This window comes from Ursus americanus, chromosome 32, assembly GCF_024610735.1.
Source record: "Ursus americanus isolate L20-20 chromosome 32, mUrsAme1.1.p, whole genome shotgun sequence".
In the NCBI taxonomy this organism is placed as follows: Eukaryota; Metazoa; Chordata; class Mammalia; order Carnivora; family Ursidae; genus Ursus; species Ursus americanus.
Genome location: NC_142158.1, coordinates 22,320,919 through 22,609,276, shown reverse-complemented (window position 1 = coordinate 22,609,276; position 288,358 = coordinate 22,320,919). Strand labels below are relative to the sequence as shown.

Below are 288,358 nucleotides of genomic sequence, written 5' to 3'. Positions count from 1 at the left end.
GATACTCAACGTCCACTGACGTCTGCACCATTACTGAAAGGGGCTTGTAATAGGTAAAATGGTTATAAAGATGTCAAAGGAAACAAGCTCTTGCTTTAGCTCATCATTCCTTTAGAAGAGAAATTCAAGACAAGAATGTATGCGTGTATGTGCGTATTATTTAAAATTCATCCTAATAGGGGCGCCTGGGTGGCTCAGTCAGTTAAGCATCCGACTCGATTTCAGCTGAGGTCATGATCTCCAGGATCAGGAGATCTAGCCCCGCCTCCGACTCCACGCTCAGCAGGGAGTCTGCTTGAGATTCTCCCTCTTCCTCTGCCTCTCTGCTCCTCTCCCTGCTTGCGCGTTTGCTCTCTCTCTAAAATAAAATCTACAAAAACTTTCTTCCTAATAATTACTGATTTGTATCCGTCTGCTGCATCCTTTCTTTGAGCAGGCAATACCACTCATGAGGTCACTGCTAAGATCTGTTCATAGCACAGCACAAACTGGTGCTAGCCTTCCACGGATGAAGGGTTTCAGCTACATTTCCCTTTCTTTTACGGTGAATGCAGAATAATCCCCCCAGTACAGAAAAAGCACAATGAGATGTAATTTAACCACTTAAAGGAAAGATGCTAACTAAACAGTAATTTGCTTCGCGTCTTGGATCTGAATGCTGGACGTCCGTTGGTCACACAGTAGATCTGCTTTGCTGAGGAGCTTTCCCCTTTTGTTGGTATCTAGGTCATGGTTCCTAAGAATGGAGACAATGTTCAAGAAACAGTTGCAATTTTTTCCCTGAGGAGGAATTTTTGAGACATTTTTTGCAGATCCCATACCGTTGTCATTGTTGTTGGATGGCTCACGATGTCCGTGAATTGTGTTCCTACAAGGCAAGATGGCTCTGGAAAGGAGACGAACAGCATGAAAACCCACTTGTATGTGAAATAATTAAACTCGTACCTTTTTCTACTAGCGAAACATGTGCAACAAAACACTAAAGGAATTCAAGATACAGAATTAAAGGGGAAGGGAACTGAGTTAACTCTGAACTTTATCGACATTGGTGATTGTATGTGAAAATTGTCCAGTTCAAACAAAACCATCCCTTTGGGAGGGATTATAGTTAGAACTACTTTCCCTTGAATAGAATTAAATGATATTTATAAGCTTTAAAGACTAAAAGCTGGAATGAAACATATTTTCTTAAAAGTCTGTTTGACAGAATAATCTAAAAATTTGATAAAACATTAGATAATACTACTTGGTCTGAGGGAACCCTATTTACCATGTTAAAAACATCTTGTTCATTAGGTCAACATCCATGTATGATACTTTTTGTTCACATTATGTTCTAAAAAATGGGCAAGACACGTATTATCAGGAAAATTAAGACAATTCCTGTGACATTGTAAACATGCTACATATATTGTCTTTGAGGCTTTGGAAAATAATTTGGTTGGAGTTTTAGGCTATCCAAGTAACTTGTTAAAAATGCCTTTACATTGGTCATCAACCCACTGTGCTGTCTTTATCAGGAATCTACATCTTGTACTACATAAAATGAGTTTGCCCTTTAGCAGATTATTAAGTGGGCAAGTTTGGCACCTTCCCACATTGTCCATCAACAGTCTTCCCAGAGCCGCCGACTCTTGATCTCTGCTGAACACAGTTGGAAGACTCATATGCTTTCTTTTTGTCCAACTTCTAGGAAAAGCGTCCTAACACCCCAAAGAGATATATGCTTAAAATTTCTATATTATGAATAATATAAAAGCGACTCTTAAGCCTTATTTTTAAGGTTCTCTGTCAACTGATCCTTCTCCAAAACGGTTTCAATTTAAGTCAACTCGAGTCAAGCCTACAAAACATGTATTGTCCATTTGTTACATGACAAGACCGTGTTCAAGAAAAGTTAAGTCTCTTGCCCACATGGAGCTTGCTGTTGAGATGATGGCTTACAGAGATTAAAAATTCATTAAGGAAATACAACACATTCTGTGCCATAGTACAGGCATGGATGGCCACCATGGAGGCAAAAACCAAAGCCTGGGTCAAAGGAAGCTTGAAGAAGAAGAGTGACTCGAGCTCAGTCCTGAAAGATGACTTCTTCAGTGGTGAAGGCTTTCCAGGTATTGGCAGTGGTAGGAGCAGAAGCTTAGAGGAGTGAAAAGCAAGGGTCTCCCATGTCATTTTTCCTGCCTCAGTCCAAACTACTCGACCTTCGTTGCTTTACATTTGACTAGTACTTTTCTTCCTCATCTCATCGTACTCTTCCCTTCAAAACCATTTTTCACTTTCTTTTCTCCCAGTCTGTGGCCACCAGTTCCTTCAAAAACCATGGCTTCTGCATGTACGAAGCTATCGATCATGAATTCCCTTGCTATAATTATTTACAAGTCACTTTATTAACTTTTCATTTTATAATGAAGGCTATAAAAATTGCAAGGTAATTAAGAAGCCACAGAAAAACGTGAAGATGAAAATAACCCACACCTAGAAATAACCACTATTAATATTTTGTTGTGCATATTTCCCCATGAACATAGATATTATTTCTTGAGCAAAGGCTTTTGATGTGCAGTGTGTACTTCTTGGAAATCAAATTTTCTCTTTATATGGCATGGATACATTTTCCTATCAATAGTTACTTGTCTTTGTCGATATTTTTATGGTTGCATGGTAGTCTCTTATGTGGACATGCCATAACTTATTTAACAAACTATTATAAATATTTTTATTGTTTCCAACTTTTGGCTGTGTATTCTCCTCACGTCTGACGCACTTCTTTTAACGCAGTATTACCCGGCGGTTTGCATTTGTTGGCATGTTACAGGGCAGTTCTCTTCACGCTGTGCTGGGATGGATCTTCGACTACCCAGAGCACCTTACGGCAAGGCCAGTGCTTCCTCTTGCTCCTTTTTATGGATTGGTAGGGAAATTTGTTCACACGGAAAGTGCCCACGTGTCTACTCGGGTGGCTTGGCACCATCTCCCAGGATGACATCCTAATGAAGAGCTGTTCAGAGGTGACCTACAGATTTCCCATGAATTCAGAGAGTGGCTGGCTTGTTGAAATCAGAAGAGGAAGCATTGGAGCCAAGTCATGGTGGATCCCCTGGGTCAGCTGACATCCCAAGAAGGTTCTGATCTACCTAACAAAAAAAGCTCTAGGAAAGCTGCTGAGACTATAAATTATAAATTTGCTGGAGATTTCTCAAGGGAGGGAAATAGTGGGAAGGAGACGTCATAGGATAGAAAGCAGAGCATGTGGGCTGCATGAGTGAGCCCTGGAACTGTTACGTGTACCATGAATCGGCTCACGTCAGTACTTCTGCTGCTGTTGGTTCTCTCTCTGCTCAGGGTTCATTTCTAGGCTAAGCCTCTCATTCCTTTCTTTTAACTCTTCATTTTCTTGCTCCATCATCTTCTACAACCTGATCTTAAATGCAGTTGCAAATAATTTTGACAGTGAAGTTTATGTCCCTTCTACACACCAGCTAATCATCATATTCACCCACATTGACCCAAGCCCTTTTATTCCTGGACGTCAAACCAGTTTTCTTTTGAAGTCTGTAGTCACCACCATACTGTAATCTGGTAGCAAATGATAAACTGCCTGTCCTATTGGTTAAAATGTAAACAAGGAATAAGTAAGTAGAGAAGACCATTTTTATCAAGTTTCTTTTTGGAGATTCTGGTATTCATTCATTTTATTAGCAATCAAGCACAGAACGATGTTAGTCAAGTAGGTATAAAGGTCTCCTTCAACAAAAGGAGTTTAGAAATGCCTATTATCACAATGTCACCAATATAATTATTTATTTTGGCCAAATTTGTTTTGGAATAGAAATATCTTTAGTATAAGGATGATTCCTTATTGTCTCAATTGTAATATGATTAATGTTTAACGTGTTGATGAGACAGCAGTTTTATAATCTGGGTGGTCAGAAATCTGTTACTTAATTTCTGAAAGGACAAGAAATAGCCAAAACCGAGCAGTCTTTTTCATCCTGCCGTAGGGTATTTGCTGAGCTACCGGGTTCCCGATGCATCTTTAGATCTGTCCTGCTTCACTGAGGAAGAGTGGTTATCATTTTACTGAAATGGTGGTGCTAAGTCTTTACAGCAGGTGTAACAAGGGATCTCTTCCTTCCTTCTGCCTTGGGTAACCTAAAAAAAATGGAGTGTTATTGGTTTTAGGTCCGAATCAAACTTAGACTTGTTTCGAAAAATGGGAAGTGTTGGCCACAGCTTTATCTCTTCAGTTCTTGTCACTGAATTTTCAGACAATTGCAGATTTTAGAGGTGAGTAGGCAGGTGGAACAGGTGTGAGAGGCAGCGTCAAAGACCATCTCTAAATAGATCATCAGCTTGCTAGTGGGATCGTATATGGCAGACGAGGGAAACTGGCCGAAGGTCTCCCCGTTAGTTCCCATTCCCTTGTCATGAATAAAAATCCCACATCTAAATCAATATGGCTTTTCCTCTTGCACTTTTAATTTTTATATTTCTACCAATGACTGTAACATGCTAACCAAAAGCTACTTTATAGTCAGCAGAAGAATTTGGATTAGTGATTGGAAAGTATCTGGATGCTAACAGAGCAAATAAATACCTCAGATCAAACTTTTCAGAGATCACATGGGAAAGAAAATATGAGGGGTGGGGCAAGAATCCAGGTCTGACATTTAGGAAAATGAATACATGGAGGCAAAACATATTAGAGATGGTATTTTGAATGAGGGAGCTATTTTCATGAGAGTTGTTAGAATGTGATACCAATATTTACTCGATAAACACATAGAATTTTTCCTGTTTTCAGATCCTTAAAGCAGAATATAATGATCTGGGTGGAAGGTTGGAGTGGAAATGATCTAGGTCCCTTCCAAATGTAAATTTCTGTGATTCCATGACATTCTTCTATCACTGTGCATGCTGTTCCTTCTTAATTTGCAATCTCCAGTTAGATTTGCGATTGTAGTTTTAGTAAAACGCTTCACTGGTCTTCACTTTCAAATGCCTAATCCCACTTTAGTAGAGGCAGCAAAGAGATAAACAGGTACCTTGGTGATGAAGGTACGTTGCCTATGTCAATAATAGAAATATTTTATCTTGGAAGAGATGTAGCACTTACTTTAAAGCACCCTGTTTGCTCTGTGCATGCCTTGTACGTTTCCATCAGCACAAGAGTCTCATCTATAACTTGGAAGACATTTATATTCATGTAGTGGCTGTATTTTTGAAATACAGAGTATGAGCCTTTAGTATCAGTTCTGATTTCCATAAGTCATCCAAGAAAACTAGTCTCATTACTCCATAGTCCTATTGCACAGATAAATGCTGGTTATCTTCCACATTTTTATTGCCTTTTTTTTTTCTTCAGGAAGTAGAGTGGCTATATAGTAGGAAAGGATTAGCAACGACTCACCTCATCTACAATAGCATATCGTTGGACTCGTCTTCTAATTAAAGCAGGGAAATAAATGGCCAGTTTCCCTATAAACTATGTCACTTGCAGTTCACAATTTAGGGCGGTGCACGCATTCACTCTCTCAGCTCTTCAAATACCAATGGTACTTAAACCTGAGGAGGCTTGAGTCCATGGTATTATCATTCATTCAATGCCTACCAATTTGTACTAGGTCCTTCTTTTTCCTCTGGAGATTTAAATCTTTACAATCATAATATGGGCCTTATTCCGATCAGTAAGTTCTAGAGAATTATACTCTACAAATATGAATTACTTTAAGAATGGGGTAAGATCAATCTCTCTTTCACTATCTTAAAAATCACTGGCAGAAGTGATGGCTTCGATGAAACAGTAGGGATTGAAAGAGTAACGCTAGTTCCCAAATGCGGGTGTGCAGAATGGTCATCTTTGCTTTAAATAGATATCCAAGAACCACCCCCTACCCCATCCTGCTTCAGGTGATTCAAATGTGGTGATTCAAGGACCACATTTTGAAAAATAACTGGTCTAGCCAACAGTGAGTATAATAATAAATTTTTCAAAAAAACGAACACTGTACATTTGAGATGTCCTCAAGCCTGTAGGTAAAGGTAGGTAATTCAAGACAGAATTTTTCGATAGTTAGATGTGCAGAAATGAATGGAAATGAACTGGGGAGGGGATAAAGTGGAGACAGATGTCAGTGATGTGACAGTGCATAGTAGCCACCATTCATTGAACTGTGATTCTGCCCTAGGCACTCTGAGATGCCTTCACATGCACATACATAGTTCTCACCGTGCTCAGAGGTATCCCAGAATGAAGGACTGAGTGAAATTCGTTAGCAGTTGCGATCAACAGAGTAAATGCAGACTAAGAACTTTAGAAGAGCAAAAGAAAAAAAAAGTGAATCAGGGGCAAAGAGGTTAATAATCTATATCTATAGCTATATCAATATCCTATCTACTCATTTTCAGAAGTCTGAACACCAGTCATGTCAATGCTCGTATTCATGGGCCTGCTGCATTTTCAGATTTAGAACTAAGCCAGGCATTAACCAGGGGGGAGAAATCGTCAAAAAATAAATACAAAAAAACCAAGATGAGCAGGGTAAACTGGTTCTCCAAATATAGACTCTTAGGAGTGAAAGGAGGAGTCGCATTTCCCCAGCCAAGTTTCACTTTGGAGGAGAACTCCCAGTGCAGAGTAACCACCATGGCAGCTTTGGCATTACTGTTGATCGTAGCCAGCAAAGGGGAGGGTGGAGCCCTGTTCCTGACAATGAAAATGCTTCACAGGGTTTGGTGAGAACAGCATGAACTCACTCCCTAAAAGATCTAAAAATTTAACAGAATTAGAAGTCATGAAAAACATATTATTAACTCTAGTATTTATTTTAAAAGCGAAGGTACCTACAACAACGTTCCTTTTCTAAAGTGGAACCATGTGACTTCTGTAATTAATAAGTTAATTGAAGGTAGAATCAAAGGGCACAAAGTTTCAGTTATGCAAGATGAATAAATTCTAGAGATTTACAGATAGTAGTAAAGCATAGTGCCTATAGTAAACACTGTATTATATAATTAAAAATTTACTTAGAGGGTAAATGTTACATTAAGTATTCTTATCACACACACACAGTAACAACAACAACAACAACAACAACAGCAATAATAATAATAATAAAAGAGGGCAGGAGGAATCTTTTGGAGGTGATACATATGTTTATGGCATAGATCGTGATGATGGTTTCATGGATATATACTTATCACCAAACTCATCAAGTTGTTATACATTAAATATGTACAGCAAAAAGGGAAACAATCCGCTAAGGGGGGGGGTGTGATTTACAATCTGCAAGATAGTCTGAAAAACCCATGCCTTTGCTTCCCAGCTCTGGAGATGTGGTAAGACCTACACCCTAACCCTCAGTCCTAGCTGTACCACTGACAGGGTCAGACTTATCTCATCCTACAGTTTCCCTGTCTGTCAGTGCAATGAGAGGCTAGAACTGCTGTATCCCTAAGGTTCTGGGCAACTCCAGTACTCTAAGCTTGTGATTAATTATTTATTTGTTCATTTGGGATGTTGTTTTCAAAAAAGAGTTAGGTTGTGAGCCATCGTGCTTGACCTTCCTGAAGAATAATAGCAAAGCCTTCAAGCTGGTTTTTAAACAATGGTCAGTGGAGAGCCTACGGCTGCTGTGTGGACCCCATTCTCTAGAACAAAAGGACAGAGGTGGGCAGGAGGCTACTTTAATAATCCAGGCTTTGACCCGGCTGATCCAGCAGAGGTGGTGAGAAGTAATTAGATATATTTTGAAACTATGGCCTATGGAATGAATGTGGGTTGTTAGAGGAAAGAGAAGTGAAAGACTTCCGTAGTTTTTGATCTTACCAAGTGGAAGGACAAAGTTGACATTTATTGGTGGAGAACCCCATGTGAGGAGCTGGGTTGGGGCAAGACGAGGTTAGTTCTGCCCCCATGAAATGGAAATGCCTGCTAAACGTCCAAATGGTGAAGCCGAGTAGGCAACTGAGTATCTAAGTCTGGAGTTCAAGAGAGGTGTTTGTGTTGGTGACATACCTTTGGGAGTGATCATCTCCGCGTGAAGGGTGTGTGAACCACAAGCCTGGATGCCATCTTCTAGGGAGAGAGTGTCGCTAGTGAAGAACTCTTGGTCCAAGGATCAAGTTTTTGTACCACTTCAGTGCTTAAAGGTTGGGGAGATAAGGAAGAAGCAGAAAATAAAGTGAGAAGAATGACCAGTGAAAATATGGAAGCCAAGGGAAGAAATAGCTTCAAAGGGCAGGGAACACCTTAGGCAGGTCAAACGCTGTTAATGTAGGACAAGCTGGAAGAAACCTCACAAGGGAAAAACCCATTAGGAATGGGAACTGCCCTATCTACCTCATTGTCCGGTTTATCCTTTGTATCCTGGGACAGCAAGCATAGGAAAAAAGGAAGACTCTTTAATTTGATGTATTCAGACAGAAATGTATCCGTTTGCATAAAATATATATATATATCTCCTGCTTCTAAATGTAGTATGCAAGGGTACCATGTAGCAACTTCTTCCAAGGAGAAATTTCGTTTTCTCGGTGTTTTCAGTGTTTTGATGGAGTTATCCAAAGAGCAGCTATCCAAAGAGCCTACTTTCCAACTGGAAGGAGTCATTGTAGGAGGATTTTTTTTAATCTCTAAGAAAAAAAAAAAATCCCTCTTGTTCTTATTCATCATTACAACGGTTTCCTTGTAAATAGGATACATGAAATGAGTGAATGAGCTCTCAGAGAGTGACTATCGATTAAAGGATACATGCTAGGTGTGCCCACAGCTCTCTGAGCACCCTCTGCAGCCCACCCACGTTGACACTGAGATCTGTCATTTAGAACACCTTTTATCTGTCACCCTTCTTTCAGCTCTGACTAGCCCCATCAGGTGTCTGCCAGGTGGTCCGTAAGGCCACGTGTATTTTTTACACGTCCCCCACTACGGGCAGCAAACAGCTCTGACTGCCACCCGGAAGCCCTGGGTTATGGGTCTGGTCTCCTCACTTGTCCATCTGCTTTGTAGGGATCAATTGCAATTCTTCCCATTTAAGTCATTCCCTCTTGTCCTTCCTCTATTTGATCCTTTTTGCCTGTGGATTTCAGAATCACATTTCTAAGCATGGTATTTTCTCATATTCTTGGAGAGACGGCTTCTTCTTGGTGGCTTTGGGGAGAAGAAGCCCCTTTACTGGCCTGTGATCTTTGGAAGAATGAATCATTCACTAACTTTATCATTAGACTTAGATTCTCTACAATCTAGATTAGGCAGCTAATCTTGCTAATTATCCCAGTGGTCAGGTCACTGGGTGTTTAAAATTTTTGGTCCTCAGTTATGCAGATTGTATTTGTATAAGCGCAAAGCCCGGGAGTAACTTGGTTAAAACGTGCTTCCCACTCTGTTAAGTTGTGTACTGTTTACCTGACATTACCTAGAAACATCTGCTTATCATAACATAATTTAACATTTCATTCTGTTTCCACAGTCACCTTAAATGCCATATAATGACAATGCACCAAATGTTTCCTTTCCCTCTTATTTATCAAATTAAGTATTCATTTATAACCACTAAAACAAAATAATTTTTTGTCTTTACTTCCTGAATTTTTCACAACATGAAACATGAATTACTGGTACAAAAAAAAGAAGGAAAAAAGGAAAAAAGAAAAAGAAATACACCACCAAAGAATTTCTACTGCAAATGTTTTTATTTTTTGCTATTCTTTATTTAATGTTATTATTAAAAGAGTATGGATTACTTCCCAGTGACATTTCTAGCTTAATGAGGGATCCTGGGAATATCAGTTCTAGGTGAAAACAGTAAGTATAAAAAATAAGATACATGTGAATTTTCCCTGGAATACAAATACAGTAGGTGATGGGAATGAAGGAGGGCACTTGCTGTGATGAGCACCGGGTGATGTAGGGAAGTGTTGAATCACTAAATTGTACACCTTAAACTAATATCACACTGTATATAAACGAACTGAAATTTAAATAAAAACTACAAACAAGCAAAACCCAAACAACAAAACCAACCAACCAACCAACCAACCAACCAAAACACAAATGCAAATCTAAAAGCCAGTCGGTCTGGAAGGCAAAGAGAGGCACAGAAGGATGTTTAGAAAGGAAACCATCAATACCCTGCATTTTTCAGGTGCCTAAGACTGATCAGGTTGTAGGATTATATCATGGGTCAATCTTCAAGTGAATTTGATTTCTCTGTATGCTCTGAACATAATTCTTGCCACACCAACTTTTTTTTTTTTTTTAAATAAATGAACTTCTTACTTGGAATAGTTCTAGGTGTATGGAAAAGTTGCAAAGATAGACCAGAGGGTCCTTGTGCACCCTTTACTCAGTTTCCCCAGGGGCTAAGATCTTACAAAACTATGGTACATTTGTGCTGATTAAGAACTTAACCTTGTTGTTTTACTATTAATACAGACTTCATTTGGAGTTCACCAGGTTTTTCAGTAATATGCTTTTCCTTTTCCAGGATCCAATCCAAGATACCAAATTGTATCTAAAACTCCAACTGTTGAGGAAAATTAGGACCAGAGTTAGAGCTATAAAGACCTTAGACCTAAGGGATAGTGATTGAGATCTGGAATGAAGAAGAGTATATAGAAATAAATAGCACAGATATATAAGCCTTGGAGAAACCTTGACTTCAAGGATGTAACCATCATTATGTTTTATTTCAAGCCATTTATGTTTGTTATGTCTCTGTCAGTCATCTGGTGTTTTCCTTTATTATCAGAATATAATAGGGGTTCTTTAAAGTCAAAATATTGAAATACTTATCTTCATATATAGATAGTACCTGGTGTATTTCATCTCCTTCCAATTTATCCATTCTCCCTTGACCTGTAGCTACAGGAAGCATCATGATGTTTCTTTGATTCATTCATTCACCCCCAACAGATATTGGGAACCTCTTTGTGCTAAGCACTGGGCTGAACTACATAGACCCCCAGGTCTTTTAAGTGAACCCATATAAGATAATCAGGCTTTACCTCACAGTGGGCAGGTGCTGATAGAGGTAGTCCTAGAGTACTGTGGAAGAAAGGATGGAAGCCATGATGAGACAGAGGAAACTCATGCAGATGACATGGAAGCATGAGGTAGCATGGTCTTTTGAGTGTTCATGGCCATCCTGGAAGACATGGCGGGAGTTAGGACTGGATATATGGGAGAGGGCTCAAAATGACAAAGGCCTTGGATGTCAGCTGAGGGGTGTAAATTGAACATGAAGAAGATGGGAAACCAATGCTCCGATTCTGCTTTGGAAAGGCCAGTCTAGAGAATAGATTGCTAGAGGAAAGAATTTGAGGCAGGGAAACCAGAGGGAGCTTTGGGGAGGATGGTTATACAAGAAACCATAAAGACCTCCTTCCTCTGCTCTATCTGACTAACACCTAAATCATCATTTTAAGGGCACGTTGAAATACTACTTCCTCTGAGAAACCTTTTTTTTTTCCCCCCTACTCTTTAAACATACCTAGTCACTCCCATAGCTCTTTGTTCGTAACTTCATTATAGTCACTCTGGAATGTTGCAAAGATTGTTTCCTGTGTCTGCCTTCCTACTGCAGTGAGCTTCTCTGGTTCAGGGTCTGTGTCTTATTCATCTTGGCACCTTCAGCATTTAGCACGGTGCCTGGCACGGGGGTGTCTGCTCAAATATATTTGATGGATAGGAGACAGAATGAATATTTGCTAGCCATGGATAGAATGTATGAGAAAGTTGGCCTTTTCCCCTAAACTGCACGTTCACTATCACCCAAATTAATTTTTGTAAAAATTCCATGCACAAACATTTAATTAGTTCAATTGAGGAAACAAGGAAATGAGACTCAATTAAAGAAGAAATTGTAAGTCTTTAAGCAATTGATATAGATTAGAATTGCTTGGTCATGATTGAGATAATCAAAATTTGTGAGTTAGCGAGTAAGAGGGATGTTTATGGATGCGAACGTTACAGAATACATTATAAAAATGATGTTGTGTGATTTACCTCAACCATAGTCTGTGGACAGAAATTTCTTTAGTTCTGAGGGCTGTAAATGGGGCTAAGCAAAATATCTGTTGCTGCTTGGTGCGAATTTTTTGGGAAAAGAACTTGATTTAGCTTTTTTGGATCCCTGTGGTGAATTTACAGTCACCGGAACTAGGGGTCACAGAAACAAGTGTCAGGCAAGTAGCAGAAATGAACAAAGGTAACTGGTATAATAAACTAGGATGTTGGAAAGCCTTGTGAAATTGAATCATGCTTGATCCGTCTCAAGGTGACAGCCCTTACTCCAATCAAGAGATTGCTAACATGCAGGAAATTGGGGTCAGTTTGCTATAACTTTTATTTTTTCAGGAGAAGCTAAATACCTCACTTTTTAAATGGAAACTGTATTTTTATATTGACAATAAATAATAATAAAACCACAATCGATACAGTTCGGGTAAAACCACTTCCAGGAATGACAGACTAGGTTGTTTCGGACCTACTTTCCCACCAAGAGGAGCTGGAGAAGCTGGACTGAGTGATACAAAAACAAAAAATCTAAAATCGTTGTAGAACCAGCAAGGTATGAAGAATTGTGAGGTCAAGATCTGATAGAGGATGAAAGTCCATAGAGGTGAACCTGATATTTGGGTCTACTTTTCCCTGAAGGTGATTGCTGATTCTGAAATCTGTGGCTGAGAGGATGTAATCTGAGAAAGCTTTAGACAGATTCGTGGAGGTGGGAGACCAAAAATTGGAGGTCATTGTTTGCTAAGAAGGAGGGATCTTCGTAAATACCTCAAGCAGTCGATTTGGACCCAGAAAGGCTATCCCTGGAAAGAACAGTGAGCTGAAAATAGATCAGTTCTCAGAGGAACTAAAGCCCAACATCAGATGACCTCCATTTGCCAAATGGACTAAGGTGTGTAGGGGTTCCTAGTGCCCCTAACCTAGTTGCCTGGTAAAAGCATATGCACATTCTCTCTGGAGGAATATAGCAGCATTCAGAGTCTCTTGACAAATTTCATATACAGTGCCTCGTAACCAGGCAAACAAGGTGACAAGATGTCACCAAAATCCAGAAGAAAAAAGGACTCGAGAAACAGACCCACAGGTGATCCCCATTACAGAGTTTTCATATACCAACTTTAAAACAACCACCACTCATATTTTAAGAAGTTAAAAGACAAGATGAAAAATATCTACTGAGGACTGGAAACAATAATAATGAACCAAAGGAAATTTACAGAATTAAAACTCTCTGAACCATAAAAACATATACAGGAAATCAGATTTTGACTAATGCTCTGAACATTCTGGGTATAGCCCTGGTATAATGGTACCAGTAAAATACACAAGAGATTGTCTTGGCTTATGGTATATAGCAGGAAGCATTTGGCGAAAGTAATGAAATCTTTTCTTTCTGGACCAGAAAGGGTAGCAAAGATTATAGATCAGAATAGATGAGGGAATTGATGCCGTTCAATTAGCTTCAGTAATGAGTTTAGACTTTGGGTAGTTCCTACAAATATGAATTCACTTACCAAAATCTCCAATCTAAAGTCATACCTGAAACATTTGACAGGGAAATGCTGAGGAATGATGTAGTAGTTTCCATAATCTATGAGATCACATCGATCTAGGCTTGACGCATGTGTCTGCTCTTAGTGGGCAGGGGAAGGGGGACCTTGGACAAGTTGCTAAACTCTCTGAATGTCACGGTCTTCATTTCTAAAATATGGGTAATCATTAATTTGTTGACATTGTTTAAAAAATTAGAAAATGTGGGGCGCCTGGGTGGCACAGCGGTTGAGCATCTGCCTTCAGCTCAGGGTGTGATCCCGGTGTTATGGGATCGAGCCCCACATCAGTCTCCTCCGCTATGAGCCTGCTTCTTCCTCTCCCACTCCCCCTGCTTGTGTTCCCTCTCTTGCTGGCTGTCTCTCTCTGTCGAATAAATAAATAAAAGCTTTAAAAAAAAATTAGAAAATGCATATAAAATTCCCATGCACAGTAGGCCCATAGAGTAGGCATGATAGCATTATTGGCCCTGGTGTAAGGACTCCACCCAGGCTTCTTTCCTCTCTGTCCTTTTTCCTCCCTAAATGACCTAGAGCTCTTTCCACTCTGTTGCCTCTAATCACATGCATTTCTTCATTCTCTCCTTTTACTAATTCCTCTTATTCATTTTAAGAGAGAAATGGAGAATTCATCTCATGTGATTAATTAGCACATCTATCTCAGGTAATTAATTAGCATCTTCTGGGATTAATATAGTTTAACATATTATCTGGAATATATTTTAATCTATACTGGGAAGCAAGTATATTTTAAAACATCATTGATTTACATTTATTCTGAAAATACCAAAAAATGACCCTTTTACTTTTCTCACAGTATATCAAAAATATCAGTATGGGTTGTCCGTTCAAACTAAAAATCTATTAAGTTTTTTTTTTTTTACTTCCTTGCCAAGGAGAGAGGGTTACAGCTTTATATTTGTGTGGTTGATAGCCTCCGTTGTGATAAGCAAGACAGCTTAGCAGAGTCCTGAGTCATCAGCAAGACCCCAACTCTTCAGTCAATGCACAGAACACTGGCAGAAGAAACACTTTTGAATTTGTTATCCGAAACCTTTATTTTTTGGCCGTCTTTCCTTTCTTCCACACCTTCTTCTTTTAAGTGTAAATGTCTACAATATTGACATATTGAAAGACAAATATCATGAGGTATGCAAAATTTAAAAATACAATGTCTGTATTCCAAATTATTTTGAAATATCCCTCATAGAAGAAATGCTATTTGTGATAAGTATCATTTGCCAAGAGATTTTCACAAAACTAAAAAACATACAAGAGAACAATTTCTGTATCAAAAATATATGAGCACTTTCTATTTTCACTCTATGTACTTCAAATATTAGTACTTAGGAGAATTTTAATATGTTTGCTTCCTTTTATATGAAAAAGAAATTGAACCTTCATTCTTTACTTAACACTATTTAGACATTTTATACTAGATCTCTATGTATTTTCTGCCTCAATTGTAACATCTCATTATTATAAGGATAAGTTTCCTCCAGGTGAACGTCAGAAGAATGGTAACAGTCTTAAAAAATGGAGTTTGATTTTTTTTTTTTCCTGCACTAAGATAATAGTTTGTCTTATAACATTCTTTCTAAATGTCAGGGCAAACTCTGTTGAACTGGGTAGCCCTACAAAATTTTTTTTTTTTTTTATCAACTTAAGCAAACAAAATATATTTTATAGTTTTGTGTATCAGCAGAAGAAAAACATTCTCTTTACTACTTTTTATGACTTCCTTATTGGAAAGTAATTTTAATTCAATAACTATGCATTGACCAAATACTAAAACCAGGCCCTGAGTTGGGGGTGGGGGGCACCCCTGGGTAGCTCAGTTGGTTAAGCATCTGACTCTTTTTTTTTTTTATTTAAAGATTTTATTTATTTATTTGACAGAGACAGCCAGCGAGAGAGGGAACACAAGCAGGGGGAGCGGGAGAGGAAGAAGCAGGCTCCTAGCGGAGGAGCCTGATGTGGGGCTCGATCCCAGAACGCCGGGATCACGCCCTGAGCCGAAGGCAGACGCTTAACGACTGCGCCACCCAGGCGCCCCAAGCATCTGACTCTTGATCTCAGCTCAGGTCATGATCTCAGGGTCCTGGGATAGAGCCCCATGCTGGCTCCCTGCTCAGAGGGGAGTCTGCTTGTCCTTCTGCCCCTTCCCTTGCTCATGTTCTGTCTCTCTCTCAAATAAATAAAAATCTTTAAAAAAATAAATAAAGCCAGGCACTGGGGATATCAGCATGGATTGGTCCTGCACACATGGAATTCGTGTGCCTTCAGTGCTTCCAGTGTCCTGAGAGTTTTGAAAGAGACATTTTCACAGGTTAGGTTTTTGGGGGTTTTAAAAATTTATCTTTTGTTTTTGTTTTTTCTTTTTCCTCTCCTTCCTCTCTTCCTCCCCCTTCTTTTTTTCCTCCTCCTTCTTCTCCTTGTTTCTCCTTAATAAACTTACGTTTTTAGAACACTTTTAGATTTATAGAGACATTGGATAAGGTGATACAGAGAGATTCCACACACCCCACGCACTCTTTCCCCTGTTGTTAACTTCTTATTTTTGTACGATATGTACAGAATTAGAATTAATGAACCAATCCTGATCGTTATTCTTAACAAAAGTCTACACTATTCACATTTCCTCAGTTTTCATCTAATCCCCTGTTTCTGTCCCAGGATCCCACCCAGATTACCACATTACCTTTAGTCACCATGTCTCTGCTCTGTGACAGTTTCTTGGACACTTCTTGTGTTCAATGATTTTCAATAGTTTTGAGGAGCAGTTTGTGCTTGGAAAAAAAAAAAAGACTTAATCCTAGGCTGAGGATCACACCCCGTGATTATTCCTCTGGTAGAGGCAAGACTCCCATTCAACTAGATGGTCCTCTTGTGGGGGCTGGGCTGAGTCAGTTCATTATGGCTCCTGCGCACGTAAGCCAAGCCCCTCATGGGGCTCTTCCCCCAGCCCACTCACTGGGCACCTCCTTGGGGTGGCTGTACATTCAGACCAGTCTCCTGACTCTGGACAATAATGTTTGGCCACTCAAAACCTTTTCCAGTCTACCTCAGTCTCTCCAGATTCCAAATATTTCTCTATGACTAAAACCCTAGTCATTTCTTTTAACTACCAATGACGTCCAGATTTTTATCAGCAGAAATCTTGTCCCTCCTTATTGAAGGACAGAAAGAGCAGAGTATTCAAAAACCACAGTTGCTGGAGTCTGCCTCCTGGACAGGAGAGGGGGTGTTCGTATTTCATCCTTCCAGAACTCCTAACAATTTCTAATGCTGCAAAGAAAAGACAAAACAGTTGAGATTGAATGTTCCTACTCTGCTAGACATAATCCCAATAGTAGGGTTAGCATTGGTGACAGAGGTGTGTGCAAGAGGCTGGAGGAGCCCAGAGGAGGGGGACACTAAATTTATTGCCGAGGAAGAAGAAGTAGGGGAAGACAGGGATCAGCAGAGACTTTAAGGCTTCTCACAGGTGATATCTGAACCAAGCCTTCAAAAATATGTGTTGGGCAGTGCCGGCATCCCAGATAGAAGGGATAAGCTGAACAAAGACATGGGGGCATGGAATAACATGGTATGTTCAAGGAACTGCCAATAACTATAAAGTGGTGCAGTGTAGAGGGAATATCAGGGAGCAGTGGGAGATGAGATTGGAAAGGTAAGCAGAAATCGGTCACATTGGAAAGGGTGTCTTATGCCACTCTAAGGTCCAAGAATGCTGTCGAATGCTGTGAGTTAGTTCACCTTGGTGGCAGAGCTATGAGGTTTAAGATCTAGAAAGGGTTAGGATAAGAAGGTCAGGAGTTAGTGCACTCAGGCAAGAGATCTATCCATTTGGTAAAATGGTAAAAAAGCAAACTTACATCTTGACTTTAAAAGTTCTCAGCTTGCTGAGATTGTGGGTTGACTAAAAGTTGGCAATGCCAGATTTAAAACTAGGTTTATGAGACATTGAAGCTTTGGCTGCCTGCAGAGATGCTCCTTGGTCAAAGAGAAGTCCAGGAGGCTATTTGCCCTCTAGTGGCAACCACAAAGCATTTTCTAGTTTGCTAGCAGTGAGACTAGAATATATGGTAAAGAACAGATCCACTTGGGAAGCTAGCACTCATTCTACTTCATGAAGCTATTTGAATTAGTTCCTAGACTTGAGTATCTAGCTTAATACATAAACCTAATAGGAGTTGGTCAAAAGAAAAAAAAAGATGATGCTTAATAAGAAAAATCAATCATACATATTGCTGGGTCATATCATTCTCATTGAAAGTAATTTTCAATATTATATTTAATAGTTAAGAATGTAGCATTGTATCACAAATTATATCTTTACCTGACATTTTTAAGTGTAATTTACTTATTTTTAATGTACAGCATAAGATACTTGGAGGTAGAAAGATAAATTTCCCTGTGTATCCAAGAATCTATTTCAGACTCTCAGATCTGTTTGCTTCGATTTTATACTTGCCAGCTAGAGAACTTTAGCCACCCAATTTAGCATTGTAGAATTTCCAGTTAATTTTGTTTCCTTTTATTTGTTCACATAAATTGTTTATATCTTACTGAGAAAACTTTGGTATCAGTTTTTAAATATCAGTTTATAATCTTTAAAATCTTCAGTCTGAGAAGTAATGTTTTCCCCTGCCTTTGCTAAAGGCACTTCACAGAAACATCTCATTATTTATTTATAAGGGTAAGTCTCCAGAATAAGGTAACATTATCACTGGCCTACTATTGCCTCCACACACATGAATACATTCATAATTGATGGAATGGTCTATACTAGTATCGCAGCTAGAACAAACCTCAGGTCAGATCTCTGGGAGAGCAACACACGTCATTATTATCGTTAAGAAATACATAAGGGGCATATGTTTAAAATGATCTGAAAGGAGAGGTGCATTTTGATTAGTAGGGGGAAGAGAACTGGTGTGGGAAAGCAAAAGGAGGCACACAAGTCTAGAAGAATATTTTGAACCATGCCTTGCAAGGAAAGTGATTTGTGTTTTCTTTCTCAGTTGTCTCTCTTGTTGGGGTGGGTTAATGATTGACCACTATGTTAGCCTTTTTTTCTTTCTTTTCTTTTTTCTGGCAGTTAGGTCCTCAAAGAAATTGAAAGTCTTTGAGAAACAATAGGTTGAAACTGCTGTGGGAGATTCTGGCCAGATGAACATCCAATAGACAGGTGAGGTTTTCCCTGGAATGCTTCTGCCCAGGCTCCCTTCTCTAGGAGCTGAAATTATCTCATTAGGAAGTTCTCCACCATACAATGGATTACTATAATGAGAAGGCAGAGTCACTGACATAGAAAGATATTCACCTGTGTGGCTACGTGGGTTGGGGGGAATAGGGAAAAAGAATATCCATGGTTTAATGCCATTTTTTGGTTAAAAAAGAAAAAGAAAAAGAAAAGAAAAAGCCAATATATATGTGCATGTATGTATATATGTATGCATAGAAAACCAACTGGATTTGATCTAAATGTTAATATGGATTGTCTCAGGTTGATGGGACAGTGGATAATCTTAGTCGCCCTTGCTACCTTTTCTAGTTATCTCTACTTAAAAAATTTTTTTTAAAAAAAGGATACAAAAATTTTTTTTTTTTTAAAGATTTTATTTATTTGTTCGACAGAGATAGAGACAGCCAGCGAGAGAGGGAACACAAGCAGGGGGAGTGGGAGAGGAAGAAGCAGGCTCATAGCTGAAGAGCCTGATGTGGGGCTCGATCCCAGATCGCCGGGATCACGCCCTGAGCCGAAGGCAGACGCCTAACCGCTGTGCCACCCAGGCGCCCCCAAAATTTTCTTAAAACAGAAAAGATAGTTACATTGTAGGCATAAAGCATTTGTAAGTACTCATATTTATATATCTACTCACATTTATGGTTGATTTAGGTTTTAAACATTACTTAAAATCCTTAGGAACTAGAAAAAGATAACGGTGAATACTATTCTGATTTTAGAGTGGCATAGCCTTTTTTATGTGTTAAAGCAAACAAACAAAACCCATAGAAAATCAATTGATTTTATCACATAATTTTTTTTTAAGATTTTATTTATTTATTTGACACAGAGACAGCCAATGAGAGAGACAGCCAGTGAGAGAGAGACAAGCAGGGGGAGTGGGAGAGGAAGAAGCAGGCTCCCAGCAGAGGAGCCTGATGTGGGGCTCGATCCCAGAACGCCGGGATCACGCCCTGAGCCAAAGGCAGATGCTTAACAACTGAGCCACCCAGGCGCCCCTTATCACATAATTTTTAAAGCCTCTATACGTTTTTAAGTGGAAATACTGTTTAAAGATTAAAGACACATATGAAACTCAGATAAAATATTTACAATATACAAAACCAATTAAAAATGCTTATTAGCACAGCACCTAAATAAGGGGGTAATAATTATAAGCTATTATTTATATTAAGAAATATAAGCTATTTATTGCAAATCAACAAGAAAAATAAAAATTCTTCAAAATTGGACAAAGGAAATGAACAAACAAGTCCCTGATCATACAATGGCTAGTAAACTTATGGAATCAAGGTCAAACTAATAGCTATAGAAATGCATATTAATATATACATAGTTAAATGGTATACCATATTATTTATACATATATTTATATGAATGCATACCATTCTTTACCTATCAAATGAACAAAGAGTTTTAAAAGAAGATGAAAGATAGTTTCTAGTGCAGGCAAGGTTTCAGAGTGAGAAAATAAAGTGGTACAAGGTGATGTGTCAGTAAGTATCAAAAACCTTAAATGTATTTACACCTTTCAACCTAGCAATCTCATGCCTATGACTTTATCTTAAGGAAACATTCAGGAATGTTTACATGTACTCTTTAAAGACCCAGTGATTTCACTTGTAGGAATTTACCCTACAAATAAACTCGTACAGGGGCGCCTGGGTGGCTCAGTCAGGTCAGCATTTGACTCTTAATTGCAGCTCAGGTCATGGTTCTGGGTCGTGAAATCAAACCCCCATTTGGGCTCTATGCTGGGCCTGGAGCCTCCTTTAGGTTCTCTCTCTCTCCCTCTCCCTCTGCCCCTCCCGCTTGCTCTCTCTTGCTAAAAAAACAAAAAACAAAATAAAACAGAAACAAACTCACACGTGTAAAATGACTCAGATACAGGGTTGTTTATGTAGCTTTGTAATAAAAGATTGGAAATAGCCTAGATCACCATCACTAGCAGTAAGATAAATTATGGTACTTCCAGACAACAGAATATTATGGAGGAAGAACAAAATGTAAAAGAATATGGTTGATATAAAAAGAACCCCTACCATTACTTTGAAATTAAAAAAGATACAGAACAGTGTGAAAAAGGAGAAAAATACGAATATATTTGCATCTGCTTGTATACTCATAAAAATACTCTAGAAGGATATCTCAAAAATTAATAATAGTGACTTTTGTGAGGTGTAATTGGGAAATTAGGCAAATGTAGGAAAAGAACGAGAGGGCGAATATTCTCTATAATCTGGTTTTTGAAAGAATTTTTTGAAGTACTCATAAAATAGAACTCTAAGATCCTACAGAAAAGCCAAGTACCTGTTAAGTGTCCAAACTGAACAAAGAGAATATCTGAAATTAACTCTGCTTATCTGTTCCTCTTTGAGAGCAGAGGAAGTGCTTTTCCGTCTTGGAATCCTCAGGTCTGAAAAAGTGTCCGACACATAGTAGGTACTCAATTAATTTTAGAAGAATAAATGAATCAGTGAAGGTTTAAAAGTTAAGTTAGTCATCAAGGAAAAGCCACAAGAATGTCTCCCTTTCACATTTTTTTTTTTTTTTTTTGCCAAAACCTTAAGCCATTTTTGAGAGAAGACTCAAAAGTTCCAAGAGTCCAAGTAGCGATTTTAAGTACCTACCTCTTTTATCAGCTCTAATCCTAAGGAGCCTATTAATGTAGATTATTAAAGCAAAGGTAAAATCAAATAAAATGACAACAAGGCAATGCACTGCCACACTATGGTACCATATAGGTTCATAAACCGGGTCCCTCATTTCCATCCAATAATATGCCATATCACTTTTCCTTTTCTTGCCAATGAGAAGTATCAGGATATGTTCACAACTAAGTTGTGGCAGTTAATGAGGGGTAGAAGACATGGACTTAAAGACTGTGCTACAAAACCTCAAAACCCACCACAAAACACACTAAGTATTAAAAATGATCTAGTGCCAGTATAATAGTTAACACTTGGGGGAATGTTCAGGGACAGAAACGAAGTCTATGAAATGAGCTGGTGACTATAGATCTGATTAGTGATTCTCAACACTGGCTGCTCATTATAGTCATCTGGGGAGCTTTTAAAAATACTGATGCCAGGGCTCCACTCCCAGAGAGTCTGATTAAATTCATGTGGCATGGACCCCAGGCATCCCTTTTTTAAAAAAAAAAAAAAGAAAAGAAAAAGAAAAGCTCCTAGGGGCGATGCTGATGTGGAGCCAGGGTTGAAAAACATTGTATTAGAATGGAGAGGGATGGAAGGAATTCTCTTACAGGACAAGATGACTTAATCAGCTGCTTCCAGCCATTTAATTTATGCAGAAACAACATTTTTCAGATTAAACTTTTCCCTTTATTTCTCCCTAGACCTCCCTAGACCAGACCTTACCCCAAAACCCATGCTTGGACTATTAAATTATTTCCTATATGTCTGTCTCTCTTGCTTTCATTTTTCCTTCATGTTTCCACCTTGTGCCACATACAAATGGTTTTCCTTTTATCAAGGTCTTGGCTGTCTACAGAATGTATGCAATCTACATTCCTCAGCTTGGTCTCCACCCCAAACTCTACCATCACTTAATGAAATCATTTTGTTGCTCAGTTTCCTCGTCTATACCAAATTATTGGGACTGATAACGTCTGAGGTTCTTTCCAGCTCTGAAATTGCAAGTTCCCTGGTTCATCGTTGTACTGCCCACCCCACCGGTAAATAACCGATCTATCTTTTGTAGTTCCCTAAAGTATTTCCTAACTGAAGTCAAACAAAATCCTCTCCACTGCCTTAATTCATGCTCTTTTCCTTACAATGATTTTTTTTTTTTTTTTTTTTAAATACTGTTTGCTCTCCTGGAAGTGTTTTCATTCCCTTCACCCTACCACATCCTCAGTCACCTGGCTCAAGTTCACCATTGGGAAATGTTAGCAGTTTATCTCCATCACATTCTTACTTCAGGATTTCCTCGGTACTCTGTAGTACAGGCCCTCTTTACTCAAAATATGGTCCATGGGCCAGCATCACTTGGATGCTTGTTACCTACGTCCAGACTCCCGGGCCTCACCAGAGCCTGCATTTCAGCTAGATGCTAGGTGATTCAGTGCACCTCTAACTTTGAGATGCACTGGTCTATAAGTTTATTAGCATCTTCTTTTGTTTTCTTCCTTCCTTCCTTCTTTCCTCCCTCCCTCCCTTCCTAAGATTTATTTATTTGACAGAGAGAGAGTGGGTGGGAGGGGCAGAGAGAGAGGGAGAGAAAAACTCAAGCAGACTTCCCACTGAGCTCGGAGAGTGATCTCAGGACCCTGAGGTCATGGCCTGAGCTGAAACCAAGAGTTGAGCCTTAACTGACTGAGCCACCCAGGAGCCCCCCTTTCGTTTTCTAGTTTGTTTCTTACTTGCATAAGAAATGTTTTCAGGTCTGGGATCCTACCTTCTAACTTTAAAAATATTTAACTAAAACTTCTAGTACTTCTATTCACATAGCAGTTCACCCTGAACTGTTTGTTGAATGAAAGAGTAATCATTGTATTTACCAAATGCCGTTAGAGGAAGAGTGAACTCAAAATTTAGTTTTGAAGGTTGCTAAATGCAATGATGGGCTTATAGAACTTTCGAGGTCTTAAGAGAACATCTCGCAGGGTCAACTTCTTTTACAGATGAAGAAAGGAGAGACCCAGAAAGAGAAATGACTACAGCGGGGAGGGCAGATTTAACACCTTCTGGAATACTCAGGCACCTTCTGGAATACTCAGGCACCTTCTCCAGTGTTCCAGTTTCAGTAACAATGCATCATCAATCTTGGACACCGCCAAAAACCAGTAAGTAAGCACCTAAAATAGATGGTTAGGAATTCGGGGATATTCATTTTACCCGAGCCTTTACTCAGAGATCTTCTGCTCTCGCACTGATCCACCACATTTAGAGCCCTTACGGTGCATCTGAGAGCGCTAAATATTGGGGATACAGAAATGACCATGACTCAGTGCTTGGCCTTCTGGAGGTCACTGTCTAACGGACAGCAAGACAGAAGGAAAAAAAAAAACACAGAAGCACTGAAATACTGGGGCCCTTTGGAGGCAGGCACTTGTCTTCTAGACCCTCAAAAGCACATACGGTACAGCACAATGGAATAATGGAAGAAAAGGCATTCGGCTCCAAGCCCAAATCGTGAAGTCGTTACATTTCTTTTTTCCCCGTGCAATTTTGGGCTTTTCCAAAACTCTGGTTCCTTTGTAGTGATACCAGCACAAGGCAGAGCATAGAGTTACGCTACAGTGAATTAACTCATCAACTCTTTCAAAGCCCACTTTATCGACAAGGACAAGTTTTATTTGGTTTTCCCTTTTTCTTGAGTGAGTGGCCCAGTCCCAACGAGTGGAAAGCCGATGCTCCCTAACGCAGCTAGGCCCAACTCGCGGGAGTCCCGGCAGGGCGCGCGCCCGTGGGCGGAGGGCAGGGCCAAAGCCGCGGAGCCGCAAACCAGGCGCGAGGCGCAGGGAGCGCGGGGATGGCGACCCGACCACTCGGGCAGCCCAGGGAGGGGCGGGGCGGGGCGCAGGCGCAGGCGCAGGCGCAGGCGCCGGTGCCTCCCGCCCGCCCAGGCCGCGCGGCTCGCGGCGCATTCCTGCACCTCCTCCCGCGCGCCGCGCCGCCTCCCCCCGACAGCTGATTCATTGGCTCCGCAGCCCAGACTGCCTGGCGCCGGCCGCGTGACGTCACCCATTCACCGAGCCCGCCTCCCCCCTCCTCTGGCGCCGGCCGGGCGGTCGTCCTGACAACGCAGACGCCAGCCGGCACAATGACTTCCAGCTGGAGCAGCCCAGCCAGCCCGCGCGCTTGCAGCTCGCGCTGGGCTTAAGAGCGCGGGGGTGGGTTTCTTTTTTTCTTTCCTTCTCTCTCTTTCTCTCTCAATCTTTTTTCAGGCTCTTGTGGGTTCCCCCTGCCGGGAAATGCACTCGCTCTAGTTTTCTAGGGCTCTGGTCCCAGTCTCCTCCGAGGAGCGCTTGCAGGCGCCCTTCCTCGGTCGCGCTCTCCCTGGGCCCTGTGTTTTGCTGGGCAACATCCCATGCTAGGCTAGGCAGACCTACTGGCGGTTGGGTTCAGCCCTTGCAGCGCTAACACCTGCAGAGTCGAGGCTCCTGCCAAAAGGCATAAAGCAAAGGAGAAAAAATTCATTGCCATAATAACGAAAATGATAAACCTCAGCTGTCTTAGAGAAGAATGTCTGAGTAAGTGTTGATTACCTCCCACAATCACAAAACAACTTTCTTTAAAAGAATTCACACTATCCCCTATGAAAACGCGGTGGATCTAATTATGCTTTTAAATCGGAGTTCACGACAGTTAGAAACTTAAAGTTGGGAATGAACTCTTCCAAATGGATAAATCTTTCCAGAACAGGAAAAAAAAAAATCTGGGAAATTGTAGTGCTGTAAATTAGAATAAAGAGTGTGTGAGGATCCTATTTGGAGGGAGCTAGGGAGAAAGAACAAGGAGGAGGAGGGAAAAAAAGAGGTGGAGGAGATTGGTGGTTTGGGAGTAAGGCAAATAGTTGGCCAAACAACCAGTCCCACATCCAAAAATCTTTAAACCCTGAAGGTAGGGGGGAAAGAAGACATAACTGTTGACCAGAGTTGGGTGGGAGATGATTCCCTATGCCTCATTTCACTCTTTTGGCCAAACCTCTTGTTTCAAAACAGCTGCCTTTTCGGAACTAATTCCACAAGTGAGAACTAAGGGCAGCCCTCCCTTGGATAGGATAAATCTGCATTGTTGAAGCTGCTTATCTGCAGGATGAATGAGCCCAGAAGATGCAAACGCCCTTCCCACCTCTTATAAAAATACCTCCAGTGAAAAGCACTTTGGCCCTTTTCTACTTTCTATTAGCCCAGATTTCAGCATATCCTTTTTTGCTTTATTATTTAAGTTTATATATTTCGTCTAGTCCTCAAACAGATTTTAAAGCCTTTAAAGGCAGAGGACTCTTTCCTAAAAACTTTAATTCTGGCCTGGCTGAATAGATGCACAGTGAGTATCTTTTGATGATGGCATAAGGGCACAAGGCGTTTAGTTGGTCAGGTTGTCATTTATTGGCTCATAATAATCCTTGGATTTTATGTCTTCAACACACTTCTCAAATAGTTCATTACAAAGAGCCACTAGGCAATGGTTGACGATCATTAATAAAAATAACTAATATATTAGAATTCATGGTCAAGATAGGAAATACTTATTACTTGTCATATGTTCCCCAGGGTTACAGTTGGTAATCCTCAGCAATTTGTTAAAAAAAAATTTTTTTTAAAAACCCTCGAACTCATTTTGTTATCCATCAAAAACGAGGACTCCGTGAAACATTAATTTTCTAAAATTGCTGCATATTTAAATGTGATTGTAATTGCTCCTTAGCGTTTTAAAATTATAACATTGGTACCAAATGCTTTAGAATCCAAAGAACAGTCTATCGGGCTTGGCATTTTTGTCTAAAGTGGTCTATAACATAATAGATAACTGATTATCCCATCCACATTATTTGGATTCAACTTAAATGCCAGGTTTCATGATCAGGGTGGAAAAAAAAAACCCTCAAGAGACTTAAAATAGATCGCATATTTAGTTGTCCCCTTCATTTCCCCCACTAGACCTACAGGTGGCTGCTCACCTGTAGTTTCAGTAATTGCACTAGCTGCTAGTGGTTCCCAGTCCTGGCCACACTTTGGGATTAACCCATGAACTTTGAAAAAATACTGGTGGCTAGGTTCCTTCCCTAGAAATTCTTTCTTACTTGATCTGGGGTGTGGCCTCAGCATCTACTTTTTTTTTTTCTTTAAAGATTGTATTTATTTATTTGACAGAGCAAGCACAAGCAGAGGTTGCTGCAGAGGAAGAGGGAGAAGCTGACTCCCCGCTGAGCAGAGAGCCCAATGTGGGATTCGATCCCAGGACTCTGGGATCATGATCTAAGCCGAAGGCAGACGCTTAACCAACTGAGCCACCCAGGCGTCCCAAATAGGGGGTTTTAGTTCTTTGTTTTATTTCCTTTTCTTGTTTCATTGTGCTGGCTAGAACTTCCAGTACTAAGTTGAGTAGCAATGGTGAAACCGAACATACTTGCTTTATTCCTGATCTTAGAGGGAAGGCATTCAGTTCTTCATCATTAAGTACAGTGTTTGTTATAGGTTTATTTTTTAATTTTTTGAAATCAATTTGAGGAAGTTCCCCTTATTCCTAGTTTTCTGAGAGTTTTTATCATGAATTGATATTGAATTTTGTCAAGAACTTTTTCTGCATCAGTTGATAGGATTATGTGACTTTTCTTCTTTAGCCTATAAACATGGTAGATTATACTGATTGATTTACAAATCTTGAACCATCCTTGTATGCCAGGAATAAATACCCCTACTAGGTCACGGTATATAATTCTGAGCTGACATAGTGCTAAAATCTTTTTGCTAATATTTTGTCAAGGATTGCTGCATTTATATTCATGAGAGATATTAGACTATAGTTTTATTTTTTTTTTCTTTATTTTATTTTATTTTTTTTTTTTGCAGGGGGACTGTATTTTCTGGTTTGGGTGTCAGGATAATAATGGCTTCCTAAAATTAATTGGAAGTGTCCTGCCTTTTCTATTGTAGGGAAGAAAGTGCATGGTAATTAGTGTTATTATTATTATTTTTTAATGTTTGGTAGAATTTTGTGATGAAACAATGTTGGCTGGGGATTTTTTCCCCCTAGAACTTGATAATTACACATCCAATTTACTTAATAGGTATGGGGCTATTCATAATATCTATTTTATATGGTGGGAGTTGGGATTGGTGGTGCTTTTTGAGGAAATGGTTCATTTTACCTGAGTTGTCAATTTTATGTGTGTAGTATTCTCTTACTATTCTTTGATGTATATTACTCTTTCATTCCTAATATTATTAATTTGTGTCCTATCTCTTTTATCTTTGTTAGCCTTGCCAGAGATTTGTCAATTTTATTGTTTTTTGTTTCAAAGAACTTTCTGTTTCACTAATTTTCTCTATTTTTCTGTCTTCAGTTTCACGGATTTCTACTCTTACCATTATTATTTCTTCCCTCTCCTTGCTTTGGGCTTATTTTTACTCTTTCTTGTCTAGGTTCTTTAGATATGATCTTGGATTTTTGAGAATCTTTCTGCCTTCTAATAAGTTAGCAGTACTATGAGTTTTCCTCTCAGCACTGTTTTTGCTGCATCCCATAAATTTTAATATGTTGTATCTTCACTTTCGCTCAGTTCAGTGTGTTTTCCAATTTTCATTGAGACTTCCTCTTTGACCCTTGGGTTATTTAGGAGGGTGTTTTTTGGTTTCCAAGTGTTGGTTTATTTTCCCATTATCTTTCTGCTAGTATTGTCTACTTTGGCTTCATTCTTATCAGAGGATACACTCTATATGATTTAATTCTTTTAAATTCCTTGAGGTTTGTTTCACAGCCCAGAATCTGATGTAACCTCGTGTATGTTCTGTGGTTACTTGAAAAGAATGTTGCTCTTGCTGGGCAGATTGTCAGATAGCTTCTGTTGGATGATGGTGTTGTTGAGTTCGTTGATACCCTTGCTGATTTTCTGTCTAGTTCAATCAGTGTTTGAGAGAGGAATTTTGAAGTCCCAACTGTAATTGTGAACTTGCCTATTTCTCCTTTCAGTTCTATCAGTTTTTGTTCACATATTTCGCACCTCTGTTATTTGGTGCATACCATTTAGAATCACTATGTCTTCTTGGTGAATCAACCCTTTTGTTATTATGCCATGTCCTGTCTCTCTCTGTCCCTTACAATTTTTCCTGCTTTGAATGGTAGTTTTTCTAATGTTAATATAACCAGCTTTTTTTACTCATTTTTGATTAATGCTTGCATGGTATATCTTTTTCCATCCTTACTTTCATCCTACCTGTATCAGTATATTGAAGTGAGCTTCTTGTAAACAGCATATCTTTGGGTCATTTCTTTTATTGTTTATCCTTTCTGTTGATCTTGTTTCCTTAGTTGGTGTATTTTACATTAAATTACATTAATTTACAATTACATTAAATGTAATTATTGATGTTTTATGACAAGTCTGCAATCTTATTTATATTTTACGTTTGTTCTCTCATTTATCTGCTCTCTTTTTCTTGCTTTCCTGCAGGATACTTGAGCTTTAAAAATGCTTATTTGATTTTATCTATAGCGTTTTTGAGTGTATTTCTTCGTATAGCATTTTTAGTGGTTGCTCTAGAATTGCATTATGTGTACATAACTTAAAACAGTCTACTGGTATTAACAGTTTACCAATTCAAGTGATAATGCTGAAATTTTCTTCTCTTTTATATCTTTTTAACTTCTTCCACTTGCAATATAATTTCTTAAGTATTTCCTGTATACATTCAGAACTGCGTAAGATAGTGTTATAATTTTTGCCTCAATAGTCAAATATTATTTAGAAAACTCAAGTGGGGAAAGAAAACCTAATGCACTTATCCATGTTTTTATTATTTCTGTTGCTTTTTCTTTCTTTCTGACATTCCAAGATTCCTTCTTTTATCATTCCCTTTCTGTTTAGAAAATTTTTCAGCCATTCTTTTAGGGTAGGTCTGCTGTGACAAATGATCTTAGTTTACCTTCCTCTGAGAATGCCTGGATTTACCCTTCATTCCTGAAGGAAATTTTTGGTGAATATAAAATTCTGGGTTTGACAGTTCTTTTCTTTCAAGACTTGAAAAATATTGTACCACTTTCTTCTGGCCTCCATGATTTTGGATGAGAAATCTGCTGTCATTTTGGTTATTCTTCCTCTGTAAATAAGGTGTTGCTTTTTCCTCAATGCTTTAAAAATTTATTTTTTTTCCTTACTTAGATTTCAGAAATTTGTCCATAATGGGCATTGGTGTGGATTTCTCTGGGTTTATCCCTCTTGTCATTCACTTACCTTTATGAATCTGTTTGTTATTGCCTTTTGCCAAATTGGGGGATTTTTCAGCCATTATCTTTTTAAAATACATTTTCAGCTACATCCTCTTTCTCTTCTCCTTCCTGGTCTCCAAGGATGTGAATGTTAGGTGCCCTGTTATTGTACTACCAGTCTCTGAGGCTCAACTCATTTTTAAAAAGTCTATTTTCTCTCTATTTTCCAGATTGGCTAATTTGTATATTATGTTCAAGATCATTGATTCTTTTGTCCCTTCATTCTGCTGTTGAGGTCATCCTTTGGGTTTTTTGTTTTGTTTTGTTTTGGTTTTTGTTACCGTATTTTCCATTTCTACAATATTCTTTGGGTTCTTTTTTATATCTGTGTTTTCTTTGCTGAGACACTGTAATTTATTTGTTTCAAGCATGTTCATAATTGCTCACTAAACATTTTTATGATGGCGCTTCAAAATCTGTGGTCAATAACTTCAACAGCTCTGTCATCACAGTGTTGGTGTTTATCAATTTTGTTTTCTCCTTCAAGTTGAGATTTTTCTGATTCTTGTTATGAAGAGTGATTTTCTGTTGAAACTTGAATGTTTGGGGTATTATGTGAGACTCTGGATCTTACTTAGCTTCTGTGTTAGAAACTCTCCTACAGAAATCTGGCAGAGGAAGTAGGGTGGGGGGAGAGGGAGAAAGGTGCTGCCTTGTTGCTGTCTGGTAGGGGTAGAAATCCATCCCTGTGTTGACCCCTGAAAGGAATGGGCCTTCCATTGGGAGTTCTGACTCCCCACTAGGCCTCTGCTGGGCATGAGGGCTTCATTACTGTTCCCCACATGGCTTCCACTGACATTGTGAACTTGGGGTGATCTTGTTACTGCTGAGTGGTGATGAAAGTCCTGACCCTCCAGTAAGCCGTCTCTGACAACACTCCAGTGAAGAAGGAAGGAACACTTTATTACTTCTGAGTGGAGTGTGAGTCCAGGCTCTTCACACAGTCTCAATGGACACCATTGGGGGGGGGGTCCCCCTGTTGTCTTGTGGGGATGAGAGTCTTGGCTTTCTACTTTCCTTCTCTGACACCACTCAGGTAAGAGTGTTGGGGTACCTGTCAAGGAGAGAAGTCTAGGCTTCCGCTCAGTTTTTGCTGGTGGGGGTGGGGATGGAACCACAGTTTTCTCTGTGGTATTTGGAGTAAAGCCATGACTGTCTAAGCATTTTCTGTCTGGCTACAATGCCCCCTTGTCTTCTGTTGAGAGAGAACAGGCTTTTGTTGAGGCTTTTTTTGGTCTGCGCTTTCTGGTATTTCTGGATTGCCAGCTTTCTAGCACCTCATCTGGGATATTTGAGGCAAAAAGAAAGCCCAGGGAATGCACTGCATACCGTTCCTTAGGTGCCAACCTCCCTAGCTGCTTTGCCTATTTCTCTTTGCCTCGTCTTCAGTCTTCTCATACTTACTTTTTTTAATGTAATGCCTAGAGTTCTTAGTTGTACTTAGTGGGAGGAATACAGAGAAGTGCTTCTAGTCCATCTTTCTGGAAACAGAAGACCTAATGTTTTCTAAAAGCTGCATAGGTGATTCTAAAAAAGTATATAGTCAAGAGTTGAGTACCGCTGAGCTATGCCTATCTGTTTAACATTGTAGGTTATGAAGGGGTCTCAGTTTCTATTTCTGTTAGGTTTGGGACTATTTTCAGATAATTCAAACATAAGTGCATTTTCTCTTGGCCAGCATCGAAAATACTTTGAAGGAGGGAACAACACCTTCTTATTCTTTGGAAGGCAGCTGAGCCTAGTGGCATGGCTAAGCCTTTTGGAAGCAGAATAGATATATTATAATGAGATTTTTGGCAAGCTTCTTAGCTTTTTGAGAGTCAAAAATTAATTCACCGTATTTTTGAGATTAAATATGCTTGTATGTAAAAAACATATCACAGAGCAAGACCAACCAATAATATATGTTTAAATATTAGGTCTTTCTTCTCACAGTCATGCTCAATATAGCACTTGTATATAGTGATTATAGAAGCTCAATACTCAGGCTGGGTTCTTGAATCAGAGGACTGACCCTGGAAGCCTTTTAACCTCAGACTCGGGAATAGCCAGAGAAATTGTTCTGGGGAAGATACCGTGGTGAAAATAGAAATGTGGATTTTTTTTATTTTTTATTGATCCAAGAGGTCAGTGGTGTAAGTCAATAAGGAAGACTGTTGACATTGCAGAAAAGAGGTAAAAGTGATTGTGGTCTAATTGAGTAGGGAAGGAAGTAAAGCCACAGCAGGAATTAAAGAACTAGGAGAATAGTCATAAGTGAAGGGCATAGAAGTTTCATTAAGTAAAATTCTTTCTACTTCACTTTACTTTCCCGTTCTCGTTGGAGAGTTCCTTTTCTTTACCTATTCCTTAAATGTTGGTGTAATTTGAGGTTTTGCCCTCTTCTTCCCTTGTGTGCTGACCCTGGATAATCTTGTCCAATTCAAAGTAGTCAGAAAAAGGTAGAAGATCCCAATTTATGTCTTCAGCTCAAATTTCTCCCTTAAACTCTAGACTCATGTAGTGGGTCTCTGCTTATCCCAGGATAAGGATCTCTTTGAATATGTCACTGGCTTTTCAATCTCAAAATGTCCAGATTCCCCCACTCATCTGTGTTCTCTGTCTCATTAAACAGCACCTCCATTAATTCAGATACTCAGGCCAGAAACTCAGGTATCATTGTTTTAGGTGTCAAGCAACTCCTATTGATTTTTCCTTCCAGAATCCCTCAAAACTTATAGAGCTCTAAGGGAAGGAATGTTGGAAGGAAGCCAAAATATGGCAGAGAGGAGGTAAAATAACCTCCCCAGTTTCAAAACTAATATCCCCTTACCATCTGTCTACGTTATGGAGTACCTGATAGGATTGTTAGTATTGTTCTTAGAATCTAGACCAGTTAGCTACTGCTAGTATTTGAATTTTTAGTTTCATATTCTTTGTAGAACTCCATATCCTCATATACCATCTCTGGTTTTTTTTTGTTTCTCATTTTGACTTTATGGTAATCACTTCTATAAGTGGAGCTCTTATTTCTTTTCCATCACTCACTCTATTAGTTAGGGTGTAGGTTATGTTAAAGTAAGATCTTAGTTGCTTAGAGAAACAAAGGTTTATTTCTTGCTTCTGCTACATGTCCATCATGTGTTGGCTAAAGACACTGCTCTGTGTCTTTTTCTTCCAAGTTTTTTTCTTGCAAATGTGAGTAAGACTGATGGAGCCTCTATCATCTGGAGGGTTGTCTGTGCTGTGCCACAAAAAGTGGGGAAGCAGGTATATCTTACATCGGCTCTGAAAGGTTTCTGCTTGGCAGTGATATACATCTATTGAGCTCATCTTCTAATGACCAAAGCATGTCACCATGCCCACCTTCAAGTAGGTTGGGAAGTGTAGTTTTGCTCTATGCCGTGAAAATGGAAAACTGGAAGAGCTGGTGAACATCTCTAATGACACACTCAAGGATCTTCTGCTGGCAACTCTCCCTCTCTTTCTTTCTCCTTCATTTCCCCTCTCCCTCCTTCCCTCCTACAGCCTCATACTCTCTCCCCCACTTCCTTTCTTTCTTCCTCCCTCCCTTCCTTCCATCCATGGACCTTTTGCAAATAACTAGAAAAACGTTCCTGGGAATTCTACAAAAGTGGGAAGCTAAGCATTCAGTACTACGGGATGTTTACAAGTATTGAAAAAAAATGGATTTGCTAATACGTTGCACTGTAACTGCCTAGCTAGTGGTTCTAAGTGCAGTCTGACTACGCGCAATGATCTAACGTAGCACAGATAATAGACGCAGGGCCTAAAGAGACTGCAGGCAAATTAGAGTTTTAGCAAAGACCCAAAGTGCATCTCTTCACCCTTGTCCTATAGCTCTAGGGCACTGATGTTGCTGTTATTGCATGAATCACCACGGCAATTGATGAATGTAAAAATTCAGTGTATATTTTTCCCTTGAGTGTTTTAAAATGTTTGGTTCTGAAGAATACCTTTTCTCTTCTGTGTCTCATTCTGTCTCTGTCTCGCTCTGTGTCTCTGTTTTTCTATTAAATCTAGGCACTAAGAAAGCATTTTCTCTTTTTTGTAATTTAAAAGCTTTTTAACAGGTTCAATATATATGAAAAGGTTTGAAAATTGAGTCTTGACAAAACAGAACTCCATAGTTACACTCATTATATAGGCATTTACGTCAAACCCATTCCTTTCATCTTTCTTTATTGGTATGCTCACGTTCACTGCTAGGACTATGTCTCCAACAGCGAGAGTGGATCACAGCTGATGGCCAGTTTGATACTGTAATGAGGAAGACCTGTTAGATATGAACTGGGGTACCGACCTCATCATAGACCACTTACTAACATTAAACCAATGCTAAGAGCTAAGCAGAATGATAGCAAGGAAATCCAGTCTATTATATGTGTCAATGATAAATATATGTATGTATGTACGTATATGTATGTGTGTGTGTGTGTATTTTTTTTTTCTCTCATCTTGCACCATGTCCCCACATCCACATACCTTCATGGAGTGCTACACTTATTTGCTGTCCGCACCAAGTCCCATTCCTGTCCCTTAGACTCTGGGCGGGGAGGGCTCCCAACCCACTGTGCTTGGACTCAGTAGAAAGTTAGCTTACAACCATGTATTAAAAAAAGAAATAACCTTACAATCATTTGAAACAAATGCCAATTATTACTTTTAAAAAGCTACCTGCTTTCAATTAAGCAGGAAATTATCTAAGAAGCCACTTAATTTGCTTTGGTCTATAGTCCCACTACTGCTTTATGCTGAGTGGAGCATGAAATTAAATATGTAACAACTCTCCTAATGGTTGTGTTTCAGAATGCCAGCATTTTAGAATCTTAGGTATTCTGAGTGGTAACAAATACAAAATCAAAGGATATGAGAATTGAATTTGAGAAAAAAATAGAAAATATTAATGTCCTCTATATATTTGCATATAGATGATATGTGTTTTAAAACTGTGAAGCTTTAAAGAATATATTTTCTATTAATTTTTGCATACAGGAAGGATAGCCATTCCTGTATGGAAAAAAAAAAAAATCTCTCTGACTTACAATAAAATGCCACTTTTCCCCTCCCCCCCATGGAAATTCTTACGCTATTTTCTTGGGTCCAAATATAAAGTAGATTATGTAGGGATAGATTAAAAGAGGAGGTCATAATGAATTTTTACCATTTGCTGAAGAAATGCTAATACTAATCCCCTGTTTGAGGTATTCGTCTTTGTTAAGAGCCAAAAATACATACTGTTTGCAATGGAGAAACTGTTTATATCGACATATAAGGGCACTGGTTTACGCAGGAAATTTTAGAAGCATTACTAAAATGACACTTCAGTCAGTACTAACAATGTTGTAAATGCTAGATGGTTCTCAGAGACTCTTATTTATTTAAAACATTTTTTACAACTTTAAAACTATTTTTATACTAGATAAATCTTTTCAAACACTAATCATATTACAAGTAAACATTTTAAAAATCTCTGTATAAATGTGGATAAAAGTGTACTTGTTCTTTTGCAGTTTGTATTCCAAACTAACTCTTTTCTTTCTTTCTTTCTTTCTTTCTTTCTTTCTTTCTTTCTTTCTTTCTTTCTTTCTTTCTTTCTTTTTCTTTTTTCTTTCTCCTTTTCTTCCTTCCTTCCTTCCTTTCTTCCTTCCTCCCTCCCTCCTTCCCTCCCTCCCTCCCTCTCTCTCTCTTTCTCTTTCTTTCTTTCTTTCTTTCTTTCTTTCTTTCTTTCTTTCTTTCTTTCTTTCTTTCTTTCTTTCTTTCTTTCTTTTTAAACTAGGTTAGACATCCTGCCATTTTACCAGGAAATTTTGACAAACATAGAAGAATCAGACTGGATATCTCTCCCCTCCCGGCTGAAGCAAGGCAAGTTTGAGCTGAGAGGGTACACGGTCCTCAAGTTGCTCTGATAATGAATATTCATTATTTCATTCTCAAGATGCTTAATATTCTCGTTTCTACCTCCCCAGTCTATCTATACTTGGTGATTGTTAATAAGAGTTTCCAGTTTTAGAAAACTATTATCTATAAAAATTCTCTGAGAAGCTGCGAAAAAAGAGATCATGGCGATTTATGGGGTTGGGGCTGTTTTTCTAGAACCAAAGTTCTCCTGCATTTGTCCTTGAGCCTTTTCTGATCAGAGGAAGAGCACAGACCTTAATCGTGGAATCCTGGTACCCAAATCTGTGTGGCCTGAGGAGAGCTGCTTCTCTGGCCGGAGGGCTATAAACTATCACGTTGTTTTATGTGTACAATGGGAAGATGGTGATTGTCTGTCAGAATCCCGAGGCTTGCCTGGGATACTGTAAGAAAAGCAGCACTTAGAGTGGCTGATGCGTAGTAGGGCCTCATTATCATGACTGGAGCGCCTTCGGTTAATTGGTGGAACATCTCAGCTTCCTTTTCTGGTTGCTGCCCAGCGAGGCCAGGTCATGGAAGGCACTTTGTGCCATGATTTCTTTTATCCTCCTAACAGCCTGGTGAGGTAGGTGCTGGTTATTCTCCCCTTTACAGTTGAGGATAGCAGGACACAGAGACTGATGGTACCTTACCATTTCAGACAGAAATCCATAGGTGAGGTTGGCATTTTGAGTTCAGAAGGCTTTTTTTTTTTTTTTTTTTTAATCCCCTGAAAGTCAACCAAAAGTTTTCCCTACGAGTAGGATCTACATGCATCATGATTGGCCTGCAAACATTTGCCCAGTTTAACCGTGTGTCTTTGGGCAGGAACATTAATGACCAAGGGCAGGATCATAGTTCTAAGACTGTAGGCATAGCTGGTTTGATTGCCTTTGCTGTATTGTGCTTTGCAGATGTTGCGTGTTTTTTTTGTTTTGTTTTGTTTTTTTTTACGTACAGGGCATATGGCAAGCCTGTGTCAGTCAAGTCTATCGACACCTTATTTCCAACAGGATTTGTTTGTTTTGTGTCTCTGGGTCATATTTTGGGAATTCTCACAGTATTTCAGACTTTGCGTTGTTATTCTATGTGTTAGGGTCCTCTGTGATCAACGAGCTTTGATTTCACTATTGTAGTTGTTTTGGGGACCCAAGGAACTGGGCCAGTATAAGATGGCAAACTTAACTAAGAAATGTTATGTGTGCTTTGACTGTTCCACCAACTGGCAGTGTCTCTACCTCCCTCCCTCTCCTCCGGCCTCCCTTTTCCCTGAGACACAATAATACTGAAATTAGCCCAGTTAATAACCCTGTAACGATCTCTAGTGTTTGAGTGAAAGGAATCATCATATATCTCTCAATTTAAATCAAAAGCTAGAAATGATTAGGCTTAGTTAGGAAAGCATGTCGAAAGCCAAGATAGGCTGAAAGCAAGGCCTCTTTTGCCGAACAGTTAGCCAAACTGTGAATGCAAAAGAAAAGTTCTTGAAGGAAATGAAAAGTGCCCCTTCAGTGAATGCATGCATAATAAGAAAGTGAAACAGCCTTATTGAGGATCTGGAGACAGTTTGAGTGGTCTGAACAGAAGATCAAACCAGCCACAGTATTCCCTTCCGCCAAAGCCTCATCCAGAACAAGGCCCTAACTCTTCAACTCCGTGGAGGCTGAGAGAGGTGAGGAGGCTGCAGAAGGAAAGTTTGAAGCTGGCAGGGGTTGGTTCGTGAGGTTTAAGGAAAGAAGCCATCTTTGTGACACAAAAGTGCAAGGTGAAGCAGCAAGTGCTGATGGAGAAGCTGCAGCAAGTTCTCCAGAAGATTGAACTAAGAGAATTAATGAAGGTAGCTGCACGAAACAACAGATTTTTAATGTAGATGAAACAGCCTTCTATTGAAAGAAGATGCCATGTAGAGCTTTCGTAGCTGGAGAGGAGAAGTCAATGCCTGCCTTCAAAGGACAGCCTGGCTCTCTTGTTACAGGGCTAATGCAGCTGCCGACTTGAAGTTGAAGCCAGTGCTCATTCACCATTCCAGAAATCCTAGGGCCCTTAAGAACGATGCTAGATCTACCCTGCCTGTGCTCTGTAAATGGAACAACAAAGCTGATGACAGCACATGTTTACAACATGGTTTCCTGAATATTTTAATCCCGCTGCTGAGACCTACTATTCAGGAAAAAAAAATATCCTTTTCAGAATATGACCGCTCTTTGACAAGGCACCTGGTCACCCAAGAGCTCTGATGGAGATGGACAAGAAGATGGATGTTGTTTCCATGCCTGCTGACCCAACATCTATTCTGCAGCCCATGGGTCAAGGAATAATTTTGACTTTCAAGCTTTATGATTGAAGAAATACATTTTGTAAGGCTAAAGCTTTCATAGACAGGGATTCCTCTGATGGATCTGGGCAAAGTAAATTGAAAACCTTCTGGAAAGGATTCACCGTTCTAGATTCCATTCAGAACATTCACAATTTATGGAAGAGGGCAAAATATCAACATGAACAGGACTTTGGAAAAGCTGACTCAGCCCTCCTATAGACTTTGAGGGGTTCACGACTCCAGTCGTGAAGGAAGTCCCCGCAGATGTGGTGGAAACAGCAAGAGAACTAGATGTGGAGCCTGAAGATGGGACAGAGCTGGTACCGTCTCATGAACAAACTTGAACGGATGAGGAGATACTTCTGAAGGATGAACAAAGAAAGAAAGTAGTTTCTTGAGATGGAATCTACTCCTGGTAAAGACGCTGGAAAGATTGTTGAAATGACAACAAAGGATTTAGAATATTACATAAACTTAGTTGACAAGGCAGCAGCAGGGTTGGAAAGAATTGATTCCAATTCTGGAAGAAGTTCTGTGGAGAAAAGGCTATCAAACGGCATGACATGCTACAGAGAAATTGTTCATGAAAGGAAAAGTCAAGCAATGCAGCAAACTTCATTGTTCTGTTGTTTTAAGAAATGGCCTCAGCCACCCCCACCTTCAGCAACCACCGTCCTGACCAGTTGGCAGCCGGCAACATCAAGACAAGACCCTCCCGCAGCAAAAAGATTAGGACTTGCTAAAAACTCAGATAATAGGTAGCATTTTTTAGTAATGAAATATTTTTTAATGAAGGTACATACATTGCTTTTTTAGACGTAATGATATTGCAAACGTAATTGACCACAGTATAGTGTAAACATGACTTCTGTGCATTCTGGGAAACAAACAAACAAAACAATTTGACTCACTCTATTGCAATATTTGCTTTATTGCAATGGTCTAGAACTGAACCCACAGTATCTCTGATGTAGGCCTGCACTGTGTTGGGCTTGAAATGGACAGGTTAGGACATGGAACTTGTTCCCAGCATAGCTAAATCTTTGCTGCAATAAAAGACATAGAACAGTCCAATTGCATTTATCAGACAAGCGCTAAAGTACAAATTTAAAGGCAAAAATGAGTGCCTTTCTATAGCTGGGGGTGTGATTTATTTATACACGAGGGTGTTTAATTTCCTAACTAATGAGTGGAACTTAATGCTCGTGATGTCCATTAGTGTTAATGAATAATGTGTGTGGCGTAGTAGATTGCTGTGTTAAACACAGTGTGCTCCCTGCCAGGAAGCAGATCTGTGTATTATAATTTGTACGTGTGATATCACACCTGTGAAATCAGGAAAATGAATTAATTACATTGACAAATGTTTGGTAGAGCAGTCATTTCAAGAGTTAACCAAATCTTTAAGAAATACTTAGGGGATAATGTCTTACAGGAAATAACTGGGCAATTATTTTCAACATCTCCACTTGGAAGGAAAAGATACCTAATTTAAAAGGAGTGAATCTGAAGACGGGCCCAGAAAAACATCCCCAGTTCTGAAATACTGACATTCACCAGTCAAAATTGGCCAAATTCAGATGAGAGCAGGGATGTCATTTGCTGTAAGGGGTGTGGGGCCAGACTCATCTATCCAAATATTCACTCCCGAGAGCCTGACTTGGCCCCGGGAAACAGAGTTTCTTGTTATTTCTTTCAGTGGGAAGTTGCATGGGAAATAGAACAAGAAAATGAAAATGAATTTGGCTTCAGGGAGCAGTAACCAACTCTCAGCTGGTAAAGTGTACCAGGTTTTCAAAATAAACTACCCACATCGTAGCGTTTACTCTACCCAGCATGCCTTCCAACGGGGCTGGCTGTTCGGAGTGCCCTGCGGCAGCCCGGCCCTGCAAAGGAAAGAGAACAGCTTTGAATGAAATAGCACAATGTCTAAAAGACAGTAGTGGTTTTTTTTTGTTTTGTTTTTTTTTTGTTTTTTTTTTTTTTAGCAAAGGGATGCACTCTGAAGTATCACTGTTAAAGTGATTGTACAAACCACAAAAAGAATATCTGATTCAAAAGGCCCTACGAGTAAATGTTCTAGAGCACTTTGCTAGTTCTCAAATCTTGGCTATTAGGGGCATGGCGCAGTCAGTGATCAATGAGTGTATCTTGAATGAGTGGAAAAACCAATGAATAAATGAATGCCTATTTCAATTTTCACACTGGGATTAAATAATTAAAGACCATGGAAAAGGGATAGCAAGTAATGTGATGCATACCCCTCGGCCATCCTCCCTTACTGATTGATTATAGCTTTCTGTCCTTCTGAGACTGAAGGTAGCCCCTGTATCCTTCTCAGTGCCAGACCCCAAAGTATCCCTATCAGCCAGCTGGAGTTCATTTGAAAGAAAGTGTATTGGCAGTTCTGAAATATTTAGAGAGATGAACAATCAAAAGGGCAGCGTTCATGACGGGCATGACACTGATGTGGGGTCTGCTAACCCTGGAGAATCTGGAATATTTATGTTCAACATACCAGCACATGCAGGATGCCAAAGATGCGAGGTTTCCCAGAAGAGATCTCGTTTTTGTTTTGTAACCCTACAATGTGTAATGTGTGATAAGAAAATAATCGATAAGAAGATTAAACATAATTTACACAGCAGCATTGATGTTTTCACTGCTGTTGGTGTGGGTAGAAAGGGTAGGGATGAAGAAGGAAGGAAAAGAAAGATCTTCTTACTTTGTTGGGAGGTACACGAATTCAAAGCTGGGCTGGGCTTAAAAGGAAGATCTATTGATTTCAAGTAATTCAGTTAGTTTTATTTATTTATCCATCAAAACTCTGAGTTTATATGTAACTTGTGAGTACTCTGTGCCATGTAAAGATGTGGAATTCATATTGGATGTGCAGAGATGGTTAAGATGTGGTCCGTGTTCTCAAGGGGCTCCCAGTCTACTGAGGGAAGTGGAAGATACAAAAATAGTCACAATTTAATGTGGACACGGATGGTAGTCCATGTATCCAGTAAATGTATCGAGTGCTAGATTATGATGCCTCTCTCTTTTCCACACACCAGTACAAATCACTGTCTCAAGTTCAAATACACATTTTAATTAAAAAATAATATATATCGATATTTGTTTAAAAACTGTACCAACGTATTGCTTTATTGAAATGCCTATGTGCTATGTTTAAGTAATTTTTAAAATAGAATTTATGCCTGAAATTAATTCACACTGTGCATTGTCAGCAATTCTTTTCATCATAGATGTTTCAATACTCTGATGACTGCTTAAAAAGAAAATACAACTGAGGTTTTCAGGCTTGTTTTAAAACTAAAAGTTTCAGTCATTCCTTCAATATGTAAATTACTTAGCAGTAGCTATGGCCCAAACACCGTTCTCTCTTTAATGGAAACATTTACAGTCTAATGAGGAAATAAAATCTGTCCCTGATAATGTTACTATGGGGAAAAAAGTAGGATGTGCCATAAAGGTGTTACAAGTTGTTACAGATGATTTGTTTTCCCCCAAAAGTCATATGTTGGAAACCTCATGCCCAACGTGATAGTACTAGGAGGTGGGGAACAGGAGGTGATGAGGTCGTGAGGGTGGGGGCCTCATGGAGGGGATTAGTGCCTTTATAAGAGAGGCCCAAGAGGGCCATGTGTGGAGGACACAGCCCGAAGTCAGCAGCCTGCAGCTTGGAAGAGGACCTAAACTAGAACCAGACCATGCTAGCGCCTTCCAGCTTCTAGAACTGTGAGAAAGAAAATATTTGTTCATTTGTTCACTCAGTCTGTGGTGTATTTGTTATACTGGCCCAAACAGACTCTGGCACAAATAAATACTACTAAAGTTAAGGGTAGAGGGGATACATTCTAGATAACTTCTAGCTTTGTGGAACTAGGGTGTGGATTCCAGACAGTACGTACTGATGGTACATGAAGTAAAAAAAAAAGAAAAGAAAGAAAAAAATCAATCCTTTTATTTGTCATCTGCCTATTCACATATACATGTATATAGTATTTATTAAATAGAAGCATAGTACACATGTAGAAAAGGATAGCGCACAGCTTGGAAAATTTCCACAACATACACACAACCCTGTAACCAGCATTCATCCCAAGAACTAGGCCATTATTAATGCTTAGATTTAGCTTTTACATCATTTTAGTTTTGTTGCTGTTGTTGCTGTTTTAATAAAATTTGAAGTAGGAGTAGAAGATCATTTTTTTTCCCTTCATATGGTGATTCAATGATTTAAGTACTGTTTATTAACAACATTTTCCTTTGCCCATTAAATTATCTTGACATATTTGCCAAAATCAGTTGACTCCCTATTGTGGGGGTCTATTTCTGCACTCTGTTCCTTTGATGAATAGAAATTATTTTAAACTTTATAGTTGGCACTTAGGTGCTCTTTATGAAATTTTTGCTTACTACAAGGTCATGAAGATATTCTCATATATTTTCTCCTAAAAGCCTTATTGTTTTACCTTTCACATTTAGATCTACAGTCCCCGTGGGACAGATTTTTGTGTGTGTATGTTATGAGGCAAGGATAAAGATTTACTTTTTCTATGGTTATCCAATTGACCCAGAACCATTTGTGGAAAATTCTATAATTTCCCCCAGTGCATTGCAGGGAGGGGCCCGTTGGTCGTAAATCAAATGAGCTCATATGTATGTTTCAGGTTCTGTATTTTATAGTGTTCTGTTGATCTACTTACTCTATTTTTCTGGCACTTTATACTGTCTTAATTAATATAGCTTTACAATAAGTTTGATATCAGGAGTGTAAATTATCCATCTTTTTCTTGTTGTTCAAGATTGTTTTGGTGATTTTTGTGTGTTTTTTTTTTTTTTTTGTATTTCCAGATAAATGTTATAAGTCATTTGTTAATTTCAACATCTATATAAAATTCTGCTAGGGATTTAATTACAATCATTACATTTAGGGAGCATTGTTAGCTTTATAATATTGAGGCTTTCAATTGATGAACATGGTATAACCTTCCAGTTCTTTACATTTTTTTAAAATTTTTTTATTTTGAGAGAGAGAATGAGAGAGAGCACAGGCATGTGAGCAGGGATGGGGGAGGGGCAGAGGGAAAGGAAGAGAAAGAATCTCATGACTCTTTCAGGGTCATGACCCTGAGATCACGACCTGAGCTGAGATCAAGAGTTTCATGCTCAAGTGACTGAGCCACCCAATCGCTCCCTTCTTTACATCTTTTAACATACCTCTCCTAGGAGTTCTCCATGGAGAGGCTTTGCAATTTTTTATGTTTTTGGTGGATACCTAGCTATTCAATTTCTAAAATATCTGTGATCATGTTTTCATGTGTCAACCTGAGTAGACTACAGTCCCTCCTACACTAGCTGAGTGATTCAAACACTAATCAAGGTCTTGCTGTGAAGGTATTTTGCATATGTAATTAGTCACTCTAATCACTTGACCTTAAGTAAGGGTGAGTATGTGGGTGGGCCTGACTGCATCAGTTGGAAGGCCTTAAAATCAGGGCCGAGGTTTCCCTTTCAGAGAGAAGAAATCCTGTCTTGGGTGACAGCTCTGGCCCATGGAGTTTCATTTCACTCATGATCCTTCCTGACTGCCCGGCCCATGACTTCTGACTTACTTTGCTCTCATCATTGCAAACCGTTTTTACATAGTAAATCTCTATGTATCTATCACCTACTCATCTATTTATCCTCTATCTTGGCCTGGTTCTTCTTTTCTGGTTAAATCCCAATACAGATTTTGGTCTTAGAAGTGGTTCTAGAAAAACAGAATCTTCAGGATGAGTTCTCTGAGTTGGTGCTGAGCAGTCCGTGGAAGGATATAGCAAAAGAATCACTCAAAATATTGTAATTTCATGTCCCTAATCAAGTTATCACAGCCTCAGAAATATTAAAAGACTTTGATTAAGGTCACCAGATACTGAAGAGCCCAGTCAGGAGTCAAACGCAGACTAAGCTCTTAACAGCTCTGTTCTTCTACCTGTTCATAAGGCACTGGGGGTTTAGTTAGATATAAATTAATACTTTACAATTTACACCCTATATAATGCTGTATGTCTACGCATCTCTTAAATGACCTCTTCATTGGGTTGTTATTGTAGAGAAGCATATGTGATTTGGGGGGTGTTGGACATGGAGAGAAATAGAGCAGAAGGGACCCCCATTGTCTGATAAGCTATGGAATATATTTGGTTCTTTTTTTTTTTTTTTAAGATTTTATTTATTTATTTGACAGAGATAGCCAGCGAGAGAGGGAACACAAGCAGGGGGAGTGGGAGAGGAAGAAGCAGGCTCATAGCGGAGGAGCCCGATGTGGGGCTCGATCCCATAACGCCAGGATCACGCCCTGAGCCGAAGGCAGACGCTTAACCGCTGTGCCACCCAGGCGCCCCAATATATTTGGTTCTATTCAAATTCTTCATCTACTCGCTTCTTGGTGGCTTGTTTTCACTCTTCTGATGTCAAAGACCATATTACTTTGCTCATATTCAAAAGCCGAAGAGATTTAAGAGCCAAAGAGAATGCGTTTAAAAACAATTTGCTTGCTATTTACAGCAGCTTGGTATTTATGAGTCTGTCTTTCTTGGAAGGAAGGATGAGCACCAGTAGCTCTAATGGACTTAATTTCCTTGGTCAGCATGGGCAGAATGTTTTTGCATAGAGATTTGCAGGAACCCTACCTGCTGCATTTTAATTTTTACAGAGATTGAAAGAATGTGTGTGCTGAATGCACCCCCCCATGAACCTTGCCACCCTAATCTCCAAGGGGACCAGGAACTTCAAGGTTGCCTCAGCCACATCCAGGGCAGACCAGAGAGTGAGCAGAGCTGAGGCCATCAGGGCACAGAGGTTGGTCCCCTGGAGGACTGTTTTGTCTTCCTAATTCCAAGGGAGGGGGTATTATGGGGTATGGAGAATCTGTTAGAAAAGGAACAGCCTAAAGAAAAAAAGGGGGCAAGAAATGTTTGGGTTCAACAGTCTAGCTAGATTGAAAGAAAAATGTATGGGAGTAGAGGAAGAAAGAGCGAAAAGTCAGCCAGGCAGGGTGAGGGAGAGCGCAAGTCCCTCGGCAGAGTTGATTGTTTTTCTGTATTGCACTAGAAAGATTGCTCGTTCTTTCAGTATTCTGCAGACGCAAACTTGAGCCGTTTTCTTAGGAGAAACATCTCATTAATTAATGCCCATTTTCTGCTGGCCTTGGAAATTGCAGAAGGCTGTGGCAGTATTTGTATTTTCATGTATATCACACTGATCTAGTGAGATGGAATTAGTATTCCATTTTCCAGACAAGCTAACTGAGGCCGGTGGCTTGTCCAAGATCCCCAAGGAGGCTGAGAGACACATCTCTTAAATATTTCTCAAGTGGTGTCTTGAGGAAAGAATGAGGGCTTATATTTGTAAAATATATTTTTGTGAGTCTCCTTGTTTCTCTGATTATCAAAGATTACTCTGAGGAAGGCAGGCAAGGCAAGTGTTGTGACAATAAATGTGCCTAGCTGAGAAAACCGAGGCCCACAGCGTTGAGTGGCATCACTGTTCAGCCTGGAAGCCAGAACCTGGGTCCCATGCATCCTATTCCTTGTACGCTATGACCTTCACCTGCTTGTCTTTATACAGCTCCTCTCCCTAGAATATCCACCCCTGACTCCAACTCATGAGCTAGGTAAGGCTTCACCAGAAGCCCAGAGGGGATCCCCTACCCTACACTCATGGGGGGAAGGCTCAAGGTCTCTGCAGCTGTTGCTGAACCTAGGCTGGTACCTGTGGGGCTCACCATCTACTTGGAGCTTCTGGAAGAGGACGCTGGAGGATGCCCACCAGCTCGGAAAAAATGGCTCTTTTCCTGCCAGGCAGGGAAAAACCTTTGTGCAAATGGTTAAGTCTTTGGTAGGTGTGCCCTGTAGATTCACCAGGTGGAAGGAATCCAGCCATCATTGCCTTGGTTCAGTCATTTCTCAGTCGGAGAGAGGCCCTCTGTTTCCTTTGGCAACATCTGCCCGACAGTCTGCCGTTCAACAAAACCTCCCCTCTGCTTTGCTCTACCAACGGGCTACTAAGAGGTAGTAGTAGCAGCTGTCATTGGTTGAGGGCTGACTAGGAGAGAAGGTGCTTTATTTATATCGCCTCATTAAGACCTCAGAAGTTATTTCAAAATTACAGAAGAGAAAATGAGGCTGGGTGAGGTGGATGGAGAAGCCTGAAGTTATCTACTTGGTAATGAGCCCGAGCAGGGCCTGGGCATGCCACGGAGAAGCGTGCATGTTTGACACTTCTTAATTCCACTTACTTTTCGCCGGGGCAGGAAGGAAGGTCACTGAACACTGCGCTTGGAAACTGGTTTTGCCCTACTCAGGATGCTTCTGTTGAACTTGGTCTGCGAACGAGCTGGGTCCTGCTTGCCTTCTGTTAATTACCTGTGCAGGCAGCCTTGCACGTTAATATCCCCTCACACCTGAGACTCTCCCAAGGTTATTAGACTGCGTCCTGAGGTGAGGAAAATTCTTTTTAAGCATTAGTGCTTAATGGACTTCAGCTCAAAGCAGCCGAACCACCTGCAGGGTACCTAGCACTGTTCTGGGCCCCAGAAAAATAAAGGTAAATTAAAACCAGCACTTATCTTCCGGGAGCTTTGAGCTTTGCAGGAAACACTGCGTTCAAATGAAGCCGATGGACACTTTCTAGACAGATACTAATATGTGACAGTGAATCAATAGGATCAGTCATACAGATCATAGAGAATTATAAATAATTTGACAAAATGTGCTGTACAAGGTAGAACAATGATCAGTCAGGAACGTGTCAGGTAGGATTTGAGTAGTACCAAGGACTATGTGAGAAGAGCATTTCCCCTGGTATGAATGGTAACTTTGTCTGAAAGAGTTAATTTGCTCCTTGAAAGAGCCACATTAAATACGTATCTACACTGGGGTTCCTGGCTGGCTCTGTTGAGAGAGCATGTGACTCTTTGTCTCGGGGTCCTGAGTTTGAGCCCCACATTGGGGGTAGAGTTTACTTTAAAAAATGTGTCTACACTTTTTTAAGTGTCTACCCTTAATTTGAATATTTTTGGTAGGGATTTAGGGAGAGGTTGTCGAGAAGGGCTAGTCATGCAACTTAATATTTCCAGGTAAAGTCAGATGAAAAAATATTATCTTTAAGTGTAACATGCCATGAACTAATACAAAACAGTAATTCTTAGACTAGGTATTGGTATATACCACGAATTCGACAAATATTGGATATTATTGTCATCTCTTCGATAGAGCAATTGCTTATGTCTCAGGTAGTGGTTCAGATGAATTTGCTATATAATGCATAACGTTTGGCGATTGAGTTTGATCCTGTATAATATATTTGCCATTGCAAAAAGTTTTTGCCTTTTTCATTTTTGTATTTTTTGTGAGTAAAAGGAGAATGTCTTTGGAGCAGTGCATTGCTTTGCAGCCCTGCTCAATAACTCTAGCCCCTCAGGTATTTATTGGTAGTTACTTCACACATCCATACATTTTTAAAAGAACAGATATCCTTTCAAGCCATTCAGAAATGTTTTCTAGGTACTCGTTTATATTCAAAGTCTGTTATCTCGCATGAACATTCCCCCAAACATGCACCAGACATTTTTCTCATATTTTGAGTTGTCAATATGAAATGTACTTAAAATTTCCCACAGCATCAGTTTTCTTTGTAAGTTTTGCAGCACATTTCATATGCTTTGATAACAGATAATGTCTTGTTCTGCAATTACTTTCAAGAAAATGACTTCTATGGTTTTTGTACCTTTAACTCACATTAAAAACACACTAATGAGCTCGTTGTCGTAGGAAACTCTCTCTCTGTCGGACTGGATGTAGCATTTGAAGAAACCGTTTGTGATGAGAGAGGTTCCATTCCTGAGCATGACTGATATTACGCTGTGAATTACTGCCCAGGTAGTATTCCCAGCCATTGTTGTCTTGCTCCAATGACCTGCATTTTGGGGAAGCTGAGCTATTTGAAGGTCAGCATTACTTGCAAGGTGAGGAAACATTTTTGTAAAGTTCTTCGATAGTAAAAAACATGAACAGGTAAACACAATACATAATACAGGACAAATTACCTATCATGACAAATTAGCTGGCAGTCTCTTTCCTGGAAAGACATCTGTATGTGCTATTTACATTCTTTTCCGTACACCTAAAGACACTATTATGAAAGTAATACATTCTCATAAAACTTGGTAATTACAGAATAGAATTAAAAAAAAATCAACAACCTGTTCATGGACAATCACCGTCAACATTTTTAGGTATGTCTTTTGATTTCTTGTGCATGTTAAAAGATCATTGAGATAGGTACATATCATTTTGTCACCTCTTTTTTTTTTTTTTTAAAGATTTTATTTATTTATTTGACAGAGATAGAGACAGCCAGCGAGAGAGGGAACACAAGCAGGGGGAGTGGGAGAGGAAGAAGCAGGCTCATAGCGGAGGAGCCTGATGTGGGCCTCGATCCCAGAACGCTGGGATCACGCCCTGAGCCGAAGGCAGACGCTTAACCGCTGTGCCACCCAGGCGCCCCCATTTTGTCACCTCTTAAAATACTTTTCATTATTGTACTTTCCATCTGTTATTCAGTTTTGTGTAGTCATAACTAACTACGGCACCTAAAGCAGTTTTCCTAGGATTGGGTATCAGTTGGGGCCAGTATCTCCACAGTCTCTCTTACAGAACAACCCATACTTATGTCCACAAACTACATACGTTATCTAGCCTTAATGTCTCACCTGTTTATCCAATCTGATACACAGAAGACTGATTGCAGCTTTCTTTTGGGGGGAAGCGGTCAGCTTTATTGTGCTATAATTTATATACAATAAAGTTCAATTTAAGTATGTAATGCCATGCGTTTTGACTGGTGTATACAGTCCTATAACCACACCAGCACCATGACATAGTATATTTCTATTAACCCTAAAAGTTTCCTTGTGCCCCTTTGTAGTCCATCTCCTCTCTCTTGTCCCTTGACCTCTGGCAACCCTAATTGCTTTAGTCTGGCTTTTCTAGAATTTCATATAAATGGAATCATATAATCATTTGTGTCTGGCTTCTGGCACTTTACAGCCTCTCAAGAGCAGCTATGCTGTTGATGTATCCATCTGCATTCCTGTTTATTGCTGAAGACTGTTTCATTGTATGAATACACCACCATTAGCTTATTCCTTCGATACTTGGTGAATATTTGACTTCTTTCCAGTTTTTGGACAATTATTAATATAAATAAAGCAGCCCTGAACTTAAGTACAAATCTTTGTATGGACACATAGTTTCATTTCTCTTGGATGAGCACTTAGAAGTGGAATTGCTGGGCCAAATAATATGTGTATATTTAACTTGATAAAGAACTGCCAATTTATTTTTCCTAAGTGGCAGTTTTATTTTCTTTCCTACAAGCAATGAATAAAAGGCTACTTGCTCCACATCTGTGCCAACACTTGGCATCTTCTGGTTTTATAATTTTTAAAAAAAATTTTAGCCATTTTTTGTGATAGGTAGTGGTTTTAAAAATGACCATTTTTTTCTAATGACTCACAACGTTGACAATTTGTCATGTGCTTGTCATCTTTATGTCCTCTTAAAAATTCTTATAACTCCTGGAGCGCCTGGGTGGCACAGTGGTTAAGCGTCTGCCTTAGGCTCAGGGCGTGATCCCAGCATTATGGGATCGAGCCCCACATCAGGCTCCTCAGCTATGAGCCTGCTTCTTCCTCTCTCACTCCCCCTGCTTGTGTTCCCTCTCTTGCTGGCTGTCTCTATCTCTGTCAAATAAATAAATAAAATCTTTAAAAAAAAAAATTCTTATAACTCCTTAAGAAAAGCAAACCATTCAATAAAAAAACCGCAAAGGATTTTAAACACAGTCTGCAAACAAGTTCAGGTATATGTTTATATATTTACCAGATATTTGCTTTGCATGTATTTTGTTCCCAATCTGTGGTCCACCTTCTCATTTTCTTTTTTCAAAGATTTTTTTAAAAATTTATTTATTTATTTGAGAGAGAGAGAGAGAGAGGATATGAGCAGGGGGAGGGGCAGAAGGACAAGCAGACTCCCTGCTGAGTGTGGAGCCCTGTGCTGGGCTCAATCCCAGGGCTCTGAGACCATGACCTGAGCCGAAGTCAGATAATTAACTGACTGAGCCACCCAGGCATCCCCAACCTTTTCATTTTCTGAACAGTACCTTTTCAATAGCAAAGTTGTAGCATTATTTATTTATTTATTTATTTATTTATTTATTTATTTATTTAAGGATTTTATTTATTTATTTGACAGAGAGAGACAGTGAGAGAGGGAACACAAGCAAAGGGAGTGAGAGAGGGAGAAGCAAGCTTCCCGCTGAGCAGGGAGCCCAATGCAGGGCTCGATCCCAGGACCCTGGGATCATGACCTGAGCCGAAGGCAGACGCTTGATGGCTGAGCCACCCAGGCGCTCCAAGTTGTAGCATTTAAAAAAAAAATTTGATGAAGGCTATTTAATCAATTTTTTTCTTCTTGGGTCCTATTTAAAAAATATTTGCCTAACCCAAAGTCAGTATGATTTTCTCCTATATTTTCTTCCAGAAGTTGGATAATTTTCGGCTTTATATTTGAATTTATGATCCATTTAAAATTGATTTCCGGGGTGTCTGGCTGGCTCAGTTGGAAGAGCATGCAACTCTTGATCTCGGGGTTGTGAGTTCGATACCCACATTGGGTGTAGAGATTGCTTAAAAAAATAAAATCTTAAAAAAGTTAATTTCTGGATGTGGTATGAGTCAGTATCAAGTTTCACTTTTTTGCGTATTTATTCAGTTTTTATCTTGCATCATTTATTAAAAACCTTTTTATTTCCTCCACTGAATTGCCCCAGATATTTGTAAACCAGCCAACCAACAAACAAAAAACCCCCAAACCAATTGGCCTTATGCATGTGGGTCTATTTCTGGATTCTCTAGTTCATCCACTGAGTTAAGTTTCTACCTGACACCATACCACACTGTCTTGATTACTGTGGTTTTTTAGTAAGTTTTGAAATCAGGCCATTTTATTTCTCTAACTTTGTTGTTTTGCAGAGTTGTCTGGCTATTCTAGGTTCTTTTTATTTCCATATGAATTTTAGAGTCAGTTTTCGAATTTCATCAACAAAGGACTTTTATCCAGAATGTATGAGGAACTCTCAATATGTATATATTTTTGTAGCATGGGGGTGGGGGTGGGATGGAGGTGGGACATGTCTCTTTCAAGCTTATCCTCTACTCCTTTAGCACATCTCTCGATGGTACGATTATAGTTGCCCGCAGCAGTCCTGGAATATTTCAGACAATTCTTAAAGCATTTGGAAATGTGAACACACTTTTGATGTGCTGTCCTAGATTCGGAAAGCCATAGGGACATGTCCCAGGCTATGAGGCAATCAGGATCTTGGTGCATCGTATTAAAAATAGGCTGAAACTTTTTAAACGGAATCAGGATCCAGGTTCTGATAATCATTGCAGCAACCGAAAGTCCAAAGGCTTGTTTCTTGCTCACGAGTAGAAAGAACTGTAGTTCTTGTGGTCACAAGTCTGACATACTCGTAGCACCCATTATCAGCCTTGAGTATGTAGGGCGGTGCTACAATGTCATGGCCTTAATGGCAACAGCTGTGGGCACTGTCCTCTTTAAACTGACCCCTTTGTTCCTCATTACAGCCACGGTGTGACAGAACTTAGATCTGTTTTCTTAATCCATCTTCCTTAGTGGGTTTTTCTCTCTTGTTGGATTTTTTTTCCCCAGCAGATAGAAGCTATCTGGTTTATTGAGATGTTTATCCTGTGCTCTGTTTAGAATGCATATTTTCTGGCATATATCATATTTGTGGATCAGACATTGACAATGTAAAAAGCACTTAAATTATTATATTCTGATTAACCAAATTCAAGCCCTTGAAATAGGATAACCGAGCTAATGCATTCCACATTCTGGCGTCTCATTTGGTACCGATGTATTAATCAGAATCAGTGATGATAGCATACTGTATCCTTGTCAGAATAAACATTAAAAATACATTTGTTCTAAATAAAATCTTGTATTGATTTGTCAATGTGTTTTATTAATAGAAAACTTTACACCTGCTGTCAAATCTTCTAATCAAAAAAATACCTGTTTCTGAGACAGATTTCAGTGATTAGTACAATCCCTCTGTGTGTGGGGGGGAGCGTGGGGGGGAGAGGATGCTAGCTCATCAGCATGCACCATTGGCATGCCTTATTTTCAGAAAAACAAAGAGGAAAGCAGCTATAGAAAGTAATTGATATTCTTGCACAGGTTGGAGTTGATACGCAAATGGATAAACACAATGTTTCCATTCCGAGTAAGCTATATGGAATCACACCAGCAGGGGTTTTCATACTGTATTTCCTTCTGTTTTAGCTCTGTTGTCATTCCAGAAGCTGTGAGACTAAGAATTTCTAAGAGATGCATTAACAGATTCAAAATCCCAGCAGAGAACCATGTAACAATTAGCAATCATACAAAAAGTAAACAAAGCCTGCAACAATACAAGGACAGTATTACAACACGGATTATCAAATTTTGGGTGATATTAGTGTCGTGTGACTTTGTAACTCACGATTATTTACGTACTACTTATGGATCTTTTTCGATAGTGTATAAAATGAACTGGTCTGGAGCTAATTAGGTGATTGTTTTTGTTTTTAATTAAGCTCTGTCTTACCAAATATCTCCCCAGGGGTCTGATACACATTGGAATCCACTTTTCGGTGGTGTTGGGGTGATTAAGTCTACTTCTAAGGGTCCCCCATTAAATTTAAGTACAGAAAAATCCGTATGTTATGTAGCTCTACTTTCTGGTAAATCTCTGCATTGGATCTTGGACTAGTTGAAGGACAATCAGGAATGAGTAAGCTAAGAGATCCGAGGTCTTCATTTTACCAAGTAAAAACAGGCCTATCAAGTCTTGTCTGTTTCCTGGTGAGTAGCCATCTTTCTACACAGCTGCACCACCTGTCCCCCAGGAGGAGGCAAACAGCCTCCCAGTCTTTAAGACCAGTCCCAGCTTTAGAAAGACAGGGCTCCACTACTTAGATTTAACAAACTCAAACATTACACTTGCTGTTAGTATTACTCTGCTTAGAACCCAGTTATGGCAATAGAGTTCTGGTTAGTTCCTGGTGCCCAAGTGCTATCTTGCTAATAATCCCTATTATCCCCAGCTATTAAAGAGATGGGTCTGGTAGCTCTATGACCCAGAAGGAGGACGCCATCATATGGAAAGGGGGGCATAAAATATAGCGGGAGAAGAACACAGTAGTTGTCCTAGACTTCTCCTGGGCCCTTATTCATGGGTATCTTTGTGCCTACCATGTCTTCAACCCCAGGGAATGGTTCTGGTTCTAGGTCATAACTTCCAGTTGGTGTCCTCATTTTGTGGTTAATCTAACTTTCTCATCTACTTAAAGACAAAGCATGTACCAGAATCTGTCTTTCTGTCTAGTGCTCAGGCCATTAAATTATTTGTATGAGCATCTGAAGAAAAACCCATATGGGACTTCACTCTAGCTCCCATGTTATCTGCTTTTCAGCTGTTTGTGTTTTCTTACTCGGTTGAAACTGATGATGCAGCAAAAATGAAATTTTGTTTGCTTAGCTTAGGAAATAAATTGTAATTGGATGGCTAGTGATGGTCTGTTCACTGGAAGAGACACTTCAAGCAGGAATGATTTATTTGATGAGATTGATCTCAGTTTAGAAAACAGTGCTCTGAGCCCTCTGCCATGATCTTAAATTGGCTATTGAGGATTCACAAGATGACAAGGCCTCTTCAAAGGCAGAGAACAGGTAGTGGTAGGAGAATGAGGGGGAAGCTTGCTTGTTAGGTCTTTCCTTTAATTAGGGAAGAAAAATCTTTGAATAAGTAGCTAGCACAATTTGTTTGTGTTTGTGTATGGAGAGAAGCTCCACCTGACATTCTCTCAAGCTCATTGGCCTGATCAGGACCCCATGGTCTAAAGGGAGCTAGAAAGCCAGTATCCTGATTTTTGTCTTCGTGGTGGGAGGCAAGCAAGCTAAAGGAGAGTTAAGAATGGTTGTTTTGTCTGCCATGGTGGTCTTCTCTTTTCTCTGATTATTCAGCCTTCAAGACGGTTCCTCTGGAGTCTTAGCTCTTTATCATCAATCGTGTTTTCTCCTTTATGCTCTTGGTATATTTTTCTGCATGTGCACTTTGTTCAAGTTCCAGATCATAGGATCTGGGGCCCTTTATGCCCACCCCCTGCCCTCCCTTCCAGTTGCTTCAACTTTCATTTTCTTCAAGATTCAGCTCTTTCACCATGTGGATTCTCTTATTGTTTGCTGAAAGTGGCATACTGTCTTATGTCCATGTTGCCTCAAATATGTAGCTTTTACTCAGTAATGAAGACCATCTCAATCAAGGTCCCTTCTGGGAAGCCTTCCCAAAGGCCATCCTTCTGATTAGTGCTGATGATGTGGCATCATAATGCTTTTCTTGCATGGTTGTCTGTTCCTACACTCAAGGATTTCTTGGTCTAGTGGGACAGAGAGACATGGGAACAGTGGCGGGCACACAGTAGCATTCAGTAAGTGTGCAGTGAAGGACAATGTAGAAAGCTGAAGGAAAGGGACTAGCTTTTAGTATTTCCTGGTTTTCCCCTGCAACAGCCTAACACAGTGACTAACTAATAATCTAAAGTAGTTTATTAGAACAAACTAATTTGATTAGTTTTAGTCAAATGAGCAAAAACCCCATTTTTAGTCTTAGAACATCTGTTGACATTAATAGCGCTGTTGGCCCATCATTTTAGTGGCCATGTGATACCAACTGCCCTGTACAATATACTCAACAGAACATCTTTTTTTCTTTCTTTTCCCATTCTCCTCTGCTAAGTGTGTGCCCATATGTGTTTGTATGACTTTCTTATCTTTATTTTTCTTTCTTTCCAACTTCATCACCATCAATAATGTTAATTTCATATCCCTCATTGTTCATCTGTTCATATCTGATTAACATTATCACCATGGCTTGTCTCTGCCTCAGTGGAGCAGGGGCAATCTTTGTATCCAAAAGCTGGGATAAATCTAAATATTCTAGCACAGAAACCATTTAGTATTCCCAGCACTGACCCCTGGCAAGCAGATTTTGTGCACAATACCATGAAACTTGATTCCTGGAGGAATGAAGAATTATTTCTTCCTCACAGAAAATAACCTGAAGACTACTTTGTCTCTTACAGACTTTTAATTCTATTTAAAAATGATAATACTGAATTCACATGGCTTAATCCATACTAATATAGATCTCTGTTTTGTTTTATCTATTCCCAAAGGATTTGAGTATCCACAGAGTATCTATGGAAGTTAACAGAGAGACTGACCATCCTAGAGTAGTAGCGAGTCTGCTGGCTTGCTGAGAGATAAAATATCTTTGGTAAAAGGACCACCTAAATCACAGCAGAGATAAAAATAAAAAGTTGTATCTTCAAATGTGTATTTACTCTTTTTTATTGAGGTATAACTGACACATAACATTGTATTAGTTTTTACAACCTAATGATTTGACATGTGCATATATTGTGAAATGATCACCGCAGTATGTTTAGTTAACATGCATCACCACCCATAGTAACAGTTTCTGTGTGTGTGTGTGTGTGTGTGTGTGTGTGTGTGTGTGTGTGAGACAAGAACTTTTAAGATCTATTCTCCTAGTGTGATGACTGGGTGGCTCAGTCGGTTAAGTGTCTGCCTTCACCTCAGGTCATGATCCCAGGGTCCTGGGATCGAGCCCCACGTCAGGCTCCCTGCTTAGTGAGGAGTCTGCTTCTCCCTCTCCCTCTGCCCCTCCCCTTGGTTGTGTGTATGCTCTCTCTCAAGTAAATAAATAAAATCTTAAAAAAAAAAAAAAAGATCTATTCTCCTAGGAAATTTCAAATATATGGCACCGTATTGTTAACTATGGTCACCATGCTGTGCGTTACATCCCAAGGACTCATTTATATAACTAGGAGTTTGTACCTTTTGACACCTCTACCTAGTCTTATATTCTTATCTCTACTTTTATATTCTTTTCTTCCCCTATTTTTATATTCTTAACATGCATACATTTTTATGCTTGAACTACTGATGCATCTTGGAAATCCAAGTCTGAATTGGATCTGCTTAGGCAGGGTCTTATTGGATCTTAAAAACAACAACAAAAATTCTTTGCCCATTTGATTTACTTTGGGTCATTTACAGACCAAAACTGAGAAACAGGTAAAGTTTTACTATCCTTATTCTTTCAGTAAACACTTATTTAGTGGTCACTGGAAAAAAAAAACAAAAACACAAAAACCCACATCCTCTGAGAATTAGTCAGATGTGGGATTGAAGCCATATATTGGTGTGAGACTGTGGGGAAGTTGTTTAAAACACTAGTTCCTACATCTAAATACATGTATATATAAAGACTAATATTCCTTATCTCAAGGGTTGTATGGATGGGGCACTTGAAGGGAAGAACTTGGTAAAGGGTGGTGGTTACTGTTGGTATGATTACCACTGTTACCGGTTCTCACTTGCCTCAAGAACTGTATGAGATAAGGCACAGTCCTTGCTCGTATGAAGCTCTCCCTTTACTTGGGGTGGAGGACTGTAAACAGCTAATTATGCCACAAGACAGCATGATTTCAGGGCAAACAAACATTATGAGATTAGAAAGTGGGCAAATTTGGACTACACAGACATTAGAACAAGCCCCATGACGAGTAAGAATCTGTGGTAAGCCTTCAGAAACGAGCAGGATCTTCATCGAGAAGGTTGTGACTGGCCCGGCCTGTTCTTTCTCTCACCTTTGTGCGCACAATGGCTTCTACCACATTCCTCCACCTTTCTGTACTTAGTGCCTCCCTCAGGAAAGAATATGCTACTATCATCTATGGGAGAAATACTCCCTATGATTACATTTGTGTGTGACTCTTGTGTGAAAGATGCATGGAAGATTATATGGTTATGAGGTACTATTGTTTTGTGGTCTCTAAAGATCAGGGACCCACTGGATTTGAGGAAGAAACAGTCACCTGAAAAGGAGTGTCTCAGGCTAGAGCACCAGAAACCAGAGAGTCCAATCCAGGTGCACTTGTGGGATGTTTCTCTTGGGCTTACCCATGGAGTCAGTCATATTTAGAGACGCGGTTCCCTTTGGAAGGTGTCCCTATAGAGCTGGATTTGGGATGGAGAGTTAGGAAGCCCAAGAGACTTAACAGAAAAGTTGTGGGGATGCTTTGGTACTCGGAAGGGGCAACCCCCCTGGATGTGAGCCAGGTGTACTCCACGAGGTCATGCACATCTGGGTGAGGACTCCAGCTCCGTCTTTTACCAATGGTTGATCTTGGGCAAATCTCTCTGGGTCTTGTTGTCCCACTTATGAAGCATGAATAATACGATCTTCCTTGTATGGTTGATGTGAAATTTAAATGAAATAGCTCCTAAAGATGGAAAGCTCCCAGACTGGAGTCACAGAGTGCTAGTTCCCATTCTTCCTTCCGTTTCCCATTCTCTCCACTTCCCTTGCTCCTGCTGCCATTGTACTTGAGTATTCTATCAGGACCAGCTTTGCTAAGAGACACTAAGAAAAGAGGCTTTGGTCAATGCATGACCCAGAATATTAGAGCGAGAGCATGCCATTCCTGGGGGTGGCCATGGTAACCAAAATTTGAGAACCCTAAGAGGTAGAGCTCTGGTGAAGGGTGGAGTGAGGGAGGATCAATACTCGAGCAGCCAACATTCCTTCTAGTGATAAATTTGAATGGTCTGCATTTTAATATAAGGATACCCACACCTTAATGCAATATTAAGTGAACATATGACTTCTCCTACTGGTGTTTTGAAATGAAAAATTTTGCTCCATGCGAAAAGAATTTTAAGAATCCTTAAGCAATTTGGGAAGCTATTTTTGGGGAGGATGAAGACCGGCTGGGTGGCAGGGACATTCAGGTCCCTGGACTCAGAAGTTAAATGTTTACTTTACCTAATTATAAGTGGCTCTATCATAGTGGGACAGAAGCCCAGACGTTCCAGTTTTTAAATTGCTCAACCTCATTTGATGATCCATCGTGAGTGATGTACGCTGGATTTCTCTGACTTCGCTACCTCGAGTGTATTACAGCCTGGCCCAATAATACCTTGGCTGACGTCATTATCAGCATTCAATTCTGTACTCGAGTCTGCAGATGCAAAGTGAAGAAGAACTGAGGCAAAAATGCTATTGGGCACAAATCTATGAAACTAAAATGGATTTTAGCCCAAATGATCCAATGTTGTGTCGCTCCTCAGTCTTTTTTAGCCCAGTGGAGAAAAGCTGTTTCCCTAATGAGAAACTGAGATTCCAGAGGGAGCGAATCCTAGCTTTGAACTTGAAAGGTGAAAATCATGGATCCTTAGGGAGGAAAATCATGTTAAAATTCAATTTCTATTTTACGTAAATGTATCTGCCAGCTCACATGTATGTTTGTGAGGCCATCTCACAAGCCAGTGCAAAGAAGCATTCCTAAATAACCAGGCAGAGATGGTCTGCAAGTGTTTACGAGTGAACACGTCTAGTTCTGTAAATGGTACTCGCGGACATGTGACATATCTAATGGGTTGCAGTTAAGAGGGCAACCCACCCGCAGGTGCGTGCATTATTCTCAGTGTGAAAATAATCAGAGGAGTGCTGAGTATACCTGAGCCGAAATGTTGTTTATGACTCTGACGAATGATGCCGTGAGACAGATAAAAGGATAGAATTGAGAGAGGAGTGATGAGAAACACATAGGTGGAAATGTTGTTGCTTTTTAATATTAATCGTACTATTCATAGTTCTTTGCACAAAGCATTTATGCGACTCAACTAAATAATGAAGAATTTTAGTCTCTCAGAATTAACATTCGGGATATTTGCCTCACGATTGAATGTCTTGAGTTGAAATGTAGGTAAATTTTAAAAGCTGGAGATGTTTCTGAGACAGACATTATGATTTTTAAAGTCTATGGTTAAATGGCGGTCACTGCCCATCATACTCCAGGTTGGCTGAACTAAATCTTTCGAACAATGTCAACATCACCTCTGTATTCTGAGCCATGCTAATCATCTTCTGCCGTGAAGGGCTGAACATTTTTAATGTTCTCTCCTGACTTCAGTATTCTCTTTGCTTCCTTTTCATTTTGGAATACACGTGTATAAATTGTCAAAACCTTCCTCATTCTGTTTTAGTCTATTTCATTGTTAAGCCTATTGGAGATAAGAAAAAATATGCCATTGTTATCCTGACCAAAAAAAAGCACAAAACCTTGGTTCCACATCTTGATAGTTGCTTCCGTCTCTCATGCAGGAGGAGATGGAGGCTGAGTGAAAGCCTAACCCCATGTAATGAGAAATGTGTCTATGTATGCAATCTGATGCATGTCTCACAAGCAACAAATTTAAAAAAAAAATCATGTTTGAAAGAGAAAGAAATGACACCTATTTTGGTCAGGGCTTGGAATATGGAACTTCAACTATTTCTGCTGACTGCATTGTTGAAACTCTCTGCAAGAAGTGTCTGCCTCCAGGAAATTCTCAATCCGCAACACCGAGGAAATTGTAATGGAAAAACCCATTACACCGACCTCTGCCCACGGGGGTAACTCTAGGAGCAAAACAATGAGAGTAAGATATTTAATATCGATCCACATTGTACACATGGAGTCCTTGCTTCTTATTTGGTAGCAAGCAAGACAAATTTCTGGGTACATCTGTGAAGCTCTAGAGGGCTGTTTAGGATGGAGGCAAGGTCAAAGACAAACCCAGAGTTTGCAATAAGGAGAATGGAAAAATTAAATGAATGAATGAACTCCACTGAGCGCTCTTTATAGTCAGGAAAGAGGAGCCATTGAAATGAGAGTGAACTTCATACCAGCTACTGTGTCAGGTTCTTTAAATTCATTTCGTATAATCAGCACTACAACAGGAAACCCGGGCACAGAGGGGTTAAGCAAATGCCCAAGGTCACATAGCTGACAAGAAGCAGATCCTCCAGTCTGCTGACTACTTTACTTAGGTCCAATTGCCTGCCCAGAGTTCGGTGACAGCATTTATTTAGCTGATTTTATGCAATACCTAACAGTGACACAGCGAGCAGGTGTATGTGTTCAGGTAATTTTGTCTGATAACAGCAAAACGTCAATGAGGTTCTCTCCTGGTTGTAGCTGCTAAAAGGTTAGCATTGAGTATCAGGGTTTGTCCATCAAAGATGTCAGCGAGCGTGTAATAGGAAAATATCACCAGTTGAATAAGGCAACAAATGAACATAGTCAAGTTGTTAAAAGTGATTTGTTGCAGTGTGTAATGTCAGAAATTTAGGATGTCAGAACGCCCTTAGTGGGCTCAATCAGTTTGAGCATCTTTCAGCATCTGCACATCTTTGGATTTCAACTTGTCTTTCCAAGCAGTTCGTGCTATAGTAGCTGGAATGCCCTCATTAATTCCAGGTTGCTTACCCTTATTTCAGAGTTTCTCCTTGTTGTATTTTGATATTTCCTACTTATGAGTACTACTATGCAGTTTATAGATAGCTTTTCCTATTTTCTCCATAGCATAACTTAACATGGAACCTATATCTTCAGCGAGACCCTCCTCCATGTCCTATCATGTGAAACAAACAAGCAAACTCGAAAGAGGAAAAATATTCCTGGCTATGGGATTATTTTCATTACCAGTGGGTCTGTCTGCCTCTGTGTGATTGAGATGCAATCCGTTTCTGCTGCACTTCTCATTTACTCCCAGGAAACAGTCCCAGTTGTCTAAAGAGTCAACACCTTCTGACAGGCACCATCTGGCCAGCCATTCATTAACTCCCACAATGCTGCTCGTGAGTTTGCCTCTCTACCCATGACCAGTGACACTGTCTGGAGAGCGGATGTGGCTTTAAGCAATCTTGTTTCCCCGTTTGGATCCTCCAGGCATCACTAGGCATCGGTCCTATAGGCAGCATCCTACCTGGGCTGTAGGTTTGTTTTATAATGAAATTGAATACCTGATGTCATTCTGGTTAAGGATCACAAACAGCGAAAGAACAAAAGTTTTAAATGGTAGGTAGCTTAAAAAGTATGAAAGGTTTTTTGCTCGCTTTGAGAATGGAAAACCGTGTAGAAAATTCTTCTTTAGGAGGAAGTTATTTGGAAAGTGACTAACAAATTCAGGGGCATGATCTAATTCATTTATTGGTTTGCATCCATAAATCCCTTCTTTTGCTTTCTTGCTGTATTATTTACCTTTATTATTCAGTCTGTTTCACACCCTGTACTCGGGGGGTCACGTGGACTAGTAGAAGAGAGAATGGGAAGGTTATTTAAGAAACAACTTGTATTATGTCTATTTACCTGGACCATCACTTCTGAATATTTCTTAATTTTGGTTTTATCATTTGACAACAGGACAAAAATCCCAAACTGGCTCTGCCAATCTCACATAGTTTTTAAAAGGCACAGTTTCTATGACTATCCAATAAGATAGAATGCATGAAGCAGCTCCCTCGCTGCGATCTATTGAAAGTCAGCCCTTGACACAAGGATTTGTAAAGAACAAAAAATTATAAAAACAAAAGAAAATAAAGATACAATGCATGAAGAAGTACTTTTCCATTGAGCAACTATTTTGGAGTTATGCAATATTACGGATGTGGGGATCCCAAAATACAAGACATTAAACTTGCCATCCAGTGGAGAGATAGACACAGAAATAAAAAATATGATAAGCCATTAAGATTCCTAAAACCAAGGTCTGAGGAGCCATGATGATACTAGGGAGCCCAAGAGAGGGGGACAGTATACTCTGGGCAGAGGGGCCGGTGTGTGGAAAAACAGGTGAGAGATAACATTGTCATTTTGAAACCTTTAAGTAGTTAACACAGGGTAAAAATTTGGGCAGAGAAAATGGCAAGACCTGACATGTAAGGAGAGTCTGGTTCATGTTTGCCACGGAGAGCCATTGGCTTTTACCCTGTGGGCAATGGGAGAGTGTTGGCGAGTTGGCAATAGGGTTAGAGATGATTGGGAAAGTCTTCGCAAGGCTGTCGGGGGAGGTTGGAGGAATGGTTAGGAGCTCACTAAGGAGCCTATGGTAGTAGTGCCTGGTTGGTGACGATCCAGGAGCTAGAATAGCAGCAGTGAAGTTAAAGAAGAGCAGAACCATCGGAGAAATGGAGTGAGGAATAGCAAGGTCTGTGGTCATCAGAATTACTTTAATCCAGAAGACCCCGCTCCAGAGCAGTGTTCATCCTGTCTCAGGCTCACCATTTTCAGGCTCAATTTTTCCCCTTCTAGCTTTCCTGTAGGGGAGATTTTCTCTTCCATTTTGTGAGTTATTTGGCCTGCCATGAGTCTTGGAAGGATTCTTCTGAACTTTTCTGAGGCCAAGAATGTTGCCAATATCATGTTTCTAGAATATTTCTTCTCCCAAACTTTGAACTCTGTGAGGGCGGGAACCACAGCGTCTGTCACAGAATAGACGCTCGATGAGGACTTGGTGAATGCACTTGGTGATAAACCTTGCAAACAAGATACGCTGAGAGGTCAGAAGGGTCGATAGAGCTGCACAGTAGAGTGAGAAAGTTGCACGAATGTAAGCAGCCTCGGTAATGGTAACGGTAATGGTAGAAAACATTGGTTGAGTTGTTGTTAGTCTCATGCACCACGATAAACCCCAGACGCCCTTTGTGTGCATTATCTGATTTCATTCTTACAGCAACGCTCTGTGGGTGCTGTTTTTATTCCCATTTTGCAGATGAGGAAAACAAACCTTAGAAGTTACACATCTCATGACTGGCAAAGCTTTGGCTTAGTCCTGGGTTATTTAGGGACAAAAACCTGCTCTAAACCACTGTGCTGGATTTCATGACCCCTCAAATGATGTGAATTCTGTCAAAAAGGATGATTTAAATGGATTAATCCTTTCTTTCCTCAACACATTTCTGTGTCTTTCATTCCTGGGTTTGTTGCACATCACTTCTCAACCCACATGCCTGAATTTGGCAGGCATGGATGCTGTCTTCCTCCTCTCCCTCCATTTGTCCTCTCCTTCCACCCTGAATGATGCTATGCAGTCACATGTTGAGGTGAATGTGCTGAGTAGTTAGAGTTATGGGTCTCCATCCCAGCAGAATGATGGTCTTATACATTTTCCAGTCCAGCCTCTCTCTTGGGTGGAGTCTGAGTCTCTCTGGCTCTCCACCTTCTCCCCACTCTACTATGGCTACAAGTTGGTAGGTAAGGGTATGGGTGAAGTAACCTGTAGGTGCAGCCTTCAAGGAAGACCAGCTACTCGAGGGTAGGGACTGGGCATTATTGATCTCCCTCTGCGTCGCCTCTTTCACTGACTGGCACCTACAGGCACCTGAGAAACGTTTGCTGACCTGCTTAAGTATGGACATATGTGAGCCATCTTAGAGAAAACTCACAGTTCCCTTTATTTTCTATGCAATATACTCTTTTCTTTTTTACATATTTTTGACACATTAACACAATATATTCAACACAGACCTATGAGCATCTTTTCCCTTCTCTCTTTGTGATTTATCTCCTCCCTACTAAATGTATACATCTTGTACAGGGTACTGTTAGGAAAACAAACCCCTTACGTTTCACAGTGCAGATATGGGCGTCTGCTTGCCTTTTTGGTCTCAGATGAGTAGCTGTACATATCCCGCAGCTTCCCCTGTAAACCATCCTTTTCTTTAAATACGTCTCTTTACTTCTTTTAAGGGCTAATACTGAAATATCCGTTATCTTAATTGCAGATTTGGGTGATGTCCTCTGATTTTACAAACACTGAGGCTGGTCTTGAAAAAAAAAAAAAAAGAAAAACTTTTGACAATAACTTGCTCTCTGAATTCAAGGATGTCTCTTATTTGTGATATCAATTCCCCTTGTGCCTTGGACTTTGTTTTTTTCCATTTCACCTCCAAAATTACATTGAAAACATCTGCTAAGGACTTATTTAAACAGCTAGTTAATGCTTTATAAAGCTCAGAGGTGCGCCCATCTGTTCCAGGAGCATTCTCTTTTCTCAAGAGCTATATCATATTTTCTACCTGTCTGACAGCTGGGTTTGCATCACAACTCTTAATTTCTCTATCAGTAGTATGGCACCTTACATTATAGTTTATAACTGATGTTTTCTCTTTTGCCTTGTTCTGAACAAATCTAAGAACAATCAAGTTATTTACTTTTTTTTTTTTTTTTGGTCTTACCCTAAATGTTTCATTTCTGTTTTAGTTTGTAGAACCAAGATGTCTTTTTTTTTTAAATCTTTATAACAAAATAGAAGTCAGGATGTAGTTCTGATGGATTTAATCTCTAGCATCTCACTCTCTGGGCCCCTCTGCAAACCCCTCTAGCTCACATGAGGTCCACAGGGATAATTTTCATACTCCTTACAATAGAATGAAAACCAGTCCTAGTATCACCTCCATCCTTCCTCCTTAGAATGTTTTTGCTTTCTCAGGGATGAGGCAGGAGCCAATCCTCTGTGTCTCCTGACAGAGGAAAATTCATTTCCAGATCTTCAGATGGTCCCAAGGAAGCCTGATGTCTAGGCTGAGATGACAGAGGAGGCTCTCCCTTCTCATCCATTCTTCTCTGGGTGGTCAGACTCAAGCCATAACACATACTCTCTCTGCACAATCTCTTCACTGTTTTCCTCTCTCCTATGTCCATCCTTTTATATTTTCAAAACAAGTGAGAAGGTTCAGGAGTTACACAACCAGGTCTCAGAAATTTCTTTTGTAAAGTCTGCACGCGGGGATCTGTTTTATATTCTTTAGGGTATCTGATTCCTAATATATTGGCACGTCAGTTGAGAGAGAGAGATCAGACGAGTCCTGATATAACTTCCAGTTACACTTTCCTCACTGAATAATTTTGTTATAGTGACAGCAATTCACATGTAAAAATTTGTGCTGTCCTTATTAGAGAAAATCGTGTAGCATCTTGCAACTATTCATCCTTTACGTACTCAAAAATTAATTCACCCCAATGGCTGCCTTTTTCTGATGTAAGAATCCTAATTCCCTCAACTTTCTTTATGTGCCCATCTTCCACTCTTCTCCTAATTTTCATGAATATCCTCTATAGGGCAGTTACCCCCTTAGCCTTCTTTCTTTTGCTCTATCAAGTATAGGGATGCTGGAAGGAAGAGGTACATCACACATTTCACGCTGATTTAAACCTTAGAGAAGTTTATTTTTGGCTGAAATTGAGGATTTAAGAAAGGGCTTATCTGACTCAGGTTTGCCTGAGAACACTAGCTATGTCCCTTGGTGTCTGATTCCTTCTCAAAATAGAGCTCTTGTGTCTCAGAAAGCAAGCATAGTTTTCCATTTGGTCCTCAACCAAAGAAAATACTGTCAGTTCCAGTGAGTCAAATACAAGGTCATCTGTGCCAGTCCATTAAAAAAAAAAAAAAATCATCCAACTGCTGTTGGTAGATGACAGTTTCTAAGGGCAAATCCAAAGACTGGAAAAATGCGAGCAGTTACTTTGCATTGATGTAGGCATGGCTATTTTTGTTTATCATGAAGAAAAACAAAAAGATTACTTCCTGTACTATTCTCCACATGCACACAATGGGAGCCATGTTTCTCTGTAAACCAGTGTGCCAAAAAAGCTAGTTTAAAAGCAAGGGCTAGTAACAGAATTTGAAAGTCATCCTAACACTCTTCCCGTTCTCTGGGGAGATTCTTGCTCAGGGGGGTTGGGAACTGGGCAGTTGTTCCTGTATCTGATAATCCATGCAATTTTAGGCAGGTGTTTCTCTGCGGCCCAGTTTCTTCAGCGGTGGAGTGAGTGGTAACAAAATGATTATTGAATGGTGTGTTAGTGAGATGCACTCATTGTTGAATAAGATATTTTTAGGAAATACTTGCAGGTCAGCCTACCCGCTAGAAGTGAAGCAAGTCTATCTTCTGTTTTTTAAGAGGCGGTCCAGGGACAGCCATCTCTACGGAGCATAGTGAAGAAGGAGAGGTGTGGTTATCTTGGTCATTCTCCTTTGTTTCCTCTGGGGCCTTTTATTCATCTGGTTCTCGGTCAACTTTGAGACTTGTTTTAATTTATGCTCTCACTTAAAAAAACCAGTGGAGTGCAAGCTCTCTGAATGTTAGCTGATACCACAGTAGATAGCCCTCTAAAGGGCATTAAAGTTTTACTGTGGGCTCTTACAGATAAAAACAAATCTACATCCAAAGATAGGAATTTCCAATGATAAAACCACAGTTACAAGTGGTAAGGGAAGCATTTCCAGTGCTCTCAGACTCATAGTTGGTCACTTCCTCTGTCTGTCATGAAGGCCAGTCTTGGGTCCAAGAATATATGGAAAAGGTGGTCGTGATTTTGCAGGCAATCATGGGCAAGCTCTGGAATACCCTTGTTGTCAAATGTTAAAAGCAGAGCTTCTAATTTGCAGCATGGTTTTCTGGGTCTTTTTGGTTGGACTATTTCCTGGAGATCCTTTTAGATTTTACTTATATCCTGTTTCCCTGGCAAGGCATGATATACATTTCCTTACTGCCTTCTGAAGTTCTGGAACATCTGTAAAGTTTTCCTCTCTCTTTCCCAAATTCTTTTGAAAAAGCTTAGTTGCAGTACCAAGGGCATTTATTTTCCTGCAGAGCAGATGGAGGAAGACAAGAGCAGAGTGAACTTTCTCATGCTTTCCACCGAGAGTCAAGTGTTTCCATCCTACTTTTTGCACTCGAAGCCATCATTTCTGTAAGAGATTTCTATAATACCAAAAACAAGGCACAAAACCAAAATTCATTGTGCATAAGGGATATGTATTACAAGATTACTCCTAACAGGCTTTTCCTGTGAGATATCATGGATTGTCTCGTAACTATGCAATGGCTTCTTCCTTACCTAGCCAAATCCCGGCCCTCCCCTCCAAACTCCACCACCCAGAGTGATCACTTCTCATATCACTGACTCTTACTGTCAGATACCTGGCACTTAATCACGTACTGGTATACTTTTTGCTGTTACCTTCCTTAACATGTTACATTGTGTTGAATATGCATTGTCCCTTCATGACATTTCTACAGGGCTTTATTCTTCTGATTAAACAGGAAGCATGACAAATATGGGGCTTCAGAATGCTGCTTGACTCTAAACTTTGGGCCAATCATATAGACATATATAGGTTCTTGAGTCATTTCTTCAGCACCTTGGCAATCATGATGATTAATATGAAAAGAGCAGAAACATAGTTGCTGAAGGGAGGATCTGTGATGTATCCAGCGTATAAGCACAGAAGACATGCTTGGAGATATGCAGTGTAGACATGGGTCGTGAATGGACCACAGCATGGCCCCAGGATGGCCATTGTTTGGGGACTTGAAATGGGATAACTGCAAACAGTAGCATCAAAGCCACCTGAAGCATACCTTAAGATAAGAAAATATATAAGTATTGATTGCTAGAAATAAACAATTAGAAATATCCAATTAGAAACAGTAGAGAGAACTTTAAAAACAAGTTCATAAAAAAAACTAAAATAAATTGCTTCTACTGGCTTAAATCCAATCAAATTTATATGTGTACAATGTTTAAATGAAAGCCAGTTATGCACTACTTTTAACCCCACATATAAATGCAAAGTCATTAGTGTAATAAGGAAAACTGTATTTATATATCATCTATTATCTTTTGTCCATGGGGAATGAGAAATCTGTGTTGGCCCTCTATCATTCCCCATTTAATATTTGGCTCATTTATATATCTTTGTAAGAGATTTTTATAATATCAAAAGCAAGGCAGAAAACTAATATTCATTGGGCATCAAGAATGTGTTGGGCACTATGTTATAATTTCAACCTTTATTTTATCTTTGCAACTGTGGTCTGAGATCAGGTATTGTTACCTCCATTATTTACAGAAGAGAAAAGCAAAGCTCAGAGAGGTTAAGTAATTTATCTATAGTTACACTTGGGGAGCACCAGAACCAGGGTTCAATGCCAGCTCTTAAACTCCAGAATGCATTATTTTCCATTACACAGACAAAAACACTTCGGGGGAAATGGCAAATTTTCACAGTGCCAGACTTATCAAAGATAATTTTTAAAGTGCAAAATGTCATTTAATGGAAGCGATAGTCTTCAGTTTAAATAAATTAATGTGTCGATAACAGATTACTTTCCTACACCCTGATGGGTGTTAACTAGTCTGGTTTTTCATATCCCCTTCTGGCCAATTCCTTACCTACCCCACTTTGCCCCACACAGGCTGTAGGAACCTACCCAACTTTCTATTCATGTTTGTCACACTGAGCCCTAATCAATTGTGGACCTGCTTTGCACATGCCTCGTGGATCTATTTTATGTTCCAGGTATAGTTCTTAAACAGAAGAGATTTCTTCTCTGAACTAACCGAATATGAAAAGTTGCAGACTCAGAGATACCAGGCACCATCATAGGCAAGGGTGAAGCCAGGGGTTGGGAAAAGGATTTTGAGTAAAAGTCTGAATAATGATGCATGGGACATGGACTAGCGTCAAGGGCCCAGTGCTCAGAAGGGTCCTGTGCTTGACTTAACACTGCTGCCATTCTGAAATTCTTAGTAACTTTATCTTTGAGCTTGTGTTTTACAAGGGAGATTCGATGGGATGCTGGAGCGTGAATGTGAGCAGAGGAGATACCCATAAGGTGCATGCCCATTGTTCCTTGATGTGCCGTTTGAGGGTAACGTTTGTGATGCCCATGAGCACAGAGGTTCAGTGGACCCAGACGTGCGGTAGTTTAGGAAGACTCAAAGTGAGCACAGGGTGAGCTGACAATCCCAAGGGACCTTGCTTTCTGCTCAAATCAGAACTTTCAATGCATTAAAAGGGCAGTTGCATTCTAAGAAATATGACCACTAGGGAACCCTATCATGTGTCCTTTCTTATCCTTGTTCATTTCCTGTATTTGTCAAATCACCTACAATGAAAACAATGAGAAAGAAGCAAAAGGACAGATAGGGTGACCCATAGTACCTTTCTTTTCAGTCCTATCTTATTCATCATGAAGGTGGAGAGTTTAGTAGAATATGTACAAATCAAGAGGTGAAATGAAAATGATTTTTATTTTTGTTTTTTTTTGTGTAGCATTTCCATTGTTTTGGTTAAGAACTATATATGTGTGTGTGTGAATTGTGTGTGTGTATGTGTGTGTGCATGCAAGTGTATGCCTAGGAAATAAAAATTGTGTAATTTCAGTGATTCTGCTTCAGAGTTAAATGCTCTTATATTTGCATTTAAAACTGGCATTGCGTGATATAAAGATGAGCAGTAAAAATCATGCTAATAATTTAAAATTTTAATTTTTTAAAATTTAGAACAACTTTAAATAGCAACTAAAAAACCATCCTGACAAATTGAGACAGAGACTGCAGAAGAACGCTTTATATTTTAGGAACTTTGATGGCATTTTTCCTGCTTTTGGAACAAGGGGCTCACATTTTCATTTTGTACTGGGCCCCATCACGCATGAAGCTGGCCCTGGCAGGATGCCTTGCTTGTTTTTCTGAAGACCAGCAGCTAGGTTTATGCCCCAGTGAGGGAGATTGGTGGGATTCTGCTCTGGAGACATTGAACAGCCTCAGAAAAAAAAAAAACTTCCATCAACTTAGGAGTTCACCAGTAAAGTGGTGTGCTTTCTCCCCATTCACGCTAGAAAAACACCTGCAAGGGTCTGGGCCTTCCCATGCACGCTGGATTTCACATTGGTTTTAGGGCTTCAGTCTATGAACAGACAGCTAAGGACCTGCAAACATCAGAGGAAAGCTTCCAACTGGAAAGAGAGCAGCCAGATAAACATCAGATCCCCAGGGAAAAAAAGGGGGCACAAGGAGGTTATCTGATATGGTAATGCACCTGGGGGAAAAAAAGCTTCTGAAATTCTTGTACGATCAAGCATTTGAAATAATATCAATGACTGGTATGTAAAAACCGTGTAAGTCTCAAGAAGTGTGACAAAAATTAATGGTGTGGGAGAAAGAAGATCATCAGAATGTACTACATGGCCTTTCTCTGGACCTTAGATTATGACCACTCTATGTTGGGTTAAATAAAATTGTTCTATGACTGTATTTGGAGGATTTGGTGAGGACAGGTAGAGAAGAGGGGAGGAAACCGTCCTTCATCTAACAGAAAAAGAAGTCAACAGATGGTGTCTAACACTGATAAATCCAGGACTCGCAGGGTAATTACTGAAGGATATGGAGATATACACAGAGGAAATACACAAAGAGGTTGAAAGAGGTGCCTCCAGGGAGCATGGCTGAGCAGTGAGGGGCTGAGAGAGCAAGCAGGGGATGGTGGTTTTTCTTCAAACATCTTTTATTCCTGTTGAATTTTTAAACTCTGCACATGTATTGTGTTGATAGATCTTTGCAGTAAAGGGGAAGAAATGCCAGAAAATGAAAAGAAAAGGATATTGGTTGCCTTACGGAATTTCCAGGAAGGCTGGAGCGTGATGTTTGCTAGTTGGGCTGGAACAAGAGAAGTCCTGGGGAGGACGGTGCTGCTAACTCTACAGGGCAGTGCGAGCTCCAGCTGGCACAACCTTCTCTGCTGTGGTGGTCGTGGGACATAATTGGAAGCACATGTCTCCACCATCCCTGCATCTTTCCATCATGGCCAATGGGTCTAGTGTCTTGGGTGGTGGGGGCTGATTGGCTGACTAGGTTGTGTGCCACAAATGGTGGCCAGTTTGGTGGAGATGGCAGACAAGTGGGCTTTCTATAGGGCAGGAGACAGGCTCTGCCTCCTGTAAAGATTCTCATGGCAAACACTGTCTAATTTCTAGGAAAGGGATTCAGATGTTGGGCAGCTGAAAAGAATATCAGGTGTACACTGTGGTCATTTTCTGATGAAAGTATAGACTACTTTAAATTTTTTGTCTTTCTCCTCTCTATCAAGCAAATTTTTAGGGAATCTTAAGCTTTTGAGGGCTTAACTCTAGGGGAGGGTACATGATTATCTATCTATCTATCTATCTATCTATCTATCTATCTATCTATCTATCATCTGTCATCTTTCTTTTCTCTTCATCAATTTATCATTTCACTATCAGTGAACCTACCTGTCTCACGCTATGCCCAAGTATTTTCATTAGTAAAATAATGATATAACACAGCAGATACTCTGGAAGTGTGTGTGTGTGTGTGTGTGTGTGTGTGTGATTGTGTGTGTGTGTGAGTGTGTGATTGTGTGTGTGTGTGTGTGTGTGTGTGAACAGCAGAGTGATTAGAAACACAGATTCCAAGGGAAACCAGAGGACTCTACAAATCAAAAATTTACAAATAAGAACAAAATAAAGAAGATTACCCACAGAAGAAAAACACAGCATCCCCTAAAGGAGAAAAATGCCTTCTCCCACCTTCCCCTTCATTCAAAATGAAGAGTAAGCAGCATCTTTCCAAATAATTCCAGGAACTGAGCACAAAGTTTGGGACAAACTGTGGACTTGCCCGCAATTTCTGTAAAGTTTGTGTGATGTTCAGTGCGTGACCCAGCAGTGGGTTAGGAGGATTCTGCATCAAGGAACATACCTATGGAGAAGTCAACTCCGGAAAGCTTGTCATTTCTTCAGCCAATACACACTTGGGAGTTTGGTGTGCAGTTCGTTAAGTTGGCTTACTAAACATGAGTTCCTATTAACTAACTTTTATCCTAGTGATTGTGAGCTTTCAATAGGAAACCAAGAGAGTTGACAGACACATTTGTTGCATATTTCATGTACTCCCAAGAGGTCTGGCACTGTGAGGAGCCAGGTTGGGGAGGGTGGATATGGATATGCCAGCAAGATTGGCATTCCAGGCAAACAGTCTGAGGACCCTGCTGCACGGAGCTAGCCGTGACTGTTCTGGATAATGAGCGTGTGTGACATATTCATATATATTTACATTATAAATGTATATAGGCACACACACAGTAATATCTTTAATCTGAGCGGGTAAAAAATTTTCGGCTCCCTACCTTTTGCTAATTCTCTAGGCTGCTCGGTTTGTTGTGCTGTAGGATTTTCAATAAACATCTGAGAATACTCCTTCACCTGGATTTAAAATAATTTGCATTTCCTCTAGTGTGAAACCAGTTCACCACAGGTATAGACCTAAGTAATTACAAATATCAGATGCAATTTTAGTAATTGCATTTCTTGTCTGAAAGTGGTATTCATAGAAAATGTAACTTTAGGTGAGCGTATCAAGGGTGTGTTTGCCTGAAGAACAAAATCCTCGCAGAGAGCGGGCGAGCTGTGATCAGGTTAAAAAGTCAGTCTAACCTCTACATTTAATGAAGTTGATGAAGAAAAGTCATTAATTCAAATTTTTGGAGAAATATGTTCATGCTGGGCATGGAGGAAAGGAGGATTTAAACAGGTGGCACGGTATTTGGGAAAAAGCCCGATTGATTTTAAACTGCAGTTCGGAATGAAGAACAGAATGTTGATACTAGCAGCGTCTGGCAGGCAGCTCAGTGGAATATTTAGCCTTGCTAGATCGGGCTTCATACCAACCTGACGAGGTTTATTTCAGAAACTGGAAATCTGATGGAGATACGAGAAGTGGTATGTACATGGCTATAACCCAAAGTTGGCCGAAAAGAAGCTGCTCACTAGAATACCATGACCATCCACTGCGTAGAGCCCTGTGCTGTGTACAGGTGATTTGGGGTGAGGTGGGGGGTGCAACTGGGAAGAAAGGCAGAGAAGTTTACGATTAATTTAAAAGAAGCAAGACCTACTTCTTACCTTTAAGTAATTTAAATAGAAACTTTCTGGGAAAGAAGGCATCTTAATGAAGTCAAATAATCCAATTGGCTTTTCCGCCATTTTGGATCTTTCGAGTCTCCATTGTACCCACTGATCTAAGTTCTATTCCCTGGGGCTCCACAGAAAAATCGAATCCTTCCTCCCCATGACAAGTGACACTGTTGAAGGCAGCTATGGTGTGCTCTGTAATTATCTCTTTGAAGGATCGGATACCCCTGTTTCCTTCAGGCCTTCCTCATGACATTTTTAGCCCTTTCCTCAGCCTGTTCCTCTTCCCGGAAATCATTCATTTATCAGACATTTATTGTGCACTAACTGTACGCCAGGCATGTCCAGAGCTAGTGTTCTGAAATAAAGATCTATTCCCTTCCATAAAGGAGTTCTGGCCCTAGAGGGTGAGACAAATGAAAAATATACACCAGGATAAGTGCTATAATAGGAATATGTATAGAGTATTGTGGGAGAAAAGTTTGTCCTTTTTGTGCAGAAATAAGCAAGATGTTCCAGGTAGTGTTTGACTGATACAGAGCAGAGATGGTCTCTCGTGTCTTGGGATTTAAAATCTCTCATCTGTAACTGTATTTATGTGCCCCTTTTCATACCTAATGGCATTTATTACTTTGATTTCATTTTCTTTATCATACTTGTCAATAGTGGTTTATTTTACTGACTCCTATTTTTATTCATATCTTCTTTTATTGTTATTAATTTCCTCTACTTTAAAAAATGATTTTTGTGTTGTTTATAGATGTCTGAGTTTATTCATTTTCAACCTTTTTGGTCTCTAGTATATTCTTTTAATTCTATACGTTTCCTCTGGGTACTGCTTGAGCCACACTCCAAAGGTTTCGGTGTGTGAGGTCCTTGTGGTCATTCAGTTATAAACAACTTGTAAAGTTGGGTTTGTCCTGCCCCAAAGTTCTCCCAGTGACCCTTTTAGATCTTGACATTCCTGTTAAGAGGACACTTGGAGCAATACCCCTACAGAGGGCCACCCTCCTTGCAGCGTCCCTTCGCCCTCCGCAGCCATTTTGTAAAGAACAGCAACATTCCCTCTAATTAGGGCGGACAATGAGGGGAGCTGGCAAATGGGTATGTTTTTCTTAGCTGTGTTGCCAACATGAGAAATTGAGCTTGGAGAAAGACCCCTTGCCAGAACAACTAGTTAAAACAAGACTGTGATTGCGTCCAGATTTCATCAGAATATGATGAGGTGCATCATTAAGCAAGGTGGGAGGGGGGCGGACTTGTGAACGTCTCTTCTCCTACTCATTCAAAGCAGCAGAGTTCAGCGTGAGCACAGGTGATCCTCATAAAGCTTTTTTCAGGTGAATGGTGGCTGGGCTGGCGCTTAAGGAAATGGTGTAGCCCATTTGTTACTTCCTCTGTTCCCTCCCTTCTGAAAATCACTTTTCCTTATCCACCGTCCTGAACCTGAACACAGTGGTTTCATGTTCCCCTGACCCCTTTCCTATGAAAATTTGCCCTTAAGAAAGGATCTGGAAACTCCAAGATATAAACAATTGATACTTAACGTATTACCTCGCCCAGACTGATGCTTATTGTGAAGGAAACACGGGACCTTAAGTTGAAGGACATCAATGTGTATTCATAGACCTTCCATTGTTGGTGGGATGGGGGACTATTTGTAGGCAGCAGGAGATCCAGACTCTGATGTGAATGAGGGCTTGGCTAGTATCTTAAATGAATGAAGAGGGTTGGGTGGGATACTAAGCAGTGGTTCTCAACCAGAGGACATTTCCCCCCTAAGGGACGTTTGGCTATTATCTGGAAACATGTTTGGTCGTCCTACCTGGTGCGGAGGGTACTTGCTACTAGCATGTAGTAAGTAGAAGCCAGAGATGCTGCTAAACATCCTTCAGGGTTTAAGACAGCACCCCACATAACCAAGAATTATCTGACCCCACAAGGCCAAAAGTTCCAAGGTTGAGGAAGCTAGGTGTAGAGTGATATGCACTTGGTAGTGACACTAGACCCTATGTCGGAGATAGAGAGGGGAAAGCTTCAGCGTACCAACTGGAGACCACCTTCCCTGAATAAAGGGCTCTCACGACTTAGCAATCAAGTTATTGTCCCATAACCCAGTGTAGACAGATCTTCTGACATCTTTGGAAAATAAAAAATTCAGATTTTTACATAAAATTTCTACATTTAGGGGCGCCTGGGTGGCACAGCGGTTAAGCGTCTGCCTTCGGCTCAGGGCGTGATCCCAGCGTTATGGGATCGAGCTCCACATCAGGCTCCTCCATTATGAGCCTGCTTCTTCCTCTCCCACTCCCCCTGCTTGTGTTCCCTCTCTCGCTGGCTGTCTCTATCTCTGTCAAAAAAATAAATAAAATCTTAAAAAAAAAAATTCTGCATTTAAAAATAGCAGGAATTGATCCAAATGAACAATGGTTAAGAGAGCCGCACTAGACTTGTCCTCTCAGTGGCTACTTACAAACCCTCCCAGACAGTCTTGTTCTCTCTGTGTAGCTGTGGGTTATAAATCCAGTGCTTCAAGGGACCAGGAAATTTCTGCCCATCAGTCTTGTGCCCAAAGACCACGACCCTCCTATGAGGCAGGAGCCAGGGAGAACTCTGGCAGGTGTGTGGAGAAAATGTATTAATGCTCTAAAATTGTCCTAGCACCATTTAACATAGTTTCCCAAAGCAATCTTATATTTTCCTCTTACAAAAGCCTCTTAGGTTCGAAATGTTTATTTCAGATTCTGGACTTTTCTCTTACTCATCCAAGTATCTATTTGACGCTGTTGTTGAAAAGATTAAATAAGATAATATACACGAAAGTTCATAGTGTAGAGTTGTTTGGCACTAAAAGAAATGTTAGCCAACCCTAAATGCAAAGATAATACTTCACTATTTGGGACTACAGGTTTTGTTTTTTGTTTTGTTTTGTTTTGTTTTGTTTTAACTGGGTAGAATTAGTGACCAGCTCCTGGGATAATGAGCTGAGTTCACTCAGCTTGAATTTGGAGGGTAAACACATGTTCTTTGTGTCTGGGAGGTATGCTTGAGATTTCCTTTGTCTCTCCTTGCTTTGGGGAAAAGCAAATTTGGCATGGCCTTTGAATGTCTGACTCCCCCACACTTTTTTTTAGTATGGAAGCTTTGTAAATTTGCCTTGTTAAAAACAAGCACCATCTTCATACCTGCTGAAACCTAATTCTCATCCAGGGGCTCCGTAATGAACAAAAGGGGCAGTAATACCAACTGCGGTGCAGACAGCCCAGCCCACGCAGGTACACGGGCATGGCTACACCGACCGGGAGGGAGGCCGTTTGTAAAGAACCCTTTTTATTGTGACTCTTTCACCTCCCCCAGCCCAGCCCTGAGCCTTGAGAAGAAGAGTGTTGTCAACGAGACAGGCCAATTTTACCCATCTTACACAATAGTGCATTACAGACTTTCCAAGAAGACGCCATTCAGGGTGAATCACCAAATTCAGGATGAAAAGGTTTTGATTTGCAAAAGCGCTCAAGCGTTTCTCCTTAGAGCTGGAGATGGCAAGGAAGGAACCGACGTGCATGCAGCTGCTTCACCTTTGGGCCAGGTGCGCTGGCAAGCTCTCCGAGGTGGAGCAGGGCGAAGGCACCCAGCATTCACAGGCGCCTTTGTCACACCCTGGGTGCCCGGGCCATGAATGCCTTATTTAAGGCAGAGAAGAATGAGAAGGTTCTGGTGATGGTGGGGTATTGAAATGTGTGGAACTGAGTCAAAGCATAAATTGCAGGTTAACAGCCCCTGAAATTAATGTTAAAATTTTCAGGTCCTCAATTGGATTTCATCAACGCAGGTAAGAGGTGATGAGCAAGAATGCGAGATTGAGGATTGTAGCATTTAGGATGATTTCAGCTACTAATAGCAGAAAATCTCTCTAACATGACATAAGCCCTTCTTACTCAAAGTTGGGGCTTAGAAGCTACAATATCAGCATCACCTGGGAGCTTGTCTGACTTGTGGAATCCACTGCTCTAGCCCACACCTTCTGGATCAAAATCTGCATTTTTACATGAGACATCGGTTATTCGTGTGTGCATTATAGTTTCGGAAGTACAGCTTTAAACAAGGACCCTTTTTCTTTTTTTTTAATACATCTCAGATAACAAGTAGGCTAGAGATAAGTGGTTTTGGGGGTTGGTTAACTCAGCAACTCAGCAATGTCAGAAGGGCCTGCGTATTTTCCATTTTTCTGCTCCGCTATGCTGAGTGTGCTTACTTTTCTACTGAGACTTATCCTTATGTGGTCACAAGAAGACTGTAGAAGCTCCAGGCTTTACCTAGCACAGCTGAGGGCAGGGGTAGGCAAAGGAAGCTTCCTCTCCTATACGCCTCTCTAACAGCAAGGAAACATTTTCCAGAAGCCACTTAATAGATTTCCCCGCATATTATCTGATTGTCTAGAATCGCAGACGCTTGCCCACTCCTAAACTGGTTCTTGGCAAAGGGGCTGGAATTACGATGATTGGTGAAGGCCAGTGACCATGTAACCTCCATTTCAGAGGCAAGGAAATTGAAGCTTAGAGCGTTTTAGTAACCTACCTGTATCCACACACCTTTCCTTCTGAGTCGGGCATGAACCTATGCCCATCTGACCCCAGACTCCAGGGCTCACTGCCACACTATTGCTTGTAGCTGGTGGAGCACAATATCGTATCCTCTGTTGCTCAAGAGAGTAGAATTATGATTTAGAAGAACTTTCTAAGAATTAGTCTGTGCCAATAATAGTCCTGTCTGCCTCAACGATAAGGGAGCTGGCTAGAGATAATGAATATCACCGTCAAGGACACATAGCTGACCTCACTGTGTGTAATCAGACATAGAATTGGGTCATTTCTACAAAGTCTTTTTCAAGAATAGGGGTCTGTAAGTGTTCTATGTCTTTTTAGGCAATTTTATTTTCAGTGCTGGGTCATTCAGTGATTGGAAAGGGTATATTTGGCAAGAGAAAGGGATAGGTTAGAGACTCTTTCATCTTTAGGTTCTTTGCTCCCCCACACTCCCACCCTACCTCTCACTCTACTCTTGCAGTTTACTGCCGGTGGCATTCTTACCCACATCTGGACCAGTCCGTTTCCACATTTTACCTTTTATTTATTTATCGTTTAGATTTTATTTATTTATTTTTCAGACAGAGAGAGAGATAGAGAGAACAAGCAGGGAGAACAGCAGGCAGAAGGAGAAGCAGGCTCCCCGCTGAGAGAGAGAGAGAGAGAACAAGCAGGGAGAACAGCAATCAGAAGGAGAAGCAGGCTCCCCGCTGAGCCAGGAGCCTGGGACTCGATCCCAGGACCCTGAGATCATGACCTGAGCTGAAGGCAGATGCCCGACTAAGCCACCCAGGTGTCCCCACATTTTTCATTTTAAATAAGATTTGGACCAGTATTTAGATATATCCACCACTCCCCCAAACACCAGCATTTGATGATCTAAAAGCCTGTGTCTTAAAGTCAAGTGAGCAACAGTTGATGCTTCTGTAAACGCGAAGCTTGGTTCACGCTTCACTGCAAAAAGTAGTTGCTTAATTTCTGTGCTGTTAGGGTTAGTCCACGGAAGCCCTGATTTGTTTTAAGAAATGTATACAACTGTGACGTTGGCCCAGAGAAACATTTCCACATGTTTCAGTCCAGTTTGGCTCCATTCAGGAGAGAAACAGAATGATGGTTCAGCGACTTGGAACGTTACAAAGTGAGGGAATCCTGGCTTTGAAACAGGGCTAGGGCTGGAAAGGCAGCGTCTTTTCAAGCCTTTCTCTTTTCTGGCTCTTTCCCTACCCCCTTTCTTTCTCCTGTGCTCTCCTTCCTTCTACTGTCTTTTCACTTTGAAAACCGTTGGTTTCAAAAATGCATCTGTGGCTGTTAATTTTGCGTGTGTCTGATTTTATGGCTTTGTGGAGCTCCTGAAATTAAATTAATTTTAAATGGGTTTTAATTACTAATGCTTTGGGCCATTGCTTTTAGCAAAGTCAACAAAACAATCAGGGTTACCTTAGTTTGTCTCTTTGAGGAATGTACTCATTCGTTTGGGCTCCTAAACAGAGACGCTTTCCCACTAAAAAAATAAACACATAAAATAAAACCACTGCTATATTTGAATGTCCGAATATATTTCTCTTTCAAAAACAACCACTTTTGATTTAGGAAAGAGGATTTTAAACGTGCACAACAGGATTTTTATTTGTCAATGATATCATTATTTTTCAAAGGTGGGGACGGTCTTAGTCGTAATATTATGCTATGTAGACACTGAGGCAGAAGCCTGACTATGACCCGAAGGTTTGAATTCTCTTCTTAGCCCCACACCAAGTACTTTGTATGTGAACTTAGAGAAATGGGATTACTTCTCAATATAGTGTCCCCTCGTCAGTTAAGTGTAATCAACTCCTAGTTCAAGAATGAAGGGAAAATGAGATAATGTTCAAAATGGCTTCTAAGTTTCCTATAGAGGTTGAAGGTGGAAAAGGAGTATTACAATGCCTGTGAATACCCCCCTCCCAGGAGGGGGAAGGGTACTCACCTTGTTCCCGGTGGAATGTTCTGTTCAATCAGGGACCATCACTTGAGTGGTTTGATAATAATAAGCTTAGATTGACTGCAGATAAAAATGAAAAATGTTGATTAAGTCATTTAGTCCCTTGACAATTTCGCAAACCAAGCGATTTCTGTAAGGATCAGTCTTAAAACGTGGATGGCTAGTCAAATAACCAAAGTTCTGGGTTCCCCCTCTTGCTTCTTCCCCCAGTAAACATTGCAAAATTTGGACTATTTTCTCTGAAAATTAACATCAGACTTCCTTTACCTAAATATGTGCTATTATTAATGATTCCCAAGCGGTCTCTAATACCTCATTCATCCTCCTTTGTTGAAAATGTGCTAAAATATACCCAGGTAATAGAAACACCCATGGTTGCCAGACGGTTAATTCATTCGTCAGTTAAATTCACTCTATAGTGTGACAAATATAAGACTGTTTTTAAGCAGAATATAAGTGTATATCTGAGTGTCCAAATATATTAATACAGAAGATCATTAGAAGGGAACAGTGATTTGAAATAAAAACTCCAAATATAAACTTCTTGGGACATGCTGAAAGAGAAAAGAAATTTTTTTTCCTTTTATTTTCTCTCCAGAATTGACTACCACTCAGACATAAGAGCTCCCAGTAATACTACTTAAATCACACAGCGTATCTGCACGTGCATTGCCAAATAAAAATACAAGTAATTATTTATCAATAACACCAACATATTATGTTTGTCTAAAATTTTACAGTTTTCAAAGTGCTGAAACTCACTCTTCTTCACAGTACCTGCTTATTTTTCCTCAAAGTTTTAAAAATAATCTATGTAATTGTCTTGCCTTTATAATAGCAGTCATTGTCATTTATTTAGTCCTTGTTGGGGTCATGTCTGTTTGAAAATTTTAGAAGCAGATGAAGTCCAAGAATACTGAAGCTCAGATTCCAGGGTACATAACACTACCATGGGCAGGCACACGCACACACACACCACATCACACAAGCACCCACACACCCTTTCCCACACCACACACACACCACACACACCCTCCCCCACAACACACACACACACCACACACCACACACACACCACACACACCCTCCCCCACAACACACACACACCACACACACCACACGTACACACCACACACACCTTCCCCCACATCACACACACACCACACACACACCTATATACACACACCACCCACCCCACACATACCCCACACACCCTCCCTCATACCATACACACCCCCTCACGTACCACCACATACACCCCCCCCCACACACACCCACACCCTACACACCCTCCCCCACACCACACACGCCCTCCCCCACACCACACACACTACACACACCCTCCCCCACACCACACACACACTTCACACAATCTCCCCACACCACACATACCCTCCCCCACACCACACACCCCCCACATACTGTCCCTCATACAGCACACACACTACACACATCCTCATATACACACATCACCCACACCACCCACACCACCACACACACACACACCCTCTACACACCCTCCCCCACACCACACACACACCTTCCCTCATACCGCACATAACACACACAATCCCATATACACACACAACCACACCCCACACACCACTACACACACACACACACAGCTTCTTTATCTTTGTCTTGACTGGTATTCCCAGTCATCAATTACTTTTCTTTCAAATCCCGCTTGATAACTCACATTATGCGTGATTGCTTTCAATGGCTGCCCACCACTGGAGTTTTCTTTAAAGGCAAAGAGTCTGGATAGAAGAAAAATGAATCAGAGGAAAGAAAAAAAGTTTAAGGAAGAAAACATAATTGGATAAAAAAGGGAAAAGCAAATGACGTCTCTTTTAGTTATACGGCTGCTTCCCCAACTGGTGCTTTTCTGTTACATATAATTTAAGTTCCATACTTTGGAATAAATTTTCTTGTTCTGATTATTCTTAAATATAGATCACTATTTGAAAAAATCATAGCTGATAAATTCTTTTCTCAAGGAAATGAAGAGTGGAATTGACCATGGGAACCTTACAAAGGAAATGGGAGGGGGTGTGCAAGGTGAAATCAGGGCATTTGATAGGGACACAAACAGAAATGCTTCTAGGGGATCTCTACGTATACTCAGTTTTTCTTTAAACCTAAATTGCTCCTAAAAAGTAGTCTAATTAAGGGGCGCCTGGGTGATGCAGTCAGTTGAGTGTCCAGCTCGGTTTCAGCTCAGGTCCTGATCTCAGGGTTGCGAGATAGAGCCCCACATTGGACTATGCACTTAGCATGAAGTCAACTTAAGACTTTCTCTCCCTCTGCCCCCCTCAAATAAATAAATAAATCTTTTTAAAAAAAATAGCCTAATTAAAAAGAAGAAAAGAAACCCCTCCCACCGTGGGCAGTTGGCCACTTCCTCCCTGCACCACCAAGCCTGGTCAGAACCTCCATTCTCTGCCCCTGTGGAGCCCCTCAGGACCCCCAGACTGGCTTTGGCTGACAGTAGTCGTGTATCCTTCTCAGTAAAGGGGCTGGGGACAAGTTGCTCATGACAGTCCCAGGGGAGGGACAGGGAGGCTCTGAGCTGGGTCTGCCAGAGATGCCGGAGAGTGAGATGTGGTTTAGTGAAATAAAAGGCCCCCTCCCCAGAGGCGCACTTCTGAAGATGAGTCCACGGACTGGGGACCCTCCCTGAGGCCATCGTGGGAGGTGTGGGCCGAAGATGGGGGGCCACATGAGGGAAGGAGTCCCGGTCACTGTGTCACCTCTGAAGCAGAGTCACCCCCTTCCGGGAACACTTGGACTGGACAGGAGCCCACTGGCCCTACAGAAAATCCATGAAATTAGAAGACCTGCCAGTTTCGATTGTATTCTCCTGAGTTGTTAGGATTGGAATCCAGGTCGCTGAGTTAATACCTTTGGGGAGACCCTTCAGTCCGGGGCCCCTGCCTGCCGACAGTGACCACATACAAAGGAGAGAGAGAACCTTAGAAGGGGAAGATCCCCAGGACCTTGTGGGCAGCACCAGGCTTCCTGCAGCAGAAGGAAACATTAAATCAGGAAAATGAGGCTCACCCAGGGATGGGGCCCCACCACTCTGCCCTGACTTGCTCTCGTGCTCAGAAATGACATGGCCTGGCCCTGCTTTGACCTCTTTCCACTTCTTCCAGTGCCCGTATAGGTGAGATCACGTTCTATTTCAAGGCAAAGTTAGGGAGAACTGCTTTCTAGCACCTGGCTGGTCTCCCTTTCCTCTTTTTTTTTTTTTTTTTAAAGATTTTATTTATTTATTTGACAGAGAGAGAGAGACAGCCAACAAGAGAGGGAACACAAGCAGGGGAAGTGAGAGAAGAAGCAGGCTCCCAGCGGAGGAGCCTGATGCGGGGCTCGATCCCAGAACACTGGGATCACACCCTAAGCCAAAGGCAGACGCTTAACAACTGAGCCACCCAGGCGCCCCTGGTCTCCCTTTGCTCTGACCCAACGGATCTGCCCTGGTCGTCTGGCACTTGTTTACCTTAGAGATGGAATATTCCCCAGGGTTCTAAGTTGTCAGTTGAGACCCACAGGACACTGGCACTTGGGAGCAGAGCTGTGGAGTGCTTGCAGCCATGGAGGGCCTGCTGCCTTCCACCGGATCCACTTTCCAACTGGTCCTGGAGCACCCATGGGCCCCTTGCTGGTGATTTCTGAAAGCTGGAGCCATGTCCCAGGTCTCTGTGCATTTCTCTGGGAATCCTGGTATCTACTGCGGGGCTGGTTTTGATAGTAAAGAGATGATGCACTTTAAGAAGCGTGAAGGCGCTAGGCACAGGTGTTCTGCCTGCAGTGAAGTCTGTGGGGATGTAGTGAGAATCTGGGGCCAGCAACACAGGTTGATGAGGCCCTCAGGCTGCCTGGGGTGCAGGCCAGTCCTCTCACGTTACAAACCTGTGCTTGTTGGCAGTGAATACAAACCTGAGCAGGACGCCACTTCAAGACACTGTCAACTTTCTGAAAAGGGCAGAGAAAAGCCAGCCTCTTAAACTTTCCCAAGCAACTGATAAAAAATCCATCTTCAAAGCATCAGAGAAGGATGGAGAACAAGTTCGAGAGGAAATAATGGATGATTTGAATGAAAATACTTTTTTTCCCCGAAAGTGCAGAACTGCCCAAACAAGAAATTGCGAGATGGAAGGAGAGAGCCCAGGAAAAGGAGGAAAAGAAAGAAAGGCTGGAGCAGTTGAACACAGGAATGGAGCGGGTCCTGAAAGAGAAACCCAGGCAGTTAATGTCCATGGCTGAAACCTGCTGAAGGCCTTCCCCTTCTCTGACGTCCTTAGAGATCATGTAAACTGGGAAGTCAAGCAAAAGAAATGGCCATCACCCCGTCCATCGGTCGGGAGTTGATCTGAAGAGTATCATTGATGATGCTGACTTCACCGTGCCGTTCAAAGTACTGAAGAGAAAAATCAAGAAATAGCCAGACAGTCATGGGAAGAAAAACAACTGAATGAAGAGCTTACGGGGCAAAGAGCAAGACTCCAAACCGAGGAAGCATCTTTGCAGCATGAAAATTTACACCTTGAAAGTGAGATTCAGCAGCTGAAGCTGAAGCTTCAAATTCTGCCTGAATGACACCAGGGACACATCACGTAACATCAGAGAAAACTGAGGAGGAAACACATTGCTGGGAAATGGAGAAGAAACTTCCCAACACACGTAGAAACATGAACCGCACAAATCAGATTCACAGCCTCGACAAGAAGATGGCTAAGACGTAAGCAAAGAATTGGAGAGAAAGACTTCTACCTTTGGAAGGAGATCCTCTTCTATGTGGAAAGAGCCCAAGAAAGCTGGACGGCAGCTTGTTGACGGAGAGAAGCCTCAAGGAGCTGAGAGAAGAAGATGATCGCGCAGGCAAATGCTGGCCAACGCCCAGTCCGACTTCCAGCCTTTCCCAAGTGGCCCTTTTGCTCCCACTGCTCCACCTGCAGCCCACAGAGGCTGCAAGTGTCCTGGGGTCCCCTAAGCCATCGGGCCCCCCAGGAAGGAGGAGGGTCCTGCACTGAGGACACAGCGATCCTGGGTCACCTGCCGCTATGACTTGGCTCACAGCAGCTGGGTCCTGAGCACCCACAGCCACGGCACAACATCTGCATGTGTTTTCTGTCTTTACAGTAATTTTCACTGATCTCCTTTTGGCTTAGCTACTGTAATTTAAGTGATGCTACAATCACTTTTATTCAAGTAGATCTAGCATAATTTTAAGATAATATTTTTCAAATAAGATTCAGTTAATATAATCTTATGAATACATTATTTTCACATTATTGGACCCTCTAGAATTAGATAATGTAAGTATTGTATTTTGATTTAAATAAAAAGTCCACTATTACTTGAACCATCATTTAAATTTGGCAAGGATACCGATGTTTAAAACAATAAAGACCATATTTGTATGGCATGGGCATTTCTGTATGCCATTTTTAAGTACATGAACATGTATTAGAACTCTGTACAAGAAATTTCATATGCACCTGAATGAATTTTGATTGTCTTTTTTAAATTGGAAACAAAACCCTAAATAACAAGAACATTCCATTCAAACTTCATAATATTTCTATTAGATTAGACCTAAGTTCATAGATTAATTCAGGGGAGTTTAAGTTTTATAAGCAATTTTTTTCTTGTTATTTTGAAAAACTTTTTAAAGATATTGTATATTTAATATTTTTAATTTTTATACAGTTAAAATAAAAGCTTTTGCTTGATGGCATACACACATACACACACACACGCACACACACACACCCCCCCCGCAATGTGGATATGAGTCACTTTTAGTTAGTATGTCAGTATCAGAGGATAATAGAAAAATAAAGAAAGCTGCAAATTAAAAAAAAATTAAAAAGAAAGGAAAATCATGCTCACACAATTTGCACATACACAATAGGTACCTAATTCACATACACACAAAAGCAGAGTTGCCTAAATATGGGACAAGATCCCAAATGGTGCAGATAAAGAGACTGTCCTGAAGGCTCATTCGCCGGCTGTGGCATTGATGGGGGGAGGAGAGGACTGCAGAGACTTCCAGAAGCTAGCGATAGGAGAACCTGTTCCCATTCCTGGGCCCAGTAAGGAGCTGTCCTCATGACAAGCAAAGCAGGAGGGAATAAGAAAACCCACCCTACCTTTCCTCCTCCTGCCCTCCCATTGACAGCTGGTGCAAGGGGCAGCCACCTAGGGACTGGATAATCAGGCCAGGGCACAGAACAGGCCAGAAAATGGCACAGAACCGATTTAGAGGATGACCAGCACTGCTCTTGAGTCTATTCTATCAAAAGTATGCATTTTATTGCATTCATTCACATCTATTATTTATCTAGTGCAGACAACCTCAGAGATATTGCAGGTTTGGTCCCAGAGCACCACAATAAATTGAATATTGCAATAAAATGCATCAAATGAATTTTTTGGTTTCCCAGTGCATATAAAAATTATGTGTACACTCGACTGTCTTAAGTGTGCAATAGCATGATGGCTAAAAAAAAGGTACACCCTTAATTTAAAATACTTTACTGTTAAAAATAAATGGTAACCATCATCTGAACTTTCAGCAGGTCATAATCTTTTTACTGGTGGAGGGTCTTGTCTTCGTGTTAAAGGCTGCTGACTGGTAAAGGTGGTAGTTGCTGTAGGTTGGGGTGACTGTGGCCATTTCTTTCTTTCTTTTCTTTTTTTTTTTTTTTTAAGATCTTATTTATTTATTTATGTTAGATAGCATGAGCGAGCAGGGGGAGGAGCAGGAGAGGGAGAGAGAGAATCTCAAGCAGACTCCATGCTGAGCATGGAGCCCAATGAGAGGCTCTACCCCACAACCCTGAGATCATGATCTGACCCAAAATCAAGAGTCAGATACTTAACTGACTGAGCCACGGAGGTGCCCCTGGTCATTTCTTAAAATAAGACAGTAATGAAGTTTGCCATATTGATTGACTCTTCCTTTTCTGAATGATTTTTCTATGGCATGTGATGCTGTTTGATAGCATTTTACCCACAGTAGAACTTCTTTTGGAACTGGAGTCAATCCTCTTAAATCCTGCCACCCTTTTATCAACTAAGTTTATGTAATATTCTAAATCCTTTGTTGTCATTCCAACAATCCTCACAGCATCTTCACCAGGAGTAGATTCTATCTCAAGAAACCATTTTCTTGAGGCGCCTGGGTGGCTCAGTCGTTAAGCGTCTGCCTTGGGCTCAGGGCATGATCCCAGGACACTGGATGGAGCCCCACATCGGGCTACCTGCTCTGCTGGGAGCCTGCTTCTTCCTCTCCCACTCCCCCTGCTTGTGTTCCCTCTCGCTGGCTGTCTCTCTCTCTGTTAAATAAATAAATAATATCATTAAAAATAAATAAATAAAGCAAGAGACATGTGACTCTTCCTTTCACTTGAACATTTAGCCCACTGTAGGGTTATTAACTTGCCTCATTTCTATATTATTGTGTCTCAGGGAATAGAGAGACCTGAGGAAAAGGAAAGAGATGGGAGAATGGCCAGTCAGTGAAACACTTGGATCACAGAACATTTATTAATTTCTCTGCTTTATATGGGTGCAGTTCATGGCATCCCAGAACAATTAGAATAGTAAAATCAAAGATCACTGATCACAGATCACAATGACAAATGTAATAATAATTAAAAAATGGAAATATTTCAAAAATTACAGAATATGGGGCACCTGGGTGGCTCAGTCTGTTAAGTGTCTGCCTTCAGTTCAGGTCATGGTCTCAGGGTCCTGGGATCGAGCCATGCATTCGGCTCCCTGCTCAGCAGAGAGTCTGCTTCTCCTCCCTCTGTCTCTGCCCCTGACTCATGCTTCCTCACTCTCTTTCTCTCAAATAAGTAAATAAATAAAATCTTTTTTAGAAAATTACCAAAATGTGACACAGAGACATGAAGTGAGCAATTGCTGTTGGAAAATGGCGCCAATAGACTTGCTTGAGGCATCCAGTTCGTAAAACTCACACATCTGTGAAGTGCAGTAAAGTGAGGTGGAATACAATGAGGTGTGCCTTGTTTAGACAGAGTGCTTGTGCTTACTACATCACAGAACTTTGGCCATGAAGGGAACCTCGGTTCATCTTTAATTTCTTTGTCCACATGTCTTGAACAATTAGATGTCCGTATATGTACATAAAGGGGCCTCCAATGAAAATTTCTTCACAATCACATTTTATCCATGTTACACTCTTCGGTCTCTTCATTCCAGCACATAGCCTTTTTTTTTTCCACTTTCCCAAATATTCAAGGTTTCTTCCTCCCTCAAGATCTTTGCAAATGACATACCTTGCAGAAGCATTGGCCTAGAACATGTTTGGTCATCAGAAGGACCCATGGTACGACTGGCTCTACGGATGTGCAGTGTGACACACAGAACCTCACCACGGTCACTCAGTGGGACACTGGAACATGCTGTCAAGGAGGGAACAGAACAAGGGGATGGCATGCCTCTGAGGAGGCAATCCTAGTAACAGCCAAGCAGAGAGAGGAGGCATCATAGGAGACAGAGAAATGACCATGGAGATAGGAGTATCAGTCCAGGGCAGTGTCTTCAAAGACAAAAAAAGGAAAGAGTTTTCGGAAACAGATACTATTAGCATTGAACACTGCACTAAGCACAGTGCTGGCAGGTAGAAAGCCCTTCAAAGATTTGGGAGTTCTCCCCCAAGCACATCCATTCTTTCATTCAACCATGCATTCTACAAATAAACATGTGTAGCTAAGTACGAGGTGCTAATCACATAGAAGTGAACAATACAAGCCCTGTCTCTCCTCTGTTCTCAAGTTTATATTCTTGGGGAAGAGGGAGTGGGGTGAGGGGAGACGAGACCCAAACTTAAAAAATATGTAATATCAGGTAGTAACAAAAACCAAAGCAAGTTAAGGGGATAGGAAGATCACACGGTGTTACTCTGAGTTGGGTGGACAGGGAAACCTCTCCAACTGGGGGGATATTGAAATGGAGAATGGAACCAAGTCAGGCATAAGGTGTTAGCCGTCGAGATGATTGATGAGATGATGATGATGAAGAAGAGGAAAAAGAGGAAGATGAGGACAATGAAGACTTGTAGACCATGGTTGTGAATGGTACCAAGGGATGAGAGGGTTATAAGAAGGAGAAAGTGGCCAGCAATTGAAATGCAACAGTGATGTGAAAATAAAGGACAGGGAGGTTCTCACTGGACGGTGAGACCTAGCATTTAAAGAAGTTAGTGGCCTGAAGACAACAGTTGCAGTGATTTGTGTAGAAGGAAAATAAATTGCAGATGATTAAGGAGTAAGGGGGTAATAGGAAATAGAGGGGAGATGTTTTGAAAAAGTTTAGCAAAGAGGAAAGCATGGCTAGGGGCGTAGCTAGGCACAAAATGATGTATAATTAGGTTTTGGGTTTTGTACCCCTTCCAGACCAGGGTTTCTCAAGCTGGGTGCAATGGACATTTGGGGCTGGATAATTCTTTATATGGGGTGGGCGAGAGGACTGCCCTATGCATCACAGCACATTCAACAGCATCACTGGCCTGTACCTACTGGATGCCAGTAGCATCCCCTCTACCCAGTTGTGACAACCAAAATTGTCTCTAGACATAGCTAAATGTCCCCCAGGGGCAAAATCACCCTCAATGGAGAACAACTGCCCCAAACTGAGATGGCCTGATATGTTTGAAATGACAGAGAAAGAGCCCATGGGAAGGGAAAGGGAACAGATACTGGAAAGGGAGGGTCTAAACATTGAGGAGTTACAGTGGGGAAGTTCAACGTGTTTTCGCTGCAAGTGAAAAAAAGACACAACTATAGGGACTACGAGTAAATACTTTGTTTTATGAGTTTAGGAACAAGTGCTGTCATTCTGAATTAAGGAGAAAGCATTCAAATTGAAAATTAAAATACAAAAATGTATTCGTTTCGACAATTTGGAAACCTGTATGCAAACTTTCAAGGAAAAGCAGTATTATTAAAAAAGATAAACTATCAGTTATCCTTTTACATCTTAGTAGAATTAAGACAAATGCAAATGTTTGAATTGGAGAGTAGATCATATGATTCACAAATTGCCCCTTAGCCTGGGAAGTCCTTAACTTGGGATTGAAGACAGATGTTTCTGATGTGACTCATGTATTTTTACCACTTTCTCATGGGCATGGACTGAGTTTATTCCTCTCTGTATCTTGGTGATGTCAGTGTCTTGTTTACACAGAATGAGCCTGCCTAAGTCAAAACTAGCCCTGTCACGTGATGCATGGTAAAAATACATAGGCGGGTTTCTTTTTAGATTGAATATGGTCGCAAGCTCCAGGGTAACAGACTTGATTTCTGGGTTGAGGATATGAACTTTAGATATTTGAAAATATTCCAGAATAAGAATTTCAGAGTCGAGAAGGATTGTCACAGTTACATTTCACAACTTGAAAGTTGCCATTTCAGGTGTTGGGCGTGAAAAATAAAAGTTGTGTCTTTCCTAAGGAGAGAACAAATGTGAATATACTACTGGGCAATTAGGGATTTTCTCCTCCTAAATTAAAAATCAAATGTTAATCTACACCTGAAAAGACAACTGTCATTTATTGAAAGCCTACTATATAGCAAACTAATGTGGTTATTTCATGATATGATTTCTTTAAAGCCTCCTGACAATTCACTGAGCCCGGTTTTATTCTCATATGCTGGAGACAAAAAACTAGTGATCACACACATAATTATACTGCAAAATCCAACAATATGGAAACAGTTGTTTTACGCCCAAAGCTGATCTTTGAACATTTTTCCCTCAGTCATCTTTACCAGTCTCTGATGAGATCTCAACTTGTTTTTAACAGTAAATACATAAATTGAACTACTTTTGGATCGATATGCAGGCAATTTGCTGCATCCAGCTCGTCTCTGTCCAGTGGAGTTGACAGATAAGATTTTGGCGCCTCACGTCATGCCTAACAGAGTGCCCTACACCTCTCCTAGCAGTCCTCTCGAGCAACACACGGAGGAAATGATCCACTGAGGGTCATACCAGATGTCACTAAGAGGTAATTTCCTTTGACATTTAAAATGAGAACTTGGGTTTGCCCATTGCCTTTCCTATGAGGAGAGATTTATGATTTTTTAATTTAGTAAAGTTTTTGCAAGCAAGTTTATTGTGTTGTAAGATTTGTTGGAAGTTATTACATTCAAAAGATTTAAAAAGCCCTCATAAAATCATTCATTTCTTGTAGGTGACTAATTTCCATTACGAGGACCTTTTCCTTGAATGGGTAGTTCGGGTCGAATCTATACATTCTCTTTCATGGGAATTGTTACTGTGTACCTGGTATACGTTTACATTCTATCTGTGTATCTATGTATGTATGTATCTGTCTATCTATCTACCTAGATAATCTGCTGCTCCAGATGTTTTGTTGGTTTGCTTGCTTTTTATTTGGCTCTCAAGAGTCCAAAGCCCCCCCCCCCCCAGTAACTTGCGGAGTATATTTAGCCCCAGGAAAAAAGAGCATCTCTGATAAGCTTCACTTCTCCCAAACATTACAAAGGGACACACTGAAGTGATTTAAAAAAAGAACTCTGTGGATGTGTCAGGATATTCAGTGTAAAAGCTTCTGGGAGCCTCCAACCTAGCATCTCACTCAACTGAACAAGGGATCTCTCCGCAACGTGCCCGGCGGAGGATGATTTGGAAAGCAGAGTTGGGTGGGCCGGTGGGGAAAGATAGATGAGTGGCCTCTGTGTCTATGAGGTGGTCAGTGAGAGAGGCAAAGCCCTTCCCCCCACTCCCATGGCTGTATGTGCCACTCTTCCTCTATACAAAGACAATTTGCTTTTCATGTAGTAATGAAGAACAATGTTTAACAGACAAAGGAGCTTCTAGTTTATTATTGTGCTGTCTTTGACTACAGCTAGATGCTGGGAAAAATGGTAATTCACAGTGTGAATGCTTCTTTTCCAGCCGTACGGGTTATGGCTGAGCACGTACATTGTATATTGCAGATGGTACAATAGCAAACACTGTGAGAACGAGGAAAGAATGAATTACGGCTTTTTTTTTTTCCTTGCTAGCCAAGAAACCAGGAATTTCTTCACAATAATTTTTATGTATGTCTCTGCGTGTATAGGTTCTTCCTTGGCAATATGCACTGTAGATTCTCATAAATGCTTTTAGGTTTTAGGGTTTTTAAATGAATGTATAAAGTCTACCGTGATGCTCTTAGAACACCTGTGTTCTCCTGCTTTTTTTCCCCCGTAAACTGATACAAGGCACAGGTGGTGCCTCATTAACTTATTTCATGCAAATAAAAACATATTGCATGATTTCTTCTCCTTAACTGTATAATCACTGAAACATGATTGTGCTGATTAATGCAACAAACTTTGGGAGGGAAGAATTCGGCAGTTTTTGTCAGTTCCCTTATGCTGAAGGGATTTGCAGTCCATGTAAATCTGATTTAAATGAAAAAGTAGTGGGAATGCCTCTTTCCTATGTAAGAAGTCTATTTTCCTCTAGTTAGTCTCTTCTGTATGTCATAGAACTCTCAGCGATAAAGAATTTGAAAAAAAAAAAAAGAGGAAGACTGAATTTCCCATAGAGGTAGAGGAATTGGAGACCCAGATGAGGAATCATCTTTAAATAAGCATGCTTATGAGTTCTGATTCAGTGTTCAGGTATTATTATCAATGATTTCCAAAAAGTGACATTGATTTGCTTTGGAAACAATGATGGAAAAAGAGCGAGTGTGTACCAGAATGCTTTTAGAGTTCTAAAATCATACTGGAAAATGTCCGAGCATTCCAACACAACTATAAACAGTACCATTCTGTATTTAGGGGGTGATGGCAAGTCTGTTTTTAAAAGTCTTTTGCGATATTATTTCTGTTTTTAATTTATTGAATTAAAGCCAGATTTATTCAATTAAGATAATACACTTCAAGGTTAACTGCCATTTGCTGTTCATTTAGGCAAGCTATTGTACAGTTATGTAAATTTCATGAACAGAGACACTGCTTGAGTGTCTTAATTACAAGCAAAAAGTGTCATTTAAATATGAATTAAGTGAATAGTTGCCAGTATTTCCTGTCCCTGTATTTTCTATCTTCTTAAAATCTAAGGGCTACCCAACGGTATGTACTGCGTCCTAAGATTTTTCTTTTTCTTGTAAAACAGAAATGCCCCTGCTACTAAGTATTATTTTTAAAAATAGGAAAAACATGTAAAAATGCCAACATCTCATTGATTATTAATCAGAGCAATATCTGAAGAAGAGGGTGCCAATTTTTCCCAGTTGGCCGCTGATTATTATTTTTACATTGTTACTGAAATTTAATAATTATTTCACTTATACAAGGGGAGATAATTTGCTGGATGTGTCATTTGCTCAAAATCACTGTATTTGTGAATTCATATTTTAAAAAATACCCTCTTTTAAATCTACCCATTTATAATGTGCCCAAACATTTCAGTTTCCAGACTCAAACCCTAGGATGCACATAGTTTTACCACTGCTTTATCTTTGTTGAAAGAAACATTTATTTTAAATTTAGAACTGTCACAGCTCTAGTTGTGCTTAGCAAAAGTGACCCCATGACCTGATACTCTGCTGATTTCTGTGAAATAATTCCCCATGCATCTCAGATTTACTGACAAGTATTGCTTTTGTTTGTCTCTATATTTTGGGATGGTTCTTGTATATAAAAATGACCTAGAGACAAATCTGGCATTAATCACGAAGGAAGGGAAGGATTCACAATTAGTTAATGAAAACCACACCTCAGTTCTAGGCAGTCCGTTCCCAGATCCCATCCCAAGCTGTAAGGCTGCAGGCAGCCTGGGGAGATATTCCCAGCCGCCCCCCAAGGTAGCACCCGCTCGCTCCCCCAGGAGTGAGGAGTGCACTATTCACTGAGTGTTGGCGTCATCCTTTCCAACATGTTCCCACTGATACATTAAAGGAATTAATTGCTCATAATGATCTCACCATCTGTTAACAGAGGTTCATACCTACAGGCTGGTGGCATGCGGTGGTTCTATTCAGGGATCAATAGGCAATGCCCGGCGAACGCTTTCCCACATTGCCTGCCTTTGCGCGCTGAAAGGGGGAGGGGAGCTTGGTGCCGGCCATCTGCTCCTTGTCTTTCTGTGCGAGACCTTGATGCGGTCCAGCACAGCTCTGAGCTGACTCCAGTCCGATTGGAATGTGGCTGATCTGAGAGCCTCTCAAAGCTGTGAAAGTGAGTCAAAAGGAGATGCCCATTGTCCGGCATTGCTGAAAGAAAATGATCACTTTAAAATTCATAACTCCCAGGTGCCTGCCATCTATTCATGGGAAAAACCCTCTGAACTTCTCTTCATTAAAGAGAGAGAGGGGAGTCCTGCTAAAAAGAGAGAAAAGGAAGTAGTTTGTGGGAATGTGCAGGGGATTTTCAGGCTAAACAAATGAGGAATTTGGAATTTTTTCACTTGTATTAAAAGGGCTGTGTAGGGAAGGGCAAGCTCTTATTTTAAAAGGGGTGGGGAGGGGGATGCCTTCCTGGGGCCCTGGAGCAACTAATGAAGAACATTTTCATTTTTCTTTAGGAGAATTCAGAGATCACCCTGCCTTTTTACTTTTATTACCTGAAGCTGAGAAAGAAATTTTTCCCATTTGATTCTGAACAACATTCGTATTTGATTTCCATTCCTATTCCATTGGTGTGCGATTGGGGTGGGAATTTATGGAGGAATGAGTCTGGGAAATTCCTGCATATGATACAGGACATCAGTGGGCACCTTGAAAGTCAAAGCTATGGGGTGTTTCTGAGGAGTTTATTCAAGCAACGTTACCTGTACCCACCAAGGCACCTGTCAGGAGTCGAGTTCCCTCGGTACCTTGAAGGACTAAAGAGCAGTGAAGGAATGAAAAGAAAATCTCCCTGCCTAGCAACTCAAGATTCAGCTGAGTCCCAGAGCTTTGGGAATCACGGGGCTGATGGATCAACTACTCTTGGCTGTTGGTCATTGTAGAAAATTGGTGTTACACCAGGGCCACATGGGAATTCAAAGGGGATTTGTGGATTAATGGATTGAGAGCTGAACAAAAGTACAAGTAGAGAGACCTGTGTTGTTTTTTTTCTCTCTCTCTTTCTCTTTTTGTTTCAAGTTTTTATTTAAATTCTAGTTAGTTCACATATAGCGTAATATTGGTTTCAGGAACTATGTTCTATCTCTTGAAAATCTTTTATCTTACAGACGATGACTTAAGTCCCATGGAGGTTAAGTGACATGCTCAAAGTCACAGAGTTAGTCATAGCAACCAGACTACAACCTTACCTTACTGGTGATTTTTTTTTCCTACTGCTTCATGCTGCCTGCCTTTAATGGTGTGGGGTTTAAAATCATTTTTGCTCCGCTTTCCCTAATTAAAATATAGATCAGCATCGCCACCTAAATAATACAATGGTCCTTTTTTAAATAAATGCTGAGCTCTCAGAAAGATTATGAATACCAATATTGATCACTAGCACATACAAAATAGAAAATGGATCAAGTAAAGTATTACTGTAAGTCAGAAAACAGTGCAATAGGTGGCAGAACCTATTGGTGAAATAGGGTAGTAAAGTCCAGTTCTCTTGCACATAAATAACCAAATAAAGGGAGGAAGCAGGAAAGGTAAGAATTGTCAATGATCAATGCAGAGTCAAAAAAAAAAAAAAAATCCCTCTGTTGACAAGCGGGGAGTCAAAATGCATAGATGGTGGAAAGGAGATGGAAGAATCTAGAAGTAACCCAAACTTCTGGGAAGTGAGAGAAAGTATGTCTGATAGAATCAATGTTGCTTGTTTTTCTAACAAATAAGAGGCCACCATCTTAACCATATATTTTTTTTTTCTAGAAATGAAATATCAGTGTATTGAGAGTCTTTGTTTTGCTTGACTTTTCCTCCATGGGAACATATCTTTAATTTTCAGGACAGTGAATGGGAACATAAAATTCTCTGAGCAGAATTGTGACACACTGTTTTTATGGTAGATTGAAGTGGGGCAAAAATTGATCACTAATCCAAATTGATTCTTAAATTATTAAATTGTTTGACTCCATAGTTTAGATGGATACAGTCAGAATTGGTGAAGTATGGGTGAGAACCCCCCCCTCCCCGGCCCACTGGCCATGATAGTATAAATGGAGTAAGAATTGGGAAGAAGATTAACAACAGCCCAAAGGGAATGGCTAACATTTTCTCAAGTGTTTTAGCTTCAACCTGGAGTTCTATGGGGGAACACAAAGATTATTCCAGAAAAAGTAGAAAAACAAAGGTAAGCCAAAAGAAGAAATGAAGTAAAATTTACCCTTAATACTTGACCATTTTTGACCTACCAAAAAAAAAAAAATGGCACTTCATACATGGGTCAACTTTAAAGCTTTTCACTCGGGGATATGTGGTAAACTTTTTCCTTTTTCAATAAATAGGCAACCAAATCCATTTTTAGTGGATTCAAATATGGTTTAGGACCAGTATGAATAAATGTTCTGTAGAGCTTCTGAGAGTCTCAGCTCTTCTCAAAACCGGATTTAGAACCACATACAGATTTCACAGTAGAGTTAAAACAATGTATGCTATAGGAATACAGTTCATTAAACATTGATTTAAAAACTTATTCATTATTTTTCCCTCTTGCGATGAAATGGTAGCCATCTTCCTACCGATGCACACACCCCTTCATGACTGCAAGCTCGTAATAGACCATCTTCTCAACTGCTGGCCTAGGAGGAATGCAGTTAGGGAGAATGTGCCTTAAGAATGAGGCATGAAAGGATACCCAGTTCCAACAACACAATGACCACAAACAGTGCGTTGAAAAACAACAACCAACAAACCACAAAACACACCAATAAAGCACAGTACAGAATTCAGAGACAGTCCATTTCTTTAGTGGATTTGGGTGAAGAATGCAGTTGGTGGGGTCACAAGGAACAGTCTGGTCATTGGTTCTGTTACAGTTGATTTGTGGGCTGTGGTCCCCCATGTTTCATCTTTAAGACTCAAATTCTTAGGGTGTTCTAACTCCCAGAAGAATACATAACTGTTCATTCGTTTACATCTGCTTTGTTTCTAATGTACCTTTTTTTTCCGTCAAATATCATTTGAGGCCTGAAAGCTGCATCTCTAAGCCGCTCCTTGTTTTTTAGGTGGTTGTTGTGTTTTTTCTTTTCTCACAGACTGTGATGAGGGCCAGAAATGCCCATCTTTTCTATAGAATGAATGCATTTTCTTTTTCTTTTCAAGAATCCTACAGGAAAATGTCCTCCTCTTTTAATTATTCAGTTTTTGAGCACAGTTTTTTAAACTTGCTCTGCCGTTGTAATCACTTTACATTTGCTCAATCATCTGACTCAACTTTGTTCTCCGTTCTTGTGTTCAAAATTAATACATAGAGAAGATTTTAAAAGCACACCAACAAAAGCAAATACAATTTAATGCTACCCTACCCCCACCCTCCAGTTCTCACAAGCACAGGTCCTGTAGGGTTAGCTGATCTCTGGGTTTTATTATTTTCCCCTCTCTTTTCTTTCCTTAAAAAAAAAAAAAATGCATGGAAAGTAAAAGTTTATTGGGGGCAAGAGGTTCAATGACGATTTTTCCCTCCAACAAATTAATCTTGTATAACCTGCATTATAAAGGCTATTTTTAAAAAGAGGAGGAAATAATCATTGGAGCCTTATTTGGAACTCTTGTGGGTTTGAGTTCACATTTGCACCAGCCAGAGATTTTCAATTAGCAGTGCCTTAGAAAGCAGGGACCCCTGCCTTTGTCAGTGTCCTATGGAAGAAGAAGAGCAAATAGATTGGAAATGGTCTTATGGCTCAGGCTCCTGGGAAAATGTAACAGGTGTTACAGCTCAGCTGGGTGTGAGATTTATGAAAAAAGCCCACTCAGACTTTGCCCATAGAATTCTGCTTTCTAGCCAGGGCTTCAAGTAGGAAGAAACTAATGACTTCATTACCATCTCAATTCTGGGAAATGCCTGGTCCAGACCTGAATCATTAAAGGAAAGGTATAGCACTCTGGGTGACCTTGCGAGATCAAAATGTTATTTAGAGCAATTCCATTAGTCAGAGCCATAAACCTGAAAGAACACACCCTTTGGGAATAACACTTTGGCCATAAAATGAGAAAACAAAAACAAAACAACACGAATCCATACAGAAAAGGAGGGAGAAAGAAGAAAAAACAAACAAACAAAAAAAAAAACCCCAAACAAAACAAAAGAACCCCCAGATTCTGTAATCATCACGCCATACTATTTCCCCCCGTCTCTTTGAAAAGTCTCCACTTCCAACACTTTCTTCCCCCTCACTCTTGTTGTGACACATTAAATGGCTCTTGTCGCTTTCCCATTTCCAGTGGATTATAATTGGGGGGGAGGTAGAAGCCAGGGATGATGTCAATTTTCCAAGCAGAAGAAGGTGAAATAAATCTCTTCAGTCCAAATAGTACTTAATAGTGTTAACAGTAGTACTGCTTAACTGGTAGCAATTAACAGTAAATTTTTTATTAGATAATTGCCTCTTTTATTCATCTGCAGTGGGAAAACGTAGCACATGTGAGTCTGTCTCCTGTCCCGTTTATCCCTGCAAACAGTCCTGCGTGGTCATTGTGTTGTGTTTTTATTTTTCGTTGTTACTCTGTGGAAAAACCACTTGGACAGTGGAAATGCAATTTCAGTCACCTTCTCATAGTAGATTTATCTCTAAATGCCAGTCCCCTAGTGGGGGGTCCACCAACCCCAGATGACTCATTTTTATTATGCTCCCACATGCTGTAGTTCCAGAACACCTTTGAGGAAAAAAAAAAAAAAAGCAAGTGAAAGGACAGATTGTTTATAAGGCCAATGCTTTGAGGCTGTGAACTTGCTTCAGAAAAGCTAGGTGCTCCTTACTACCCCCATCCCTGAGAAAATGACCTTCACATTTAAGTCTCCAATTGGTTCTCTTCTAAAGTATGTGGTGGTGCCTTCCTGGTAGAGCTGAGGCCCTCTCTACCCTGGGGGACTTGCTGACTTTTGAACTGGAGCTAGTCACCAAAAAGCATTAGGCTGGATTGTTCTGACTATAGGCATTAAAGCCAAATGGGATGACAGCGTCTGAGCAAAGTAATTTGGATGACGAAGGGCAACAAATACTGCTGAGTATAGCAAAATGGCCAATTAAGGGTTGGAATCCTTGGTCATCATATACCAAGCTAGGGTCTGCCCATCACTGCAAGTATTAATTAGGGTTATAATATAATTTGGGGCTCATTGTAGGGACCACAAAGTGGCCTATTTAGTGGTCAAAACAAATTGGTTATGATGTTTGGGCATTATTTCATGATGAAGCCTGTAAGGTAGAGATTAAAATTTTCCTGAAAGAAATGTTCGTTAGACGGTAGGCTATATTGCCAAAGAACAACGTCAGAGGAAATCTTGCAGAGATTTATTGGCATACCTAGAACATTCCTCGACTTCCCTTTTAAAATCGTATTCTATTTCTCTTGTTCAATGTAAACATGTATGGAAGAGAAGGTATAAAAATCTTACGTAAGTATTACCATTTACAAATTAATCTCACCCACCTCTTCACAGCAGTCCCTGGAGGCAGAAAGATGAGGAAACCAGGCTTTGAGAATGTATTATACTTAAAACCAGAACTCCTAGCAATTTGGTCCAGTGCCCTTGCATTGTCCTGACTCCCAAGGACAGTCTAGTCTTTGGTCACGTTGGCCATTTGTGGTTCTGATATCATCTTTAAATACTTCTTAGCACATTTTCACACAGTAATCTTTAGTAAATTCTTTATGATGATGGTAAGAAAAAAATGCGTTAAGAACAGTTTTACTTACTGTTCCTCCCTTAGACTCAGAGGCAGGGTTTTAAGCTAGAAGATGATTAGAAGTTATTATTAAGGGCACCTGAGCATTAGTGATTCATAAAACAAAACAAAACTTCAAGATTCAATGCAATATGAACAATAGGATCTCTGGCTTCACTGGGTAAGGAACTAAAGGGTGGGGAAGTGGTTAGGTGGAGGAAAATGTTATAATTGTAAAAGCAAAGCCAGAAGGTGCCCTACTGGGACGTGCGCCCTGCAAATGACCATTATTACTCTATCTTCCCTACTCTGGCTGTGGAAATGAAAATATCCTCGATGCTTGGTGAACAATCAGGAGCACTAGGAAATTTGATCTAAAGTCTTTGCTGAGTTAACGGAAAGCAGTCACAGGGTTAAACACCCTTGCCTGGGTTGCTAAATCCCCAGTGGAGAAAAAAGCTGGAGGAATTTGGACAATTTTTGAAGCTGCTAAGGGAATTATGGAGCTATGGATAAGACGCAGATGGAAAAAAATGCCAAGGAAGGAAGGAACAGGAAAGGAAAAAGATAACTTGTGCTAAGAAAGTAGTTAGGAAAAGCTGAGGTAAAATCTGGTTTATAATAAGATTAATGAATTATGGTCCCAACTATACAACATTAATAATTGCTCTTTTTTTTGAATATGTGCAACATTCCTGGCACTGAATTAGCATAAGGAAAATAGAGATAAATGAAACAGTCCCCTGCTTTGAAGGAGGTAAATGAAGGTTTGTAAAGCATTAAAAATTGCACAGCACTGTACCAACACAGGGGATTAACTCATCGTTGTGTATTGGGATTAGCTTCAGACTGGATTTTGCAGATCAGCTTGCAAATGCTCTGACACTCATCCTTGGACTAAGAGACTTGAAGCTTGTCCAGAATGAATGTGGCAATGTTATGGAGGTGGTCTTGAGATCCAGACGCCATTCCTGTGCTGCCTACTGTTTTGGGGCCAGTCACAGAACCTTCCTGGTTCACCATAAAGACCATGCATCTGAGTTGAAGAGTAAGCTGTCCTTGCATGAGGGTCACTTGACCATTTCATACAAGTGAACACAGTATCAGCCTGAGATCCTTGACATTTTTACTTTTACTAATGACGTGCTGTTAAGTAGTGGAAAATGCGGCTACTTGCCAATTATTAGGATTGCCTTATGATTTTTAGAAGTAGTTTTGAGCCTTTTTTTAAGAGGCATTACTTTATTTTCATCTGGCTTGCCCAATCCGAGTTGGTTTTTATTTTAGAAGTTGGCAGAATTGGGAACTGTGCTATGTTACTGTTAGGTATTATTTCTCTGTTGGAATTTTGGTGACATAATATAATGAGTGTTTGCCATCTCTTCCTCCTTTGTGCTTATTTTGTCCTCACTTGGCAATATAAATGGTGAAACAACAAAATCAAACTGCAGTTTTATTCCAATATTCATTTTATGTTATTTGACATAACTTTTTTACAGTTAATATTAGCTCAGATAATGAGGCACAAAGATAAGATTACTTGACGTTTTCAGAGTGCCTTTTCCTCTGAGGATTACGAAGTGGCGGTTTAAAAGACTTATTACATTTAACGAAGTGGCGGTTTAAAAGACTTATTACATTTATATACCTTTGCAGGTGCAGTGCAACACTATTAATCCTATTTTAAGGTTAGGTAAACTGAGGTACAGAAGTTAGAAAGTTGCATTCAATATTTTAGGTCCTCATGAGTATTTTAGTTAGTTTCTTAAAACAACAAAAAAATTTTTTCAAAGTTATTTTCCCCCATGAATTAAGGAGAAAACTAAGTTATTTTCCCATGTCTGGTTTTAGATTTTCCTTTTTTTTTTTTTAAGTCATGATGGCAGGAAGAGTGACAAGTCCACATTCTTAGGGTAAATGGTCACATCATTATTTACTAAAAGCCATCAAATATTTGAGTTTGAACAGCCCAATACATTCATATTGTACTTTGTATCTCCCAGATGCTAAATGTCTCGTGAGAGCTCACTCCCGTGGGAGGTACTCATGAATTACATCCGGGGGAATTCTGCCTATTCCCATTTCCAGGAAATATCACTGTATCTCGGAGATGCCCTCACATTGATTTTTATATTATTTGCTACATGAGAGGCTGTAGGTAAAAAGATTGGACCGAGCCTCATGAGTAGTAAGTGCTAAATATGGTGTTCGTGTGTCTTACTAATACGGTCTCAGCTTCTCATTCCATTCTGAATCTGCTAAGGCAGATTGAAAAACGGAGAGCAGAATTCTAGCAGCCCTTGTAGAATCCTGTAGCTAAAGGGAGAGGGATTGAAAAGGCCATTTCCTGGAGTTTCTTTTCCTCTAACACCGTTTCTCTTTTCTGCAGCTTTGCATAAACTTGGCCATTTTACCTGCCTCTCTAGACTGTCTCCAACTGATAAGTTCTTGGCCTGGTGAGATATTACAAACCCAATACGTATCATCAGGAGACATGAATATATAAATGCCCAATATCTTGAGAAGATAAATGCTTTCCCAAAGCATGGCATGTTGGGGGACAGAGGAGGGAATTCCATAAAATTTTCATGTAGATTTCATGTGCTCTCATCACACACGCAACAATGGTAACTATGTGAGAAGATGTGTTAATTAGCTTGGCTATAGTAAAAGCTTTACGGTATATGAAATCATCATGCTGGACATCTTAGATAAATATAATTTTTATTTCAAACCTGGCCACGTACAAGAACTCTTTTAAAACTATGAGATTTTCTGTATCCAGTTGTCCTTATTTGCAGATGCTAATATATATATATATATATATAGAGAGAGAGAGAGAGAGAGTCTGTATCTGCCCATTTGCTTCTTCTGGGAACTCTGGAGATACTAACATTTCAAATGTGTGTTTGGAAAACTCACCATTTAATTTGGGTTTTACCCAAATGAACTAAGTTTTGCTTAAATGATTTTTTTTGGATCAGCTTTCTAAGATTACTACTGAAATAATAACCCATTCCTCTGTCTAGATGTGGATCCAATGCTTTCATTCATTTGTGTCATTTCCTATGTATGATTATCTGGTGTAGACAGAAGGAAAAGCCTGAAAGTAACAAATTCAGAATAACAGATTCTAGAAAACAACGAAAAGTCATAATAATGGAAATTTAGCAATATAGATAGAGTCGCATAAAATGGAAGTCTTCCATATTCAGAGATGCCGAGATATATGTGAATTAATGTGAGATTTGCTGAGGGCAAAGTTGGCAAAGGATATCACCTTCTTAGAGTGTTGCTTTTGATGAGAGAGCATAAAGAGACAATATCATGCCTACTACCACATCATGTGTAGAAAGAGCGTGCAACTTGCAAACAGGCTGCTCTGGGCTACGGTTCTGGCTTCGCGCTCACTGGCTCTGTAATCCTGGAAAGATACTTTTTGAACCTTGAAAATATACTTTATCTGAAGTATTATCCTTTATTTTTCCCACCTCTAATCTGGGGAAAATAATTCCTACTTATCTGAGAGGGACTAGGGGAATAAAAGTACTGTATTGTACTGTGATGTATAAAATGTGTTTTCATTATTACATGATTTTGGATTCAAACATGAGAAGTAGGTACCAAAACGTGCAAGGTAATTAAAGTTTGCTACCAAATATGGAAAAATGATTTTATTCCAGTGCATTTTATAGATTTGCAGATTTTTTTCACATAGCCAGCAGATTGTTCCATACCTATTTACCAATAATTGCTTCATCTGGGATGGAAAATGAGTATCCTTCAGATTTGTAGATATTTATTTTCCAGAAAGGGAAAATAGAATTGGCTCCTGACAACAGAAAACCATCTGGGGGTAAGAAGGGCTCCTATTGGCCTGACCATATTAAGCCCCAGCTGGTCTCCTGAGCAGGGCAGTTTGAGAAGCTGATACCCCATTGTGTGACAGTATTCATGCATAGAAAGTGAACAATCTTATCCCTAAACTTTTAACCTAAGTAGATGCAACACTGTATCCCAATGAACTTCTAAGTTGTTCTGTTCTATGCCAACTGGTGTGTAGGAAGGGGCTTGTGTGTGTGTGTGTGTGTGTGTGTGTGTGTGTGTGTATAGGGAGGATCAAGTTCTTATCTCTTAACGAAACTTCTTATGGCATTTTTTAAAATTTATTTAAGTAATCTCTATACCCAACATGGGGCTCAAATTCATGACCCCAAGATCAAGAGTTGCACGCTCTTCCAACTGAGCCAACCAGTTGCCCTTCTTATGGCATTTTTAAATGTTCTCTTCTGACTACACTTATCACATATTGCCTTGAATTCTAGTTGTCCAAGTAACTGCCTTTTCACCTACATTAAGCTGACTTTAATTTATGGAGTCAGACAGTTCCGTTTCTACTACTTGCCAATTGAAAGATCTTGAGCAAGTTGCTTAAATTCATTGCGCCTGTTTCTTTATCTGTGAAACAGAAATAATACTCCCAAGTTCAAAATGCTTTTGTAAGAATTAGTTGGAGTAATGTACGTAAAATATGGTACATGTTAGTCATTTAATAATATCAGCTTTTTTTTTTCTTAAAAGCGGTGTCATATTTCTATCTCCCCCAGTGCCTTAACCATGCAGGTACTCAATAAATGTTTGTTAAATCAAAGAATGGTGGTGACTTCTAGTGATCTCCAGCTCTGGACTCACCATCCACCATTCAACAAGCTCCAAACCCTTCCAAAAAACATGGTCATCGAACACCATTCAAGAAAGCAAGTATGGATTTGGAGATTCTATAAATTTCCTAAGACTTGGGATAGTCTCAAGATTGGTCTTATGAAACAGGAATCCCTGCTTTAGGGTTTCGGAGAGCTCATTCTCAAAATTCATGGAAACCAATGGAAGTAAATCTGTCAAAGTCTTTTGTAAAGTAATCAACACATATTCTCCAAATTTTCATATGAAGCGTAAAGAGACAAAGAGTCACAGTGGTAGAGCTCACTTTATGGGTAGGAAGTGTGGGATGCGGTATGAGATGTGAAGGTTGTGTGAAGAGCATGCGTGCTCAGCTATGCCCCATTGCTCCACTGACTTCATAAAAGCCTTCTTTGACTTTTGGCTTCTATTTTCACTTCTCCAAACAAACACTCATAAAATCTCAGGAATCCCTTCAACAGAGAGTCACAGTTGTCCTTAATAAAAATTACAGCTGAAGAATCATGGGAAGGTATGAAGCCTGCTCTGACCATTAGTTTGATTTTGGATAGAACATTAAGGTAGTCAGAATGTTGAAGAAAAGGAGAATCGTCAATGTAGGGCATTTGATTCTAAGTGGAATGTTCCAGCATTATGATACGGTAATCATTCTCACCCTCTTTAAATAGAACCCAAACTTGTTCTCAGTGAATGGTTAGCACTCTTCTCAGAATGATCAATGGTATATGATTAAAACCGTTGTATAGACCATTGCTTCCATACTCACCTAGGGAGGAACAGTGTACCCTAAAGGCAAGTCAGAGGACCTACAGGGCACAGTGCTCCAACTTTGAAGCCAAGATCCGGGTATTAACTGCCCCTACTTGGTCACTTTTTAAAACTAGCTTAACTACCCAGTGCATGCCCCTATCTGTTTATTTTTTCATCAGAGCCTATGTCAACTTGAATCTGTTCAACCGAAGTGTATGCTTCAACTGAAGATCTGCTTAAGAGCTCGTTTAGTTTCTCTCCCACCTCCCCTCCCCCCATGTATGGCCTCATCAGCCAAGGACAGGTCCTGCTGAGAGCCTCTGACTCTAGCACAGTTCCTACCTGTGTTCACCTGTGTTCCACCCTTCCGTTCACATGGCTAGCTTGTCAGCTTCTAGGGGAAGCCCATCCATGTCTTGCAGCAAGTGTATGGTCTTCCTGCTAGACTTGGGTCCATTTCTCTTGGGGTGCAGGGAAATACACTTTCAAATTTGAAAAGCTAAGTGCTAGCATTTCCTCCTCTATCCCAGAGGCCTGTGTCTACTAGAAAACACAGTGACTGAAGTTCCTGCGGGACCACGGGAAACCTGTATCTAGGTATGACTTGAGTCCATTGACAAGATTTTTATAATGTGGTAGCCACGAGAGAAACGATGGGAAATCATTACGGCAGTTTGTGATTCTCTGAAGCTGTTGGGCATCCTGAGGTTTAGGCCTGGCAACTGTTGATCTTTTCATTTCCTTCGAATGATTATGCAAAATATATCTTTTGAGATAGTGGAAACGGTTACATATTTTAACAAGAATTCTACAGTTTTAAAAAAGATGTAATAATATATTCTGAATATTAACTAACAATAGGACTCATGATTAACTAGCAGTACACTGTTTAATTTCTTATAATAATCAACATTTACTACTTGTTTGCCTCGCACTGTAGCAAGCACATCATACATATTAACTCATTTAATATTCCTAATAAGCTCATATGGCTATTATTATTACCATCTTTCTTTTCCAGATTAGGAAACTGAAATGTATAGGGTTTAAATACAATGACCAAGATCTTGCCCCCTTGAAAGTTCACGAGCGGGGTACCAAACTGAACCATTACAATTGCAGACCCTATACTCTGAATCTCTCGGCTACTGATAAGCAGGCAACAATTCCAAAAGGGTGATTTCTGTACTAAAGAAATTTATACCGCACAAAATATAGAAAGACACGAAAAAGGAAGTCTATGCCTTTGTGACTTGTGTACCTGTAATCTTTTCCCCCCAGTTTTACTGAGATAGAGTTGACATACAACACTGTATTAATTAAAGGTGTACAAGATGATTTGATATATAATCACAATGATTACTGTGAACTAAAGTATATATTGCAAAATGACTACCATAATAAGTTTGATTCACACCCATCATCTCATGTTATATTTTTTCTTGTGATAAGAATTTTTAAGTCCTACTCTTTTAGAAACTTTGAAATATACGAAACATTGTTAACTATAGTCACCATGCTGCACATTATAGTTCCAGAATTTATTTATCCTATAAGTGGAAGTTTGTACCTTCTGACTACCTCCACCCATTTCCCCTACCCACAAACCCCCACTTCTGGCAACCACCAATTTACCCTCTCTTTCTATGAATTTGGTTTGCTTAGATTTCGTATATGAGTAAGATAATACAGTATTTGTCTTTCTCAGACTTATCTCACTTAGCATAATGCCCTCAAGGTCCATCCATCTCATCCCAAATAGTAGCATTTTCAGCATTTTCTTCTATTTTATAGCTAAATAATATTCATATGTAAGAATTTTCTTTATCTATTTGTCCATCAGTGGAAATTTATTATTTCCATGTCTTCACTATTATAAATAAGGTTGAAATGAGCATGGTGATGAACAGATATCTCTCTGCGAAAGAGTGACTTCATTTCCTTTGGGTGTATTCCTAGAAGAGGAATTGGTAGATCTTATGGAATTTCTATTTTTAGGTTTTTGAGGAAAGTCTATACTGTTTTTCGTAGTGACTGCACCAATTTACATTCCACCCACAGTGCACAATTGTACTCTTTTCTCCACATCCTTGCCAATACTTATTATCGCTTATCTTTTTGATAATAGCCATTCTAACAGGCGTGAAGTGATATCTCACTGTGGTTTTGATTTGTATTCCCCTGATGATTAGTGATGTTGAGCCCCTTTTCATGTATCTGTTGGGTGTTAGGATGTCTTCTTTGGAAAAAATGTCTATCTATTCAGATTTATCCCATGTTTTAATAGATTTTTAAAACTAGTTGTATAAATTCTTTGTATATTTTGAATATTAATTCCCTACACTTTATCAGATCTATGATTTGCAAATATTTGCTTTTCATTTGGTAGGTTGCCTTTTCGTTTTGTTGATGGTTTCCTTTGCTGTGCAAAACCTTTTTATTTTGATGTAGCCCCACTTGTTTATTTTTGCTTTTGTTGCCTTTTCCTTTTGGGATCAAATCCAAAAAGTCATTGCCAAGGAGCCTGCCACCTATGTTTTCTTATAGGAATTTTATGGTTTTCAGTTTTCTTTTAATCATACAGGAATTTCAAAACTCTGGGGTTGAGAAGTCAATATTACTGAAGGGGGAGTGATTCATTACAAATCTCTACGCTTCATCAAATCAGGATATTTAAGTACAGTGTCCCTTGAATGAGAACATCAGGACATTTACATGAGCTGTCACATGACCACTTCCCTCCACATTGGGCCACAGTGCTCTGAGAAACAGATCATGAAATGTATAGGTCGAGAAGGGCAGCAAGTCCAAAGCTGGGCAGAAAACACTTAAATGGCTAAAGCAACAGTATCTAGTAGCAAAGGAAAAGAACCTGAGCCGTGGGAATATTGTTGGAGACATTGAACACCTTATGGAACCTTGAACTTCCTGCCTGCTAAGATGAAAAGATTGTTCTAAAGGACAGAAAACTGGCTTTCTTATTTTTATTCTGCATATACAAAAATGCTTCCTGAAGAGTTTGCTTACTCCTTTCCCTTTGTCTTCAAACTGCAGATGAAGATGATTTTTTCCTAGATATGTAATTTTGAATGAACACCACCTGATCCCAACCCCAAATTGGTTCCTGCTTTTCCCTATATCCTCTAAACACCCCCACCATCTATCCCACCACGTAGAATGACATACTAAAAATGAGTTTGTACTAAATGTGGAAAGCATGATCCTAAAGATTATAAGTAATTGTATTTGGTTGAATTGTTACCAGATCACATCTTCCTTTTGTGCTACAGTTAGATGTTGGAGGGGAGAACGTGTCTGTCATCCAGAGAAGAGGAACTAAGGTGTATAGCTGTAAACCCCCTTGCACAAATCAAATCCTGAACCTGAGCAGTAGGAATATTCTGGTTGGACACAAAACATTGATCAAAGTGACAAAATAGCCAATGTGTCTACGTGGTTGAAATGAGTATTTCTAGCCTATCTTAAGTACATTTTCATGGCTCACAATTTTTATCTAATTATTGTGTGTTCCCAAGTGGTTGGACTTCAGGTCAGAAGGAGAGGTAGCTATACCAGAGTGGAGGAGGCCACTGAGATAAATAAACCTCTCCCTTTCGCTACTTTCAGAAAAACAGATCACCAGCTATCTATTATATATGTGTATGTATGTGTGTGGGTATGTATGTGTGTATAATCACTTATCCTCTACTCCAAATCCTGGACTAAGAAAAAAAATATTTTTTAGAGAAAGGAAAAGGAAATTCAAAGAAAAACCCCTTTGAATTCCAGTAAGAATTTGATTTATAATGAAGCAGAAAAACCATTTAATATTTTTATTTCAATTTGATATGATTGCCATGAAATCATTGTTTATAAAGGCAAAAATTGTACCCACCTAGATTTTGCATATTTCATCATTGTCTTTAGATGGAAACTGAGGTAGAAGCTTTGATGGGATTTGAGCACTGGCTATTCTGTTGTGTATATTACATTTATGGAAGCCTTTTTAAAATTCTCTTAGCAGTTTGAAAGTATAAGTCCCTATTTTCAAAATTGGGATGATTTCTTCCACTTAATAGCACCCTGATCAGTGATCACTTTAATTTTCTTTTGATACTCAAAGAGACTCTTCATAAAAAAAGCATCCAAGTAAAAGCAGAATGAAACAAGACCAGAAATGATTATACAGGAGAAAAAAACATATGCTGAGCATTTTTATAAAATTAATAAGCATGTCTCTGTTAAGAGATTCATTATAATAAAATAGCTTTTTTTTCCCCTTCACCTACTGAGGCATTAGCAGTTTGGGACTCCTGAATTATATTATGTTTGATAACTTCCTATTGCATTAGTGAATTTCCATTTGGTTATAAAAATTTCCTGATAAAGCCCCATTATTTCTATGGCTATGAGGCAAAGTATAATCTGATTATGGAGCTACCTTTATTATAACTGTAGCTAACGTGATAATATACACCATATTATTACAGAAATGCTCTGTGGTGTTTTCTCTTTTGAAAAAGGGCAGACAGGCTCAGAGAAAGAATAACAGGAGAGACAAGGAAGGTTTGAACAGGTCAGCGAAGTATACCCTTAAAAAGCAGGTGGGCCCCACAGTTACATAATGCAATTTATTCCCCTGAGAAAGTGAAGAAAACAGGGTTTGTTCTTTTCCTCACAGATCAGGAAGACACACCCTGTGTCTGAAATCAGAAATCACCTCTTCTTTATGTCTAGGAGAATACCTGTCGTGAACAATGAAGGGGTAGACAATGAAGATTAGCTCATTGGACCAGACTTGTTATCTCATGTAGACTGAGTTCACCACTAAGCCATTCAATTCCAGTGCATTTGTTGAGTGCCTACTAAATACAAGTACTGTGATAGATAATGGATACAATGGAGAAAACACCATCATCCCTATCGTTAAGCAGTTTATGTCTTTTAATAATTACAACACAATATGGGGGGAGGTGTGTAAATTAATATTATAATTCAGTATAACAAATGCTATAAAAGATACTGACAAGATGTCTTGAAGGTTGAATAGGAGTTCCAGGGGGATGACACAATCAGGAGTGTGTTGAGCAGAAAGCAGGAGGTGATGGTTGGCAGGTGTGTGTGCAAAGGCATTGGGAGATTGGGGGGTGACAGGTTAAGGCCAGATGTGAAGGGCATGCCATGCTCTGAAAAATATTCTGGACTTTACTCCGTGGGTTGGGTTGAAAAATTGATCCCCAAAGATGGGGGAGGTGGTTCACAAAGGAGGAGCAATAATAGTTCAAATTTGTGTTTTGGAGAGATGCCCCTGTGAGCTGTGTATAGGATGGATGGGAGTAATGAACAGGTGGAAAAAGGAAAACCAGAGGGCAAGTCCGTGAATCTGAACTAAGGTTGTACACCAGCTTTGAGGGATGGACAGGTTTTATCTGAGATAAAATCAGTTGAGCGTTTGAGGGGAAAATGGGATTCCAGGGGACTGACCTGAGTGACTACGTAATTGGTTAGCCCCATTAACTGATCAAGGAAAACTTTTGGCTAGTGGGTGTCCTTTGGCTGTATTACCTTTGAGATCACTTCCAGAATATCCAGGCGGACTTTCCCAGGAGGCTGCTTAGATATATGCACTGGGAGCTGAGGAGAGCTGCTGAACTTCTGAGTTATCCGTGGATCTGTGGCCGTTGAAGTTTGGGGAACGGAAGGAATAACTGAAGGAAGAAATGGAGGAGGAAGACAAGAGAGCCGAGCATGAAGCTCTGAACACTGATCTCTGGGGACACAAGGAGAAGAACTAGGGAGGGAGACTACGTTGTGGTCAGAGCAGGAAGAGGAGAGAAAAGAAGAAAAGGTAAAGTGGTAGTTTGGGGAAGAGAGTTTCTAGATGGGAGAATCCAACTGTGTCAGAGACCCATATAGGAAGTTAAGAAAAGTAAAGATGGAAAGTCCTCAAGATGAACATTTGAGAGGAACCAGAGACAGTGGATTGGTAGGCAAAAGGGTGGTAAAAAGTAGAGTCGGGGTGAGCAAAGTTTATAAGTGGCGAGACCTGAGCCAGTTTGAACGTTGATAAAGAGAAACAAGAGCAGAGAAGGTGTAATATAGGGGCTGACCTTGGACTTGGAGAAGGATAGGTACTGATGTGGAGGCTGAGTGGAAAGGAGGTATGTGATGGGGTTCATATAGGGAACGTATCTTTCCTCTCTGTGAGACCAAGTTATTCATTCAATCTACTTACATGTGAAAGTTTGCCTCTTTGTGGCCACAGACTTATCACCCCAGACTAATCATCCTATGAACGTGTATCATTGTTCATAACAATTTCTAAGTGAGGACAACGGCAAGGTTAGCACAAACCCACCAGCAATGTTATAACAACAACAAAACCCCAAACCCAAATCCATTAATATATACCGTATTTTTTATGAGTTAGCAGTATTGTATCATCTTAGAGTCCACGAGATTAAAACTGGGTGATAAAAGTTGAATTAGGAGATAACCTCATTACTTGAAATCTTCTACCCACCCTTTAGCAAGAAGAGGCAAATCATAAACACATATGTTCCTGTGAAGTTCATGGAAATATACTTTGTAAAATTTCCTTTCCTGCATTCCCTCTTTTTTTTTTTAAAGATTTTTTATTTATTTATGTGACAGAGATACAGCCAGCGAGAGAGGGAACACAGCAGGGGAGTGGGAGAGGAAAAAGCAGGCTCCCAGCGGAGGAGCCCGATGTGGGACTCGATCCCGGAACGCTGGGATCACGCCCTGAGCTGAAGGCAGACGCTTAACGACTGCGCTACCCAGGCGCCCCCCTGCATTCCCTCTTTTTATACGTAAGTCCTAGACAGATATTGTGAGGTGTTATTGAACATAACATAATATTGAACATGCCCTGAAGCACGGAAAAATACTGAATCATTAAGAAAAAGATCAAATTACGTTTAATTTCCTACACAGTAAGGAAAGAAGAAGTAGGCATGTAAAGGAGATTTTCAGCGGAGCTGGAATGCAAAGTATTTGTTTTGTTGACCTCAGGTTAAGCAGAAAATAAAATTTACCAGAACCTCTCATTTCTACCCTTCTCTGAGCACTCCAGTTAATTTAAATTTTGTACATGTGATTACTCAGAGGTGTTTTTTATTCTACTAGAGAGAAGTTGTACATGGTGACTGGTATGAAATGTCTAGGTATAAAGTACTGATGAGCTTTCACCCCTGAACATGAATCTTTTCATCTTATCCAATTCACAGAGAATTATTGAAGCTATTCCAGTGAGGTCATTCAGTCATTCTATTCCAGTGGCACATAAGATCATTTTCACCTGATGGGACTTTCCTTTAGGAAACCAGTGTGCTAAATTCCAGAAAACCCAAAGGCAAACCCCACGGTGATTGTGCCCTGTTCTTGCTCAGAACTGTAAGATTGGCCAAAAAATTAAAATTTTTATTTAAGTTCAGACCTTGGATGCATCGTGACAAACAAATATTTTGGAGAAGAAATACTTGACTTACAAATGGATATTATTTGATTAATTTGGTTATTAGTTTTCATTTATATGTTAGCAAATTTGGATATTTTGCCCTATTGGAGGATGATTTCCAGGGTAAAAAAAATTATGATCATGAGGCCATATGATACATTGAAAAGACTATAAACTTTGGCTCCAAGCCATTATGTGTATGCATAACTAAACCTCTTGAAATTTTGTTTTCCTAAATTGTGAAACTGGTGTAATATGTATCTACATCATGGGATTATTCCATGGATTACTATAAGTATATGTAAAATGCCAGCCATATAGCCCACAGTAATCAATAAATGTTAGGTATTATTTTTATATGTTAGCTCTTAATGGACTATTAATAATCACACAAACATTCTGCTTTACAAGAGGAAAAATATTTTGGGTCAAGTGTATTAGGATTTGGATATGTTTTTCTCTGCAGAAATGAATTTTGCAAGTTATCATTCATAGACTGTGCTTCTCGTTCTGGTTTCTGATCTATTGTATGGCATTGACAAGTCCTTCACCTGCTGGGACCTCAAAATTCTTACCTTTAATGTCTAAGATGAAGTTTTAGGGGCCTTTCAGATATAAAATGCTATGTTTCTGTACTCTGTATCTAGCATACATTTTCCAATTTGGGGCTGTCTTTGATCATTTCCTTTAGCTATCAAAATATCTCCCATTTTTGATTTTCTTTCTCTCTCTCTCTCTCTGTGGCCAGGAAGCATCCCATTTCTCATAGCAGCCATTCTTGAGAGGGCTGTCTCTACCTCATCACTGTGCACTCATTTCTCCAAATCCACCCTTCTCCAGGTTGACAGTGATCTCCATCTTGCCAAATCCTTTGGCTAATTCTCCATCTTCACATTATTCGTAGGATCTAGTCAACTGTTCTCGCTATTGGACACAATTATTTCTCTAATCTTCCATGAGCCATACTTGCTTGATAATCTTCTCTTGCTCACTGGACACCATCCCCTGCTGGCTTTTCTTCTCCTCTCAGTCTCTAAAGCGATGTGTCTAATAGAAATATAACAGGACCCACATAGATGATTTCAAATTTCCTAGTATTTACTTTTCCCGTTAAAAAAAAGTAAAAAGAAACCAGTGAAATCAATTTTAAAAATAGATTTTGATTGACCTAGTATATCCAAATTATTATTTCAAGAAGTAATCAATATAAATAATTCATGAGATACTTTACCTTCTTCACAATTTGTTGGGAATTTATTCTTAATTTGGACTAGGCTCAAAAGCCACATGTGGCTATCATATTGGGCAGGGCAGCACCGTGTCGAGGAGAGTCCCGGAGCTCAGTCCTGGAGGCTTTTCTATTCTCTGTGTGTAGTCTTTCTAGGAGACCCAGGGACACATATATTATCTATACTCTCATTCAGTCATTCAGTAAGTATTTATTGGGTACCTAGTATGTGCCAAGCCATTGCGTTCTTCATACATGGGGACACGAGAGTGAGGAAAGTCATCATAAATCCTCATAGAGCCTGTTTTCTTGTAAGGGAGCGTAGAGAATAAACAAGATAGCTGAGTTAATTTCATTGCATAATAGAAAGTGAAAGTGCTGTGGGGCGGACAGAGGAGGAGTGCAGAAAGGTGGGAAGTGGAGTTGGAGAATCGAAGAAGGGGTCAGATGATGCAGGGGTTTGGGTGTGCTAGTCAAAGGATGTTGGCTTTTACTCTGTTGAGATGCGGAGCCACTAAAAGGCCTTAAACAAATGAATACACGGTAGGACTCCAGTTGTGAAGAGGGTTTTGGCTGCCGTTTTGAGAATATAGGATAGAAGATCAGGAGAAGCAATGTGACCAGTAATCTCATGTTGAGTAACCCAGGCTGAAGATGACAGAAGCTTTGATCTGTGGCCAGGGCGAGTGATGATGAGAAGGTGTCCGAGTCTGAAAGAAGACGTTCAGGCCAGATATACAGATTTATGGGAATCATCCACACATGCCTACATTTTTCCAGTAGGGATGCAGCCACTTGCCACATAGAGCTATTTAAATTTAAATTAATTAAATGCAAATGAGACATCAGTGACCCAGGCACACTTAGTTTAAGTGCTCGATATCCACATGTGCTGAGCGACCACTGCTTTGGACGGTGCCCTTCTAGAGCATTGCCATAGCCACAGAAAGTTCTGCTAGGCGGCATTGATACATTTAGAGCTCTGGCCTCCTGTCTTTCAAATCAGCTGCCCACTAGATACCTCCCCAGAAGAATTAGATAATCATTTTATTAATATATGCCAAATAAGTGTTGTATACAACACATGGTGAGTATTCTCGAGTCCAGTCTTCAGCAACCTGGCTTCACATTCCCCAGCCTGCTTTGACTTCCATCTTTGTCCTCCCGGTAAATGGAATCACCTTCTATACTGGTGTCGCCACTTTGAGGTCATTCCTCATTCCTATCTGTCTCTCCCCACCCACCCCTGTCACTTCCAGTCCATTAGCAGGTTGATCCGCTTCCCCTCCAAGACCTCTCTTGACTATGACCACTTCTTAGCATCTCTACTATCACATCATTCTTTGCTGGACAATTGAAATACCTTCAAAATTAGTGTTTTGCACGTCTTTCTGTATATTAGACTCGAGTGGGAGTTTAAAACCAGAACAAAGCAAGAAAAAAAAATGCCTGGGTGCTACTCCATGCATGCAGGTGGGGCTTGGCTTTGTAGAAGCTTTGCAGGTGCAGCCAGGGCCTAAGTCCCATTTCACCCTATCCTCCTCCACCACTTCCCATTGTCCACTCTTGCACAGAGGAGCCAGGGTGACCTTTCTAAATAATACAGCATTTCATGTCATTCCCTTGCTTGATACTTTCTCATGGTCTCTCTCTGCTCTGAGAAGAATTTGAAGCTCCTGACCCTACAAGATCTGGCCCTGCTTGTATCTCCTGCCTGCTTTTGCCAGGCTGACCCCCCTCATTGTCACTTCCTCTGAGCCGTGTTCTGCCCAATCCATGGTAACCAGCCCTTTGCTCCTCCCCCAGCACCTATTCCCAATCACTCTCTTTTCCAATGCCCTGGCTTATTTTCTTGGTGGAATGTATTGCTGTCTGCCGTGATCATATTTATTACTTCTCTGATCCATTGTTTATCTCCCTAACTAGAACATAAGCTCCATGAGAGAAAGGAACTTTGCTGTCTTTTGTCTGTTTATCTCTGGCATCTCGAACAGAACCTGGCAATGAATTAATATTTTTGAATGGACCCTTTATTTGCTTCATTTAACACATATTTTTAAAGATCCATTTTAGAGTGAAAAGACAGTGACAGCTATGACGATGATGATAATGTATCTAGGAATGGCTCTGACTTATAGAGAGTTTACTTTGTGTCAGGTTATGTTTATTCAATCCTGACAACAGCCTTCTGAGGTGGGGATAATACACCCATTTTACAGATGAGAACACTGGGATTTAGAAAAGCTAAGTAACTTGATTAGGACCACCAAAGTAGTAAGTGTGAGAAGCCAGAACTGAAGTGTGGGTGTGTCTGAGGCAAAAGTCCTGACTCTTTAAACAAACAAACAAACAAACTTGTAGCCATTTAATAAATACTTGTGAAATAAATAGAACACATGGTAACTGGTACATGTTGGAAAGTTGTCACGCACTGATACTTAGTTTGTGAGCAAGAAAAACAAAAACCTTCCTGTTCCATCCAGGTACCTGTTGGGTCACTGCTGCCTCCTTTTTACCCCTCGAGGGACTCCAGGGCTGTCTGGAATTCCTCTTTTTGCCAGTTATTTGTGCAACAGCAGTTCTAGCTTAAAGAATTCCATCTCCTAGCAGCTACCAGGGTTACTTGCAGCCTCAATGATCTTCTTTTGAGAGAGGGAAAAATCCTCTAACTTTGTAACACAGCCCAGCGATGCATGAGAAGCCTTTGTCAAACGCTAGGCGGGGGGAAAAGGAAAATAAAAATACCGTTCTCCTCCGGAATGTCTCCTAGGACTAGCGAAAAATGCTAATTCTGACAACAGTAAAATCATTTAAAAATCAAAGCACCTTTGAATTATATTAGAAATGAGATTAAAATGAGAAGCGTTGAAAGAAAATAATTATGTTCTTCGATTCTCGCAGCATCTTATCCCCTCCAGCTCTGTTCTCCTGGTTTATGATGCCCCTAGATAGTCTCCCAGGACTGATTTCCCCGTGAGTCACTGTAGACATGCTTTGTGTTCAGGTTGCACGAAGAGGTAGAGGGATGCCTGGCTTTTCTTTATGCCCCCAGAATACGCTGATGGGAAGTTGGAGCCTGCCTTCCTCTCTTTCAATAACCCCCATGGTGCAGTGTTTTTATTTTTAATTACTCCAAGATTAATGTGCATCCGTGTGCTTACAATATTAGCCTTGACTAGAAGGGCTGCATCAGGGTGTTCCACGATGATCAAGTTCAAAGTGGGCCAGAGCGCTTAGCTAATGTGAATTTCTGCTTCGCAGCCCAGGTCTGCGCCCCGCAGCGTGGACGCCCCTCCGCGCCGGGGGACCTGGCTCGCGTGGCCCGTAGGAGGTGGGCCTTTGGAATGCGCTCTGGGAAAAGGGAGCGCAGCCCGGGGCGCGCTGTCTGTCACCAGGCACGCCCGGCTCCCACGTCCCCGGCCCATTCAGGCCGGGGAGGCAGCGCCGCCTCGCTCTGCCCCCAGATTACGGCCCCGGCGGCGCCCCTGCCAGGGAGCGGGGGCGGGGGCTGCGCGCCCAGCCTGCGGCCCAGATGGCGGGCCAGCCCCGCGCGGGGACACTTTCTCAGGCTTTCAAAAAGAGCACTTTCTTTCCTGCCTAATATTTAGCTCCTTCAAATGCAAATGGAGAGGTTTCGCTCCAAGGTTAGCATAACAATTATGGGAAAGCTTTAAATCTGATGCGTCTGTTTACACGATGAAAGGCGGGCAGGATCCGAGAGCTGGAGGCCCCGGCTTCTCAGCAACTATTTTCTCACTAGTGAGCTGCAAGTCAATTTGAGATCACAAAGAAAACCAATTTATGTGACGGCGTAGGCTAATTTTGGAGGGAGTTCTGCATTGTTATCGATGTGCGGGGTTTTCTTTTTTTTCTTTCTTTTTCTTTTCTTCTTTTTTTAAATGATCGCTGCTGAAATAGTGATTTTTCCCCCCTTTTCACCGTGAAATTTGGGTGAGGTAATTGGTGTTGGTGACGGGCAGGAAGGTCTTCATTACGCGGACGATGGGAACGGGGTTGGGGTTGGGGCAGGTAGAAGATTTAACACGGACGTGCTGGGGTGTTGGCCTAACATGCATAAAAATATCCTTTAGTTTGCTTTCGTTTAGAAGTTCATTTTCTTTCTCTCTTTTTTTAGTTCACTTTCTTTTCGATTTGGCTTAAACTATTTATTTATTTACTGGTATTTCAAAAAGGGTTGTGTGGTGCTAAGGACCATTGATGGACCCTGGGAAACAAACTGAGGGCTTCAGAGGGGAGGGGGGTGGAGGATTGGGATAGGCCGGTGATGGGTAGTAAGGAGGGCACGTATTGCATGGTGCACTGGGTGTTATACGCAAGTAATGAATCATGGAACTTTACATCAAAAACTAGGGATGTACTGTGTGGTGACTAATATAATAAAAATTATTAAATAATTTTTTTTACAAAGGACCATTGATGGGTATCAGACCAAGACTTAAGGGGAATGACATTCTCTCACTGTAAATCTGTTACTTTCCAGACATTGACAGTGAGGACTGGGTTGGGCCCCTTGGAGGTGACCCAGAATTGCCGGTAGGAAGGACCAAGAAAGAAATCTCAGGCCTTTCTCTCCCCCCACCCCCCATTCTTATTTACTCTTAGATGTTCCAGGAGACTTTTCCAGTCCTTCCTCTTGGGGCCACCCCCCACCTGTCACATACAGAAGGGAGAGCTCTTACATGGGATACTGTGAGGTCTCAGCCTGTTAGGGTCCTCCTCACCTGAGACCCATGAGAGAAGGTAATTGAGAGCTCATTAAATCTATCAGCTTCATTGGCAATGTATTGGCCAGTGGTTTGTGACAACCTACGATCTACCATGACTATAACACAAGAAGTCCATGTGTACCTGGTATCTAACAATATTACACCATTTGGGGAGTATTTATTGGCCAACAGAAATATGCCATTTTTAATGTTAAGATGAAGCTACAAAACTTTTTTTTTTCCTGCAGTATTTCTACAGGTAAGCTGAAATGCCTGCCCTATCAGTGGGACCCAGGCAAGCATGTTTGTGCTGTTATCTGACAGGTACAAAGCAGTGGTTTGCAACCCAAGGGCGGTCGTGAAATCACCTGAAGGTCTTGTTGAAACACAGGTGGCGGAACCTCTCTTCCAGAGTCTCTGATTCAGCAGGTCTGACGGGGAGTCTGAGAATTATCATTTCTCACAAGTTGCCAGGCGATGCTGTGAGGCCTTTTTTCTAGGACCAGACTTGGAGAACCACCAGCCTAAAAGAATCGTAGAAGTGTATGCTTTTGAGAGAACCCAGTATGATAAGAGAGTTTCCTTTTTACAAGAACAGCGTCGGGAAAACTGACCGATGAACTATCTGCACTAGAAATTAAGTGAGACTGAGGGACTATTCTTAAGTTTAAATATTTCTCTAATACAGGTTTTTAAAGATTGTTGGCTCGACCTGTTCAGGAACTCAAAGTGAGTAACATCTTCCTGAGTAAAAATGAGCATTAAGAAACACTATTTGGGCCTGCTAGCCGAATGAATGGGTTCTCAAGGGATGATGGTATATTAATGAGATATATTTGTTTTCTGATATTGAGATGCTTGAGGTCCACTGCACTGAACTTGGCCCTTGGCCATCTTAGAAATCATACCTCTTTTGTTAGTTATCTTACTTTTTCGCTTCTTCTTCTCTTTCCCTGAAACCCTCCCCAGGCTGCTTCTCCTCTGTCCTTAAGACCCATCTTCAAGCCCAACTCCTGAATAAGGCTTTGAGACAAAAGGTAGAGATATTCATGAAACCTTAACCATGAAGAAAAAAAAAATCTTAGAACTCCCTTGTTCATCCAAGCATTTGATGTAATTAAACATACTTACAGGCTTCTGTATAGTGTTTGTATTTGATCTTAGCATTTTTAATATGTACATTTTCTTGTTTGACTTTACATTGCATATCCTATGCGGGAGAGACATTTTAATTCTGACTTTTCATAGTAACTAGTATAGGGTCTCACAGAAATAGACACAGAAAAACTAATTATTTTGATGACGATGATGATGCTGTCTCATTAAGTGACCTGACATTTAGTGAAGTTCTGTTTACATGCTACTAGAATATATGGATGAAAATATACCTTCTGTGTAAAGTCATATTGTGTTAGCCACTTGACCATGGACACATGCTATGCTAATTGCAAGATAAATAGTAAACTTAAATTACAGGAGGGATTTTTTTTCTCAAATCGTATTTTTATATGTATTAAGGAAATATGTAGCCCAAGAAATCATATGCAAATCATTTTGTAAAATAAATGAACACCTAAAACTGATCCTTGGTTGAAAAGGCATCTTACTTAACATGCTGGGGAGCACTATTCTAGGAGACTGGAGGGCTTCACCAGTAGCTAATTTTGTTACGTTGTGTGTTCAGGGTGGAGGATCACACTGTTGAATATGCTTTGTTGAGTAAGTCATGTTCCCCTTCTTTCCATGACAAGCATAGGGATGGATGATCTTGGCGGTTCTTTCTGGATTACATGTGGGTTAACTTAAACCACATAATGCAAGAGGGTCGGCACTGGTTTAAACAGGTGGCTCTATTATGATAATCTTGTCAACACCTTTTAAATTATTGTCATGTCCTCCACATACATTATAGTCTCCTTGGATTTACGGAAAATGCTACATTGATTGTTTTTCATTGTAAAGGAGCCAGTTTCTTTGAGCAACTGCTATTTCAACCTGAGCATTCACGTCATTGAGGAGACATTTCATTTAGGGATGGAGCAGAATTTCTTTACCCTTGTCGTTATCCTGTGTTACAGCTGACTGCTTTAGTGCCAATAAAATGCTAAGGGCTCTGGTTTTTACTGGGCAAACCACTGAGTGGCAAAGTCATTCCTATTAAATATTAACATCATTTACTAAGAATATAATTAGAAATAAAATAAACTGACATATAAAATTTGTATCTTAATCATCCCGTGCTCTGGGTTCAGGTGTTGAAAAATTGTTTTCTTGGTCCTAAATATAGAGTTAGGATTTTAAAAGGTTTAAGATGTCATCACAGAGAGGCAGTGGATAGTTCCACAGGTATCTTAAGAGACTTGAATTTTGGGGAGGTCAAGTGCAGAGTGTGGCAGATAAGGTATGTGTGTGTCTGTATTGCGCAGCAGGGAAATGGAAGTGGGAAATCAGATGAGAGAGTGGGAAATGATAGTATAAACAGGACTCTAGAGTATTTTCTCGTTTTGAAATAAAACCATAGTTTGAATCCAATGGGTCAATTATATATAAATATAGCGTAGAGGGCGGATATCCAGAAATAACAGATTTTAATCTCCAGAGGGAAAGCAAAAACTGACCAGAGCAGAAGCCTCTGGAACAGGGGTACTCCATTAGATAAGAATGGCAAGACTTGAATGCATTTATTCCATTGTATTTCTGTTTTATTTACCAGTTCTCCTGATGGTAGACATCTTCGTTGTTTTCATTTATTTTTGCTATTACACATAATGTTGCAATGGTCATTATTATGCTTGTTTCCTGGTGCAAAGATGCCATATTATCTCTGGGGTATCTTCCTTTTGTGATGCATTATTAATTTCTATTTTGTCTAATCTGTAATTTTTATTAACAAATTAGTAATCCCTAAACTGATACCATATATTTTGCACAATAGAATTGTTCATTGAGGGGTATGTAGGTCTTCAATTTGGCAAGCAAAAGTGTTTTCCAAAAAGTACATACTCTTACCATGGTGTCTAAGAGTTCCTGTATCCTTCCTAATGCACTGTATTGTCAAAATTATAAATTTTATTAACCTGAGGGGGGTGAAATTTCACCTTATTTTGGTGAAATTCACCTTGATTATTAATGAGGCTGGTCATTTTTCATGTGTTTTGTCCATTCATGTTTTGTCTTCTTTCCCATATAATTTACTACCGTTCTATTTTTTAAATTAATTATTAGGAACATTCTCCCACTAATCCTGTGATGATTACATGCATTGCAAATAATTATTCTTTGTTTGGGATTTTTCATCCTCTTTTAGGTTGTCTTTTGATAAACAGATGTTCTTAGCTTTAAATGACTTACCAATCATTTTCTTTATGGTTTCACTTTTTGTGTCTTGTTTAAGAAATCCTTTTTGTCAAAAAGACATTGTTGCATTCTTTTTATAAAAGTGTTAAGCCCTCAATCAATCTGAAATTGTTTTTTTATAAGGTGTGAAGAAGAGATCCAGCTCCATTTTTTTTTTTTTCCCTATAGGGGCTATCCCAGCATGGTTTCTTAAATAGTGCCTGCTTTTCTGTTGGGGTGTGATGTCATTTCTATCATACAGTCCATTTGCATGTTCATCCGGGTCTGTTTCTTGGCTCTCAGTTGTGTTCTATGAGTTTATTTGACTATATATGCCCTAATTCTACACTACTTAGTTAAAAATGGCTCCTTAGTCTTCACATCTGACAGAGAATGAATTCTCACTTGACTGTCTTGACTGTGTTTGGTCTTTTGCTCTTTCATATACATTTTAGAATTAGTGTGTTAATTTCTATATCAAGTCTCTTCCGAATTTTGGCTGACGTTTCCCCAACTCTATGGCTCAGTTTGGGGAGAATGGACATTCTCACAATGTTACAATACTGAATTTTCTAATCTGTGAATATGATAAATCTCCACTTATTTGCACCTTCCTTAACGTCTTTAGATGGAAGTTGGTTATTTTTTCTAAAAGTTATCACATGAGTTTTGTTCTGGATACTTCATATTCAGTGCTATTAAAAATGGTATATTTGAGGGGTGCCTGGGCGTCTCAGTTGTTTGAGCATCTGACTCTTGGTTTCGGCTCAGGTCAGGATCTCAGGGTCATGACATTGAACCCCGTGTCAGGCTCTGCGCTTAGCAGGGAGTCTGCTTGGGATTCTCTCTCCTCTCCCTCTGTCCCTCCCCAACCCTTACGTGTGCACGCACGCTCTCTCTCTCTCTCTCTCATTCAAATAAATAAATAAATAAAATCTTTAAAAAATGGTATATTTGAAATAACGAAAGGCTCTAATTGTCGCTATTGTACCGAAATGCAATTGAGTTTTATGTAACAACTACATCTAGCAACTTTGCTGAACTGTCTTAGTAAATTTGGTAATTTATTTGTAGACTCATCTGGTTTATTTGTATGCTATACAAAAATCATCATATGAGAAAATAATAGTTTTATTTTTTCCTTTCCTTATGGCTTTAATGTTTCTTTCTTTCTTTCTTTCTTTCTTTCTTTCTTTCTTTCTTTCTTTTTTTTTTTTTTTTGGCTTTTCTTCTCCCTCCCTCTGTGCATCTCTCCCTTTCTTCCGCCCTTCTCCTCCATCCCTTCCTGTGCCTCCTGTACCCTGTCCCACCATTTTTATTGCACTAGTGAGGACCTTAGAGATAGGGTCATGTAGAAGTCCTGACCACAAGCAAATATGCCTTATCCATGATTTCAAAAGGAATCTTTTTAATGTTTCTCTGCTAACTGTGATGTCAGTTGTAACCTTCAAGTGTGGGCTTGTGAGTGTGTGTAGTGGATAACCTTGGATAAGAAGGGTCATTAGGCTTTTTTGCAGAATGAATGAAGAATGAATTTTGATTGTTATCAACTTTTTCATCTTTTGAGATAATATTATTTCCTTTATTTGGTAGTGGGGTAAATTATATTAATAGAATTTCTAAAATCGAACCAACTATACATTCCTGGGTGAAATCATATTGGCATTTAAAAATTTTTAATTGTGTTCAAAACCATAAAATTTACCATCTTAACCATTTTTAAATGCACAGTTCAGTAGTGTGAAGTACGTTCACATTGTTGTGAACACATCTCCAGGACTTTTTCATCTTGCAACACTGAAGCTCTACCCCCATTAAACATGTCCCCATGTTCCCCTTCTCCAAGATCCTTGGAAACCACCATTCAACTTTCTGTTTCCACAATTTTGACTGTTCTAGATCCCCCAAATAAGCAGGCTCACCGTGCTTGTCTTTTGTGACTAGCTTATTTCACTTAGCATAATGTCGTTAAGGGTGATCCACATTTTGCTGAGGCATTCTTCCATCTTTGGACTGCATCCACTCTTGGCCGTTGTAATAGTGCTGCTGTGACTACGGTGATGCCCATCTCTCTTGAGATCCTGCTTTCAGATCGTTTGGATGTATACCCAGAAGTGGAATTGCTGGATCATATGGTGATTCTATTTTTAATTTTTGAGGAATAACTATACAGCTGTACCATTTTACATTCCTGCCAACAGTGCGTACGGGTTCCTATTTCTCTCCATCTTTGCCAACATTTGTTATTTTCTGGTTTATCAAGAGTTGCAATTCTAAGGTGCATGAGATAATGTCTTGTGGTTTTGACTTGCTTTTCTCTAGTGACGAGTGATTTTAAGCATCTTTTCATACGCTTGTTGGACATTTGTGTATCCCCTATTCAAGTTCTTCCTGCCTTTTAAGTCGGGTTATTTGTTTTGTTATTGTTGTTGTTGTTTAGTTGGAGGAATTCTTTGTATATTCTGAGTATCAGCCTCTTACCAGATACATGACTTGCAAACATTTTCTCTCATTTCATAGGGTGTCCTTTTCACTCTTGATTGTTTTCTTTGATGAAGTTTTTACTTTTGATGCAGTCCAGTTAGGCTATGTTTACTTTTTTGACAATGCTTTTGGTGTAAAATTGGTATTTTGTAAACTGCTGGATTGGTTTAGTTAATATTTTGTTAAGGGATATTGTGTATTTGTATTCATGAGTAAAATTGGCCTGTAACTTTCCTTTTTTACACTTTCCTGGTTTTGCATCAAAGTCATACTAGCCACATGAAATGAGTTGAGGAATGTTTCTTCCTTTTATATTTTCTGAAATATTATGTGTAAGACTGGAATTATCTGTCTGTGAATAATGAATAGTACTTGTCTGGGCCTGGTGTTTCATTTGTGGAAATATTTTAAACTGCTGATTAAATTTATTTAATGGTTTTAAAACTATTCATGTGGTCTATTTCTTCTTGAGTCCATTTGGTAAGGTATATATATTTATATCTATATATATAGAAATATATATACCTATATATATATTTTTCCCCCCTAAGAACCTATTTCAACATTTTTGGTAGCATCAAATTAATAATATATTTTTTTTACTATTTTTTTAATGTTTGCAGCATCTGTGGTTATGCACCCTTTCTATTTCTGTATTGTTTATTTGTCTGCTGTCTTTTATTAATCAAGACTTCCTGGGGTTTGTCAATTTAATTGATGTTCTCTAAAAGGTCAGCTTGTGTCTGTGATCCTCTATTGTTTGTTTTTTTCTCCTATTTTATTAATTTCTGATTTATTTGTATTTTTTCATCCCACATACTTTGAGTTCATTCTGTTTTTTAAAACTTATCTGTTTGGCTCAGGATTTTTTAGTCTTTCCTTCATTTTAATTCATTTAATGCATTTATTTTCTCTCTACATATTCTACCATCATTCCTGAGTTACTTAGAAGCATATTTTTACTAAGTATATGACCATTTAAATAAACAAGTTTTTTGTTACTCTTGATTTTTATAATAATTAATTGTTATATTTTTATGAAAGAACATCTTATATTTTTGCAGATGTTCTACATGTGGTTTCAGAAAATGTATATTTTCCAGTTTTTAGGAATAGTTTTATGTAATTCATAATACTTAGGCTACTGTTTATGTTCTATATGCTTATTCATTTCTTTAGTTTTCCGTATTAATGAGGAAGGTGCTTTTACAAAAATCTCTTATTTTGATAACAGATCTGTAAATTTACCATTAGCATTCGCTCAAGCTTCATTTTATGTATTTTGAAACTATATTTTGAGTTCATTCAAGTTTAAATTGTTTCTTTTGGTGAACTGAACTTTTATAGTATATATATTGTGTTCTCTTTATCTCTAGAGTACTTGCTGGCCTCAAATACACAGTTTCTGACATTAAAACAGCTTTTAATGACTGACATTAAACTCAGTTTTGTATTTTGTTGTCTAGTGTAAACTACATACATCTAGATTTTTAAAATTCTAGTCTAAAACACCTTGACTTGTGTCATGGAGTTTAGTCCATTTGTGATTGATGATACTTTTGAATTTATTTCAAGTATATTATTGTGTATCTTCTATTCCACTTTTACTCTGTTTTTTTTTCTTTTGATTTTAGTGCTTATTCTATACTTTTTATTAAGTTTTTAATTTTAATTCCAGTATAGTTAACATACAGTGTTTGATTAGTTTCAGGTATACAGTTTAGTGATTCAGCACTTTCCTATATCACCCAGTGCTCATTCCAACGAGTGCTCTCCTTAATCCCCATCACCTGTTTCCCCCATCCTCCCCCTCCCTTCTGCTGACCATCAGTGTGTTCTCTATAGTTAAGAGTCTGTTTCTTGGTTTGTCTGTCTCTCTTTCTTTTTCCTTTGCTTTTTTGTTTTGTTTCTTAAATTCCACATATAAGTGAAATCATATGGTATTTGTCTTTCTCTGACTTCTTTCGCTTAACATTATGCTCTCTAGCTCCATCCATGTTGTTGTAAATGGCAAGATTTCATTCTTTTTGATGGCTGAGTAATATTCCAGTGTGTGTGTGTGTGTGTGTGTGTGTGTGTGTGTGTGTGTGTACCACATCTTCTTTATCCATTCATCAGTCAGTGGACATTTGCACTGCTTCCATAATTTGGCTATTGTAGCTAATACTGCAGTAAGCATGGGGGTGCATGTATTCCTTTGAATTATTGTTTTTATAATTTTTGGGTTAATACCTTTTAGTGTGATTACTGGATTGTAGGGTAGTTCTATTTTTAACTTTTTGAGGAACCTCCCTACTGTTTTGCATGGTTGACTACACCAGTTTGTATTCCCACCAACAGTGCAAGAGGGTTCCTTTTTCTCCACATCCTCACCAACATCTGTTGTTTCTTGTGTTTTTGACTTTGACATTCTGACAGGTATGAGGTGATATCTCCTTGTGGTTTTGATTTGTATTTCCCTGAGAATGATGTTGAGCATCTTTTCATATGTGTGTTGGCCATCTGTACGTCTTCTTTGCAGAAATGTCTGTTCAAGTCTTCTGCCCATCTTTTAATCGGATTTTTTTTTTTTTGGTTTTGGGATGTTGAGTTATATCAGTTCTTTATATATTGTGGATACTAACCCTTTATCAGATATGACATTTGCAAATATCTTCTCCCATTCCGTAGGTTGTCTTTCAGTTTTGTTGACTGTTTCCTTTCCTGTACAGAAGTTTTTAAATTTTGATGTCGTCCTAATAGTTTATTTTCCTTGCATCAGGAGACATATCTAGAAAAATGTTGCAATGGCTGATGTTGGGGAAATTACTGCCTGTGCCCTTTTCAAGAATTTTTATAGTTTTAGGCCTCACATTTAAGTCTTTAATCCATTTTGAATTTATTTCTGTGTATGGTGTAAGAAAATGATCCAGTTTCATTCTTTTGCATGTTGTTGTCCAATTTTCCCAGAACCATTTGTTGAAGAGACTTTTTCCCTTTGGATATTCTTTCCTCCTTTGTTGAAGATTAATTGACCATATAGTTGTGGATTTGTTTCTGAGTTTTCTATTCTGCTCTGTTGATCTATGTGTCTATTTTTGTGTCAGTACCATCCTTTTATGATTACTACAGCTCTGTAATATAATTTGAAGTCTGGAATTGTGATACTTTCAGTTTTGTTTTTCTTTTTTCAGGATTGCTTTGGCTATTCTGGGTCTTTTGTGGTTCCATACAAATTTTAAGATTGTTTGTTGTAGTTCTGTGAAAACTGCTATTGATATTTTGATAAGGATCACATTAAATGTGTAGATTGCTTTGGATAGTATAGACATTTTAACGATATTTGTTCTTCTAATCTATGAGCATGAAATGCCTTTCCATTTCTTCATGTCATCTTTAATTTCTTTCATCAGTGTTTTATAGTTTTCAGATTATGGGTCTTTCGCCTCTTTGGTTGAGTTTATTCCTAGTTATTTTATTATTTTTGGTGCAGTTGTAACTGGCATTGTTTTCTTAATTTCTCTTTCTGCTGCTTCATTATTAGTGTATAGAAATGCAACAGATTTCTGTACATTGATTTTGTATCCTGCAATTTTACTGAATTTATTTATCAGTTCTAGTAGTTTTTTTTTTCTTTTCTTTTTTTTTTTTTTTTGGCAGAGCTTTTGGATTTTCTATATACAGTATCATGTCATCTACAAATAATGAAAGTTTTACTTCTTATCAGTTTGGATGTCTTTTATTTCTTTTTGTTGTCTGATTCCCTGGCTAGGACTTCCAGTACTATGTTGAATAAAAATGGTGAGAGTGGGCATCCTTGTCTTGTTTCTGATCTTAGGGGAAGAGCTCTCAGTTTTTCCCCATTAAGTATGATGTTTGCTGTGGGTTTTTCGTATGTGGCCTTTATAATGTTGAGGTATGTTCCCTCTAAACCTATTTTGTTGAGGGTTTTTCTCAGGAATGGGTGTTGAACTTTGTCAAATGCTTTTTCTGTATCTATCGAAATGATTATATGGTTTATATCCTTTCTCTTGTGAATGTGATCTATCATGTTGATTGATTTGAGAATGTTGAACCACCCTTGCATCCCAGGAATAAATCCCACTTGAATGCGGTGAACGGTCTTTTTTACTGTGTTGTTCAATTCCACTTGGTAGCTTTTTGTTGAGGAATTTTTCATCTATGTTCATTAGGGATATTGGCCTGTAGTTCTCTTCTTTTTTGTGGTGTCTTTATCTAGTTTTGGTACCAGGGTAAATCTGGCCTCATAGTATGAACTTGGAAGTTTTCTTTCCTCTTTTATTTTTTGGAATAGTTTGAGAAGAATAGGTATTAACTCTTCTTTAAATGTTCGGTGGAATTCACCTGTGAAGCCATCTGGTCCTGAACTTTGTTTTTTGGTAGTGTTTTGATTACTGATTCAGTTTCATTGCTGGTGTTCAGTCTGTTCAAATTTTCTACTCCTCCTTGCTTCAGTTTTGGTAAGTTATATGTTTCTAGGAACTTATCTTTTTCTTCTTGGTTGTCTAATCTGTATTTTTAACTTGAGAATCTATCACTGTCTCACTCAACAATGTAATGATTTTAGAATACTTGAAGTCTCATTACTTTTCTACTGTCTTATTTACTATTATTTTCCAGTGGCTTTTTTTTTTTTCAAATTCCACAAAACAGGTGTTACAGTTTTATGTATTCAATATCCTTAACCACTAAGTTGGGGCGTTTGGGTGGCTCAGTTGGTTAAGCATCCGACTCTTGAGCTCAGCTCAGGTCTCAATCTCTGGGTCATATATTCAAGGCCCACGTTGGGCTCCACGCTGGGCATGGAGCCTACTTCAGAAAAAAAAAGTCAATTCACTAGGAAATAATGTAAAAGGTTTTTAGTACTATAAAATTCAAGGATTTGACAATTCTTCGGGTTGGTGATTAAGTCCTACATTTTCCCCTCAGCACTCCTACTATGACAACATTTTGATGAAGAAGTAGGCAATCATTTTTATTCTTTATAACTCTTAAATTATAGGGAATTTAGCAAACATAAGCTCTTAATATAACATCTTGCTTGCATTATGGTGAAGAACACTATTCCTATCAAATTGATTATCTTCAAAATAGTTTAAATGGTACCTGTAAGTTGGGGGAACAGAATGGCTGGAAGAAAAAAGAGTGGGGGAGTTTTTTCACTAATATTCCCCTCCTTGCTTCAGTTTTGGTAAGTTATATGTTTCTAGGAACTTATCTTTTTCTTCTTGGTTGTCTAATCTGTATTTTTAACTTGAGAATCTATCACTGTCTCACTCAACAATGTAATGATTTTAGAATACTTGAAGTCTCATTACTTTTCTACTGTCTTATTTACTATTATTTTCCAGTGGCTTTTTTTTTTTTTCAAATTCCACAAAACAGGTGTTACAGTTTTATGTATTCAATATCCTTAACCCAGGTTTACTACTTTCATTTCTTGGATTTCTCACCATTCTTTTCTGTCTTTCAGACTTTCTTTTTCACTGCTTTATTTTTCCTAAATTAAATCTTATTGGTATGTCTTTAGTGAGGCTCTATTAATAGTACAAACTCAGAGTTTGTTTGATGCTTTTATTCTGTTCATGCCCTTAAATTATAATTTTAGAGAATATAGAATTCTGGCATTTATTTTCCCTTAGCGTATGTCGATATCATTTTGCTCTTTTCTGACTTCTGTTATTACTATTGAAAAGTCAGCCACCTGTCTAATTCTTGTTTTTGTTAATTCACCTTTAACCTCTGGCTTAAGATCTTTTGTCTTTGATACTTTGCAGGCTTTTGAGATATGCCCAGGAATGGGATTCTATTTTTTATTCTGCTTTGGATATATTGGGAATCAGTGAATTTGCATTTGTTTAAAATTCTGAAACAAACTTTAGCCAATATTTCTTTAAATATTGTCTCACCCACATTCTACTGCTATTTCTTTCTAGTATGTCAATCAATAAATATTAGATTATCTCTTTTTATCACCCATCCCTTTAACTGCTTATATTTTCTCTCTCTTTATCCTTCAGGGCTTTATCCTGCATATTTTCTCCAGATTTATCTTGCAGTGAATTGATTTTGTCTTTAGCTTTCTCTTTCCAGTTGTTTAGCTTGTTTATTAAATTTTTAGGGGTGCTTGAGTGGCTCAGATGGTTAAGCATCTGCCTTTGGCTCAGGTCATGATCTCCGGGTCCTGGGATCAAGGTCCACTTCCAGCTCCTGGCTCAGTCTAGAATCTGCTTCTCCCACTCCCTCTGCCTCTCCGTCTGCTCATGCTCTCTCTCTCTCTGTATTTCTGTCTCAAATGAATAAATAAAATCTTAAATTTTTTAAAAAATTTCAATTACTGTATACTTAATTCCTTTAAGATCTGTGTGGTTATTTTTCAAATACATCTTATTTTGATAGTCTTTGATAGTTCTTGTGAAATAATCCCAATAACCTCTTATTATATAAACATGTTAAATATAATTAACTTATATTCTGTATCTGATCATTCCAATATCTATAGTGTTCGTGGGCCTGAATTGTTATTTCTCTGAGGCCTAGTTCATGGCTCGTACAATGTGTATTTTCTTTTTAATTGTGGGAATTTAGCTTGATTTTGAGTGTTCTAAGAGGCCTGCGTTGAAAATGGTTCCTCTAAGTGAGGATTTACCTTTGTTGATGCCGGGTTCCTGGAGTCCCTACCAATTAAGCCCAACTTACAAAGAACTTTCAGCTTGGGGTTTTTAGAGTTATGCAAACAGTATGAATTCTAGCCCAAATGCCATATGAACTCTGGTTTATGATTATGAAATCTTAATGGAAACTTTACCCTCTTTATCCCAAGTCAAGAAACTGATAAGCAGATTTCCACACCATCTTCCTTTGTGTCTTTTTTTTTTTTTCTCCCCTAGTTTGCTCTTTGCTCCCTGTTCACAGGAGGATCTAATTGAGCTCCTACTCTGGGATAGCTGTAGTCTTGGTCTTTTGCTTTCCATGAAGGAGTGGAGCTATATGACATCATGATTTGGCAGATCGCTAATCTCTGTGCTTGGTTAATTATGGATTCAGGCTTTCTAGATGTTTTCAGCCTTTGGGATTACCTATTATTTTTTTGTAAATTCAGTTACATATTTAAATATTTAAGATATATATTATACTTCTGGGGTCCCTGGCTGGCTCAGTTGGTGGAGTGTGCAACTCTTGATCTTGTGGTTGTATGTTTGAGCCCCACGTTGGGTGTAGAGACTACTTAAAGATAAAAAGTCTTAAAAATAAAATAATATAAAGCACATGTTATAATTCTGCATCTGAAATGTTTTTTTCATGCTATTTAGTTTTACCATACTCACACACACAATTTTTTTTTTAAAGAAATAGGCACAAAGTGAAAAGCCAATGTTAAGACTTGAATTTTTGGTGTATGGTTCAGAGAAATGCACTGGCTCTTAGCTACTGGTTTTTACAGTCACATTTAAAAGAAAAACATTTTAAAATAACTTCAACACTCTATTTTTCTAAACATGTTGTTGTTTCCATTTAGGGGTATAAGAAGCTACGACAAATATGTTTTTAAGTATTATAGAGATGGCCCTTTAGAATCTCAAATGTACCTGGGGGGACAAAACTAAACTAAACTTTTCCCCATTTGATGACCACAAGGAAAACAATGCTCCTAGCATTATTATCTGGCCAGGGCAAACCAAGTCCATATTCTAATTCTGAGAATCAAATTTTTATCTCAAGTATCTTTTGACCATATTTCTCTTATAATGTCTTCACTTTGGTGTATTTAGTGTAGAGAACATATGGAAGGGATGAGAATGACTTTACCTCGCAAACTTGATTGTCTTGTTTCTTTAAAACTCTCATTGTTTACTATGAAGACTGGCTATTATTGCATTGACTTCTAAGTATTGCCAGATATTTGCATTTATTTCTTTATTTGTAGGGGGGAAAAAGATTACTTGCGAAAAAGAAAGTACTTTCATGGTGAAGGAAAAGAAGTCTGCCTTCATCCTAGCAAAATGGTATATATTTCTGATTTCCTTTTAAGCAATTTCAGATGACTGGATATGTTTATAATGGGTGGTGATTTTTAATCATTGAAGATAATCTCATGGTTTTTATTAGTTCCTTGGCTTTAATAGGCCATTCAGATAATGCTTTAGCTAATAGTTTTGTTGTTTGTAGCGAGAAGGAAACAACATTTTGTTATTATTCGAGAAAAGCATATTGCCTCTTAATGATCTTTTATCATTGCAGTCCTTGTCTTCTTATTCTGCCTAGTGTCTGCCATTTAGAATGCAAAAGATTTATTATTATCTTTATAGAATCCATCATAAAATGCTAGTCTGGCTATGTGGGAATCATTTGAGGCTTTGTACTTTGTGGTCTTTTAGGAAGATGATATTTTTAGCTTGCATTAGTTTAATAGAAACTGAGATTTGGTTCAAAAGATAAAATATCGATATTTATTATTTGAAAAGGTAAAATGCAAAATTATAGCAAATTATTTTATAGCTTGAATTTAGTGGCTTTTTTTTTCTTGTTACTATAACTTTGACATTGGAAATGTCCGTCTTTCTTAGAGCGGGTAGGCTGGTTGTTGAGTCTTGGTTGTTTCAGTGACAGTATAACTTGAATTCTGATTTCACTTCTCTTGGTAACAGCACATATTAGAATAATATATTCCAATAAAATTGTGATAATCTGCAAGACTGATAAAACACACAGGTTTTTACCTCAGTTGTTCTTTTTTCTTTTGTGAACTGTCCCATTTTTAATAGTGCACACAGTCATATTTTTCTTCAGAGAAATAGGTACATCAACAATATTGTAGCTTAAAAAAACCCCAGTATTTGACTCATTTGGTTCCTTAGTTCTTTCATATTTGAAAAAGCACAAATGTTTGCATACAATGGGGGTATACAGAAGAAAGTTATCATAATCCGGAACATGGTAGAATGTAATGATCCCTTGGAAATATAGCCTTGCATAGGGTGGAAAAAGGGGAAAATGAACTCAACTGAAATGTAGGCCTTGTGAATAGAAATAAGGTTCAGACTGACAAACTCATGGTCATATTTCTTTATTATAGTGGCTGGGAGGCAGTGGAAGATGGTGGGAGGAGTATAATGAGTATATGACACTATAAATTTAATATACTAACTCGAATGTTAAAAAGTCTCAAAGTTAAGAGATTGGTCCTTTGGCATTTGATTTCCCTAGGTTTCTTCTCCCTCCTTATTTCATTGGTTTTTAACACTGGATAGATTTCAGAGTAATCAGGGTAATTAAAAAATAAGTAAATAAAGGGGCGCCTGGGTGGCACAGCGGTTGGGCGTCTGCCTTCGGCTCAGGGCGTGATCCCGGCGATCCGGGATCGAGCCCCACATCAGGCTCTTCCGCTATGAGCCTGCTTCTTCCTCTCCCACTCCCCCTGCTTGTATTCCCTCTCTCACTGGCTGTCTCTATCTCTGTTGAATAAATAAATAAATAAAATCTTAAAAAAAAAATAAGTAAATATGATACCCCAGTACCTTTCAGTCAGAATTTTTATGATATCTGCATTTTCAAAGCTCCCTCAGATAAATATGAAAATTGTGAATCACTGGCTCCCTTCTGATAATACCACCTTAAATCTCTTACTTGTGTTTGTAAATGAGTTCATGTCAGAAGGACAATAAATTATCACATTGCATCTTCCAGTGAACTGTTGATCTGACCTACACATTGTAGGATCCTGCTGGCATGATGAAATATACAATAGTAAGTAATCTCCCAAATAAAGACTCCATTGACTTTTTGATTAATTCTGATGTCTAAATAGATATAGGTAAGAAAAGTCATCGTGCTAATTTTGGAAACTTGCAAAGCCAATTCTTCATTGAGGATTAAGAGATATCCACGGACTGTATCAAGTTTCTACACCTTCACATGAACATTTATTGCTCTTGTCAGTTTTCTAAGTAGGAAACAGAAAGTTATTTAAGAGACATATTTGGGATCTTCATACAGAGCCCTGTTCATAGGAAACATGTGAAGAAAATGCCCATTTTGGGCACAGCTCTGTATATATGGAACTCAGTCATGAGGGAAATACATTCTTGGAAAAATACTAACTCATATGCAAATAATTTTCAATTTTCTCTTTTTAATGTATTCAACTGGAACTTGTCAGCATTTCAAGGGAAAGAAGTCACTCACTAATTAGTGCTGGAGGTGGTGAGTGAAATAATGTATGTGTGTGTTGTGTGTGTGTGTGTGTGTGTAGGAGGAGACAGAAATTAAGAAAGAGTAGGCTTTTTCTTAATTTAATTCCCATGTTCCCATACTGCTTTCCCCCAGATTTATTTTTCTTTGTGATGAACTTTCTCAGATGCATTTTAAGATCTGATTTTTTCCCTGCAGAATCTGGTCTTTATGTATTTGATTTACAGATAGTACAGAACCATTCCACTCTCATTTAGTTACAGAGCTACTGGATCTTTGATAAAAATATAGTCTCTTTTCTCTGGACTTTTCTCCAGATTTTGTAAAGTGCAATAGCTCTTTTAGAACTAATACAGTTTATCATCTGAATAAGTTCTAAATTAAGGGGCTCTCTAATGGTGCACACTGACAAAATTGAGGAAGTTTTGATGACCTTTGGAGTGGGTCAATGATTGAGGATTGTAAGAGGCTCAGAAAGTCCAATGAGGGCTTCTTCCTCAAACCATGCTACTTAAAAAGGAAAGGACTGCCCTTCAGACCAGCAAGAAAACAAAATACAACTACATGTTATTAGGAGGTAAAGCAATAAGAACTCTCATGCTTTGCTGGTGGGATGGAAACTTTGGAAAATTTTTGCCTGTGTCTAGTAGCCAAACATACATATAACCCTGTGATTCAGTAATTTCACTCATATGCATGGATCCCCCATAAATTCCTGCATATGTGTACCAGAATATGTCTGACATATGGTTCAAAGCTACATTGTAATATATATATTGGCTATATAAAATATATTGTATATTGTAATAAATATATGTATATATATACACACATATATATAATGAGTCCAAATGCCCATTCGTAATCAAACGAGCAAGTCTTTCATGACATATTCATATATTGGAATAATATGCAACAATAAAAAATGAACTACAAATACACAAAAGAAGGTGGCTCAATCTTAAAGGTATAATATTGAACAAAAGAAGATAGGATGGAATATATCCTATATGAATTGAATTACATCATTAAAAACAGATGTACTTCAACCATATTTTAGGCATATAAGATTATATAATATAACCTCAAAGAAAGTCAAGGAAGTAAATATAATGCATTTCAGGGGTACGGGTTAGAGCTGCAGGGAGAGAGGTATTTACACTCAAGAAGGGGCAAGCCCGGGAGTCTATTCTGTCTTGCCATGAGTGGGGTTACGTTAGGCGTACATTTGTTTCATGCAGTTTTTCCTATGCATTATATTTGATATTTAAAAATAAAGTTCTTGAACTATTTTTAAAAAGGAAATTAAGGCACGACCACAGGTGTCAATGTAAAGAAAGTTTCAGGGTCTGAGTTGAATTAACAAAAGCAAGGATAGCCTCTGCTGATGGCATGTTCCTCTTCACTCATCCTGTTGTGCTTGTTATTCTGACATAGGCGGCAGGCGATGGCATGCTGAGAGGAGCCCCTGCACTGGTTTAGGGGGGAGGAGTGGAAATAAGGTTGCAGAGGAAACCCAAGTCTGAATCTCATTACTTGGGTGAGGGTAACTCATATGCCTCCATGCTCCTATAGCGTAGTTGTGTGAGTGCATGTGTGTGTGTATGTGTGTGTGAGTGTATGTGTGTGTTCATATGTTAATTCTATTCTCCTGTAATGAGGGGAGTGCTGGAATTCAGCACCAGCCAAATACCCAACGTGCACTTCAACCTCTGACCGTAATGAATGTAAAACGCTGGTAGTAATAGGTTGAAATGAGAAATCTCTTCATCTTGGCATGTGAGAGATTTGCAATCACATTTGGATTCTCAAAGTGCTGCTTGATTGGAGATTAACGTGTGGGTAGATTGACCTTTCTTGCAAGAGTCGTTGTTTTTCCACGAAATGTGTGAAAAACAAATTTCAAATAGCTGCCCTATTGCACTTCTCTTGTGATTCATATTATCACCCTTTTAGATTTCTCAGCAATAATGGCACTTATTAAACTCACTGGGGCTTTCTTTCCTCTTGCTCTCCCCCAAGCACTTTTATTTTCCCTCCATGGAGGTGGGACTTTCTACTAACAGAAAGGTTAATTTCTTCACATTTCTCATACTGTCAACACACGATTCCTTGACTGACTTGTGTTTAATTAAGTCCCAAGAACGTCCACTTTAGAAAACAAAGGAAACTTTTGAGATACTTCATATAGAGTTGTTCACTAATTCCAGTAAGGGAGAGGGATATTTTATTTTTCTTCGTTTTAAAATTTAGTGGCCATATATTTCCTAAAGATAGATTTTTCTTGTCTTAGTTTTTTTTCCATAATAAATGTTTCCTATGGATTGCTTGTACACAAACATGATGGTTTTTTTCATTAAAACTATCCAATTGCAGCAGAGTAGGTTTAAGATCTTATGAAATTCTTAAATTACTTATAATTATTAAGAAAATGAAATGGAGAAGTGATAAAATCTGACCCACGCTTTGAAGAATCTCTGAGAAAAAAAAGTTATCCAGAACAATTTTCCACACTGTGTTGGATTTCCAGGTGGTTCGCTTTATTTTAAATGCTATTTTGAGTCTGGAGATTGGGGGAGGGGGCGGATATGGACTGTGGGGAGAGCAAATAATAGTCTCCCAAATCAGGGCAAGTGATTATACTGATCTTTATGTTTTCTGAAGTTCCTCTGTATTTTATGTAGGTTAGGATGTAAGTAATTTTATTTTCCATCATGTACGCTGTGTTTGATCATATAAACAACTTTTACATTTGTAGATGATTTGAACTTATTTTAAATATTTGGAAGATATTTAAAGGCTATTGGAAAGTTCCTACTCAACGGTAATGAACCTCAACACAAAAGCCAAATATATGTAAGAAGTCTTTCACCAAATATAATCAACTAATAAACAATAATACATCCTTCATAGTAAATTCTGAGACATTTTGTTGTGAAATGCTATCTTTTTCTGTCTTAGGGCAAGCCCAAGTCTGAATCTCATTACTTGGGTGAGGGTGACTTGAAGAGTGGGATGGGGCAAAAGTGATGTAAAAAGACATTAAAGTGTTGAAATTTTAATTCTGGGGCTCAAGGTTCTTAAGTAGCCTCTGAGAAGGAAGGTTTCCTGTCCCAGTGTTTCCTCCGTAGTTTTGAGAACATGCCACAGAGCATATTATCCCAATGGCTACATATGAGTTTGTTCTAGGAGAAGGCCTACTTACAAAGACAATATTCTCCTAGTGGGTTCCTTTTCCTTTCATAAGCTACTTGGGAAGAGATTGAGTCCTTCACCCTACATTTAAAAATGGCTCCCTGTTCCTGAAGCATCATTCACCCTACATTTAAAAATGGCTCCTTGTTCCTGAAGCATCATACAGACAAGCACACGTACTGATTGAAAATAGTCCTGTCAGCAGATTGGTGGTACATGGGTACCGGGGGAAAACCATCTCACAGGGGATTTGTCGAGATTCTTACTCAGAGAGTAGGAGAAGTATGGACGTTCTTCAGTGTCACTGGGGAGTCAGAGTAAAATGCCATCAAACCTGATGGTGCCTGCCAAGAGCAGTCCATACTTCGCCGTCTGGTAGAAGAGGAGACAGAGTGACCAACTTCCCATGATCCTGCAGTTGCTCTAACAAAGCCGCCTGCTTAGACGTTGGCCTTTGTCATCTGTAAACATGTCTTATCGTGGAGGGAAGACAGGTGACCTGCCACCAGCATCAGGCTGCAGTTCCTCCTGGATTCATCAACATTTTTCAAAGTCAGAAGCTAAATGATGATGGACACACTTGAACCTCCACAGAAATGTGGCGAATAAAATGCGGACCACAGAGGAGGGAGGCAAGATCTGGGAGGACTCACTTGTGTTTCAATATCAGTTGAACCACATTTGAAACCTGCGTGAGAACATAAGCCTTAGATTGAGTTAACAGCAGACTGTGGGAGATGTAGAGATATCTGTGGGGCAGGGACAGCGGTGAATGGTAGGGATGTAGACAGTCTGGGAGATGAGAAATAGACTCCAAAGGGCATGATCTGACCCTGCTAACATAAACTGTGTTGAATATGAGCTTAAAGATGCTTGAAATGATGCGTCTTGTGCTGTGATTCAGTCGGATTTCTCTGGACAGCGTGTATCCCCTGGTGTGGGTTCCAGAGCCTTTTACACACAAACGCACACAACCTCGCAGTGCTCACGAGATGAGGATGAGTCCTTGTAATGCAGGAAGTCAGCTTGTTGGGAACACCTCTGTTTCAATCCCTGTGTGCATTTACATTTTGTTAGATATCAATGCATGCCCACACATACAGGCACGCACGTGTACAAACACACACATGTACACACACACACTCAGAAGCCACTTGGTGGTGACACATAGGGATTTTCACGATGCTAAAGAAAAGTGGGCAGAGCACACATCCTATTTGTCATATTTGTCAGTGGCAGCATGCCTGAGGCATGGGGTCTGCTCTGCACCTGAGTCATCGATGAGTTTTGGGTGATCTGTCTGGGGTGACAAGCTTAGGTTGACTGATGATCCATCTCACCCTGTGCACCTGATTAATAAGTCATTGTCTTCTAACCAAGTGTTGAGCTCTATCCAGGTCTGTGGAAGGCTAGCCTATTTCTCCTCCAGGCTCAAACAAGTTTCTCTTTGCTTTCTATGATGCATAAAGGTCTAAAAAAGATTCTGAAAGCTTTTTGGCACCTTCATCTGGAAGGAAGTACAGTAGGTCCTTGAAAGATGCTCTCTCTCTCTCTCTCTCTCTGCCCTCTGGGAGGTGTGAGGACCCCAACTCTGCTGAGGAGCAATTTGGCAATGAAGGAGGAATTTTGGCAATGGGGGTGCAATGACTAGATGCAGGGTATGTGTCTCGGTCCCTCTGACATAGGGCCTGGTCCCCCTGCTGGCAGTTCTGGAACTGCCTCTCTCCTCCCCTCACTGCAAAACTGAGAGCCAGAAATAATGGGAGGAGACAAATCACTCATCCCCCTGCTTTGAACAGTAGCAGGACAAAGCTGAGCTTGACTACCAGCACTCATTGGATGCTGTTTTTCTTAGAGCTACAGAAGATGTTTTATTTTGAGTCCTCTTTGAATCTGCAGTTTTGCTTCTTAGAACAACCCAGGGTGAATCTAAGCAAACTCTTGAAATGAAGGACTTTTGTTTTGGGGGGCATATTGCTTCCTTTTATTGATGTTTTAATTTTTAAAATGCCTTTTACTTTGGTGCCACCCCGATTTTTGAGATGACTGATCATCCCATGTAGCCAGGGATCCCTCCTCAAAGAGGATGAAAAATATGAGCCTACAAAACCACAGCTATTTTTGGGGTGCAAAGATAGCTGAATTTCTTGATAAAATCCAGAAGCATTTGCATTTGAAGAAAGGAGATCTGGTTGCTGAGAAATCCAGAGGAATAGACTTTTGAGGACAGACTGTTGGGTATTTTTGATATCGGGGCAAAGGAGATATTTAGGAAAGTTTCTTGGATTATACCACTTGGGCACACGGTCTTATCGGCTTGTAAGATTAGTCTAAGTCATAGATGTGATGTATTCCAATGAATGGCGTTGTTAGCCAACAGAATGAGGATCTCAAAATCCTGTGGTCAGATGAAAGTTACTCTTAATCATTTAATTCTGCTTTTCGTTTGATCAGCAACCTCTAAAATGCTTTCCAGGGGTTATTTTAAATGACCATTAATTACAGGTAAGCTTTAATGAGATTTAAAAACAGCTTGGGCCCCATCCAGGCAGAGTTCTAGCTAAGGAGATCCTAAATGAAAGCAAGCATTGTGCTCTTCCTCACCACTACCGTCACCATCGATAATAACAGTGCGCATGTCAGTGGTACCTCTTTCCAGAGATATCAGCATCTGACATAATTTGATTGCTTTCACAACATCCTGTTGATGAAAGAGAGGAGTTGTGGTTTCAGAAGTCCTGATTATCACTCTCTGGATTCTGGCTGTCTAGTCCTGGGGATACCCTGACCTTCTCTCCTTGCCTTTCCTCCCCATTTGGAGTTGTGTAGCCAAGCTCAGCAGGTGGAAAGATCTGTGCGACCTTGAGTTTGTGCAGAGCAGAGCTGTCTGTCCTCCATTGGTTGCCACTCACCCTCACCTTGGGGATCATTATGCTAGATCTCAGCTCATTCTGACGTAGTTTTGTAATGTAGGTGAGGTTTGGTGGGGTGAGGGCCAGAGCCAATAACCAAGAAAGAATTCTTGAGATGTCTTTGGTGCAAAAAGGTGGTTTTATTAAAGCACAGGGACAGGACCCAGGGGCAGAAAGAGCTGCAGCATCAGGGTTGTAAGGGATGGCTGATTATATACTTGGTAGTTGGGGGAGGTAAGGACAAAGGGAGGTGTCCAAAAGGACTTTCATATGCTAAAGAAGACCCTCAGGATCCTGGAGGCCTTGCTATTATCGTTAAGGTTTTTTTTTTTTTTCTTTTTTTTTTTTCCTCTAGCAAACCATTAGCATTAAGATAGTTGGGAGCTTCCAGGAAGAATGTCACACACATCCCACCCAGGAATGTAGGGGAGGTGGGAGATTACAGGGTGTCATCTTGTGCTTTGGCCTCAGCCAACCTTCTGCTCCCTCATCATTTCCCGCCTGAACAATTTCTACCCTTAAATCTTTAAGGTTGTTGAAGGTGAGAGGTCTCATCGTCTGTAACTTCTTCCTGCTGGAAAGGGGTGTAGAGATGTCCCTACCTATGGGTCAATATTGGTCAGTTGGGGAACATATAGGGGAGTTACAAAGGGGAGGCAGCTGAATCTAATGTGGTCAACATATATGACCCTCCTTGAGCAGAAAGGATCATCTGTCAGCGGCAAGTTATGGCAGTGAAGGAGTCTTGGCACCAGGCAGGGAGACACCGGAAAAGACAACAAAATAAGGTTAATAATGAGAAAAAAGAAGCCTGATAAAAATGCCCATTGATAGTTGACCATAATTTTCCTCCAGTCTAGGAGTTTTAACCCATCGTTAAAGGAAAGAGAAGGGTTGTTTAAAACATTATGATGACCATCACCGATAAAGGCCCCTGTAGGAGGGATGCTAGCATCCCCCCGCTTCCCCATCGCATCCTAGGCTACAGATGGGTGCCTGACATATGGACCAAAATACTGTGCCTTGCAGGTCATGCCATAGGTCATGCCTTATTTTACCTTGCTTTGAATCTGCCATTTTTAACCCATGGAGAACACTAGAAAAGTTTTACAAAGGGAAATTGCCCAATTTTGTAGCTTAAGTAGTTAGAGGACATTGATGGAAAAGCAGTAAAGATAGAAATCCATCATGATCTAAGCAACATTCCAACACATGTAGTCCTTTCAGCCAACTTCCCTAGGAAACAGTCCCTGGCTGGGTTTTAATTCCATCAGGTATTGGTTTCAGCCAGCTCCCAGTAGAGGTCCTGCAGCCAGAAGCAGGTAGACCAGGGATCTCAAGGGGATCACATTAGACCGATCAGGAGGAAACCTTACATGGGAGTTTTAAGATTGGCAGCTGTCCTGGCAACTTAGATGGCTGTACTGTGCCCAAGACAGCCAACTTTGTATAAGGACAGGAATAAAGAGAGGGCTTCAAGTTTCTAGGTCTTATTACCTTTCTGGCCAGGGTGCTAACTTCCAGCCAAAGGCAGGCTTTCTTCTTCCCATAGAGTAGCCACTGGCTAGAGGACTGCAGCCTGACCAACTGGCATGAAAGTGTTCCAATAAGACTATACTCCTTGGAGTAAAGGGAGAGGAGAGAAAATACCAAGTTTGCACCGAAGCTTAGAGTCCAGATGAAAAGACTCAAAGCCCCAAGTTGGGCCCCAGATGATGTAGTTTTGGAATGTAGGTGAGGTTTGGTGGGGTCCAGAGCCAAAGACCAAGAAAGAATTCTTGAGATGTCTTTGGTGCAAAAAGGTGGTTTTATTAAAGCACAAGGACAAGACCTGTGGGCAGAAGGAGCTGGTGCACAGGGGTTGTGAGGGGTGGCTGATGATATACTTGGTAGTTGAGGGAGGTAAGGACAAAGGGAGGTGTCCAAAAGGACTTTCATATGCTAAAGAAGACCATCAGGATCCTGGAGGTCTTGCTATTATCAAGCTAAGCTAAGGTTTTTCCCTCTAGCAAAGCTTTAACCTTAAGACAGTTGGGAGCTTCCTGGAGGAATGTCACACAGATACCACCCAGGAGTGGGGGTGGGGGGGGTAGGTTGCAAGGTGTCTGCTTGTGCTTTGTCCTCGGCTAGCCTTTGCTCCTTCCTCAATTCTGTCATCTCAATCTTTTTCCCCTTGGTGATCTGTATTTTTCTCCTTCTTTCTCTCTCCTTCCTAGCATTCTACTGCCTCTCCCACCTCCATTCTCTGCTCCTTTTCTACTTATGCTGCCCAGTTCAGATCTCTGCTGTCTCTTAATCTGTCTTGCCTTGAAAGTTTATACAAGATAAACTAGGGACCTAGAGATGCATGTAGGGAACAGCTTTAACTTTCAAAAGTGGGGAAGACGTGCTCTGCTCTGTCTTTAGTATACACGTTTTGTGTCTTAATTTTTTTCAAATTATATTTATTCACTTTTGTTGACTATTTATTAGTGTGTTTTTAGCCACTTAGGTGGAAGTGACTGATTTCGTTTCTAGGTCAGCTTCCTTGTTCTTTCTCCAGTAAGATTCCATATAAATCAGAATAGGAGAGGAAATCTTGAGGGTTTCAAGGTAGAGATTTTGTAGAGATTTTGGGATGCATGATGTAAGAGGGAGATAAGAGGAAGGATCGAGGCTCTGGCCAAGTGTGTGCCTCCAAAGCCAGTAGAAAAACCACCAGTAGCCCGTCTTTGTTGAACACATGCTATATGCCAAGCACTGTTGAAAGCGTTTTACACATACTAACTAATGTAGGAAGTTGGCATGATCTTCCTTTCTGCATTTGCTCCCTTTTCCCTGAGGTTCCTGGTAAAAATTTCCTCCCCATAATTTCAAACCCATCATCCCTGAAATATAAGGATAAGAATTCACCCACGTCTTGGGGCGCCTGGGTAGCACAGCGGTTAATCGTCTGCCTTCGGCTCAGGGCGTGATCCCGGCATTACGGGATCGAGTCCCACATCAGGCTCTTCCGCTCTGAGCCTGCTTCTTCCTCTCCCACTCCCCCTGCTTGTGTTCCCTCTCTCGCTGGCTGTCTTTCTCTGTCGAATAAATAAAATCTTTAAAAAAAAAAAAAAAAAAAAAAAAAAAAAGAATTCACCCACGTCTTGGTGGAGAAGGTTACTGCTACAGTGGGATGGTGTTCACATGAAGAGTAATTGAATGACTGCACGAAAGAATTAAATTAGGTAAAAATAAATAAGCCTTTCTCTATTTAAAATATTCTTTCTAGTCTATCATTTTTAGTATTTCTGAAAATGTTATAAAAAAATCATTCTTTGGGTAAAAACTGATTTTGTCCCGAATCTGACAGCCATGGGAAAACTGGGAAGAATTGGTAAATGTGCCGGACAAAGTTTCCTTGGTGATGGGTGGGTGGTGTGGGTGGAGGGGGTATAGAGAAACAAATGGTCCTGCCTGTTGGCTGGAGCTCATTTTGGCCACTTTCTAAGCAAAGAACTTCTGAGACATGCTTTTGGCAGATATAGTCACTTGTGACGGAGGAAAAGATTATTCTTTTGATGGCCAGGAGTTCGCAACAACCTCTTATTTTTGAGAAGTGGTATATTGTAAAATACAAAACAAAACAAAAATAAATAGAAACCCACAGTCCTTTTACAATATAAGAATTTCTTTTTTACACGATACAAACTCGATTCTCTTGGCCTCTATTGGGGAGATGTTTTGATGTTCCCCTCTTTACTTCTTTTTAAAATAACCTTTTATATTCTCGCGCTTGCAAAAAAAAAAAAAATACCTTTGATTCTCACTTGGCCTTTTCCACTGAATTGGAAAATTTGGTTCCATTCTCTTAGCAGGTAAATAGCCTTAAAACCATTCATGGTTCTGTCAGGGTAGAGAAGAGCTGAAAAGCATTACATATGTTCCAAGTTAAGAGAGGCCAATCTTTTGCTGTTTTCAAGTGGTTCCTTCCCCTCCCTTCTTCTATTAAGGGCTCTACCACAATGGAGCTTTAATCAGCTTCATTGATTTAAAGCTAATTTGCACTTGGCTTCAAGGTTAAGGTCCACAGCACAAGCTGAAGACCTTTAAATCAGAAGTCAGAATGAAAAGGCTTAGGTATATCATATTGTCTGCTGTGCATAAGAATGACAGCTCTTGATGGCTGTGAATTAACTATTGGGAAAAAAGGCACAAAGCCAGTTTTTCTTCTGTGTTAATATAACCTCTGCTAGCTGAGTTATACAGCATTGCTATCAACATTTCTGCTTCATCATGTAAATTGATGGAGTTGGCTGAAAATACTTTGGTATTGTGATGTTTGCAGCCGTCATTTCTGCTTGGTTTCAGTTGGATTTCAACCTAATTGCCAAACTGATTCCATCTGTAATAACTTTTAACATTTATTTTTCCCAAAGGGAAAAAAAATGTCTTGTCTGTATTCTGCAATTAAGAAGGCGATGAAATATTCAGTGTATGTCTCCACTCTAAATTCTTTTGTTAACTTTATCAGATAAACTATAAAATATTAACCAGGCTTTCTGTTTGAGCATGTGCAGATGGCATAATATTTACCAGGCATATTTTCAATACACATTTAATTTTATAAATTGAATTAACTATTACATGGCTAATTTTTCCCTCTCTTTTCCAAATTGATGCAACAAGCAATCGTGTTGTTGGCTGTATGTACCACACTAGAACATTTGAGGGTAATTACATAAGCTTAGCTGTGTATATAATAAATAACATTTCCTCCAAACTTAACCACACAAAATCAAATCAAGCAGAAATAATGCTATTTTCTAAGCAAAATTATGCTGAGTAGCAATGTGTGGGTTCTTTGCCTTTTTTTTTTTTTGACAGTTCAGTTTTTCAAATTTTCTGGAACATTTAAATAGGTAAGTTAATTTTACCCAGCTCTCCTATCGTTCATACCACTGACCTTCAATACATATTGTCTTATTCGCTCTGCTATTCTCAAATATACTAATTTAGCGGCCACATACTGTTTCACTTCAAGCAGATTTTTCTCAGAATGTTGTTTGGACCAAAACAAAGTCAAATTCTAAATCATGGTATAAAGTTCATGCTAATTAAGAACTATTTTTTTTCTTTCTTATGAAACCTTTCTTCTTTCTTATCTATCTATCTATCTATCTATCTATCTATCTATCTACCTATCTTACTAATGACCAAAAGGCTTGGTTGCTGGTAAACTGGCAAAATATCTAAGTGGGTCTGCCCAACTGAGCACAGATTTCTACAGAGCTGCCCTTCATCAATGTCACCATGGTTTTCATGATCTAGCTAGTAAGGAGAAAAACAAGAAAAATAAAAATTATAATCCAGTGATACATATGATATTGGAGGTGCACTGTGGGGATTGGAGAAAGGAGGGGATATGGTTCATTCCAGGAGTCAGGGCTAGGTGATGGTGGACATAACAACTTCTCTGACATTTAAATGTTTGCCCATGTGGACAAGGGAGATACAGGGGATAAAGGACATTCTGGGCAGAGGGAGCAGCGTATGTGAAGTGACGGATGTTTGAATCCATGGCAGGTGTGTGAAGGGCACCAAGCATGAAGCGAGACATGGTGGGAGAAGAAATAGGGGAGGTAGTTACAACCATTAACCTGACCAGACTTGGTGCTACCAGGACCTACCGGTGTCACGATTCTATGGTCCATGCACTCACACGAGCAACACATGCTAGAAACTGTGACAGCAGACATCTACAAGGCAAGTAGTGGAGAGGACGAAATCAGGAATGGTGACTGAATTCCTCGAGGTCCCCCAAGATTCCTTACAGACTTGCATCTTCAGGGCAGAATGGAATTTGGCTTTGAGTAGGATGAGGAGGGCACGGGTGTTCAAAACAATTCCTTTTGAATATGGGACCTTATTTTGTACCACAAGTTGGTGGATAGGAGCTCAACAGCTATACACGTGAATCATGGTCAAGTTTACACCGACTTCAAAGATGTGAAATCTGATTTAATCACATTTCACTGTGCACTCAAAAGTGGTTTTGAAATGTCCCTCATCACCCCTCCTCCATTACTTGGCTGTGAACAGAATTACTTGAAGTGTCACACAGTGTAAAATGATTGCTTCTAAAAAAGAGCAAGCCATCCCACCCGTGGCAGAGTTTGTGGTTAAGCCTCGGAAACCCCAGTCTTCTCCTGAGCGAAGGGGTAGGGTGTGCACTGGGAGGGGTGCGCAGGTGAATAAGGCCTCCAAGAGCTTGCAGGGGAGCTGGTGACTCTGGGTGTGAACGCATCACACTTCAAATAACAAAAGCATTAAATTATTCAAAAGAACACAATTCAGCATTAGCAGGGACGGCTGCAAGATGTAAAGAGGGTGCTTACAACACTGAGCCAGTATCACTGGATGTACTTAGTTGAGAGTGTATCCGTCTGCAGTGATGTTGACAACTCACTTCAATTTGTACATGTAAGTTAAACATAAAACACATGTTTCATAGATAAGCTGAGACAATAATGATGGGTTATCTCAAGTGAAGGAAGGGAGATGAAGCTAAAAAGACATTCGTGCAATACAAGTGCCGTGCGAACCAGGATTGAAGCTCAAACGTGTACACACAAAGGAACGGGATTGCAGGGGGCCTGGAGGGTTGACATGCACAAGGACTGGATTCCCCAAAAAGCAAGGGTGACTTTGAGGAAACATTTTTCTAACACAGTTTATTTATAGCATATTTTATAACATGAGTTTTTAATTCCCGAGGTAACTAATATAGTCTCCCACTACCACATTTAATTATTCAGAACATCATTGGCCCCATCATCATTACCATCCTCAAGGGCAGCCCCAGGCAAAACTGCGCAGTCGAGCAATGCTCAGCCCCCCAAGGCTCTCCTCTCAAATCCTTCTTTGCTTTAGTGATGGTTACCTGCGCCCTTGGGGCTCCAAGCTGTTACCACCTCCCTGACGATCCCTTATGGACATCTGCTCTAGGAAAAACAAACAAACAAACAGATTCACACTGAGGTGCTAAAATGTGAGAAGTTTAATTTTAACTGTCTCTGTGCAGAACGTTCACATTATCGCTATGGGCGGAGCCTTTCACTAAAGGAAGAGGGTTGGTTTAGACGTCCAGGCTCCAGGCGTTCGGGGAAGAAGCCATCTTAGCAGATGCTGATCTTTCCTTCACCCCTGAGCTCACATCACAGAGTCACCTGCTGTGCCTACTGCCTTCCTCACCTCTTACCTGTCCTGTGACAACAGCTTTCTGGTTGGTCATTTCATTTTTCAAGCCTTTCCCTACAACAGGACCCAGTTCAGCTAAAAAAATTCCACAAGCACATGTGTCAGAATAATTTTCAAATTACTACCCACTTAGTTGTTCCAGAATCTTTGGGAGCTTCAAATAGCCCTTTAGGACAAATCTGAATGTCTCAAGCTAGTGATGGTTGAAGGCTTGTCTTCAGCTTCTCTGAATAGCCCTTCTGGTACCTCATGTCTCTACACCGTCCAAGCCAACACTTTCCCATGAAATCCCCCAGTTCCCCTAAATTCTCAGGTTTCTCATCACCGATCCTCCGATCTGTGTCTGGTGTTTCAGAATACATACTCACTCTTCTCAACCATCATTTCTTTCTAAACCTGCCCGCTCAGTTCACCCACCTCTTCTGTACAGTTTCATGGCTTTCTTAAATGCCGTGGCTTATGGCTAGGTATTTCCTGATGTGTTGCTGCCGATGCGTGATTTTTAATATTGCGATTGCCTTGCACTTCTTGGTAAACAAGGAATCACCAACATCATTGTGAGAGCTTCCTTTCATAGAGCCCTGACTACAGGCTAGATATCTTTCATACATTATTAATAATTGCACCAGGCAGTTGTCATTTTCCTTGCTCTGTCAACGAGAAAACCGAGGTAAACAGGGGTTAGGAAACTTGACCAAATTTAGCCAGTAAGTGGCAGGAGCAGGGATTTTAGTCCCGCTCTCTTTGTTGAAAACCTGTCTCTCTATCACTTCCATATTATTTACTTTTGTACTGGTCTATGTAGGGAGAAGGCTTGCTTTTGTTGTCAAGGGTTTCTTTTATGAGTCTTGAAAGCCTAGTAAACATGACTTTCTTAGGACCTGCCCTTTAAAATTAAAAACAGAAGATTTAGATACTATTAATGTGACAGGCATTTGCAAGCACTGCTTAATTCACTTCACATCAGTCTCTGGTCACATGACAGTAATATAATTTCACCCGATCACAGCCACACGAGAAACTGACAGCCTGATGCCCTGGGAATGGAGTCCTACACTTAAATTCCCCAACCCTCATTTTGAAGATTTATGCTATCATATCACGAAAATGTATCTGATAGCATCAAAAATACAAAATTGTTTGTGGTAGTTATTATACATTTCTACTTATTGATCACATATTGATGTACAGTCAGACTTGTCTAGGTTAAGCAAAGGATAGACTAGGAGATAAAATTAAAAGGAATAAAATATAACACTTTAATTGCATTTGTGGCCAAGGGACCTACATTATACAGCAACCAGCGTGTAACAGTGTACTTCATGTTCCATGATTTACCTTGCTGATAATTGCTTTGCACTCCTAATAAATTAACCCACAGAAAATCCATTCATCTGCATCTTCTTTTTATGCAGAGCTAGAGGAAAAAGGACCAGTATAGCAATTTGAGTGGCAATCATGCACTGATTGTAGCAAAGAAAGTAGCATGGTGAGCGTCTTAAGCATTCTGAAAGCATTTCTTTGTAAGAAAAGAGGAAGGAAAAAAGAAGAGAGCGCTTTTGTTAATTAAGTTCTGTTTTTTTGTCTTATTTGCTATGGAGAATATATTATATTCTAGGTCAAAAATTCTTGTTTGATGCAGTATATTTCTGGCCAGATATTTTATTTTAATTGTATTAATTTATTTGCTTTAAATATTCATAGAAAATTCTCATTGTTATGTTTAAGATTCCTGGAAGAAAAGAGTATGTAAGTATGTTATATTCCTATGAGATTCCTTCCATAAATATTGTTCCACAGTCAATCTCACATTTTAAGCTGCCCAATTTTTATTAGACTCTGTAACCATGATCATTTTTTTAATACTCTCTCTACTTTTATTCTACTATTTCGTGGACCTTCAAAACTTTATGTTCTGGCCGGTGCCTCAATATCATTTGCTCACTTGGTCCTTACAGTCAGCATAGTGGAGTGGCAAGAATGTGAAAGGGGTGAGGAGACGGGGTTTCTACTTTCCACCCTTACACCAAATTGGGTATAATATCAGACTTATTGTTTTACTTATCTGTGTCTCAGTTTTCTTTATCTTCACCTAAGGGGATTACAAGAGATGATCTCTAAGATCCTTTACAAATTCCAGGATCTGTAGAAAAAATATTGTGGGTGATTAAGGTTCACAGAGGCAGGTGACTTTCCCAGTTTCATGAAGTTAGGTAGATGGGAGAAGGACAGGAACTAGCTTTGCTTCCAGCAATATGGCAAACTTGGTGACTCGACTGCTCTTACTGAAGAAAATGACTAAAAATGCTGCTTAGTGTAGTGTTTTTTTTTTTTAAGCTCTTCAGATGCATCAATGAACTGGCAAGAACATGAGAAATCCATTGGCGTGGCGTTGCAAGATAAAATACAGGATATTCAGTTATCCTTGAATTTCAGAGAAACAACAAATAACTTTTCAGTGTAAGTATATCCCAAATATCAATGGGATAGACTTATGCTAAAATTATTTACTGCTTACCTAAAATTCAAATTTAATTGGGCATCCTGTATTTTTATTTGCTTAATCTGACAACCTATGCAGAGGCTAAGATCTAAGTGAAAGCATGAATCCGGAGAAGTAACCTGGAACTGAAGCTGTTTTCACAATGAAAATATTTGCTGAATCCAGATGACCTTGAGCTTTTTCATTCCCACAGGAGAGGGGAGAGAGGGGAAATTTAATAGGAGATGCGTTGAATAAAACTAGGATCCCAAAAGCTACATCCTCACTGTTTAGGTAACTAGAATTAAACTTTGTCCCTGTCCTGGATTATATATGTAGAAGGGAGTAGATTGATAGCAATGAAAATTTGCCATCTCGAACCTTAGTGTTAGCTGAGGGAAAGGGAGGAAGTCCACCCCAAGAATTCATATCTGAATTATATATTGACAGTTTCAATAAGCTCAAATCAATAATTTAACTTAAAGTGAACCTTGTTTAACCATGTGACCAGACATGTGGGAAAAGCAAAGGCAAATCCCCTGGGGGAAAATCCCACATTCAATCCAGGTCGCAAAGAACAGCCGTAATCAAACATCTAAGGAAAATAAGCTCACAAACATAACATAACATACAAGGAAATATGGCATTATGAATGAGAGTCAGCGGAAACAAAGGTTGATAGAACCCCAAAGACTTCAAATATTGGAATTATTATATAGGGAATATAAAATATATGCTATCAATATGCTTAAAGAGATAAAAAGGAGATTGAATATGATCATGAGTCTTAACAATAGTCAAGTAGATCTTTTAAAAAATTCAAATATAGGGGCGCCTGGGTGGCACAGCGGTTAAGCGTCTGCCTTCAGCTCAGGGCGTGAGCCCAGTGTTATGGGATCGATCCCCACATCAGGCTCCTCCGCTATGAGCCTGCTTCTTCCTCTCCCACTCCCCCTTGTGTTCCCTCTCTCGCTGGCTGTCTCTATCTCTGTCAAATAAATAAAATCTTAAAAAAAAATTCAAATATAATTTTAAATGAAAACATATGCAATATTTGAAGTTAAATATTTAACAAATACTATAAGCAGAAGATTATATCTATACACATTAAGATACATTGACATGATATATTTGAAGAGTATTTATAATCCAGGAAAAGGAAAAACAGATGTAAAATAAAAAAGAGAGGTTAAAAGAAATTGGAGCTCTTAAGGAAAGGAGAGAGAAAATGAAGGAGGGGCAATCATTAAAAAAATAATGGCTGAGAATTTTCCAGAACAGTGTAAGGTCCACAGTCTTCAGAGTCAGAGACCAAAACAAATGCCCCAGGATACTTAAAAGAAATCTAGCTCTAGACACTTTACAATGCAAACTCATGACACCAAAGACAAACAGAAGATCTTAAAAGTAGACAGAAAAGGACTGATCATATATAAAGAAGTAACCAGATAAGTAATAGTCAAAAGAAAGTTGAGGTAGTTACATTAATACCAGATAAAATGGACATTAAGTGAAACAGCAAACTAGAGATAAAGGGTGATCATGAACAAATAAAAATTTCTAATCAACCAAGTCTATCATTATGATAAGAGACTTAAAACCATATCACTTTGTAATTGTCAGATCAAGCAAGTCAAGAAATTGGTGAAGATAGAAAAGATGTGAAAAAAAGAATTAACAAGTGTTCATTGTGAACCTCATATTTATTTTAAATATTCATGGGAAATGAATAGACCACATACTGAGCCATGAAATAAGGCCTAACAAATTAAGAACAAACTACAGCCAACACAAATGCAGACATTTGAAGAGCAAGAAACATATTTATAAGTAAAGCATGGGCCAAATAAGAAATTATAATAAAATTAGAAAATATTTAGGACAGAACAAAAACAAAAACACTATATATCATAACTTATGACCTATAACAAAGTTGATACTTAAAGGAAAGTTTATAGTTTTAAGTGATTATATTAGAGAAAAAAGAACATTAACGAGCTAATATTTTAACTTATAACACTATAAGAAAAAAAAAACCAGAATATCACCTAAAAATGTAGATCAAATGAAAATCATGATAAAATGTAAAACAAATGCTTAATAGAATCCACAAAGCCAATAGTTTGTTCTTTGAAAAGAATCCCTGGCCAAATTGATCAAGGAAAAAAGAGAACACAAAAATAATAATTTAGGAATAAAAGAGGCCAGTATTGCAGAGTCTGCATACATTCAAAGAACAATGAACAACATTATGCCAGTGTTGAAGTCTTATTAGAATCAGAAAAATTTCCAAAATATAATTTACCACAATTAACAGAATAAGAATAGATAATCATAATAATTGTATAACCATTAAATAAATTGATTCCTCAGTTAAAAACTCTCCTCTCCACACACACATATACACATACACACATACAAACAAAGCAAAACAAAATGAAAAACAAAACATTAATCCAGATGGTTTAGGCAATGGGGTTTATGTAATATTCAAGAAATAAATTATTTCATACAAACAAATGTAGAGAATAGAAAAAGAAATCTCACTTTGCTCATAGAGATGACTGTCTCCTAAACAAAACATTAATGAAATAAATCACACAATGTATAAATAAGATAATACATAACAAAGCTGACATTCTTCCAACTACAAGGAATGCAAGGCTGGTTTTACATAAAAAATTAACTTATACTTTATCATATTAGTAATTAGGAGAAGAAGTATATATTATCATCTCAATGGATGGAGAAAAAAGCTTTTGATAAAACTTAGAATTTATCCATTATAAACTTAGAGTAAACTAAAAGTAGATAAAGTTTATCTTCAAGAAATATATATCATTTTCATGGAATAATTCATAGTTAATGGAAAAATATTAGAATTAGCTCCTTTAAAATTAGTAATATGACAGATTTGCATACTATACGATTTCTTTTTTACATTGTACTGGAAGTTGTAACTGACACCTTAAGAAAAATTAAATAAATAAGGTGTGTAAATATAGGAAGACATATCATTGCATATCATTATTTATATGGAAAACAATATAATATACAGATACTTTGAATTAGCAAGGTGGCTAGATATAAAATCAATGTACAAAAATCAATATATATCTATTCATAATTTTAGAAGTATTATAAAATGTTTAAAAATAGAATACAGTTCACAATGGCCTCAAAAATATTAAGCATTTAAAGAAAAAAATCTATAAAAGATATGCATGAATTTTACAGAGAAAATGTTAAAACTTTATGGGAGCACATTGAAAAAGCCCCAAATAAATGGAAGACTATATGATATTTAAGGACTAAAACATTCAATATTATAAAGATGCAAATTCTACCAAAATTTCTGTATAGGTTTTAAAGCAATTCCAGTAAAAATCATAACATCATTTTCTTTGTGATGCTTTGCAAGCTGATTCTAAAGTTTATATGGAAACATCAAAAGCTAGGTTGAGCCTGGCTACTGGTCAATAACACAAAACTTGGATGAAGAAACCTTCTTGCCAGACACTAAGAATTAACATAAACAGAATAATTAAGACAATATGATACTGGCAAATGGGCCAACAAAGAGAATAGTGGAATTGAACAGAGGGCCTCACATACATGAAAATTTGATTTATGACCCAGTGGCTTTGCAGGACACCAAGAAAAACACAAATTTTTCCACAAATGGCAGTAGAACCATATCCATTTAGTAATATAATGAAATTAGACCTCTCATTTTACACCATATTCAGATAACTGTTCCAAGCTGGTTAAAGACTTCAGTGTGCAAGAAAGAACCGTGAAACATGTAGATGATAGTGTCGAAACTGATCTTGGTGATCTTAGTGCAGGGACAGATTTCCTTAAAAAGAAGCAAGAGCCCAAGCCATAAAAAAAATAAATCTGACTTCAGTAAAATTTAGAACTTTTGTTTATAAAAAGACCTGCTACAGAACATGAAAATACAAGCTTCTGACTGAGAAAAGATATTCAGCACATAGAGCTAAAAATAGATTCATATCCAGAATATGTAAGGAATATATACAAGTCAGAATGGAAAAGGCAAACCACCTGGTACAGGAATGGACAAAATTGAACACGTACTTCACAGAAGAAGACACTTGGCCTATAAACAAATGAAAAGAACTTCAATCTCATTAGTTTTCAGGGAAATACAAATTGAAACCACAATGAAATACCCTTCCACACTCAGCAAATAGGCAACGTTAGGAGGCTACCAAAAGAATTATTGGTAAGTCTGGGGGGGGGGGGGACTGTAACATTTGCACACTCATGAGGAGTGCACCTTTGTAGGAACACTTTGAAACATCAACGGACATTATCTAGTAACTTGTCCATATGCCTGTATTATAAGCTAGCAAGTCTACTTGTAGGCATATATTCTAGAGAAATTCTTGCTCCAGAAGAAAGATAAAAAAATCTTTAGTATGATTTTTATACTAGCAAAAAACTGGAAGCAATGCAAATGCCCATTAAAATTAGCATGGATAAATACATTGTGATATAATCATACACATGACAAACGTATCCATGTACGAAGAGCATTTGCAAAGGATAGCTGCAACAGCATGAAGGTATCTCAGAAATGTAGAGAGAAAAAAGCAAGTCACAGAAGCCTGCAGATGCATACAGAAAAATCCATGTACTGAAATGTGCACAACTCAGCAATACATTGTTTAGGTATGTAAATTGTGTGGTAAAACTTAAACAAAGGGAATGAGAAACAAGAAATTCAGGAGCATGGTTACCTGTGCAGGGAGAGAAGCAGAGGCTACATACATAATGGTGCTCTATTTCTGTAACTGGATGGTGGATAGATAGGTCTTCATTTTACTGTCATTCTTTGTACTACAAATATTTATAAATGTTCCTTTGCATCTATTCAATATTTAAAAAGATATTTTAGAAAATGGACTAAAACCCAAGTTTCTGATTCTTGTTGCAGGGCTCATTCTAGTGTACTGTGTAGTCACTGTTTTTTTTTTGGGTTTTGTTTTTTTGTTTTTTGTTTTCTATTTTGTATATTACAGAACAATTAATTACACGCATATAGCCACGTGATTGGTATTGAATGATGGTTGCCTTCCAGTTCCCCATCACCCAGCTAATTTACCATGCCTACCAAATGCAAACCTTTTATTGCTTTACAAAACTATTTCTTGAGAATGAGAAACATTAATTAAAACAGCAGTTTAAAAAAAAAGCAACTTGCAGGATGAATTGGAAAGAGCTGGCTGCTGGGACAGTACAATGTAATGGTAAGAGGTACAGGTTTGGAAGTTGGGCACATGTGAGTTCTTTTTAATTTTTTTATTATTTTTTTAATGATAATATTTTTTATTATATTATGTTAGTCCCCATACAGTACATCCCCAGTCCCTGATGTAAAGTTCCATGATTCATTACTTGCATATAACACCCAGTGCACCATGCAATATGTGCCCTCCTTACTACCCATCACTGGCCTATCCCAGTCCCCCACCCTCCTCCCCTCTGAAGCCCTCAGTTTGTTTCCCAGAGTCCATAGTCTGTCATGGTTCTTCTCTTTCTTCTCCTACTGATCTTACTACTTCTTAGGACACATGTGAGTTCTAATTTTGCTCTGCTCTGTACCAAATCATTGAGTTTGGCGTGTGTATTCACTTTCCAAGCCTTTGATTCTTCATAACGATTAGGTTATTGAGGAGATTTCATGGGCTGGTACAGAGACAGTGTTTCTTTGGGTGCCTATTTGTATCAGATAATTGACAGCTATTAATCTTATTTTAATTATTATTAAAGAATAAGAAAGACTCAAAGTTAGCAGACAGAAGTAGGGGAAGTAAAAATATACTTTTATTTATTTTTTTTAAGAGAGAGAGAGAGAGCACATGCACACAGGCATGAGTGGCAGGGGGGAGTTTCAGGGGGGAGAGGGAGAGAGAAAGAGTCTTAAGCAGGCTCCACACTCAGCATGGAGCCCCACGTGGGGCTTGATCCCAGAACCCTGTGATCATGACCTGAGCTGAGATCAAAAGTCCCATGCTCAACTGACTAAGCCACCCAGGTGCCCCTAAAAATATACTTTTAAATGAGCTTTTATTACAGGTGTCACACTTCCAGCCTTCATATGCTTCAGCAAGCATTTCGTTATTTCCTGGGTGGGAAGTCGAATGAGGAGTGAGAACTCATTTCCTATCATTGCTATGTGTTTATCATCTGACCTGACCTTTCAGAGTCTCATTTATCTGACCTGAAATATGGTGATGATGATGATGATGATGATGGCGGCGTTGGTGTTGATACTTTCCCTTAACATTTCACTGGGCTTTTGTGACTCTCCAATGGGGGGTAATATACAGAAAAACTTATTTACTAGATATTATTATTCATTATTATTATTATATTCTTTAAAAAAAAAAGGTGTGGGTTTTTGGGTACATTTTCTGTAGTTTTCTAGGAACAAAAAGGCAAGTGCTCCAGTTTTCAATGTGAATGATTATGTTTTCATGACCTCTGGTCATTACTGTGGAAGCTGCATTAAGAGTGGTTGTGTAAAATGTCACATAGCAACATGTCCCATCTGCTTAGCAACAAAAAGAAGAGAGGAAACAAAACATTAAAATAGAGAATCTATAGAAAACTAGGGTTTAAAAAAAAAAAGCCTCAAACCCCAAACCTACCCCCCAATTTTTTCCTTAAAAAGCAAATACAAACTCTGAAACTGTCGCCTGAAAGAAATTCGACCAAGTTCCCTAAGAGTATTGAAGTCATTTTCATGATGAACCCCACCGTGTAATTCGTTGAAATGGCGAAAGTTGGGAGTGTCATAGTAGTCTAAATGACTTCTGCATGAGTGATGTGAGGTAAGAGGAATAAAATGCCCTCTAGGAGAAAAATTCTCCTGTGTGGCAAATTAACGTCCCAGAACATCAGGGTTCAATTTAGTGCTCTGTAAGAAGCGATTTATTAAATGCTGTTGGGAAGAGTTAATTTACCTCATAACAGCAAGTAGTTTGCTTACAAGAGAATTGCTTACTCACCTTAGATACTTTGGAGTAAATTCATTATAGGTTTACTCGTCTTGGGGCTAAAGGAACAGTCCTCTGCTGCTGAAATGATGAATAATTATACAATTTCTGCATTATTCCGTTTTCCAGTTGATGGACCACTGTTATTAGCAGGTTTCCCATCTCTTTTGATATAGATTAAGGAGTTTTATTTTATTTTTATTTATTTATTTATTTTTTTTAAAGAATTTATTTATTTATTTGACAGAGATAGAGACAGCCAGTGAGAAAGGGAACACAAGCAGGGGGAGTGGGAAAGGAAGAAGCAGGCTCATAGCAGAGGAGCCTGATGTGGGGCTCGATCCCATAACGCCGGGATCACGCCCTGAGCCGAAGGCAGAAGCCCAACCGCTGTGCCACCCAGGCGCCCCTAGATTAAGGAGTTTTAAAAGCATGTAAAGATATTCTTCGGTAGTGCCTTATTTCATCAACTCTAACACCACTCGTTGTAGATGTACCATTATATTATGTACCAAGACAGAAAAGAAATGCTGTTGATTAAACCCTGGCACGATGTGTACATATTAGTTAAGAAACGTTATTTTATATTTGTTGGAAGAACTCTTTTAGACTGATTCAGATATAGATGTCCTAATCACGTATCACTCTTGTAAATTCATAAAAAGGAAAATAAAAATAAATATATTGATTAAGGTATGCCCAAAACATCTTCAAATTCAGAATTTGACTCTTCGGAATTTTTTTTCAACTCAGTGTCACTTATGTCCATGCTTTCCCACAAAACGTTTTCCTCTGTACAGTAATGAGGATAATAGGGGAGTCAGGACTTTTACTAAATGTCAACAGGGGACGTGGCCTTGGGTAGGGGAAAACATCAGGAAAAAAAATCCCACAAAAATAAGAAGACAGGAAAGCTAGCAGAAAAGATTCCCTCTTTTCCTTAAGAGTTAAATGCAAGCCTGGCTTGCGTGGTGTGTAAGTTTGAGAAATGAGTTTGCACACCACTATTCTTTAAATAGCCAACAAAAGGTTTTTGAGACAGCCATTTTTAATTGGTCAAATCCTCATTCATATCTTTTGAAAAACCCTCACAATTTGTGTTGAACTGCATGTCTACCTTCTTGTGTTCCAACTCTTTGGTTCACTTTGTCTGTTGTCTTTCCCATATGGTTCAAAAAAGCACTATGCATAATGCTTTTCTCTAGCGTGCCCTTTGATTCCTAACATTCTTCTGAGGGCCTTAACTCTACAACCATTACCTGATCATGGTGCTTTCATCTAGGATTAGGTTTTGCACTCCTATTGATCTTCTTCTGTGGGGCTGAATGTAGTAAATGAACCTCCTAGCTCCCAACAAATTTGCATGTAATTGCCTGTCCAGAGCACTGAATACTGGGCTGGAAGAATACACTAGCATTAACAGAGCCAAAAATGTTTTTCTTTCAAAGGCTCTGCTCCTTTGTCAAAGTGGCATATATGGGGAGAATCAGAAAGCTTTCTCAAGGTTTGCGAAAATGGTGAGGTTGGGGGATGTCTAGAAATTATTGCCATGCTATCTAAATCATTACAACCTCACATGCACTTTTTTGAATGAGTCCAGAGCTGGCATTAACCTCTTTTTGACCGCCGGAAAGTATTGACCTACAATGTATATCCCCCCAAAGAAAACTGGAGTACTCTGTGCCCTTTCTTTTAACTTTAGTTTCTTTAGATGGGTTTTACTACAGAGTGATAAAAATTTCAGTCTTGAACTGTGACTTTGATAGACGTAATGATCAATCACATTTGAAGGGTTATTGTTGAATTCTTTTGAATTGAAAAGTATTTTCACTTGAGCTCGGACAACTATTATATTTAATGCATTACATACACCCTTACACTTCTGATCTGTCACAATGGATGAGATAGGGCATTTTAAGAGGAGATATAAAATTTACTGCAGAGAGATGTCTGATTTTTGTACTTCCATCCCAGTTAATTACTAAAGTTTAGAACTGTATCATGTCAAGGCTTGATTTTTTTTTTTTTGAAGTGATGACTTTATCAGTGTTGGTGTGGTGCACATTGACTGTCTCCCCAATACGACTATATTATATAGCATGTACTCTATCTGTTTTAAAACATTTAGTGATGGATTTAGAAAAAAATAATGCAACAAAGCTTAATTTTCTCTGTAATAATTGGAGGCCAGTTGGGTGTCTCATATCTAGGGGCTTGGGCATTATGACTCCTAACAAAACTTTCTTATTTTTTGTTGGAGGACACAGAAGTTCTGCCATATGATGCAATAGTTGGGAGAGGAGTCAAGACTTCTCTCCTTGTTTGTTCTCCTCCATCTGTATCACTTGATGAAGTCAGCAGGCTATAGGCATGCCTTGGAATGATCAAGAGGAATTATTTGGGAGGAGGTGTGGTTTGTGAAGAAATACTGAAAGGATTTTTTAATTGCACTAATAACTGATGAAGTTCAAGCATTATTAGCACTGACAGGAACCCAGCTGTGTCTTTAGTAACATCATAACTTTTTATACCATCTGTATGAAAGTGGTAACACTAATTTTAATTTGAGTTATATTCTTAAGTGTCCTACTTTCCATTAGCTTGGAATGCAAAATATTAGTACCATACCATAAAATTCTGTGGGATATAAAAAGCAGATAGATTTAAATTCATTTAGAATAAAGATTTCAGAAAATAGAGTAAGTTTTATTGTTTTAGACTGATTTCTGTCATTGTTACTCTATTAGTCATGTTAAGGAGATATCATATGACTAATTATAATACTTCCAGGCACTGGGTTGAGCTCTGTGTATGTTAACTCACTTGATTTTACAAAAATAGAACATAAGATGTGGAACTCAACTTTCACATGAGGCAGCTGACCTTAAGGGAGGATATGGGAACTGTCCAAAGGATACCAGTTTTTGAATCCTGGTTGTCTGCTCACAATTTCCTACCTTACAAAATGCTCAAATTTGTCTTATGTTAGCATTCTACTGCATTGAAGCCTCATGCTAAAGTGGGAAGGGTCCTGGATTAGGAATTGGAAGATCTGTGTTCTAATTCTAGAACTCACTTTGACCATGAAATTTAACAAACAGAATTTAATTAAACTTATATCAAATAGGCTAAAAGCAGTCAAACTTTTAAGATGTAGAATTATCTCTGCACACCAAATGTGGTGTATATACTCCTTCCCTCCTGATTGTGCTTTTGTCTGAATTGCCAATTCTCTTGTTAACAATTTACATGAAGAAACATGTTTAAAGATAAAATATGAATGGAACAGTTTACATAAGGAGACATTTAAAAATAATATGGATCTTAGTCAACAAAAGATATATTTAAAAAATATTATTATTAAATTCTCAATCATTTGAAAGGACAGGACAAACACTTTTAAGAGGAAGAAAACATCCAGATTGTTGAAATGAGTTCCACCCATTAGGTTCAGATGCGTCGCTTCTTATGATATGGAAGTAATTTGCAGAATTACTGCTAGAAATAATTTGTATAAGAACAGAATACCATTGAGTAGAAAATTTTGCCTCAGTCATCATAAAGGGCACAAAAATATGTATTAAAACTGCAAGCTAATATCCTGGAAACTTTCTGTAGTAGTTCATTAAAGGGATAGTTTGTGGAGCAATAGTCACTGGGAGCCAGCATGGGTTCACCAATAATGACTACCAAAGCTGCTTACTTCACCTTTCAAGAGATTTATTAGCTTGATAGGTTTGGGGGATTTTGGAATCATAGCATATTTGCATTACTAGATTGGAATTAAAATAGCAGAGCATGTTTAAAATTCCCAGAAGTTTTGCATGTACTTTAAATCAATGTTCTTGTTTTTGGAAGGCTGGTTCAGTAGATTTGTTTGAGACCAGGAATTTATATTTTATTTTATTTTATTTTTTTCAGGTTTATTGAGGTATGAGGACAAATATAATTGTAAGATATTTAAAGTGTATTTGATTATTTGATACCTGCATACATTGGGAAAGGATTCCCCCAATTGAGTCAGTTAAAACATCCATCACCCCACATAATTGTTCCCCCCATTTTTTGGTGAAAACATTCAAGTCTACTCTCTTGAAACAAATTTCATTCATACAATACAGTGATATTGATTGTAGATACCATGCTACGGATTAGATCCTCAGACTTTATCTTTTTCTTTTTTTTTTTTTAAGACTTTATTTATTTATCTGACACACAGAAAGAGAGAGAACAAACAGGCGGAGCAAGAGGCAAAGGGAGAGGGAGGAACAGGCCCCCTACTGAGCAGGGAGCCCAATGTGAGATTAGATCCCAGGACCCTGGGATCATTACCTGAGCTGAAGGCAGATGCTTAACTGACTGAGCCACCCAGGCACCCCCAGACTTTATCTTATAACTGAAAGTTTATGCCGTTTTATCAACCTCTCCCTATTTCCCCCACCCCCAAGCCCCTGACAACCACCTTTTTACTTTCTGTTTCTATGAATTCTACTTTTTATTTTTCAGTTCCACATATAAGTAATACTGTGTAGTATTTGTCTCTTTCTCTCTGGCTTATTTCACTTAGCATAATGCCCTCAAGATTCCCATGTTATTGCAAATGACAGAGTCTCCTTCTTGTTTAAGGCTGAATAATATTCCATGTATATTCCATAAAATATATATGTATACATTTTTCTTGATCCATTCATTCATTGACAAACACTTAGGTTGTTTCCTTACCTTGGCTATTGTGAATAATGCTGCAGTGAACATAGAAGTACAGATATCTCTTTGAGATAATTTTTTTTTTTTAACTTTGTATATATACCCAGAGTGGGATTGATGGATCATATGGTGGTTTTATTTTTTTTTTAAGATTTATTCATTTACTTTAGGGAAAGGGGGAGGGGAAGGGCAGAGAGAGAGGGAGAGAGAATCTCAAGCAGACTCCACGCTGAATGCGGAGCTCGACGTGGGGCCCGATCTCACAACCCTGAGATCATGACCTGAGCCAAAACCAAGAGTCGAATGCTCAGTGGACTAAGCCACCCAGGTGACCCGGTAGTTCTATTTTTAATTTCTTGAGAAACCTGCATACTGGTTTCCACTGTGGCTGTACCACTGGCTTCACACTCCCACCAGCAGCGCTAAAGGGTTCCCATTTCTCTGCATCTTTGTCAGCATATGTTATCTCTTGTCTTTTTAATAATACACAACCTAACAACTGTAAGGTGATAACCTCATTGTGATTTTGATTTGCACTTCCCTAATGATTAGCTGTTGATCATCTTTTCATGTATCTGTTGGCCATTTGTATGTCCTTTTTGGAATAATGTCTATTCAGGTCCTTTACCTATTTTTTAATGGAGTTATTAGTGTTTTTGTTATTGATTTGTATGAATTCCTTGGATATTTTGTATATTAACTTTTAATCAGATATTTTGTTTGAAAATATCTTCTCCCATTCCATAGGTTGCCTTTTCATTTTGTTTATGGTTTCCTTTACCGAGCAGAATGTTTTTAGTTTGATGTAGTCCTACTTGTTTATTTTTGCTTTTGTTTCTTTTGCTTTTGGTGTCAAATACAAAAGCTCATTGCCAAGACCAATGTTAAGGAATTTACCCCCACGTTTTCTTCTAGCAGTTTTACCATTTTAAGTCTTACGTTCAAGTTTTTAATCCATTTTGAGTTGATTTTTATTTGTGGTGTAATAGAGGGGTCCAGATTCATTCTTTCCATCTTACTCAACATCATTTATTGAAGAGACTATCCTTTCTCTATTGTGTATTTTTGGCTCCTTTGTCAAAAAATAATTATCCATCTATGCTTGGGTTTATTTCTGGGCTCTTTATTTTGTTCTATTGATCTATGTGTCTGTTTTTATGAGAATATCATACTGCTTTGATTACTGTAGCTTTGTAATATAGTTTGAAATCAGACAGTGTGATGCCTCCAGCTTTGTTCTTTTTTCTCAAGATTGCTTTGACTATTCAGGGCCTTTTGTAGTTCTGTGGAAATTTTAATATTATCTTATCCACTTCTGTGAAAAATGTCATAAGAATTTTGATAGGGATTGCACTGAATCTGTAGATCATTTTCGGTAGTATGAACATTTTAATGATATTAATTCTTTTAATCCATTAACGTGGAATTTTTTCATTTATTTGTGTCTTTAATTTCTTTCGTAAATGTCTTACAGTTTTCAGAGTACAGATCTTTCACCTCCTTGGTTAAATGTATTCCTAGGTATTTTATTCTTTTTGATGAAATTGTAAATGGGATTGTTCTCTTAATTTATCTTTTTGGTAGTTTATTGTTAATGCATAGAAATGCAACTGATTTTTGCCTGTTTATTTTGTATCTTGGAACTTACTGAAATTTTTAACTTTAACAGGTTTTTGGTGGCATCTTTAGGGTTTTCTATATATAATATTATGTCATTTGCAAATGTGACAGTTTTATTTCTTCCTCCCTAGTTTGGATGCTTCGGATTTATTTTTCTTTGCTAGTTGCTCTTGATGAGACTTCAAGTGCTGTGTTAAATAAAAGTGGCAAGAATGAGCTTCCTTGTCTACTTCCTGATCTTAGAGGAAACGCTTTCAGTTTTTCACCATTGAGCATGATGTTAGCTGTGGGCTTGTCATAAGGCCTTTATTGTGTTGAGGTATATTTCCTCTATTTCTGTTGAGAGTTTTGTCAAAAATAGATATTGAATTGTGTCAACTGTTTTTTCTGTATCTATTGAGATGCTCATAGGATTTTCATATTTCATTTTGTTAATGGTGTGTATCATATTGATTTGTAGGTGTTGAACCACCCTTGCATCCCTGGAGTGAATCACACTTGATCATGGTGTATGATTCTTTCAACGAATTGTTGAATTTGGTTTGATAATATTTTGTTGAAGATTTTTGCCTCTATGTTCATCAGGAATATTGGCCTATCATTTATTTTTCTTGTAGTGTACTTGCCTGGTTTTGGTATCAAGATAATGGTGGCCTCATGAAATGAGTTTAGAAGTATTCCCTCCTACTATGAGAAACAAACTGAGGGCTACAGAGGGGAGGGGGGTGGGAGAATGGGATAGACCGGTGATGGGTAGTAAGGAGGGCACATATTGCATGGTGCACTGGGTGTTATACACAACTAATGAATCATCGAGCCTTACATCGAAAACCGGGGATGTACTGTATGGTGACTAACATAATATAATAAAATATCATTATTAAAAAAAAAAAAAGAATATTCCCTTCTGTTCTGTTTTTTGGAAGTTTGAGAAGGATTGGTGTTTATACTTTTTTGAATGCTTGGTGGAATTCATTAGTAAAGTCATCTGGTCCTGGACTTTTGTTTATTGGGCAGTTTTTGATTGCTGATTCAATGTCCTGATTAGTAATCCATCTATTCAGATTTTCTATCTCTTCATGATTCAGTCATAGTAGGTTGTATGCCTCTAGGAATTTATCCATTACCTCTAGGTTGTTCAGTATGTTGATATATAATTGTTCATAGTAGTTCTTTTATAATCCTTTACATCTGTGTGGCATCAATTTTAATGTCTCTGTCATTTATAATTTTATTTATTTTAGCTCTTTCTTTTTTCTTGGTAATCCAGTTAAAGATTTGTCTATTATATCTTTTTAGAAAGCAGATCTTACTTTTATTGATCTTTTCTATTAACTTTTTAGACTATTTAATTTATTTCTGCTCTGCTCTTTGTTATAGTCTTCCTTCTACTAACTTTTGGCTTAGTTTGTTCTTTTTCTAGTTCCTTGAGATATAGTATCTCCTCATTGGTTGCTTTGATGATTCATTGAGATACAAATAAAGTGTTTAGGACAATATCAGTGAAGTGAATTTTCAGTTAGTGTTAGCTATTATGACCACCATTGGAATAAATACCTATTATTTTCTGGGCATTGGGACTACCAAAATGAAAAAATATAAATCTTGATTCAACAACATCACAGTTTATTATTGGAGTCAAATGTGCAAATAAACAATTGCCATGCAATTTGAAAAGTAGAACTTAAAGATATGTGTGAATTTTATTAAATGGATGTCAGTAACAGCTTCATAGCATTATCTGCTGCATATTTAGATGAACTTTCTAAGCATGTAAGTAGGGAGAAGGTAATTCCAGGAGAGAGATCAGTATGGCGAAGATTCAAAAGCCTGGAAGAGCATGGCTTTCCAGAGGCAATTGCTTCAGTGGGCAGAAGAAGGAGACAATAAAGGGACATGTATTAGGATTTGCATTGGGGCAATCAGTACTTCCTAGATCCTAAAGGGCCTTGCATACCATGCCAAGGAATTTGACTTTATTCCATTCTTGGTGGGAGCCATGCAAAGATTTTAAGCAGGGATATGATGGTATCAGATTTTTATGTGGGATTTTAGAAGTTAGTAGAGCTGAGATGCAGGCATACCAGTTAAGAGGCTGTTACCATCATTCAAACAAGGCTTACTGAGGGTCAAAACCAGAATGATGAAAATAGGGATAAAGAGAAATAGTTGGGAAGGCCCTGGAAGCCCTGGAAGAGTGATACTGATTATTGGCAGCTTATGAGTATGTGGGAGGAAAAAAGTTTCCAGGTATTTCACTTGGCAAATAAATGGATGATGTTCTCTCAATATGAGCTAGGAAATACAAAAAAAAGACCATATTTTTGAAGAAAGATAAGTTTTGTGCTATTCTTGCTGAAGTTTGTTGTTGTTGTTTGTTTGTTTGTTTAAATACATTCAAGTCAACTATCCAGTAGGTCACTGGATATTTAGGACAAAACCTTTGTGGAGAAAGCAGAACAGGGAATATTGATTGTGGAATGGCCACCTAAAGTCACATTTATAAGTCAGGATGCAGTTTTTTCTATATGTACTCAGGTAACAGTGACTTAATGAGGCAAAAAAAAAAAGTATATCTCTCTTACATAAAGAATTCTAGGCATACATAGTTCAGGCAGAGAGTGGCAGTTCTACAAGCATCTTGTCTCCCGCCGGCTCGCTGCTCAGCTGTCTCTAGGTCAAAAACTGCTGCTAGAGTTGTAACATTCACATGTTCATGTATTATTTATTCATAGCAGGGAAGAAAGAAGGTTTTGACCATCCTTTTGAAAGAAAGACCTTAGGCTGTGCCATGTATAGAATTGTTGGATCGCTCTATTGTACACCTGAAACTAATATACCTCTGTATGTTAACTCTACTGGAATAATTATAAAAACGGCCTTAGAAGTATCACACCTTTGCTTAGATCTCATTGGCTAGAATGTAGTCACATGGCTTAAATTAGGTTCAAGGGACCCTAGGTAAAGTAGAAATTCAACTGTGGACATGTGCCCAGCTAAAAATTGGAATTTTTTAAAAAAGGTAGGAGAATAGAGGATATTTGGAGGCAACTCTCAGTCTCTGCAATACCAGAGAAGTGGATGAGTTCATCCAGGAGAAGTATATAAAATCAGAAAGGAAAACAACAACAAAGCAAAATGAGAAAGGAAAGGGGCTGAAGGTGGGACCTTGAAGACTGTTTAAGCATCCCACCCACTTAAAGATAAGCTCTGTCCCTTTGCTCATGTGTAACATCTGACTGGTCTTCTCTTTTTTCTCTCTAACTTTTGTTCTGGACTCTTCCCAATGACTGGTTTCTGAATTCAGAATATGTCTATACATTGCCAAAGGTAGGACTGGAAAAATAAAAATGGGTTCATTCTGAGTGTTGTCAACATGCACACAAAAGAAGATGATGACTATGAGGTGATGGATATGTTAATTAGCTTGATCGTGGTAATTATTTCACAGTGTATATCAAGTCATCAGGTTGTATACCTTAAATATATACAATGTTTAATCATCAGTTATACCTCAGGAAAGCTAGAGGGGAAATAAAGAACTAATCAATGTGTTCACCAATGTTGCAGGATATAAGATCAGTAGGCAAAAATCAATTGTATTTCTGTATATTAACAAAAAACAATCTGGAAATAAAAATTAAGAAAACAATTCCATTTACAATAGTATCAAAAAGAATAAAATACTTGGGAATAAATTTTAAAACAATTACAAGACTTGTTGCTACGACCTGAATATTTATGTCCCCCCAAAACTCATATATTGAAATGCTAATGACCAATGTGATGGTATTAGAAGGTGGGGCCCTAACGAGGTGACGTCCTGAGGGTGAAACTCTCATGAATGGGATTAGTGACTTCTCCAGAGAGATCCCTAGCTCCTTCCGCCATATGAGTTCACAGCCAGAAGGTGCTCACTGTGAACCAGGAAGGGGGCGTTCATCAGAATGCAACCATATTGGCACCATGATCCTAGACTTCCAGGCTCCAGAACTGTGAGAAATAAGCATTTATTATTTATAAGCTGCCCAGTGCGTGGTATTTTTTACAGTAGGCTGAACAAATTTGTACACTGAAAAGTACAACATATCATTAAAAGAAATTAAAGATGATCTAATAATGGAAAGACTTCCTGTGTTCATGGATAAGACAATTCAATATCGTTAGGATGATAATAGCCCCCAAAGGGATCTACAGATAAAATACAATCCTTATCAAAACCCTAGTTTCATTTTCGTAGAAATGAATTAACTGATCCTAAAATTCATATAGAAATGCAAAGGGCCTAGAATAGAGCCAAAAAAAATCTTGAAAAATAGAGCAAAGCTGAAGGACTGACACTTCCCAATTTCAAACCTTAATGAAAAGCTGCAGAAATCAACACAGTGTGACATTGGCATAAAGATAGATGACATATATATCAAAAGACTACTAATAGTTCAGAAATAAACCCATTTAAGGTCAACACATTTTCTTCAAGAGTGCCAGTGGGAGAAAGAAGAATCTTTCAACAAATAGTGCTGGGTTAATGCTGGGACAACCAGATGTCTACATGCAGAAAAATGAAGTTAGACCCCAATCTCACACCATATATAAAAATTAACTCAAATTTCTAATTTAAAGGGCTGAAGTATAAAATTTTTGGAAGAAAACATAATCGTAAATCTTTTTGACTCTGGGTTAGGTGCTCGTTTTTTAGATATGATACCACCCAAAGCACAAGCAACAAAAGAAAAAAAAATAATGCATTGAACTTCATCAAAACTTAAAAATCCTGTGCTTCAAAGAATACTCTTAAGAACATGAAAGGGCAACCCACATAATGGGAGAAAATATTTGCTAATCATGTATCTGATAAGGGACTTGTATCCAGAATAAAGAACTCTTACAACTCAATAATAAAAAGACAAATAACTTAATTTAAAAAATGGGTTCATTAAACATCTAGATATTTTCCTACAGGATACTCAAAACAGATTTGCATTAGAATGATATTTTCACTTTAAGTATAAATATTCTGAGCACTTTAGTTTACAAACAGAAACATACTTCTCACACTTGGTCATAAATTTCACCACAAATGTTAAAGATGTTATCTCAACCTGTCTATAGACCTTGACTGGACTTCGTGTGAATGAGTCTTGTAAGGATGTTGCGGATAAAACACCAACACAAGAAAAACAATGCCATCATTTTGCTCTTCTTAAAAATCAAACAAACAAAACCCTCACGTTTTAAAAGTTAAATAAAATCTCACTCATGACACAGTTCTCAAGTTCATTTCACATAGAAGTTCATTTTTGTTCGTTCTTGTTTTTTGAATGGTTCTGTTTTGCGAAGAGTTAGGGGTTTTTCTTTGTCTGGAGTTACTAATCCAGAGTAGGCACCATGGAAAGGGTAATACCAAGAGTCTTTTTATTTGTTTCAAATTGGAATTTTTATTGCCACAACATCTGTTACAAATTGGCTATAGATGGTAACAGAGGTTTTTGTAGGGTTCCTACCCCACTGATCATATGCATTGGATTTGGAAGAGGCCTGCTCTAATATACTTCATACGTATAGTACATTCACTTCAATGCTCACAGTCAGGAATTTCAAAATAAGCTGACTCCAAGGCAATCAATTAATATACTTTAAACAGTGTACCACAGAATTTCTGGTAACCAGATTTATTATAACATCATGTGCATTGCAATGAAATCTCATAAGATAACTGTCAATTATATTTCCCTTCATTTCATTAGCAAAGAGGCCTGATATTTTGTATAGCTAACTGAGAAATCATGGCACTTAGTATACAATTGTATTGTAAATTGCTTTATTTAAAAAAAAAAGCCCGTTTGTGTCATAGCATGATTGACATTTTGGCAGAACCGTGTAGAACTCTGGAAATAGTGTTTATTTCTTAACTGATGCATTTACAGGAAAGGTTCAAAATGAAAAAAACATTTTTTTGTGGGAAAAAATGGTAATTGCTTTTGGGACCTGTATGGTTTCATGGCTAGAGCTGGGTAGGGGATCTTTCTGAATTAGCTTTATGTGTTTTCATGAATAAGTAAAAAAAAAAAAAAATGTGTTCATGCATTCACTCACTATACAAATATTGTATGAATGCCTATTAAGTGCCACATGCTGGAGTAAATGCTGTATACACTGTGATGAATATAACAGACCTAGTCAGTGCCATTGGAGAACTAATAGTTCTGTAGACGAATCAGAAATAAACATAAAGATATCTTTATATATAAATGCACACACACACACACACACACACACAATGCTTTAGATACCAAATTCCAAAGTGAGTTGGTGCTAAATCAAGATTTAAAAAGTAGATGCCAGACAGCATTCAGAAAACTTTTAACTCCCTCTACCAAATAAGGGACATATAGGGGGACAAGAAGGAGAGAATGGGCAGAGAGAGAGAATTTTTGGAGACACTTTTGTGTGTTCTGTGAGTTCTCTTTCTCTAACCCCAACTCAATAAGAAACCAACTGAGTTTGATTCTTCAACTTAGTAAAAAGGCGTTTATTGAGACAGTCCTGAGAGTTGATATATGTTCTCCATAATGGAAAGACCCTGTGTAGGGTCTGACTCCTACCTGAGAAATGTAACAGGCATGGGTGGGCTGGCCAACTCCTGTTTGACAAGTTGAGGAACAAGTGACTGCGGCATTACGTGGTCTGCATTAGTGGTCTGCATTATCTGGCATTGCTGAGACCAGGGCACACCAGTGCTTCCCGTAGACTAAATGTAGCCTACGTGAGAAAAAGAACCAGCCCGAGGACATCTGAGCTCCTAAGATCAGAGCATTCCTGAAGAGGCAATCTTCAACAAACAGAATGTTTATTACTGATCACCCTCCAGTCCCCTTTCTCTCTCCCCCCTACCAGCCCTAAGCAACCACTAATCTACCTTCAGTGTTATAGATTTGCCTACCGTGGACATTTCATATAAATGGACTAGCATAGTATGTTGCCCTTTGTAACTGGCCTCTTTCACTTAGCATGATGCTTTCAAGTTTTATCCATGTTGTACAATATGTCAGTACTCTGTTCTTTCTTGTTGCTGAAAAATATTCCATATGTGGACACACCATATTTGTTTATCCATTTATTCGTTGATGGACATTTCAGACATTTTGATTTTTTTGATCATTGCATCTCGCCTATGCAACGCTCCAAATCATGTGATTAACTTTATTTTGGATGAAATCAATGGATTATTAATGTCTGTACATATACCTAACTAACTTCAACAGTATATCTTAAAAATTTGTGAACAATAATGGAGATGTCACCATAACCATTAATAAGATGTAGGGTTAATCAGTTTCAAATGCTAAAAAGTGAATATAGAGCCAGCAAAACTGGAAGGAGTTAGCACTGCTAACAAGCTTTTCTGGCTTCTCAGAGCACTATAGTCCGTTTGTCCGTTCCTACCCTGACTGTTAACTATCACTGACACTTAATTTGCAGATGGAAGAACAGGTAAGGTTTAAATCATCAAGATTTTTTTTTTTTAAATGGATTCTTTACTTATTTATAGCCAATCAGTTTCAACTTGGGCAAGCATTTCTTTTTAAAAACATAGCAGCTTTTAAACCACTGCCAAAATATTAGGGCAAATAGGCTTTTTTTTTTTTTTTGTCTTGGCAGAGTGTACATAAACATACAATGCCTTGCTTAAATATTCATAGACTCCCAGCTCACAGTACAGTAACTTAATAATAAAATATTTTGAAGAGGGAACGATGCTGTGGAGCTTGTGATACCACTAATGGATTTGAAGAGGACGCTAATGCATTGTAGGAGGAAGTGAATTGAGCTCTCGTGTGTAAAGGAGGATTATAAAATATAATTATGAAAAAGCAGTAGTGGCGGGCTTGAGGAAGTTCTGTTGATGTGTGGGTGCTACACACGACATGTTTTGTTGATGAGAACGAAGGCTTAGATGGATATTTACTGTGCTAGCAATCTTCTCTATCCGGAAACATGGAATGCATTATAGAAATGGCCATTTTGTGAACTCCAGAGTGAAAATTAAATAGTGTAAGATGGAGGCTGACAAGACTCATGCAGCTTTTCATTTCAAATAACAGCCGTCTGGGAAGGCTTAGCTTTCATATCAAGAACTTCATGAAGGCACTGGAAGGGGAAAAAAAAAAAGTGATATAACTGTCAAAGTAGAGGAAAAACTTTTTTTTTTTGTTAAAAGAAGATAAAGGAATTCTAGGAAATTAAATAATTCATGGCATCCTTCTGGGAGGGGAGGAAGCATGAGGACCTTTCTGAATATCATTTCCTGGGTGCGGCATTGACAACTTACAAGAAATTGTGGGCATCAGTAAGAACAAGTATGCAGGGACATACAGTGAGAGCCTTGGCTTCTCTGAGCTTCCAGTTCTCATGTCATTTCTTTACCTAAGGCTCTGCCCCTGCAGGCAAAATGAAGAAATGTTCTTAGAATATTAGTCTGGTATTTACTGAAAAAAATGCACAATACTCAATAACCAATATATAGAAGAACATCAAAGAGACAGATCATAATCGAGGTACCCAATCTATCACTTCTTCCTTCATGGGAAATTGTGAACTCTATGCTTATTGCTCGGTGTTTTACTCCAGTCTTTCAACAACGCGTATATATGAGATAGCAATAGAGTTTATTTTTCAGAAGCACATTATGTAAATGAGTGTTGCCCTTTAATGGAGCTATTTTGGAAGATAAATGTGTGTTCTAATAATTTCGACATTGTTTAACACATTTATGAAATGCTATGTTTCTGTAGAGGAATTGTTTAAAGAGCATGAAAAAATTCAAACAGAAAATAGGCGCAACACCAAGTTTAAACAGTTGCTAACGTGCCCCATATTTAGTTCACATCTTCTCTCCCTCTCTTCCCCTACCCCCTACCTACACAAATAGAACTCTACTGATACACCCAAATTCTCACCCCATTTATCCTCTCTCCTTCCTCAGAGGACGCCACTCTTGAGAAACTGGTGTGAACCTTTTCCATGCATTAAAAAAAAAAAAAAAAAAAAAAAAGACTTTGTAGGGCAGTTTTAGGTTTACAACAAAGTTGAGAGGAAGGTGCAGAGATTTCCCATATACTTCCTGCCCCCTCACCACACACACATGCACACCCTCTTCCATTATCAGCATCAGTCACTGGAGTGTTTTTTCTTTTTCTTTTCTTTTTTTTTTTTAAACCAAGGATGAACCTACATTGACACATCATAATCATCCAAAGTCCCAAGCTCACCGTAGGGTTCCCTCTTGGCGTTGTACGTTCTGTGAGTTTGGACAAATGTATGATGACGGATAGCTACCGTTACGATATCATACAGAGTACTGTTTCTTCCCTAAAAATTCTCTGTGCTCCACCTCTTCATCTCTCCCCCTCTCATGCCGAGCAACCAATGATCTTTTTACTTCCGTAGTTTCACCTTTTCCAGAATGCCACGTAGTTGGGATCATGCACTATGTAACCTTTTCAGATTGGCTTCTTTCATTTAATAATATACAGTTCAGTTTCCTCCATGTCTTTACATGGCTTGGTAGTTTATTTATTTACTTATTTAAAGATTTTATTTGTTTATTTGAGAGAGAGAGAGATAGTGAGCACAGGAGTAGTGGGGAGGAACAGAGGGAGAGGGAGAAGCAGACTCCCCAGTGAGCAGGGAGCCCAGTGTGGGGCTCGATCCCAGGACCCCAGGACCATGACCTGAGCCGAAGGCAGACGCTCAAACGACTGAGCCACCCAGGCTCCCCGATAGTTTATTTCTTTTTAGTGCTGTATAATATTTCATTGTCTGGATGGATCAAGTTTATTTATTCATTCACCTACTGAAGAACATTTAGGTTGCTTCTGAGTTTTGGCAATTATAAACAAGATTGCTAGAAACATCTGTGTGCAGATTTCTCTGTGGATGTAAGTTTTAAACTCCTTTCGGTAAATACTGAGGAGCGGGATTGTTGGATCACATAGTAAGAGTATGTTTAGTTTTGCAAGAAATCGCCAAGCTGTCTTCCTAAGTGGCTGGGCCATTCTGCATTCCCACAGGTGGTCGCTACTCATCTTGACCAGCATTGGGTGCTGTCAGAGTCTCCCCATGCATTTTTGATGCACTTAATACTTATGAGCGAATATGTATATAATATTTATTTATAATATGACTTTAAAATGTACATTTTTGATGTTACCCTTAAAGGTGTACTTTGCAACTTCCTTTTTTCAACTCAACAATATGTTCTAGAGTTTTATTTGTGTAGATATATGTTCACCTATATAAATTACTGTATAGTATTCCATTGTATTAGTAAGCCATAATTTTTAAATCAGTTTCCCTCCTGAAGGACTAAATAGGAATATGGATATATTTCATATGTTAACAGTGATTTAGATTTTTATGAAATTTTTATTTATCTCCTTTGCTCACTTTTTGACTGAAATTGTTGTTTCTTGATTTTTTAAAAGGAATTCTTACTTTTTAAAAAAAAAAAGATTTTACTTATTCATCTGAGAGAGAGAGAGCATGAGCAGAAGAGAGAGGAGCAGAGGGACAAGCAGACTCCCCGCTCAGTGTGGGGCTCAATTGCAGGACCCCGAGATCATGACTTGAGCCAAAGTCAGACATTTAACCGACTGAGTCACCCAGGCATCCCTAAAAGGAATTCTTTCTATGTCCTCGATAGTATTAATTTGTCAGTTATATATACTACAAAATCTGCCAATCTGTGGTCTTTTTTTTCTCTTTTATTTAAAATGTGCTTTTTCGCATTGAAAGGTTTTTTTGGTAATGTTCTCAAATTTAAGCATTTTTTTCTTTTTATGTTTTGTGATTTTGTGTTTATTTAAAAATTCTCATTTACCTCAATATCATATAGATCTATTCTTTTGTATTTTACCCTAAAGATTGCAAAGTTAGTTCTTCATGTTTAGGACTTAATCCATTTTTGTGTGTCCACCTGCATGTGTATGCAACAGAGGGTAAGGATCGAGTTGTATCTTTTATCATAACATCATTAATTTCTGTCATCATTTTATTGACTAGTGCATCATTTCCTCAGTGATATATAAGGCATCTCTGTCATATACCAAACTCATTTATATTTAATAGCCTGTTTCTAATTGAGCAAGTAGGAGTGGAATAATATCTCAGCTATATGATAAGTGTAACTTTCTAAAAGGCTATCAAATATCTTTTTTTTTCATTTTTTAAAATTTAAATTCAATTAAACAACATATAATGTATTATTGCTTTCAGAGGTAGAGCTCAGTGATTCATCAGTTTTTTTTTTTTTTTAAGATTTTATTTATTTATTAGAGAGAGAGAGCACATGTAGGGAGAGCAGCAGAGGGAGAAGCAGGCTCCCCACTGAGCAGGGAGCCCAGTGCTGGGCTTAGTCCCAGGACTCTGGGATCATGACCTGAGCTGAAGGCAGATGCTTAACCAGCTGAACCACCCAGTTGCCCCTCATCAGTCTTACATAACACCCAGTGCTTATTACATCACATGCCCTCCTTAATGCCCGTCACCCAGTTACCCCTTCCTCCCACCCCCCTCTCTTCTGCAACCCTCAATTTGTTTCCTGGAGTCCAGAGTCTCTCATGGTTTGTCTCCCTCTCTGATTTCGTCTTGTTTTATTTTTCCTCTCTTCCCCTATGATCCTCTGTTTTGTTTCTTAAATTCCACATATGAGCGAGATTATATGATAATTGCCTTTCTCTGATTGACTTATTTCAGTTAGCATAATACCCTGTAGTTCAAACAGCTTTTTATGGTGCTTGTACAATTTAGCATTCCCACTAGCAAGGTATGAGAGTTTCGGTTGCTCTCCATCCTCACCAGCATTGGGTACAGCCAGTTCCTACTTACGAATTTGTAATATTAGCCATTCTAATGGGTAGGTAATAGTACATCACTTTGCCTCGTGTGTTTGTTTGCCACTTGTATATCTTTCTTTTGATGATCAATCTGTTCAAATTTTTGTCCATTCTTGTGTTGGTTTGTTTGTTTCATTATTGTTGACTTTTAAGAGTTCTTTATATATTCTAGATACAGGTCTTGGTTGGATATGTGACTTGCAAATATTCTCTTTCAGTTGGTGGTTAGCTCTCCATTCTACCAGTCGTATCTTAAAAAATTTTAATCATGATGAAGTCCACATTATTTTTCTCTTTTACTGGTTGTATCTGTAGGTTTATGTTTAAGAATTCTTTGCCTAACCCAAGGTGAAAGGATTTGTTTCCTATATTATGTTTAAAAATTTAATAGTTGTACATTTTACACTGAGGCCTGTGATCCATTCCAATGTAATTTTTACAATGGGGCATGAAGAATTGGTTATGTTCAGTTTCTTGAAAATGAATGTCCGACTATTTTGAAACATGTGTTGAAAAGACTGTTCTTTCCCATTGTCTGTGTACTTTTGTCTAGATCCATTAGCTATATTTGTGTGGGTCTATTTTGATACTACATTGTTTGATAACCGTAGCTTTATGTCGACGATGAGTGTACATCATGCGAAATCTCCAACTTTTTCTTTGTCAAAATGTTTCCACTATTCCAATTCCTTCTTTTTTCCACATACATTTCAGATTCACTTGTTATCTGCCAAAATTCAAGTGGGATTTTGATGGGGATCATGTTGAATTCATAGGTCAATTTGAGGGAAATTCTCCTATTAATAATACCATGTCTTCTGACACATTTGTATCACATATCTCTATTTTATATAGGTTTTCTTTGATTTTTTTTCATCTGTGTTTCGTGGTTTTTAGCATACAAATTCTGCACACATTTTGTTAGATTTATATCTAAGTATAAATGGTGCAGCTTTTACACTTCTACCTTCAAATGTTCACGTTTAGTTTATAGAAACATTGAATTGCCGTGAATTTATACATATATTTGGAGAGCAGTGTCATCTTTAAGACACTTAAACTTTTAATCAACTTACATGGAATATTTCGTCTTTTATCTATGTATACTTTTATGTATTTCAGTACTTTTTCTACTAGTGCTTTATAATTTTGTGGCAATTGCAAATAGTATCATAATTAAATTTTATTTATAATTTATTTTGGTGCATAGAAATGCTATTATGCTTTGTATTTTAACCTCGTACTCAACAACATTGCTAAACTCACTAAGTCAGCACCGTTCAGTAGAAGTGTAATGTGAACAACTTGAGTAATTTAAAATCTTCTGGTAACTACATTCAAATACCGGTAAAAAAACTCTGGTGAAATTAAGTTTAATAATACATTCTATGTAATACAATATATCCAAAATATTGTCATTTTTAAATGTGTACCAGTATATAAATTATGAATGGGATATTTTCTTCTTTTTTATACTAAGTCACCACAATCTGGTATATATTTTATACTGACAGGAGATCTCAAGTTGGATGATTCACTTCCAGTGGTTAAAGTGAAACATAGTTCTGCTAAAACAATATAATCCTACCAAAACAATAATATAGAATGAAAAGCTACTTTGTATTGCTTCAGTTTTAAAATTTATATTTCGATTAATTAAAATTAAACCAAAATTCAGTTTCACAGTCACGCTAGTCCCATTTCAGGTGCTCGATAGACACGCAAAGCCAAGGACTACCTGATTGGACAATGGAACTCTAATTAGTCCTGGTGTTTTTCATTTCTCTTTGTAACATTTTGGCCTTAGTTTGACATTTTTCTTCCTTTATTTTCTTCAAGTATATCCCATTGTTCATTTTTTTTCCAATTAGATGATTATTTCATTAATTTTTCATTTTCCTTTCATGTTAGTATAATCAATTTAAGAAGATTATAATTTTCTTCAAATTACTACTTTACATTATCTCCTTGTCATTCAGTTTTACATTTGTTGTAATTCCGTTTTTGTATCTTCTGTGGTGTATGAATAATTTAGGGGTGCTTTTTCAAATTTCCAAATGGATGAGAAGACTTAGTAATATTTTTATGATTTTAATTTCATTGCATCGTAGAGAACTTAATTGATATATACTGTTTGGTATTTGGTGAAACTTGGTTTGTGGCCTAGTCCGTTCTAGCTATGTTTCTAAGGTCTAGCTGTAAATTTATTTACTATCTTTACTGATTTTTAGGCAGCATGGTCTATCAATTACTAAAAGACATTCTTTTATAAGCTCCTACTATAATTGTTATTTTATGTCAATTTCTTTGTAATTTTAGGAATTCTTTAATATATCTGAGACTATATTTTTGAGAGTGTGTAGTTCAGCATCATTCTTATCTTTTTATAGTGATATCTATCTATCATCTGTCTATCCTTCCATCCATCCATCCATCCATTCATCCACCCATCCATCCCTCCTTCCATCCATCCAGTCTATAGTTTGCCTGATAAACCTTTTTCTATTTATTTTCCTTTAAATTTATGTTTCATTATACCCATTTGTTGCTTAAAGCATTTCTTTTTTTATGATATAGGGAAGCTTACTTCCTCCAAAGAAAATCCTCCACTCACATTTGGGTGCAGCTAGTTTATTTGGGGATTGAGGCCGGGAAGTTTAAATGAGAAAATGGGGGGAGTGAGATGGGAAGAAAGACAATGAAGTTTGTGAATAAACAGAGTAGAGAGCTGGGGTTCAGTCGTCTTGAGGACCCCACAAGAAACTTCCCCGGGGGCTGGGAGGTTTATACACTGACTCAGTGCCTTTGAGAGTTGCTGTGGATATTAAGTTCCTCACACATCCTGATTGACCCTCTGTGCAGTTAGGAAGCTTACAAAAGCCCTCAAGCAGGGAAGAAGAGAACAGGTGCTTGACTGGGTTGGGGTGGGGGGCTCTTTGGGTCAGGTGATCCACTGCAAATTTTGAGGCACTCAGATGGGAGGAGGAGTTACAAGGTTACAGGGCTGGGGGGCGCCTGGGTGGCTCAGTTGTTAAGCATCTGCCTTCGGCTCAGGGCGTGATCCTGGCGTTCTGGGATCGAGCCCCACATTAGGCTCCTCCCCTGGGAGCCTGCTTCTTCCTCTTCCACTCCCCCTGCTTGTGTTTCCTCTCTTGCTGGCTGTCTCTCTCTCTGTCAAATAAATAAATAAAATCTTTTAAAAAAAAGAAAAGGTTACAGGGTTGGGCATCAACAGTGCCCAGGTTTAACTTTTTTTTTTTAATGTTTTTTTATTATATTATGTTAGTCACCATACCGTACATCCCTGGTTTCTGATGTTAAGTTCGGTTTACCTTTTAAAATACAATCTGGGGTGCCTGGGTTGCTCAGTTGTTTGAGCATCTGACTCCTGATTTCACTCAGGCCATGATCTCAGGGTCATTGGATTGAGCCTCACCTTGGGCTCTATGCTCAGTGGGGAGTCTGCTTGAGGTTCTCTCTCTCCCTCTCCCTCTGTCTCTCCCCCTGCTTGTGCTCTCTCTCTTGGTCTCTCACATGAATAAATAAACCTTTAAAAAAATACCATCTAAGAATCACTGTTTTTCAGCTACTTCACCTTTTTGTCTATTTAGATTTATTTGGATTGTTTTCCCCACTACTTCTTTTTATGCTATTTCATTATTACATTTTTCTTGGCTTCCTTTTTCCCCCTTTCCTCCTGATATTTATTAAATGTATTGAATTTTGTTTGTGCTCATTTTTTCCCCTTCTGCTGGTTTTGAAAAAATGAAATTTTTGTTTGTATTTTTTAAGGGCTACCCATAAAATTTGAATAGAAGATATTTAACCTAAAGTCATTTATCTCTAACTTTTTTAAGATAATAAAAGAAACTAGACTTCTTTTTCTTCAACCTCCTACCCCCTCCCTCACCCACTATAGGTGGGTAATTGTTGTGCAGTTTTAAATTTACATTGTCTTTATTATATCACATTTAATTATTTTTATATAGTCAACGCGTGCTTACTAATTTATTTGTTCACCATCGTTTCTCACATCCCATTCCTTCTACCTGGTTTCAGTTTCTTTTTTCATAGATATGTTTCTCAGTACTTCTCTCAGTGAGAGTTTGTTAAGAAGTAAATTTCCATAGCTTTTTTTTTTTATTGATAAAATGATTTGTTTTTCTCTCACTCTTCAAAAATTGTTACTTTGATGCAAAGTCTTATTTGACAATTACTTTCTGTAAATATTATCAAGGTAGCCCATTGTTATGTGGCCTCTGTTGTCTATTGTCTAAAATTTGCCCCATGGTAGATAATTTACTCTTCCTTCTGTTGGCTTTTAAATTTCTCTTTTTTAGTATTCTTTGACTTCTCATTAATGGGTTTGGGTGTGGATTGATTTTTATTTATGTTGTTCTATAGCCATTGGACACACATCTTCAATCTGAAGACTTATGTCTTTCATCATTTCTAAAAAAATTTCAGCCATCATCACCTTGCCTTCTGCCTCTCTCTCTTTTCTTTTGGAACTTATTTTAGCCACATGTTGCAATTTCTCATTTTATCTGATATATCTCTTTGTTGCCTTTTAATATTTTCTATCTTTGTAATTTTCTGTCCTTTATACTCTGCAATTTCCTGAGATACCTGTATCAGTCCACATATTCCCTCAGCTACTTCTAATCTCTCCTTTAATTCATCCACTGAGTTTTTAATTTCAGTGATTCTATTTTTTATTTCTATGACCTCTAATTGGCTACATTATTTCTAATGCCTTACTTCTAGCCTAAGTAACTGGGCAATTGGATTTTATACCTTTAATTACAGTTGACTCTTTTTTTTTTTTTTAAGATTTTATTTATTTATTTGACAGAGATAGAGACAGCCAGCGAGAGAGGGAACACAAGCAGGGGGAGTGGGAGAGGAAGAAGCAGGCTCATAGCGGAGGAGCCTGATGTGGGGCTCGATCCCGTAACGCGGGATCACGCCCTGAGCCAAAGGCAGACGCTCAACCGCTGTGCCACCCAGGCGCCCCTACAGTTGACTCTTGAACAACATGGGTTTAAACTGTGTGGGTCCACTTATGAGTGGATTTTTTTTTTTCAATAAATACCATACAGTACTGTAAATATATTTTCCTTATGATTTTCTTAATAACATTTTTCTCTAGCTTTCTTTATTGTTGGAATACAGAATATGATTCATATAACATGCAAAATATGTGTGTGACTGTTATTGGTAAGGCTTCTGGCCAACAGGAGGCTATAGTAGTTAAGTTTTGGGGGAGTTAAAAGTTATACATGGAATCTTGACGATACAAGGGTTAGAGCCAACCCTATTTTACTTTTTAAAATTTACTTTCTAATTATTGTTTTATGATCTAAAGTCTTTGCACTTCTAATCCTGCATAGTCTTGCATATGTTGGGGTAGTTTTTTTGTGTTTGGAAATTCTCATTTTGACCACATCTTCTAGGTAGGGCTTCTTATTTCCATGGCAATCCTTTGGGCCTGAGTTTTGGAAGTGTCTAAGTGCCCCTGGACTGTCAGTGGTTCATGATCAAACGTTGCATTAATTCTTAGATTGAAGTTTCCTAGACCATGTGGTAGTATATGACCATGAAGAAAGTGTATTTGAGTTTGCATTTCCAAGATGCTTTTTGTTTGTGTGCATTGCTTTTCAGGCAGAGCCTAGGGAAAGATAGATAACTTTTCTTTTTTCTTGTTCTTTCCCTCTGCTTCTTGGCAGATTTTCCCCATCTTCTCTCCCTCATGTATCTCCAAGGATCCCAGTTTTATGAGCTAACTTCTTTTCTACCTCCCCTTTTTATATAGAGAACAGGCTTACCTTCAGTCATCACATGGATACTAACCCAAACCCTAGGTGACTAAGACAAAATCCTCCCCACAGAATTCACCCAGGTCCTTCCACTTTGATTTTTAGTTCCTTTTCTTCTGTCTTCTAGAAATTGCCTTCTAATACCTGAAAACCAACTAAGTATTCAGAAGACTTTGTGTAACCTCTTATCCATTATTTCTAAGGGTTTCTATTGGGAGACCCTTCAGAATTAGTCGGCCATATTGTTGCAACTGGAAATCCTGTAGTAATTCTTTTGAAATTGATTTCAGAACACTCTTATGATTTGTAGACTAAATAATCTTATTAGTGAATAGTCACATATTATATGCCCAAAGTTGCAGAGGTTCAAATAACAGCCCATAGGGACAATGCCACTAAGTTTGCCTTCACTTTAAAATTTGAAATAGGGTTTTATGAGAATAAAGTGAGCAGAACATGTATTTTTCCAACGTACATTATGCGATGCTGTCACATTATACAGAACCTGTGACATTAAGTAGACCAAATATAAAAACTCAATATTTGTGCATTTTCCCCTGCATCCAAAAGTGCTGCTGAATAATTCAGAATTATAACAAATAGAACAAATCCATCACTTTTTAAAGTATACTTTTAGCCAACCCAGGGTTCTGGGAATTCTTGTCTTTCTTTTTGCTTTTTTTTTTTTCCTGTATATACCCTTTCTGAGATAATCTGACATGTGGCTGACAATGATTTAAATAGGACTTAATCTGGTCAGCAGGAAAAAAAAAAACATACAGGAACTCATCTTACTCAAACTCTGAAGTCCTGTATTTTCTATTTGTGATGGTAACATGTACACCTGTGATAGAGGAATGAAGTCTCAGGTGTGCATTTAGTTGTCTGAAACAACAAAAGAGGTCAAAAGTTGCTCATTGCATCCTATGGAATGATTACCATCTGATTTTGTTTGAAACCAGTTCTTGAAATGACAAAGAAAAGAATACCCCCTTTGAAGAGTCAGAGGCGTTCAATTATTAATATATTAAACATGTTAGCATTGTTTGGTGTGGTGAGATTCTACTGACCTTTAAAGAGGGTCTTCTATAAAAGAGTCAATCCTGAGTAGCTGGAGGAGTGTTCACCTGACTGCAGAAATGCATGCCTGATCAGGAAGGTTTCCTGGGAGGCTTTTGTCAGTTGGCCTAGAAGAGACAAAATACAGAAATGGAGAAATATGCATACAGCTTCTTAACCTTGAATAGGAATAGAATCTTGTAACACACTAAAAAAGTAAGATGGCTAAAACACATGGGATAAGGCAGGGGCATATAACTGAGAGGATGGACAGAGCCAGGTACAACTTCGGAGGCTTCAAACCCTAAAATTAAAGTATATTAGAACCCAAGATGGTTACAAAAGCTAAATAACTCATAAAGTCCTTGAAGGCAAAGACTGCTTCATTGACTTTTGTGTTCTTTGTGTCCAGAAAAATACTTTATATACAGCATCAACTTGTTAAATTTGTTTGATTGAATAAATGAGAAGAAAGAGTTGGGTAGACAAAGTGCCCCATTGTGCTTAAATGTTTTCTAGCTCTTAGATCTTGCTCCCCCATGCGTCTCTTTATTTGTCCATATTTTTAGAGTTGACTATGCTATTTTAATATGACCCAAGATAGTATATATATTTTACTCTTTTTTACTCTTTCCATAACTATCTACAACTGGAGAAAATCTGCCTGTTGAAACTACTATTCTAAATAGACAGCACCATCCACTTGATAGAAGTGACCTGAACTATAGGGAAGGCATATGGTTAAAACTCAATTCCTTAGCAGTGACAAATGGATCACATTGATTTAGAACTTGTGTCTTTGTATTAAGAAAAGGCCTTTATTTTAAGATAACATAAAAGAATAAACACTGACAGGTATGGCCTGAGTAATGGCTAAATAATTTACACAAGAGTCTGTATATATGGAAACAATTTATTCTCATATTAAAGAGCACCATATAGATACTAATCATGTCATCACCCTCTATTTATTGAACACCCTTAGTATCTCAGTTGAGTACAAATGTTGCTTGTTCTCCATTTATTGTCTTACAATGTGGGCAGTAACTGGGGACTAATCAGTGTGAGATGCATTTTAAGTTGTTTTTCCAATGAAATGATGGCTTTGATATACTCATCCAAACACTTGTGTCTTGGTCATGGTGAATGGCTGGCCAGTGTTTAAGCAGGCATCATCTAACAATGCAAAGGAGATATCCCCCCCCCACCGCCCGCCGAAGATAATTCCTTCCTGATGAATCAAATCCTCTTCTTCAGTCTCATTTTCACCATACTATCATAGCAGTATATATTTATGTATGTAATATAAATTGTCCAAATATCCATCCATCTTTTAGTTGTCGATTGACCTTACCTTGTAGTATAAGCAGTATTTTATGATACTAGAATATAAGACAATTGTACAGTAAAGATAAACATGAAGAAGAAGAAAAGAAAGAACAGATACTAAAGGTCATTTAGAGAAAGAGGAGAAATTTAACAGGAACTTGTGATTAGTTGCTTACTTTACCTGAGACTAAATTTGGTTCTATGTTTCACAAAGGACAAAGCACAATACAGGCTTGGCACAAAAACAATATAGGAAACCCAGTGGGTTAGGATGGTATTTATTGAATGGTAATTAGGGAGGCTACAAGTTATTTTGGAAAGACAATTACAATAAATTTTGGACAGAATCTATCATTTGGATCTCTACGTAAGGGATATTGGGTAACATGATAAACAATGTATGTATTCAGTTATTTTGTAACAGATACGGAATCCTTCCAAAAATTGAAGCTAGAATATATGAACTCTAAAAGCTGAAGTTATAACATGAAATTAACTCAGATGCATTTTTCTAAAATGTAGATTAATAGAATCCATATACATTGTTTTGATGACCAAACTTAATTAAGCAAGAAAGTTTCCATTTGCTCTTTAGTTCACCTATTAGAGTTCTAATCAACTTCAGTATCGAAGTGAAGGCCTGATGAAATGATCTAGCAGACTAAGGGCAGAACCTTTGCACTGCTTACGAAAAAGATGCCCATATGCCTTATGTATGTATGTATGTATGTATGTATGTAGTAATTCCAGTACAGTTACCATACAGTGTTGTATCAGTTTCAAGTTTGCAATATAGTGATTCAACATCTCCATACACCATCTGGTGCTCATCATAACAAGCTCCTTACCCCTCATCACCTATTTCATCCATCCCCCCACCTCCTTGTTTCTGCTCACCATCAATTTGCTCTCTGTAGTTAAGAGTCTGTTTCTTGATCTCCCTCTCTTTTTTTCTCTCTCTCTCTTTTTTCCCTTTGCTCCTTGGTTTTGTTTCTTAAATTCCACATATGAGTAAAAGCCTATGGTATTTGTCTTTCTCTGACTGACTTCTTTCACTTACCATAATACTATCCACCTGGTTGCAAATGGCAAGATTTCATTCTTTGTTATGGCTGAATAATATTCCATTGTGTGTGAGTGTGTGTGTGTGTATACACATTTATATATGTGTATATATATAATATACATATATATAACATATAAATATAAAATTATAAATATATATATGCATATATATATACATATTTTCTTTATCCATTATCAATTGATGGACACTTTGAGAAGCCCATATGCTTTAGATACCAGACATACAGATGATGTGAAATGTTAGGACATGACTTTCATTCTTACCTATGCAGGTGGACTGTGAGAATAGTTTTAAATAAGGTCATTTATTATTTCAAAAAAATAGAGCTCGGTCTCTTCCTGTGCTCAAACTAGTAGTCAGAGAAGATCCAGCATTCTGGATATACAATATAAAATCTTTTAACCTAAGAAATTAATGCAAGTACTATTATTACCAATTGGACACTTAAGCCATCCAAGAGCATTATGGAGAACCTGACTTTAGAAAAGCTCTGCATCCTTCTATTGGGTTCACAGGCATGAATTGGCTCGTGAGAAACGATGTTGCTTAGCCATCAGCCCCAGATGCCGTTAAGTCAGATGGACCAAAATTCAAATCCCACATTTCTTAGCTGTGAGATTATGGGCAAGTTACTTTTTTCTTTTTTTAAGTTACTCTTTTAATCCTAATTTTTCTTTTCTATAAAATAAAAACAATGGTACTACTTGGTCCAAGGTGCTATGTGAGAATTATATACAGTAATGCACTTACAGAGTGCCAAGTGTGAGTTAGGTGCTCAATATCCTTATTTATAATTATTCAGGGTGAAAAAATATTCTCACAACTGGGGATGTAACTGAATGAGGTTACCTATTTTTAAAAATCCTACTCAATTGGAAAATCTTTGGGAAATATACTGTTTTATTGTAACACAGCTAACGCCAAAGTGTTCTTTCTGACAGCAGTTACCCACCAGGTAGAGTGATTTGTTAACATTACTCTAGATTGGTGTTAATAAGTCCACTGCGTCACATAAGAAGGGATTTGCTACTTTCATAATCGTAAGGATCAGTATGCTTTAAACCAATTCATATAGAAAGTTTAATCGAGTTACTCAAAAAACAAGAGAAAACCAATAAGGTTGCAGCCTTATTCTACTTAATTTAGAAACCCTTTGGATGCTAGCTGAATTCTAAAAAGTGTGGATGCTGGGCAGAGTGGTTTAGGTGGGCACTGTCCTTCATAAAGGTCAGGTTCCATGTACTCGGTATAAGGAGAGCTTAGAGATTCAGGAATATTCCAGTGCTGTGATTAGGGCTGAATTTACTATTTCATTGGAGGCTGGCAAGTGTGCCTGTGGAAGGTGGAGGGGAACATAGGAATTTGCTGAACAAGTCAGCATCTGTGCTTTTGTGTGGAGTGGTCATCATTTGAAAGGTGTCTTAGTCCAATTGGGCTGCTCTAACAAATTACTATAGACTGGATGGCTTATAAACAACAGAAACTTATTTCTTACAGTTCTGGAGGCTGGGGATTCTAAGATCAAGGTGTCAACAGATTGATGCCTGGTGAGAGTCAGCTTTCTGGTTCATGATGGTTCTGTATCCTCACGTGGTGCAAGAAGGGCTGAGAAAGGTCTCTTCATAAGGGCACTAATCCCATTCATGAGGGCTCTACACTCATGACCCAATCACCTCTCAAAGGCCCCACCTCCAAATACTATCGTATTGGGGATTAGGTTTCAACATATGAATTTTTTTGGGTGGGGATGCAGACATTCAGTCTGTATCAAAAGGATTGTTCTTAGGCCAAGGATACTACTCCAGACCTTTAGAGGAGATCTTTTTAGAGGAGTGACACTCCCAAGAAATAGAAGGGGGGGACCTATATTTATGTTTCTCTTCTTTGGCGTATGAGCTACAGGCAAGTCTGACCACTATACATATGGCCTTTCTGTTTCTAATTAAAATAATTAAAAAAAGAGAATGAATGAGTATGTAATACAGCCAAAGTGAAACAAAAGTAGTAAATGTTAAAGTCATAGTGATAGTGATAATAAAATTCTAACTTTAAAATATTGGCCAGCCACACAACTAATCAAGCAAAAACCTCAAATTAAAATGGAAGAACAATCTTTCAGATTCCCTGGGCGTCCTGTGCAGTGAAGCTGACTTGTTTATAGCAGCCAGTATAGAATGAGTTCCTTTTTTTTTTTTTTTAAAGATTTTATTTATTTATTTGACAGAGAGAGAGAGAGGGAGGGAGAGCACAAGCAGGGGGAGCAGCAGGCAGAGGGAGATGGAGAAGCAAGCTCCCCGCTGAGCAAGGAGACTGATGCAGGACTTGATCCCAGAACCCCAAGATCATGACCTGAGCCAAAGGCAGATGCTTAACCGACTAAGCCACCCAGGCGCCCCTATAGAGTGAGCTCTGTTGGCTAGCAGCATGCGGGGTATTTGATGAGCATTATTTCTAATCCTGGCAATAACACCGAGAGGGAAGGGGTTTTAATCTCATTTAACAGATGAAGAACAATGCCACCAAGAGCAGGTGAAAAATAATTCTGTGGTCTCTAGCAACTGTATAGATTTCTGTTGATGGATAACATAGTCAAACCCAGAACCTGGTAATTTACATGGGCTTCTTTTTTCTTGTCTTGCCCTGATGGGAACAGAGTGATCTACTGAGTCCCGGGCCTCACCCTGTAGACCAGGCATTGCCAAACTAGAGCCCATGGACCAAATCTGGCCTACCTCCTGTATTCGTATGGCCTGTGACATAAGAATGGTTCTCACATTTTTTAATTTGCATTTGCATTTTTAAAAAGTCAACAGAAGAATTGTTTGTGATATGTGAACATTATATGAAATAAAGATTGTAGATCCTTAAAAAAAAAAACAGTTCTTATTGGAACCTGCTTACACATTTACATATGATTTATGGTTGCTTTGGTGTTACAATGGAAGTTAACGAGCTACAGCAGAAACCTGATGGTCTGCAAAGTTTAAAATATTTACTAACTGTTTTTTACAGAAAAAGGTGTCCTGAGCCCTACTGAGATAGTAAACTCCTTGAGGACAGAAAAAAATGTATCCAACAGACATTAGACCCTTGGAACCTAGCATAGTTTCTACACAGTGAACTCCAAATATAGTTTATGTAAATTAATGAATAAGCAAATAAATGAATAATTGTCAAAGTCTTCAAGGACTGTTTTGGGTTTTTTTTCAAATTGGGTTTGCAATTTTTTTTTTTTTTTTTGTGAATTATCTGCAAGAAATCTTTCCCAGAAGTGTGCAGGATTTGCCAACCGCAAGTTGGTAGAGTTGATGTAGTATTATCTGAAGTAGAACTGAAATGCCTTGCACATAAATGTAATTGGATTCTGACTCTAACTCCCTGATGCCAATCCCACGTCCAGGCCTCCTGTCCTATACTTCTGACTGACCAGTTACATATCAGGGGTTCCCAGGACCCCTCCTTAGGTTGGATAATTTGCTAGCATGGCTCACAGAACTCAGGGAAACCCTTTACTTACTATTACTGGTTTATTATAAAGGATGCGGCTCAGGAAGAGCCCCATGGAAGAGACGCATAGAGCAAAGTATAGGGAAGGCGCGTGGAGCTTCCTGCCCGATTTCAGTGCACCTCCATCCAGCACCTGGACGTGTCCACCAACCCGGAAGTTCTCACAACCCTGTCACCTAGGGATTTTTATAAGGGTTCCATTATGTAGTCATGATTGTTTAAATCGTTGGCCATAGGTGGTTGAGCCCCCAGAGGCTGGGAGTGGGGGAGAATGGTCCAACCCTCTAATCACGTGATTGGTTCCCCTGGCAACCATCCGCCAGTCCTCCAAGAGTCACCTCATTAGCATAAACTCAGGCGTGGTGGGAAGGGGCTTATTACAAATAATAAAAGATGCTCCTTTCACCTTTGTCACTCAAGAAATTCCCAAGGTTTTAGGAGCTAGATGTCAGGAACCAGGGTCACATACCAAATACATTTTTCATGTTATGTCGCAATATCACCATGAGGTGCGGAAGGGATGTACAAAAGGGAGGGAAGGAAAAGCTATGATCTGGGGGGATTTTATCAGGGACGCTATGTGGCATGTCCAGTGGTCACAGTGCGGAAGGACAGCCAGAGACCAGTTGTAGGCCTGGGTCACATCCAGCCAGACCAGAGATGAGCTGTGTACCCATCTCTAGCTGGTCACCTCGGGACTCTGGAACACCTTGTCCAGACCTACACGTTCAGTTTTAAGAGAGTGACCAAAACCAGGCAAGGTAGGGAAGAGGGGCTGAAGGGCATGTAAATGAGAGAAGTCTACAGTGTTCTTACTACGGGCATTTTTTTTTTTTTTTTTTTTTTACCTGGATTACTTCTCATGACTCATATTTGAAGTCCTGATTTGTCTCCCGGAGCTTCGAACCAGCTGTCTGCACCGAAGCGCTTTGACGCATTATTGTACTGACCGGGTTGCTCATTTAATCAGCCGCGGCGCTGCTCTTCACGTAGAGCGTGTCACCTGTGACAGATTTATCACAAGACTGTGGGCTCTATTTTCCGCAGCACTGTGGAACCCTATCCCATTAGCGATAGCAGGAGTAATGTTTATGCATGAAGAGAGACTGTTCGATTGGGCAATTGTAGCCCTCCGCTGCAGGCCGGAGCACAGCTCCCACTTATCAAGTGGGGCTAATAGGGGATATTCATATGCACTGGAGAATCAATTCTCTGTACATGGACCTCTACTACAAAAATAATTGCTACTCACTGGTGGTAAAGATCTCAGCAATGTCAGGGCCTTAATGGTGAGATTAATGCTCTGCCGCTCCCAGGCTGGGCCATTGCTCTGGAAAAAAAAAAAAAAAAAAAAAAAGTCCTGGCTTGAGAGCCTGATGAGATGCTTTTTAGGTGGAATCTGGAGGTGTGCTGATTTGCTATGCTATTTGGGTGAACCTTTTCTCTGTAGGTGATTTTCTATCCATAGGCTGTAATTAATTGAAGCCACCAATGAATGGCTTGGGGCCCAGTACCTGGTTCTGCTCCTGAAATATACATGTATCTGTGGGTAAGCTACTTTTTTCTTCCTGAGCCTTGGTGTCTTCAGCTTTAACATAAAGGAGCCACGTGAGATGGTTTCTAAGCATTTTGCTCAATTTCTATCACACAAGTATCATATCGAAAAGACGTTTTTGTTTCAGTTTTTTCCTCCTAATAGATTGTGATCTCATCTCTCATTTTAACTCAGGAGACTAGCCCAGTTCTTAGGACATCCAGTATGAGTTCAATAGATGTTTTGTTTATTGAAAATAAAATTTCATGATTCTATCGCTAAAATCTTTTGTGTACTGATTAGCCAACAGGGCAGTTCCTCGGATATTATACTTATGATTCCTCTTCGTATCAGCAAAATTTATTTTTCTTAAATATTTATTTATTTGAGAGAGAGTGAGTGTGTGTGCGCGTGGGCGCGCGCAAGAGAAAGCGCACACGAACGGGGGGAGGGGCGCAGGGAGCCCATGTATCAGCAAAATTTAGAAAAAATTTTAATAGAAATGCATTTTCTGCATTTACTGCAATTTTATTGCAGTAATATCATTGATCTGATGGTGCTTTATCATATGATAAAGTATTTAATCAAGATGTACCAAGCACTTACCGTTAGCAAAAATAGAGAATTCATAGATGAAGTTGATTGATAGGTAGAACTCAGCTTGATCGGTGAAGGATCAGTAGTACCCTTGGTGAACAGAGGGAGGAAAAAGAAAAAAATACTGTTGATGAGAAGAAAATAATTGGGATTAGTAGAGAGATTCTGTGGAACTACAGGGTGATGTGTTAATTACGAGCAAAGCTACAGCTGGAGAAGTGAAGGAAATAAGGTTCCCTGCGGTGGCGAAGGTTTTGGCTGAGACCCCCATACAACTGAGACTATCACAGTAACAACACGGTAGCTACGAGAATAAAGGGTCCTTTCTGAAAAGCAGAATGTCATGGTGAAAGCAGGCTTAAGGAAAAGATACTTGGAAATGTTTACCTGGTTCAGAAAGCGGATGGAACCGGATCCCTTTCCTTTTTTGACAGCAAGGTCAGTTTCCACCCACTGTGGAATAACCACATGCAAATTGATACTTCAACCTTTGCTATTGAGGAGTGCTTTTAGAAAACATTGCCTTCATTATGACACCACTTCGTCATCTGAGTGAGTCAACTTTTACTCCATCCTGTGTTCTCTTGGCATTTTGTGAGGTGTTTGTTCTCTGGGATGGTTAATTTCATGTGTCAACTCAGCTAGTCTATGATATCCAGATGTGTGGTCCACATCAGTCTGGATGTTGCTGTGAGGCAGCTTTTAGATGTGATTAACATTTACATCAGTAAACGTCAAGCAGAGCAGATTACCTTGTGTATTGTGGGTGGGACTCATCCAATCAGTTGAAGGCCTTAAGAGAAAAAGACTGAGACCTCCTGAAAAAGAAGCAATTCTGGAGCAAGACTGCCTTTGGACTCTAGCCATAAACGTCAGCTTTTCCTGAGTCTCCAACCTGACAACTTGCTTTGCAGATTTTGACCTTTCCAGCTGCCATGGTAGGATGAATTGATTTCTTAAAATCTCTAGATAGATGGATAAATGATAGAGAGATAGATAGATAAGTAGACAGATAGATAGATAGATGGATGGATAGATAGACAGATACACATACACACATCCTATTGATTCTGTTTCTCTGGAGAAACCTGACTAACTCAGTTGATTTTTCATAGTAAAACTGCTCTGATGAGATACTTTAAAATCCAGAGGATGAATCCAGAAGTCAAGGAGTCGGTATTCTTCTGCCCTGATCCCATTCCCCCCGGGGTTCCCTGCCTTCAACCTTCAACTGCTTGGTGAAAGAGTGTATATTTCCTCTACACTGTTTCTCTCTTTCACCCATGAGTCTGAGAGAAGGAAGTTTATATATTTGGGGTCCTTAATATAAAATGGGTTAGAAATAATATCACTTTCGTGAAAGGAGCTTACCCCACTTTTGCGGCACCTAAAGAGAGCCCATGCTTTCTACAAAGCGCCAAATATCAGTTATTCAATGAGTTACCACCTCCTTCTTCTCTTTCTTCTTTTTGTTATCTTTTCTGAAAACAATATTTTGACCTATTCACACTCCCTCTTGTTCCTTCTCCCCCTGAGTTCACCCTAGAATCTACCTCTGCCAGAGACGTTCCAGTTTCCAAATGTTTTATTTGTTTTCTTCATTTCATAGAAAGCTTCATTTCCCTGGAATGAGAGTAAAGACACATTTATGGAGTCTGCTTCAGAGCAATCTTCTATCCTTTGAAAGTAGTGAAAGCAGATAAGAAGCATGCGAGAATAAGAGCCGTTAGCTGCTTGTGCCGGCATCCGTAAACATTGGGAAGCTAACTCTTCTCTTAGGAGAACAGTTTTGGCTGGAATTGAGCTGCTCTGTTTTTGACCGTATAAACTCATTTCCTTGGATCTCACTTGAAGCCATGTGCCTGATCCTAGATCAAGGGGTACTCCTGGTGAGTAGAATACACTTTAGGTTTTAGCTTGTCATCTAATTAGGTTCTATTTTTTTCCCCTATACTTTTGCAATTTTGAAATTAATGTATATTCACTGAAAAAAAAAAAGAAACCTGAAAAATGTAACAGTGTTAGCTGTAATTTAACAGTATATAAATCACCACTCTTGCTATAGTTTGTCATCTTCTATTCTTTGTGTGTTTGAAAGAGAGAGAGAAAGAGAGAGGAAGGGAGAGAGAGAGGAAGAGAGAAAAGGTCTAAATTGCTCCCCAGCTAAAAGTAATCTCTCATTTCTTGATACTGGGTACAATCAAATTCTGTCTGACTCTGTCCTTATTCATTTGGGGTTGAAATCCAATCTTAGTCATTTTCAGCCTCTTCTGGCTCCTTCCTTAGGTTTGCACAGAACAGCAGCGTTTCTGCAGTGTACGAAATCAGGAAGAGCCTCGGCTCTTAAGTTGATTTAGAGACCATGCCTCCCTGTGCCTCTTGTCCCGTGCCACCTGTGGACCTGGTATGGTTTTCAGATCCACGGAGCTTAATATTCTTAATATTCTGCTCCTGGTGCCCCCCTACGCACTCCATGTGGGGGTCCTGCCACCTCTGGTTTGTTCTTCAAGCACACTTAACGGTTGCAATCTAGACTCCCTCCCTGAAAGTATTTTCAACCCTCTTATCCTTTTCTCACAATTCTGAAGAATCCTTCCACGCCTCTAGCTCCCCAGAAGTACCCAGGCTTTCTTTCTCATTGGTTTGTATCACAACATTTGAAGACTCACCTGGACAACTCCATGGTTAAGATGGCCAGCTCCCAGGTCCTTGGACCCAGCCACGCACCATTTAGCTTCCCTGGAGCTAAGAAGCTCCAGTCTGGACATTTAATCTCTGGAAACCCATCCCCCGAGGATGTATAGGAAGTTTCTTCTAGAAGCGGCAAAAGGTAGTAAATTCGAGTGTTCATATATTATTGTGTTAAATGCCAACACCTCAGAAAACATATAAGCAAAAACATTATCAGAATGATGATATGAATACAGGTTTATAACTCTCTTTTTAACTAACATCATGACTCTTTTCCCATGCAACTTCTTTTTTCAATTTGCATTGGTTAAAATAAATGGGCAGATGTTTAGGATGCTGACTGGTGTATGTCCAATGAACTTACACCCCTCAGTTGGGTTATCTCAAATGCCTTATAATGAAATGATACAAATCCCTTTTGTCAAGCAACCAGCCCTATTAACAGTCTGGGGAAAGATCAGGTTTCCTGTTTCTGAACTCTGTATCAAGAGTTCAGAACATTTGCCTTGAGCTTTGCTTAACTGTGTTGTGTCTGACAAGCCTAATTATTCACAAACAGAAGTTATATCAAATTAGCTCCTCTTTGTTTTTCCTTTCTCACTCTTCTCATTCCATGGTGAGTAAAGATGTCTATGCATTCCTGACTGCTCCCCTTTGAGAGTGAAACTGTTTTTCTCTCTCCTAGAGTCTCACTGGTGCTGTGATGGTTTAACCAGTTGACTATGGCCCAAGTCATACTGTAGCAACTCTGAGTCCATCTTTTGTGAGGACTGGCAGCTTCCCTTGCTTTTCTCTCGGATGTTTGCTCTGGGATACTGGCTCTCAACACCCAGCCCCCATGCTGTGAGATGCTCAAGCCACTGGGAGAGGTTCTCTGCAGGTGTTCCAGAGAACATCTGAGGTCCCATCTGTCAGCCAGCCCCCCATACCAGTCATGGGAACGCTCTTGGTGGTTCCAGATTGACTGAGTTCTCAGATAACTACAGGCCCAGTCACTATCAGAACTGCCTACTCAACATATATAATCTCAAACAATAATGAAACATTTGTTATTTAAAGTCGGTAGCTTTTGAAGTCACTTGTTGTAAAGCAGTTACACCATGGAGATATATTCTTTTGATCTCCATGACTATAGGCATGAATGTAGTTAATTATATTTAACCTTATACCAGGTCTGTTATTAGTTTTCATATAGTGGGGCCATCTTCCTAGAAAAGAGCTGTTCAGTTTTATAACTACTTATGGAGAAACTACTCTGTGCCAGGCAGAGTGTTAATTGAGAGATTAAGAAGACAAAGTCTGAATCAGGCAGAGTTCAGCAGAGAAAACATGTATTATTGAATAATAACTACCTTGTGATAAATTCTACTAGAGAGATGTTTTTTAGTTTTTATTTTATTTTCTAAAAGATTTTATTTATTTGACAGAGAGTGGGTGAGAGATCGAGAGAAAGCACAAGAAGGGGGAGCAGAGGAGAGAGAGGGAGAAGCAGACTCCCCACTGACCAGGGAGCCCTATGTGGGGCTCGATCTCAGGACCCCAGGATCATGACCTGAGATGAAGGCAGATGCTTAACCGACTGAGCCACCCAGGCACCCCTGTTTTTTAATTTTTTTTTAATGTACAAATACTTGAGCATCTGTTACATGCCAGGTATACAAGGCACTGGGGACAGATAAAAATGGAGTCTTTACTGTGGCAAATTTACTAACTAGTAAGGGAAAGAAAGATTAAAAGCCAATATTTTCAACATAATGTGGCAAATGCTAGGACTGACACACGAAGCAGTTGGTAACTCAGTGGTATCCTGTGTGTATTGCCTAACATAAAGAATGGCATGTGAGAGATGCTAAGTGCATTTCATACCCCATCCTCCTCCTTTGAAGGCATGACAGATGTCTTTTCCTAAGATGGCTGCAAAAACATCTTCCATCCCTCAGGCTCTTCAGCAATGTGACCTTGCCACTCCCCCATCAAGAGATAGTCTCACTGCACTTCCTTGGAAACTGGGCTGGCCTCTACGACTCACTGGTAACCCACAGAATTTAGTGGAAGGGTTGCTCTGTGGATTCTGAGGCTGGGCCAGAAGAGGTCAAGAAATGTCAGCCCTGATCTCCTGCAATACTCATGTACCAGATGTTCCATCTCAGAGGGTTTTTTCTGAAATACAGCTGCCATGCTGGGATGAGACCAAGCCACCTGGAGAGACTGTAGGCAGGCCTGCTGGTCAACAGCCTTAGCTGAGCTCAGCCTTTGGGTCATCCTAGCTCAGGCACCAGTCATAGGAGTGAGGAAGCCTCCAGACCGTTCCAGCCCCCAAAGACTGAGTCACTCTCAACCCACTTGAATCTTCAAGCAGGGGCCCCAAATACCGTGGAGCAGAGTCAGGCCATCCCCACTGGGCTCTGTTCAAATTCCTGACCTACTGACTCCATGACCACAATAAATGGTCGCTGTTTTTATGTCACTAGGTTTGGAGAGAGCTTCATTACATAGCAATAGATAAGCAGAACAAATGGATTCTAAGAAAGAACTACTTTTCAAGGAATAATATTAGTTTTCAATAGTGTCTGGGGTGACGTGCCGGTATTCCTGGACACAGGTCTTTCTGTTAACTCAGAAACTGAGTAAACATTTGGTCACTCGTTCCTTTCTGAATGTAAATCACAGGGTTTGGGGAGCACATCAGTATCTGAAATACTTCTCCGCATTTGTAAAATTAAGGGTCTACTTTCTTGAGGAATATTTTCTTTCTTATGATGAGGATGCCTTCTCTTCATCTTCAGATTCAGTGCAAATGGAAATGTTGGAAAGAAGTGATTTATTTGATATTCATATCATAAATCTGCAAGACACAACATTTTAGTAACTGATTAGTGGGAGAGTATGCCTTGGCATAGTCAGAGACACTGGCTACCTCAAACATAATGTGTTTTGTGACTTTTAATTACTAATTATCATTTGTAGGAAGAGTTTGCTTCTATGAGGAGGATTTGGAAGAAAATGCACTATTAAATGGTACAGTCCTCTTCTGCTTTAGCTATTTGTCCCATTGTACCACTTATTAACAAACCATGTACCGTTCTTAGATTGGCAACTTGAAAATTAGGAAGATACTCTTTTTAATTATGTAATTGAGAAGGACTTTTTTTTTTTGCTATTTTTCTATCTTGCAGTAATTGAGAAATCATTAAAAATTGGAACACAGTTCCATTAAATTTAGAGGGGGGAAAAAGAGGCTGTGTTAATATCCAAAACATTTCCTTTCTTAGACTGTAGTCTTGACAGATGAGATAATTAAATCTGAGTCTCTGTGGTAGTCAAGTCGGTGACATGGAGGGATAACAAAGAGGTTCAAGAAATGGTTAATGAATGGATGCCAGTTATGGCTCAGCCAGGACTGAGTACATGTCCTAGGGAAGCAAGAGGACTATGGGTAAAGACGGGAAGGAGTGAGTGGGAAGGGACACAGTGTATGCAAGGCTAGTGTCCTCCGTCTTGAAAGCCAGGTGCTGCTCATCCTAGACCAGGACCCCCCCCCCCCAAAAAAAGCAATCACCAGTATCTCATCTTTGGAATCTGACAATTCTGTCAGTGAGAGCCCAGTGTCTGCACAGAAAGCATACTTCGATTCGCAACTTTCTGATTCTTTGCAAACCTGCTGGAAAAAAAAAGGACCAGCTGGACAAGTCGTGATACATCCCAGAGCCACGAAGTCTTTCCAGGTCTCAGACTTCATGGCATCATCCCTCTCGCCTCCTGTCCCAGTCCTCAGACTTCTCTGTCACCTCCTGTTGTGTCGTCTGCTTGACAAGTAATAGCGTTTTTTGTAAGAACCCCTCGGATTTTACCTACGTTGCCTAAGAGCGGATTTTTTTTAAAAGATGGAGATGTGAAGTTACTTCCACGATGGTTCCCTCCCTGCCTTGTTCGGGTAGCTCATGGTTGAACTGTGTCAGCTCTTCCTGAATGAAGGAGTAAATGGAGGGTGTTGCCAGAGGCAAGAAAAGTTAAATCAGCTTAGGATTTTGGCCCTTCCATGATGAAAGTGAGTTGGAATATATTTATAATTTTCTATGTATCTTTTTGGGATATGTGTGCATAGCAAAAATAACCAAAAAACAAATCCGATAGTCTCAGGAATTTTTTTCTTGTAAAAAATTAAAGATCTTCCTTTCATATGAAATTTGGATTATTTCTGAGGAGATAATACACGCCTAAGTATTGGTATGTGAGAGTGCACATTTGCGGTATTTTTGTTCCATTAAAAATTTCTTTTCGAGCTTGCTTGTCAGTTCAGTCACCAAGCTTCACTAAGCTTTGCTAATTTTGTGAAATTTGGAATAGTGTTTTGCCACGTTAGAGATAATCCCTGAAAGCTTCCTTCTTGCAGATGGCAATAAATCATTCTCTCCACTAAAAGCCTCGATGTCATTCGGAATTTATTACACAGAGTGGGTAGTGGACTTAAAAGCCATTTCACGTGTCTTATTACTTCAATCATCTAATTTATGGGTTTCAGCTGCAATTGCAGTTGGAAAAAGTATTTTCCTTCCCCTGATCAATATGAGTCTGGTTTTGCATCCGTCCCCACTAACCCGCCTTGCCCGATTTTATCTGCCATCTCGCTCAGATTTTCTGGCTACCATGGTCATTGTCCAGCTTCTTTTATTCAAGGTAAGGCAGGTGTGAAACGGAAAGAAAGTGCCAACAAGGCCGATGTAGATTGACTAAGCTTTACTAGCTCTTAGCTGCACTTGTCAAAAGATATCTTAGTTATTATTAGTTGAGCAAGCCACCCTAGGGAAGGGGAAGCTGTCAGAAACTCCGTGTTTAATATGTACGTCTCTGGCTTCATGGAGACAGTATGAAGGAAGCCGATTAAACACTGATGAGGGAAGCCTAAGTAACACACTTAACACAAAGAATGATAAGATTTGGTCATCTTTATTGCCATATTGGAGGTGGGGTTTTTTTCCCTTCCACAATAAATAACCTCTGTCCCCATATGTCAACCATTCTCATCCCTCTGATGAAAGATAGTATTAACGGATTAATAAAATGTGGAGGAATATAGGAAAGGGGGCGTCCCTGTGGCAGCCTGTGGTCTCGTGTGTAGAGCATCCCGTGTGGGTGTAACGGCAATGAGACTAGTGTAGTGTGCGGGCTTACACCTGGTCTTCGACCACCACCGGGACGGTTGTAAAAGTTCACTGCTGTCTTCTTTGAGTTCGTCATCAGAAAGAGAGGGTGTGCCCTCAGATATTCCTATCCTCGGTTGCTATGAATCTATCCAGCCCTTATCGACCTTACATTTTCAATCCATGCAACCTTAGGAGAAAATCCAAAATGTATTCATAGCCTGCTACAGGAACAATACTGAAAGGCAACTGCACTGTCCTCTACAGTTCTTTGCCCTGGGACGTGAAGAACGCTTATGTTTTATAGCCAGATACTCCCTTCTTTGGTGCTTTTTCCTCCCTCCCCAGTGGGGGTTACCGGGTGCCCACCCTCCCCTATTCTCTATGGCCCAAGTATTGGTGGCCTTCAGAACAGCTCTTTCTCTTGCATTTCTTGCTGGCTGGGAGAGCATACTCCTACAACAGATGCTGAAAACGCCTCACACTTGTATTCTCATCTCCTTAGCATCTATGATCCAATCCTGGTGAAGGGGACTGGAGGAGATGTCTCCTAAGAACTCTTGGGAAATGTGTTAACGAATAAAGTAGACATGGGAGAGGAAATAGCTTCCTTCTTCTCCGGATATGGTCGTGTCAGCCTGTGACGGCTATAGCATCCTGCCCACATGGGGAAACGGCAAAGTGGAAAGATGACAGCACCTGAGTCCTTGGTGGAGAGCTGTCCTAGAGCTGAAGCACGTCGTTTATGAAAAACAAGGTGTGTTTACAGAGGCAGGTGGTGTTTAGCAGTTTGGCCAAATTGTCTGGAATTTCTAGCTCTGAGATGCACACACCCTTGTCTCTACAATTTGTGGGACAGTATTCCTTCTTAATGGTTCTTGTTCCCTTTGAGTTAAATCAACTCCTCAGTTTAGGCAGAGAGGTTAAGGCAGACGTGTGGAAAGTAAAAAGACTCACAGTGTTTAGATGTCGGAAGCTCTACTTCTTTTCTTCTTTTTTCTTTTCTTCTTTCTTTTCTTTTCCTTTCCTTTCCTTTCTTTTCTTTTCTTTTCTTTTCTTTTTTTTTCTTCTTTTCTTTTCTCTTTTTGGTTAGGTGAACTCTCTACCCAGATTCAAAGAATACATGATTCCACAATTATTTGAAGTATTATGAAGCATAGACAAAGACTTTTTCTTTAAAGTGAACATTGGTGGGGGCGCCTGGGTGGCTTAATTGGTTAAGCATGTGACTCTTGATTTCATCTCAGGTCATGATCCCAGGCTCCTGAGATCAAGCCCCACGTCAAGCTCCCCGATCACTGGGGAACCTGCTTCTCCCTCTCTTCCCCACTTGTGCTCTCTCTCGCTGTCTCTGTCTCTTTCTCAAATAAAGAAACACCTTAAAAAAAAATAAATGAAATCTTAAAAAGGATAAAATAGAGTGAACATTGGAAACCAAACATTGCATAATAACATAATAAAACTGCAGGTCGATTTCACTTGTGAATAAATGCAAGCATTCTAGACAAAATATAAACAAATTGATTCCAACAACATTATTAAGAGGCAAAAAACAACTTGACCACATGGTAGTCATGCCAGTGATTTAAGAATGGTTTAGTATTTGGAAATATTTAAAATAATTCTCATATTTTGAACTGGAAGAGAAAAATCACATAAGCATTCCCACTCATACCAAAAAAAAAAAAAAATCCTTGAAAATTTTGTACTGTTCTTTGTAAAATAGGAACAATGAAGATGATGTATAAATAGATAAATGGAGATCCTGATCATGTTCCAGTGTAATAGGAAGCTGACATGAGTTAAAGAAAAGAAAGATAAAACTTGCACTTTCCTGAGAAGGAAGCATGATATATGTGAAAGTTACAACTTCACAGCCAGAAGATAGATCTGCATTTCAATTCTCACACCTGCAATCTGTAGTAAGACCTTAGTCACATCACTTCACTCTTGTGTTCCAGACATTTCACCTGAAAAAATGAGGCTAGTAATGGTGGTAATAGAAGGATTAATGTGATTAAAAAAAAACACACATAAAACATCTAATTTCTATTGTGTTTTCATAAATGGTTGTTGAAGAATATATTACCTATTCTGGAGTTTTAGACACCAAACATATTGAAAAAAATACAGGAAAAATTTGAACATATACTTAGCTGAAGTCAATAAAAGTGTACTATGTCTTCCAAATAATTCAGTTACATGAGTTCTCTCTCCTTCTGATAATTCCAGATAAGATCTTCAATGATTTAAAAAAAAAAAAAGTTTCAGAAACCTTCTTGGACACATCACAACAGAAAGTTGACTCTTTTTTGTTGTTGTTGTTGTTTTTGTTTTCACCCAAAAGAGGATACACATTCTCTGAAAATGTGCCTGCAATCTGTTGATTTGGGGTCCATGTCATTCTCCAGACAATAGGACACATTCCGCTTCCTCGGTGTTCATCTATGAAGTTCCTTTTCCTTCTGTCTGTCTCTCTGGCCCTCTGCTTCTCCAATCAAGCACTCATAATTTATGGAAGATTGGAGAAACAGTTAACTTTTCTCCTTCCTCCCATAACTCTCTTCTGAAATTACAAATTACTTTCCATAACATAGCTCTGCAATTTGTCTAAGACTGTGATTCTATTTATCTGGAGTGCAGCAATGAGAGGAGGGTGCAGACCAGCTCCATCCGGGGGTCCATGTTGAGTCTGAACATGTTTATATCTTCATGCAACAAAATCATGTGTGTTTGTATGTCCATAGTTTCAATTTTATTTTGTTGAGATGCTTTATCACATCAATAAGCATGATCTCTTTGAAGAGCCGATAGGAATCCAAGCAATTGGCTTCTGAGAATCCTAAGTCTAAAAAATGTCTTCATTTTGAAGAAGACATTTAACAAATTTCTTCAACAAAATTGTACAATGTTGTCTGAATATAGTAAATAAAATAAATGACCACATTCTGCTTCAAGTCCTTAAAAATATCCCAATGGATAATTTATAGTTTTTATCTCTTCATCCTATCATGTAATGAGTAGGTCTTGCAAAGCTGGCAAAACCCAATCTTTTGCTATACACTACGAAACGTAGACTGTGCTCACCCACCATCAGCTTTGACCGTAATACATTTTTTTTTCCTTTTTGTTCTGGGCTCCCCATCTGTGACATGCGAATTCAGCTTTTCTGTATTAGATCAAACTTCTCATATTTCTTGCTTGTAGGCATGTCTGCCATAGATGTTCTCATATACTAAAATTATTTAACGTTATTTCTTGCTAAAAAGCAGATGACACTTGAAGCAGACCCTATCCAGGGGGCTGTTAATATAAACAAATCAGTAGTATCAAAATATCTTTTTCTGATGATAAATAAGAAGAAATCTAGGGAATGCATAAAAAGAGAAGAACACGGTAATTGCCTTTGTTCGATCATTTAGAGGTAATTACTCTTAAAAACTTTTCATTTGTTTACCACCTTTCTGCACTGTACATGCACAGGGGATATAGGAACCGATCTATGCATCTATACTTGCTATTTATGTAGGGAAGGGTGAGAAGAGGGCCCCTCTTGGTTTTTCTCAAACAATCTTAGGTTGCTGCATGCTTCAACAATTCATCAACAAACACTCGCTTCTTATCATACTTTTATTATTTTTTTGATTAATTCATTTTGCTAATATTTTATTAGAGGCTTAGAAAGTCATAGAAATTTTCCCAATAACCTACTTCTAAATCTCTTCTATGTTTTTAGCTCATTTATCTAATCCTTTTAGGAAAATAACAGATGTTCAAATACCTAGAGTTCCATACTTCCTGCATAAAAAAGAGGAACTCTCTCCTCACATATAAGTAGACAAATATTTTACCTAATTCTTGGCATCAAGACCTCAGAAGTGTAAGAGCTGGGTCTTACAGATGATCGAGTTTAATGTTCCCATTTTATAGATAAAATTACTCTGTGAAAAGTTCATTTCCAGTTCTTATAGTTCTAATAATGCTCTGATAACTTCGGACTCAAATCCAAAGCACAAGTTACAGTAAAAGATTGGCTGTGGAATCCTCTGTTTTATGGAGTTAGAAGAAATCTGCAAAGACACATTGATCAAGAGGTTTCTCTGACCTCCCTTAAGTGACACATTCATCTGTGCTGCCATTTACCCCTCTCTCCTCCCTGGTTGCTTGACTCCAGCTTATGGGGACAGTGAATTAGGAACAGAGTGGATAGGGACAGAGATGCAGGGAAAGGTTAGGCCTCTGGTCTGCCCATGAAGAGAAGACCAGTTGTAAAAACTGAGAATCACTTATTCTGCATTTTGTCTCTTGGTGTGTGACAATATGTTTATATAGTACTGTATTTAAACATCCCTTAAGTAGATAACACAAAATGTAATGAAAAATCCCATAAGGTGGAACAAGTTCTTGAGAGCTATCACCGCTTTATTTGGAACAAGAAGATAATAAGGACTTAATTAAAAATTCCTTAAGAAGACATCAACTTTTGAGTGCTCTTACTTCATCAGGAGTCAGATTTCTTTTATTTTGAAAAATGTGCTTTGTGTGTGAAAACTAATTATAATTTTAAATATCCCTAGCATCACTAATAAAGTATCATTTTAATATTCTATAACATATTTAAACATTCAAAATATTATTAGCTATTTCAACAAGGCAGGAGCAAATTATTATCCAACTAATTAAGAATTTCATGAACATATGACTCAAAGAAAAATTCCCACCACCTTTTACCCTCATTTTCTTTCCCCAAAGAGGACTACCTATGTTATGTGACTTAGATGCATTTCCTTCTAGAATAACTAGACTGTGTCTTAGCTCGTTTGTGAAATACCCTCAGGGATGTTAGTATTAATGACAATAACATTTAAAACTCCACTGTTTGGGAATTTATGAAAATTTACATCAGAATTCTGTACAAATGGTGTGTAGTAAAAAGCTTGCCCAGAAAATTAATCTTGCAAACAGTCTTTTAAAATGATGTGGATTCCCCAAATAATAGGCCATCTTTTTTCTTCTGAAGCATTTTGAACCCTGGCAGCATGGCATTTAGCATGGTATATTGTAAACATTTGTTTGTGTGCTCTTCTCCTCCACTGGGCTGACCTCCTTGAGGACCTTATTCATCTTTTTGTTCTCATGTGCAAGCACAGGGCCCAACACAAAGTACACAGTCAGTATGCATTGATTCACTTGAAATAAATGTGTATTTTTAAGCACTTGGGAGAAAACCATTTATATATATAAAACACCATAATTGAGTGAGCAGAGACCAACCCTCGTAAGCCAGTGCTTTGAAATGTTAATGTAACATAATTCTTACCTATTCATCACGAAAGAGAGAATTTGGGGTGAGACAGACTTGGCATCGACATCAGCATTTATTAGCCGTGTAACTGGACAAATTAGCAAGCCGCTACGAATCTTAGTCTTTTCCTAGGAAATATGCTTATTAATTGTGCCTTACTGATTTGTAAGAATCAAATGGCTGATTGTGTGTAAAGTGTTTAGCGTCATACCTGCCGTATAAAAAGTTCTCAATAAATGTTATTAACTGGACATTCAACCTGCATTTCCAAGTTAATTCATTTATACTTTTCTCCTTGTAGCATTTTCTTGGCAAATGGCTAGTAATTAGAATATTCATATGTCACATTGTTAAAATTATTCTTTACATGGGAATTCTCCAGTTTATACATAGTCATATGTGTATACATATGTATGCGTTTGTATGTATATACATATATATCTATTTCTACATGGGACTGAATTATATTTAGGATTGTATTTGATGTTTTCTCACTCAAGACTATAACTATGCTATTCTTTTTAGAAGCTGCATAAAATTATATAAAATATTTGTTTCTTTGTTTTCTTTTACTTTTTTTTTTTTGTATTTTGAATTTTTAAAGGTATATCTTTAAATCATCAGATACTCATTTTGTGCTGAAATGTCCAGCTGGTAGAAGGCCTGTGCATTATTTTATGCCACTGTTGCACATGCTTAAAATGTCAAGGAGGCCCTTTATCCAGCAGCCTCATTACCATGGATTGATACCCGACACTTTAAGTCATCAAAGATATTGTCATTGCATCATTGACTTTTCTTAAGAAATTGATTAAAACAAGATTTCCAGGGTGATAGCAATATGAATTGTGGTGCCAAATCAGGAATTAGAGCAAAAAGAAATTCTTAACAATGTAAACATTTCAATTAAGAACCAAATTGAATAATGTTCCTTCAAGTTCTTTTTTCTATTTAAATTGATAGTCTCACTTTTTTTTTTTTAAAGATTTTATTTATTTATTCGACAGAGCTAGAGACAGCCAGCGAGAGAGGGAACACAAGCAGGGGGAGTGGGAGAGGAAGAAGCAGGCTCCTAGTGGAGGAGCCCGATGTGGGGCTCGATCCCACAACGCCGAGATCACGCCCTGAGCCGAAGGCAGACGCCCAACCGCTGTGCCACCCAGGCGCCCCGTAGTCTCACTTCATACAAATGTGGTCCTCCTGATCATAACAAAGGATGCAACATTCTTCCAGTAGTCATCGTGGCTTTCGAAGAATTTCTTCTTTAATATATCTGCTTTAAAAACCACTTCTATTTTCATACTACCAACTCATGGTTATCCCAGAAAATGGAACGAAAAAAAAAACTTCATACAGATGACTGAAAAATCACAGTTCATCAAAGAGACTTCGGTTTTTTCACCAATATATTCTCTGAGCATTGCTCACAAAGAGGAAAACGTAGATTTGCGTTTTCTTCTTCGCTGTGGAAGGAAGATGGCCGAAGAGCTATAGACAAAGGACGGCTCCCAGACAGCTTCCACAGTAGGATCAAGCTCCGTATAACCCCATCGTGGCTGGACCAGAGTGTTCAACGTGAATATTCAGATGGATGAGCTTGGAAATCTTTATGAAATTCAACCTTCCAAGAGAAAGTTGGAGTTAAAGCAGTTCTCAAAATTCATTTCCTGTGAGCAAAATCATACATTTTTCTCCTGGGGACGGAGTGCACTAGGCATTTATGCAGTGGACAGGCAAGAGTCTACGAAGGAGAAATTGTATTTCTGAAATCCTCTAGAGACTGTTGAAGAGTCATGTTGCCTGAAGGAGCCTTCCATGTGTCTTCTGATTTTCAGGAAAACATATTTTTTAAGCCACTGCAGGAGAGGTGACATTTCATTTTCTCCATAAAAGACTCTCTTAGAAGGTTATTTTATAGTTTCTCTCACAGAAACATCCCAAAGAGGTTTTTTGAGTCCAGACAGGACTCATATCTCTTATAAAAGATGGGGAGAAGGTGGGCTCAGTTATTCAGGGCTTGGGGAACGTGCATGAGAGTAATTTAAAGTTTTTCCTTTTATCACCAGAGTTCCATCTATATCCTTCTAAAGTTGGAGAGCCAAAGCTGAAGGATGATTTTCAGGTAGTCCGGCAGATATGAAATAGACCATTGCCTGCTTCAAGCTTGCTTTCCTTCTGCGTGTGTATCTTCCCACTGCGGGTGCTTATTAGTTGCGCGCGAATGCTTGTGATAGAAAATACCCCAGCCAGCAAGCAGAACGTCAGCTCTTGACCCGTGAGTCATCATTAACACATCAAGCCCCTTTTTCTCTCTGAGCTCTGGAGCTTGAATCAAGCAGCGATTACAAATCAATCAGCACTGTCATAGTAGATAAAATCTGATCGTCTCAGCCCTAGATTTCAATCAGCCACCATACTCTTGTCAGGGACCAGAAGGGTATGGATTTCAGTGCAAGGTGGACCTCAGAATCTAGAGGAAAGCCCTGAGTGATCTTCCTGTCAGCTCAAACTTTGTAAGCATTAGTTCTCTTGGGTAATAATACGTGTTGATATATTTGTTTTCAGACTTCCTTTACGGTCTACAACTGTACAAAAAGGCTAAGACGTGGGTCGAGAAAATACCCTCTTTTGTGCATTAAGATAAATACAGGGACAACTATAGATGTGCTATCTAATCGAACTCTCTGTGATGAATAAAATAGTCTGTGCTGTCCAGTATGGTGGCCATTAGCCACAGGTGGCCTTGAGCACTTGAAATGGGTTAGCGCAGCTGAGGAACTGAGTTCTTAATTTTAAAGAATTTAAATATAAAGAGCCACATGTCGCTGGTGGCTCTGCTTTAGGATTGGACAGGGAACTTCTGTAGAATGTTTCCATGGAAAGTATCCTATGGTATGATTTAAAGTAGTCTGATTCAAGTGTATGTTTCCTTTCCTGTTGTAAGCCTACTTAAAATGTATGCTACAGAAAAATAATCCTAAAACCTGGACTTGTTATATGCTTTGGAAGTGTGTGGAAATAGGTGATATAATTTTTTAAATAATGAAATATAAAAATTGTGGGCTGGTTCCAAAGAAATGATCCATGTGAACTTGTTCAAAAAACAGAGACATGATATGTCTGTGTATTCTATTTATTATAAAGGTATATGCAGAGTCTCTTTATGAGCTGTGAGAACATACTGTTCGTAATAGAAACTGTGTTCTGTATTTTTGTCCTTATATCATCTGGTACATGGTAAGCATTCATTTTTTATTTTTAAAAGTATAAATAGAGGGGCACCTGGGTGGCACAGTCTGTTAAGCATCCCACTCTTGATTTCAGCTCAGGTCATGGTCTCAGGGTCGTGAGATTGAGCCCCGCATCAGGCTTCGTGCTGGGCATGGAGTCTGGGATTCTCTCTCTCCCTCTCCCTCTGCCCCTCCTCAATGCCCCCACCCCCACAAGTGCATTCTCTCTCTCTAAAAAAAATAGAGAATAAATGGAATTTATCAGGCCCTGTTGCCCACAGAAAGTATCTCTCCAAATTTGCCAAGGAGCAGTGACTAAACAGAAAAGGAAAGAAGGGTTCTTTAACAACTCATCGTTTTCTTGCTGCAAAATTGCCCTTTGGCTGATCAGCTCACCACAGGAACTCAAAGGAAATGAAAGCACAAACTTGGACCAGCAGCATTTCTTAACATATACGCAACCCTTGTCCCCAAAGTAACATCAAGTTGTAACCCGTTAATTTGCGCTCTGTTATTAGGCTCTCTCTGTGCTGTATTTGCGAGTATAGAAATTCCAAGCGATTATGTTTTATCTTAAAATGAACAAAGTATATGCGTTGCCTGAAAAAAAAAATAGTGTGAGGTGATTACACAGAAAATGTTTCTTGTCGTTTTTTTCATCAGGAAGAATGGCTCTGCAGTTCATCTCCTTGAAGAGCTGAACTCTTAATTAGCAGAGGATTAGTGTAAATCGTAGGCTGGACTTACCGTGTTCTGGACCAAATTGGCAGGCTTGGAACCCTCTTGTCCTGAGGCAGAAAGCCAGTTTCCTATCTAGCAGCGGAGGGGTTATGGAAAGTTCTCGGAGTAGGCGCTGCGTTTTCTCATAAACCTCCAGCCCTCTATTGATGGAGACTGGCAAGGCTCGCAAGTCGGTTCAGGACTGACTCCTGTTCTTGATTATTGAGCAACATATCGATTCTCAGCACCCTCTAGTAAGACACTTCCAGAACGAGTTTGTTTACATCATCCTTATAGCCTGACCTAAAATCTCAGACACTTAGCATCCGGTTAAAAAATATTCCTCGATGGGGGTGCCTGGGTGGCACAGCGGTTGGGCGTCTGCCTTCAGCTCAGGGCGTGATCCCGATGTTATGGGATCGAGCCCCACATCAGGCTTCTCCGCTATGAGCCTGCTTCTTCCTCTCCCACTCCCCCTGCTTGTGTTCCCTCTCTCTCTGGCTGTCTCTGTCTCTGTCAAATAAATAAATAAAATCTTAAAAAAAAAAAAATTCCTCGATGGTTTGCAGATGATGTCCCTAGGGTCAGGTGATGACAAAAATCTATAATAGTGGATTTCTTTCAAAAAAGTCAGATTTATGGCAAAGAATTCATGTCGATGATAGGTGAATAGCTTGAATTTCTTAGAAAGTTTTTCTACCTTCCAAACCATACACTGGTATCAGATGCAAACCAATCTGGGATGTAGAATAGTAAAATATGCGCCTTTTTATCAACTTGTGGATGTGAGTTAGGGAGATCTTACACCATAAAAATTTTCTAAGGAGGTTGCATAATATAATTGGGTATTTCTAAGGGCAGATGGCTGGCAGCCTCAGTATTTCAGATTGCTTTAATGACTGGTAATGTGTCATAGATAATGAAGATGATTTCAGCACCGTGTAGTAGTGGTATAATTTAGGGCACAGACTCACAATTGGACAAAAATCCTCAAACAGGCTCGTGGTCAGTTCAAATAAGAAAATCACGGATTTCAACATGGTCATGAAACGTCTTGTCTCCAATTTTAACATCAGGGATTCCTAAATTTTTGCTTACCTCTGTGTTTTAGATGACACTGTAAGCGGTTGGTGTCCCAGTTCCATCTGGCACGTAACAGCAAATGTAGATCCATTACCATATGGTGGAACGTCAGCAGAACGAATAGCTTCACTTCATCGTAACTTGCTGACACCAAGTAAAGACATGGCTGACATTTTGGAAAGTTCTTCATATTGGTGAGTTCAATATTGGGGAACGCCTCCTCCAAGTCATGGGGATAGCCTCAGGAAGTTTCGAGTCCCCACTCTTTTGTGGGTAAGAGGAAGAGCACTGCATCTGTATATTTGTTATTTTGGTTGGTGGTTGTATTCATTTGTGTTGCTGTAAAAATTACCACAAATTCAGTGACATAAAACAATATTCATGTGATTGTTCACCCGAGGTTTCTGTAGGTCAGACTCTGGATACAGTGTGGCTCAGCTGGTTTCTCTCCTTAGGATCTCATAAGACCAAAGTCAAGGTGAGGGGAGGGCTGCATTCCCTTCTCGAGGCTCTGGGGAAGAATCTGTCCAGGCTCATTTGGGTTGTGGGTAGAATTCTACTGCCTCTGTACTTAAGCGTTTCTTGCTGGCTGTCAGCCTGGGGCAGCCCTTAACATCTAGAAATCTCTCTGCCGCTATTGTACATGGTCCCGTTACATCTCAGAATCACCCCATGCTCACACTTGGAATCTCTCTGACTTTCCTTTCTACTGATTCCCTCTGACTCCATCTAGGGAGAGTTTGCTGGACTGTAAGGAGGGGCTCATTGATAAGGCTGGACCCACCTGGATAACTCAGGCTCATCTCTCTACCTTGACGTTCTCAATGTCCTATGGATCTGCAATCCTCTTGCCGGTAAGGCAACACATTCAGTGGTCTAGGGATTAGGGCTTGGACATCTTTGGGAAGCCATTATTCTGCCTACCCCAGTGATTATCAGCATCAATAGTTTATGTTAATTGTGGCTTTAAAAGTTTACTTTTACCTCTCTGTCACCCTCCTCACCCTGCCGTTCATTTAGAAACCTGGAATACTGAAAGGAAGAGCCTTTCTATATTGTTCTATACATTTATTCTCTTACAGTTTCGTCATCAAGCACAACCTAGGCATCTGTTATTAAATCTGGAAACCTGAAAAGCAAGGTCCCTGTGAAATAATGAACAATTCCAAGGCGAAGGACATTATAAAATTAATGGGATTCACTAAGAATGCCACTGGATAGGAAAGCAATTCCTTTATTCCTAACCATTTTTATAGTATTTAGATTTTTAGAAACCACAAATTTTTAAAAAAAATTTTTTAAAGATTTTATTTATTTATTTGAGAGATACAGTAAGTACAAGCGGGGGTAAGAGCAGAGGAAGAGGAAGAAGCAGACTCTCCTGCTGAGCAGGGAGCCTGATGCGGGGCTCGATCCCAGGACTCTGGGATAATGACCTGAGCCGAAGGCAGATGCTTAACCAACTGAACCACCCAGGGGCCCCTAAAACCCACAAATTTAGTAAAGGCTGCCGTATTTGCAAGAACGACCAGGTCTTAATTGTCTATAAGCATGAAATGTATGTGCTGAATAAATTCCTATTCATAGTTCATTTTAGTGTCTACAAAACCTTGCTACTAGAAATGAGTACAGTGCCAGGTTAAGCTCATTCAAGTTGATAAAACCTTGCTTGGTATGATACCAGTAACCTTGGGATACTAGAATGCTGGCAATTTTTTTTTTTCAATTTATGCTGTGCTAATTAGTCTGTTCAGGTTTTCTACTTCTCTTTGGTAATTTATATTTTTCTAGAAAACTGTCCCTGTCATTCGAGTTTCTGAGATTCTTGGTAATTTTGAAATGTTACAATTTTAAAAATTAAAAATGTCTTGATTTATAGAGATATTTATCGAGTTGTATTTTATTTGAAACTTATTTATTTTTGTTCTTCTTACCGTTTCATGTGTTTTCCTTTGATATACTCACAAAAGTATTTCATTAGTGTTTTAAGTGAGGTACCAGTTTGCTTTAATTAATTCTAGGGTTTTTTTTTTTTTTTTTGTATGCTTATTTTCATTATGGGGTTGTATCTTTTTTCTTACCATTGCTTTATCTGGGTTCATTTTGTGATTCCTTTTCTAGCATATGCTGTGGAAATACTCGGTTATTTAATCTGTAGTGTTTTTAGGAAATAATTTGAAGTGTATAATTGCCTTTATCCCACTGGCCTTGATATATAGGATTTTTTTCACATTATTAAGTATTTTGCAATTTTCATTTTGTTTTCCTGCTTAACTCATTCATTATTGACACGTGGGGGAAAAAAATCCCAGATATATGGAGTTAATAGTTTTATTGTGTGTAATGTGGTCATCTTGATACTAATAGTGTGGAATTTGTTGAGATTTCCTTTGTGTCTAGAACAGTCTTTGTAAATGGTCTTTGCATAGTTGAAAACAGTGTACATTCCCTGTCTTTAGGAATGCAAAGTTCTATACAAACCTGTTACAGCGAATTTGTTCATTTTGGTGTTCAAATCTCCTACAGCCTTGCTTTTTTGGGGTACTTGATCTGTCACTATATGACAGATACGCACTGTGATTGTGGGTTTGTCTGTTTCTCTCTGTGTTTCTATCAACTTTTGCTCTCTATGTAAGTTTTATTTGGGTTCATTCAAGTTCAAAATTTTCTATTTCATCATTACAACTTTTCATTTATTGATATCTAAAATGTCTGTGTTCTTTAGATCCTATTTTGTCACATTTAAGATCATTGCACTTTCTTCTTTTTTGTTAGTGTTTGACTGTTTTGCATTTTTCCCCATCCCTTGTTTTCAGCCTCTCTGTTTCCTTTTCATTCAGCTCTGTACATTTTGTAAATAGCCTCTATCTGTATATTATATTACCTATTCTGAGGTTCTCTTTTAATAAGTTAGTCACATTTACTACAGTTACTAGGATCTTCCTTTTCCGCACATTTTCTATTTCTAGGCATACCTTGGAGATACTGCAGGTTGGGTTCCAGATCACCACAGCAAAGCGAATATTGCAATAAAGTGAGTCAAATAAATGTTTTGGTTTCCCAGTGCTTATAGAAGTTATGTTTACACTATACTGTAGTCCATTAAGTGTGAAATAGCATTACATCTAAAAAAAACAACGTAGGTAGCTAAATTTAAAAATATCAGAACGATTACACAACGTTTGCAGCAATATAGATGGGACTTGAGGAGATTATGCTAAGTGAAATAAGTCAAGCAGAGAAAGAATTATCATATGGTTTCACTCATTTATGGAACATAAGAAATAGGAAGATCGGTAGGAGAAGGAAGGGAAGAATGAAGGGGGGATAAACAGAAGGGGGAATGAAGCATGAGAGATTGTGGACTCTGGGAAACAAACTGAGGGCTTCAGAGGGGAGGGGTTGGAGGATTGGGATAGGCCAGTGATGGGTAGTAAGGAGGGTACATATTCCATGGTGCACTGGGTGTTATACGCAAATAATGAATCATGGAACATTGCATCAAAAACTGGGGATGTACTGTATGGTGACTAATATAACAAAATTAAAATTATTAATAAAAAAATAAAAATAAATACTTTATCAATAAAAAATGCTAAACATCCTCTGAGATGTCCGTGAGTCCTAATCTTTTTGCTGGTGGAGGGTGTTCTTTTGATGTCGCTGGCCTCTGACTGTTCAGGTGGTGGTTGCCGAAGGTGTGGGTGGCTGTGTCCATTTCTTAAGACAAAAATGAAATTTGCCACATCAATGGACTCTTTTTTTCACAAATGATTTCTCTGTAGTATGTGATGTGGTTTGGTAGCATTTTACCCATCGTAGAACTTCTTTCAGAATTGGAGTCCAACCTTTCAAACCCTGTTGCTGCTTGATTAATTAAGTTTATGTAATATTCTAAATCCTTTGTCGTCATTCCAACAATCTTCATGGCATCTCCACCAGGAGTAAATTCCATCTCAAGAAACCACATTCTTTGTTCGCCCATAAGAAGCAACTCCTCATCCTCTCAAGTTTGATCATAAGATGGCAGCAATGCAGTCCCATCTTCAGGCTCCGCTTCTAGCTTTCTTGCTGTTTCCACCACATCTGCAGTGATTTCCTCCACTGAAGTCTTGAACCCCTTCAAGTCATCCATGAGGGTTGGAGTCAGCTTCTTCCAAACTTCTGTTCATGTTGGTATTTTGACCTCTACCCACGAATCATGAACATTCTGAATGATATCTAGAATGGTGAACTCTTTCCGGAAGGTTTTCCATTGACTTTGCTCAGAACCCCCCAAAGAATTACTATCCATGATAGCTATATAGCCTTATGATATGCATTTCCAAAGTAATATGATTTGGAAGTCAAAATCACTCCTTGATCCTTGGGCTTCAGAATGGATGTTGTGTCAGGAGGCATGAAAACAATATTTATCTCACTGTCCATCTCCACCAGTTCTTCGGTGACTGGGTGCATTGTCATTGACCACCGATACTTTGAAAAAGACCATTTTTCTGAGCAGTAGATGATCACAGCAGGCTTAAGATATTTGATAAACCATGTTGTAAACAGATGTGCTGTCATCAGCTTTGTTGTTCCATTTACAGAGCACAGGCAGGGTAGATCTAGCATTGTTCTTAAGGGCCCTAGGATTTTCGGAATGGTGAATGAGCATTGGCTTCAACTTCAAGTCAGCAGCTGCGTTAGCCCCTAACAAGAGAGTCAGCCTGTCCTTTGAAGGCAGGCATTGACTTCTCTGTAGCTCTGAAAGTCCTAGATGGCATCTTCTTTCTACAGAAGGCTGTTTCACCTGCATTATAAATCCATTGCTTAGTGCAGCCACTTGTATTAACTGTCTCAGTTCAGTCTTCTGGAGAACTTGCTGCAGCTTCTCCATCAGCCCTTGCTCCTTCACTCTGCACTTTTACTTTATATAGATGGCTTCTTTCCTTAAACCTCATGAACGAACATCTCCTAGCTTCAGACCTTTCTGTGGCTTCCTCAGCTTTCTCAGCCTGCAAAGAATTGAAGAGATTTAGGGCCTTGCTGTGGATGAGGCTTTGGCTTAAAGGAATGCTGTGGCTGGTTTGATCTTCTGTCCACACCACTCAAACTTTCTCCATATCAGCTTTCTTATCATTCATGTGTTCATGGGAGTGGCACTTCCCTTTCCTTCAAGAGCTTCTCTTTGCGTTCACAGCTTGGCTGACACAAGAGGCCGAGCTTTCAGCCTATCTCAGCTTTCCACATGCCTTCATCACTGAGCTTAATCATTTCTAGCTTTTGATTTAAAGTGAGAGACTTGTGACTCTTCCTTTCACTTGAACACTTCGAGGCTATTGTAGGATGATTAATTGGCATAGTTTCAATGCTGAAACAATACTGTTGTGTCTCAGAGAGCAGGAGGAGAGAGAATGGGACAATAGTGGTCAGTGGACCAGTCAGAGCACACACATTTATCAATTAATTTTGCCATCTTACATGGGTTCGGTTCTGGTGCCCCAAAACAATTGCAATGGTAAGATGAAAGATCAAAGTCACTGATCACAAATCACCATAACAAATACAGTAATAACAAAAAATTTGAAATGTTGCAAGAATTACCAGAATGTGACAGAGACCAATCGAGCAAACGCTGTTGGAAACATGGCACCAATAGATCTGCTGGAGGCAGGGTTGCCACAAACCTTCCATTTGTCAAAAAAATGCAGTATCTGTGAAATACAATAAAGAGAAGCACAATAAGATGAGGAGCCTGTACCATGCTTGGTCATCGTTTCCTTTTCTTCTCCATCGTGCTTTTGTTGAGTTGTTCAAGATTTCTTCGTTCTATTTTTTCCTGTATTGGTTTAACGCTATCCTTTCAATTTCTACCCTCCCTATTTACCTATAAATTTTTAACACCCATAAATACACATTAACGTTTCTAACAAGAGCTGATGCTCTTCAGTTACCTCCTGTCTCCTCCAGGAAGTTAAAAATGTTGGAATGTTTTTTATTCTGCGTTCCACTCACTAACCACCAGCCCAGCCCCCTCAAAAAACCCACCATAACCCATGCTATCATCTAATTTTAAATTTCAACTAATTATTAAAATAATTTTGTTTATTCTCACTATTCACCTATTACTAATGGACCTCATTGCTTATATATTGCTTGCTATTACATCTTTTTTAATCAAAGTTGTTCCTTCTGTGTTTACTTCTTTTCTTGTTAGAAGAGTTTACTTCTGTGAGAGTTTATATGTAGTAGAAGTTTAAGTGTTTAAACATATTAAAATATGTTCATTTAGCTTTTGTTCTTGAAGTTTTATTGTGCATTGAGTTCTAGATTCAAAGTTATTTTCTCCCAGAATTTAGATGTATTTTTCCACTGCTTTCTTGCAGTCTATGGTACTGATAAGCAATCGGATGCCAGTCTGATTCTTATTTTTGAGGATAATCTTTCTTTTCTCCCTGGTAGATTTTGTGATTTATTTTATTTATTTGTTTATTATTTATTCATTCATTTATTTACAGAGAGAGCATGAGAGGGGGTGGTGCAGAGGAAGAAAGAGAATCTTAAGCAGACTCCACTCCCCGCATAGAGCTCAATGCAGGGCTCAGTCTCACAACCCTGAGAGCATGATCTGATTGGAAATCAAGTGTTGGATGCTTAACCGACTGAGCTACCCAGGCGCCCCTTTTTTTCTCTTTATAGTTATGTTTGTGCTATGGCATTTTGAGTGAGGTTTTATATTTGTTTTCTTTCCTGGCTCTTACTGAGCACTGACAACCTAACGACTCATGTTTTTTTCCTCCTAGTTCTGGGAAACAATTGGCTCCCCCCCCCCCAGTATTGCCTATCTTTCATGCTTTTCCTTATTTGCTTCTAGAAATATCATTATAGATATACCCAGTTTGGGGTTTCTATTCCAAATGTTTTAAATTTTCTTATAGCTTTTCATCTTTTTTTTTTCTCTTTTGTGCTACATTTAAAATAATTCTTCAGTCCCATCTTCCAGTTGACTGATGTACTCTCCGGTTGTTAAGACCATGTACTGAGGTTTTATTTTAAGATTTGGGTACACAAAATTGGGTTTGTTTTAATCCTGGGTTCATGAACACATTAACATCATTGCTCTAGCCAGTATCTTTTCTTTTCTTTTAAGTAGGCGCCATGGCTAGCATGGAGCCCAATGCAGGGTTTGAACTCACAACACTGAGATAAAGACCTGAGCTGAGACCAAGAGTCAGATGCCTAACCAACTGAGCCACCGAGGTGCCCTGTAGCCAGTATCATTTTTAACTAATTTATTTAGTATTTATTTTCACAATACAGTGGGTATCCATGAATATGCCAGCAAAGTAAGTCATTAACAGAAACTTATGCAATAACTTACATATGTCTCTATGTTCCTTTTTTATCTTGTCTCTATTTCTCTAACTCCACTGTCATAAGTTTTGTGTTTTTCATTTGCTTTTTAAAAGTTTTTTATGACGCACAGAGATCTATGCCTAAAATAAATGGATTACTTTTGCATATTATTGTACCTTATTAAAAGGGTGCTTGTGTATGAAATCTTCTGGGACTTCCTTTTCATTCATGATTAAGATTCTGTCCATGTTGTTGATGTAAAGTATTTTATTTTATGTACACACCACACTTATATATCTGTTCTTGAGTTGATGGCATTCACATTGTTTTTATTGTAAAAAATTTTTTTTAAAAAACCTCTATTCAGAGTATATTGAATAGGAAGGGATTTAATACAGGGCATTAGGGGCTTACACATTTGTTTGAAGGACTTGAGAAGAGAAGGTCAGAGAGACTGCAGTTGACTTTTAGGAAATCTTGAGGTGCAGGGAAGCCTTTGCCAATGATCTCACTCCGCACACTAGTGAAGTGGGCTATTTTCAGCAGAATGATCAGAAGCCCTGGAAATACCTTGTTTCTATTCCCTATCAATGTTCCCCACTTTGCTTGCTGCTGCTTTGGGAAGCTAATGGCTTCTCTTCCTTTTTGACCTTTCTAATTTCACAGAAGTGGTTCATAATGGTATCATCTAACCCATAATTCTATTGACAAGACATCTGGGAACTATAGTTTCTATGCTGCCTCCTTTCTATGTAGAAAGTATAGAAAAGACTGGGGATAATACTAAGTTGATCATAGAAAATCTATTGCAACATGTATCAAAGTTTCTCTTGAACAGAAGTGGAAATGCTAGGTCCTAGGTTATATGAATATTCAAATTGACAAGATATTGACTACTGTCCTTCCCAATTTACATTTTCACCAGAATATTTGACATTCTATTATTGATCCACATTCCCCCTACCATTTCGTATCACCTACCTTTTTAATTTTTGTTATTCAGATAGATATAAACCATTATCTCATTATGGTCTTACTTTGTTTTTCTCTAGCTACTAATAAGGCTGAGCATTCTTTCATATTTTCATATGTTTATTTCTCATCTATTGCCTCTCCTGTGAAGTGCCCAATTGATTATATCTTTAAAATTTTTTTCTATTGTGTTTTTTTTATGTTACTAATTTTTAGGACATGTTAAATATTCATTATTACATAGGACTTGTGGCTTCTAATAATGGCAGAGTAGCTTGTATTCGACTATCCCTCCCACTGCTACAATTATAAACTTGTTGGAAAGCAATGGGAAAGCAACTGGATAAAATGCAACCCTTGTAAGAAAGTAACTGCAGTGCGGAGACCCACATTCATCTGACTTCTTTTCCCAGGGCATTCATGTCCATTCATATGATAAAACAAAGAGAGCTCAGGAAGAGAACAATCATCTTAATGAGATAAAAAATCAGAGGTCAGAATTAGGCATTGTCAACACTCACTGGAAATTGATGGAGTACATCCCAGAAAAGAAGGAGCCACCCTTGGGGAGCTCCCAAGTGTGCATACAAACTTCCAACAAGTTCTTGGCCAGGTCCTGGACTGTAGGAGCACAGGGTGAGCCTCCAAATGGCTCTGGCATCAGCAGCTCCAGGAAGGCTGGGTGACAGAGGAGCCTCGGTGTTGGTGGCCATCCATGGCTAGGGAGACAGAATTTAGAGTTAAAATCCTTTCAGACTAGAGGTCCTTGATCTACAACTTGAACTTTTCAATGAATCCTCAAAGGACTTTGACTAAGAGATACAGATAAAACCCAAATGGATCTGCTCTAACAAAACCTAACTCCAAGTCTCCACAAGACCAAGGTGAGCTGACTCAAGTGAGTGATTTCACTGTCTACTAGCGAAACCTTAGAAGTTTTAGAGAAAGAAAATAGAATATAGAATTTCTGTAAATATATCATTCAGAATATTTAGTATACAGTAAAAATTACTAAGCAGAGACAGAAAGGACCCACATTTTGGGAATAGCAGACAAAATAACTATGTTAAATATTTTATAAATATACAGGAAAAGGTGGCTATAGTGGGTGAGGAGACAGGTTTTCAGGAGAGATCTGGAATCTCTTAAAAAGGACCAAAAGGATGTTCTAGAATTGAAAATACAATATCTAAAAACAAAAATTCCCTAGATTGGTTTAACATCGGAAAAGACACTGCAGAAGAAAGGATTCATGCAATGAAATGAGGCAAATGGAAATTATGCAAACAGCAGCACAGACAATAATTGATTGATTAATTAATTAATTAAAATAGTGTTAATGACCTGCAGGACAGTATGGAAAAAAATCTAAAATCAGGGTAAATGCAGTCCCAGAGAATGAGGAGTCTGAAAAATAATGGCTGACGGTCTGCCATATTTGACTTAAAAAATCATTCCATGGATGTGAGAATCTCATCAGATCCCACACAGGATGGAGGACAGAGAAAACCAATTTTAATCCATTATAGGAAGCTGCTAAAAATTAAGATAAAAGAGAAGGAAATAGTAGCCCTTTGTGACATATATTGTTATATTTTATCCCAGTTTATTGGCTGTTTTCTCCCTTTGTTTATGGTGGGTTTTTTTCCTCTTAGAATTTTTTTTTTCATTTTTATGTGTTAAATTTGACAAGTTTTTCTCTTATTGCCTTTGGATTTTTAGTCATAGCTAGAAAGTCTTTTTGCACTCCAAGATTAAAGAAGCATTCATCTGTGCTTTTCTCTAGTACCTGTGTACTTTCATTTTTTATATGTAGATCCCTAATGTAATTAAAGCCTAATCTTGGATACTGTATGACATATGGGTCTCATTTTGTTTTTTGCCCAAATGACTCTCCATTTGTCAAAGAACCATTTCGTATAAAGTCCGTGTTACCCTCAGTGATGTGAGATGCCCTCCTCTATCATATTCTAAATATCCATGTATATTTGGGTGTATGTCCTGACTTTTATTTTTACCCCACTGATTTATTTGCCTACTTATGTGCCAGCACCATGCTGTTTAGTTGTGGTGTTTCTAGTATGCAGGGCTAGTTCTTGCTCATATTTTTTCTTTTCCATTGTTTCCCTGGCTATTCTTACATTTTTTGTTCCATGTGAACTTTAGTATTAATGTATCGAACTCCTTAAAATCTCTCTTTGGTATTTTTATTGACATTGCATTGAGCTTATAAATTAATTTAGGGAGAATGGATAACTTTACATGTTGAGTCATCATATCTAAAAAAGGGGACTTTTTTTTAAGATTTGTTTATTTCAGTGACAGAGAGAGAGCATGAGTGGGGGGGGTGGTGAGGAGCAGAGGGAGAGGGAGAGAGAATCTCAAGCAGACTGCACTGAGCATGCAGCTGGGTGTGGGTCTCAATCTCAAGACCCTGAGATCATGACCTGAGCCCAAACCAAGAGTCGGCTGCTGAACCAACTGCCCCACCCAGGCTCTCCTCTTTTTTTTTTTTAAACGGACTTTTGCATCTTTCAGGAATGATTTAAAGTTGTCATCATACAGGTTTTGCATACTTCTGGTTAAATTTAATCCTAAGCATTTAATCTCCTCTGTTGCAATTATAAATGTGGTTCTCTCTGCCATATGCCTGTTGCTTGGGTCCATGAAGACTGTTGACTTTATATGATTAAATGTTACTGAATTCTTTTATAATTTAAGTTCGTCCTATCATTGATTCTCTGGGAGTTGACAGGTATAATATCTGCAAATAGAGATAGTTCTACTTCTTTACCTGTACTTATGCCACCAGTTGCTTTCTCTTATTGAGTCATGTTAATGAGTAGTCTAGTACAATGTCCAATAACAGCAGACATAGTGAACAACATTGTCCTGTTCCTAATCTACTGTTTTCCTATTAAATGAGATTCTCGCGTTAGGACTTAAGTATTTCTATTTCTATCTGTATTTCTATTATTATGTTATTATATTATGAAAGCGTCTCTTAGTTTCTATTGAGTGTCTTGATAATAAAAAGGTGTTAAATTTGGTCAAAATTTTTGTCAGCATCTATGGAGATAATCGTATGTTTCCCTCCTTATATTTATTAATATGATAAATGATACTAAAATATTTTATAATAGTGAACCAACTTATATTCCAGGAACAAAAACTACTTGTTAATTGCAAATTACTATCTTATAGTAATACTGGATTCTGTGTGTTAATATTTTGTTGTGTTATACATTCGCTGATATTCATTAATGGTATCAGTCTTTGGTTTTCATTTTTGCACAGGCTTTATGTGGCTTATCGATTTGTATCATACTTACTTCAAAAAAAGAATTTGGAATTTCTCCTTTCTTTTCAGTACTCGTGAATGACTCCTGCAGCATTGGGATTATCTGAGGTTTGAGGATTTGGTAGAATACCTTTGTGAAACCATCTAGGTCTTGTGCTTTTGAGATGGTAGTTCCCTCTACTTTTCTCTATTTCTTTCATAGAAGTTATCTGAGTTTTTGTTTTTTCTTTGCTCACAGCAAAGCCTTGTGTCTGGGGGCAGTAGAGAGGTACTGTGAGAAACCACACACTGGGATTTGGTGAATTTTCTTTTTATATTTTCAGCAAATTTGCAATTTTAGCATTCTCTGTCTTCAAGTGATAGTGTGATGGTTAATTTTATGTGTCAAATGGACTGGACCACGATGTGCCTAGATATTTGGCAAACATTATTCTAGGTGTTTCTGTGGGGGTGTTTTTAGAAGAGATTAACATTTCAGTTTATAGGCTGATTAAAGCAGATTGCTCTCTTGACTGTGGGTGGGCTGCATTCCATCAGTTGAGGGCATGACTAGAACCAAAAAGCTGACGTCTTCTGAGTAAGAGAAAATCCTTTCCTGTCTGATGGCCTATGAATCAGGGCATCAGCTCCCTGCCCCACATCCCTCCACCTAAAAGCCAATCCAGTGACAAACAACTTTGCTGAATTGTGTTCTAGTGTTTTGTAGAAGGGAGAATTTTTAAGAGATGAATTGGATATTTAGCTGATATTTCTAAGTAAAATGTTGAAGGTGGGGACTGGATCCTCCTAACTGCTTGTACTAAAATGTGAGGGGAGTAAGGTAAACTGAAGGCATTGTTAAGAAAAAGGGAACCAGAACTTGGAAATGTGGAAAACCCTCAGCTTATCCATATTACAAAACATTGAGAAAGCTTGCTCCGGACAACCATTGGGTAAGGAGATCAGTAAGGGTGTGAACCATGAATTTAATCAGCCATCTCAGAAAAAGCCAGAAATAGGGATGTGATTATACCAGCAGAAACACTGCCCACTTGCACTGAAAGGGACAGAAAAAGGGGACATAAGGGAAGAAGGTTGTCAGGCTTCTTTGATTCTACAATAGAGCTATCCCACTGCAAACATGTGTCAACCTTCAAGAAAAGGGAAGAATGACCCCAGAGGGGCTTCAGACATCATCAGGGCAGCCATTCCCACCACTGGCCCAGAGGGCAGGGCTAGTTTTCTGTTTCAAAGGGTTGGGTCTCTTCCTTTTCAGGCCCCAGGATGCCACTGCCCAGGGCCATCCTCACAGAGCCTGGGCATGATGCTGCCACCCCAGCCGGCATGGAGGGCAGAGCATCGAATCAAAGAGGATTATTCTTGAGCCTTACAATCCACTGGAATTCTACCTTGCTAGGTTTTGTTTCTTCTTCCCAATTTCTCCCTTTTGGAATGTGAATGTCCTGCCATTGGAGTTTAGATGCACATGACTCCTCTGGTTTCACGGGCTCACAGCTGGAGAGAAGTTTTGCCTCAGGATGAATCATACATCCAGTCTCACCCATATCTGATTTAAATATTTAGATGATAGTTTGAACTTTAGACTTTAGAATTGATGCTGGAATGAATTAAAACTTTTGGGACTATTGGGATAGAATGAATGTATTTTGCATGTGAGAAGGACGTGAATTTGTGGGGACTGGAGTAGAATGTTATAAACTGAATATATATGTTCTCCCAAATTTGTATGTAAAGCCCTCACCCATAATGTGGCTGTATTTGAAGCAAGGAAGTAATTAAGGTTAAATGAGGTCATATCAGTGGGGCCCTAACACAATAGGATTAGTGTCCTTAGAAAAAGAAACACCAAAGAGCTCTCTATCTCTCTCTCGGTTCTCAGAGGATGTGAGGACAAAGCAGCAGTCTGCAATCCAGGAAGAGCCCCGCCGGATCTTGATCTTGGACTTCCAGAAGTAGGAGATAACACATCTCTATTGTTTAAGCCACCTGTCCATGGTATTTTTTTATGGCCAACTGAGCAGACTGATATAAATGGTTTAGTCCATTTGGTAGTCTTCATTGTTGTTATAGTCAACTATTTCTACTAATTTCTACCTGCCCCATTTTTGGATTGAATATATTTTTTTAAAAATTATTTATTTATTTTAGAGGGAGAGAGCACCAGGAGAGGGCCAGAGGGAGAGGGGAGAAGAGAATCTCAAGTAGACTCCGTGCTGAGCCACAGACCTGACTTGGGGATTGTTCTCAGGACCCTGAGATCATGACTTGAGCCAAAACCAATAATCAGATGCTTAGCTGACTGAGCCATCCAGGTATTCCTAATTGGATATTTTTAAAAATCTTTTTTAACCATATTATGTCTATCTTAATATCTCCCTGGATAGGAAATATACATATTAAAAAAAATTCTTTTCAGGTTGCTTCATTATTTCTATTTTTTCAATTTTCAATTCTTCCATAAGTAGATCTTGTTTTCTTTACTTCATGTGTTAGATTTACAGATGCTTAGTTGATGTTTTGCTGCTCTGTTTTTATTCTCTAAGAATGACTTTTTCCTTGCCCATTGTGGATTATGATGGCTTCCTTATAAAACCACCTTGTAAGAGCACTAACCCAAATCTTGAGAAGTTCAAGTTTTATGTGATTCTAGTTCAAAGTCAAGTTTTATTTTTTTTTTATTTTTATTTTTTTAAAGATTTTTATTTATTTATTTGACAGAGATAGAGACAGCCAGCGAGAGAGGGAACACAAGCAGGGGGAGTGGGAGAGGAAGAAGCAGGCTCATAGCGGAGGAGCCTGATGTGGGGCTCGATCCCATAACGCCGGGATCACGCCCTGAGCCGAAGGCAGACGCTTAACCGCTGTGCCACCCAGGCGCCCCCAAAGTCAAGTTTTAAACAACTAGATGGTATGTTGGATAAAATCTGCCCTGCAAACACACACACACACACACACACACACACACACACACACACACACGTATATATATGCATGTATAGCAATAAAATCTTTTGAAAGCATTGGCCTCTTTTTACCTGTAGCTTCCTGTTTGTTTCCTATTTTGAGGTATGTCTTTCTAATCCAGGGAGATACTCTTCTTTGGTTTTCAAGAATAAATATGTATTTAATCATTTTCTTCACCTCTTTTCTATCATTTCATGAGTTGGGGAGAAAGGAGGTGATTTCATGCTGTGCTTAACCTACCATCTTAAATAGAAAGTCCAGTTTAGATTCCCTGTGTCATTTCATGAGAAATTTCATATGAGAAAAATTGACCTGTGTGTTATCAGTAGTTTTTTGTCTTTTTAAAATTATTTTGTTTGTTTGTTTGTTTGCTTGTTTTTTTTTTTTTTTTAAGTAGGCTCCATGCCCAACATGGAGCCCAGTGTGGGGCTTGAACTCACAACCCCATGATCAAGACCTGAGCTGAGATCAAGAGTTGGCTCCTTAACCAACTGAGCCACTCCAGGACCCCTGTTTGTTTGTTTTAAAGATTTTTTATAATTTATTTGACACAGAGAGAGAGCACAAGCAGGGGGAGTGGCAGGCAGAGGGAGAGGGAGAAACAGGCTCCCCATTGAACTGCGAGCTCGACTCGGGGCTCAATCCCAGGACCCTGAGATTATGACCTGAGCTGAAGGCAGACGCTTAACTGACTAAGCAACACAGGTGCCCCATTTTGGTTTTTTAGTTTTTTTTTTTTTTTTTTTTTTGATTAGAAGTCCCCTCCACCTTTTTGGCATATGTTGACATTGTCTCATTTGCCAAAGCATTTTCTCGTATTGGTCTAAATAATAAGGTACAGTTTAGTAAGTAAAGCCATTGAAAGTCTTATTAATTAATTTTATATTTGGAGAGGAGCACTAGCTGAGAAAATGTCAAGATTGTTGTGTGTTAACAAAGATGTCACAACTTTGCAGTATGAACATCATGATTCCTGCTTGGTTTTTGATTCTGTTTATGTTATTTAAACTCTTGAACACTGACCCTGGTGTCATTGTAAAACGGACTTTATATCATCCTATGACTCCTCAAACATTTTTCGTCTTAAACAAACAGGAGATGGTAAAACAGTTTTATCACAGCTACCATCTGAGTTCTATTAAATGCTGGAAGCATAGAGCATGCCAATTCAAGGACCTCTATCCCAATTATTTTGTGATAAAATGAAATCCCCTCAGCATGGGCTTCCTCTGAAGTAGGATGAATACCATCAAATTCTTCAGTGGATCCCTCCACACGTTTTCATGTCCCTCACATAGATAATGAGAACGGTACAGATCCCTGTGGAGTGCCACTTCTCTTTCTCTTCCTTCTTTACCTGAGGATGACTTTCTATGAGTTTACGCTCTGAATAGGAACCTCCAGTTCACTCAGTAGCCACCTCATAGTCGCGCATTATTCCAACTGTGCGAGCAACAGCTGTGAACGAGAGAAATGCATCTCATCATAGAGCTTATGGAGCTCAATATGTTAGTTCTGTTTATTCAAAAGACCACCTGTGTTTCTGGGGAAATTGGAGAAGTTCCAAAGGAGAATGAAGACACAGCAGACAGTAATGAAACCTTCCTAGTTGTAAGGCAAAGCATCATAGCTTTGGGTTAAAAACAATGTGACAGTCCTGTGGGAAACTTGATTTCTAATATCTATAGCAGAGCATTTTGGGTTAGAATATTAATTAGCAAGTAGATGGCTGAAATGCCCAGCTCCCTTTTCTCACCTATAGAAAGGATACAAAATCATGACTACCACTGGAGGAGAAAAATTACCTTGGTATACGGGATGAAATGCCCCTAGTTGTCCATTTTTTTTTAAAGCTATGTTTTTCCATGTTTATATTAACATTTGTGGAGGTTGTTTTATTGACCCTAAACTTATATATACATATATAAGTTTATATATACATATATAAGTTTATATATATATATATATATATATATATATATATATATATATAAATGTTTTTGTTTCTCTTGAATAGATAATTCCTCTGTCTCCTTCAAGTTGTTGAGGGAAACTGAGTGACCTGGCAGCTCTTCAGCAAACTTTCCCCATCAATAATTTTGTTACCATGATGATTCCTGACGTAAGAGGAGAATACTGGAGAGAAAGGTTGAGTGGTGAATGAATGATTGAGCAATGCAATGTGATACCTGGTGTTCTTTTTTTTTTTTTAATGATTTTTTATTATATTATGTTAGTCACCATACAGTACATCCCCGGTTTCCGATGTAAAGTTCGATGATTCATTAGTTGTGTATAACACCCAGTGCACCATGCAATACGTGCCCTCCCTACTACCCATCACCAGTCTATCCCATTCCCCCACCCCCGCCCCTCTGAAGCCCTCAGTTTGTTTCTCAGAGTCCATAGTCTCTCATGCTTCATTCCCCCTTCTGATTAACCCCCCTTTCTTTATCCTTTTCTTCCCCTACCGATCATCCTAGTTCTTATGTTCTATAGATGAGAGCAATCATATGATAGTTGTCTTTCTCTGCTTGACTTATTTCACTTAGCATTATCTCCTCCAGTGCTGTCCATGTTGCAGCAAATGTTGAGAATTCGTTCTTTCTGATGGCTGACTAATATTCCATTGTATATATGGACCACAGCTTCTTAATCCAGTCATCTGTTGAAGGGCATCTCGGCTCCTTCCACGATTTAGCTATTGTGGACAATGCTGCTATGAACATTGGGGTGCATATGGCCCTTCTCTTCACTACGTCTGTATCTTTGGGGTAAACACCCAGTAGTGCAATGGCTGGGTCATAGGGTAGCTCAATGTTTAACTTTTTAAGGGACCTCCACACTGTTTTCCAGAGTGGCTGTACCAACTTGCATTCCCACCAACAATGTAGGAGGGACCCCCTTTCTCCACATCCTCTCCAACAATTGTTGTTTCTTGCCTTGTCTATTTTTGCGTGATACCTGGTGTTCTATAAAACAAGCTGTTGAGGAAGGGCAAGCGCAGAATTGGCCTGACAGGATTACCTAAATTGAGTACAGCCTCAGGAGAGGAAAAATGCAGGGAGTTCCTTCTGCTTTCCCAGCTGTGTCCACAATGAGACTAAGTTTGGAAGATACAGTGCCATGATCTCACAGAGATTCTTGGGTGAATAGTGTTGTTATTGTTGGTGGATCTTTCTCGAACTTTCTCCTGCCTCCTTCAAGACTCTGCAGCAAAACTGAGGGCCTCCCTTCACCCCGTCAATACTTTTGCATCCACCCTAGCTAGCTCCGGCATTGTGGGGACCTTTTCCAGGTTGTTTCTTTATATATCCTCTAAGTGCAGCTTGGGCTCCCGGAGCAGCTCGAGATTATTCTGCATTAGAGAAAACAGGTACTTGGGATTGAGTTGATTTACAAGTTGCTCCTTTTGAGTACCTCCAGAACATTCTTCATCCTGGTTTGCATAGCTTTGTGATGAAAGCCTAGATACATGGTAGGGAAGAGAAAACTTTCCAAATAATGGGACGTGCTCTCTACTCAAGTTCTTTATTTCTTTGCACATCTTCTATAGTGGTTCTTGCAGGACTCATGGACTTTTTTTTTTTTTTTTAATGAGGTTTGGTAAAGGTTCAGGTTGTGAAAGGAGGCATTAGATATAAATGTGGTTTTTTTTCAGGCTACTTCTTGCCAAAAGCCAACAGAACGTCAAAGAAAACAGAATATAACCTCAGCAGAATATTGTAGTGGAAGACAGAGGGCAAACATACATAGGATTAGCGTGTAAGGCAGAAAAAAAGTGTGAAAAATGCATGGTGGCAAGGCAAAGCTCTCGGTTTTTGAAATGTGTTATACATATATGTGTGTGTATATATATATATATATTTTTTTTTCTTTCTTTCTTTCTCTTGCTTCCCCCTGCACTTGCGGTATGAAATTCTTGATGCTGCTGGAGACAGGATCCGCCGCACAATGAGTATTTGTGTGGATTTCATCCTGGGCCGGGGCGGCTGAGCATTCTAGTTGTGACTAGTTAATTGGTAGTGAAAAGGAAATGCCTAGACTTGCCTAGGAGAAATTTCCCAACTGTTCCTCTTGCAGCTGGTCTACCTGAGAGTGGAGTGGCAGCCCCAGTTACAAGGTCCCACCATTGAAACCCCACTCTGCCAAGCATTCGATGCCTATTTCAGGAAATAAAATTCCCTTTGCTATTTTCTCTCTCTTCTGTCTTTACCAGAGTAACAGTGTGAGTCACTGAAAAATTAATTGGGGTCCTATCCTTTGTGCTGCCCTCTACCCTCTCACAAAAAGAATAAGATAAATTTTGTCTCCCTTTTAAACAAAAGAAACATAAACAGTGTTACTCGAAGGGTGGTCCAGGGGACCAGCAGCCTGAGAACCACCCAGAATCTTGTGAGAAGTGTGTATTCTTTGGCCTTACCTCAGGCCTACTGAATCAGAATCCCGGAGGTGGAGACCAGCAATCTGTGTTCTAAAAATTCTCCAAGTGAGTTTTATGAACTCTGAAGTTTGAGAAGGAGGGGGGAGAGAGGAGATAACCTTTGTTTTGAGCCCATCCAAGTTTGTCTTTCTGGATTATTCTCAGAGAGAAGAAGGCATTTGGCAAATGGTACCCATTTGCATGGAATGCCCCAGGATGTGGCAGAACCTCTGAGGAGAGGCTCTGGGGACTGATCACCAGGTGTGTGACCTTGAGAGTGGCAGTGAAGATCCTGGTTTATGGGTTTGGCTTGGAAAGTACAGACACCATCCACGTATTTGCGTACCACGTGAGCTTGGGCAGTGAGCATCTCTGGGGAGGCCATCAAGTATAAAAAGCCAGAGGTTCCTGGACCATGTTAGCCCAGGGTTCTCAAATAATCCCAGGAAAGTGGGGAACATCAGTATGGATTTTCTTCTAATTTTGGCTTATATGGAACAAACACAATTTAGTTCACTTTCAAAAAACAAATAAAATAACACTTGAGTATACCATAAAAAGCATTCATAGACTTAACAGTAGGAAGAAATGGTATTCAAAAAGGCATGTCAAATATGGGAGTGTCTTTTTTTACCCCCTCTGTTTTTAGTAAAAATGGGGCATTCTTCTATTCGACATTCTCTGAGAACTGCCCCATGGAGGTGTTTAGTAAACTCTTTCTGGTTAAACTAGTGGGCAAAAAGGAAATCATGTCTTGTCCTTATTTGTTTCTATATGAAAATTGTTTTTGAAAGCACTAGTGGACAACAAAAGAAAATGAAAGTGACATGGCTGATTGGTTTGCAGTTGACCAGCAGAAACCCATATGTGTTGTAGTGGAAAGAGGGCAGGGCTTGGAGACTTGGCTTTGACTCCCCGCTCTGCCACTTAACTAGCTATGTGACCTCGGGCAAGGTTATTTCGTGTTTCTATGGTTTGGTTTCATCGTAACCTTGTAAGGCTTCATTTTATCATGATTCGTATAGCTCACTCTTTCTCATTATGGAAGTTCTGCTTAGATATCTGCTGAGAATGGGCCTCCCTGACCTCCATATTTAAAATATCCTCCATTCCCTATGCCATTCTGTCCTTCTGTTCTACTCAGTTTCCTTCTTGGTGTTCACCTGGCTATTGTGTTATTTATTTGTACAATGGCTTGCTGATAGTCTGTCTCCCCCCTAGAAAGTAAGCTCTATGAGGACAGAAACTCTTTGTATCTTGTTCGTCCATGATAAGAAGAGTGCTTGGCAATAGTAGGCACCCATACATATTTGTCGAATGAATGATCAGCAAGATGGTTACAATAGCATAGACCTTCTGGTATTTTTGTAGCAATTAGGTAACCTAATCTAGGTGGATGCACATTCATGTCACTGCAGAGATCACCCCACAATGCGGTTAAGAACACTGGCTTTGAATTAGAGAGACCCAGGTTTGATAGCTGGTTCTCCTGTTGACCAGTAACAGTAAACTGGGGCACGTTACTTTACTTCTTTTGGTCTGTTTCTTGTCTGTAAAATGGGCTAGTTACCCCTCCTCATGGGTCTGATATGAGAGTTAAATAAAACAATGTCTATGAAGGCTTAGAGCGCATAGTACACAGGAAGAAGTAGCTGGGTGAATGAGTGAATGGATGAAGTTCAGGAAAGCACTCTGAAAAAAGCAAAAACCTATAACAATATAAAATGTTATTATAAATATGATTAATAATAAGCCCCAAAGAGCTTTCTTGTATGAGGTCCTCATGCCCATCTCCTGCTGGTGGAGAAACATACCCAGTGCGGTCACAAGCACTACCACATCATGTACTGGGAAACAGTGAAGGTACACACCTTTCCCAGCTTCATTGTCCTGGGAAATCATTGATGACAACCCATCTCACATGGGAAAAGAAGAACAGCCTCAAACTCTGGAGTGCATGCCAAGCGACCTCTCTTCTGGTTCTGGTTCTGTCACTAATAAGCTTTGTAATTCTGGCAAGGAATAACCTCCGGATTCCAGGTTATTTATCTTCAAAACGAGAATGAAGACATAGAGATAGATGATCTTGAAGGCTTTCCTCAGTTGTGAACATGCCATTAACTTATTTAGTTTCTTATAGCTTATCTATAAGGATTTTTGATTTCCTGAGCCCCCTTCTAACCATGGCGTGGACAGTCTATCCGATCCTGACACATCAGTTAGCACCTCCCCTAAAAGCCCCGGCACATCTCAGGGCTTCATTCCCTATGCCATGACTTTTATTAAGATGTCTTATTGAAATTGTACATTGGCGAGGTGCCTGGGTGACTCAATTGGTTGAGCGTTGGACTCCTGATTTTGGCTCAGGTCATGATTTCAGGGGTGGATCGAGCCCCTGATGGGCTCTGTGCTGGGCAAAGAACCTGCTTGAGATTCTCTCTCCCCTCTTCATCTGCTCCTCCCCCCACTCCATCCCCGCTTTCGTGCACAGGCTCTCTCTCAAAAAAACAAAAAACAAAAAAAAGAAATTATGCATTGTAAGTACTAAAGCTGTCATCATTCTATTTCCTGTTTTACTAATATTAGGGGGACATTAAAATATTGACATTTATTTGGAGGACAAAGAGGGGTTGTCCTTTTTTTTCTTTTGGTAAATGAAGTTTAATTTTACTCCATGAGAAAAAAATTTAAATAGGTATATAAAATATAACATTTGTATTTTATAAATATTATAAATTTACAAATGAATTTATAGAAAATATATATTTGTATATATTATATATTCTGTAAAAGGAATTGTAAGAACTAGGAAGAGTGCAAGATGCTGCCCAAATGGACTTAGAATCAACCCTTAAGTGTGTTTCAATGCTTCTGTACTGAGCGGGAACAAAATGAAATGAAAAGAGTACCTATAATATGTCTTATAAAAGAAGTTTTTGAAAAGGAGAATTTTTGAAAGATCTCCTTAAGCTGCCCATCTGCCTGACTATTTTCAACTCAGAACACAAAGTGCTCTGGATGAAAGTCTTCCTGGCTGACCGTGAGCTCTTCTGGCCATGGATGGAGAAATCCTATGGAATCCAGGTCCCTCTGAGGCTTGTGGAATGGACCTCAACCTTCTAAGCTACAAGTCTCAGCTCCTGGTTGGCTGATGCCCTCCGCCGAGGGCACCAGGTTTATTCCTGGGCTGTAACAATACCAAGACCCTCCATGGCTTTGTGGAAACAGATAAGTTACTTCCTTGAATCGATTTTTCCCCTCCGGTCCTCCAGCTTGATAATTGCCTGAATCACATAAGCTGGTACTTCATTACCCCAGAACACAATCCCAATATTCATACAAAATGATGCCTGATTTATTATTTATGCAATCCTATCTTTTCACTGACATCAGAATTTCTGACATTTCATTTGTCTTTCCATTTCTATCAAAAGTTATTATATTTTCTTTCTCTCACCCCATCAGAATCTTGAGTTTATGATCATAAGAGGTTGCAGAGGGGGAAACTTCAAAAGCAGGTTGATGAAGTGATTGTATCTGTAAAGAACCAGCATAATGTTCCATGTCGCATGGTTACCCAGTGTTAATGTGTGTACTGATGAGCACCAAGGTGATAGAGGTCTTTTTTTAAAATGAGATAGGAGACTCAATAGAGCATTTTAACGCAGCCTCATCTCACTCATCCTCAATTATTAGGGCTACATTCACTACTGTTTTTAAAAATGTGCATGCAAATGGCATCATTAGTCTATAATTAATGCTGCTTGTCCCTGGGAGCTCTGCAGTGGCCTCTGGGTGATGTGAAGGACACTGTCTGTGCTGGCTGCCCTGTGTTCTCACTACTGTTATTTACTATGTGCGGTGAGCATGGGCATTACATGGGCTTCTGTTCCCTGCCATGCTTCAGTGCTCCCTTCTGGTAAGCAGGCAATAAAGTCAAATTTAAAGGAATCCTGGTCTTCCAAAGAGGTCAAAATAAGTGCTCAGAGAGCATTTTACAATTTTCTTGTGCATATCAGATGCCTTGCTAAGTGCCTTCCCGTATAGAATTGAATCAGGGCTGTTGTCCATTTGGGGGGGGAAAGTGTCCATCCACAAACAAAGGCTCACACTTGTTAGCATATGATTTTGCATATGATTTGCATGTTAATGGTCTAATGTCAAAACATGCAGTCATCTACCTGTCCTGGTTCCTTCCCCTCTATTGTCAGGATGGGCTGATTGGTCTTATTAAAATTAACTCTTAGGTTTCTCCAGCCTCAACTACAGCAAAATGAAAAGCTGCTACGATGACAGAAGAGGTGGTAAATTGTTCTGATTCTCCTGGAAGGTCTGTCATATTGCTGGGAACAAGCTTAAGTAAAGAGTCAGTTGCATGGATGAAATTCTCAGTTTGTGAGACAGGAGATTGATTGTTATTTATCTTGGTCTCCAAGCCCAAAAAGCTTTTTCCTTCTTGTAGCCCTGAAGCTCCAAACAACAGCTATTTCAATGTTCTGTCACTTATCCCCTCCAAATGGACTTATTTTAAACAAACACACAAATAAGTCTGTGATCACATCTATGAGAGGTGCTCATATTTCTATACAACTAAATATTTCAGATGCTTAGGAATAAAACGAAATGAAGCACATAGCAAGTAGAAAATTTTAATGAAGAGCATATTTGTCCAAGGACGGCACCCTAGGCATCATTTTGATGGGTAGAAGGAAGGTTTGTTAGTGAAAGGTGTTTTCCTCAAATTAGTAGCAGAAAGAGACACTGCATCTGGAAATACTTGCTAATAAGGGTGAGATGTTTGACTTCGGAGTCCAATTAACTCAGAAGTGACTGTAGCTCTCTGGTCTTATTAGATCTGGCACATACAACCACACACACACACACACACACACACACACACACACACGCTCCTCTCTGATAATTTAAAGAATTATTTAAGGAATGGCAATGTTTGTATACTATTGCTAAGAGATTTAAGGTTATGGTTAAGTCTAAGCACTCTGTGAGAAACACAAAGAGATATAATGAAATCCCTGCCTTCAACTATGATCTAGCTGGGAAGACAAGTCAAATTCATATGAAAATGTAGCTAAAATTTTACAGACCACAAATGCGCAAGAGTCGAAGGAAGTAATGGTGTTAGGGAAGTTTTTCATGAGTCTCAGGAGACAGCAAGGACAATTACATTATCATTCGTTTGTCCATTTACTCAGCTAATATTTATTAAGGGCCTAGGTATTAGGCACTATGCCTGGTGCTGGATATAAAGCAATGAGTGGAGCGCAGTTCCTGTTTCCTGATTCAATAATAAGTAATAAATCCTTTAATTTGTATAGTATGGAAGGGTTTATGGAACTCTTCTTGTATTTCATATTTAACTGTATGATCAACACAACCTTAAGGTGATGATATTTGTTACCCCTCTATTTTGATGAAAATATTTTCAGAGAGGGAAATGAAGGTTTAAAGCCCCTCAGAAATCAGGTGGCTGAGGCAGTGTTGAACTCCCTTTTTCTGATTTCAGGTCCTCCACCATCTCAGAGTATACTAGAGTAGAATGATCTAACTGGAGTAAAGGTTTCATGTATAGGAAAAGTAGGGAAGGTATCTAGAGAATTTGCTAAGAGTAAGGCTGCACAAAGCCTTTAAGAATAGGCTAAGAAATTTGACAATGGGGGGGCGCCTGGGTGGCACAGCGGTTAAGCGTCTGCCTTCGGCTCAGGGCGTGATCCCGGCGTTGTGGGATCGAGCCCCACATCAGGCTCCTCTGCTATGAGCCTGCTTCTTCCTCTCCCAGTCCCCCTGCTTGTGTTCCCTCTCTCGCTGGCTGTCTCTATCCTGTCGAATAAATAAATAAAATCTTTAAAAAAAAAAAAAAGAAATTTGACAATGGGAACCAGTAAATTTTGAATAAAGAAATCTTAGGAAAGAGAATAATACCTTAATAAACATGAAACCCATGATGGAACACAGAGCTAGGGCAAGATGGAGAAATTGTGGGTAACAGATTCACCACTATCCCACCACAAAATAACAACCCAGTTTACCCCAACATTGATTGAGCAGAGCTGATTTTCATGGCTAGAGGTTGCCAGAGAATGGGGAAAAGAAGCAAATATGAGAATGCTTATTGAAAAATAATTGGTATGTTGATGACTGCTTTGATATGAAATTAGGGAAAAGGATAAGAATAAAGTCAGTGTCCATCATACACAAATATAAATTCAAAATGAATTAAAGACCTAAATGTGAGACCTGAAACCGTAAAAATCCTAGAAGAGAGAACAGGCAATAACTTCTTTGACATCAGCCATAGCAACTTCTTCCTAGATGTGTCTCCTGAGAAACAAAAGCAAAAATGAACTATTGGGACTTCATCAAAATAAATAGCTTCTCCACAGTAAAGGAAACACTCAACAAAACTAAAAGGCAACCTATGGAGTGAGAGAAGATATTTGCAAATGACACATTTGATAAAGGGTTAGTATCCAAAATATGTAAAGAACTTATAAAATTCACACCCCAAAAACAAATAATCCAATTTAAAAATGGGCAGAAGACATGAACAGACATTTCTGCAAAGAAGACATCCAGATGGCCAGCAGACACATGAAAAGATGCTCTACATCACTCATCATCAGGGAAATGCAAATCAACACTGCAATGAAATATCACCTCACAACCTGTCAGAATGGCTAAAATCAAAAACACAAGAAACAACAGGTGTTGGCAAGGATGTGGAGGAAAAGGATTTCCACTGCGCTTATGCACTGTTGATGGGAATGCAAACTGGTACAGTCAATGTGGAAAACAGTATGGAGGTTCCTCACAAGGTTAGAAATAGAATTACCTTATGATCTAGCAATCGCACTACTGGGTATTTACCCAAAGACCACAAAACACTCATTCAAAGTGATATATGCATTACCACGTTTATGGCAGCATTATTTACAATAGCCAAGATATGGAAGCAGCCCAAGTGTCCATCAACTGATGAATGGATAAAGAAGAGGTGCTATGTATATATGTAATGGAATATGATTCAGCCATAAAAGAATGAAATCTTGTCATTTGCAACACTATACAGAGCTAAAGTATTATACTAAGTGAAATAAGTCAGAGAAAAAAAATACCATATGATTTCACTTATGTGGAATTTCAGAAACAAAACAAGCAAAAGGGAAAAAAAAATAAGAGAGTGACAAATCAAGAAACAGTCTCTTAACTATAGAGAACAAACTGAGGGTCACCAGAGGGGAGGTCGTGGGGGGATGGCTGAAACAGGTGACGGGGATTCAGGAGGGCCCTTGTCCTGATGAGCACTGGATGTCATACAGAAGTGCTGAGTCACTATATTGTACCCCCCGAAACTAATATTACACTGTATGCTAACTAAGTGAAATTAAAATAAAAACTTAAAAAAATTAAGTTGGTGTCTAAATTTTGAACTTGAGAAGTTGAGAATCATAGTTCTACTGTAAAAAAAGGAAAAAGTAGGAGCAATTGGCAGGAATCTTATCTCAGGGGAGATGATATGTTTAGTTTGGAGTGTGGAGAAGGAAATGATATTGTAATTCTCAATAGATAACACACAGTTGTCAGCTGATGTTGAAGCCTGGGGTTCAGAGGAGAGGATTAGAAATACGGATTTGACAGACTTTTTCAGAGCGAGCATCATTTCCACAGTGGAAGCCTTGCTGCTAGGTGAGATCTATAGGAAATGTGGACAGTGAAATGAGCAGAGGGCTAAGGACTGAATGAACATTGTCCAGTCAACCTGGCTTCTTGATGAATCATTTTCCTTTTCTTGATTGATCCTCAGTCTTTCGGAAATGCCAACTTAGCTAATGTTACGCCTCTGCATGCTTCAAGTAGCTAATGAATACAGTCCTGGACAGAGGAATCACCATAAGCAATGTCATTTCTCCTGGGTCATCCTGGGCTTACTTCTGGACCAAAAGCAGTTAAGTGCTGATTCAAGAGCCTGGAGGTAGAATCAAGACGTGCCCTGATACTATTTGATAGGGTGTGTGTTACAGTAAGAATTCACATTGGATCTTGTCGCTGGTTCCTGTCCAGATCTTCTAAAATGTTTGAAATCCCCTGAGTGATAACAGTGTTTTTTGTGTGCTAATGGGATGCCTCCTGCCTGGGACCTCTAGATAGCTTCTGGATGAGGACTGGTTACCAAAAAGACCAAGTGGGGATTAGAAGTTTGGAAATTTTAGCACCTCCCCTGCCCATCTTTGGGGAGAAGAGGGGGCTGAAGATTGAATTCAGTTACCAACGATCAATGATTTAATTAATCATGCTACATAATGAAACTTCCATAAAAACTCCTGAACAACGGAGTTTGGAGAGCTTGGTTGGTGAACACATCAATCAAAGTGCTGGGCAGATAGGAAATCTGAAGAAGGCATGGAAGTTCTACGCCTTCCTTCACCCCCATACTTGCCAGGGGTATCTCTTCCTTTTGGCTGTTCCAGGGTTGAATCCTTTATAACAAATCAGTAATAGTAAGTAAAACACTTCTGTGAATTCTGTGAGTCACTCTATTGAATTATGAAAGCTGAGAGGGAAGTGGTGGGAACCTCTGGTTTTGTGGTCAGCCTGGCAGAATGACAGTAGCCTGGGCACCCCACTGCCATTTGTGTCTGAGGTAGGAGCAGTCTTGTGGGACTGAGCCCTTATCTATGAGGTCTGATTGTCACCCCAGGTAGTGTTGAAATAGAATTGAATTGTTGGACACCCAGTTGGTGAGAGAATCAGAGAATTAACTGGTGCTTTGTAAAGATACCATGTATCTGGTGTCCGGGGCTGGGGGGTGGGGCGGGGGGACCTCTCTATAGTCCTGGAAGGTGCAGAGCTGATCAGTAATATTACCAGTTCTGGTAATTCACCATTCTTGGCTCTCTGTCCTGACCAAGGGAAGTGTTTATCTGGCTCTTAGTCATGAATGTCACCTTCCTGGAGCCATATGTCAAAATATTCATTGCTGCAGAAAATTTACACAGAATGGTGATTAGAACGTTACCCCCCCCCCCAAAAAAAATCTCTGATAATAGGTTCTAGTAAAGTGTGTGGTGGCAGACGCCCATTTTGAGGATAGGAATGAAACTATACTTTGAGGATATGCAGACCAGGTAAACTGATCACTTGTCTGAAAAGCATTGGCAGAGAAGAAGGGAGCTACATGGCCCAATGGTCTGGGGGCATCCTTGATTCAGCCGATGGTTACTTGGGTCTCCTCTGTAGGGAGTCCTGTAATCCTGCCTCAAGCATGTGGTTGAGAGCAATATTGTAAGTTCGATTGCTATGAAATGACTTGATCCAGCATGGGAAATAAATCACAATTAGGGATTGTAATAGGTATGGAGGAGACCAGGAAGGTGTGCCAAGATTTCTAAAAAAAAAAAAGAAAAAAGAAAGATTTTTAAGCTTGTAAATGGTAGACTTCAGTTTCAACCCATAGGATTTGTGTACATGTGGGAAGGATGTAGGTCTCGTTTTACAAGAAAGCTGAGGTGGCTCTTCTGGATCTCCGACTAGTTACCAGCAGGTCAGGGACAGAGCCTGGGACCCTCAGTCCCCTACTTATATCCTTCTCCTTCTCCCCACTGCCTTCCTGATTTTGTGCATGCCCACCATGCTGCAGGCCTATCTTCTCACAAACTTGCCATCCCTCTGCTTTCTGCCACGGTGTTTCCTACACTTGTCCAACTCTTTCTCTTACTTCTCTGCATTGCATGCTACCCTTCCCTTGAGATTTATTACGAATGTCCTGTGCCCCATGAAACTTCTTTGAAGTCCCTCCTACAGTTCTCTCTCCTAATTAATTCTTACAGCTCACTGATTCATGCTCGTATGGTCCTTATTTATGGGCTGTTCTGAATGTCTGGCCAGACTGAGAGCACTGTTGGAAGGAATATGCCTTATACACATTTACTTTATCCACACTATTGCATCTTTTTGTATAACCTTTATTCCTTTTATTTTTTTTTAAGGATTTTATTTATTTATTTGAGAGAGAGAGAGAGCACAAGACAGGAAGAGAGGCAGACAGAGAGGGTGAGGTGTGCTCCTGCCGAGCAAGAAGCCAGATGTGGGACTTGATCCCAGGACCCTAGGATCATGACCTGAGCTGAAGGCAGACGCCCAACTGACTGAGCCACCCAAGCACCCCAAAGCGAAGTGTCTGCATTGGCCGGGAATCAAACCTGGGCCTCCCACATGGCAGGCGAGAATTCTACCACTGAACCACCAGTGCCATGTTTTTATTTCTCTATTTTTCTGTTCATGATGTTTTTGGTCTAACTGGCCTAAAGATTTTAACACTAGTGAACCAGAGTGACCTCTTTCCTCCTTTGTACACATCTTCCTGAATCACTGTCCACATAGATCTGTGTTACAGAAAATACAATGTATGTGGGTAACGACAATAGGAAGTGAAGAATAAACATCAATAGTTTGAATTGAAGACTGAAGTTAATTTAAAACCTAATTATCAGGGACTTCCTCAAGACAGAGGGTGTGACTTAAGTTAATAAACTTCTCATAACAGGCATTCCTGAAATGGAAAGGCTTTTTCTCACACAGAACATACTTTATTGACTCTTCTGTGGGCTGTATTCATAGTTAGGACTAAAAAATCCAGTGGGTTTAATTCCCAGGAGTGTCTCAACCCTGGAAACAACCTTTTGTCGAGGAAGAAGAATGCTACTGATCTGATGTGGTTTTAGGAGCACCGGGAAGGCCCTCTTCCCACCCATTCCCTCCAGCCCTGGAATACCAGTTCTCACTTGACTATTAATAATACAAACAGTATTGGGGCGCCTGGATGGCTCAGGACATTGAGCACCCAACTCTTGGTTTCGGCTCAGGTCATGATCTGAGGGTCATGAGATGGAGCCCTACGTCTGCTTGAGATTCTCTCCCTCTGCCCTTCCCCTGGCTTGCATGCACACTCTCCCTTTCTCTCTCTCTTTCACAAATAAATAAATAAATAAATAAATAAATAAATAAATAAATCTTAAAAAGACAATAATGGAATAGTATTAAAAACTTTTAATAGTCTCGAAAGGCCAAAAACTTATATAGCAAATCAGCAAAAACTTAGATTAAATACCCCTCCGAGAGGTAATACAATCACAAGTTAAAGCTACGTTAAGACTGAGGGTAGGAGAAAACAGAAAGGAGCTCTGTAACATTGCAAGGTGGTGGGGGAGGAAGAAACATGATCTAAAGTAGACGGGATGGACAGGGCTGCTGAAAGCCCCAGAGAAAATTCAACACACTTCACACGGTTGCCCTGCTTACTGAGACACATTAAGGATGAGATAAGGATTCTTGGTCTCCAACTCTCAGTTCCAAGTTTCTTACAAAAAGTAAATAAATACGCTTCACAAAAACTGACTCTTTGTAGAACCTGGCCCAATTATTTTGCAACCACTTATTTCTAGGCTCAGAAAGTTTTCCCCAATACAAGTCTGGATCTTGAGACTGTGATCTGATTTTCAACCACGAGTGTGAAAACATATTTTCCTATTCTTAAAGCTGATTTCTGGATTGCTTGACTAAGTCACTTAATAGTGATGTACTGAGTAAACTCTTAAAGAGAGAAGTAACAAAGACTCCTTTTTTTAATTTCCAGAGTCAATAAAGGATTCAACATCCCCATTTAAATCCAAACATAAAATAGATACCCAGGGACTCAAAAGGTAAGAAAGGCATCCCATTCTCACATCTTACTCCGTGGTAAATGGCCTCATTATAATACTTTGCTGATGTGAACACGACTTCCCAGTTCAGCCACCTCCAGATAGTAGGAAGAAGTGCAAGGCTCAGATACAGGAGGGCCACATGGAAAGGACCGCAGAACCACGCCAGAGCGCTTAGGATTGTCGGCCATCTTTGTTCACAAATTTTGTGACATGGAAACAATCTTGACTGATGTTGACGATTCTTTCTTAAACAGCTGTGAAACTATGATCCTTCTGGGAGTAGGCTATGCCATCTCCCTGACTTGACAAGCTCAAACAGTTTTCCAGGAGGATCCCTCATATTAATGCTTTCATAACAATTAAGTTTAAAAAAAGATATAATGTCAAAAAACCTTATTCTCAAAGGCAAGCTTTGGTTCTTTAAAAAAATGTTCAGGTTTCTCTTTCTTTTATATCCTTTCCTTCTAGCAAGTGTCCTTGGTCATAGCTTGAATTGCTGTTGCATCGATTCTTTTTTTTCCAAAAAATTAGAACCTTCTATTTCTTTCTCTGACTGGGCTTCACACATTTTGTCTGTACTCTGGCAAAGAACTGCTTGGCAGAGCATTGTCTTGGGGCTTCCTCCCCTTCTCTGCCTTGTGCCAGACACATTTGTGGGTGCTCCTTCCTTTAAACCTGCCCACTAACCGAGCCTTCACTAAAGGAGCTATCCCCCTCCAGCTCCACATTCTTCCTCAGTGGTTGACTATGACGGGGAAAATAGGCGTACGAAGCATTTTGCATTCTCTGGATGTACCACACAGTAATTCTGCTGTCTGAAAACTCTGTAATGTCAATAATTGATGCACTTGAGAAGTGGTAATTAAATTAGTTAATTATGCTGGTAAAATTACATGCAATTATGTGACTGCAGGGTATGTTTAGTAAATTAGGCTTTCCCATACTCACTACATATTGTGGTGCCAATTTTGTTCCTTGATGATTAGGTAGCTTTTGATACTTCTTAATTGATTTAATACCTGGATCTTCATTAGCCCTTGATTGCTATGCTATGTATGTCTGACATTTTTTCTCTCTGATATTTTACTGAGATCGTACATCAGGGGAAAATATACGTACATGCTTGGGAATGATACATGTATATATGTGAATATATTCACATGTTTCTCATTTAAAACGTTTAGATGTTGAAATATCACCTCCCCCACGCCCTCCCACCTTCTGAGAAAGAGCTAATCCTAAAAGTTGACTCAAATAGAATCCAGGAACTTAACTCTTCTTGGACACTCTAAAAAAAAAAAAAGAAAGAAAAAATCATGTTTAATTATTTTGCTTCTGAAATATCAATACAAATAGTACTAGGCAGTAATAGAAAGAAGCAGAACAGCAGAATTTTTAGGAAAGTTAATCATTTTATGTCTCGACACATATGTAAGATTTAAATAAGGTCTTTTATCCATGAGGAGGTAACTGAAAGGTTATATGTCATAGAAATTGCAAAGCTGTCACTTGACCTTTAGAGGGGCATAGTCCACCACAGGTTTCTCACGTACGTTAGTATGTCCCTACGGAGCAATGAGAGTAAAGGGGACCATCATTGCGATGGGTGGGGTTCATGGATAGAGCTTCTTGCTTCAAGATTTGCAATGACCAAGAGCCGGAAGGGAGCCTGGGAATTGCTTGGTTGATTCCCCACATATAATAGATGAAGAAATGAAGATCCCATTGACTGCTTTGTGGGTATTCTCACAGCGAAGCAATGACTAGGTTGGGTCCAGAATTTGGGTCTTCTGCCCCTCTGGTCAGTGGTAATACACCACACACTATCACTGTATTTTTTCTACTTTGTCAGTTTCCTATCAGTCACTCTACACCTTTGTATTGCCTTTACTCAGACAGAGGCTAAGCACATTTTCAGAAGAGCTCCTTCTTTAACTATAACCTGAGGGTCAGGAGGCAACGTGAGTTACTTAGAAGAAAACATACCAATTCTGTATGGGGGAATCAGAAACTTAGTCTTTTCTGTTTGCTTCTTTCTTAAGAAGTCAACTCATCTGCCAGCACCTGCAACTTCTATATTCTATATCTCATCCATAATGTAAACAACAAGGCACCCCTAATGTGCAGGAAGTTTCTGGAAAGGAAAATAGTCTTACCAGTGCTGGGAGGAATGGGCAAGTTTGACCACTACTGGGGACTCCTCTTGTCCCTCTGAAGCCAGAGAGGTGGACAGACAGCCCAAAGCCTCTGCTGGTCCTAAGTTAGAGTCCGTGATGATCTGGAAAACTTCATTTCTGAAATAGATAAGCAAAGACCACTCCTTCATGGTTTTTTTCTTTTTCTTTTTGATCCTTCAGTAGATGAAAAGGCATATTAAAAATAAATGATAATAATTTTCAGTTTACAATGCTGTACACTTTCTTTATCTGTGTGAATTTTTACACGCATCCTGTGGTGACAGAGCCCAAGAATTAGGCCCATTCCATAGATTCTTTTTATTCTAACCCAGAAATTTAGCCATATTAGAATAGTGAAGAGATGCATAGACTCAACCAACTTTTTTAAGTAAGAATAAGTGATATCTAGTTCTTCGTATGTTTTATGAATTCAAACTCTTAAGGAAACCTGCCTCTGATCTCTTGCAGGCAGCTTTCCCTAATTCCCTCCTCCTCTTGCAAGAAGTAGTCTCATAATACCATAATACCTGTCTGTGTCCCCATCACTGCATTTCTGCTTTGCTTTATGTTTGTCTTGTCACACATACACACACAATACCAGATGGTGAAATTCTTTTTTTTTTTTTTAAGATTTATTTATTGATTAGAGAGTGAGACCGCACGTGGTGGGGGCAGGGGGAACTGGCAGAGGGAGAGGGAGACAAGAAGACTCCCAGCTGAGTGGGGAGTCTGATGCAGGGCTTGATCCCAGGACCCTGAGATCATGATCTAAGCTGAAATCAAGAGTCAGATGCTTAATGGACTGAGCCACCCAGGTGCCCCTAGATGGTGAAATTCTTTCCTGAAGGTGTTCCGGTTGATTTGCTTTCTGGTCATTAACCTTCAGCCCAATGCCTTGTCCTATGCTCAATGTCCAGTCCATAGTTGTTGAATGATGAATAAGTGAATATTGGCCTAAAATCAACATTCTTAGTATCATCAGGTGGCATTTAAACTCTTACCTCTGCACTTTCTTCTTCACAGTCTCAAATATCTATGACTGGCCACGGAGTTTTTGTTGTACTTAATACCACATGCTCTAGATATTTAAGTACATTTCTCTATTTCTTTAAAAGCTAATACCTTCTAGGATATAAACTGAAAATGCTCTTGATCATTAGGTTGAAAATTTTTATTTTACTAACTTAAAATTGACATTTACTTTTCCGGGTCTATCAGCTCCAAAGGATATATGATCTTTAACATAATTATCAAATATATTCTAGTCACACAGAAGCATTGGTTTAAAACACCAAATGTATTTAAATCTCTCTCTGTGTGTCTTACAAGAATAAATTCTAGGTATGCATTTTCATGTTTTCCATTTAAATTAATGTGGATACAGGGGAAGACAAGTAAAACAAAGAAATCCTTGCTAATTCTTACAGATAATGTAAGGATTGGGGAAACGGGGAGGAATCATGGAGGAAAAAGGAGAACGTTGGGGAATTAGAGGAGGAACTAGCAGAGTAGTGATGGAAATCCTGCTGCTTCCCATCAGCCCTGCCAAGAAGCAGGCAATAACACCACCTGTCTGTTGGCAGCCACAGGTACCTACGCATGGTTCGTGTTTTTTCCTCTCCAGATTTCAAGATTTAGATTGGAGACCCAACTAGTTAAATCAACAGGTGAAACAAGATGTCATGAAGAAAAAAATCACCCTCAGCATCGCTGGGTGGGGAGGAGGAGAGGCAACCAGGAGTTCTCTCCAGGCACTCTTGTGCGTTTCATAAGGCGCTTCTTGTTGAAAACCCTTTCTTGGCCCCTGCGCTTCTGCAAAGCCAGCAAGCTATCCTGTAAGCTGGCATTCTGCCATTATAACAGATGGCTGGCAGCGTAGGCAGCAAAGACCATGTAGGAGCATCACAAGCGAGTACTGAGGGCGAGCTCTCTAGGCATGAGTCTGCAGTCTGTCTGTCCATTAGTTAGCCCTGAGCTCCTGAACAAAGTGGGGATAGGGAATATTTCTGTCTAGCTCTTTGGCCATGACTCGCCTTAGGCAGAAATGCCAGCATTTCTTATTTGTGTTTTAGTGTTGAGTTTTCTACTCCAACTCTGGTGTGTGTAAGTGTGTGGGATATTGCAAACGGGGGATGGAAACGATGGAGACATTCTAAATGAAACCATTAGTGTTTCTAGTTTGCTCACCCTCTCCAGTTCATTCTGAGCACTCCTGTCAAATTCACCTCCTAGGGCACAGCTTAGATCATATCTCATCTTCCCCAAAACTTCTTATGATAATGGTGATGATGACGATGAGGAGGAGGACGACTTTGGTAATGATGATGGTATTGATGACAATACTGGTAGTGGCTACTGTTTGTTAAACACTTACTGTATACACCATTTGTTTGCTTCATTGGCAACCGGGGCTCAGAATCTAACTTGCCAGGAAAGGTCACATAGCTATTAAGTGTCAGAGCTCAGATCTGTACCTACATCTGTCCGATTCTAGAGTGAGCACTGTAACAACTTTACACAGTATATGCAAATATAAGCAAATTCATCCAAATAATCTCTGAACATTTCTTGACTGTCACCGACTTAAAATTTAAGAAGATAAAAACTCGTAATTTAACTCAAAGTTTAGTTTAAAAGATTTTTTTTAGTTCTGATATGTTTCTCTGTTTTTTAACTGATTAAGAGAACATTTGCTCTGAGAAACAGGGTTCCATCCAGTTAATGAGGACAAATTAAACCATATGACTTAGTGGAGTCACCAGAGTAACTCTCTGTAACATGGTAAGCAGGGAGGCATAAAGGACATATGTCTATTTCAAGAAACTGCCAGAGAGTCGGTTTGTAATCAGGTGGGATTTCTGTTTTCTATTGGCTTATCTGTGATGTTATGTTTGGGATCATATAAGAAAGCAAAAACATAGATCAGTTGGTTTGTTTCTTCTAGAGACTAATTGAGGCTCCAGCATGTGTGGCTTTCCCATTCCCAAACCCTTTTTTAAAAAAGGTGTTAATGATGCTAACTTCCTTATGGTTAACCTGAATCTCTTTTAGTAGTGTCTTATTTCCAAAAAAGAAAGGAAAGTTCTTCATATACTTGAACATAATTACCCTCTTTCTATCAGTTAGCTGTTGCTGCATGACCGATAACCACAGAAATCTAAGCGACTCAGAAAATAAGCGTTCAGTCTCCTGGAGCGGAGGGTAGACAGTTGCATGACTGACTGTGGCCGCTGTAAGCAGATATAGGCTCACATTATCTCTTTTCCTCCAGCTGGAGTCAGTGGTGAGCTTGGGCATTTATTTATTTATTTATTTATTTATTTATTTATTTATTTATTTATTTTTAATTAGTTCTCTTCACAACGGCAGAAGTGCAAAAAGGCAGTCCAATCACCCAAACGTTTTAAAAAGACTTTGGTCCTGCCTCTTCCATTAACATCCATTGGTAAAAGCAAGTCCGGGGGTCAAACCCACAGTGAGGAAGAATCTTTGCTTCTCTCTTTGGGTGGGGGAAAGGAAGTGCAGTTCTCATGGTAAGAAGTAAAGATAAAGGAAAGGGTGAAGAATTGGTCATCAGTCCCGTTTCTGGTCGTTCCTTACTGCACGCCCCTGGGCTACTCTTGCTCTATTCAGTTATGTGCTGAGATGCATATGCTCTTCTCTCAGACCTTTTATTACTATTTCGGCAAAATTGCAAGACTCGCCATTTGCGCCTGCGCAAAGCCCGTTGTATTTTTCGGATGGCATTTTCCTCCTTCAGGGCCATGTGATAACATCCTTCTCCAGGAAGTACTTATCACCATGAAAATTGCACTCCTCGCAGTGCATGGTAAGGCCCTTCTGCTCTAGCTCTCTGGCATCTAAGCGCGCTCAGCGTTCTACTCAGCCATGTATAAAACATGCCCTTTGGTGTGAAGAACAACTTCTTGATTGAAATTGATCTGCAAATGGCTCCTCCTTTGGGCAGAAACATGAACAACCTCAAACTTCCTGTGAAACACATTTACATCGTCCCTGGCTGCATCACTCGAGGTTTTGCTTTGTAATCAACTTCTTAAACACTTTTGGTGCTCTCAATTTTCTTTATTAAGGATCGAATGAGATGCAGGTGGGGAGGAGGTCAGGGAATATGAGCTCGTATGTAGGTACCTACATGGATGTATGATTATGCAGAACGTATTTACCTTTTTCTGCAATAGCAGGACTGTTATACCCTTCCGATGCCCCTCGATAAATATGAAATATTAGTTTGGGCTGATATTACTTTTTAGAGAGAACATACACATACACATTTATGACCACTGCTTATGTCTCAGCAAATGCGTGTTTAAAATTCCAGATCTGAGGACCTGGACCAGATCTGTGAGAAAAGTTATAAATTAAGATCTCTGTGCACATCATATTTTCATGGTAACCAGGCAGAACAGGCTGATTCAGATGTTTGGGAGCATGAGAGTACTTAATCTGTTACCATTGCTTTGCATCATATCATGTTCTAGACTTCTTAGGAGCAATCTTTATTTATTTTTGGAGCTCACAGATTGCATTTCAACGAGTCAGGAATATTTTCCAGCTTATTTTAGTGAACTTACGCATATTTTGCCCACATGGAGAAAAAATACACTATTTTCCAAAGGGTTGCTATTAGAGCTATTCTAGTACTAGACTGTCATTTTATTTGATGACCCCAGGGATAAAAGAAATTCACCTGCTTGTATGGTTTTGTGCATGTATGGAAAGGGGCGGACATGCCAAAATAGCACGGTTCTGTTGGTTAGATAAATCAAGGAGTAGCTCTCACTGGAACCTTGTGTTTTAATTGTGCTCCTCAAACCCAAATACCTTGCTTTGTTAGATAATCCTTCTTCCCTGAGCCCCTTAGCAAACCCTGAAACATTACTTCACCTTTAAGAGCTAATTAGGGCAATAAATATGCATATTTGACTCAAAGCTTGCAGTCCCAGTGATGATGGGATTAGTTGCCTGGTTATTTGTGGTTATTTTTGTAACACCTGTGGATTCCAAGATTGATAGTTCGTTTCATCAGAATCATGTGTCGTACCTTTTTAGTAACTCACTGAACACAGGTGTTTCCTGATTATCTATTTGATTCACATAGTGACCAAAATTAAAACAGAATAAATAAACCTTGCTATATCTACTTTCTCTTTCCATGCCTATTTCCATTGTCATGCCTGTGGCACTGTTTAAAGTAGAGGGAATTGGTGGGCCCCCCATCTCATTTTGATTTAGTAGAACCTGAAATCACTGCAGACTCTTCCCCGTACCAAGCCTCACTGCTGGTGCAAACAGTCTGTTGAATGAATACATGAGTATATGACTGAACATATACATGCATGTATGAATGTATTTCCTGTAAATGTTTGCCACAAATACCACGATCGTGGATAAACCACCCCACTTTTATTCTTACTCTTATTTTAAACTCCCCTTTGCTGTTAGGATTCTCCAGTATTCAGAGACAGTGAGAAGCATCATGCATCAGGAAGGACTAGAGATAAGGAAACTAAAAAGGACCAAATCTTTCAGCCCATTAATCAAACCCATAATTCCCACTAAAGCAAGTAAAACAATGAATAGAGCTAAGAAAAAAAATTACTCTATGTTATGAGCATATTTAAAAGCTAAAATCAGAGACTGTTGTCCCAGGGCACACAGGAGACATTTCTAAAAGGCAGAGGAATTTGAAGACCCTCATTAAGAAGATGTCGCCTGCAAGCTCAGATAAAACAGGAAAGAAAAATGTATCTGAAGTTCGAACGAAATGTAGCTCATATTCCTCCTCCCACTCTGTTTCTCTGAATGATTCTCTAAGTTACAATATGAGCAAAATGGAGCTTGAAATAGACAAAATGGGACAAGAGCTTTTTTTTTTTTTTCCGTGTAATATCTTAATGGAATTGCTACTCCCTGCCTTCTGTGTAAAGATTATTTGGTTTTTCCATATACTTAGGAAGGAAAATTTTAAGTTTCCAGTAAGGTACTTCTTTGCAGTAAGTACCACCATTCTGTTTCTAGATACCTCATAATTAGGGTATTTAGGGGCTATATTTATTTGGTTGTGCCTTATCCAGTTAGATTAGGAACCATTAGTATTTGCACAGCTTAATGGAAATGATAGCTAAAATGTGAATGAGTGCCTCCTTTGTGGGTTAAACTAAGCCTAGAAGCCAACAGCTAAAGCAGTTAAGTGTGTGCCAGTTCTCATAAAAAGAGCAGCCACGGGCGGTGAAGGCTGCACTGAACGCACAGGATCCAAAAAAGCCTCCATGAGTCTCCTTCCCGGCAATCCGTATGCCTGCCTCTAACCCTTTACTCATGCTCCGCCCTTCACCCCATTAACAGATGCATGCACCCACACACATCCTATAGCCAAAATCAGAGAACATTTTTGCTTTTGCTCTCCTTTCCTCTTTAGCAAAAATATGAGCTCTTTTTTTTCCTTTTAACTACAGTTTTGAAGAATTATGCACCACTAGTTGGAATTCTCCAAATCACCATATTTCAGATTTCAGAGAAGAGCGATGCTTCGAATGATTTGCACTTTAAGCATAAAGGGTGACAGCCAAATGGCTCACGTACCCAGTTAACCATGTTAACTTTCAGTTTGTAAGGCTCCTAAAACTGCAACTCATTAAAAACCAAAACCCAACCCAACCCAAACCAAAAAGAAACAAAAAACACGATTTTTGTTTTAAATCATTGAATTGATGCAAAACCTTCGTGAATTACCTGAACTTTGCCACTCTCATGAGGGGGTTATGAAAGAAGCCAGCAGCTCCTTTTTTTAGATCCTGCACCTTGTTCATCTTCATTTCTGATGATGCAAGTTTACCACCAAGCAATATACAATTGCTCATTTTTTTTAATTGCTTCAGTCAGAAGGGTTTACAAAGACTACAGAATGAATTAAGGTAAGATACAGTCTTTCTCTTCAAGGAGTTCATGACACAAGCATATAAAACTATAAAATGATGGATATATATATATAATATTATGTGTAATATATTTATTATATCATATCATATATAGTACTATAATGAAAAATGAGTTGTGGAAAGACAGAAGCGGAATCAGATCATTTAACCTGAGTTGTTGAGAAGACTTTTCAGAGGAGGGGATGGTTGATTCCTGAAAGACAGTTACCTACCCAGTGGAAAGACATATTGTTTGACCAGCAAGAAGTTCATCAGAATGAACCACCCATAAAGTAGAGAGGACTTTAGATTTGCACTATCTAATAAGGTGGCCAGTACCTCACGTGGCTATTTAAATTTATTAAAAAGAAAAGTGTTAAAAATGCAGTTGCTCAGTAGCTAACCACATTTCAAGTGTTCAGTAGCCATGTACGGTCAGTGGTTACTGTGTTAGTGTGGATATGGAATATGACAGCAGAAGTTTCCATTGCATGGTGCCGCTGTGGACGTCAGGCAGGAAGTCAGGCTGGAGTTACAGGTAGGATTTACTGAACACAAAGGTAGAATTGAAACTCTATGAGTGGATAGCTTTACCCAGAGAGTAAAAAGTGAGTGGAGAAGAGGAAGTCCTCTGGTGTATACCACCATTCAAGAAGAGGATGGAGTGGGAGATAGTATGAGCAAACGTGCTTGAAACAGAATGGTCAGAAGAAGCATGGAAACTGGAAATCCTAGAAGTTCAGCAAGGAGAGTATTTGGAGACGTCCTTAGCTGCTGAGGATGCCTGATACTGTAGAAAATCTCATGAAAATTGACAATTGGTTGTGAGACCTAAAAAACGGGAGGTCATCCATCTGTACTATTAGGGAAGGTTGGTCAAGAGGGGTTGTGTGTGTGTGTGTGTGTGTGTGTGTGTGTGTGTGTGTGTGTGTGTTGGAGTAAATGTGGGGAGAAGGTAGGCTGAAGAGTGTAGGGGACTGAATTGTGTCTCCAAAGATATGTCCGCATGGCAACCCTCAGAGGCTCAGAAAGGAATCAGCTTCTCCCCCAGAGCCTTCAGAAGGAGCATGGCCCTGTTGACACCTTGATTTCTGACTTCCCTCCTTGAGAACTGTGGGAGAATCAGCTTCTGTTGTTTTAGCCACCCAGTTTGTGTGGTTTTCTTACAGCTGCCACAGGGAGGCAAAGGGCATTCAGGAGCAAACGGGGAGTCAAAGAATGGAGATAGAAAGTTTTGACAAATGGTTAGAAACACAAACGTTCTCAAGGGACAGACAGGTGAAGTCAGTGGTGAGAAATGAAAACAGAAGTGGTAAAGAACTGGTGAATTTGAGCTTCTATGTCCAGCCACCAAACCGACACCCAGACTGTATTCCCATGCATCCCTCCTGCTTCCCACACTGACCAGCCCCGCTGCTCATATTTATTGCGATCTTCCTGTCTTTCTTCCCATTCTCTCTTACTTACATAAGCTTCGACTTTATGTTTAGCCGTTTTAGCTAACTTCTCATGTCATGTTAAAATCCCTCTCATTTTTTTGACCTGAGAGCATCTGTTTCTTGTTAGTTGCTAAACCTGCTCAAATCCTTCTATTTCTCTGCTCTGGGGAGAAATTCTGGTAGCTGTGATGATTTCTCACTGCTGGTTCAAGTTGTCTGAGCAACGCTTATGTCCTGGCTGCAGGTCAATTTGCTTTTATCTGTCTCCAGTCCCTCTCTTCTAACCTTCCCCCAGTAGCTGTCCCCAAAGGTTGCTTTTGAGAACATACCCCACCTCTTACCTTTATCGTTCTCGAGAACATGGGATTACCCAACAAGCGAGTTCTCAGCTCTTCGCGTCACAATCTCTTTCTGCCTTTACTACACTGTTTGACTTTCATCTTTGAGCAAGTACAATCTTTCTCCATTTGAGCAAGACTAATCTTTCCACTTTTTGAAAGGGGACTTTACTTTTTCCCTTTTTCTGAATATACACGTTCTTCCCCCACCCTCCATGTTTTCCTGAGACTCTGGCCACTTCATTTCCGCTCAGTCTTTTCCCTGGCCGATCTCCTGATCTCACCCAGCATCCTGTGGTGACCTATCCTGATTCTCAGCCTCCTTCCTGAGCTGTCTGTCTGCTGGCCACCTCCACTTGCATAATTTACAAAAGTTCAGCGAGCTTAAGAATACACTTACCATCTTTCTCTCCAAACCCCACTTCTTTCCAAGAATCCTCGCCCCCCCCCCCCTTTTTTTGTTAACACAGCAGAAATCCTCCCTGTTTGTGTAGATTTGAAACCCTGGAAACTGCTTCAAATCTGCCTTTTCCCTGACCCACCCCCATCTTTGTAGAATCATAGATCATAGTGCTTTTCACACTATAATTGTTTACAGGACATTTTGAGTTCCTGAGATAGGCACCGCAATAGAGGGAAGAACACTATATAGCTGGAAAGGGAGACTGGAACTTGAACTTGAACCAGCACCAGGCTTTTACCCCTCTGTGCTTCTGTGACCTCTGGCAAATCATTGAGCCGCTTTTTGCCTTAGGGTCCCTGTCTTTAAAAAGGTGGTAATAATACCTTCCTCAAAAGATTGTTATGATGATTACAGAGGTTAATATGCACAAACGTTCTATACAAATTCTGAAGTGACATACTATGTTTAATCTTTGAGATTACCAGCTATATCATCCTCTAATAGTTCTCACTCTCAGAGAGGAGAGACTTGAAAAAAAGTAGAATTAGATCAGTTTAAAACCTCTTTTGCAATAAGCAAACAATTCTCAATGGATCAAGTTCTGTACTGTCTATAGACTATTAGTTTTAATCCATATGAAATTGCTATTCCTAACGGGTTTTTAAAGGCAATTGTTGAAAGTGCATATGGTCCAAATCAATAGTGCTGATACTTCCCTTTGATGGCTCCAGGAGAGTCCAGACATTGGAAGGGCATATGGCACCCTTGACATTGCATTAGCAAATCTTTTGCTAATGATATTGGGGTGGAGGCAAAGCTTATGCTAACCTCTGTTGCTATGTCTTCATTACCAGCATCCCTGCCCATCAGGTACCCCAGTTTCCTCTGTGTCCCAAAGTGAACGGGAGGGCGGAAGCATCCGGCCCACACACTTTAGTTACTTGCCTCACCAACGTAGAACACATCTATAAGGTAAATCTACTTTGGTTGTTGTCCTTATGAGGTTTGTTATCAATCCCATGATCTGCAAGTTTTGGCTGAAACCCGGAAGTCTTTGACTTGATGAATCAAAGTGATATTTTATATAAATTGTTAAGTTGTCCTTTGCTGTTTCTTGGTCCTAAGTGCTTAGGACTTAGTGCCTAGAACTCTTGGGATTTTCTTTGAGCTGACAACAGGTAACTACATCATTAAAAAAGTCACTCTATGGAGCCTAATGAGTATCAACAAAATAAAATGAGATAATATATTCTTTAACTAAAATATTTTTAATATGAAGATTGGCCTAGTAGAATCACCCTTGGACTAGAGCCACCTACCTCAAAATGCCGTTCCGCTCACGTGTCAACACTTGTGTGCAAAGTACGAAGCCATAAAAAGGAATCCTGTTTTCATATTGTATTTTGACATGTACATATGTATATGTGGACGTTCAAAGAATGGATTTTTTTTTCCAACATGGAATGCTTTCTATTTAACAAGACTTCCAGGTAACCTTGACTGTACAGTGCAAAGGCACCAAACCACTTTAGATTCCACATCTTCCTGATTCTGTATTCAATTAGGTGCCAAATACAAACTCTAATTCTTATGCTCTTACGCAGTGTTTAATTGTACAGATTCCATAAAAAATCACTTAATATAAAGAAAACAAATACTCTCTTTTATTGCCACACTAAATACTTTTGCCAGCAAATGCTTTTGGGGGTGCTTTTTATTTATGGATTTTTCACAATGCCGGAGAGCTTTTGTCTTTTTTAGTGCTTTATATTTATAGTTGTGGGATGATCATTTTCTGGTTGGTTTCACATTGAGCTCTTTTAGAACTAGTTGGAGTAGTAATAGTTTCACACAGTTTATACTTTCTCCCCCTGAGTCCTATGTTAAATCTTTTTCACTCTCTCAGTGACACTGCAGTATATTATGCTATACATTCCTAGGCTATTAACTTTGGGCATTGCTAATGATTTCTTTTATATATATATATACAGCACATAAAACATGTAAATGTTTCTTACTAAAACAAGAAACTCAAAACACAATCAACCCTATCAGCAAAAAAAAAAAAAAAAAAAAAAAAAAGAAAGAAAAAAAAAGAGAGAGAGAGCTGGAGATTTTTTTTTTTTTTCAAATAAGATTGTAAGAGAGAAACGGGTTTGTAAAATCCCAGTATTTGGAAAACAAAGTAAATTATAAAAGACCCCTAAAGGGAGAGATTTCGTTTTCTTAAAAAACAGCTTGCTTGGTATTCCATTCCTATACTTAAAATCTTTTTAAAAAGTAACACATTTGAAAAATCAGCAATAGCAACATTACAGGGTTTTTGTTTTCTGGGGTTTTTTTGTTTTTTGTTTTTTCGTTTGTTTGGGTTTTTTTTTGATTAGAAGAAAATGTCTGAGTCTTTGTGAGAAGGCAGAAATGAAGAACAGGAAAGAATTTCAAAGTCACCTTGACCCCCACATCATTCCCCTCAAATACTTGTAAAGGAGCCTGGGGTAAGTTCTAGCTGCTCAAAGTCTATGAGGATTTAACCCGAGGGCGATATGTAAAAAGTAGCTGGGAAACAGGTACCCTTATGTGCCAAGCTTTAAGGGAGCAGGGTGATTCAGAAAGCGCCCCCCCCCCAAAAGCAAGAAATGGAACCGATGAGAACAATAGCAACCAATATTTGCACCTCCACAAGGAGTCTTTGGAAGCCACTGACTCCTGGCATACTTTATAGTTTGGCTTTCTTGAGAGTCCAGCTTTTGAACAAACAGGATGATTCAGAAAACACCTTTCACAGAGGTTTAAACACCCAAATTGGCCATTTTCAGGCCAAGCAGTGAATGGCTGAAGAATGGGATAGGATGGATGGGATGGAGGAGGGAGAACAAAGAGAAGTGGGGGAAGATGAGGAGTCCCAAGTGAGGGGAAGGAGAAGGAAGAGAGGAGAGGGGAGAGAAATAATTGGATAGGTTGCGGGATGAGGCGGGTAGGGGGGTAGGAATAGGGGAAAGAAAACTGGAGGAGAGGGGAGGTCAGGTTTCACCTAAGCCTAATCCATGCCTAGAACTACAAAGCTCGTGGTATGGTACATAGAAAAATGAGAACAGATTTTTTTTTCTGCTTAATGCACTAAGGGGGATAGAAGAAACGTTTACAAAATATTTACTGAGGTTGCCCCAGCAGCATGCAGACATCCACATCTGGCTGGGTTCTTCCCTGCCCTGATTTACTCCCCTTGGGGCAATGGAAGGAAGAGACACTGCAAGCAGCCTCGTTCTTTGTCCTTGCAGATGTTCATCTGCTTCCAGAAAATGGTGTCCTAGAGGCGCAAGGTCAGCAGACAGGAAGTGAGGTCAATGTCAGGTTTCCATGCCAGGAACAGGACCTCTGGGTTCATTACAGGGTTACTGCTGGTCAAACCCCAACACTGCTCACTGAGCCAGTCGGTAGGTAGGCCAGTCCCACATCAACTCCCTCCCGGAATTTTGACACCATGAGCCCCTTCTGGTGGAAAAAGGCTGCAGAGAAACAGAGATCAAAGCAACAAACAAACACAAACAAAAGACACACCAAAAAAGCAAAAACAAACAAAAAAGCCCCATAATTGTTACATAACTTTTAATTCTCTTTTTAAATAAATACATTTATGATGACTATTCAGAGTTCTTAAATTTCCCAGATTAAGGATCTGGTTCACTGGTAGAGAGATACATTTCCAAAATAAAACCAGACACTTTCTGAAAAGCCGCATGTTCAAGGTTAACGCTACGGTGTATACCTTAGCCTTTTTGAACCCTCAGCAGAGAGCTAATCAGTGCATCTGTTGTCTCCTGGAAACCAAGAAGGAAAACAATCAGTTCAGTTCTCTTCCCTGGGCTGGGGGAGTGAGCTGGAAAGAAGGGAGCCTATGAATACACGGGAAGCCCGCAAGCCGGAACACACAGGTTAGCACCGCCTGGCTGACCTAACCCACAGGTGCGCGGTTGCCAGGTAACACTGGGGCCTCGGGGTTCTTTAAGAAGCCCTGCAGTTGGGCTGGGAGAGGTGTGGGCATGGCCTGGGGCGGTGGTGGGGGCAGGGCAAGCGGAGTCACTCTCAGGGCAGCTGGCGGTGCAACTGCTTCTCACCTGTGTGGCAAGTGGAAACAAGCCGGGCTTGGCCCTGAATGGCTGTCCTTTCTCCGCTGCCTGGGCGCTGAAAGCGCTCTGATTAGCGGTGATGGTGCAGAAAGGAGAAGAAAACCAAACCGTGCTGTGCGTTATATAAAGCATGCCATGTTTTCTTCTTACATATATATACTTATAAACAAAACACCACTTCTGCCCTTTATAAAGTTGCATTCTAAAAATTCCTCTTCATCTCGGGCAAGTTTATAGGGCACATTTTCACACGTGTGAAGTGCAAAAGGATCTTTGGAAAGAGCCGTGAACTGGTTGAAAACACCTTGAATCTAGTCCACATTGCTGCTTCACCTTCCATGTTAGCTGGGAGTCAAGGCTCTTTTGAGATTCACATAGAATTTGCTCAAATCCCTATGCGTTGTGGGAAACCCAGCATTCCTTTCAGTCTCTTTAGGGATTCTTGAGGATTTACAACTAAATCCTCTAGGATTTACCTTCTAGGACCCCTACTTCCTTCTTGCATAGATTTAATTCCGATCCTGAGTTACACAGTCCCTTGTATGTGGTCTGCATATAGTCTACCATTTCCTAAACCATTTATCTGGCAAATTTGTAAATCTGGACTGCCTTGTTCCCAAATAATACCAGATGTGAAAGGATCTGCTTGGTCCTAAGCTAATGTTGATTTGTCTTTTAGTGGGTAATAGTGGGTAATTTGAGTACTCTTAGGATCTGTAAGCTTTCGGTGAATGGACAGGTGCAACATGAAAACGGTGCCCAGCAGAATGGGTGGTGGTCCTCACCTGGAATTCATTTACAAAGACAGGTCCAATGGTTAAGAGCCAGCATCTTTCAGAGTCTGTTGGTGAGACAGTTAGGTTTCAGAGAAGGGTGAATATTGGGATAATGCATGGCCTGTCTTGACAGCTATGTCTTTACCAAGCATAGGGCCTTACTTTTTCACCTTGGGATATCCATCTGTTCCTGAATCTGTTTAGGGTGAAGAAAAGATGAGTTATCTAATAAGGCTTTAGGAAAGCTTAGAACTGGAGGCTGAAGCAGAGGCGGCCAAGCTGCACTGTCACCACCTGGAATCAGGCAGGCAAATGGGGAGATCATGCAGGCCAACCTTTCTAGCCCAAGGGCTATCATTCCACTTTATATGTTTGAGTCATTGTGAGGAGAGAAAGATTTATGGGCATTCTTTCAACACTTACTCAACAAATATTTACTGAACCCTACCCTATTCTGAGCTCTGCGGTGTATTCAGAAACTGGGACTGGAAACAAGTCATTCTTTCTTAATTTTCTGAAACACTACTCTTTGACTGCCTATGGATCACATCCATGTATTGATTGAACGCTTACATGTGTAAAGGTATTATAGTGTTGATATTGTCAATATTTAAAAAAAAAGTCAAAAGCAAATAAACTCTTACATACACAGCACTCAAGACTGGGGAAGAGATGATATGAGGCCCTTATAAGAAGCCAATCCAACCTATTGCCCTGGATTCTGAGATCATAGGATCATAGGGTCTCAGCATCAAATGCATATTTGAAAAGATGTCTTTTGAAGAAAACCACAAGTATTTGCATAGTGGTGTTACTAGTTCAGTAATGTCATTTGTCCTATTCGATCATAACCAACTTGAGGATCTGATTGGTAAAGAGGCCTAGTTCATTAGGAAGATGCCATACTTGGCAGGTGAAAATGTGGTCTTTGGTAACAGTCATCACTCATGAGGTTATATCTCCAATGTGTGAACGAGAAAAATGCAACTTTTGTAAAGCCTTTGGCACCCTTCCGGAGGTTCATACAATGCCAAAGATGAAGAACGTCTCTTTCTGCATGTGTCACCTCTCTTTAGGAGTGTCCCTTATCCCACTGAAGTGAGAAGACATGGCTTCCAGTGCAGCTCACAGAGCTTGGTCGGCTCTCTGAAAGAATTGTGTTGTGCTGGTTCTAGGACTGTGTTACTCAACTTTTCAAAGGTCAAAACTTCTACAGTGCTTTTTCATTCTACCTTCCAGAGAAGCCAAACCAGACAAATAGATGCTGACCACCTGTAGATCTCTGTTACAAAGGCAATAGATATATGAAATATGCTTTATCAAACTGCTTATGATCCTTTATGCCAATGTTTTGGAAATTTTAGCAGTTTTCTTAACTTGGGGAGCCATACTCCAGTTTGCCTTGGGTAGTCCCAGTTTCCTCTTGCAGTAGCGTAAATATTATGAGCATGTGCTCCTTTTATTCTCATACATGTCCTAGTTTGAAGGATAAAGTATATGGTCGCCTTATTCTTAACTTGGATCCTAATCTCCCACTAGTTGAGAATAGCTCTTCCAGGATCATTCCCACTTTGTCTATATATAGTTATGTGAATTTGGATAAGTCATCTACTTTTCCCATGGTTTTGTATGGTCCTTAAAATAATGGGGTTGTGTGGACGGATATTATCTACTTCCTCTGTAGTTCCAGTGCTCACGTCGAGTGTTAATCATATCAATCAAATTACTTTGGTTACCTTTGGAGGAACCCATTTTTCTCTCTGAATGAGGTGGGATAACTAGGTGTTGGAGGGTCTTTCATAATCCATAACTCGGTGGTGGAGGTGGGGGATCCTTCATTCTATTCTAGGAAGTTTAAGTTTCCTGCTAGACAAAGGAAAGCGACAAGGTTTGTCAAAAAGGTTTGCTATGACGAAATATTTGCTTCAAAAATGTGTACAATAGTAATCCGGGTAAGGGGCACCTGGGTGGTGCAGTTGTTAAGCGACTGCCTTTGGCTCAGGGCGTGATCCCGGCGTTCTGGGATCGAGCCCCGCGTCAGGCTCCCCCTCTGGGAGCCTGCTTCTTCCTCTCCCACTCCCCCTGCTTGTGTTCCCTCTCTCGCTGGCTGTCTCTCTGTCACATAAATAAATAAATAAATAAATAAATAAATAAATAAATAAATAAATATCTTAAAAAAATAATAATCCGGTGAGAAGAAATGGGAACTCCAGCAAAAAATTTGATGGTTATATCTCTGTGTCTGGGGAAGTTGTGAAACTAACATCTTCCTGAGCTCCAGTGGGATAGAAGAACTTCTCTTCTGAGTGAATGTCAATCAAGTTTCTATCTCCTCTACTCAAATATCTCAAATTTAGGTCGTTGGTATAGTATTTCCTTGGTTCTCATCTTTCAATATGGTTTTGCACGTGCTATTAAAAAATACCACTGCATCCCGGGGCAGTATGTCTTTCAGTGATGGACCCAGTGATTCCCATGTGTTAGTTTATAAATTGTTAACTGCTTTGGGATTCATAGGGATGAGAGATGCTTTATTTATTGTCCTTTGAGATGAAAGATGCATAATTTATAACACGAGGATTACTATTTTATTTACTCTTGTGATGCTGAAATCGCATTCTGTTCTAGTGATGGAATTGCAGAAGAATCTTGTTTAATTTGTGGGCAAGTGGTTTATTAAAAGCTTTGGTGTTGGAAGGTCTGGCTACACAAGAGTGGGTGTTGTATGAAGGAAGCAGTATGATCCTTTTGTTGTTACACAAAGGCTTTATTCTCCTGGTCCCAAGCGTTAGTAAGATGTTAAGCATGTGTGCATGATGTAAAGATGTTGGCTCTGTTGTGTGTTCATGCAGGCTTATGATGACGTAATTAGGTACATTCTGTAAAAGTACCTTAAAATATCACAGCTCTAGACTTTGCAGGGTCTTCTCTTCCGGTGGGCCTAGGACCTTTGCATGGCATTATTGTACGTTTCCAGTATCCAAAATTATCCACAAGTACATGTGTAGGAAAATGTCAGCTTCCTGGTAGATAGACCCTTTAGAATTTCCTTGGCTGGAAATCTTCACTTTGCAGCCTTGTAGGGAAGGCTAGTTTTGTTTGTTTGTTTGCTTCCTTTTAACTACAAAGGTGTGGTTCACTTCTTGGCAGCCAGGTTTGGGACAGCTTCTCTAATTTTTAAAAAATATTTGTCCTGTGTCATCTCTGCAACAGACAGATTGGAGAGAGCCATGGATTTGTGTGTGGATTGGGGTGCTGCAGGCATGTTGAAGTTGTTTCCCTGGTTATTCCACCAAGCTATCCTTCCTTTTGAGGGGCTGATGTCACGTATGCAACTTAGGGATCACAGCAATGGTGGAAATTTTGGAAAGAAGAGAAGAGGGAATAGCTCTCAGCTTCTTCTTTTTCCTTCTTTTCATTTATTTATCAGAGGAAAAGCACTTGCCTTTTGACTGGTGGCCAAATAGCAATAGTAGGAAAGGAAAGAGATCTATAGATGGATGGTCCCAGAGGCTGGAGGGTAGCCATGCACGAAGAACCTACCGTGAACGTCACAGAATACCCAAGGAGACAGTTGAACCTAAGCCAGAATTTTCCTTCTTAAAATGATCTCACCAGTTTGGTTGCATGATTCTGTTTTATTGGAATATGTATTTGCTTTCTTACCTGCAGTTTGAAGTTTCTAAGAATGTTCTGTTGGGAATACAGAAAGTATTTCTAGAAACTGTAATGCCCTTGCCCTCCATCCCCGGTGCAGAGAAATGTGAGATTATCTATCTATCTATCTATCTATCTATCTATCTATCTATCTATCTATCATCTATCTATCATCTATCTATCTATCTATCTATCTATCTATCTATCTATCTATCATCTATCATCTATCTATCTATCTATCTATCTATCTATCTATCTATCTATCATCTATCTATCTATGTTTCTATTTAACTGTAGAAGCCAATGAAGGAATTGAAGATATAACTAATAACTCTCTTTGTGTCTGTGGAAAACCCTGACATAAGGTAAGAAGGACTGGCAATTATGTTTTCTCTGGGGACAGAAATGGACTTCAGCTAAGGTGATGGATTAGAATTAGGTATAGGAAAGTCCTTTCCACCCGAGTCAGTCTATCACAGGTGCCGGGTTTTATATGACATGTTTCTCTGGATGCCTATTTCTCTCATTGCCAGCATTATTGAAGTGATAGTTGTTTTAGCAAAGGACAGGTATTGACCTATCTGGAATGACTTAAAGAATATGTGATTTGGGGCATTCAAACATGCTGCTTTGAAGACCTGTAATGACTTCTGATTTACCCTCAGGTCCAAGGCTCGGGCTTGGGACCATGAGGCCTTGCAGCCTGCACAGGTGGAACCCAAGGCAGCAGCCCATGCTGGGGTCAGTTATCACTGTGAATATAAAGGATCACAGGACATAGGTATACCCAGCTTCCTGGTGGTTGGCCCAGAGCCATTGGACCCTGCAGTCAAGGATTCTGTCCCCCAAGAATGCCCCCTCCTCTCACCGTCCCATCTCCTGCTTGCCCTTGACCACCTGGAGGGTTCATCCCTGGAACTGATGAGGGAATAGGTGGGTCCAGCAAATGTTGGAGACAGAGAGCCCCTTCCTTCCTGAGCTCTGGCCTCTGCCCCCCTTCCTGCAGCGTCCAAATGCATTCTGACTATAAGCAGCGAGTGTGGGGCTTTCAGCTCTGTCCCATCTATTTGCAAACACCCCAGGCTGGTGCCAGGACAAAAACCCCATTTCCTTAGCAGCAACAGCAAGGCATTTTTCTGTTCAACAAACTTGGGACGTTTTCAGAAACACAAGATCAAACTAAAAAATTTTGTAATCTTCTTACTACTGTGGACAGAGGAACCTAACAAACAAACAAACAGTGCTCTACCTTATCAGAACTTAAAAGCATATTTATTATATCAAAAGGCAAATTTTCTATTTCTTCAAACCGTGTATGGCATATTTTTCACATTTTTTTTCCTTGAGGTTTTTAAAACATTTACCTAGTGATGTGTGCTTGCCTTTGTTTCTTTTCCTTGCTGTTATTCTCATTTTTGCACTAAATCAGCCTCTGGAGGATAATGTGAACGTGTTTGCTTGTGGCTTTGAGAACTTGCCCCGGCCGTTCAGCATGGCTTCCAGTCACCACAGGGTTAATAGAGCTGCTTTCAGTATAGCCATATATTATTAAGGCTGTGACAAATACATTTGTGTTTTATCACTTGTGATGAATGTTTCATTTTGTCGAAATCATTTCTAATTCTGGAAAATAAATGCTCACCCAAGAGAGGCACGTGGCATCTTTCTGAACCTCACAAAAAGGGAAAAGCATTTTGTTCTGTAAGAGAGGACAGTCTGCTCCCTGAAGGCTTACTGGTCATCTCAGGAATGAAGGTCTATGTTCTTTTTCTTTTCTTTTTAAAAACATCTGCAGGGTATAAGCAATACATACCACTATCCCACACTCTACTTAGCTGAGGGCTTGGCTTTCAGTTGATGGAGTCCTAGGACATTGGAACTTTACCTTTATTTTATAGATACCATTATTTTATAAATGAGAAATACAAGGCTCAGAAAAACTTGTCCAGGGCCATCTAGCTATTTAATTGAAGAAATAAGACTTGAAAATTGTTTCTTTTCTCCTTCATTACTATATTTTACTCATGTAAATTTGTTTTATTTGTTTTAAAGCATGTTCTCTTTATGCCACCTGTTCTAGAGCATAGAAAAAAAATATTGTCTCCATTAGGCAGAAGCAAAGCAGAGACACTGGGTGGTAAAGAGATTCAAGGTCCAGGTCCAGAGATACTCAGTAGCGTCACCTGTAATAGTAATGTATACACCATGAGAAAAGCCCTGTATAAATCCCTGTAGATGCATCTGGGTTGCAAGTATAGGTTTTTAGGACCACCATAGATTGAGACAATCACTGATGGTTGTATTCTCCCCAACATTGGGCCTTCAGCCTTGAGCCCTGTTATAAAATGAGCTATGCAAATCCTACATCAAATCAATCAATAAATAGGTATGCATTTTCTGCTTCTCTGTAGAAGACCTGCCAAGTACCTAATCATCACCTATAAAAGAGAAGATAATGTTTCCCTGTCTTTGCTGAACTGCCTGCCTGCCTATTGCTCTAATTTTGCAGCATTTAGTGGGCAGCTCTGATAAAACAAGAGAGAAGGAAACATAAGATCTGCCTGTTTGGAGCAGTTGCTCTCCTATGTCGAAGAGAGCCTTTATATAAACTCAGCACAGATGAAGGACAAGGTGACACAGAAAAAGGGATCGCCTGTGAAGTTCAGACCTAAGAACTTACAAATTGCTTGGAGCTTCATTGGAACATAAAGCTATTCCCCAGGGTGTCTGCTGTTGCCTGGCTTTGCCTCTGAGATACCTCCCTGAGGATGACCTCCGTTTCCAAGGCAGAGCCTGCAGTGTTCTGTGACTGTTGCAGAAACTGATGGTATGTTTAGCCTCCTAGGCAGGCAGAAACATACGAAGAATGGTCTTATGCAGCAGAGTCCTCAGGTTCTCTCCCAAACTTCTAAAGGTCCTGATTGCTCTTGTGTTCTCTGCTTTCAGTTAACGAATGTGTATTGATGATGTAAGACCCAAGTTGGAATTGGGACAGACCCTAGATTTTTTTATGTGTTGTCTATAGCAGATCAGGAATTTCACATAGCTTGCTTTCTTGTGGTTTAATTAAAAGCTCTCAACTCTGAGGTAGAGATTAATGTCCCATTTAAGTGGAGGCTCAGAAAGGAGGTGTGGCCGCATTCCCACAGATGAGATATAAGATTACCATTCGTCCCAGTTGCCATGGATAATTACTGACAGACCTTCACTGGACTCTCAGTACCACGTGTAATCAATGCATTATATGATCACCCTAGTTAATTCGCACCAGAATTGATCTCATGCAAAATTATGGAGTGCCTCTTTGGGCCTTTCTTGTATCATGGATCAGACCTCCTCCATTCCTCCCTCCTGGCAACATAATTTCTCAGACTCGCCTCTGTGTGATCTGAACTCATTCTGTCTCAGCTGGTTAGTCATTGGTTGCTGTTAAATCTCAGTGTGGCTATTGTCCTATAGGCATCCTTCATCCACAAAGCAGCCAAGAGTTCCCAACCACTCCACTCTACAAACTTCAGTCCAGCCACCACCTCCTCGTTCACAGAACAATGTGAAAGCTTCTGGGTATGAAGCAGTCATTAGGATTATCCCTTGTCATTGTGTCCTTGTGTCGTTTCTTCTCTGTGCTTCCATAGAACTCTATATATGCCTTTCCCTCTGTGATTCATAACGTTGCAAGGTGATTGCTTGCTTATCTATCTTTCCTACAATATTATGAAATTGTAAAGAGCCAAGATAGGGTGATGTTAATGCATTCTCAGTACCTAGCAGAGTGCCTAAAATAAAATAAAATAAGATGAAACAAAATGAAATAAAATAAAAAATAAAATAAAAAAATGATTATAAAATAAAATGGAAGTCTTGACAAATAAGTAGGAGAATCCGTTTTTTTGCTGCTTTCCCTTATTCTCCCAATTCTGTTTTTGTTTTGTTTGTTGTTTGTTTGTTTAACACAAACAGAAATTTATTGTCTCACAGTTCTAGAGCCTGGAAGTGTGGAACCTAGGGGTCCTCAGAATCAGACTCTCTCTGAAACCTATAACGGAGAATCCTTGGTGCCTCTTCCTAGCTTGCAGAGATGGTGGGCAATCACATGGCCTCCTCCTGTGAGCACGTGCGTGCTGGGAGTCTTGTAACTTTCTGAGTGCTGACTCTCTTCCAAGACTTTCGTTCATCAACTTTGTTTTTGCTCTTCAACTTCCAAGGATTTCTTGATTCCCCACTATCTACTGAGTCTTTTGTTTCACTACATTCCCTGGTATTTATATTGTTATGATGTTGGTCTTTCTTCCTTGCTGTGAATCTACTTTGCAACCCGACTTTGCAGCAGGTCCGACTGTTAGAATACCCAGACTCCACTGGACACAAGCACTGCTCGCCTGTGTGGTCTGCTTTGACTCCTGATATCTGTCCAAACTCCACTTCTTCTCTCCTCTTTGCAACACTGGATCTTGGAGTTAAAAGACATGGCTTTGAACCCTAGCTCCATATCCTAGCTGTGTGACTTGTGTCCTAGCCTCTTGAACCCCCATTCCACATCCATGGAAAACAGGGAGTAACAATACCCTCCTCTCAAGAATGAATGACATAACATATATAGAAGGACTTTGCAAATCATCACCAAACTGCTTCTGCCACATCCACAATTAGGGGGCAGGCCATTGCTGCTTTGCACTAGTTGAAAGAAGGTTCTTAAACACAGAAAATCCCCCTTCAACCATAATAACAAGGCTCTCCTAAAGCAAAGAGTGAACGCATTAAGATTTGGCATATCACCTTGGAAAGATGGCCAACTCTGGACTAGATCATGTTTGGAACCGGTGAGAACTGCTGTTTTATAGTTTGCTAAATTTAGATCTGTGAGACACATCGAGTTAAAGATTGAATGTTCTCTAAACTTAGAATCATGTTTGTAAATTATTTTAAAATCAGTATCTTAGAATTCTAAGCAGTTCTGGGTGTTTCAGCCTGACAATGTGTTTGTTACATCATATAACGAGTACAGAAATTACAAACAATGGGCTTACACACATTAGTGTTGGTCTGCAAGAGCCTTTAGAAACAGTTAGGGAAAAAAAAAAAAAAAGGAATTAAGCCAGACACAGCAGTGCCTATCTTGAGTAAAGTCTTAGTATTAAAATTTTAGATGAAAAGGCCTTAAAATCTCAGAGAATTCTGCCCAGTGGAATTTGGAAATATCTTCCAAATTTTATTTATTTCATCCTCAAATTATTCCAACCGTGTTTCTGTTTTGTAAAATAGAGAGCTCACAACATTGATATTTTCTGTAAAAGAAGAATGCTATTTTTAAGAATATAACTCTTTTCTCCTTTGTGGGAAGGTTTCAGAGATTGTAGTCAAGGGAACTGCTTGTAGAAAATATTAAATGAATAAGAAAGTCTGACACTCCCAAGTATAATTACAGATATTAAAATGCTGTATTAATAATAATTTTAAGTGTTTATAAATAAATAAGTTGTAAAATAAATAAGTCCCAGAGATGAAAAAGCGTAGCATAGGGAATAGTCAATAATATTATGCTAATTTTGTATGGTAACAGATGGCAACTACGTTTATCGCGGTGAGCATTTTATAACGTATGGAATTGTTGAATCTCTATGCCTCACACCTGAAACCAGTATATGTCAACTATACTTCAGCTAAAAACTTTTAAAAAGAGTTTGAATTTTTTTCTAACTTAGATTTTTTTTTTAAGATTTTGTTTATTTATTGGAGAGAGTGAGAGAGAGAGATAGCGAGAGAGATAGTGAGAGAGAGAGAGCATGGGCAGGGGGAGAGGGAGAAGCAGACTCCCCGCTGAACAGGGAACCCAACATGGGACTCAATCCCAGCACCCTAAGATGGTGACCTGAGCCAAGGGCAGATGCGTAACCGACTGAGCCACCCAGCACCCCTAACTTATATGCTTTTTTTAAAACTTGTATGCTTTTTAAAGTACTTGCGAGCGTTGGTCTTCAGTTGCAAATGCACTTGAAATGCATACTAAGCTAAAGTGGTTTAGAAGGTTTTGAAATCTGGGGGCCGATGATGGTTGTGTTTTAAATACCTCTCGTGGTACAGACATGACTTCTATGTTTTACTTTGCTGCACTATTTCATAAATCATAATCCTCGCTCACGATCAGAGTATGTTGCTTCGCGCTGGCTAAATAATAGTGCAAAGCTTTCGAAGAGCTTGTGTAATGTCTAGAACATCCCCCACTAAAGGTGTGTACATTTTTGGAAGCCCTGTGCTCTGGTCAAAATGGTCCAAGGGAGTTAGAGGATCATTGTGCTGACTGTGGCACATGCAAGTTTAAGGATACTTCAAATATTTATTTTTAATCCATGCTTCAGCTCGTTCCCATGCTATATGCATGGTCTTGCAATGGTAAACTAGTTAAGCATGATTGATGGGAAAGAACTATATGCATTGAAGGAGTCCTATAACTGGAAGAGGTAATGCTACAGTCATGAGCTGGGAAGCTTTTTCTAGAAAGGGCTAGATAGTAAATAGTTTTGATTTTAAAGGCCATATGATCTCTTTTGCAATGACTCGGTTCTGCTGTCGTGGTGTGAAATCAGCCATACACAGTTTGTAAGCGAATAAGATCAAAGTGTTCCAATTAAACTTTATAAAAACAGACAACAGGGCAGATTTGGGCTGCAGGTTGTGATTTGCTCACACCTGTTCTAAGCAGTAGCTTTGTCACTGCTTATAATTTTTTTACCTCTTTTTCTCCACAGAGAGGATTCAGACCAACATAGAAGATTGGAGAGATGTTTAATAATCCTAAGAACTCAAGACAAGGCCTCCGATTTGGTGCTGTAGCGGAAAGAGCAGCTTTGGGAGAGAGTAAGTGATTGCCTTTCTCATCCTACAGGCCTTATTCAGAACACACAAACAGCTGAGGTGAGAAATTAACCCAAGAAGACAAGGTGCCCTTCTCCTTGGATGAGTCTCAAAACCCCTCCTCTTCAGTAGTTACTGAGGAGTTGGCTGTCCACGGACGGATTGTCTGTGAACCGAACAGAGACATGAGTCGAAATCCGGGGAAAATGGAGTCAGTTTCTAGGATTGAGGCAGCGCGGTGCTGAGTGGCTGGTGACTCACTTCGTCTCACCTCCTCTTCCTGTGGCTTAAATGTAAGTCTTTTTCTGCTTGTTTTCACATGCGGAGAAAGGGAAAAGGGGGGGAGGTGTGGCTAAAATAAATAATTGAAGATGACCTTGGAAGAAGAAAGGATAGAGTGGCAGAAATGGCACCAAAAAAAATAAATAATAAATAAAAATTAAAAAATAAAAAGATGAGGAAATAGAAAATGTGAGGCAAATCTGGCTCTAAGGAGAGATTCTGAATAAGTGGAATTATTTGGGGCACCACCATTTTTGCTTCCTTTGCTCTATCCCACTACTCCCAGCACCCATCATTAGTGCCACTTGATGGACCCCAAAACCATCTCCCTGCCTCGGGCAGGGCTTATACCTCCAGGCTTCTCTTCTCTTTCCCCTCCTTCCTCTCTTCAAAATTTTCAGATAATCTCAGACAGATTATAAAAGGAAGGGCAGTCATTTTTATATTAAATGTGGAATGATCGATAGCCCCCAAATTAATCTGTAGCTTATGACATTCAGGAAGCGTCGCAAGATCATTTCAAGCAGAGAGGAATTCCATGGAATCCCTTCAGCGACGCCAAAGAAACCAGGAGTGCTTGCTTTTGGGTCAGTACAGGTACCCGCTGCCAATATCGGTTACAAAAGCAAAACCCGAAGCGTGAAACTCTTGTAGCTCAATAGTCATCTGCTTCTCTAGATTCTTAAGGTCACCCTTCCTTTCAGCATCCAAACATGGCGCCCGGAGACGCCACCCCATACCAGGAGGAAAATACCGTTGATGTTCCTAGAGGTTTCAGGGGGATAGAAATCTCGATGGGCCTATTTACCGATTTCCTTTGCTCAACATTGCTTGCCGTATCGGGAGATTCCTTTTCTCTTTCTGGCCCAATCTCCCCCATGGTGAACACCACCCTGATTTCTTCATTCCCTTGTGAATAATTTGTGGGAACAGTCTGGTGTATGGCAGACTTTTTCTCAGGTTGGCAGTGATGGTGGGCAATTATAATACATTACCTTGTGGATGTCAATTTAAATTTAATATTAGATATTACAGTCTCAATAGTCATTTCTTTCTTTTTTAAAGATTTGTTTATTTGAGAGAGAGAGAGTGTGTGTGTGTGTGTGTGTGTGTGTGCACGAGCAGGGAGAGAGTGTCAAGTAGACTCTGTGTTGAGTGCATGGGGCTTGATCTCACCATGCACTCACCGTGGGGCTTGATCTCACGATTCTTGAGATCATGACCTGAGCTGAAATCAAGAGTCTGATGCTCAACTGACTGAGCCACCCAGGTCCCCTCAATAGTCATTTCTGATAATAGGAGGTGAGCTTTCTCAGGACCATTACCTTGATACTACAGCTCTTCTTTCCTGGCTTCCTGGCTCATTCTCACATGCCTATTACCTCTTTTATTCCTGTGCCCTTGGTCCTCTCTTTCTATAATATTTTTTCACCTTCTATACAGAGCGATTTCATTCTTTATTTTTCAAACCTTCTTCTAAAGGTGGCGAGGGGCTTTCCATCCACACATATACACAGAAAGATTATCGAAGTAATTCTTTAAATACAGAGCTTTCTCCCAAATACGAATTATGCCATCACCCTAGAGTGAAAAAAAAAAAGATGCAGTCAGCTTTTGTGTAATAATAGCAATTTTAATTATTGACTCTCTGATAATCTACCTTTTTATCATTTCTACTTTTTGAAATCTTCAGCATCTCAAAATCTTAAACAGTGGAGCTGTTTTCTGCTCTCTCCTTCTTGAAGTTCTTACATATTTTGGTTTCCATGGCATCACACTTGCTTGGATTTTTGAAACTCATTGAGCATTTCTCTTCCATTTTATTTCCTGTTGTTTTTTCTTTTTTCCTGATCACCAAGCCCAATGATTATTGGTCAAAATAAAAGATGCAAGGGGCGCTTGGATGGCTCAGTTGGTTAAGCCTCCAGCTCTTGATTTCAGCTCAGGTCATGATCTCAGGGTTGTGAGATGGAGCCCCGTGTTGGGCTCCACACTCAGCAAGGAGTATGCTTGAGATTCTTTCTCTTCCTCTCCCTCTGCTCCTCCCCTTTTGCACTCTTGCTCTCCCCATCTCCAATAAATAAATAAATAAATAAATAAATAAATAAATAAATAAAACCTTTAAAAATAATAAAGGCTGTAGTCTCAGTGTCAGGTAAGTTCACAGAAGTCAGAGAGGGTCCCAAAAGCCAACAGGCAAAATTATCGAACCCATTATTCATCTCTGACCATTCCCACATTTAATCAAAATGTACAACTCAGTGTGTATCTGGCTATTTGTTTCACTTTTCAAATGATAGGCTCTGTTAACACTTTTCATGCTTTACCTCCTCTTCACTTGTCCATTTGCCAGTGGTTATAAAGCATTCAGTAATTCAAGCTGGTAATACTGCATTATCGTTGAAATATCTGTGTCTACATAAAAAACTAATGATGTACTGTATGGTGACTAACATAACATAATAAAATAAATAAGACATTAAATTAAATTAGATTAAAAAAAAAAAAAAGAAATATCTCTGCCCCTGTCCCTGAGATTCAGATGACAACTGGGTCCTTGTCACATTTTCATTCCCAACATCCTCACTTCTGTCTTTTCCTTTCTATTTCAGTTGCCAACACTCTGCTCCAGCCCTGTATTGTCTTAATCATCTCCAGTTAACCATGGAGACACAAAAGTCTTCTATTGTCCCAGTAGTGAACAAGGAGAATGGATCCTTGAAACTTAGTGAACACAGTGTTGTTTCACTACAGAATTTCCGTATCACACGAGCATGCTGTTACTTTTGATACGATAGAATCTGATAAGTGTTTTTAATGGGATAAAGCAAAATTTATCTGAATTCCTCTCCCAGTTAACTGGCCAGTTGAGAGTTGTGCCCTGGCTGGACTTCAGGAAGCTGGGTCTAGTGTGGAAATGGACAGGGAGGACTGCTAGATATGGAATGAACTGAAAACAAAACAGGAATCTGGTGAACACAAGCTATGGAACTTGCCTCGTGTGGGAGAGGACTCCAGCAGGGTGAGGTGGTAGATGGCCTGCTACTCAAAGTTACCTACAAGCCCATGTGCATAATGTCCTTTGGTGCTAAGGACCAGAAGTACAAGTCACTTGAAAGAAAATGGGGATGATTATAAGAACACATGTGGCCTGAAACTGAAGTCAGAAACCCAACACATATGTGGCATCTTACTCTATTAATTCTATTAATCATTAATAAATACTTATGCCATTCACTGTTGTAGTCAATAAAGATGCAACAATAAATAAGACAGTCAAAGCTTCCTCTTCTCTCATGGAATTATGTTCTGGTGGGAGGAGGTAGATAATGAAACAGGAAATAACCTAATAACAAGGAAGGAATGAAACAGGCCAGTGGGGTAGAGAATGACTAGAAGGATCTTATTGTAGATTGGATGGTAAGGGGACAAGTACTATTTATGCTGAGTTCTGAATAATAAGCAGAAGGAGTCAACTGTGGACAGGAGTTCATCCTAGATAGATAGAGAATGACTAGAAGGATCTTATTGTAGATTGGATGGTAAGGGGACAAGTACTATTTATGCTGAGTTCTGAATAATAAGCAGAAGGAGTCAACCGTGGACAGGAGTTCATCCTAGATAGATAGAGAATGACTAGAAGGATCTTATTGTAGATTGGATGGTAAGGGGACAAGTACTATTTATGCTGAGTTCTGAATAATAAGCAGAAGGAGTCAACCGTGGACAGGAGTTCATCCTAGATAGGAAACACAACAGTCTGAGACAGGAACAAAAACAACACCAAAAACAAAATAAAAAATTCAGTATGATCAGAACATAGGGAGGACCATGAGAGTGGACAGAGATGAGATGTGAGAGATAGGCAAATGTCAGATGTTTGGAGGCTTTTGGCAGGAGAACAGTGTGTGAGTTTAATTTAAATGGGAAACCTTTGATGGATTGTACGGAGAGGAGTGACACTCTAATTTTTTTAACTCCCTTCATGGCCCATAGCATCACTGTGATAACAATTCTACTCCTCTATTGCTCATCTTCTCTGTTTCCCTTTTCTTTGTGAATGGCAGTATTTTTCACTCAAAATTCCAGAGGAAGCCAAGTAATTGACTAGTAATTAATTACCCTTAATCTCGCTACCTCGTGAGTTGCTGGGTGAACCATGGATGGGCCACTCTTGGGTCAATTTCCAAGTTTTGGTACTAGCAGTGGACATACCTGTTCAGAGGAAAACTTAGCTGCTTCTATGAATTGGGAGTTCAGAACAGGTGCATTTCAACCAGAATGGATAGAGTGTCAGGAAAGGGAGACTGATGTGTTCAATTCATACCTTCTTCTGCATGCTTAAAATTAAATAGCAAACTAATTAAAAGTAATTGAAGTAAAATGCATGTAATACTGTGTATTACATTATATAATTGTAATATTTTCTATATATTATTAATATGGTATATATTTTACATGCATAAAATAGTTGTATCATATAAAATTATTTACTTTCTGGTCTACAGATTATATTTTCCTAGAAAACAGGGATAATGGTTTATGTTAAATCAGACCCAGTTTTCTTGGCCCTAGATGCATGTCTGGCAACATGGCTAAAAGAGATTAGCTCACGGTTTGTAGTCCTTGATGGAGATGTCTTTGTGCATCTTTTTGGCAGCTCTGCAGATAATCTGCCCATATACATCTGGTGTATTGCTGTGAAATGTTGCACTCATCACATCTAAAACACCTGTTCCTTGTTACTTTCCTTGCTGAGAAATAAGTAGTTTACATTTTATCTTACCCACATACTTTTGATGTGTCTTAGAGATCCTGGATCAATCTACTCAGTCATAGGTTAATCTAACACCCATGGAATAAAAAGATGCCCCTAGGATACCAAGCAAGATACTGACGAGGCCCAGAATAGAACCTGTGTATTTCATTTTCTATTTCAACAATTTTTATAATTGTGTCTGGAGATGCAAAGGTGAGTGGGGGGAAATAAAATAATGCAACATGTGGGAAAACTGAAATGTAGGAATTGACTTTGGTTGGAGAAAGGCAGCTGTGGAGATAATTAAGGGGGAAATACCACGTTGAGAAAAAGAGAAAATGGGATGGAAAATGAGTACAAGAAAAAGGAAGTGTCCAATATGACCCATACAGCATTTGGAAGTCAATGTAATCCCTTTAAATCTTAAGAGAATTTTTTAATATGGCAATGTTTTAACTAGCTTGATTTCTTTGAAGGACTTTTGTCATGAAAGTGAGAAGTAATCAAGGATTTTCTTGACTGTGGTTCTCTAACTGATTTAAATGGAGTGCCTTGACTCATCTATGATTGCCTGATGGTTTCCCAAGGTGGATGTGGAGTAAAGCAGGCTTATTGACCAGGAGAGCTATAACCCTTGAGTCAGCAATTGTCTGGGCCCTGTTGGATGATCAGAGTTCAGTAGGAGCCTTCAGGATTCTCTTTCTTCTTATCTACTATGCTTTCAGCAATTCTTCCTATAGGGCTTTGCTTTGAGGACTAAAGAAACAGAATCCTTTGGGTGTTTACTCTCTACAAAAAATATTCTGTTGTTTCATAGATATGATATGCTGCTCTAGGCATGGATTGACAGACTTGTTCTATAAAGAGTCAGATAGTAAATATTTCCAAGATTTGCTAACCATACTTACTGTTGTGGGCCAATACACAGTTGCAACTACTCAACTCTACCAATGTAGTGTAAAAGATACAAAAAGGTTTATGATACATAAAGGAGTATAACTGTACTCCAACGAATCTTATTTACAAAACTAGTTTATGCACATTGGAAATTTTCAAGCTAGAAGAGCAAAAAGAAAATAGAATAAAGAAAACCGAAGAAAGCCTAAGGACTTATGGGATACAATCAACTGAATTAATATATGCATGATGGTAGTCTCAGAAAGAGAAGAGAGAGAAATGGGCAGATAGCTTATTTGAAGAAATAATGTCCCAAAACTTTTCAAGTTTGAGAAGAATAATAGACATACAAATTTAAGAAGCTCAATGAACTCTAGCTATGAAAAACTCAAAGAAATTCACATCAAGATGCATTATAATCAAGCTGTCAAAAGTTACAGACAAAGAGAGAATCTTAAAAGCAGCAAGAGGAAAGTGGCTGATCATGTATAAGGAGGCTTCTGTAAGATTATCACCAGGTGCCCCAGCAGAAACCTTGAAGGCCAGAGAGGGTGGGATGATATATTCAATGTACTGAAAGAAAAAAAAAATGTCAACCAAGAATACCATATCCTTAAAAACTGTCTTTCAAAAATGAAGGAGTAATTACGATTTCCCCAGTTTAAAAAAAAAAAAAAGGCTTCCTCAGATAAGCAAAAGCTACAGGAGTTCATCGGCACTAGATTTGCTCTATAATACATGCTAAAAGGACTGAAAGGACACTAGACAACACGAAGTCATATGAAAACATAAAGGCTTCTAGTAAAGGTAGATATATGGACAGATAGAGGGTTCTCTAGAATTACAATGTTGATGTGTAAGTCACTTTAGTGTATAAAATTCGAAAGACAAAGTGTGAAAATATAAATCTATGTTAATAGAGAAACAATATAAATCAATGTAATTTGAAGGGGCAGAGATGTAAAAGAGAGTTTGTGATTAAAGTTATTATCAGTTTAAAGTAGATTGTTATAACCTTATAACATTTTATGTGATACTCTTAGGAAAATACACAAGGAAAATGCCTACAGAAGGTGCACAGAAAGAAATCAGAAGGGAATCAAAGCATGTCACTATTAAAAAAAAATCAAAGAAACACAAAGGAAGGCAGTGACAGAGGGAAAGAAGGGCAAGATAGCTGCAAGAAGAAGACAACAAAATGACAGAAGTTCCTCCCTATCAGTAATTGCTTTAAATGTAAATGGATTAAGTTCCCCAATCCAAAGACATAGATTAGCTTAATGAATTTAAAAACAAAACAAACAAACAAAAAACAAGACCTCACTATATGGCATCTACAGGAGGCACACTTTAGATGTAAAGATACACACAGACTGAAAGTGAAAGAATAGAAAAAGCTATTCCAAGCAAATGGAAACCAAAAGGGAGCAGAGCCACCATAGTATGGTGGTATCAGACACAATAGAAAGAGAAGGTCTCTCTCTCTCTCTCTCTCTCTCTGTATATATATACACTATTTTCCATAGCATCAAAAAGAATAAATACTTAGGAACAAACTTAATCAAGGAGACAAAAGACTTGTATCCTAAAAACTCTAAAATGTTGCTGGAAGAAGTTAAAGACAGAAATAAATGGAAAGACATCCTTTGTTCATGGTTGGAAGACTTAATACTGTTAAAATGTCTGTATTACTAAAAGTGACCTACAGATTCAATGCAATCCCTATCCAAATCCTGATGGCAGTTTTTTTTTTTCTTTCAGAAATAGAACAAAAATCCTAAAATTTATATAGAATCTCAAGGGACATAAATAGCTAAACTAATCTTGAAAAGAAGAACTGAATTAAAGCCTAACACTTACTGACTTCAAGACGTATTACAAAACTGCAGTATCGAAACAGAATGGAACTGATATACAGATATATAGACCAATGGAACCACACAAATCCCAGAAATAAGCCCTTACATATATGGTCAAATGATCTTCCACAAGGGTGCCAAGACCACTGAGTGGGGAAAGTATAGTCTTCAACAAGTGGTGTTGGGAAAACTATATTCCTGCATGCAAAAGAATGAAATTAGACCTTACCTTCTGCTATATACAAAAGTAACTAAAAATGGATATAAAGACCTAAAATATAAAACTCACCGAAGAAAATATGGGAGAAAATCCTTATGACACTGCCTTTGGCAATAAATTCTTGGCTATGATGTCAAAAGCACGGGCGAAAAGCAAAATAGACAAATGGGTCTACATCAATCTTAAAAACTCCTATGTACCAAAGGAAACAATCAACAGAATGAAAAGGCAACCTACAGAGTGGAAAAAATATTTGCAAGTCATATATCTAATAAGGGGTTAAAATCGAGAATATATAAAAAACTACAATTCAACAACAACAATAATATAATGGGCAGGCTTGAATAGACATTTCTCCAAAGAAAAAACACAAATGGCTAATAAGCATGTGAAAAGGTGCTCAACATCGCTAATCATCAGAGAAATACAAATCAAAATGGCAATAAGATATCACATCAGACCCGTTAGGATGGCCATGATAGAAAAACAAAATAAACAAAACAAACAAAGAATGAAAATAACCAGTGCTGGTGAGGATGAGGAGAAGTGGAACCCTTGTGCACTGGTGGTGGGATTGTAAAATAGTACAGTCATTATGGACAACAATATGGAGGTTTCTCAAAAAATAAACAATTAAACTACCATATGATCCAGGAATTCTATTACTGGGTATGTATCTAAGGGAATTGAAAGCAGAGTCTGAAAGAGATATTGATACACTCACATTCACTGGAGCATTATTCACAATAGCCAAGAGGGAGATGCGACCCAAATGTCCATGGCTGGATGGATAAAAAAATATATGGTATGTACAGACAATGGCATATCTATCATTTGGCCTTAAAAAAGGAAATTTTGTCACATGTTACAACATGGATGAATCTTAAGATTATTGTGTTAAGGGAAATAAGCCAGTTATAAAAAGAGAAATACTGTATGACTCTACTCTTATGAAGTATTTAAGTTAGTCAAATTCATAGCAGTAGAAAGTAGAATAATTACCAAGGACTAGGGGAACACAAAATGGGAGTTGGTGTTCAATGAATATAGAGTTTTGGCTTTTCTTTTTCTTTTTTTTTTTTTTTCTCCTTGAGAGAGAGAGAGAGTTCACTTGTGAGGGGGTGGAGGAGCAAAAGGAGAGAGAATCTCAACCAGACTCCCTGCTGAGCATGGAGCCTGACATGGGGCTTGATCTTACAACCCTGAGATCATGACCTGGGTCAAAATCAAAAGTCGGTCACTTAACTGACTGAACCACCCAGGTGCCCATAGAGTTTTGGTTTTTCAAGGTGAAAAAATTCTAGAGACCTGTCGCATAGCAATGTAAATATACTTAACACTACTAAACCATGCACTTAAGAATTTAAGAAGGTTGGGGTGCCTGGGTGGCTCAGTCATTAAACATCTGCCTTCGGCTCAGGTCATGATCCCAGTGTTCTGGGATCGAGCCCAGCATCAGGCTCCCTGCTCGGCGGAAAGCCTGCTTCTCCCTCTCACACTCCCCCTGCTTGTGTTCCCTCTCTTTCCGGCTGTCTCTGTCTCTCTGTCAAATAAATAAATAAAATCTTTAAAAAAAAATTAAGAAGGTAACTTTTATGTGCCTTTTAAAAAAATATCTTCATTCTACTTTCTTTCTTATAGTATATTTTATTTTGTTTTTTAAAATAGGCTGCATACCCAACCTGGGGCCCAAACTCACGATATCCCCTGCTCTACCATGTGCCTTTTTATTTTATTATTATTATTTTTTTAATGACAAAGCAGGTCATGGCCTAGATTTGGCCCTAGGACCATAGTTTGCCAATTCTTGCAGAAGAGCAAGCATTTCTGAAAGAGAAGGGAAAGTGAAAACGGAGTGCTTTCTGTGTTTCCCAGGAACCCTGAAGCAAGGCATTGTCTTATAAAATATCTTAAGTTGTGTTAGGGTTAAAAATGGGGCATTTGGCTAAATGTTCTGTATTCTTGGAGGAACATTCTGGGCAGAAACTCCTTTGGACCTAGGGATTGGAGGAGGTAATGACTTGCTGTTGATAGTGGAGTAAATAGGGAGAAAATGATTAAATATGGTTTATGTTTGCTAAGTCCCTGTAGTGTGAAGGGACTACATGACTTTCAAGAACGGAAACAAATCATAATTTTAAAAAATATATGTAATTGGATTTTCTGTCTTGGGATGAAGTTGGTGATAGATTCCCATGTACTCTGTTTAACACTACTTTCTTCCAATTTTTCCTAATGAAAGTGATTCTTAAAAAATGTTGGGTTCCATAAGAGATATGTTGATGTCTATAATTTTTTTGGGGGGGCTATGGTTCAATCCCTTGTACGTTTTATTTGTCTAAGTTGGATCGTAAAATCATTGGCAGGGAGACCAGGTCTTTTGCTCACTCAGGAACAGAACTATACAGATAGAGTGCGCTGTATGTCATAGTTACCACAAACATAGCATTGAACATAGTAATCCGAGGGAGGAGTTGAAAGTATGGGATAAATAATATTTAAAAGAGGCCTCTAAAGATACTCATTTTAAAATGGGATTCAACTGGACCGTCAGAGATACTGCGTCCCATTCTCAGGGGACCTCAAATAATGTGAAAGTGGTACATTTCTTCTTTCTACCTTTTTGGCAGTTACTTTTGATTGCCTTGGAGAAGTGTTACTATATATATATACATATATGTGTGTATATATACAAAATAATGAATAGTACTTATTTGCCCAGTGGCAAAAATATTCCTATTAATTTGTAACTTCTAACTACAGATTTCTCCTGGCTGTCAGGTCAAATTTCTCTGGAAATTTAGGGGAGAAAAATTTACTTTGGTAATTTGAAACCCCAGCTTCCTCTCGTTTTCCCCAAATGCAGCACTTGATACATCCTGATCCACAGAGAGGGCTCTGTTATCCATCAGATTTCTTCTTTACAGAGAAAGGACCCCTTTAGGATCAAAAAGGCACAGGCTTCACCCCATCAAAGTTCTGTGATTATGGGAAGCTAGGTGTTTGCACATATTAAAATGGCCAGTATTTTCATAAATGAATATGTGCAAATTGCACTGCCATAAATATTATTTTAAGGATCTTATGTACCACCGCAAATATTCCTTGAGAGTACATTCCTAGAAATGGAATTTTTTGGATAAGATCTTTTTATGCATATTGCTAGCTTCCTCAGAATGATTGTACCCGTAGATTTTCAACATCAGTGTAGGGATGTGGCTGCTTCCCAGAAAATGTTCCCTCTACTTCTATCATAACAACAATGAATCCAGGGGCGCCTGGGTGGCACAGCGGTTGGGCGCCTGCCTTCGGCTCAGGGCGTGATCCCGGCGTTATGGGATCGATCCCCACATCAGGCTCTTCAGCTATGAGCCTGCTTCTTCCTCTCCCACTCCCCCTGCTTGTGTTCCCTCTCTCGCTGTCTGTCTCTGTCTCTGTCAAATAAATAAATAAATAAATCTTAAAAAACAACAACAACAACAACAACAATGAATCCAGACTAGTTAGTTTTGGAACAATGGTAGCGTTCTCTGGTGAAGCCACACATTCAGTGCTTTAAGATGCAGAAGCAGGGGACAATTTATGAAATGGTACCCCAGTGGGCCTCAAAATCTTCTGCTTTAACAGATCGGTCCACTGAATCAGAGAGGCGATTTATTAAATGTGCCTTTTCATGAAGGAAGCATCTTGGAGAGGTAGAGAGCATAGCTTTAACAAAAGCAATTCAGTGAACACTGTTGTCTTCAAAAATTCCATGGAACGTATTTCATGACTTTTGTAGACACCCGTCAATATTTTTTGTGCATTGCACTGCCAGGAACTGTGCTAGGAGCTTGGAGTAGAAGCAAGAATAGAACACTTACTTTGACTTAGGAGTTCACAGCCTCATGGGGTAAAGCATGTGAATGGTAGCTGATGATGTTCAGGGAGCTGGCCACGTAATCCTTGCCCCATGTGTTAGGTTCTTGCTTGCACATATGACTGGTGGAAATGAGCTCTGTCCTCTTGCGAGCACAGGGAAAAAGGGAAACATCACGTGACTTATTACTGCTTACCTCTCTCCCACGGCCAGCTATTGGAATGAATGACCATAATCATCTATCATTTAAGCATTTTTTCTGTTTAAAACTGGTACATATGGACATCTATGTCAATTTTAGTCTAAACTATCAAATATTTCTACAGATCTATGAAAAAACAGCACCAAACAGCAGAATGAGTGTGATCACAAAATCCTGCATAAGAGCAAAGAACGAGGAGAATTTTGTCTTTAGCCGAAAGACCCATTTGCCTCTTGCTACTCACATCATCTCTTTGAAAATCAGCGCCATATTTTTTAGGGGCTTTAATCCATGATTACTGATTTTGGAATGTCAATAAAAGCTAGATTTAAAGCAAAAGGAATAATTTCCCCAATCCCATAGTGATTTAGAATATGCGGGCTTAAACAGAACATTTTCAGGTAGCTCTGGGTCTTTCAGGGGTTTCTTTTCCTTAGCGTCTCTGCCCTGAACACGTCTTGTCGGAATGGCACGCTAATTAGAATGTTTACAACATGGTGCTAAAGTGATAAAACAGAACTCGAAATTACCATTACGCCTTGATAACATCTGTGTTAAAATATGTATGCATGTGAGAAAAACTGGAAGGGAATAACCCTAAGGTAAAATTATTTATTATGTTAGAGGCAGGAAATCGACGTGATTTATTTTTCACCTTTAAAACTTCTTTAATATTGCATCCAGACTGCCTCTACCATTTTGAAAGTTTTGTGATCATAATGTCAACAATAAACACCTTATCTGAGACAGGATCACAGTGATCACCATGCCCCGCCAAGGTCGTGCCCTGACTTTGAAATTCCACTGGTCAGTGAAATCATAAAGAAAAATGTGAGCAGCTGACACTGGGTGCCTGGCTTGTATATTTCAAGTAAGAAAAGGAATGTATCCACCGCACCCAGTCACAGTCGTTTTCATTTTTTTTTTTATTAATAATAATTTTTTATTATATTATGTTAGTCACCATACAGTACATCCCCGGTTTTCGATGTAAGGCTCGATGATTCATTAGTTGTGTATAACACCCAGTGCACCATGCAATATGTGCCCTCCTTACTACCCATCACCGGTCTATCCCATTCCCCCACCCCCCTCCCCTCTGTAGCCCTCAGTTTGTTTCTCATAGTCCATAGTCTCTCATGTTTCATTCCCCCTTCTGATTACCCCCCCTTTCTTTATCCCTTTCTTCCCCTACTGATCATTCTAGTTCTTATGTTCCATAGATGAGAGAAATCATATGATAGTTGTCTTTCTCTGCTTGACTTATTTCACTAAGCATTATCTCCTCCAGTGCCGTCCATGTTGTAGCAAATGTTGAGAACTCATTCTTTCTGATTGCTGAGTAATATTCCATTGTATATATGGACCACAACTTCTTAATCCAGTCATCTGTTGCAGGGCATCTCGGCTCCTTCCACGATTTAGCTATTGTGGACATTGCTGCTATGAACATTGGGGTGCATATGGCCCTTCTCTTCACTACGTCTGTATCTTTGGGGTAAACACCCAGTAGTGCAATGGCTGGATCATAGGGTAGCTCAATTTTTAACTTTTTAAGGGACCTCCACACGGTTTTCCAGAGTGGCTGTACCAACTTGCATTCCCACCAACAATGTAGGAGGGATCCCCTTTCTCCACATCCTCTCCAACAATTGTTGTTTCTTGCCTTGTCTATTTTTGCCATTCTAACTGGCGTAAGGTGGTATCTCAGTGTGGTTTTGATTTGAATTTCCTTGATGGCTAATGATTTTGAACATTTTTTCATGTGTCTGTTAGCCATTTGTATGTCTTCATTGGAAAAGTGTCTGTTCATATCTTCTGCCCATTTTTTGATTTGTTTATTTGTTTCTCGTGTATTGAGTTTGAGAAGTTCTTTGTAGATCTTGGATACCAGTCCTTTATCTGTAGTGTCATTTGCAAATATATTCTCCCATTCCGTGGGCTGCCTCTTAGTTTTTCTGACTGTTTCCTTGGATGTGCAGAAACTTTTAATCTTGATGAAGTCCCATAAATTCATTTTATCTTTTGTTTCTCTTGCCTTTGGGGATGTGTCATGAAAAAGGTTGCTTTGGCTGATGTCGTAGAGGTTGCTGCCTATGTTCTCCTCTAGAATTTTGATGGATTCCTGTCTCACATCGAGGTCTTTCATCCACTTGGAGTTTATTTTTGTGTATGGTGTGAGATAGTGGTCAAGTTTCATTCTTTTGCATGTAGCTGTCCAATTTTCCCAGCACCATTTATTGAAGAGACTGTCTTTTTCCCACCGGATGTTTTTTCCTGCTTTATCAAAAAGAAAGTCCATTTCAACACCAGAGACCTATACTTAATGATGAATCAGAGGCTTCACCGGAGTGTGAGTGCTGAGCCCAGATACTCACCACCTGCCTGAGGGGACTGGCTTATAGGACGCTGTGGTGGCTAAGCCCCAGCCTCCCTCTGAACTCTAGGGCTGGTAGGTTTTACCAGTGCCTCCTGTAATCAGCAGTCAATTGCATACAAAACACTCATTTCCTCCCCTTTTTCTTTCCTAACAGGTGTCCTCTTACATTTTGATGGTTAGCGATCCACCCTATTTCTGGTTATAGAATGGGATCCGAATTTAGTATAAATTGATTATGTTATGGTATTCCCCCATTAACTGTTCATATACCACGGACAGACATGTGACCTAATGTGACTGAGGGGAAAGATTTACAGATTTTCTATATAGGGTGACCAGGGACCATATGTCTTGGTTTGTCTGTGACAGTCTTAGTTTATGCTCGTTTTCTTGGTGGGACTCTTAATAGTGCCCCCTTTCATTGTTAGAAGCATGGTGGTTTAGAAAACAAATCATATGTTCATCCTTATTGTAAACCACACTTGGGGGAGGTATTTTCTTTCTTTTTTTTCCTCTCCCACTAAATATAAACAAAAATTCATGTAGCCTTTTACAGTCATCTTGAAATCTGAGGGACACCTGTCTTAGGATGACTCTGCCCCTGAGATCTGGGAAGTGAAGGGAGGAACCTAAAGAATTCAATATTTGATGACACAGTTGAGTTGTTGATTTTATAAAGCCTGGATCCTACCCCAGGCTGGACTTGTATGAATCAAGAAACAGTATTCTTGTGTATGACAGATTAACCTGTTACTCTGTTACTTGCAGATCAGATGACCCTAGTGATACATATCCCAATGAATAAGTTCTACTCTCTTTCTGTAACAAATCTCCATGTGAGACATGCATGTTAGACTCTAATACATTTTCTTCTCCACTATTAAAGCCCTTGTAAGAACTTTGCCAATTCTATTGAAAGCACTATACTTTTCCAAAAGAAACAACAATTTCCTGTCATTAAGGATGAATGGAAAACTCCTACAGCAATATTTCTCAAACTTCAACGTGCATAAGAAGCATATGAAGATCTTGTTAAAGTGCGAATTCTGCTCAGTAGGTCTGAGTAGGGTCTGAGAGTTTGCATTTCTAACGAGATCCCAGATAAAGTTAAGGCTGCCTGCACCACTGACCACACTAGGTCTAACAAGGTCCTAGAGGACACACAATTTTAAAATATTAATATCATTTAATAATCTCTATGGATTTTAGCCTCCTAAATTATGAATTATTTGGCCTCCTAGTTTCAATTCACAAAATCTGTTTAGCTATGTTTCTGGTAGATAATTTCCCAAGGCTATCCCAAATAGACAGATGTTTGATGGCAGGCCTGGAAGATACATTGGAGATATTATTAGATGGAATAAATATTCTTATTTGTTTAGGATATAAAGGAATATTGACTTTTTTTTCCAGAAAAAAAAAACTTTGAAAGACTCTCATCCTGACTTTTTGCTAGTTGGACAGTAGAGTATGGTACAAACTAGTGGGCTGATCGCTGACTTCCGTCCAGATTCTGGCTGACAATGCAACCTGGTCACATCATTTCACCTTGCCGAGGGTCTTTTTCTCACCTTTAACTATGTTGAGATCAGACCATGTCCAAATGCCTTATCTGATCCAAAGCTCTGCCAGTGCAAGGAGCAACTTTCTGCCTGTGGTTTCAAAACTGTTTAAGACTATGACCTTTGTGGCAAGACCAGCTGTTTTTCTGTGGAACGATCCCTTCAGTTCCTCAGGCTTCAATGCCTGCAGCCCAGACCAGCGTGGGTACACCTGATTCCCAGTGATTGGCATGTGAAGCCATGAGGTTTCTCGTGTCAACAAGACCAGTGATTCCCAAATTTCTGTATGCATCAGAAGCACCATGAGGCTTGTTAAAACAGACATTTCCTGGGTTCCAACCTCAGGAAGTCTGATTCATTAAGTCTGGGCTGGGGCCTGAGAATTTGCATTTCTCAGTCCGCAGGTGATGCTTATGCTCTTGGTCCAGGGACCACTGAGCAAGGCTGTAAACCCGAACGGTAAACCTCGAGTTCTTCCTATTTGATTGGGTGATCCTACCCTTCACAATTCCTCTATAAATGGGAGATCCCACTCTCTCTGTCACAGCCTGCGTCATGCATGGGTCAATTGCTGTGCTTGTCCGTGGCTCTCGCTCATTGGATTTTCAAGTCATTTTTAAGGACACAATTTTTAAAAACAGAAGTATCAAGATGAGCATGCAAATTACTTGTAATTCTCCCACAAGGGCTGAGAAAATATTACATGTTGATGTATTTTCTCTCGGTTTTTCTTTTTTTTTTTTTTGAATTATGTTGTTTGGATCCCTGGTTGTTTTTCTTTCCTCTTCACACTACAACAGGATCGCTTTCTAATTTATTTGAAATCATGATATTAAACAGCTTCATAATATTTCGACATAATTATTAGTACCCTTTAACTACATGCCCTCTGATGGAATACTCTGTTTTTCATAATATTAAATGGCCAAATGACATACAGCTTTACCCATAGCTCTGATTACTTTCTTAAGATGTATTCCTGAGTGTGAAGTTACTGGCCTAAATTATGAGCATTTTTAAAGTTCGTAACTCCTGCTGAATGGCTTTCCAGACAGGCTTCACCAACATATCCTTCCCTGTGCAATGCAGAAATCTCTCACTTCTCGCCCCCAGTGAGTCTTCTCTTAAAAATCTTTGCCAGTTTAATAGTGAAATTTTGCATGTCATTATTGTTTTAAATTTACATGTCCTTGGTTATCCCCCAAATGTAAACCTTTTTGTTTGTTTCTTGGGCATTTCTATTTTTATTATTGTGATTGTCAGTTTCTATATATCTGTTTTTTAAAAAAGATTTCATTCCATTTATCTTTTCAGGCTGTATATGCCTTCTGAGGAAAAAATAGAATTAACATTAAACAAAAAGAGAAAAAGCACTGCTAACCCAACAATACAAAATTAACCACTCTTAACATACTGCCAGACATTTTTCTTTGCATATGTGTATACATTTGTCTGCGTTCATTCATATAGTTTGCTTACAAACCTAAGCAACATTTTTAGGAGTTGTTTGCCAAAGTGACGTTACACTGTACATACAGTTTATATTCTATCTAAATGTTAAAAATATATTATAAACATTTTAATTTTTTAAAAGATCTTATTTATCACAGAGAGAGAGAGTGAGAGCACGTGCATATGCGTGAGGGGTGAGGGGCAGGGGAGGGGCAGAGGAAATGGAAGAAGCAGACTCCCCACTGAGCATAGAGCCCTTCATGGGACAGGGTCCCAGGACCCTGGGATCATGACCTGAGTTGAAGGCAGACGCTTAACCTACTGAGTCACCCAGGCACCCCAAACATATTAATTTTTAAAACTATAACTAAAACATCATTTCAATGTACGAAATAGAATTTAATGTTATATATGCATCCCATATCCAACCCATTCTCTGTTTAAATCATGGTTTGTAATAGGAACATATTCTTTATGATCAGGAAAAAGTTGTAGAAATAGAACTTCTACACATATACACATCTGTCTTTTTGCCTTGATTATAGTAAAATTTTCCAAAATTTGTTACAGGAAAGATATGCTACTGTATATTACTAATCTTAAATTCTTAAAAACAGATGATAGTTAGCATACTGCTGTCTGATTTACTTTTTTATCTTTCCACTTGTCATCATATATTGGGCAATTTCCCCATTGATGTACTCAGTTCTATCTCCATTTAATAGTGCCCGCCTACTATTCCATCTTATGGAAGAACTCTAGTTTAATTTAACACTTCTTTTATTGATAGTTGTTAAAACTGTCTTCTCCCTTATGTATCTATGCACGTTTGTGAGTATTGCTTTGAGGGAAACATACAGAGGTGGGAATGATCACTCATAAACATTTTAAATACTAAATATAGATTTCCAAACTGTCCTTCAGAAAGTTTTACAAGTATATCCCCATTAAGAGTGTAGTAGAATGACCATTTTCATATGATGGATGGACACCTAAAAGCTCTGACTAGATGTTGTTCAATGATTTGAATCCAACTTAGGAAACTTGAACTAGCCTAGGTTCCCTTTACCGATACAAAAAGGAGGAAAGGAAAATAAGGGAAGGAAGCAGAAAGAACATAAAAGGAAAAAAAAAAAAGAAAAACTTTGCCATTTTGTTATTTAATAATTATAACTTTAATATTTCTGCAGTGTTGATTAGTAGTAAAAATGATTATGTTTAATTTTATGTGTAACTTCTACACAAATACTATGCCAATGGTATTGTGTATTTTCTTCCTGAGTAACTGATCTATTAACGAATACGCTTTGCCCATTTTCCTCTTGAAGTGCTGGTGTCGTTCTTCCAGATTTATGGGAGCCTTTTGAAGCTCAAGGTCTTTAAATCACTGGCATTGCTGCCCATGGTAGGCTCGTAACAAGTAAAAAATATATATATTTTTATCACACATACATTAGAGTAGATATTTACTCATAAACTATTTCTAAATGAGCTGACCGAGACAAACTTTGAGGTGAGCTTTTTGCTCCATCGTGCATGTCAGCAATGCGTTCACAGTAAATAGGAGCCACAGGGATGGTCCAAAGCTTCAGGAAAAGAAGGTAGCAAGATGCAGAACGCAGTGATCAGAGAGCAGGGGCAAACTCTTCTAAAGACCGAAGACACTGAGATGATGCAGTGCAAGGTGGGAGTTAGTCGGATTAGGCTATTGTAGTTCTTCCTCTTGCTGACCCCGATCCATGCTCTTAGCCAATCATATCTTGACGTGGTAAGAACCATGCTCGTCACTTATACACCCTACAGGTGTAAAGGCATTAGATGACCAGCCCTAGAGTGGTCCTGGTCTAAACAGTGTAAGGACACCTCATGAATGAAATGCTGCTTAGGGTTCAGATCAGCTGCGATAAGGCATTGCTAACAAAAAGGATTCCACTGTTCAATGCCAACTGGTCCTGTTGTCTTGTTTTCTACATATTTCAAGGAGTGGAAAAACATATCATGTATTCATGGTCTTCAGAGTTCTCAAGGGCCATCATAGTGTCATATAATTAAGCCTAAGTGCTGTTTTAAAAAGAAGACTAAAATAACATCTGGCTAATAGTCACAGTTGACTTTGGCCTTCCAAGGTTTGGGGATAGTGTGTGATCCTTGTTGTAGGAGATAAATTCATGTTGCAAACATTAAGTTCAGAGGGAAGTTGTCTCATGCGTTCTTTTGTTTCCATGGCGTCAGCATTTATGAAGAATCGAGTCACATGTTCATTTGAGAAAAAAAAGACAGTAAATTTGTTAAATGAGATTAAGCCATCTGAATTGTGAGCTCTCTCATATTTTCCCTTTGATGTTTCTGTGTTCGAGGTTTGAAGTCTAGTCTTTATTTGCAGGGGTCCTTTATTTTGGAAAATATATCTATTGTTTGCCATCCTTTGAAATTTCAAAAGGCCAATCACAAATTATAATTTATCAGATGAAATAACATGGGGATATTTGACAAAAATCAGTGGATCTGATGACCTTTGATGAAGCCTGCAGCTATGAGATAATATAGAAAAAATATCTCTGGGAAAAAACCCGGTGGGTGAGTTCAGAAATAGCGTTCAACATTTGAGCAGATATACTTTTTTTTTTTTTAAATGGATGTCAACGATTTAGAGAAGTCTTGCTTGCAAAAACAGATTCTTTTCAAGGTGAAATGATAAATTAAAGACTTCAGAAATTCATCATCACGCATTTTCTCTGGAACCAACAAACAGAAATAGTCTATTTTCTTTCATTAAAATTGATTTGAATTTAATTTTGACAGTGACTGGAAGTTAATCTATCATCTTTACTTTTGACAGTGAAGCAAGAAAACAGGTTCTGTGAATAGGATTTTTCTATGATTTGGGCGGTTGTCATTACTAGAAGGATTTTTGCGAATAATGGATGCCGAACTTGGCTTGACTCCTCATTTCCAGCCCTCTTTGCTTCTTTTGTATCGAGTTGCTAATAACTGGCTTCATCTTTTGCCACCAAAACAGAATGGCTTTTTTTGTTTGCCCACAGAGCTGTATGGTGCAGTGTTGGGCCATGAGTTATCACAAGATGATAATCCACTTCTCTGGAAACAGGTCTATGAATTCGCAGGCACTTCCACAAATAACAGACTGCAGGCTTTTGAGCAGACACTTTTATACCCCTTTTGAAAGCTGTTTATTAAATCTGGGCAGAAACTGGCTGACGGAGAGAAAGCTACACCAAACAGGCCTAGCTCCCTGACTGTGGAAACGTTTTCTCCTGCCCCAGAGGGAATGGTCCATGAGAAACTTGATAACTTGCATGCATTTTAGACAGCCCATCCGTACATCTATGGTTCATTCCCCAGCTTTCTCTCATATTAAGGAAAGGATTTACAGAGCAACAGTCTAAGATTTAAAAAACAGAACTGATTAACGATAGATACTTTGCATTCTAGTTCTGTGTCCCCATAAGGAAATCATTTAAAAACATACTAGAGAATCATTTTTCATGTTTCCTTTGTCACTTGGGATGTCTATGCATATACTTGTATCAGTCAGGGAACCGGAACCACCGTGAGTTATGGGGTAAGGTATTCATTACGGGAATTAGGGCTTCCACAGTGTGGCGTGGGGGGTGCTGGGGTTGGGGGTTGGTGGTAGGGGTCCGGCAGGAAGTCAGAGTTACAGTGAGTCAGAAGCCAAGCACAGCGGATGGTGAAGGGGAGCGTTGCCTCTGTGGGTTTGCTGTCACACATTTGGTGGTGGGCCTTGGGCTCCTGTTGGTCAACAGTAGGCTCAGCTTGTAGAGAGTCTCTAGAAGAAGCATGGAGGAGAGTGAGGATAACCCGGTACCCGCTGGCATCTCTGCGTCGTCCGTCCCCCCTTCCAGTCGTGTCGACCTTCATTCAGAGAGTGGTGCTGCTCCACGTTTGCTTCCAGATCTCATGTGCTTCCTCCCTGGGCTTTAACTCAGAACCACACAGGGAGGGCTTTCTAGGAAATAAACTTCTAGCTTATCCAAGTTGACTCATTGCAAACTCACAGGTGTTTAACAGACAGAACAGAGACATTCTATAGGAAAGTGGTATCTCTACCCTGTATCATCACCCCCTGCAATAAAAAAGAATGTCTTGAAAAGATTTATCTTAGAAAGAAGTATGGGAAGGTTTTAGAATATTTTTAACAGCTTTTAAAGAATACCTTGACTGAAACCTTATAGCTTTCAACCTTTATGCTGTGCTCCCTCATTGACAGATGGTGCTCAAAGTATCAAAAACTACAGTGGAGTAAATACTTCAAGGTCGCATTTTCACATGGGTGATTCTGAGTAGACTGTATTCCATGCTCCAAGACGTCTCTTCTTCTCATGGCCTCCCATATAGAGAAACAGGATTTCTCAAGGGTGTACATGTCTCTTTCCTATACCACCATTGACAGAACCACCAGTTTCTGAGAGATAGGGAAAGATCCTTTTTGTAAGTTCATTAAAAAAAAAAAGAAGACATATGGGTTAAATATATTTCCCATCAATATTAAACTAGTAAATAAATGTTTTCAATGCAATTATGCAAGCAACTAAAAATTTCCCATATTAAGCAAAGTCAGTTTTTGCTGACTTATCATTATCAATATTGAGCACTATTTCTGAGCAGGGCCTACTGAATTTATTCAGTATATATCCCCATTAGATGAGAGTGGTGGTCCTAGGTACAGTATGGTGATTGACAAATACATTTTTCTGGCTCAGCCATTCTGAGAGGATTTTGCACCTCAGGGACAAAATTATTGTGTACCTAAGCTTTCTGCAACACTTCGAGGCTAGAGCAGCTCTTTCTGGGTCCCCTACTAATTATAACAGAAGAAATGCACTCCGTATTTGACAAAAGAATGAGACAGCTCTCTCCCTCTCAGCTCACTAGCGCTAAGCTGCAGTGATGTCGGACTCACCATGCATGACCTTGGAGCTTCGGAGTGACGTTCATCAGCTACAGTGGTGATAACCGTCTCGCCTCTTCCTGCCTACTCGAAGGTGCTGATGGCACCTCGGACGGTGAGGGAAGCATCCTGGTGCAGCCCAGCCTCCTTGGGAGACTCCTGTATCCCGAGGCAGCAGAGTCCTGATTTGGTCCACCAGAGCTGTGCACAGAAGTCTGATGCATGACTCACCGACCCCCCA

At 39.2% G+C, this 288,358-nt stretch overlaps 1 protein-coding gene, 1 non-coding gene and 1 pseudogene across 3 annotated transcripts; 2 read left to right on the top strand and 1 right to left on the bottom strand.

Annotated features, from left to right (window-relative positions):
• Nucleotides 1-82,986: 82,986 nt before the first annotated feature.
• On the top strand, nucleotides 82,987-84,383 carry LOC148107328 (uncharacterized; annotated as a pseudogene).
• A 5,856-nt stretch (nucleotides 84,384-90,239) lies between these two features.
• Nucleotides 90,240-266,925, top strand: LOC148107327 (uncharacterized). 2 transcript variants are annotated; one of them, XM_087857981.1, is made up of 4 exons: nucleotides 90,240-90,440; nucleotides 208,316-208,481; nucleotides 209,021-209,141; nucleotides 265,607-266,925. In XM_087857981.1, the coding sequence occupies exons 1-4, from the start codon at nucleotides 90,428-90,430 to the stop codon at nucleotides 265,625-265,627; spliced, it is 321 nt and encodes a 106-aa protein (XP_087714107.1). In that variant the 5' UTR covers nucleotides 90,240-90,427; the 3' UTR covers nucleotides 265,628-266,925. The 2 variants fall into 2 exon arrangements, 1 of the variants encoding a protein (XP_087714107.1); XR_015722569.1 differs by lacking the exon at nucleotides 209,021-209,141.
• TRNAG-GCC (transfer RNA glycine (anticodon GCC)) lies at nucleotides 237,482-237,552 on the bottom strand. Its single transcript has one exon. It is a non-coding gene; the product is annotated as a tRNA-Gly (tRNA).
• Nucleotides 266,926-288,358: the final 21,433 nt, after the last annotated feature.

What these genes read in the sequence shown, in the direction of transcription:
- LOC148107327 (XM_087857981.1), top strand. An exon ending in TTGGAAAGTTCTTCATATTG is followed by an intron (nt 208,482 to 209,020) that starts GTGAGTTCAATA and finishes GACTCCATCTAG; the next exon opens with GGAGAGTTTGCTGGACTGTA. An exon ending in GATCTGCAATCCTCTTGCCG is followed by an intron (nt 209,142 to 265,606) that starts GTAAGGCAACAC and finishes TTTTCTCCACAG; the next exon opens with AGAGGATTCAGACCAACATA.